This window comes from Oreochromis niloticus, linkage group LG8 (assembly GCF_001858045.2).
Source record: "Oreochromis niloticus isolate F11D_XX linkage group LG8, O_niloticus_UMD_NMBU, whole genome shotgun sequence".
Taxonomy (NCBI): Eukaryota; Metazoa; Chordata; class Actinopteri; order Cichliformes; family Cichlidae; genus Oreochromis; species Oreochromis niloticus.
In genome coordinates, this window is record NC_031973.2 from 28,280,420 (window position 1) to 28,518,194 (window position 237,775).

The window sequence follows — 237,775 nt, forward strand, 5'->3', positions numbered from 1 at the left end:
TTTTAGTCACTAGCCTATGTGTTCATTCTGTTAAATATGGTTTCCTTTAGAGGCAGAGGGGAGGATTAACCAGGGTACAATGTTGGCCAACAAACCGTTAGCGTCCTTCTGTTTCTTAGATCTGCCCCTCGCTTATCGCGGCCAGTTTTAAAACAGTCACGTTACATTTACACCTTCAGAGGTGATCCAGCTGATCCAGTAACAGTCGGACTAGTGTGTGTTCTCCTTGCATTTATACTAAACATATTGCAGACACAAGCCACATATTAATACCAGGTGTTAGTTTGCTATGACTGTAGTGAATTTCTTATATGGTGGCATCACATGCATACACATTAACAGGGCTGTTTCTTACAGTGTCACACAAATTCAGCCTAAAATCTTCATCAACCCTTATTAGGGCCTTAACAAATCCAGATGTTTACACCTGTACAATGTAATACAATCCAGTGCAACAAGCTGCAAAGACCTGACCTGCATCGATCCTGTTTTTGTGGTAACGAATCAAATTATTTGGTATCAAGCGTCGTCTTATGTTGTGCAACATATGCATCTATATAAGACAGGTCAAATCATTTAAATATGCAGACGCTCCATGGACAGGTGAGAACTTCAGTCACAGGCTTGTCCCTCTGCTGCTCTGTGTAAGCACACACTGAACTCCTCCACATTCAGTCACTGTCTCAGGGGTTGGCTTAAACGTACAATGTCAGGCAGAAGCAGCAAACAACAGCAAACACCACCAAGAAGTTCAATAAAACATCACTTTTTTCATGAACATCAGTCTTTGAAGACATCATCATCCACTCATCTGTTTTTTCATCAATCACCTCAGCTTCTCTTTCCTGACACAGAACCAGAGCTACAGCAATGACAAGTGAAGTATTGGGACGATGAACTTCATCTGGTCTTTGTCGGAGTCACATGACATGACACATTCATACGCAGAAAGGTTAGAAACACGAAGCAGGGACAAGTCGGTCAAAGTCAGTAATGTAGCTAACCAGCTAACATGACAGGCACACGTGCAGCTTTAAGCCACACTGGGAAGGATTTGCTCGTCGTGCATCACTGTGATGCTGATGGCTGGTCGCTTGCATTCGTTCCTCGCTCTGGTTGCCTAATGTGTTTTAAGTCAGGTAACGTCACTGGTAACCTGCACTCTCACTGGTAGTCACTTCTGGTCTCTGGTCACCGCGTCGCTGCACTTACTTCGAGTGTGGCTGCAGTTTTACGCAGACGAGTGGAATGGCCAATGAGGCTGAGCATCACAAAGACTGAAAAGTTACGATTTTAATTTATAAATGTTTAAGTGGTTGATACAAAGAAACATTGTTACCAGTACTGCTTAGGTGTAATGAATAAACCACAGACCACGTCTTCAGCACAGCTGACGATGGTCTGAGTTATAAATGACAATTCATAATGTGTCTTCACATAAATGACTATTTCACATAAGGCCCAGCTGAAAAGTCAAACTGAAGTTAAAATCTCAGCACAAACTTTGAATCAATCGAAATTTGGCCCCAAGGTCTACAGTTATAACAGAAACCTGTCGATGGCATCGGCTCAGCTGTGATGTGGACTTCTCAGTGCTGAAAGGATTGTAGACACTTAACAAAGTCAGACTCTCAAACCGTCTCTCACTGTGACTCCAACATGTCTTCTTTCCATTCTAACAAAGTATCAGAGCAGGGAGAGCATGCCAGCGTGTCACACACAGGGCCCAGCTGTGATGTGGACCTTTCTGTGTGAGTGCACAGCACTAACTGCTGCACCTTTATTGTTGTGGTGTAGTATCTAACCAGAAACACAAACCAACACACGAAAAGATAAGCATCATCTTCATCATTATTACAGATCTGCTTCACAGTATGATTCCCACATTTCAGTTGTCTGAAATGTAAATAAAACCAGAATACAATGATTTGTATTTTATTCACAATATAACACAGAAAACCTATCAAATACTTAAACATTTGACTATTTCAAGAACATTAGTAGGTCAGTTTAAATTTGATGGCAGCAGCAAAATGTGAGACGGGGCAACAAAAGCTGGAAAAGTAAGTGATCTAACAAAGGAACAGCTGGAGCTAATTTGGTTACCTGGCAACAGGTCAGTAACATGACCAGGTAAAGAGGATCACCAATCTGCAAGAAACTACGTGTACAATTAACAGAACAATGACATGTGGACGATGCAGACACTCTGCTGTCCTCTCTGAACGCTCATTTAAAACGGACTGAGTGGGAACTGTTCTGAGGTCAGCCAAAATGACATTTGACATTCTTACTGCCACGTTTGGACTAAAGGCGGGAGGAAGAATCTGCTTTGTTATCAGCACTCAGTTTAAAAGCCTTCATCTCTGATGGTGTGCGGCTGCATTAATGTCCATGGAATCAGCAGCTGGCACATCTGGAGAGGCCATCAATGCAGGAAGGTGTATACAGGTTTTAGAGCAACAGAGGACGCATTTTTTTAGGAAAGACCTTGCACATTTCAGCAGGACATACTAAACCACATAACAACATGGTATGCAGGGTGCTCAGCTGCAGACAGGAAAGTACTGCAGAGGGTCATCAACACAGCCCAGAAGATCACTGGCTGCTCTCTGCCCAGCCTGGAGGTCATTGCAAACTCTCGGTACCTCAGCAGAGCTGGCAATATCATCAAGGACCATTCTCACCCCAGCAATCATCTGTTTGAACTATTACCGTCAGGCCGACGGTACAGGTCACATAAAACCAGGACAAACAGATTCAGGGATAGCTTCTTTCCCAGAGCTATCACCGTAGTAAATGAGCACAAAACAATTGAACCTGCTTTGCTATACCATACTGTCACTGTCATTATATTATGCTGCTATTCATACTATCATTATACTAATGCTGCTATCCTGTACTTACGATTGTTTTATTGTACTTTTTATATTTTACATATTTTACATTTATATTTATTATTGCATTTTGCACCAAGGGAGTGGCACTCCAATTTTGTTGTACCCTGTACAATGACAATAAAGGCTATTCTATTCTATTCTATTCTATTCTACTGCAGCTATTCCAGCAGCACAGCTTCACACAGTGGGAAACATCCGTCTTTTCCAAACTTTTTAAAGATGTGCCATCAAATTCAAAATGTGCTATTACTCTTAAAATAGTACATTTGTTCAGTTTAAATATCTGATATGTCATTAGTTCTGCTTTTATTTACATTTTAAAGAGAATCAGCTGTATGATTCTAAGCTCAGACACTGAGTGTCTGTGGAAATGTGTTTTCAGCTAAAATGAGGCTTATCTTAATGCACAACAACAAAAAGAAAGAAGACGACTTCAGCAGGTTAGTATGGGCTGAAATATTTACTCGTTAACGACCACACTCCTCCAGACAACAGCTGGTTTTTACTGACTAGGTTAACCAGCAGATAAACTTACTGCACATGGCTTCGGTTTATAAATGTGTCTGACAAAGCATCAGGTAGTGATCGGTGCCATTCACTGGTGTTACTGACCTTTTGCCTCATCGTCCCAATAGTTGTGCCTGTCATTTCCTGTGCTGTAGCGTTCTCGCTCTGCAGCAACCATTGCACTCTCACAAAAGTACAAAACATAGTTTGTCTCGTCTCATCGTGGCATTAAAAATACTTTACAAACATTTTACTGCTTGCTCCTGTGTAGAGCTCAGTAAACTGCTGTATGCCGTTTATATGTTGAGTATTCAGTCAGCTAAGGAGACTTTATGTGTTTGCAGAGTCGATTTCCTGCCCACTCTGTACAGTTTGTCTATTGCTTTGCCTTCATGTAAAGTGTGTGTGTGACTTGTGTGTACATGTAAGCTGTGTATCTGTCCCTAGAAGTCCCCGTGTGGTTCACGAGTGTGTCTTTGCCATTTGGTGTGTTGTTTTTACATATGTGAAAAAGTCCTTCAGTTGGCAGTTCAACGCGTGCATGTGACTCCATTCATGTTTACATCTTTTTGTCTCGTTTCACACACATCACTCCTGCCTGTGTGTGTGTGTGTGTGTGTGTGTGTGTGTGTGTGTGTGTGTGTGTGTGTTTAAGAGGACATGCCATTGACCAGACTCCTCAGCTGTTTGACTACAGTCTCTATCAGCTTCTGTTTGTCTCTGTCATTCTTCCTGAACTGGGAGAAGATGTTGTTCTTCTTACTGGTGTCCTTCATCCTGGACACAGAGACACATGGAGAGGATCACTTACAAATGATTCAGTGAGAAAAAACAAAAACACTTTGTCATGCAGTGGGGATAAAGATAGTTTTGTGTGCAGACGGCTGTTACGGCTCAGTTTAGCTACACTAACTCTGGAACATTTGTATTTCAGGTTATTTGAGTCTGGTGTGGAGTAAACAGCTGAACTGGTTCATGGAAGAAAGCACATCAACAGAACTTTAATGGCAATTGAAGATGCTTGAATGTGTAATAGTATTTGAACAGAGGACTGCTGGTCAGGGAACAATGGACCAGAACTAACTAAGCAACCTTCTTACTCACAGTTCTCACGAGTAAGAACCAAACCTCTGCCTGTGTTTCACACGCAGTTTGTAACCCTACAAGTCTTCATTGTAAATAACACTTCTAAACAGCATACTGGGTAAGGCTAGCCAGCATAACAGTGTGTTAACAGGTGGACGGGGATCTGTCGCTACACTCAGTCCCAGCAAAGACAGAGATGAAGAAAAGAGAACATGGAAGCATCAAAGTAACTCAGAGAGGAAGCTTTGTCTGCTGCTGAAAGTTACTCAGTGGTGTATAATGACACTGTTTGCTTTGGTTATGTTGCCTCGATGCAGGGAGCTCCTCCACACTCAGTGACACAGAACAGATGAGGTCATATATATGTGTGTGTATATATATATATATATATATATATTAGTGCTGTCAGCGTTGATCTCGCTAAAATGACGCTAACTCTATAACCGTATTAACATGACAAATCTCAGTTAAGGAGTTACTGCAGATCGCCCCGTGCGTGGGGCTGCACGGTGTCAACACGTTAGCGCGGTTAGCTCGTTAATGTGTTGTTGCCATCCAGTCCATGCACAGAGCGATCTGCGTTAACACGTTCCATATATGCATATCATATACATACACATACACACATATGATATTTAGAATCCTATATATCATTCTTTTTCTTCCTACATGTTGTAAGAAACAGTTTTAATAAATAGTTCTACATACAGTTATTATTATTACTCTTAACCTTGAACCTTGCAGACCTTGGTGGCTGTAAACTCATTTTACTTGATTTGACCCTAATCTATTTTACCAGTTAATTTAAAACTTCTCACGCTGTCATGTTTACAGACGGGATGATGACACGCATGCACACAGTATCCACAACATAACAAACAAATATTAATCAAATATTAAGACAAAGATATTCTTTGGTAGTTTCAGAATTACAATAAGATTCATGTTGTGTGATCACTTTATTACTGCTAAGATGCAGTTTGCAGTGTGGCAATTTTGGACTCTTAAAGGTTTCTTTGAACTTTTCCCAGGTTGAAATAATTATACAGCTTACATACTTCAGGACCTTTAAAAGTCTGAATTTATTTAAGACTTTCTCTAACCTGCACTGGGTCAGATATATATATGCAATCGACCTACTTATTTAAATTGGCTGGTGACCTGGCACGAACACAGCGTTAAAGCATAACTCCAAGCCTACGACGTGTCCTGTTAAAAAGCAGAACGACTGTCCAAAGGTTTGACTGCTCGTAAAGGATTTATTTTAAAGAACTCCACCATTACATAAGATGCATTAAAATCAATCCCGGTGTGTTATTTGACCTTATTAACAGCATTGTTTCTCCTCCATCTCACCATGATTTGACAGCCTCTGATTCTGACTTCAATGTATTTTTTATTTGGACGTCTCCCTCGGTTCCCTCTCTTACGAAGATGGCCTTCAGTGCTCCGAGTCATTTACCTCATTCTCTCCAATTACACTAAATACTTTAGTTCGTATAATGGGTAAGATCAAATCCCCATTATCCTCATTAGGCATTTTACCTCCATCTGCCTTGGATCTTTCACAAGCATTTCCACAAGCTTTGATCCTGGCTCCATTATTATTTTCCTTTTACATCCTTCCTTTAGTCAGTATCGTTTCATTGTTTTTAAGCCTTTCTTATCAATTCTATGCCTGTGACATTCAGTTGTATGTGTCTTTAAGCCTCGGCAGCTGAACAGGCTGTCCACCCTATTTGACTGTTTATCCTGGATTAGTAACTGGCTCCAATGACTTCCTTGTTTTGACTCAGGCTATTATAGCCCCTCCTGTAATACATGCAAGAATCAGTGAAGTGCTTCTTGTTGCTCCTCTGCAAAGATCAGTGTTCATCACCTCTCTGAGGTCTGGTCCACATATAAAGTCCTTATGTTCCTGTTTCCTTTTGGAACAGCATATAGCAAGCTAGAAGCTCTGAGCTACAGAAAACTGTACATGATTATTGTAATGTCTTATATACTGGTTTATATAAATCACACCTCCCAGCGATACCTGCTGCAGGTAGCCTCACTCTATTAAACGAGCTCACATAACCCCTATTTTACTCTCTACATTGGATCCAAGTTGATTTAGAATTTGCTGTAAAAGTCTCATACTTACATACATAGAACTAAAAGCTCCAGAGTATGTAGCTCAGCTTCTGTTAAACACACTCCTGCTTGCTGTCTTTGCTCAAAATCTATGAATTCCCCATCGTAAACTCATGATCACAACAAAATTTTTCCTACTATTATTAATGCCACTATTTAGTTAGTGTAGTTCATGTTTACAATATAATAAAACGACACTAACAAATGTTCCTCAGATAACCAATGAAATCTCAAATGTGACATAATATGAAGATTTAACAAAGAACCAGCATTTACAGCTTTTTCTCTCAAACAACAAAAGATGAACATATGTGAGGATGTGTTGAAGCGAATGCACACACACACACACACACACACACACACACACACACACACACAGAGGATTTGTTGCGTTATGATTTGAAGCATATTAATGCATGCAAGTAGAAAATGAAGACTCGTACCCCCTGTAGACTCTGAGGAGCAGCAGCAGAAAAAGAGGAGAAAGAGCATTTACAGTAAGAGAAGCAAAACACAGGCAGGGCGGGGAAACCGAGCCAATTCTAGGTTATGTACAAGAGTTACTGATTAAAATCTTAAAATCAGAAATGATCATAAAACAGTCGTAACAAAGTTTAGTGCAGCCCTCATAAAACTTTTTTAAAATGGACTTGAATAGCCTTTCTTTAACATTTAACACACTCTCAGTTATAAAGCACACATATAATGATATGTAACAGACAGAGAACAAGACAAAATATATTTATATTCTTTAAACCCATCACAGGTTGTTGCTTATTGGCTCACCATCCCCTCTGAAACGTCCTATCATACATCCTGCGGGGTGACCCACAGAGTGAGAGTTAGGTGAGTGTGCTCAAACCTTTAACCCTGGCCGATGGGAAATTGTGCTCCAGACAAAACAGGAGTCTAAATTAAAGCTGACTGTAGAAAGTGTCACCCTTATGTGGGGGCTCAAACTTGAATTTTCACGGTTACGTGTTCTACTTGGTGGAATACCTTAACACTCGGCACGATGTACTCAGCCCATGTACTTACTTCTCCAGCAGAGCCAGGGCAGTGGCTGGATTTACTCTCAGGTATTTGGATGTTGGCTGGCCATAGTCTGCCAAGTAAGTTGACCAGTCCCACACCATGAAGAGGTCCAGGAGCTACAAGACACACAGAAACCTTTTCAGTGTATCCTCAGGGAACTTCAGAGCGCACGTGAAGATGGACGTGGGAGAATTTCAACAGCAACAGATGCATCGACTAACTTTTCCAATAACCAAGTAATTCAGAGAGGCGTTTCTCTTACAGTCCATTTTAGCTGAGTGCAGAAACCCGGCTCATTTTACCAGTCAACACTAAATCATGAAGGTAGTGTTACATAATTACAGATAATAAAAGGTATAAATCAAGAGTATGTTACTATTTTACACTGCTAGATAACTTGTGCTAATAAGTGTTGGTACACAACACCAACTTTTTACTGATTTTCTTGCTGTGATAATGCAACTTGCATTTTAGATAGATTTATATTCAAGTCTTGAATCTAACGTGCTGAAAACAGGTACAAAGGTACAGCACAGCCTTTTGTTGTTGGCTGACGTAACCTCTATTTTTTCTGTGAAAGAAAACATGCAGAGGATTTAACTGTTTCTAGCTGGCTAATGTTTTGGCTACAAGCAACACACGACTGTCTTTTTTTAATAGAGGCTCCTTCTCTGACTCGTACAGTCTGCATGTTAAAGTCCAAGATACCTGCAGGCCACGATGCTTCTAATGCTGTATGTTACAGTGGTAAAAGCATATGAATGAATATGAATATTCATGTATGAATGAATGAGTGTCACTGACTAATTGTGTTGTGACCCGTGGTAAAGACTAGAAAATATCTATAACTGCATTCTAGCAACTTGCAGCTCTTTCTCTGGTATAATTAGGCAAAAAATCTCTCCCCCATTTTCCCCTTTTCTCTTCTCTCTATTGCTTTTGCGTTTGTTTTTTTCCTATTGATTACACTGAGTAGTTCTCCTCTCCACGTTTAACCAAACAGCATCGAGCACCACCCATTACTGTTGAGGACTGGGTCTCCTGGGTCACTGCACCACTCTGACAGAATACAGTGGAATAAGGGTTGGAGAGAAGGGCTAAGGAAGACTTCCTCATGATGTTAAGTGTGAACATTTTAAATGACCCCACCATGACCTCTGTTTAACCAGATGGAGATGACTCCCCTGCCCCACACAGACACACAGTGTATGCTAATGTCATAGGGTGAAACAGCTGGGTATTTAGGTCATGTTGAAAAAGAACAGTGAAAGAACAGCTTAGTGATAATAGCATTATTCTACTGACTGAGAGACTCCAACTTACAGAGTGAGGCTTAGCAGCAATACCATTATTCTCACCTGGAACCAAGTAACGAGTTCTGACAAGCCACAGTTTGCTATCTGAGCTCTCCATTACGGGCCTGAAAAGTTCTACTACAGGATCTACAGGATCCCGACTTCGTGACTTTGACCGCTGGTTTGAACAGCTGTGTGCACACAGTTTGCCTGTGAATGGTTCCTGTGCTTTTATTAAAACCTAAAGACTCTGGTAGGTTTTTTTTATGCCTGCAGTGATACTGAATTCAAGTCAGATGATAAGAATGGGTATTTTTCCTTTAATGTGACCAAATATTTTCAATTCAGTTCTACTTAATTTATATATTGTAAATCACAACAACTGCTGACTCAAGGCAATTTATGTAGGGTAAAGACCCCCAAATCACTCAACCCCCTGTGAGCAAACACTTGGCAACTGTAGGAAGGAAAAACTCGATTTAACAGGAAGAAACCTGCAGCACGACCAGACTCACGAAGGGCCAGCCATTTGTCACAACTGCCTGGGGGTGAGGGAAGAGATGAAGGAGAGCAGAGGACATAGGACAAAAGACAAAGTGGGAAAGAGCCAGAATTTGAAATTCTCCTTCTGGATTTTGAGAATTAACGGGAAGCCAGCGAAGAGAAGCTAATATGGGAGAAGTGTCTCCTACTTCCTGTCAGTACTCTCGCTGCCACAGTCAGACTTGTACGCAGTGAGGATGTAACACTGTTAACAAAATAACTGACCTGTGAGGGAATAAAGTTTGGGTAGCTGCTGTGTATTGTTTTAGATGCATGCCACTGAAGAAGATAACAGCAGAGGAATCACCTCAAAACACCGTTTACAGAAATACTAGTGTAAAAAGTCCTATAGTGAAATGTATTCCCCACTGCGGTGTGGCTGATTATTGTAAATATAAATGTTAGTAAGAAATGTTTAGACAATCTGCTACAGAGATGTGGTCAAAGTCATCATCCTTGACTGCATTCAAGTGCACGTAACACATACGACCAGCAAAACGTTGCAGGTCTGACCCTACGGACAGGTCCGGGGATTTAGCTCATTTGGTTTGGGTCACCTTATCGTCTTTGGCAGAAGGGTCGCTAAAAACCAACAGAAACGCTTCACTCAGAGAATGAGAATGATATGAATCTTATACTATGACAGTTCCCATATCTCAATTCATCTGAACTACGAGAGAGTTTGGACTGGTGTTAGCAGCACTCCACACCACCATCACTGAATCTATACCAGAAACTTATTTATACTTCACCAGCAGCATGTTTGGCTCGGCACTTAGTTTGTTAGCCTGATGTCTGTGATTATATTGCTGATAACACCTAACAGACGGCAAAGTCTCTGCCCATCATCCACTTTTAGTTTGGCCGACAAACGAAGTGGTTTAGATAATCTGGCTTGTTAATAATTTGCCCGTTCATAGCAAGAAGGCTGTGGCAACAAAAAAATTGTTCCATCATTCTGCCTTCTTGAACACACACACACACACACACACACACACACACACACACACAGGCACGCACACACTTCTGACTTTGGCTCCCTCTAACGGTGATAGGATAATGATCTAAAAAGCAGCTAATGCCAAAAAAGTAAAAGGATGACCTCTGTGTAACCCCAGCCTGTGGGTGCCCCCAACCTGTCACCTCAGGCTAGGATTAACCAAGCAGCCTGTATAAAAAGGAAGATGGACACATCTTGTCAAATGAGCTGCAGGAAACTAAGCTCTGCTCAAGAACAGATCCAGGCAGGGCACCAGCTACCCTCAGGGACACCTGACCTGTTACCCCGTGGATGGGGGGGCAGTGTCATCATGAAAGTAGCAATTCCTATCATTTTGAAAAATGACGGTAATGGGGGATAAAGGCAATCCCTAAGAACAGCTTTGTGTTTTATGCCCACAGGATGCCTTAGCTCGGTGGCCGGTCTATCACAGAGCTAACATCGACAGCCAGTTTAGAATTACCATTAACCCCACAAGTACATCTCTGCAGTATGGGAGGAAGCTGTAGTACCTGGGAGAACATGCCCCAGCATACTGCAGGTTAGAACCCAGAGCCTCTCTTTCATGTAGTAACCACTGTACCATAGTGCCATCTTTATTTGTGTTTGCTTTTTTGATTGTTCAGGTAACCAACAGAGTAACTAGAAGATTTTCAATGTACCAGTCAAACACAGTCTACATAACTAGTAGAAAATGTACTTCATCTCCTTTTTTCAAGTATTTAACAAACATATGCTTCATATACTTTTTCCCAGCAGGAATACTGCTGCTCACTGACACTCACCTCTCCTTCTAACCTAGCATCATGCTGTGGATCCCTCTGTAGTCACTACAGCTCTGCACATCACCTTTATTCTTGAACATCAGTATCAGTACAGTCCTTCTCCACTCCTCAGACATCCTCTCACAGTCCAAGATCGTGTTAAACTATCTGTTTAAAAAGTCCTCCGTCCTCTCTCCTAGACATCTCCATACCTCCACAGGTATGTCACCTTTATACTCACTCTTCATCCTCTTCATAGCTGCCTTCACTTCCTACTTACTAATCCTCTGGACTTCCTGATTCACTGACATTCCTCCATCTGTCCTCTCTCTCTCCCTACATCTTCTCAACACACTTTCTTTACTTGACAGTAAAAATTTCCATTACTGTCTTTAATCACTAACCTGCTGCACATCCTTTCTAGCTCGATGCCGACAATTTCTTCAGACTCCAGACTCACATAGAACTCATTATATGCCTTCATCTTTGTCTAGCCTCCCAGTACTTCTGTATACTTTCTAAATCTCCCCGACTAACCTACTTATTCTTAATTTCTTCCTTTAAACAATACCTGTAATTCCTCATTCTACTACAGAGTCTCTTTCCTCTCTGCTACGAAACACCAAACACCTTCTTGGCAGTTTCCCTCACTGCTGTACTTTCTCTCAGCTCCTCCTTGAACGCTTTCTCCACTGAATCTGTGCCTCTGTCTTCATTTACTTCCTCTTTTTGATTTACAAAATCACCCCACAGACTCCACTGCCACCACCTTCAGTCTCCTCTCTCTTTCAGATTTTACCTTCTGCATAAGACGCAGTCGCCCAGTGTTCACCTTCCTCCACCCTTATTCATCATTCTATGTTCCTCCCGCTTTTTTAAATACATGTTCACCATGGTCATTTCCATCCTTTTTGTAAAATCCACCAGCATCTGTCCATCTCCAATTCTCTCCACCATGCCAACCCAACATGCATTTCCCCAATTCTTTTCCTTTGACTTTGCATTTGTGCTGTTTCTGGTTTAAGGCTTAGTGATAAAAGTTTACCTGTCGTAGATCGATGAAGGCCAGCTGAAGAGTGTCTCCTTGAAACCCAGGCACTGGTTCTGAGCTGGCAAACACTGAGAAGTTAAAAAAACAACGTCACAAAACAGTCAACTCAAAGCTGGAGTTTCAGGTCTGTTTCTTACTGCTGGAACTATACATGCACACACTGGACATATGGAGGTCTGTGGTCATTCAGCTAAATGCTGGATCAGAAACAACTATTTAGTTATGCAACAAATAAGAATCATTCTTGTTGTAAATGAAACATTTATATGAGAACCAGTGGAGGCAACACATGCTGATCAGCACAAAGATTCTGCACTTCTTTGGAAGAAATCACACCAGCAGTATCACACAAGAGCAGAACAGAAATCTTATACGATATTACACTCTGGGAGATTTGTTTTACTGAAACAAATGTATCATTTGTATAACATTCATGTAAACTGTTTTACAAAAAGCAATATGAAATGGTTGAACTTTAGTCATCGAGGTATTTTAGGCCCCACAGGGGAGTATCTATCTGTGTAAGCAAAACAGGCACTACTGCAAGTCCATGCTGTTTTGTAAAGCATTACACATAAAACATCACTGTCCTTAAACATAATGCAGTAATTCGTTATACTACTCATTAAATTACTTTCATGTTACTCTGTAAATTTACTTGAAACGTGCTGTCACATAACTACCAGTTAACAATATAAACACATATCTCTATCCTAATGAAGACATGCTGTCTGTGCAGAGGTTTTTTTATTAGTGTTATGCTCTTGTTTCTGCTCTTGTTTCTGCAGTGGAAGTAGTTTTCACTTCACCATCGCGCTCTGGTCGCTGTAATAATTTCCATATATCCACTCCTCAAAAGCCGCAGACTGCTCCTGCATGCATGTGTGCGTGCACAGAAAGAAGAAGGTGCATTTGTGTTTTCTTTTGATCCACCTGACGTGCAGGTAACTGAAGAACCTCTGTAATGTGATTAACAACATAATTGTAATTGTAATGTCAATACTGAATTTAGTACAATATTGCGTTACATTACCAAGTTGCTGAAAAATGTCTTGTGATTACAGTTACAGTTACTTTGGAACACATTACACCCAACACTGTTTGTAAGACTCATCATCTGAGTGGTGATAAGATGATATTACATTAAATGCCTTTGCATTTTAGTATTTTTCTTAGTTACACTAGAATGTTATTGTATCTTATCTATATTAAAAGAAAAGAAATGTTTCAACATTACAGTTCTTTATACTCACATTCACACTGAATAACATCTAAGTTGAACTGCTGAATGGCCCCCATACTGATCTGTTTGAGTTCCGTGTCCAGCAGCATCTGCATCAGTGATGTGGACAGATGCTTGCAGGCTGACATACAAGCTGTCTGGGCCACTTTTCCCTGCACAGGGAGAGATTCAGGGAGAAGGAAGGCACAGACAAGAAGCAAGAGGAGAGTTGAAGGATGGAAAGATTAGGATGGGGACAGAGTTGGTAGAGGATGAGGATGAGAGGAGGGGAAAGCGGCAGAATGAAGTCATTTGATGGGGTGAACATTTTATAAAGAGAGAAAGGGCAGTATTTGAGTTTTAAAAATATGTAGGAAGGCCAGGATGGGAAAAAGAAGGTGAATAATAACAGATTGAGGTAAACAGTTGGGGTAAAAAGTTGAAGAAGAAGAAGAAGAAGAAGAAGAAGAAGAAGAAGAAGAAGAAGAAGGAGGAGGAGGAGGAGGAGGAGGAGGGTATGTGAAAGAGGATATAGGAGTAATACAGAAATGGGGAATAAAGAGCAAGAAGGGTAAGGGATAATTCCATGTTAGTGTTGTCTCAAATTCTTCATGAACAGGTATAAATACAGTACTGTGCAAAAGTCTTGGGTCACCACTATGTTCTGTATTTGCTAAAAAAAACAAAAAACAGAAAAAGTGCAATGATTCATTAAATGAAAAATGACAAAGTCGCACACACGATGTTTCAGATCATCAAAGCATTAACATTAAACAGAGATGAACCAAGTAAATGATGACAAGATGCAGTTGTAATATTATTAATTAATTATTATTCATTAATTAAGTGAAAGAAGCTATTCAAACCGACCTCTCCCTGTGTATAAAAAAAACAAAGGAATTACCCCAGAAAGTAATAACTGGTTGTGCCACTCTGCAATCAAGCATTTCTGATAACTACCAGTCAGTCTTTATCATTGCTTAGGAGGAATGTTGGCTGTTCTTTGTAGAGGGTCTTTGAGCATGGCAGACCTGTTTAAGGTCATGCCACAGCATATCAACCTGATTTGACTTGAGGCAGAAACCTCGAATATGTTTTACGGACCCATTGCTGGTGTGTTTTGTTCTGCTGCATAACTCAAGTATGTTTGAGCTGCAGGACATGAACAAATGGCCTTCCCTCTCTTTGTTGTCATCCAACTACACTTTTTGAGTCCGAACAACATTATGATGTCATTGCTGTAAATCCTGGTGGTGCAGATCAGTGAATCGATGTCTCGTTCGCTCTTGGCTTACAGCTTGATGTCATCCATGTACGGAGGTGGCTGACAACTGCTCCGTTCCGTAGTCGGTATCCATAGCCAGTCTTGTTAATGATCTCACTGAGGGGGTTCAGGCCTATGCAGAACAGCAGTGGGGACAGGGCATCTCCTTGGTAGATCCCGCACTTGATGGTGACTTGTGCTATGGGCTTGAAGTTGGCCTCTAGTGTTGTCCGCCACATCCCCATTGAGTTCCTAATGAAGGCTCTTAGGGTCCTGTTGATCTTGTACAATTCTAGGCATTCCAGGGTCCAGATGTGTGGCATCGAGTCATAGGCCTTCTTGTAGTCAGTCTAGGCAGTGCACAGGTTGGTTAGCCTAGTCTTGCAGTCTCAGGTGACTGCTCAGTCTACCAGTAGCTGGTGTTTAGCGCCTCTAGTATTCTTGCCAATTCCTTTCTGTGCCCCACTCATGTATTGAGCCATGTGCCTGTTCATCTTTTATATATATATATATATATATATATATATATATATATATATATATATATATATATATATACACACACACACACACATATATGTTTTCTTCCAATTATCCGGGACCTGGTCACAGGGGGCACTAGCAGCTTAAGCAGATGCCTGAACCACCTCAACTGGCTCCTTCGATGCAGAGGAGTAGCAACTCTACTCTGAGCCCCTCCCGAATTGCCGAGCTCCTGACTCATCTCTAAGTGAGAAGCCAGCCACCCTTCGAAGAAGCTGCTTGTGTCCACAATCTTGTTATTTCAGGCTACGTCTACACTAGCCTGGATAGATTTAAAAACGGCGTTTTCGTCTGAAAACGCTCCGCGTCCACACTAGCGTTTTCAGTCGTTTTCACAGAATTGCGCGTGCACATTGAAATGGCTGAAAACGCTTGCATTCCAGTACTGCGCATTTGTGAAATCTATCAGGAAGCTATCTGGAGCATGTACGGACTGATATTAACCTTTAATAGGGCTGTCAAAATTGAGAGCAAACAAAACAACTGCTGTATAATGCCCTTCGCTATCTTAGTTTAATTGGTCACATGACTGCATCATATGACTAACATGCGTTATCGTTTTAGAAAGTCTACATTTTCACTGTCCACACTGCGACGCGGAAGCACCGTTTTCAAATGTATGCGTTTTCGAGAGCGTTTTGAAAACGCTGTGTTTTCCGTGAGTGAAAACGCCGTCTCAGTGTGGACGGGAGGCCAAAACGGAGAGAAAACGATGCGTTATCAAACGAAAACGCATTAGTGTGGATTTAGCCTCAGGCACTACCCAGAGCTTGTGACCATAGGTGAGGATAGGAATAAAGATCGATCGTTAAATCAAGAACTTCACTTTTATACTCTGCTCTCTTTTCACCACAGACTGGCGGTCGAGTCTGACTTATTGCCAGCACAGCAAACTAAGCTCTTGCAATGGTTGTACAACGGGCCAGACACCTTATACCCCCGATGCATCTCCCAGAAAATACTCTGAGGGACATGGCCCGGATAAAAACGGCATTGTTCCTCCTGAATCCGAGGTTCAACTAACAGAGTCTCCTTTCCAGCACCCTGGCAGCCTGGAGGCTGACGAGTGTGAGCCCCCATAGAGTTGGAGCACCCTCTGGTACCCCTTGTTCAAATTGGCAACCACCACCCCAGCCTGCCAATCCAGGTACTGCCCCAGATCTCCACGCAACATTGTAGAGGCATTTTAACCAAGACACATTGAGTTCCTGATGAAGGCTCTTCCTGTTCCTGTTGACCAGAGCCTTCAGAATCTCAGGGCTAACCTCAGCCCCCAGAGGGGCCCTGCCACCAAAGAGTTGTTTAACTGCCTCAGTGTTCTAATTATGTGATGTATGAGTCATCCCCCTGCTTCCACTATGGAAGACATGTCCGTGGAATTAAAGAGGCCTTCCAAGTATTCCTTCCACTACTCAACAATGTCCTCAGTTGTAATCAGCAGCACTCCACTTGCAGTATACACAGTGTAGGTAGAGCACCGCTTTCCCCTCCTGAGTTGCCTGACAGTTTGCCAGAATCGCTTCAAGGCAATCTAAAAATATTTTTCCATGGCCTCACTGAACTCCGACACCCGTTTTTACTTCAGCCACAGGCTAACCAAGCCTGATAGGAATCTGTCTTTGGCCTGATGGCTCCCTTCACGTCTGGTGTCCACCAGCTGGTTTGGGGGTTACCACGACAGGCACTGACCATCTTGCAGCCACAGCTCAGTGAAGTGCAGCCTCAGCTGGCGGCGCTGAACATGTTCCCCAGTCTTCCAAAGAATGCTGTTGAAGCTTTGAAGGAGGCGAGAGTTGACCATCTTGCAGACTGGGGCCTCTGCTCGACATTCCCAGTACACCCTGGGCAATCAGTTGACAGCTCAGTCCCTCTCTTCAACCGAGTGTCCACAACATATGGCCGCAGATATGATGATCTGATTACAAAGTGGATTATCAACCTGTGGCCTAGGGCAGCAGTCCCCAACCCCCGGGCCACGGACTCACCTGCCCGTGAGTCGTTTGGTACCGTGCCGCGAGAGTTGAGGCTTGGGTGTGAAATTCATGGTTTTCAGGGTTTTTAGCGTTATTTTTTATCATTTTTATCATTAACTCGGTTTCCATGGGTGTTGTGTTATAAATCATCTTTTTTTTGGTACCGGTACTGGATTTATTATGTTGTATTTATCTGTGACACCTCAAAGGCCGGTCCATGAAAATATTGTTGGACATAAACTGGTCCGTGGCACAAAAAAGGTTGGGGACCGCTGGCCTAGGGTGTCCCGATGCCACGTGCGCTTATGGGCAGTCTTATGTTCGAATATGGTATTTGTTATGTCAAGTAACAGAACACCGCTCGGGTTAAGGTGGGACTAGGGCAGGGCAATATGGCCAAAAATATTTATCACCGTATATATTTGAAAATTTGTGATAACGATATAACTGACAATATAATTGACGAGAGACAAAATACAGTGGAACCCTGACTTACGAATACCCCATTTATCGAAAAATTCAAGTTCAATTTCAATTTCAATTCAATTTTATTTATATAGCGCCAAATCACAACAAAAGTCGCCTCAAGGCGCTTTATATTGTACAGTAGATAGCACAATAATAGTTACGAAGGCACTTAACAGCAATATTTCTGCCCGTGTTACGGCAAAATGCCCGCATGACGAAATCCGCTGGCTCTGATTGGCTGAGCCCAGAATGCCTACAATGCCCACAATGCCTTCCGAATCATGTGACAACCCCTTGGCTTTCGTACTTGCGCTTCACTGTTCCACTTGAACGACATATTGTTGTTGCAGTTAGCAATTAGCCTATAGCCTATCGTTCACTCAAAAGGCGCGATGGGTGCGTCGACCTATGAAAATTTTCAAAAAGACCCTCGGGAACGAATTAATTTCGTAAGTCGGGGTTCCACTGTACTTTACAACTCCACAACTTTATTAGTGAAAAAAAAACCCCCATCAATGTATTTTCACTTAAACAAGCAGCTGTTTTTTATGTGCATTAAAGCTATATAAAAATGTAACAGTGCAAATGCAAATTCCTCGCTGACAGTTTAACCAAAAGGCATTTCCAGTGGAAATTGGCCGACATATCCTCAGCATAACCATGTATAATATCCACAAAACTTAAAAAGAGGTTATACACACACAATACGGTAATATTATGTTGAAGCACAGTACGTATCACTCCGCGAGGCTCCTGCCTACGATAGCCGTAATGCTCCGACAATCCATCAAGTGGTGCGGGTTCGTAGCTTACCAAAGTCGTACTAAAACATTTTTTGACAGATTTCTGAGCGCCGTGTACCACATAAAATCGGTTCCGTAATAACGACGGCCCGCTTTCATGCTCTACCAAAAAATGTGCTTTGGTGTGTATCTGACGGACGAAAGCCAAACCAGTTCCACACCACTGAAGTCGCACCATTTTTACAAACCAATTATGGTTCATCTGCTTCATTCAACGATACGCTTTTGCCCTTCTCATTCTCCGTCGCCGCCATGCTTTTTCCGTCATGTGCGTATGACAACAAAGGCACTGCACATGCGCGTTTTACCCATATACTATTGCGATATTTTATTTTCTTATCATTGTCTAACATTATACCGGTATTACTGTGAACAGTATGATATGGCCTAGCCCTAGGTGGGATAGGCCGTTTCTCCCAATCACGCCCTACCAGGTCTCACTGTTGTTGTCATCCTGCTCATGTGGAGAGAGTCCCCAGGTGGAGTATCTCAAGCTCCTCACCCAGGGACTCCAAGAAAGCGCAAGGAACAAACCCCCTCGTCCACTGGGAAAAACCCCAACTCACAGGCAGCAAGCCAAAGGGATCCCAAGATACCCAACTCAGCCTGCAACCTTTCATCAAGGGCAACTCCACACTGGGACAGAGTCCAGCCCCTTTTCAGAAGACTGGTTCCAGTGTCCAAGCCATGCGTAGGAGTTGGTATGCAATAGCTCAGGCTCCTCCCACATCAGAGGTGACACTTCATGTCCCAATTGCCAGCCTCAATAGCTGGGGATTGGTCCCCCAGGGTCTCCGCCTTTAGCCATAGCCTGGCACACACTGCAACCAACCTCGATGGCGCATCCTGCGGGTGGTGGGCCTACAGGAGGGTGGTCTCATGTTCCTTGATGTTGTACTCATAAGGGTCTTCTGAATCGCTCTTGACTGGTCCCACACCCAGGACCAATTTGCTAGGGAGAATGTACCATCGGGCAAAAAGCCCTGGGATCACTGGGACACACAAGCAACTCCACCACGATTAGGTAGTGATTCACGGAAGGGATATAAATGTAAGGTTTACTATAAATGAACATTTATCAATAGTAAGTTGTTAACTGCATAAAATAGTGCATTTCACAATATCTTTTGCAATATATGTGAATATCTGGTACCTGGATTTTGTTTAACACAGGCACCTTGAACAAATTGGAAGTGCTTCATGTTAAATCTCCTTCAAGTATTAGAAATGCAACTTTGAACGAACTTTAAATTGATCAATAAAGTATAGTACAGCTAGTATAAAACAGACAAAAACAATCTATTCCCTCAGGTCAACAATGAGGCACAGAAATTAGAAAATGGAGTTTAGAAGTTTTATTTATGTAAAGTGTGCTGAGTGTAGCTGCTGGGTGTGGCCTCAAAGAAGTTTCCAGGTTCACTATATTAACAGCAGTCAACTGGTGTTCCTGGTTAGCAGTGACTGGCGTCAAGTTCAGAGTTACATGTAGTGTACTGTAGCACTGAAAGTGAGGCCAGAACACAACATTTTTACGACTCACAGATGGGCCTGAATTATACTCCCTTACTAACAACCTCACCGACAGCTGCAGAGACCTTGGTTGTTCTTAATTTCCTACTTTCCTCTAAACAGGCATCCGTACTGAAGGTAATATCCACCCTGCACTCAGATCCCAGTGGACTCTAAGCCTACTTCCAACCATTTCAACTCTATTTTTAAAGCAGTTTAAAAAAACAATGTAGTTGACCAAAGTTATTTCCAGACAGCAAGAAAATATAAAACAGGTATTAAACAATAATGAAAACTAAATAATAGTAAAACAAGAAAAAATAAGAATAATAGACAATACAATTTACAATAAATAAAACTAGAATAAAACTAATGAACTCCACACAGAAAGGCCCTGGCCAGGTCGTGGAGTCAAACTCAGGACCTTCTTGGTGTGAGGCAACAGTGCTAACCACTATGCCACAGTTAATAAAACTAACAGGACATTCAACATTCAACAGCAGAGATAAAAATGACACCTGGGCTTCAAAAGCAAACAGAGTCAAGAACTACTACTCACAGAAACAATGTGACTGCATGAAAAAAATGGGGATTTCCATGATGTAGTTTTTCATCTTTTTCAGTCACCTTTTTCACTCACTATGTGTTTACACATCTCTCTTCATTTAATTATTAGTTATTCTAAATGTCTGGCTCTATCTTTGTCCTTCCTTCCTCCCTTAACCCCAAACGGCTGTGCTGCCCCTCCCTGAGCTTAGTTCTGCTGGAGGTTTCTTCCTGTTAAAAGGGTGTTTTTCCTTTCCATTGTTGCCAAGGTAAAGACTGATTGTAGGGTCTTTACAAACAAGCATCTTGAGGCATCTGCTGTTGTGATTTGGTGCTGTATAAATAAAGGTGAGTTGAATTGCAGTATTCTGGCCTTAGCTTTCATCTGGATGTTACTTGATCCTTGGTTTCACAGCTCTCCTGCAGATAAACGTATCTGTTGCTCAAGTTTGAATGTAATTATGGTCTGTGAACGTCTCATTAGCAACAGTTCCAGTGGAAAAGATTGTACATTGAAGAGTTTTCAAGTCTGAAAAGTGAAGCCAAAGCAAAAGTGCAGAGTTGCAGACTTGTCATCTGTAAGTCAGTTAGCCTGCAGTGTCCCCCTGTGCCACAGCAAGGTCTGCCTATCCTGTAATGTCCAGTTTCAAAGAGCTAAAATGGAAACAATACCTAACAGGTGATGTCATGGTGGCTACATCAATCTTTTATATTCAGTCTATGGCAGAACCACAAGCTTAGAGTTGTGGGACTTCTGAAGGCAAACATTAGCATGCACTTTATCGCCATTCTGCCTGTAGCTTAGCAGCAAAGTGTTATAGAATCCAGGCAGGGATACTCACCGACATTGATGCATGATCATTGTTGTTATTCTGAGCAGAGAACCCCCAAACCAACCAAAAATGGAAGAAGGAGAGGAAAAGAGGGAAAGGACAGGAAAAGAAATGTGGCAACAATAAATGGACAGGAGGAGGTAAATTCAGCTAGAGATATCTTGCATGCTTGATATGTCAAATTAATCAAGGAGTAAAACAATTCAGTTACAAAGCTGTGCATTACAGAAGGTGTGGATGGAGACACAGCAGGAGATAGTTTGAAAAAGTTGGAAAAAAACTGAAAACACAAGCTAGAACTCATCAGAGAAATAATAACACATGCAGGTGAGAAGGGCAGGTACAGCGAACAATCAGACCAATCAGGCTGTGAGCTCAAATAACAGTTTCTGATCAAGTCCTTTATACTTTGCTATCTAATGTGCTCAGTTTGGTTGGAGATGATGTCAGTTTGCAAAAACATTGCACAAGCCAGTAACAGCACATCATGCAGAAATCACCACTGCAACATGTACACAGCTCAACGTAATATCCACAGTATAAACCTTTTTCAGACAGCACCTACAATCTGATAGAAATGCCATGAGGGCGTAAAAAACAACAGAGTGATGGTGGGAAGTCAGGGAAGGAAAAACAAACAAACAAAAAGAAAGGTAATCATGCGTTCATATTATCAACAAAAGATCAACCTCACAGCACGCCATACAGCTAGTGTGTGAACAGAAGGAACAACAACAACACAACCCCACACTGTTTATGTTCCACAGTTCCCAGACAGAGGTGCTGAGCTAATGTGTAGAGGTTAGGAGGCGGCTCACACTCACCGGGAGGTGTGTGAACACCTGGAAAGTAGATCGTAGGAAGTTGATCAGGTCCATGAGATACCCTGAGGCACGGCCGTCTGACTCGGCCATGCCCCATTCGTAGTCTGCTAGCTGGATGAACTCATCAATCTTCTGGTTCAGTTTGGTATAAATCTCTCCCTCTGCAGCATGACGAGCATCCTGGAACAATGTTTTCACAAGATTTAATGGGAGCAAATATTACTGTTTTTCCTACACACATTCATTTTTGGAATGGAGACAGAGCTTCAATTACAGCCACTTCATTAAGTATACTCGTCTAAAATCTCATTAATCAGCCAATCACATGGCAGCAACTGAATGTAATCAGGGATGTAAGCAGAGTCGAGACGACCTGCTGAAGAACTGAGCATCAGAATAATGAAGAAAGATGTCTTTGAACGTGGCTGGCCTTGTCTCAATAACTGCTGATTTACTGGGATTCTCCCACAAAATGATCTCTTATATCAGTTTATAGACTGAAAAAGTAAATATGTTCACTGAATGAAAATGCAAGAAGTCAGAAAAGAATGGCCGGACTGCTCAGAGGTAAGAAAGCTAACAGTAAAGTAACTCATTACAACCAAGGTATGAAGAAGGTGACTTCTAAAGGCACAAATCACCTTGAAGGTCGACAATCCGTAGAGTCTTGTGGTGTGAACTGTTTCTGGGGAGACGTTGGTGATGTTTGTTATGAATTCCTCCAGATACCTGCAGGCCTGCTCCAGGTGGGTGGTATTAATGATGATCTGCACAAGCTACAGAGACAAGGTTACAGTTCTAGACTGAATCCTGAATACTTTTCACGACTATGTGTGTGAGCATCTCTAACCTCAGTCAGTCCTATGTGAGGTTTCTTGATAAGGTTTTGCAGACAACTGCTGAGAGTTCTTGTCAGCAACAGGTTGGTAGATTTTCGCAACATATCATCAATCTCTGTTGAACTGGACACACAAAAAACTTGACAGTTGCAAAGTGAGGAGACGACAGTCCAGGGCGATAAGATATGTAGAAGTGTTCGTGTGGCAAGTGAACATAGAGTAGTGTACCTGCGGTGTAGTGACTCTGAGAACTTGAGGCTGGCGTAAATGAACTCTTTGACCTGGGTGTAGATCTGAGGGACAGACTGGGACATTGGCAGCTTCTTAGGAAAGTCCTGCTGCTTATGCACACACACAGAAAAACTATTAATTTTCATCCAACACAAGTTGTCTTTTAGGAAATCTTTCTTTTACGTGGATGCAACCGAGACTGTGGTACTTGAACGCATTACCTTCTCTATCTCAGCATCGTGGAAGGGAAAGCGGCTGACAACCAGTTTATATTCGTCCTCTGTTTCCACTGGGATGGGACTGTAGTTGTCCAGTTCAAAGATCTCTCTATGGGAACATAGATCAGAGTTCTCACACACTTCGGTCTCCACTGTTCGTTCAGAAACAAAAAAGACACTTAAAATGTTTCCATTCCATTTTTTCAGTTTAATATGTCGTCTCAGTGCTATTTTCAGGATCAATGATATGAAAAAAAGAACAACCTCCCTCACATGGTGCTGATGCTTTGCTGAAACAGTACGAACAAAGCAGATTCTGGTTTTAGTTATGTGTTTTTAGCTGCTCTGCTTTGTTCCAACAAAATATGGGGCTGCAGGCTGCATACAGACGGGGATGTCACAGCAGAAGAAAGCCTTACCGCAAACACAATTGTTATTGTCAAATTGTAATTTTTTTAGCTTTGTGCCAAAGTGTTTCTGCACGTCCTACTGTGGCAGATGTCACACGTGAGTGAAGCCCACCTGAAAACCAGTGCCCATTTCTTCAGCAGGGTTTCGTTGTACTGGTCTCTAACCTCAAACAGCAGGTCAAACAAACGGTTTACCGGGAAGCCGTAACCCTGCACAAACATCACACAGTCAGAAAACACTCACGTTTTCACACAGCAGAGTCACAAACAAGTCAAGTCCCACTCTTAACCAACCTGTAGTGTGTCAGCAAAGATGACTATTAGATTCTTCAGCTCCAGCACCAAGTCTGGGACATCACAGTATGACTGCAGAAAAAGAGAGTCATCACCAAACACTGGTCTAACGTCACGTTATCTGCTTTGCTTCCTAAATCTATATTCATGCGAGTCTTTGCAGTCCTCTGAAAAGCAGTAACCTTTAGCAGTAACTGAACTTCTAATTGTGTGAAGTTCTCTTGTTGACATTGTTTCAGTTCACTGAGCTTTGTTTAGGCGTAGCACACTTCAGAGCCCACCACAGCATTTCTGCAGTTTGAGCCTTGATTCTTTTTCTTTCCTGACACTCTGCAGCACATTAGCTTATGTGCTTAGGATCATTGTCCTGTTCCATGACCCACTTTGGGCCTCAGCTGTCAACACAGAGAGCCTCAAATTTGATCTTGAATACATACTGAAGTAACTGCACTGTATACTGTGTAAAGTTTTAACTAGGTATATATACATTTTTATAGGAAGTCTGTCAAAATGCCTACATGACAAACAAGTTAAGCCAGTGCATTAACAAAGGTCCTCATTTTTCCAGAGAGTAGGGTGATTTATAACCCTGAGAGCAGCACAGCTGAGAACCTCTCCTGAATAAGTATATGAACACAGCCTGAGACTGGACACTCAGTAGCAATGGCTGGCCTCTCCATCTGCTCAGACTCCAACAACCTTAAAAAATGACAAATTAAGTCTACTTCCACCATATCCAGACCAGTGATGAACGCAAATGTGTTTAAGTTGCGTTTTGTTGTCTATTGAAAGCATAATGTATTTATTTAACCCACACTGGGAGAATTTTACTCATGAAGTATATCATCTGCATGTGTTAGTTTTGCTTTTTGTTTTAAACAATCTGATGCAGCCTTGTTACTTTTAGCTGACCATGCACTCGCTGTAAGTGCAGGAGCCCGACAATGTGGACTTGCTTTTGTCAGAGCACAGCAGAGGGGCTGCGGGGCACAGAGGACACCAGGTCTTTGTTAATCTTCTCACCCATGCTGTGCAGCCTATTCTCCAGCCTGTTAGCATAATCCTCGGGGTCATTTACAACTGACAGGGCTCCAGCGGGCAGGAATATGCCTTCTTTATCTGCTGTTATTGTTGCAATCTGTCTCTCATTAAGGTCACAATGGCCTCCTCTTTGCCTGCATGTGTATGTGTGTTTTGACCTCTGCTCTTAATAGTGACATCATTAGTGTGTTTGTGGGTGTGCTGACCTGTGAGGGGTATATCATCCACTGAATGAAGGAACTATCATTTCTATTAACTCTCAACAGCATCCTTCCCATTCATAGTCAATGCCCTGCAGACATTAGAGGTGTGTGTGTGTGTGTGTGAGTGTGTGAGTGTGTGTGTGTGTGTGTGTGTGTGTGTGTGTGTGTGTGTGCGCGCGCGCCTACAGAGTGTGTCCGGAGAACAGCGATGATCTTGGACAGCGCCATGTTCCACAGTTCATCAGTAAAAGCTCTGGTCACCAGCCCTTGAGTGGCATGGAGGATATGGTCCTCCACAACAAAGAACCTGACCACACACACACACGCACACACACACACGCACACACAGATTTAGGTTCACAGTGAAACAAAACAGCCTGATGAGCATCTGAAAGCAACATCTTACCCTACAATCTGATTGAAGTATCTTCTGTAGCCTTCCACTGTCTCATGCTAAACACACACAAATAGACACAAAGCCATGTTAATACAGATGCAAACGTAACAGTCACCAGTAAGGCAAATATTGAAATAGGAGGGAGAAAAAATAAGTTAAAAGTTGTATTTCTGCAGCTCTTGTTCGGCATGGCTTTTGCTTTGTGACTTCATCCCAGGAACCACCGAGGCTCAAGCCTGCTGGGACCTGGAAACTGATGAACACCAGCACCGCTCTCCATAGTCAAGATATGGACTGAGATGGTGCCACCTATCTGAAATGTGCAGCTGCCCACATGGACAAGCCGAAAGCCAAATGACGGTGAGATGCACCGAGCATGCTAGTGGTAGCATCTTTGCTTATTCCTGATGTTATCCTAAAACTTTAAAATGTCCTTTATAACTTTTTAAATACAAAGTACAGCTGTTTATTTTTCCCCTGAAAAAACAGTAACAGTCATGGTTTTCTAAGCTTTGCCAGAGCTGGATCACAGCTCCTGTAGGGTCTGTGAGTAATCTATTTAGTAATATTAAGAAATACACAGGTTCTAGGAAAAATTAATACAAGGCAGACTGTGTTTAGTGCCATATAGAGTCACAATGAAAGCTCCACTGAAAAAACCCCGAGCGCTTGTCTGAATTTCATTCATATGCTTTACATGTATGTTAAAGCACTTGTGTTGCTCACCATGTTAGCCTGAGGCTGCAGAACTAGCCGGGCCTGTTTTTTCCTCTGTTTCCTGTAGTAGTTCTCAAATGTTTCTCGGTCACCCTGCACACACACAGATTACAGACATAGATCAATTAACTATATGACACTTTTTGATGTTACAAACCAGAACACTCAGGTATTATCAAATCCCTTTCCACAGACTGTCCTGGTCCTGGGTCTGGAGACTCGGTGGCTTTTAGTTTGCATTTCTTGCTTCTTTAGTGTTTTGGTGGTTTCTAGTTTTTGTTAGGTCCCTTGTGTTACTTCCAGTCATCCTTGTCTCTATGTTCATGTATTTCCTGTTTTACTTTGACAGTCCCATGTCCTGTTAGCGTTTATAGTTTTGCTCTCCTCCCGCGTCTCGTCATGTCTGTTTAGTCTCGGCTGCGTTCCCCTCCTGTTTCCTATTTCCTCATTATCCTCTGTGTATGTATGGTGTGTTTTCCTTTGTTCCTCGTCGGATCATCTGTCAGGTTTCATGTATTGTTTAGTCTTCCCAGTATAGGTTTTGTTAGCTCCGTGTTAGTCGTCCTTTGCTTTTGTTTGTTGTCGTGTTCACTAAAATAAAGTCTCGCTTTCTGTTCAACATCCACCTTCATCTCCGTTGTCTGCGTTTGGGTCCACACCTCACCTTTCTGTGTCTGAATTCCTGTCCTTTTTACCTGCTCTGGGCTTCATGGGGCTTGGGTAATAAACAGACCCGGCACTATTTTAGGTGACACAGAGGGGAGAGCTGAGACTCTTCTGAATGTGCAGCAGGATGTCTGATGTAATCAGAGGAATTGGAGCTGATCATGAAACAGCTGTGTCCGCTGTATTTCAGGGGTCAGGTTGGATGTTAGCACTATAATCTTGATTCCAGTTAATTAGCATAGCTGTCATTAGATAATCAAAATGCAATGAACAGAGAAATAAGGCAGACCAATGGATAGCATTAGTTAATGGCTTTCGCCACAGACACCTACCAACACAGTATAGATGTGTAGACACCTGTAGACGGGCGAGAAGTCCACCAGATCCTGAGCTGTAAGAATCTGTAAGAACACACACAAACAAATGGAATGTGCTTTCTATTTAACATAGAGCAGGGGTCCCCAACTCCAGGCCTCGAGGGCCGGTGTCCCTGCAGGTTTTAGATGTGTCCTTGATCCATCACAGCTGATTTAAATGGATAAATGACCTTCTCAACATGTCTTGAAGTTCTCCAGAGGCCTGGTAATGAACTAATCATGTGATTCAGGCGTATTCACCCAGGGTGAGATCTAAAACCTGCAGGACACCGGCCCTCGCGGACTGGATTGGGGACCCCTGACATAGAGCTTCACATACATTCATACTCTGATGGATGCATTGGAGAGCAACTGGGAATCATTATCTTGCCCAAGGATGTTTGGCACGCAGACTTGAACAGCCAGGGATCGAACCACGAACCTTAGCGGGTGACCTGCTTTACCTCCGGAGCTACAGTCGCCCCAACAAGTAACAACCATGCTTACAAAACTGTCTTATGTAATTATAGAAATTTTGTTACAGAATTCCTGATTATGCAGCATGACAAATGGATCACTTTGTAACTAATGACTGATTGTCAAACATCCACCTGCACATTTGTCATGTCTGATGAAAATATAATAACAGAAAACTAGAGAAGAATGAAGAACGATTGAGCAGCCAGGCAGCAGAATCTCAGGTGTTCACCTGTGGGTTAGCCTCACATAGAGCAGAGCTGCACATCAGAGCAGTACGAAGGAAAATTAACAGTAAAAAAGAGAAAAGGGTGGATGCACTGTTATCTGCTGAATTAAAAATTATATAAAGTACCTGAATTTGTTTTGTTAGATGAATCTGCTTTTATTTGGTAAGTAAAGGTGGGTGTACCAAGTTTATTATTTGTATCTCTGTCCAGAAGCAAAGCACTTTACTTTCAGTCGTTTAAGGAAAAGACGATCCTATAACAGTGGAAACTTTAATAATCTCTTCTTTTATATAAAAAAAAGATTTTGCATTGGAAAAAAGTTTGTATCTTTATGCTGTCAGTCAATGTTCTTTAAAAGACATCAGTACTTGATCATCACCGCCACATCAGATACACACACGTCTTTTCTCACCTCTTCATCAGCCTCATCATCTCCAGTGTCATCATCCATCAGCAGGCCGTTGGGAGTGTGAGCATGTGTTCGCTCATTGAGAGAGTACACGGGCTTGATGTAGTGGCCCATACTGGCCTGCTTGGCTACTGCACTATTAAAGGTCCTATGCTGCTGTGCCTGAAGACAAAAACACACATCAGTAATTTGACTTGTTTTTTCCCTGCTATGACCTGAATTATTTAAAAAGGAAAAAGATCTATACCTGTCTCATGGCAGTCTCTCCAACCTTGTCTGAATGCTTCCGAATGCTCTCCAGGAAGTCTTTGAGGTCTGACATGGAGATGTCTTTGATCTCCTCCCTCAGTCTGGGCAGATTTTCAGCCATGATCTGACAGAACCTGTACTGACTGACCCTGCAGGGATACACCAGAACTATGAAAAGAGAACAGCAGTCCCATCCAACATCATCTACATTCATTCAAAAAATCAATAAAGAAATACATTTTAAAAACCAGCACAGTGAAACAGCTGGCAGACTAACAGTCTGACACCTGTTAGCTTCTCATGTTGAGCCAACATTACTGTGACATTCTTTCAGCAGCCTTAATCGTATGATCCTCCTACCTTGGGATATAGACCTTCTCCAACTGCTCCATGGTTTTTAGTGCAGCATAATATCTGTAGACATAAACAGCACAGCATTAGTAATAATAACTCAGAACTATTGCTACTTATTAGAACCATTTAGCATTAAGTCTTCAAATGGACTTGGAAACTTAGTAGCAACACAAGGAATGATTAAACTAAGAAAACATTGTTTCTGTTGTCAAATGAATACACAGTAAGAAAGGCTCAGATCCTCCAGCTACACCTGGGGGACCCGCAGTGCTTTCAGGCCATCTGAAATATATAAATCAGAATCAGAATACTTTATTGATCCCTAGGGGAAATTATTTAACCCCTCCACTGAGCCCAGGGTCAACAGTAAATGTCTGAGGGAAGCACCCATCCCAATATAATGATAGTAAATAATAAATAACAACAATGTATGACCTATATCTGCATGTACATACACTGTACATCTACATACACTGCATGCAGCGGGGTATTTGGTATTTTCTTTTTATTGTCTATTCTGTAACTCCAAAGTATTTGGGGGTTTTTTTTTTATTCTGGGCACAAACGACAAGAGTTCAGTGTAAGGTCAGCATGCTGAGCTCCCATCATGATGCTGATACGCATGATCTAATTGATCTAATGGATCTAATTGGCGGTTCAAACTGTATTGTACACAAATGAACAGAAGACACTCATCAACTGTAAACGCTGTCAGGAGGAAGGAGAAAGTGCCAGGACGACAGCTTTCAGCCCTGATGGGGGCTGTGATTTTAGAACTGTAAACAAGGTCATACTGTGGTGAAATGCTTTATGATGGTTACCTTTTGGATTCCAGCTGCTCCTTTAACTTGCTGTACATTTCTAGCACTGCAAAGGGAGCGATGACAGGAAGCAGGATTAGTTTGATGGTTCACACATTTCAGTCAGTTTTGCTCATCACACATCACACTTACAGTGTTACCAGTGGGCTCCACTGCACTGCAGACCTCCACACTGATGCCCAGCACCTGATCTGTCACTGTTGCAGCAGCTTAGGTGCTATACAAGTTCCAATATTACATATATATTACATGCCAGATAAAAGCATGCATAAATAATTTTTACTTAATACCCAAAAACTAAGGTCACCTTCTTCAGCTTATGACGCTGGGCAGGCTGGAGGCGGTCACAGGACGCAATATTAAAATCTAAACAAACTGACTCAGTATCCACACACTGATGAAGAGTCAGTGAGGAATTTTACAAAACTCACCACAGTGGATTATAAACTACAGATGTGACTGAAGTGCAGACTTTTAGCTTTATTTCAAGGAGACTAAAACAAAGCATTGAATTAACTGTTTATGAGTTACAGCCATTTCTATCCAGTTTTCAGAGGCTGAAATGTAACTGAACTAGGGCTGCAACGATTCACTGAGTAATTTAAATAATTACATGATTATAAAAATGTCTTGCTTTGATGCTTCGTTTAACGCACAGCTCTGTAGCATGCCACTGTCACCACAGAACTGATTCTAAATGTTTTACTTGCATTTGGTAGATGTACACTGAACTCTCGTTGGGCCTCATTCACTAATATTTGGATATAAATATTGGATATAAATATTTTTATCCTGCACAAAAAACAACTGCATATGCAATATTCAGATTCATGAAATGTGCACTGGCCTATATTATTCTAACATTGCATGCATGTTATTGAAGACAAAATCTAAACCAGCAGGCTTATGCAATCTGCATCCAGTCTGCATCCAGTCTGCATCCAGTCTGCATCATGCCACATCTCCATTCCTTTGTATAAGGAATCACATGTAGCAGTGGAAACAGCGTTGTGACAGCTCATATTCAAACTATGAGTATATATATATAAAGACTCCTGAGGTCAGCCAGCTGGATAACACTGTTAGAAACTGAACTCCAAAATCAAAATCCTTCTCACTGAAGGAGAGGCAGCAGTAGTACCTGGTATACAGAGCTGGAGTTTCTCCACAGTGGTCGCCATGTTCCTCTGCTGGACCCGACAGCGAATCACCTCCTCTGTCTGAGCTGTCACCTGTGGGAGAGAACGCAGTGTTGGAGACAGTGAAAAAGAGGCACCACTGTTGATCACTGGGATAAAGTACAGTCATGTCTTATAGGGAACTCTCTTTGCAGTAAATGTACATGCAGATTTCTTCACAGGGGAACAGCATGGACGTACCTCCCTGCCTGCATCTTGTAGTCTTCGATTAGTGTCTGTCACTTGGCCCTTTGGAGAAAAGACACAAGTTTAATAATTTACATAACCTTAAATCATTTTACCGTTGATCTTCCACAAGATTTTATAATTCTACATAATCCATCATGTTTAAAAGAGCTCCTCTGTCCACAAACTCTGGGGAGCTACACTGGGTGACATGTTCCCTCCTCAAGATGAGCATACAGATCTCCTGTTTGAATAAGATCTGATAAAACTACTGTGACCACATGGTTTTTTAAATTACAGAGCATTCTTTAACATGTGAGGATATTTTTAAAGACTGGGGGCTTCAGAAGCTAACAGCATATTGTTGGTTTCAATACTATGGATTCAGAAATACTCATGTAAATGAATACTTTAAGTACTGTTATAACTATATTATTGTTGAAAGTCATTTTAGAACTTACAGTGGCTAAAATAAGTTTTCAAAGTAAATACGTTTCTAAAGATGTCCTTGACATGAAATTCTCACCAGATGTCGATAAGAACCCATCCAGTCTACACATGCAAGGAAATCAAACCATAGAGTAATAACGAGAAAGAGAGCGTTCCCCATAGTGAGACACAGAAGTGAATGTTTGAAAGAGAATATTTAGAGAAGCCTGTGAAATTCGGGCAGAATATAGTATGGTCTGACGAGATCAACACTAAACTCTCTGAATGCATTAATACACACCATGTATGGAGGTCAAACAGCCTCACCCCAAACACACCATACCAACAGTGAGGTTTGGAGGCGGGAACATCATGGCGTGGGACTGTTTTTCAGCATACGGCACCGGGACATTTCAAATAATTGCAGGAAGGATGAATGGAAAAATGTACCAAGACATTCTTGATAAATATCTGCTGTCATCTACGAGGATGATGAAGATGAAAGTTCATAGAAGGGAGCATTCAGGATTTTAAGACTGTGTAGAATCATTCTCACCAACAAAGTATTAAACAAATTGTAGTAACTCTTTTTAATACTTTCTTCTTGTGTCATTTCTCATTATTACACGTAATTTAAGGACATCTATTGATTGATTTCTTTGCATGTGTGGATTGGATGGTTTGTTACTGACATCCTGTGAGAATCTAACACCAATACCACCTTTAGAAATACATTTACCTAGAAAATTGGTGATATATTCAATATGCATGTTATGAATACTTCAGTGTTGGTTCTGCCATACTTGGTGTTGCATGTCTATTCTGCTCATCTCTTCATGCCCTCTTTTCCCTTTCTACAGCTGCTCAGCCTTGTGATCAGCTCATTGTCCATGTCCATTAACCAGGCAGTGGAGAACTGAGCCTATCGACTGTACACTGGGCCTTTCACAAAGTTTAATGGCTTGTGACAGGGTCTTTCTCACAGATTCAGTGACAAACTTTTCAATTCTAGATGGGGATTTTTGAACTCTTGGCTCTTGTCACATGGCTGAGAGCCATGACCCAATTGATCAGACAGCTTTTGGATGACAGTTATTTTAGTAAAGCTTCCAAAAAAGGGAGAACATCTACAGAATTTTAGTTTTTTATTGAGCGCACAGTCACAGGGTGCTGGACATGGAGTGAAAACTTCCTTGTTTTGATGTCAGTGGCTTCTATCTATTCCTGTGGCCACTTGATTATCCCACCAGGTATCTGACAGCCAGTAGGTGTTGACTGTCTGGATCTTTTTCATCCCATTCAGCTGACTCTTCAGGACTTTCCTGATCCTCTGCAGGTTCCCATTTTCTGTGAGATCACAAGTTACTTGTAGCCATCATCTATGTCTGCCTTCTGGTAGTGTAGTCCCCTTAGGTCTGACTACCTTCCCTCTCTTTGTTACATACAACTACACTTCTCCAGTCCAAATGACATTTCAAAGTCGTTGCTGTAGATCAGGGGTGCCCAATCCCAGTCCTCGAGAGCTACCGTCCTACAGCTTTTAGATGCATCCTTGGTCAGACACACCTGAATCAAATGAATGGCTTGTTATCAGGCCTTTGCCAAACTTGGTGGCATACAGAAGAGGTAATCAAACCATTTGATTCGGCTGTGTTGGAGTAGGGATGCATCTAAAAGCTGCAGGACAGTAGCTCTTGAGGACTGGGATTGGGCACCCCTGCTGTAGATCCTAGTGATATGAATGAGCAAATGAATGTCTCATTCACTCCTGGCATATAGCTTAATGTCATCCATATGATGGGTGATCATATGGATGACACAACATTTGCTCTATTTTGTACTCTTGTTGATGTCCTGGCTGAGAGGGTTCATCTCTCTGATTAATCCTGCACTTAATGCTGTTTGTGCAACTGGCTTGAAGTTGCCCCCACTGAATTGCTGGTGAAGTTCTAGGCATTCCAGGATCCATGTGTGATGCACTGAGTTGTATGCTTTCTTAAAATCAATCAAGGCAGTGCTCAGGTTCTTCAGTTTGTCAGTCTTGAATGACTGGTGTTTTGCCCCATTCAGTGTTTCTGGTTATTCCCTTCTGGGCCCTGATCATGTTTTGAACCATGTGCCTGTTCGTCTTAGCTGCTATGATGACTGATAGGAGCTTTCATGTTTTGGGTCTGAGGAAGGTCATTGACCAGTAGTTGGATGGGTCCCTTCTGCAGATCCTTGGGTGATCACGACTGTCCAGTCTTCAATTAGCCATCCTTGATGTGTCTAATCTTTTAGCAGCTGGTTCATTTGTGCGACACTCATGGAGAGCAGTTAGCTTCTTTAGCCAGTTTCCTGACATGATTCATATCAGGAAATGATGCTGTCCAACTCTTCATACTTGAGACTTTCTTAGACGTCTGACAGTGTGATGGTCACTGAGGCTTGTTCAGGGAGGTTACTGGAGTTTGCTCTTAGCTCCACCAGCCATATGTGTGTTGCATCCTTCTCCCATATGCTCCTCCAGTATTGCTCTGTCTCCAGCCTTGGTGGGGCTGTTCTCATATTGTTCCCCTGCCAATGAGACGCTGTGAGTCTTTGCTTGGCAGTTTCCAAGGCATCAGGTATGGACAACTTACTGTACTTCTTAGGAGGGAATCTCAGAGTGTAGAGATGTTATCTCCCCCCTGACCTGATGTCCTGGCTCCCCTTTGCCGTAGCATTTGTGCTGTTCTTCCTAAATCTCTAGTTGTGTTAGCAGTTGCTTCTTAAGGATGTTGAAACACTGAGCTACTAGCTGTTTTGCGGTTAGTCCAAATTTTGGGTTTCGAAGTATCCACAGGTCCCACATCCTCTTTATGCAACTCCATCTGCAGGGATTCCTTCCATAGTAGCATCCCAACAATGCACTGTATAATTTTGTGTTGTTTTATTTAGTCATATATGAATAAATAATTAAAACACACACAGACACACAAATATAAATATTTATGCGTTGTTGTTTTGTTGTATGGTAAAGACTGCCCAAGAAGTTGATTTGGTGTTGATAAGTGAAATTCTGATATTTTAGTCTGTTACTTTGTACTAATTAGCAGATATGTGTCTGTGCTTTGCACCCATACATTTTGGGAATGCACCTCACTAACCTTAGCTGATAACGGAGCACAGCACCATCTCTAAATATGCTCACTAGCTCCAAAACTAACATGATAACATGACTAATGTGGAGAAAAGTCTAATGTTGAGTCTTAAATGCAGAGTCCACAAAAAATTGGTGACCTCACTACATGTAGCAATCTACATCCATCCTTTATATGCAGTGTGTGATATTTGGCAGCAAAGAAACAGGTGAAAAATAGAGACATTGGCACAGTTACAGCCAACAGGGAGGATGGCTTTTCCAATATGGAACAGTGCTTGGGTCTCCTGGGCCAGACAAACCTGGTAAACCTGAGAGTGAGACGAAAGTTCAGAAGTAAGTCGTCCCAAAGACGGACTTCAACTTAGCTGCCTCGGACTGCAGCCTCAGTGAGCTCAGCATGTTATTTGCAGTGTCCTGCAGCTCCCAGCTTTTACACATAAAGCAATACAGGGACTACTGTTCCCAGCTGCAGTCCAAGATAGTGCCTTCAAGTCTGACTATCAGTGGGATGAACCTGGCTGTTTATCAAAAACGAAACTTTAAAATTGAAAAACTTGTTTAGACCAGAGGTCCCCAACCTTTTTTGCGCCACGGACCAGTTGATGTTTCCACAGACCGGCCTTTAAGGTGTTGCGGATAAATACAACAAAATAAAACCAGGACTGGTACCAAAAAAAAAAAAAAAAAGATGTATTCATAACACACGGGAAAAGACCCAGGGAAACCGAGTTAACGATAAAAATGATCAAAATAATCATAGAACCGATAAAAACCCTGAAAACCATAAATGTCACACCAGAGCCTCAACTTTCACATGTGACAATAAATAACTCCAAATCAAATCATCATTTGGTCAGGATTTTCTAAATGAAATCCAAGAAAGAACTGGGAACGTTAGCCTTGATCTGAAGTCACAGACTGTGCTGAGGATTTGGGCACAACCTGTGTGATCACAGCTTCACTGAATCCAGTAGGAAGATTTATGATTCAGATCATTGAGCACTGTCAGATTACCAATAATCCAAAAAACCTGCTGTAATTTTCTCTTCTTCACAATGCAGGAGTTCACACACCCACTGTTAAATTAAAAAGCCAATGCATAATAAAAGCGAACTCTCTTACTATCACCTCTAGGGGTCGCTAGTTATCTTTAAAGTAATCTCTCTTACCATCAATTTTTCTGCATCTGCACGGACTTTGAGGAGCTCTGTGATGGCATCCACAAACCCTTGGTGGTGAAAATTGCACATCTTTTCAATCTCACGGTCATGATTCCTTATCCTGGCATCAAGCTTTTCCATGAAGCGCTTGTGGGCATTGGGTTGGTCATCATAAATAGACCTGAAAGAGGAGTAGATGGGTAATAGTTTAACAAACAGCAGAAGAAAGAGGATAAAACATGAACAGAAAAATGAAAAAAAAAACAACCCTTTCTTATGTGTGTGCCAGTTTAGCTCAGTGGGTGAGCAGGTACCACATGGCTGAAACACAGCGGTTCGAGTCTGATCAGTGGCCCTGTGCTGCATGTGCTCAACCCCAGTCTCGCTCCACTAACCAATAAATGCAAAATTTTCACAGTTTTAATTCAAAAATTGTACTCGTTCAAACTCTCATAAAATTATAGAACCTGCACTGCTTTCCCAGGTCAACAGAGCCGCTCATCTTTCAGCTTCTGTATTTTTGTTCAAACGTGAGCTGAAATTACAAAAAATGTTGGATTTTTACACATTGGTGGGATAGTCATCTTGACCATATCTACATAATTAGGTGCACTGATTTGCTGCTATTCCATTTTTATTTATATCCTTAGAAGTATATATTTTTATATTATTGGAATTTAAATTCCAATCTTATCAGCCAGATGTACCAAGAGACACCCAAAGCAAAGTGTTAGTACTGTATCAAAGCTGATGCAAATTAGATTCCTTCATCCTTCATGAAACATTAGGAGCCTCCCTGTAAATGCTGGCTCTGGCCAATCAGCAAACGGTAGACTAAAACACAGCGGGACCAAAAGAACCAGAGTGGGAGCTTAAGGTAGCAATCCAAAGAAAGCACAAAGAGCTGGAGTAACAATACTGCAACAGGTGTAGAACTTTCAATTTCAAAACATACAGAATATTTCGTATTTGCTTTAACGGGCAGTCACCTTTCCTTTAATGAATTTAAGTCTAAAAAAATGACGTTTCCTGATTGCTTCTTGCACTGATCAGTTTTTGTTATTGTACATGGTGAATGTAAACATGTCATAGATACTTTTCCATGACATGTTTTGACAATTAAACTGAATTATTTCTGCCTTTCTATAAAAATCTAGCATGAGCACAACTGCATCACTTGTAAAAACTAATTAAGAGGAAGAGATCAGGAACATAACAAGGCAACTACAAAGTATTGTATGTTTCTGATATTTCCTGAACCAGGAGTGATAATAGCCATGCAGACTGCTTCTACAAACATTTGTGAGAAAAATGTGGGGCACTCTCCGGAGCTCAGTGAAGTCCAGTGTGGCATCGTGACAGGATGCCACATGTGCAACAAGTACAGCTGTGAAATTTCCTCACTAAATATTTCACAGTCAACTGTTAGAGGTATTATAATGAAGTGGAAGCAAATAGAAATGACAGCAACTCAGCCACAAAGTGGTAGGCGACGTGAAATCACAAAGGGAGGTGCGTAGTGCAGAGAGGTCAATCGCTACAGACCTCAAAACTTCATTTGTTGGAGAGCTTCATGGCCGAGCAGCTACATCCCAGCCTGACAACCCTGAGTTGGTGGCCCACAATACTGGCATAACCTTCCATTTAATGGAATTACTACGCCATCTAGTGACACTGAAGAGGAATAGCATGAGTATTGTTTTGAACCTACCAGTGAATCATTCAATTCACAACAACAGTCGCCTCAAGGCGCTTTATACTGTAAGGTAGACCCTACAATAATACATACAGAGAAAAACCCAACAATCATATGACCCCCTATGAGCAAGCACTTTGGCGACAGTGGGAAGGAAAAACTCCCTTTTAACAGGAAGAAACCTCCGGCAGAACCAGGCTCAGGGAGGGGCGGGGCCATCTGCTGTGATTGGTTGGGGTGAGAGAAGGAAAACAGGATAAAGACCTGCTGTGGAAGAGAGACAGAGATTAAATGCAGAGAAATGTATGCACACATACTGAGTGGAAATCCGAATTACTCCATGAATTGCGAATCACCAAGACCTCAAATAATAATTGTTCTGCAAAACTACTGTCAACCTGCAGCAACATGAACTGACATTGTTTAGAAAAACACACACCTGTGTATAAAGGCTCCCACAGTTTATCCTGCATGCCAAGACAAATACCAATCCATGAAGTGCTGAGAAAGAATCTGTGTAGATTAACAAACTGCAGTGAGGCAAAGGTGAGAAGTGTCTCATGGAAGCCTGTCCCCTTAAATAATGTGACAGGAAGTTACTCCAGCTCATTCTGCCACAAACATTTTCTCACAGTTGTAGGGTTTATTATCTTTGACACATACAGCTCTTAGCTTTTAGATTTTTCCATATTTCCAATAAAGACAAGGAATATTTTGAACCTGTTTTTAATTGAATTTCTCAGGTAAATTCCCCCCCGCACAAACACATCCTCCAAACACACACACCCATATTTTGCTCCATTGCGGTTTATTTCACACCTCAAACATTTAGTAAATGATTAAGCAAATACAAGTAAACGGCAATAAATTACAGGTAGTAATAAAATACACTACTAACTCTATTACGCTACGTCCACACCTACACGGGTATTTTTGAAAACTCTGTTTCTATGTGTTTGGGCTTTTCGTCAACACGTAAACGGCGTTGCGATTCACCGAAAACGGAGATTATTTAAAACTCCTTTTTTTGCGTTTACGTGTGGACGAGGATTACAGAGTTCGTCACGCAAAGTCAAAGGTATGTGCCTCTTTTCACGTCACGCTGTGCACCACGTTATTGTTTACATGAGATGGATTGCAGAATGGCAGATAGAGACAAAATACTGTTACTGTTAATCTATCTGCAGTTTTTACACGCTTACATATACACACGCAGTTACTGTCCCTGCATTTAGAAAGGCAGAGGCGTCATGGTGTGATTATTTTACGGGTAGTTGTTTTTTTCCTGTGTAATAATATTCAACAGTGTTATCAATACATTTTTCAAAAAATGTCTCTCTGTGCAAAATGGGTTTAAACACATAAACAGCTGTGGGATACTGTTTGTCCGTGATTTGAACCGGGGGAACAAATTACGACAGGATCAGCCTGATATTATTTGTATCCCACTGTAACTTTACTGCATAAAGAGCTAACATGTCCAAAATGTCAGGAGTAGTTAGTTATTACAAGAAGTGTTTGTGAACTAAAAATCAAGAATGTGGGATACTGTTTGTCTGTGATTTGGAGAGCCCAGCGCTGCTCCCGACGCAGGGAAACTAATTTTGCAGGGGAGACCTACCTTGGCACTTGTGCAGGTGAAGCCAAAGGGAAGATATGCTTCACCATATTTTCCTGTCTTTGGCTTGGAAGGAAGTTGGTTTGGAAACATATTCAGCGATGCTTCATCTCCTGGTTTGCGTTTGTGTGGGAGCCCCGTCAAAAACCTGTCCATTATGCTAGCAGTGTCCAAGCGTTCTTTTTTTTTTTTCTTTTCATACCGCGCCCCCCCTGCAATGGCTCTGCGCCCCCCCTAGGGGGCAGGCCCCACACTTTGGGAACCTCTGGTTTAAGTGTTGTTTTCAATAAACTGCATGTTCAAAAAATGTTTTGTCTTACTCCCATTTCTTCTTGTTGCATGTTTAAGCTCGATCAAAAAGATCAAAATATGATTTTTGACATTTCTTAAGTGATTTCTTAAGTGAAGGTGTATAAAGCATTCTGAGGGCTCAGGTATAAAAGGACCAGTCCAGTCCAACAAGTCTATCTCACAGGAAATTATATTAGTACATGTTGTGGTAAAAATTAAATAATGATCCCATCCATCTTCATCCGCTTTATCCGAGGCCGGGTCGCGGGGGCAGTAGCCTAAGCAGAGAAGCCCAGACCTCCCTCTCCCCAGCCACCTCCTCCAGCTTATCCAGGGGAACACCAAGGCGTTCCCAGGCCAGCCAAGAGATATAATCTCTCCAGCGTGTCCTGGGTCTGCCCCGGGGCCTCCTCCTGGTGGGACATGCCCGGAACACCTCACCCAGGAGGCGCCCAGGAGGCATCCTTGTCAGGTGCCCGAACCACCTCAGCTGGCTCCTTTCGATGTGGAGGAGCAGCGGCTCTACTCTGAGCCCCTCCCGGATGGCTGAACTTCTCACCCTATCTCTAAGGGAGAGGCCAGCCACCCTTTGGAGGAAGCTCATTTCTGCCGCTTGTATCCGCGATCTCGTTCTTTCGGTCACTACCCACAGCTCGTGGCCATAGGTGAGGGTAGGGACGTAGATCGACCGGTAAATTGAAAGCTTCGCTTTTACACTCAGCTCCCTCTTCACCACGACGGACCGGTGCAGCGTCCGCATCACTGCAGCTGCAGCACCAATCCGTCTGTCGATCTCCGGCTCCCTTCTCCCATCACTCATCACAAAGACCCCGAGATACTTGAACTCCTCCACTTGGGGCAGGAACTCATCCCCGACCCGGAGTGGGCACTCCACCCTTTTCCGGCTGAGAACCATGGCCTCAGATTTGGAGGTGCTGATCCTCATTCCCGCTGCTTCACACTCGGCTGCGAACCGTTCCAGTGCGAGCTGGAGGCCATCACCTGATGAAGCCAACAGAACCACATCATCCGCAAAAAGCAGAGATGAGATTCTGAGGCCACCGAAGTGAAGGCCCTCCGCCAAATAATGATCCTTAAACCCTAATTCTCAAAGTACTGCTTGCACAAAAACACCTTCATATAATACAATATTATTTTAAAGCCACCTCACCCAGGTCTAGGTTGCCTTGGGAAGCAACTGTAACAGTATTTAAACATCTGTCAAAAACTGCAATCTTCCCATCAGCTAAATATCCTTGATTGACAAAAAACAGCATTTAGCCTTTCATCCGTGACGTGTCTCTGCTGGGCTAAACATGTATTTAAATGGCGTTGCAACATCGGCCAATAAGCAAAGCTGCAGCTGTGCCAAAAAAAGCAACGCAACAAAGAAAATTATCTTCAGCAAAAGCAACCTCCAGTCAGATACTGATCTCGACACAGACATTCATCATTTTAAATGAAACTTGATCCATTTCATCCAAAGATTTATATTTGATAATTGCAGCAACTGTCACAGATTCACATTTAGGTGCTTTTCTTATGAAGACCTGAGCTGTTTATCTGCTTTCCACACAACCAGCTTAACAACAGTCTGATGGCTTTTTGTTATATTAAGAGCTATAGTTTCTTCAAAAACCATTTATGAATTTTAATCAACAACAACTTCCAGTGTAATTTAATCCAAGGGATCGTGTAGGGTTTGCATCCAGCCGTTTCACTATAATGAGACTCATGCAAGTAACAGTTTACTTCTTTTTATTTTTTTTTTATTTATGTGGAGGAATACACAAGAATTATTTTGCCAGTGAAACAAGAGTGGGAACTTTGAGCCTTTGACATACGCTGCTTCCCACAGCATATCATCACCTGCCATGGAACAATGGAGAAAAATCAGCCTGATGGCTAACTCTGACATGTTACAGTTTACGGCTGCCACGATTACATTGACTATCAAAATCGTCTACAACTAATTTAATAGTCGACCCGTCGTCTGAAGCTTTGTAAAATCCTGAACAACACAGGAATAAGCAGTAGGATTTAAGTGTATAATAACGGACTGAAACAGAAGATTCAATTCAATTTTATTTATACAGCGCCAAATCACAACAACAGTCGCCTCAAGGTGCTTTATACTGTAAGGTAGACATTACAATAATACATACAGAGAAAAACCCAACAATCATATGACCCCCTATGAGCAAGCACTTTGGCAAAAGTGGGAAGGAAAAACTCCCTTTTAACAGGAAGAAGATGGCCCACCATATCCCAGAATTCATAGCGCGGCTCAGCCAATTCCAGTTTCCAACAATGGCGGCCGCTACTTAGTTTTAATATTACTCTTTCTGGGTCACAAAATAAACTTTTAATATATTTTCAGGCGAGAATGTAGCTGTGTAAACTTCAAATATCTGCTCGGTTTATCAAGACATCACATATTTGCAAAATATGTTACCCACCAGCTCGATAGGTGACCGTCCTGTTATATTTTAGATTGCAAGGAGCAGACGGCGGAGTTCATCAAACTCCACCGAGACAATCTCCAAATTTCATTAAAAGTTTAATAAACTATCATCTTGTCTTTATTTTTAGTTAGCACATACCTGAAACACTTCCAGCTGTAAGCTAATGATAGTTATATAAGAGCAGATGCATGCTGGTGCAATAAGCTGTACGTTTTACATCCGATGGACGCATGATCTGATTAGTCGACTAATCGCAAAAATAATCGGTGACTAGTCGACTATCAAAATAATCGTTTGTGGCAGCCCTGATGGACAACCATCACAATTTTGCTTGGAGGAATCTCAAACTTTTCTACAGTCAGCTCAATCCAGACAGCAGTGTCTTGCCCCTGGTTGTGAGGCAGACGTTAATAAGCTCCCAGTCATCACTTATAAAAGTGGCAAGTCATCTGATGTTAGCACTACGTTGTTCTTCATTAGTACTATGAGATAAACAAATCCAGTTTGTTTTTTGGTTTTTAAATCAGACTTTTTCCTGGACAAACTCATGCGCTGTTTTTGTATTGGGCCAGTAACCATTTTCCAGTGTGGTGGATAAGTTCTGTTCTTCTTTGTCTAAGAAATTAATTCTGCATTTTATGTCACCCCCAGAGTTCAAAATACTGGTTCATTATTATAAAAACAGATATTTGTTCTTATATTTAAAAAAAATAATTAATGCCTAGGCTTTCCCCCAACAATTTAAGGTGAAGGGAGGACAAGGACAAGCAATGCACTCATTTTCAAACTGCTCCTTTCTTTAACTATCAAAGATTTATGTGTGGGTGCTTTTCTTGTGCAGACTTGAGCAGTTAAGCAATGTGAGAGATTATCAGCATCTATCTAAATTATTGTATGTGGAAAGCAGCAGGTTAGTGCTGATAAACAGGCATGGAAATCAACTGAAACACAGGTGCAAAGTCGCAGGGCTGCTTTACATACACCCTCCCACAGAAAAATCCCTTTTAACTGAAAACTTCCTCGGTCAGAGAATCATTCTCTTATGTACTAAAATAAACCTATTGAGAATATGCACTGTTGATAAAGTGTCTGTTATTTAATTTTAAAAAAGTCAAATTTATACAGTGAATGTCAAAATTAAGATATATATCTTTAAATAGAGTCACTCTCTAACCAGATCTATTAGTTTAGTCATGCAATATGACTTGTTTTTATTATTTTATTTTTACTGTTTAATTGAAACTGAGAAATATTTAGAAGGAACTTAGGTGCATACAGTCTTCAATAAAATATATGCAAAATATTTTGGTTTGATATCATTATTGTTATTAATATTTTTAGGGCTGCAGCTATTGATAATTTAATTAAACGATTAAACTATAGATTATTTCATCAATTAATCAAGTAATTGGATAAGAAAAATTTTAGTCTTATTAATGAGAAATAATAGATAGAGCTGGGCGATATAAGATTTTTTCATATCACGATATGTTTTTTTCATTTCAGGCGATAACGATATATATCACGATATAAGCCAAATAACTACATTTGTAAGATTTAAATCTACCGTTGCTCACAAGTAAAATGTGAAATAATCAGCAGCTTGTTTTGATTTAAATATTTATTTCCCATAATAAGTTCAACAGGGCAGATGTACTTAAGGAACATGAGACTTCAGTTTCAGATAAATAAAGGCAAATATTGCAAACTACACAAACGGCAGCCGCTAAAGCGTTTAAGTTTCAAAATAGAACAAACAAAACAGACTAAATTGTCAATTCCACTTAGAAACAAAATATTAATTCTAAAAATAAATCTTAGGTCGTTTTACAGAAGAACAAACAAAATTGACTAACTTTTGTCAATATCAAATAAACTGAGAACTAAAAGGAAATTCTCAATCTCTCCTTGTTGTATAGCTTAGCTTTTCAAACAGTTTTAACAGTTACTTTAGTCTGACAAAAGCCGAATGACGAATTAGCGCTTTCAGTCAGAGATTGAGCATGCACCGCTTTATTGTATTTCCAGACTTGCTTTCGGCACAATTTACAGTGCGCGCTACTCTGTTTTTTGTCAGACTTGAAATAGCCGAAATACCTTCACACTACGGAACTTCTGTGGCCCTTCTGTTCGACAAGCTCTCCGGCATTGGAACCATCATCTGTTTTTTCTTCGGTAACCTTCGCTCACGCTCTCGGTTGATTTTTCTCTAGTCGACTCGGCACACTCATTTCCTCCATTACCTGGGCAGCCCGGCTGGCTGCTTCCCAAACAAATACACATGTGTGCCTTGGCACTTGTGCTGTACGTAACAAGTCACGTGACGTGACGCTGCGGCTGTGATTGGTTCAGCTCTGCGCTACTTAATTTGGATTGGCTGTTCTTTTTTTTTCTTTTTTTTAAGAGGACAAGAGAGATGAGGTCTATCGCAATAGTTTAATTTTTCTATCGAGAAAAAGTTATTTTGCAATACATATCGTTATCGTTCTATCGCCCAGCTCTAATAATAGATATTAAAAAGAGAATGACTCTTTCAAAATGAACTGCTCATTGGTTTCCATTTTAGAAACTGCAATGTTTTTAGTTTCATTTTTAGTTTCAGGTTTCATTTGTCAAAAAAACACCAAAAAACACCAAACCTTTTCTATTTACGTGGCAAATTTAATGTTACTCTTAAAGAAAACTTTTTCTTAATTGCAAAAATATATAAATACTCTCAAGTAGAGTCAAAGTCAAATAAAATACAATAAATATGCAATCTGAGGCATAAAAAATAAATCTTTACTCTGAGTTTTTGTACACGTCTTTCTGCGTGTTTAAGTGTGCAGTGAATGAGTCAGTTTGTGTCACACAGTCCAGTGGCTCAGAGTTTGGTAGCCTATGTGCATTTTTATTGGCTTGTGATTTCTCACTGTGCAAAACGATAGATAGAGCAGCTACAAAGGTTGCTTTTCTTCACATCAGACTTCTTTGATCAGGTGCTTTGATGAAGGACTCCTGCTCACATTTTCCCAGTAAATGTTTTAATGGGTATCAAAGGAACAGCACTGCTGTTTTAGACGTTAGAAACACTTCTTCTTTCATTCAAACAAAGCTCACCTTCTCAGTAACAGCTCCGCCCCTTTTATCTTTGCATTGCGTAAAGAGACGCTTGTGAAAAAATTTCATACTTTTAAAAATTAGCACAACTTCATTGAGACAGTATTTATATTATTTCACTTTCAATCTGAAAAATGTTACGAAAACATTGAAATAAATATGGTCTGGTACACACCATGCTTCCCTTTAGACTCACCTCTCTTCCTTCCATGTAAAATAGGACGGCTGCTGTCAGCCTTTAGCAAGCTCAATAATCTAAGCTCTCTGTAATATCTCTATATTTACACAATGTCTGTGAAGGTTCTCAGTCATCCAGGTCATCGTAGTCTAAGGAGCTTGGAAAGAAGAGCGTCTGGGCAATTTTCTTTCTTTCAATTTTGTCATTTCTCCTCAACAGTTGCCCATAGTGGACCTCATCACAGCCACAGAAACCGCCATACGGATTAATAAATTATCACAAACAGAAGCAGAGCAAATCAGGATGAAAGTTTCAGCCACCCTCTCCAGTGCCAAAGTCCCTCCATCTAACCTCACAATACAAGAAAAGAAGGCCGTCGCTTCCCTGAGCAAAGACCACAACATCACACGCACCCACACACAACGGATTACCACAAAGATTACTACACTCCTCAGTGACAACTCCTACGAAGCCTTAAAACGAGACCCCACAAGCAGCTACAAAAAGAAAGTTATCGCTTACCTTCAAGACCTTGAAAAGGACGAAATCATTGACCATCCTGCATATTTCAAAATACTCTTGTACACATTTAAGGGGATTTGCCACGTTAATGCGGTTATGGCGTTAATGTCGTATTAACGAGATTAACAGCACTAGTTTTTTTACATCAGTGTTTGTTGATCAGGTGCTTTGATGAATGACTCCTGCTAGCTTTTTCCCAGTAAAGGCTTTAATGATGGTTACTGGGACAGTGCTGCTGCTTTGGACACTAGGAAAAAAAAATGTTTTCTTTCACTCAACCTGAGCGCACCTTCTCACTAACAGCACCACCTCTTTGCTCTTCGCAGTGTGACTCCAGTTCCATGGGCTTTGTGGGCTCAATGTTGTATGTATTCCTGGCAACTCATTTCAAAATTGACTAAATGGGGGGGAAACTATTTAGACTAACAGACTAGTTTAAAAGTAATAAACACTTAAATTTGGGGCACTTTTACTGGAATCTCCAAAACTGCCTGAGCAACTGCATTTCAAACTGTTAAGAAAATGTTGGACTTTAAAAGTTGCAAAAAGTCTATTTTTAATTACAGAATTACTTGATGAATCATTGCAGCCCTACACACACACACACTTTTTTTTGTTGTTGTTGTTTTTTAAACTTTTACTTTGCATATGCAAACAACCTTATATTTGCTATGTTTGTTTTTGTGCTTGTTTTTTTGTTTTTCATGAGCAAACTTTGGTTTTGGCAGGACTCTTGGCATAACTGGTTATATAAACACCCACACATGATTTTGTCAAATACAGGCGGCTTCTTGACAATAACAGAACTGATGAAAAATTTAAATAAGTCCGAATTTCAGGTGAAAAGGTGGGCACAATGAAAACGAACCCACATCAAAATATTCAAATTTAAACCGTCTTCCCATTATTATGTGTGTTATAATGTTAGGTTATAATAACAGTTCATGTGGCGTGCCAATCACAACATTTGGCTGTCGAAATGTAACCAACTGAGAAAATCCTTTACGGACTATGAAAATGTCAATCTGTCCCTCTGAGGACTACAGACGCGCCTCAGTGTGACAGTATTTTTTCCATCCCTCGAACAGCACGCTTGTTCAAGTCTAAGAAACAACTAAAGATATAATTTAACACTGTAGATCAAAATAAAAGGAATTTTATTTCCTTTAGCTCTGATCATAACAAAAGAATCTAAGTATTAGACATTTTTTAATAAATATGGCTAAAAATCAGCACAAAGAACACATGACAGGAAACATCAACACGTCTACTACAACAAACAGGTATTTGTAGAAATGGAGCCTGTAGTGTCACAGGCCTGACTCACCTGAGAAAAGTTCAAGAGTGATTTTTCTTTTTTCAGTTTAGTTTTATTGTTTTTAAAACTAAACATTTTCATAGTTTCAGTGTTAGTTTGAGTCTTTTTAATTATTAATGTGTGAAGGGCTTATGTCAGAGGCAAAAATTTTAAAGATATTAAAATTAAAAAAAATTTGTAGACACCCAAAGTCATCAGTAAAGTTGCACTTTTTGTTTTAGCAAACTAAACAACAATAAAACTAAGCACAATATCTCAATATTTGCATTTTATTTATTTTAGTTTATTCGAGTTTATAATTTTTCTCAGTCAGTTATATTTTTTTTCAAAATGTTTAACTTTCATTATAGCTAACAATTTTTTTTCAACTATATTTTTAGTTTAGTTTTCGTTAACTATAACAACCTTAGTGAAAAGCAACCTTTAATTGCTTGGCTGGGGTCAACTGGTGGTTATAGTAATGTGTAACTCGGTATTACAATAAACACCAGACAAACTACTTAACGAGGACGTGAAACACACAGCTAACTGACATCATGGAAAACTGACAGTTTTATGAAGCTGGATTTAAGAGATAAAATTTGACTTTTATTGAAGTAACTGTCATAAATTGCAGAACAACGTGCATCATTCCTAATGCAGGGAACAATGCACCACACCTTTTAGTCACAATTTATTTGTTTTACTCCTGTTAATTTGTGGTTTTCTTCTTCTTTGTTGTCTGTTTGGAGTAAAATGTGCAATGTTCATGATGCTCGATTTGAGGTGCCGGCATGATTAACTACTGAAGAATGTGATCAGTGGTTTTAAATACTGTTGTTTGGAGAGTCTTTGACATTTTTAATGAAACAGTTCTAGTGTTTGAATTCACATCTGAGTGTTTCTTAGTTTAAGACTAGTCGGTTGGTCTAAAAAAATCTTTTCCTCTTAGAAATTAGTCACCAGGAACATCCCTAATACACTCTCACACATATACACACGACCATCTATGATTTGTCTGGAGTTTGGACACATATAATGAGCTTCATATAACAAATACTTTTTTTCTTTTTTTCTTTTAAATCTGAGGCAAAGTTTGCTTACATTTTCTCTGAATTTGAATGTCTGGTTCACTCTTGACTTAATATACTAAAGTCCCCTCAGACATGACTTCTGTGGAGCTACAGACTGACCTGCAGTTGGAGTTACTTTGTTAAACAAATCAGCTGCTTCACCTAATCAAATTTAAATCGTCTGCCAGCTCAACTACAAAGGGGGAAGTCAAAGTTCGTATCTGGCACAAGACGGTAAAACAAGGGGCAGAAACATCAGACAAAACAACTACGCTGCCAGTTTATGAGTGTTGGAGTCAATGGAACACACCCTATGGTGTTGCAATAAGAGGACTGTCAGTTATACTGAAATTCTTGCTAAATAGTTTCTGGTCTGGAAATGTGCCAAACATTTATCACACTTATCAACACTTACAGTGAAAGAGAGCCACTGATGCATGAATCTGATGAGACTACTCGTGGACTCGTGCACTCATCTAAATTTGGCCTTTGACAAAAACAGCTCATAATATTACAAAAACAAAACTAATACTGAAGCTAACACAAATTAAACTTAAAAATACATGTAAACCAATATGAGCAAACCAATTTCATACACTAACCTAATAATGAATAAAAATGAAAACTAACTACATGTTGTAATACACCTCTGTGCTACTCATAGATTCCCCTCTACACTATTTTGTATTTGTGTGTGTGTCCCTGTGTTTGGGGGGCTTGCATTAGAACAATCCTTCAACTAAAGCACTTAAGCCTGCTCTACAGGTTAACACTGGATGGAACCGTTGATAGGCTTCTGCAGCTTTTGGCTGTAGGTCTGCGCAGTATGACAGACATTGCACAGACTCTGCTGTCACAAAATACACAGTTACTGCAATACTTTTTCATCACTTTGGATGACAGTTTGCAGAAGAACATCAGCAGTACAAAAGAACCAGCCAAAAGAAAATGGGGTGTCCATTCCTAAACAAGGGGCTTCCTCTGTAGCATTGACATTGTTATGAAAAATCTGATACGGAGCAGAAAATTTAACTGTGCAAATTATGCAGCAAACCGATCCCCACAAACTTTACAAAACTGGCCTTTTAAGACCTATGCAAAAATCACTGATTCCAGATACATAGGACTCAGCTGCATTTATATTATGAGTGCAACAACAAGCTGAACAGCACATCTATTGATGGACTGGTTCTTTTATAGCACTTTTCTACTTTATCTGAGCACTCAAAGTGCTTTATGCAACTTGCCTATCTGAGATTCACACACCAGTGGATGCATCGGAGAGCAACTTGGGGTAATTATCTTATATTAGCTGCTCGAGGATATTTGACATAGACTGGATGGAACCGCTAACGTTCAGATTAGCAGATGACCTGCTCGAGCACCTCAGCTACAGCAGCCCCAACTCATTAAACCAAGACTGGACACTCTGTCGTCAATGTTTGCAGACGGGCTATTTTTGTGACCACCACAGAGGAGACATGATAGCCAGAGGTTTGAATCATAAGAACTGTGTGACTGTCATCTGGTATGTGCCACTGCATATGATGCAACATAACTGGTGTTTGGTACTAATATTAGTAGTTATTTGGTAGGGCTGTGCGATATGACCAAAATCTTATATCCCGATATAAGACATTTATCGTCCCGACAACGATATATATCACAAAAATTTTACATTTTCTGTAAATTCTGTGAATCTCGGGCAACTCGACTTGCATGAAGTGTTTTCAGCTGGGCGTCGTGTACCTGGAGTCGAGTGTTACGTAAGTTAAAACGGCCGCAATTTTCTTCGTGAGTATTTATTACATGGCATGCTGCGGGGAAAAGCCTGTTCTAACGGTTATTTTTTAGCACCTGGAGGCTCTTTTTAGCTTCTCATCCGTAAACACACTGTATACTATTTCACATGATTCAGTTTATTTTGAAAAATCTCAACAGGATCGTCAGCATTATTATGAAAGGTTTATGTGGAAAATAAACAAGTTATTTTGTATTTTTGTACTGCACTTTGGTCTTGTTGCTGTTATAATTAAATGTGCCATATAAATAAGTAAATGATAACTCCCATATTTATTTTCTCTTAAGTGTTTATTAGCCTTATGTAGTTGTAAGTGTTTTGATATTTTTATATTAAATATATGCTGTGAGCCTTATATTGCTGTAATTTCTATTTCATTGGCATTTGGTATTTTATGTTGGGCCTTTGGTCATTTGTTATTGAAAAGTGTTTTAGATTTTATACACTCATGTTTTATATTTACATTACTAGTCGCCAAGTGTTTTTGATAATTTAACTGAAATGTAAAAAAGAAACAGTACTTTCCATGTTGTAATTATATAGACTATTCACTGAATTTACAAAAATGCACTATATGATGATATACAGTCGGTAAAATAAGTGTTGAACACGTCACCAATTTTCTAAGTAAATATATTTTGAAATGCTGTTTACATGAAATTCTCACCAGATGTCATTGTGTATATCGTTATCGGGATAAGAACTGACTTTTAACAGGATAAGAGATTTTGTTCAGTGACAAAGAAATCAGCCAAAAGATTATGGACCACCATATGTATGAAAAGGGTCCTTGTTTCTTCTAGTATGTTTACTGTGTTATCTACGAGAACACCAAAAGAAATCCTGCATTATATAATATTACTGATCAACAGAACCTGCAAGATTACTCGAGAGGAAAGCAACCCAGAGCTCGCAAAATTTCAACATCCCTGGTAGCCCTTCGGGCAGGCACTCTTTAGTTTTTGGTAGCCCAAAATAAATTTAAGTAGCACGAATAAAAAAAGATTATTTTTATTGTATAATATTGTAAAGGAAACAAAACATCAATCAAAAAATTGTTAAAACACAAATTACAACAACTGTATAAACATTACAATCAACTCAAATATCTGGTTCTAATTAAACCGAAATTTCTGTGAACTTGTTAGAACTGTGTAGAACATGAATTAGTCTGTGTCAGATCCTGAATCTGAAATTTCCACTGAAGTCTCGGATGAGAAAATGCCACTCGACGTTGAGGGCATAGCATCTCCTTTATCAGCTTTCTCTTCCTGTGCATTGCCCTCCATTTCACTGCTCTTTGTTCTTGTCGGGGTTTTATGATCCAGGTGTCTTGAACCTTTTCCAAAAAACATCCAGAAACGAATCGACTTGTCAGGGCAAAAAGATTCAACTGTTTCCCCATTAATGGAGAGTTGCATGCAGTCATTCAGTGTTTCAGGGTGTAGAGAGGTACGATGTGTTGTCTTCACTCGGTTCATGCAAGAAAATCCTCTCTCACAGATGGCTGTTGATGGACTAAGTGTCAGCATTAATTTCACCAGCAACAAGATATGAGAGAAGTGTTCTGGATTGTCAGAGAGGAGATCTCTGTACAAGCAATCTACTTTGCGACCCCGGCGTTCTGCAAGCCACACTTTTAGATCCATCCATTCTTGTGGAATTTTCTCTTTCTCGTCTGCATCTAGCAAACAGGCAAAATGTGTGACAAGATAATCCACCTCTTCATCCCCATAATTTGCTAGTTCTTCTCTGGGGTAGGGAAGAGTGCAAGGGTCAAAAACCTTGAAACAAGAGAGAGGCTTTTCATGGAGATTTTTAAATCTGTTGTCCTTGACTGTGTTGTCAATAATCTTCTGGATCTCTGCACCAAAGGTGTCTTGGTCTGTTCCCTCACCTCTTCTAGCAGGTCGCTGACTTTTTGTTAGCTGAGTTCCACAGTAGCAAATGCTACCATCCTGGTTCGCTGTGAACTTTGTGTCCAAGGTTTTCTGATATTCTCCTGGTTTTGTTTTTAGGCTGAGTAAGCGTGATGTTGTGCTCTCAACTAACTGATTTGTTCGTGTGATGTTTAGGTTATCATGCTGAAAATCAGTACAGCACTTGGATAAGATGGTACTGTAGTCCAACATGAAATGCAGGAAGCGAACAAATTTCTCAGTCTTCATCTCCTGCACCACCCCCTTAGCCTTGGCTGCATCCTCGGCTTTGACATCACTTCCTTCTGCCATGTTCTCCATATGAACAACAGTGGGAGTGTAATTTTTTTCCACAGCCTTTAGACATCTCAGCCGGCTTGGAAGCCACCGTGTGCTCTTCAGGCCACTGAAATGTGCCATCTTCTCATTTAGCAGTTCACTTATTTCTGTCAGCTCTCTTCGCTTCTTTGGGGAATAGTAGTACATCTTAAAGATGGTTTTCAGTGTATCTTCAAATTTCACCAGGTACTCACAGCCTTTCACGCTATCCAGCACGGCTAGCTCTAGTTTGTGTGCCACCCAGTGGATTGTTATGATGTGAGGTATCCTCTGTTTCAGTCTCCCAGCTACTCCTTTTTTCTCACCCATCATCACTGCAGCACCATCAAAATTTGCACACACTACTTTCTTTTTCCATGTGTCTTCTCTGATACCCATGGTGTTCACTGCTTCATCAATAGCCTCTAAAATACCTGCAGCATTTGCACTCTTGACTGGCTGACATTTGATCATGTATGTGGATATGTCACCATTATCCCTCACATACCTGACGTGAACCAACTCCTGTTCTATTATACCAGTGTCTGTACTGCCATCTGCAAGAATGGATAAAAACCTGCTTTCTTGAATTTCCTTTTCAATCTGGTCTCTTGAAGTTTGTGCTATTGCTCCAATAAACTCTCTGCAAGCATGGTCATTGAGGTAAGTGGAACCAAGATCGAGGCCATTTGCTTTCTGAAGTTTGCAAAGACTGCTAAATTTTGCCAGTGGTAGTTCACTCTTTGCAACATAGTACGCTGCTCTAAACAGCTTTTTCAGGACTTCTTGTTGTGCTTGGTTTATTTTTAGTATGGTTTTTGCAATTGGTGTTTGTTCTGGGACAGATGCTGCAGACTGAGCACCAATGCATTTCTTGTGATGCAGAGATTTCTCATGAGTTCTGATGGGGTCTTTCCTAAAATTACTGGTCCCAGTAACAAAGGTGCTTGTCGACTCAGAAATCGAGGGAAACTCACGACACACCCGGCAGGACATCATGTTATTTAGCTCGTCATATTCCAGCCACAGAAATTCTTTTGTCCATGAAACCAAAAAACTGCGCTTTCTTTTTGCCTCGTAGTCTGATTTGTCGTAACTTTTCCGCTTTGTGGTCGGCCTTTCTTTGCCTGTCCCTTCTTCATCCTGACCTGTCTTTTTTGGCTCAGCAGAACTAAAATACCTGCGTAAATCCATCTGTCTTTACACATGCCAGTGATTTTTTTTTTTTAAATTCTCTGCGCAATCAACCTCTAGCACGTTTAAGCTTGCTGCGGGAGATTTCACTTGCCACGTTTGAAGAGTAAGCTAGTAAGTGATGTTGTGTCCTGTCTGACTATACCATATTGCACCACTAGAGGGTGTTGTCATCAAATAAGAGGAAAGTGCAGTCGGGAAACTGTAGAGTTAGCCGTCTTAACTATATTCTAACTGATAACTCGATGCGTCTCCGTTACCTCTACGATGTAAAGTTATGTGCTGCATTCATTAAAGAGCACTGTTCTTTGATGAGGACTGGTTTATTACCTGTCGCTGCTACAAATGATAACAGGATTGCCGAGGAATTGGTGCGCAATTAATCGTCACTCACCAATCAATACTGCCACTCTCTATACACAGTTTGCGCGATCGCAAAGTGAAACTGAAGGTAAAAAACAAGCGCAAATTCAAATGCGATTTCAATACGGCAGATATTGACAGAGGCTCATCGATGCCAATGACATAATTACTCAGCTACATTTGCGAAAGAAAGCAAAGGCATTGACATATATTTTCCCTTCCTATGATAGCCCGACGGGCAGGGCTGAGATAGATTTTGGTAGCCCGACTGGAAATATCGCTAGCCCCGGGACGTCGGGCTAGCGATTTTGCGAGCCCTGCAACCACTGATCCAACCACAGGCATTTCTGGATCTAACATTTGTTTTTGGTGCATTCACACATAAGTTCATGCTTTTGAAGTCAACATGTATGTGAGGGAGCAGCTACACTGATCAATACTGAACTCATAAGGGGAAAAATAGACAGCAGGCATTTTTGGCCGTTGGCTTGATTTTAGTTTCGGGTTTAATGAAAGTATGATTTGCAGAGATGACAGTTTATTCCCTCAACTTTTTCATCCATCCATTCCCTTCCGCTTCTCCTTTTCAGGGTCGCGGGGGGGCGCTGGAGCCTTTCCCAGTTGTCTTAGGGCAAGAGGTAGGGTACACCCTGGACAGGTCGGCAGTCTGTCGCTATCCCCACTCAACTTTCTATTACATCTATTGTTTTGGTGGATTAAAGAACGCTGTGTTAATGAGGACATTACTAAGAATGCAGGAGTCAAGCCATTTTACACAAACTAGACTAAACATGTTAGTAAAATTATTAAGATTTATCTGTGTTTTTGGTTGAATTCAGCAAAATTTTTCATTGTGGCTTGTTTACACTGGCAGATTTGTACAGTTCATCTTCTCTCCTGTGTTTCTGAAAGTGGGACATTACTTCCCCAGTATCTATTTTGTATTCTTTGTATTTCACTTGCACAGTATGTATTATGGAGGGTGACCAGTGCTGCCTTAATGGTTAGCGTGTTTGCCCCCCTGCTTCACAAAAATGGTCTTGGTTATTGGCAATCTCAAGCAGGATAACAGAATAATTAAATTATGGACATGACGTCCAACACTAGACCCATAGTGCTCTGAAAAGCGACGTGCCCTGCCTCCTAGGAGCAAATGCACTCCAAAACAAGTGAATCTATGCTAGAACAAAAGAAGAAGACCTTGTGAGGATGCTGAAGGAAACAGGTACAAATCTTTCATTGAAACAAATATGCCAACATAACCTGCATTCCTCAGCAAGGTCAGATTGCAGTCTACAAAAAAAGACATAGTGAGGACATGTCTTTGCCTAAGTCCTCTGGTTTATCCTTAATTACTGTTGTAAAGAATGAAGCTACAAGGACAATGCTTTCAGGCTGGCACAGGTCTAATGGTGATTTATAAGACTGAACATGAGTGCCAAGTGGTAATGTTAATACTGGAGTAACTGACTCGCTGTTACCATCATGAAAAGATAAGTCAGTCCACCACACAACACCCAGTGTTTATAACTCTGTCCCCTGAGCCATATAATAGTCCACACCCAGGAAAGGCCTGTGCACTGCACTAGAGCTGCATTTGGAAAAGAAGAGCACGTTACTATCCAGGAAATATTTACTAATATTAGCTATAAGAAAAATTCAGTTTTTAGCCTGACCCTTTCAATTAGTTTTCTTATTATTAGTAAGCTCTACAGTAAGCAAAGCAAACCCCTATGATCACTGACAGCACGTCACTGTCATTTTACAACACCCGACCAAGCTGCCTAGTGATGAAGAAAAGACAGCGTCACCGTAGAATAAGAGATGAAGACACACGCTGAGAAAGCTAGATAGCATTGTTACCTGGAGGGTATGAGAAACAACCATGGCCTACAGGCACGTCTACAGGACAGGTGTGACAGGTGGAAGCATTCAACTAATGTCATTCACTGTGGCCTCGGAAGCTACTTCAGGCATCTAATTGCCTGAAATAACCAGTGCGGTGTGTTAAGGAACGTCAGGCTGAGCAAACCGGTGTTCCAGAACACCGGCATCCTCTGTCACTACCAATTCTGTCGCCAGAATAACACAACACCACAGGATCAGTATTCTTATCCGCTCGTAGCATTCGTTTTATTTTAGCTAACAACTACCCAAAATCGTTACCTGTTAGCCGTTAGCTAACTCAAGCTGCACAACGACGTAAGGATGTGAAGTCCCACAGCCACACCCACAAATGATGTTGACATTTTTGACAGGTCACTAGTCATCCATCCTTACACATAACCTAAAAAATGACCACACAGTCACCGCTGCTAACACGACAGCTAGCCTCATTCCTCATTTCAACACTATCTAGACTGTTGGCTAAAATAGCCAGCGCTAGCCTGCTACTGGGTAAGGCTAAGCTAGGTCTTAAACAAAAGGTGTGATCATGTAATACACAGTGAAAAACAGAGGACCTATATCGCTAAGGGCATTTTTAGAAGCTATATATCCTTACCGAAGAGTAGGACCGACACAAGCTGTGTCGGTGCTTTCAATTTCCTGTAAAATCCGCTCGTGCTCCGTTATGCACTCCAGGGTTTCACTGTCCGCCATGATTGTTATGTGCATATTACGGCTATCACTGCAGCTACAGCGGAGCATAGGTCAGTGTGAGGTCCGGCCTGTGGGAGGCGCACTACGGTCGTCTTGACCTCGGCGATTGCGGCTTTGTTTCCGCATAGCCTGTGCCTGGTTCCTCAACCACATGGAAAACCACACGGGTTTTGACTGTTTATGATCTTATCATAAATACTGTATAGCGAGTGGTTTGCATGGTTAGCAGTAAAAAAACAGGAAAATAATTTGTACTGTCATTCAAACGGTACTTGCAATAATAAAGATGCCTGCTATCAAATGAGCTTTAGTGGCTTTTATTTGATTAATCTCAGTTCTGCTGTAGATACATTTTAAATAACAACATACAGAGGAGGTTATTTAAATCTTTATGGTGTGCAAGTTTTTTATTTGTTTGTTTGTTTTTGTTTTGTTACATCAAGATACAATTCTGGTTAAAGCCTGACAAATAATTCACACTGACGCACACTGACGTTAATAATACTAACCCTTTTTCACATTAAATGCTTCTGTAATTGAACTCACAGTTTAATCAAATCAAACGCAGTTTGCATGTGTCCGCTAGCTTCTAAGTGCGTTTTTTTTTCCTGCTCTTGGTATTGAGATAAACCAGCGTTTTAAATGTTGTAATTCAGCTAAATCAGTCCACCTTCAGTTGTGTTCAGCAGATGAATCTTGGGTGTGTCTTGGAGTTTACCTTAAGGTGGTTCCAAGAGGTAAGTCCACAGATTCCAACTCTGCAAAAATATTCCCAAAAGCCTTCTTTTCTTCTTCTTTGCCTTCTCCTTCGCTTTGACCAGGCGGGTCAGGTAAAGCAGCATAGATCCTGTCACTAGCCATTCTCTCTTAGTGAAGTATGTCTTAAGTATGAAGACTAAAAATCTGTACGTGTAAGAGAGGATATTTTGTGTGTGTGTGTGTGTGTGTGTGTGTGTGGAGTCGTGCAGGACACCTGCTGTGGTCAGCAGAAAAAAAGGGTGCAACAGGAAAAAGAGACCTTGTGATTCACTGAACTTTGAAGCCAACAAAGCTAATTTCAGCTGTTCTGTGTTAGTAACTGTGGCTTTTATTCACCTCTGAAAATTAAAAAGACAGTCATCAAGCTACAGTTGATGTTGCAGATACAGGGCCTGATTTCTTAGTTAGTTGTCACACTTGTATACTGATCAAAATGTAATATTATAAAGCTTGAGGAAATACAAAACTACAAAATGCAGTTTGATGATGATTTTAGTTGTTAAGGAAAAAAAATCTCTCCAAACCTCCCTGGCCTGATGTGACAAAGTCATTTTGCCTAATAATAACTGTTGTATTAATAATATAATTAGTAATAATATCCATGAGGGATAACCACTTGTTCAGTGACCTGTAAACCACAGAGCTCCCTTTTCTGTCAGTTTGTTCAGTCTGTTGTTGTCAGCAGCTCCACCAGCAGACTCTCCACAACTAACTGATAGAAAAACTTCTCCAATATCTGCTGTGCATGTTAAAGGATTTCAGTTTCTTTGGGAAAGATAGACTTCCAGTTCAGCCTGGCTTCAGAGTGCAGAGGTGGCAAAAGTACCTAAGGAGAAATACACAGACTTGATTCAACTTCTTTACTGAAGATTACTTAAGATTAAAAATGATGACATCTCATCTTTAAATCTGCAGTTTATCAAGTGTCACGAGCAGTCATTACCTTTGAATATAACCTCTCTTATTCCGCTCCTCTCATGTCTTTTCTTACATTTTCTCCATATATGAATGAAATTTGCTCTCATTTCTCTCCCTGGAAATCCAACATCTGGACCTTTAGCAACACACTTTGTGACAAACTGCACATGAACAGTTTGTGTGTTTGCTGATGTTTGTTGAGCTGATAGAAACATTGTACAAATGTCAAACATAACAAATGTTATGCCGTACAGAGACATTACAGCCTGGACTCATTCCTCTTCCGTAGCGCTAGCTAGAAGCTGGCTACAACATACCTGCACTTGTTCCAGCCCACTTTAACCACTGAGTATAAACACTAGACGATACCGCTGAGCCTAAAGTAACTAGCCTGTTTTGAAAATTTAAGGAGTAGAAAGTACTAATATTTGTGTTAAAATGCAGGGAGTAATAGTGAAAGGCTGTCAAAAAAAATAACTAGTAAGTAAGTATTTCCAGTAAAGTACAGATACCTGAAAATACCTGAGAAGTATTTGTACTTTGTTACTTTCTGACTCAGTCAATGTGGATGTCCAGGTACTTTTACTCCTCCACCACATTAATATTATGTCTCAACACAGACACAGTGTATGTGTCCTCTTCCCTCACAGTTCCTCTGGTTTTATTCACATTCAGATGATTTCTGTCAGGCCACTTCACAAAAAAATCCACTAGTGTTCTGTAGTTACCCTGGATGTCAATTATGATCAGGTGCAGTGTGACGTGGCTGGTAGGATAAGGTGGGAGGCTGGGCATGTGGACGCCCAATATCGCAGAATGGCATTTGGGATGTGAGCTGGAGCACTACTGACTAGATATAGTTTGTCTCACCTCCACAGGTACCAAGGGTTTTGGAACAAAAGTCTGGCAGATGGGACTCTGGATTTGTCCTTTTCTGGAGTATCCAATGGTGTTAGGTGCTGAGGGGATGCTTTCAGACCTCTGTCCTACACACGGGTTGACAGACTGTAACATTTGATCTGAGGCTGTGGACACTTGGGTAAAGAGAGCTCCCTGTTGGCCACACGACAGGTTTAGATGAAAGTCACCCTGAGATGCTAAAGGCTCTGGACACTGCCTTGGTTGACATACGTCTTTAATGATACGTGGAGGTCTGGCACAGTGCCTGTGGACTGGCAAACCAGGATGGTGATTCCCATTTTCAAAAAGGGGGACCGGAGAGTGAGCTCCAGTGGTCAGGGTATTACATTTGTTCCAGGAAAGGAGGTCAGTTGTTGAAACTTGGACCCAGAAGCAGCAAAGCAGGTTCTGTCCTGGCTGTCGAACCCTTGTGGGACATCTGGAGGGATAACAGGAGTTTGACCATCCAATCTATGCGTGTTTTGTGGATTTGGAGAAGATTTTCCTGGGGGTACCTGTGGGTGTTTTGGGGTCCAGCACACTGCTATGGGACATCAGGTCCCTGTAAAACTGAAGTGCAAAGTCCTGTTTTTGATTTTTCATGGACGGCATCTCAAGGAGCTTCCAGGGTGACGAGGGCGTCTGCTCTGAGAGTCTCAGAATAGCAACCTTGCTTGTTGCGGATGACATGGCTCGTTTGGCTTCATCAGAATGTGACCTTCAGTACTCACTGGAGTGGTTTGCAGCCTCACCTGAGCCTGGTTCTGCCAGACGTTTCTTCCTGTTAAAAGCAAGTTTTTCCTTCCCACTGTCGCCAAAGTGCCTGATCATAGGGGGCCATCAAACTGTTAAGGTTTTCTCTTTTCTCTCTGTATTGTTACAGGGTCTTTATCTTACATTATAAAGCCCCTTGAATGAAATTGAATTGAATTAAATTCTGTTGACTACAGCCTATTTAACAATATAAGCAAAGGTCTTGCACATTAAAAACAACCTAAAACAAACAAACAAACAAACAAACATCACTGTTTTGGCCGATTGTCCCTTCTTTGCACTGCACTTGCAGGAGAGCAGCATGACTCCTAACACTGTGCATGCTTTTTTCTTTTTTTTAACTAAACTTGACGTGAGTATTTACTGAACCACAGTCTGACAGTTTGTCTGTTTACCACATATAACGTAAAGTCCAAAAACTTGTCAGACTCGCACACCGTTTAATTAATGTGATGGCAGTTAAGTGTGGCACACATACACCACACCACCTCTCTCCACAAGCAGTGGCGCTCTGGAAACCATGTGACCAATAAGAAATGAAAAACAAACACATGCAGGTTACAGGTGTGACACCTGTTAGGTTAAAGATAAAGAGCCTGTGTTAGATGTTAAGCTAGTCATTCCTCCCTGTGCATACATGAATCATAGTTTCCCCATAAAAATATATTTTGAATGTTTGCATTTGTTCACTCCTCAAATAGTATGGTTATAATTTTAAGCTTGCTTCTGTGGGTGATTGCACTTGACTATGGAGGCTTAAAAAAGCATGTATTTGGCATTACACACTGTGGAAACAGTACTCAACACTTCATCACAGTGATAATGTAGTTGGGCAAAATGAACGTTCTCAAATACTAATGTTACCTAAAACTACACAGTGTAAATGTAAATGACTACTGCATTCTATACAAATACAAGGAAGTGTGTGTGTGTGTGTGTGTGTGTGTGTGTGTGTGTGTGTGTGTGTGTGTGTGAGAGAGAGAGAGAATATTGTAATGTTTAAATGTACTATTTGATTGCAATAATAAAACTCAGCTCAAATGATTATGGTGTGTGGATAAACACATGGTGGCACAAAAGGTTACCATCTCTTCTTAATATTGTGGGCAAGGCAACAGGCCTCGGTCAGCTTACACAAGAACTTTCTATTTCCTGCTATTCTTCTTGGAATTGATTGGCCCATTAGGGCCAATGACATCTTTACAAAAGCTACAACTATGAGTTTCCTTATTACCCAACCAAAAACAAGTACTGGGTCACTCTCTCTCTCTCTCTCTCTCTCTCACACACACACACACACACACACACACACACACACACACCAGCAGTTGCAAAAAATGGCTTGATATTACACAATGGAAATGAAGAAAGCATACATAAACATTTAAGATGACAGACAAATGCAGCTTAAACTCTCTCTCTCTCACACACACGCACACACACTCTCTCTGTGACACAATAGCACTGATACTGTATTACTTTATGAGGCGTGTTTAATTTGAGTTTCTGGCATTAACACATTTTGAACACAGCAGGGAGAGACATCAGTGCACATCGCTAATCTGTGTGCAAAAGATCCCATTATATAAGACAACAGTATATATACTTCCAAATACTGGCAGCCAAAGACTTTCTTGACTTAAAACATTGTTTTTCCTTTGACAGTAAAGATGTACTTGTTGGTTTCCAGCACAGTTTCAGTGAAGTTTTTACATCTTTATCAAACTGAAATACTGACTTGTGTTCATAGACAAACAATCTTTGTGAACATTGACATGAAAAAACTTGAGTATGTTTTTATGTCCTGAGTTTAAAGTTGTATTTTTCATATATTTGTCATGTATTTATGGTTAAACTCACAAATAATTTTCATTCCTAAACTCTAAAGGGCTGCTTGCCCCAGACTAACTGTCCTAATATCTTCCTAAATGGTCCTTCCTGGAGGTGGTGTGTAGTCTTGTCATTGAAACGAATGCCTGACAAATCTCAGTTTTCATAAAGTACATTTTAAACTTGTGGTGGAAACCTGGAGTGTGTGGATAACTCACCATGGAGCATGGGCCTTGGATCTTCAACACCTAAAACTGTACAGAACTTGCTCACAGTGAGGATTTCATCAGGAAAGAAATGAATGGCTTCAGTAAATATCAATTGAAAAACAGCACGGCTGCATCAGAGTGCAAAGGAAAGGGACTTGAAAAGGAGAGAAAACAGGAAGAGAGGAACGGATGAGTGTCAGCAGCGATATCACATTCTGCTGCTGGCCTTTGAATGTCTACTTGAACATCCTGCCCTGTCCTTTAACTCTGCCGTTTGTCAGATTTTCTGGCTCATGTGCAGATCTGTGCCCTGATACACATGGCATTACACAAAAGTGTCATAATCTCAGCAACAGTACAGGTGGCATCAAAATAGGCTTAAATACCTCAAAGTAACAGGAAGTGTTTAGAATCATATACAACATTATTATTATCATCAGTAGTAGTAGTTTTTCCTCTGGGAATAATAAAGTATGCTGAATCACCATGATGTTGCAAATGACAATTATTTAAATTACTTACATTGTGCTGTGTAGCTTTATCTATAACTACAGAATATAAAATATAAGAGTTTTAAATCTATTGTGTATAAATCTAGTGTTAAAATAAACAGAGTTAAAGTTCATCTTATTAAATGCATTAAACCAGCAGCAGTAGGAGACTTTTAATGAGACTTTCTTTTACCTTAGTGTTGAGTACCAGCAGGGTTAAAATGTAGGACAGGGCTGTGTCCTGGAAGTAGAGAAGCAGCAGTTTCCTTTTGCTCTCTGGAGGCTAACCGTAGACTTTTAAATTGCCAGCTAATAAACAACAGCTTTCTTACCTTGACCCCTGACTCGCCATGTCTGTAAAATCACACAGTGGAAAATACTTTTGATCATTGAAAGATATTTTGTAGTAGAAATGTGTGAGCTCAGTACTTTCGCCTGCATTCATATTGTCTCTTTAGACTGAGCTGTATTTGTAATTATGTGTCATTTACATTTTACACACCAGCGTAATATGAAACGGTAAAATTCATATCAAGTAATATTCTTGTGGTCATCTATGTGTTTTGGTGGCAGCAGATGGGCTGTGCTGTGAACTGTCTCTGTTCCTCTCTCAGTGTGCTCTTCCTCTTCATACTCTGGCAGCTCCCTGCCAGCTTCCTGTGTCTGTTCTACTACTGACCTCTATTGTAAGTTACACTCCAAACAAATAGCACTGAAGGACATCCTGGAATGAAGACAATCTAATGTTAAAGCCAGGAAAGTTTTCTGGGTGTTTTAGAGCAGACCAGGGCTGCATGCACTCACATGTGAAGTTTTAATATGGCGTTTGGGGGAAATACAGTTTTTTCTTAAAAGAAGGAGGAAACACGCCTAGTTGGTAAATTTTGTGTATTAAAAATATGAGGAAGTCTGTATTACTGTAAATATGGATAGAGAACTAGATGCTGTTAGTTATACTTTCAAATAAGACATACACCGCTAAAACCCTGCGGGGGTCTATCCTTCAAGCTCGGGTCCTCTACCAGAGGCCTGGGAGCTTGAGGGTCCTGCAGTATCTTAGCTGTTCCCAGAGATCTCCGATGTTGTTCCCGGGATCTGCTGGAGCCACTCGGCTAGCTTGGGAGTCACCGCACCTAGTGCTCCGATTACCACGGGGACCACCGTTACCTTCACCCTCCACCTCCTCTCCAGCTCTTCTCTGAGCCCTTGGTATTTCTCCAGCTTCTCGTGTTCCTTCTTCCTGATGTTGCTGTCATTGGGAACCGCTACATCGATCACTACTGGCTGCTTCTTCTGTTTGTCTACCACCACTATGTCCGGTTGGTTAGCCACCACCATTTTGTCCGTCTGTATCTGGAAGTCCCACAGGATCTTAGCTCGGTCATTCTCCACCACCCTTGGGGGCGTCTCCCATTTTGATCTCGGGACTTCCAGGTTATACTCGGCACAGATGTTCCTGTACACTATGCCGGCCACTTGGTTATGGCGTTCCATGTATGCCTTGCCTGCTAGCATCTTGCACCCTGCTGTTATGTGCTGGATTGTCTCTGGGGCATCTTTACACAGCCTGCACCTGGGGTCTTGCCTGGTGTGATAGACCCCAGCCTCTGTGGATCTTGTGCTCAGAGCTTGTTCCTGTGCTGCCATGATTAGTGCCTCTGTGCTGCCTTTCAGTCCAGCTTTCTGGATGTCAGCCAGACAGCTGTGCATTATGGAAAACCACCTACACTTTATCCTTATCTTTCCAGAGGATGTTCTTCCAAAAGTTTTAATTTGTTCAGACGCAACTTTGCAAATCTAAGCTATGCTGCATATTCTTTATAGACAGAAGAGTCTTTCAAACACTTTCAAAAAAGCCACGCTTCTTCAGCCTTTTACTAACTGCGCTGTCACAAGCTTTAATATTTAACATGCTAACTTTACAGTAGTCTATGATGTGGCTCTTGTTATTTTGTTTGTTTATTTGTTTTGTTTTGTTTTCTTGCAGTTTCTGTGGGCAAATGAGGGAAAAAATCAGCTGAATCTCTTGAATGTGTAAATCCTCAGTGGAAACATGCTAAGACATGCTAACAGTAAGGCTACAGAAGGACAGCAGGTCAACAACAGGCAAAATCATTGAATCTCTATATGTTCACACTATACTGGCTGCATTAAATCTAATGGATTTAATTTGTCAGTGTTACTGAATGAGGTATCACAGCGGTGATCAAGCCTGGAGCTGCACATGCCCAGTTTGCACTGCGATTTACAGGCGTGTGCTTTGTGGAGCATAAATCACATCGTAGGTTGCTTTTTTTATTTGTAGGATTAAACCTTTAGTAACTACTCACTGCTGACTTATTGGGCATATTTTGGCCCCACATAGGATTCCAGCACACAGTTATTATTTGTTTGCTAAATGCTATAAAACTGACAAAAAGCTGTTCCATACCAGTAACCCTTGATTCAGCTCTCAGTGCTTATTGATTGTAATGATGTGTCAAATAAAAGACATAGAATAGAGAAACTACTGCAGGTTGAAATCAGTATTTAAGGGAAAAATATGAACTGTCATAAACTAATGATGTATTTTTCTGTTCATCCACTTTAAATTCTTGCAGCAGAGGTGTGTGGAGCAGCACTGACTGTTGGATACCAGCAGAGGGAGCCATAGAGGAAGTGTGGAGGCAACTGCCAGGCTGTCACTTTATTAACAGTCCTGTAGTCAGATGTGTTTTGAAGGATGTCTTCCACCATAATGTGACCTTTCATTTTTGGACTGTGTCTTAATTTATGTATTTAATTTATGATAAAAGTGAGGAGTTCAGCTGCAAACACAGTCACCTCTGAACAGACGTTTTGTGTTTGTAACTTAACTCTGAAGTCGTCATTTCAGGTAAAAATGAATAACCTCCCTCACTCGAGACATTTTTAAAATCTTCAAGTCCCAAAACCTTGATTCAAACTTCCGCAGTCAGATGTGTTCGTTCATAGAGCTTGTTTGAGACTCATGTCAGCCAAGTGAAATCATTTCCTGATAAATGTTGAAAGTTGACATGTGACTCCACATTGCCCAACATAAACATTTCACCTGCTCTCTGAGGAAGCCCACAATAAACACCTCTCATTTCTCACTTTTTTATTGTTTTTTTCTAAAGTTTTATCAATGAATATTTCATAATCACTTTCTGTTGTTTGTTTGTTTATCTGTGTTTGTCAAGCCTCTCAAAGCAGTGTGAGAGAAATCAGATGACACGTTCTGGTTTTCTAACAACTGTTCAAAGATGAGTGAAAGTGTGAGACTGTGGAGGGAAATGTGAGTGCTGTCTCCTCCAAGGAACTCATAACTGGAACGACTCGTGTTTTTTAGAATGAAACTTTAGTTTGTAAGTTTTCAAGTTTGGATTCTTGCTGTGGTTTTATTTTGTTTTCAGTTTTGTGATATTTTCACCTTTTGGTTTTTGCCTTTATCGGTCCTTCCTCATTGCTGTTGCTTTTTATCATGTTTATTACGGGCTTTCTTGTCTCTGTATTTAGTTGGGCTTCAGCCAGTATATCTAGTGATGTCCTGGTTCTTACTCTTTGTCTTTGTGCCCCTGTACTCCAGTCTGCCGTCTGTTATCCTGGTTTCTGTTTTGGGCTTCTTGTGGTCTGTGCTTTTGGACTTTGAGTCCTTCACAATGCACACCTGAAATAATCGATTCGTTATATGAGAAAAGCTTCACAGAGGCTGTAGAAGCCACCAGAAGGCAGCTGAACTAGTAGATTTTCTGGTTGAAGGTTGTCAGGAGGCAGCATCTTTGAGCAAGGAGTGTTTTTCAGCCTTGGATATATAAAAAAAATCCCTTGCTTCAGGGTCCTGTGCAGTATCTTTGCTGTTCCCAGGACTGTGCTCTTCTGGGCAGAGATCTCCAATGTTGTTCCTGGGATCTGCTGGAGCCACTCGCCTAGCTACATATACATATATGTGTGTGTGTGTGTGTGTGTGTGTGTGTGTGTGTGTGTGTTGGTAAAGAGCTCTTGTCACTCAGACAAAGGGCTCTGATGGCTCTGTGAGTGTGTCTCTGCATGTTTAGTGTACTCAGTCACGTTCACTACTTAAACTAACACACAGAAGTGTACGATGATTGCTCAGTAGACACAAACCACTCAGAGGCTGTCAGGTGGCTCTCCTGTCTCCTTCAAGTGTGCAGGTTCTTCTTTGGTTTTGTCGTTCAAAAAACTGGCCGTCCGATCAGTGTTTCCACTGCTACACAGTCCAAACGTACAGGAGGATACTTTAAAACACTGATAGATAGATTCTCTCTTTTTTGGAAAAAACAATCAGTTTGTTAATTGGCAGAAAACAAAAGTATTTAGTGTTTTGTGGCCAATAAAGCTCTGTCAGCTTGTCTAGTTGAGTTGGTTGACCATGTTTTGGAGTAAGTAAAAGTTACTTAGTTACTTTTACTCACGCCTGCAGCGTGCAGCTGAACCACAGGTCCCTGCAGACTTGTGATTGTTTGCAGTGTAGTCTGTCTGTCTGCTCGGCTGTGGACTCTTCTTCACCTCCATTTCTCTGAAAGAAGAGGTCACGCTCATCCTGCCACGCAGATTTATCAGACACTAAGAAGAGGAAGTCAAACAAAGATAATGGTCTTTCTCTCTGACTTGTGTAGGCACAAGACTACAAGGGTCTCGAGGATTTTCAGCCCATTGAAGAATGCTGACATGTAATTTCACTGCCAGTTTTATTTGAGCATTTCAAACCAATAAAGTTTACAGATGTGAAATAATGACGTGCGAATGAAACAGACTTTTCTGTTTTGCTAATTAAAAGCTCCTCAACAGCCTGATACTTTGTTTCTTTCCGCTAAGTTCAGTTTGTAGACCCACGGACTCGTGTTTAGATAAATTACTTCTTTTGGAAATGACAAACGAGGGAGCCTTTTGTGTTGATTTTATTTTTGTCTATTTCATTTAGAGCACATTTAAATGACAAAACTTGACCAAAAGTGTTTTAGACACAGGTACGTTTACATTCCAGGTCTGCAAACACAGTTTCAGTCCACATGAAAGGGTAAAAAAGTTGTGTTTTGTTGTGCTAATTATTGTGGAAAGTAAAAATCACAGTGTTCATTAAAATGTGTTCACAATTTGCAAATTGATGACCATCCATTAAAATAAATCAGTCAAGGTCCAGGCCGAGTGTCTGGTTTTTGGCATGTCTTTCCATTCCTGCTCCTGAGTCCAGGTCCCGCCTTCTCAGGAGCAGTGGGACCTGCAACTCCTTTGGGTGGAGTTTCGGTTCCACCTGTCCTCACCTCGCTTCATCAGCAGCACACACCTGGCCTGTATTTGAGACCAACTCAGACTGCCAGTCTCTGCTAGACTGTCTGCTACCTCACGCTGGGCCTGACACTATTTCTCTGGTCTTGTTATGTCTTGTGCTAATGTTGTGTTCTGTGTCTCCAGTCTACCCTGCCCACCAATCAGCATTCACTCTCACCGTCTCACTGATGCTGGTCTCGTCCGCCATCACGTTACCTGCTGAACATTTACCTGCCGACTCCTGCTGCTGCTCATGCTTGTCCCAGAGATCAAGATAGGAAAGGTTGGACGTCTTGAGTCTCTTGTTTTGTAACACTCACTGACACACACCTGGTGGCCCCGCCCCTCCGAAAACTCTTCCATCCGATAATCCAAGTAAGCTAACACCCTTCCACTCTCCCAAGAAAATACTCACCTTGAAGTCTTGTGTTTAATTAATCAAATTAATTAATCGTCCGTATGTTGGAGGGGATTCTGTTCCCGTGATGCTCCCTGCCTATACCATTAAGACTATATAATTAAAGTCTTTGCCTAATGAGTCTGTTTTTGGGTTCACACTTTGTTTTTATTTCATGTCTCTGGTGTTTCTGAAAAGGTCTGTATATTGTAAGGTCGGCATTGAAACCTGATGCTGTATGCTAGTTGTAGGTGTGTGTACATGATTAGCATGAGGACCACAGCAAACCTAAGCAGCTAAGGTGGGCACCACCTGCAGAGCTTCATTCTCCTGTCACGGGAGTTTCTGCTGTGACTTTTGAACTTCGATCTGTGTCTCAAAGGAGTAAGGAGTGAGTTACCTTTTATTCTACAACTGTTTTAAAAAATCTCTAATCATACTAAAACATTTACTTGTATCTCATAATACTCGTCAGTCGGGGGGTGCGCACCATCACCTTACAGCAAGAAGGGCCTGGGTTTGATGCCAGTGGCCAGCGGGGACCTTTCTCAGTGTAGTGTGCATGTTTCCCTGTGTGTGATTGGGTTCTTTCCTTCCTCCTACAGTCCAGAGACATGCAGGGGTTGGGTTAATCACTCAATCTATGTTGGCCCATAGACATGAATGCGAGTGACTCTGTGTTACACCAACAGACTGGCAACCAGTCCAGGGTCCATAAGCCCAGGAACATGGATCCTCATAACATCCCCACTCACTGAGGTTCCTTCTGGAAGATGTGCAGCAAGTGTTTGATGCACAGAGGTGTCTTCATTATGACTTTGTTTCAATATTGACCAGGTTCATGAAGATGACACAACTGCGTGTCACCTTTAGCAGCACAGTAACTTCTTCAATGGTCCATTGGACACAACAGTTTAATCCAACCTGACATTTTGCAGAGGAAGATGAAACCTCGTTAAAATAGCTTTGTGTGCGCGTGTGAGAAAACTTGACACAGTTACAGTTTCTGTAAATGGAAACCATTTCTGTCAAACAATGCCACTTACAGTTCTGACGGCTTATGAACCAATAGGAATACACAGACTCGATCAGAAATGTATGCTCACTGAACCTTGTGTGTGTGTGTCTGTTTGATAATGTGAATGTTAGTCTGTTAGTCTTGTGAAATTGGCTTGGCTTTCATTTCAAATGGGGAAGTGAAAGAGAGGCACACACATCCAGGGCTCAGTAAAGCAGTGCAGCCGTTCTCCCTGCAGACCTGTATGTGGTCTAGTTTGTTTTTGAGTCGACGAACATGTGCTGTTACTGATAGTGATGGCACCCAGGGGACTTGCCTGACTTTACACTGCAGAATGTAGAGAAGGACTCATGCACGGGTCCAAGAACATAAACAATTACATCTGCAGTTTAAGTCGACTGTTTCACAATTTATCACAAGAATTCTTTAAATCATCACTGAGGCAAGACGTGTGTATGCATGTATGATAGTATGTCTTTCTACCAAGTGTGTGGAGTGGTGGCCCCCAAACAGACGACGCAAAATAGAGATTTGATTGCAAACTCTACACCAAAATAATATAAGGGAACAGGACAACTAATGACCACCACAGGTAGCACACGGAGCAACGCAGGAACATCTCAGGTTCATGTCACAATAAAGACAAGGACAGGGACATTGCTGCATTCATTTAATGTCTAAAGTTGGAAATTCCAAATTCCCACTCAGAAACTTCAGCTGGAACACGCCCTTAACCTGGACTTCCCACTAAGATCATCCAACCTGACTTTGAGGGGAGGAAGATGGGACAGGAGGCCCTGAGAGCGATAGCTGAATGGCTCCACCTTGCCTGCATGGAAATCATTCCCTGTTTGTGCCACATTTATACACCGAGGTCCAGAGATGGGAAGTGACAAAGTAGAAAGATGACAGGACAAATGCAATTTTCCAAGTATGTGTCTGTACTTTATTGCAGTATTTATTTTTGTGGCACCTTTTCACTTTTATTCATAACATGTGTTTTACTTCAGAATAAAGCATTTATGTGATGTCACTTCCTGTCACTGCGAGCTGAATGTAAATGGAGGGAGGTCTACCATCACTGTTGCTTAAAACACATGAAGAGATACAGAAACACATCATTTATAAACTCAGTGATTTAAATGGGTATCAGTATCTAGCAGTAGCTAGCACTACAGAAGAGGAGCACGGATAAAGGCAACAAAAGTGTGGCAGGCAATGTTCCCTCTAAGCTGCGCACGTGCGCAATTGCGCACTGCTGGCACGGTCTCTGCGCACAGAAAATCGGTGTTGCGCACAAAAAAATCTAACCTGAATTGAAATTAAAATGAAAACTTTAACAATCCTGTTTTGCAGTGTTAGTCAGTGAGTGACTGGCTGCTCCTGTATGGGATTAGAACGATGTCACCTTATCCCATAGTCCAGCCAATAATGCCATTCACATTCGTATATACGCAGCCAATCAACGTCGCTGAGAGGCTATGACAGCGTCCTTATGTGCCAACACCGGTGTTTTAGCTAGCAAAGCGGCGTGGCTGATGTGCAGTGAAGCCACATTAATGACAACGTGTCCAACCATTGGAGATGTGAGCAGGACAGACGGAACAACTGACGGAAAAAGTGTGGACTTTATACCAGTTTTTAAATTGTGTTGATCGGCCACGTAAAACCAGAGTTATGATAAAAATATCTGCAATGTTTGGTTTTCTTCCTGAATACTGTCGTTGTTTATATTTACTGCGGGAAGAAACGGTAAAAACGGCGTTTTATAAGGAAAACGCTCGAAAGCCTGTGAGCAAAAACAAAACCAAAAAACCCCCCACCCTTTCCCATTGGTCGAAAAAAGTACCGTGTCGACCAATCAAAAAATGATATGGCAACGTGGCATCTAGTTGTTAAGAAACGGGGGGAAGTTTTAGGAGTGACGGCGGTGCGTTGATATGTGAGAGATTTGAGACGTTTAGCGCAAATCTTGTGTAGTTAGTGTGTAGTTAGTGTGTAGTTAGTGTGTAGTGTAGTCAATAGTTTTGTGTGTGTCAGAACAATGAGGCGGCTGCTGAATGTTACAGGTGTTACAGCAGTGATACATCTCCTGTTGTCAGGCCTGCAGGTATCAGGCTGTTGTTCTCCTTTATCTCATAGTGGACAGAAATTATTTTTTGGAGTGGCACAAATGATTTGTGTGGCATCAGATTTGATGCAGAACAGCTGATTGTTCTGTAAATAGTTTGAAATGTTTATTTAAAAAACACCTTGGCTGCATTAAAAAAAATAAATAGCTGCAAAAAACTTTGTTGTTTGCCAAACTGAGTTACTTTTTTGAACAAGTAATTATATAATTAATTGCCCAACATTGGTCATTATATACTGTATTTTGCAGACAGAGAGTTACAGACTCTCTCCCAGACCACAGACTCATAATACAAGTCAGAGCTTTTTTAAAAAGAAAGAAAGTTGTGTTTTCAAAATTGGAGTTGAAGTTATTTTTACTTCCAATAGTGTTAACATACTACACAGGTCATGAACAAGATTTTTTTAAAATTTTCATTGTAAGTGGGCTAAAGTAGTTAATTAAAAGTAGTCTAACATAAATGTAAATGCTGTAATTTGATTATTTTAATAAACCATGTAACTTGGATGGATTCGATGCTGGCGTGACCACAGTGCACACGTCTGATGTCGCTCACAGTGGTCCAAGGGACGCTCAGGGAGTTTGTGTGTTCGCTCAGACACATGAAATATTAGAGGGAACATTGGTGGCAGGTAATTTCAGATGCAACGTTTCTGTTTGTGTGCGTCTGCCAGCCCAAAGTCCAGCTCTGTGTTTCCAGGGGGAGAAAAGGGTGCGAGTTCATTTCAATCAGAGATGGAGAAAGATGCCAGAAAGCAGAGGAAGAAGAGAGGTAAAGACTGCTCAGTGATTTGATAAGCTGCTTACATGCAAGGATGCTTCAAACTTTGAGTCATGCTGACGGTGCCCTGCAATTAACACTGACTGAAAATCCATAAATATTTACATTTGTAAAGCTCAACTGAACTGCATACACATTACAATGTTACTGCTGTAGTGTGTAAGAATCAGTCAGGTTGAATCACCACAGATTTCAATATAATATCATTTCAGTGGACCCTGTATTTATCTAACCCGAGGCAAAGGCTCGTGTGGTCGTGTTGATCATAAGTTTCCAAACTAAGCTGAAGAACATTATGTAGTAAAGCAGGTAAGAGGAGAAACACATAACGTGGTTTCAGTCCATCAACTCATCAAGAAATGAAAGTAACATTATCAATACAGGCACAACAATCACACTGTCGCTATGAAAGTTTTCAAATTCACTGAAGCCCGCCTTTTATTGTGCTCAACACTTGGCATCAGTTAAATGCTCCCATTCATACCAATGTACAGTACTGAACACATGGCCAATGAAATTTATTCCTACAGGTGCCATTAACACGAAATTATCATCAGGTACAAACCCTCCAATCCACACATGCAAAAACCAAAATGGTGAACTGGAGGATCCAAATAACTGGGTGGGGTCGCTGTGGCTGTGTCACAGAAGCCTTCCTAAGGTGGTGCTGCAGTGTGGAAAGGATGACATGCCTGTGCTCCAGAACACGATGGGCTCCCTTTTTATAAACGGGTAAACGGCACCAAATCAACTTTTAGCCAAGACCACCCTGCTTCCTCTTTATCCTTTTAGCTCTCTGCATTCTTTCTTTTACCTACTGACTGGGAGGAAGTGAGAAAACTCACATCCTGTGACCCCCATTGTCTTGCATAGCACTTTCCATGGATAGCAAGAATGCACTGGGGCTAAGGGAGACCTCGTTTCTGACCTTGAATAGAGAACTTTGTCTGCCGTGGCATGCTGAACATAGAAACTGAAACAGCTAAACAATAAAATACCAAATATGAAGAAAAATAGGAGTAACGTGAATTATTATTTGGAAAAAGTTTAAAAGGTTTAAAATGTGGAGAGCATATTTTAACCTGGTTCGGGTTAAAGTAAATTTTCCTGACAGTGCAGATCTGTGTACTGTGGGCTGTTCAGCATCTGTCCTACCTGTTCTGTATTACAGAACATGAAACATGGAAGGGTGTTGCATTTAAAACCTGAGTCACTTTCACGGAAGCAGTTTCTTCTTTTCTTTCTTTGTCTTCTGTGCCATTCGTCCTCCAGTGCCTAACACAATGTTCCTTTTTTTTAAAGACGCTCTTCAACTGTTCATTCTTTTACAATCTGTTACCAGCTTTCTGTCTTTTAACCTCTTTCCTTATCAAACATCCTCCTTTGTGCTGGACATCTCCCAGCCAAAATCCCACCTTCCCTCCCAGCATTCCTTCATCTATTAATGTCCCTTCCTGTCTGTGTGGCCATCACTGTTTTCACAGTCCTTTGCCGGAAACCAAACAAATTAACACAGCATTGTTCTGGCCAGTCGCATTATAGCTGGAAACATCAGCACAGCAATAGTTTCCTGAAGGCCCACATTAAAAGGAAAGGCCAACAGCAATACATGTACGTGTCTCTAACGACTTTGAGCTTGCGTGACTTAATATGCACTGTCTTCACTGATGGGATGTAAATAAGGCAAATCCAAACAGCAACATAGTCGCTGTAAACAGCAGAAACTTCACCGTGGTTATGAAGCTGGGGCTCTTCCCATTCTCGTTAGTGGGCTGGAAAAAATAAAGGCTCGTCTTTATTTTTTCATAGTGGATCATCTGCTTCCATCTCACCCTTTTCCCAGCATCGCCCTCCTTCACTTCATCCATGAATCTTGTCTGAGGTCTTCCTCTCCTCCTCCTGCCTGTATTCAACATTCTCCACACCGTCTCAGCCCTGCCTCCCTAACCTTTTCTCCAAATCACTCAGCCTGAGCTGTCCCTCTTTGTGGCAGTGGGGTGTGTTTGTGTCTCAGCTGCAGGAGAGAGGTGGGGAGGAGGGTTCGGGGCAGTCCCAGGACAGGCTGGCTGGTACAGCCAGTGCACATTTTCTGAGGGCAACAACTGCAGAGTTACAGCAGTGAAGTTACAGTTGGGACGTTCTCATCATGCTATGACGTCCTGTTCACTCCCAGTAGGGTCTCCAAACCATCTCATAAACCTTCCCTATCCTTCTGTCATAAATCGCCCCTGCCCATAGTTTCAGGTGGCTGACACCAGGTATTTCAACTTATCCACCTTCTCTATTTCTGCTCTTCTTGCATGTTCACATTTTAGTCACATGTATTCTTTACTAGTGTTGTATTCCTTTCGTAGTTCCCACAGCTCTGCGTTGTGTATGCATGCTGCCACTTACAGGAAAGTAGAATTTAAAAGTACTGCCAGTGTTCATGGAGGCTTTGAGCTGATGGCAGCTTAGCCTATCAAACAGTTGTCGTTCAGCATCAAAAGATTTTCCAAATGCTTGATTAACATGGAAATCCACAATCTGTTAACAGGTATATTATGTCTTAGAGACAACACAAAGCCATTTTTCCAGATCCTGTCTTTGACCCATTGACTTCATTCATAGAGACTCCACAGACTACTGGACGAGCAGCACTTTACTGTTTTTCTCTAGGTAGCAAAGCTATGACCTGACAGTGTGATCGGGCGCAGTAATAAACAAAGCAAACACATATATTGCTGCTTGTTAAGGCTTCCACATGTCAGTAGAAAGAGAAGCATCCCAACACGATATCTTTTCCAGTACACTGATCTGAGATTACCTCCATATCACCAAGCCCAAACACACACACACATCTGCATGTGTACATGTGTGTGTGTGTGTGTGTGTGTGTGTGTGTGTGTGTGTGTGTGTGTGTGTGTGCGACACACACTTTTACCTACTCATTTCTGTCGACTGAGGAAGTTTTATGAGGGGGCCTACTGTTTGCACAGGCAGTGAAAATCAATAGTGGGATTGGAACGAGAGCAAAAGCATGTCATAAAACAACCAGCAGCAGATCAATAAAAGCTTATAACTTGATCATTTACATGTGTGTGTATGAGATGACAATAAGCTGCTTCAGCACTGTAAACATGGATACATGTGTTTATCCTTTTCACACATACCATTACAGAAATGTGCATACATACTGAGAGTTATTCATACTGAGAGTTCAGTTATTTATGTACTTGATACAGATATGGTTGGGACATGTTCAAACTTTCAGCTCCTTACATTAAAGTGATGACAGGGTTTGGGTCGTGCCAGAGCCCAGTTTACCTTGAAATAACCTTTAAATCAATTTACCTTTAAATGCTCTTCCACAGCATGTCTTTATCCTGTCTTCCTTCTCTCACCCCAACCAATCGCAGCAGATGGCCCCGCCCCTCCCTGAGCCTGGTTCTGCCGGAGGTTTCTTCCTGTTAAAAGGGAGTTTTTCCTTCCCACTGTTGCCAAAGTGCTTGCTCATAGGGGGTCATATGATTGTTGGGTTTTTCTCTGTGTGTGTTATTGTAGGGTCTACCTTACAGTTGTTATGATTTGGTGCTGTATAAATAAACATGAATTAAAAAAAAATAAATCTCAAAACATGAATGTAAAATTTTATTTTACATTAACATACACTCACAAGATTTGTGTAACACAGCAATAGTCCTACACTAAAGCTTACATTGAACAAATCTGATTGATCTCTTATGCTATCATTCAGTGCCAGCAAGACCAAAGGTTAGGACAAACGGACGTGCAGCGTGCTGGCATCCTATTCTGTTTGTCTTTTTATGGCCGTGCTGATACTCTCCTGATCCATCTTATCGACCTCGCTGAAGAGATTTACGGGAGGTGCCTGTCGCATCCAGAGGCTCCTGATTATTGTTGATACCAGCTGTCAGAAATGAAACAGTCTTTAATCTCACAATTGTCATGGTCCGGGCGAGTGGTGGTGTTTTTCCACAGTGCTGTGATCTCCACCCCTGGGCGGAGCCATCATCACCTCACCTGTTGTCCACACCTGGTGGCGATTAGGCCGGCTGTATATAAGACCAGCGTGCACAGCTCGTCTTCGTCAGACTGTCTGCTACTCTACGTTAGTGCTAGTGAATCATTGTGTTTGGTGTTCTTGTGCTCTTGTGCTCTTTGCATTCTTCTGCTTAGCATGGAAGATATTTGAGCTCATCTAAAATCAGTGCAAACAATCTCCTTAACTGAATTCAAATAATGCATTTAAGTTTTTCATTTTTGTTTAAGGTTTATGCTTTCTGTACTTTGTACCTGCATAGTTGTTTCAGCTGTGGCTGGATCATGTCCTGGGAGAAGAAAGCTGTACATGGGCATCAAGATTCATTAGTTTGGCTGTGATTTTGTCCAGGGTGAGCAGTCCCCCTAAAGCATATATGTCTACATGTCTCTGCACAGTTAAAGATCATCATCACTCTGTCATAACCAAGGCTCAAGTTGGACCCAGGGAGCAGACTCAAACAGTGAGTGGGTCCAGCTGTGCAGGGATCTGTGTGGAGATGTACTGTTAGTGACTGAGAGGGATTACAATGTGCCTGCCAATGCTAACAGGAACAGAGTCTTACTCATTACAGAGAGTGCCCATTTCCAAGGAGATGGACTGAAGGCGAGCAGGCAGAGGAAACAGGCAGGAATGATCCAAGTGAGCCTTAACAGGTCAAGAGTTATCTAGACGTGGTATCTGCAGAGGAAATCTGGAATGGTGGAAACTCCAGGAAATGACTGGAGAAGATTGACATGGAAACTAGAGTTACTTCACAAGAACCAAATAAGTAAACAAGTTACCACTGAAGTGGAGACAACAATCGGGCAGAGAACTGCTGCCACAGCTGCTTAATGACTCAGTCTTCAAGAGGGATCATGGGTTTCTTTCTAACACTGCAGCGTCTTTATATAACAATATAAGTAATATAAGTGCCTCGAGGTGACTACACTTACTCTGACATTATGTAAATAGAACTGTTGTCACACACAACTGAATTCAATATTACTTTTTAAAAATAACTTTCACACTAAATACATAACAAAGAAAGTATTTTGAGGGACACACTCACACACTCACTGTGCTCTATTCAGTCTGTTTTGTTACAGATGTGTTTTAGTTCTGCTTTGTCCTCTGATTTCATCTTTTTTCCTATTTTTTTCTACCTCCATGTATCTTCTTGTCTTCCTTATCTTCCTCTACCTCCACTTTTTATTCATCTAATTGTTATGTGGTTATGTGGTGCATGTGTTTTTGACTTTTGCTGTCATATCTCTCCTGGAAATGAGAGTTTTACCTGGATAAATAAAGGACTAACATCTTCTTCTCCTTATCTCTGTCCTTTCCTGCCCATTAGCTCTGGTATTGTTAAACTACGTAGATAGAAAAGGGCTAAAAAGAGGAGCCTATACAGTTTATAGAGCTACTCTTGACAAAGCAAATAGACCCAACAGCGCTTTCAGACCATGGCTCTGCTTGCTAATGATCGAGGACAGGACAGCTTCACAAAAAGTAAAATATAAAAAAATATAAGAAATCACCTAAAATAAATATGAGAGGTTGTTTTGATCAGTTGTTGTGAGAGTGTGTGTCAGAATGATTGTGTGTGTGGTAAAGGCCTTAGCATTACCACACATGTTAGGCTGAGTTTAGCCTGTTTGTCTCTGCCTGAGAGCCGACGGTCGGGCAGATGGTGTCCACAGTGAGAGCAGTGTTTTCCACCTCTGCAGAGGTCGCATGAGTTTGTGTCTGAGAGAGGGAACGGGTCAGCCAGGCATTTATTTATTTATAGAATTATTCTTATCAGCTACACACAAGTCAGCTCACCCCACCGGGACACAGTGGGGTGAGCAGTCACCAGCAGTTTTTCCTTTTTATTTTTCTTAAACATTGTCTGGAAGTTCAAATGTTGCTGTTTAAATTCTTTTTAAACGCTACCTGTCCAAGATTTTTATATTTATCCTAATTAAACATTTAATTTGAGTCGAGGTTTACACACTAAAACTTTTTATGTTTTAAGATAGAATTTTTAGGTTTTTTAGGAATATGCAAATATTTTCTCAACACTTCGGTGGTTACCACAGTTATTGCCTTATAGTGACATCAGACTGTGTCCACGATCTCAGCATGTTTATTTTAGACTGTTTTGATCCAGCGCTCGGAAAACTGAAGCTAACGAGGTGCTGAGCACGTTACAGTAGGAACCAGGGAGGTTCTGACATAACTGTAATGAACTGATGAACGGGGTTAGGGAATAAAGCAGACACACCAAGAAGATGAAGCTGAAGCTTTGTTTAATTATTTAAAAAATTAGAAACACTGAAAAGCTAGTGCATGTTTGATATATGCAGCTCGTGACGAGTCAGAGTAATGGGTTTCCTCTTCGGAAAGTGAGAAATGAAGATAAAAGCCTGTTTTTAACGTCTCATTACAACAACGAGATGTTAAAGAGTCTTTATTTTCCACAATATTCGCCCACCAGATTTAAGAGATTTCCTTTTATATGGTTCCAGAAACGTCACTTGTGTTCTAATAGCACCTTAATTTAGTCGGATGTTTGCAGCCTTTGGCCATAACTATTTATTATCTGTGTGTGCTCTGCCAAGCCAGCTTGTTTGAGCAGTTAATCGTTCAGATGGACTCTATCTAAATTGGATGGTGAGGCATAAAATCCTGCACTCTTTTAACTAGCATGTGAATACTTTTAAAACCTCCCTATCTTCCATTTGGATATGGCCTAATTGAAAAGTAAATAGTACACTTGAGTGCACCCATGAATCAGTGAGTGATATCTCCTTAGCTGCCAGTGGAATGAATCTCTAAGCTGGCCCCACGTCGCCTCTCCTGTCTTCTGCTGCTTCAAATGGCCTCCCTCGTGCATTATCTATTGCATTATTGTTTTGGGGATTAATGTCTTGATGTAGGTCATTTTCACACAGACAGTAAGTGGTTTCTGGGCCGACTCCAGACCTCAAATGTTGACTCACCAGATGGAGCACTGAACAAAGCCGAGCTTATACTTTCAGTATTCAGGGTGACTCGAGGGACTGCGAACATCTCGGAGCATTAAACATATTTCTATTGTTTGCTGTGTTTTATTCTCCAAAACACACTGCAACTCACCAAATATTGTACCACAGGCGTTCCAGATGAGGTGGGAAGATCTGTAAAACGACACAGAAAATGTTGAAACTGATATTTTTTCTCATCTCTCCCAAAATTCGGGGAAAAAGAGGTGTTTGGCAGTGGTTGTCAGGTGACAGTGATGTTTAAGAGCTGAAGGGGATGAACTGTGGTAAATGCTTACTTGATATTGTTTATTCCAGGTGTTTGTATTCCAGTGTGTGTGTGTGTGTGTGTGTGTGTGTGTGTGTGACACACAGTTATTTTTGCTTTTCATAGAAAACAGTGTTAGCAGCCATGTTGTCGTTAGGGGGAGGAAAGGATAAGAAGGAACTTGATGAGAATACTTGGGTAACAAAATCAGTAACAACCACTAACAGCAGAGTTTTACTTCTCTGCTTCACTATAAATAGAAAATTGTTTCATGGAAGGAAAAAAGTTGCCAAAGATGCCCTGTGATGGAGCCCAGTGTGCACCACGAGGGAAGAAATGCATAGCTCGTTACGCCCTGAGTCTGTAATTTGATCTCGGGCCTCTTCATTCAGCATGCAGAATGTCTGCTGGGCAAGATCCTTAACCCCAAATTCTTCTCCTCATGCATCCATGTAAACGTGTGCATGATGGGTCAAAAAGCTCATATAGACACAGAATAAAGTGGCACATCCAAGCAGAGCTCTATCCAGTTATTTTCCACGTGTAAAACCCAGGGTACGTCCAGATGACCACAGATGTGCTTTTCTGAGGATGTGCATCTCTATGCTTTGGTCACTGAGTCTTTAAGGCTCACACTAGACATGTGGGTGTCAGTACTTGCTATCCCAGGGCTGTGCTGCAGAGTTTTTACACATGTGCAGTTAGTTCACTGTGCGGCTGCAGTACTGCTGACATGCACAGTGATGCCCTCTGGTTTTACTTCTGTGTTCTTAGCAGTAGTGTCAGCAAGGACTGACAAGTCCATCAGTTCATATCAGGTAATACTCATCCTGTGACAACAGTTTTCCTAGTGATGCCATCAGGGTTATCTCAAACTGGAATTTGGAAAGAATGCCTGAAGTACAAACTGGAGTGGGTGTTGAAGAGAAACACATACCAGGAAAGAAGTGCATGATATTTTCAAATCTTCATTAATACTGGGATGTAAAAACACAGAAAACACTCTGCTGTTTGCATTCTGACTCTTCTATCTTTGTAAGCATGTTTTGTGCATGTTTTTTTTTTTTTTTAAATCTAGTGGTAATGAGATTTCATCCTTTCTATCACAGCTGATCTGAATTAGATGACACCAGGTTTGACAAACGAGGAAGTATAGACGCCTGTTATCTTAAGATAAAGAAACATAATGAGGTACTTATACAGCCTGTTTCTTCAGACAACGTTTAAATAAGCAGGTCTTCAGTCAGAATATCATTAGTCCATTTGAAATGATGAGATTACTAAAGCTGGTGATGAAACAGTTTACATGTTGATCACAAATTAGATCATTATAAGCATCAATATTTAGAACCAAATATAATATTTTGTGCACCACATCATTACAGTCTGCAAAGTACAAAAACTTAACAACATGAGCAGATTTCTCCTGTTTTGGCTTCCCTTCATTGGTTCCCTGTTAAATTCAAAATCCTGCTCCTCACATACAAGGTCTTAAATAATCAGGCCCCATCTTATCTTAATGACCTTGTAGTACCATATCATCCTATTAGAGCACTTCGCTCTCACACTGCAGGCCTACTTGTTGTTCCTAGAGTATTTAAAAGTAGAATGGGAGGCAGAGCCTTCAGTTTTGGTGACCCTGAATCTTCCCTTAGTTACGCTGCAATAGGTCTGAGCTGCTTCTTCTCCTTTTTTTCTCACTGCGTGTTTTTACACCACTCTGCATTGAATTATTAGTTATTAATCCCTGGCTCTCTTCCACAGTGTGTCCTATCTTGCTCCCCTAGATCTATGAAAAATTTTGTATTCATAGGTTACTTAATAAATCGCTGTCACCTTCCTTATAAGGCCTTAATATGTTTTGCGGCTATTTACTGATTTTATATATTTACTTATTCATCAAAAATGATTCGAGCTATAAAAAGGTAGTGAGTCCCTCTCCTTTCCCCCCGACCCACAGATAACAGTGTTCTTTATAGAGCTCCTCATTAGGAGAGGAGTGAGTCAGAGGATCTTAGTTTGTGTACAGTTTGTGAAACAACACTTAAGGCTTGCTTGGTCTACAACAGCGGTCCCCAAATTTATGGTTTTTATTGTTATTTCTTTACTGTTTTTATCATTAACTCAGTTTTCCTGGGTCTCTTCCCGTGTGTTATGAATAAAATCTTCTTTTTTTGGTACTGGTTTCATTTTGTTGTATTATTCGCGACACCTTAAAGGCCGGTCCATGAAAATATGGTTGGACATAAACCGGTCCATGGCAAAAGGTTGGGGACCGCTGCTTTACAACACTGATAACTTTGGTTTTTCACTGGCTTGTTTTTTCTGCTTTGACTGTAGGCTGATGTTCAGCATATGATCCAGGTCTGATTTCAGATATCTGCAATGCACAGCATCAACACTGCATATGGACAAATAATATGTACCCAGTGCAGTTACACCAAGGGGCCCAGTCACGTGCTCTGAGTGCTTGTGTAGAGCAGACAAAGTGCTGTGTAAGTAGCATTTAGCACTGACTCTGTGTGTGTGACATGTGTGATGAGTTGGGATTCAGGAGCTTCTTTTTGCCTCCAGCTCGTGTGTTATGGCACAGTTGTTAAAGAACACTTTACGTGTAGTCTGGAAATGCCAGCACCTTGGCTGCTGACTCACACAATAGGACTGAATATTCCCAGCTTATATTCCATGTGTGGTTCTCATAGGAAGTAAACAAGCTGCATTCTGAGTGTTTCGATGATGTTTCACATTTTCCTCATAGTTATTTGAAAAAATTTTAAAATAACTTCACATCAGTTTCAAGGATTTCAGGAATGATTTCAGTTAAATATGCAGCAGAGTTTGTATATTTGGCAAATTACCGCATATCCTCTGTTTCCATTAGCTGTTAAAATACAGACTTATAATAGTATTTAAATATAAATCACTGCATTACATTTAAAACCATATGCATGCAGCTGTTCTGTCAAAACTGTGTAAAGCTTCACATAAATGTAATGCACTATTAGAAATATTAATTATGCACCAGTATTAGATCTCAAACAGTGTAGAATCCTGTTTTTGTTGCAGTAACCTATGGTAGTGCAAGAAATAGAAAACACTGTCAGTATTTCACTGGAATCTGCTCGATTCTTCAGACTGAAGCACTTTGAAGATAAACTCACTTGATGTTATTTTGTATTAACCTGCCTCAGAAGTGCTGGAGTGTGGGTCAGTGCAGGACTCTTAATACTGTGCCATCAGGGTGGTGGTGTTACAACTGTCTGCAAACTGCACACCAATCTCTGAGTGAAGGGCTCAGTAGTGCTTCACTCAACAACATCATACCAGCCAGAGCACACACAAAGCTGCAGCAATGAAAATGTAAAGGCCATTACGAGTCGCACTACTTTAGTCTGCCATAGAGTGCACAAATAAGCTGACACCAAAGATGAAAGTTGTGTTACTCTTAGTTAAGAAGATACATGATCCCTGCAAGAAACCTGCTGCAAGCACAAACTGTCCCGAAGGCGGTCTTGATATTTAGATGTATTACAACTTTGCAAAAAAACACAAAAAACAGAACCAACAACAACTGTAACAATGTTACAACAGTTAGTACTCATGTAAAAATGGCAACTTTTTGAGTATTCTGGTGTCATCCCAGTGCCAGAGTCTCTTGTTAAAGATAAAATGCTAAAGTACTTTGCATGACAACAAAATACTGTAATAATTACAATATTGCAATATACTGCAATATTACACATGAGAAGCTTGGGTTGAACCACAACAGTCTCAGCTGTTAATGTGATTTGGTGCTTTATAACTAAAATGAAAAAGGTCTGTAGAGTTTTGTGATCACGTCTTTCATCATTTTGGTCCTTTTGCCTCGACAAGTTGTGTCCACAGGCAGATATATGAACATCTGGCAAAGCACTAAACATTTGTCTTTGTGTTTGTTTCTCTACAGATGTGTACCTGTGGTGGGAGGCATCTGTCAGGCTTGGAGAGCTGAGCTCTGGATGGTGTTTCTGGTTCTGGTACAGGAATGGTGTGGGCAGAGTGCATGAGTGTAGTCAGGTGCCTCAGACTACTGGGCAGGTGGCTCTTCAGACTCAGTGACGCCTTTCTACAGCGTCTCCAAGTTGATCGTTCAGAGGCTGCAGCTTTCCACGTGTTGGGGTTGGGGTGATACATTTTCACTACATGGCCAACGTGTGCATTTCCATTTCATCAGGTGTGCATGGCAGGGACTGCTGCTCTTTCCAGGATGGTGTTGTTTGTTTAGGATGACTGCCCGTGTTCTTTGCATTTCATCACACAAAGGTTATTATAGTGTCTCTATCACCCATGTTTTTGTACAGTGTGACTACGCTGGCATCCTTCTTGTGGCACGGCCACTTCTCTCTAGCATTTCTCCAGGACTTCATGCTGCTTGGTAACGAGGGTTCCTGTGCAGCACTTCATCCAGGCTGGTGCACTGTTGAGCTTCTCCAACGCAGCAGATACTCAGTGGTATTCAGCGCATGTTCAGTGACAATATTCTCTCTGGCACGCGGCTCACAGTAGTGTTCACCCCAGCCCTCCATCTATTGTCTCTGATCCTGAATTATCTCACCGTTTATAGATTTCAAAGAGATGATTTTCCTCTGATTCCTTCAAACATTGTCCTGATTTTGCCTGTGTCAGCACCAATCTGTGTCTGAGAGCAGAGTTGCAGCCAGTAGTCACTGGTGCATTGCCAAGAGCTAAGCTGCACCTTGTTGTGAGCAGCACAGAGGATCTGAAGGTTCGGGTTGCTGAGGGTAGGCCTTGTTTGCAGTGAGCGCTTGTCTCAAGGATGGTCTTCAACGATGTTCATAGGTGCACTTGGGTAATCATTAAGTTTGTAATCACTTTATCATATCCCATCATTTGTCTTGAAAGCATCTGGTGGAGGTCCAGAAGACCTTCAGCTATCACCTCAGGAGGAGCTTCAACGACATTCCAAGATTAGCTGGGGACACTAAGTCCAAGTGGACCAAAATCTGCACCTCCATTGGGTTAGGGTTAGTCGCACCGCACCGTCTGCATTTAATGAAGAGGTGACGGATAAAAGTGGACCAAATCCTCCGTCTCCAGGTTGCGTGGGCTCTGTGTTAGAGGATGGGTGAAGAGCTGACTCATTTGAAAAGAGCTGAGAGTAAAGCTTCTGCACCTGCATACGCTCAGAAGGAGCCAGTTGAGGCGGTTTGGCATTCAAAAAGGCTCCCTCCTCGACAACATCTATGTAAAGTGTTTTGGGTGTGTCCAGCCTGAAGACCCGAAAGCGGACCCAGGACACACTACAGATATCAGGTGTCTCTGCTGGGTTACAAATGCTCGTGTCCCCCGAGAAGAGCTGGAGAAGGTGGTCTGGGCATCTCTGATGACCTCTGATGACCTCTGATGACCTGGGCCAATAAGTGAAAGAAACTGGATTGGATAGTACTATTATTACTATTGCTGCCATCTTCCCCTCACTTTGCCCATCCTTGTCTCAACAGTGATACTGAACAATGACATTAATCTCTCAGTTTCTGTCTCTCTTTCCTCACCTCTCCCCCCCCCCCCCGCCTCTGTCTCCCTTCCGACCAGTGTCCCTGTGGCTGCTGGCGACACTAGTATTGATGTAAGCGCTGTTTTCTCTCATTAATTTATCAGCTCAGTAGAGGAGGGGGGCCTCAGCAGGGCGAGATAATGGCTTCCATTTGGCCAAGGTCAACAGTCAACACATTCCTCAGTCGTTCAAATATAACCACACATTAACTTGTGTCACCAATACCACACACACACACACACACACACAGCTAATAGACTGTTAGTGAGCTGTCCTGCCTGTCTATGACTGTTTCATCCTGTTAAAGAGGTAATATAAAGTCCTACATATGAAAAACAGCCAAATATCAGAGTAGTTACCTTCAGATAGCAGCTACATACAGACAGCAAACCTTACCTCATCAATACTACATGATCCTTCCTGTCTGTGCATCGCTCATGTTTGAGTCTGAGAGATCAAAGTTGTTTCCAAATGTTTTATGATCATGATGAGGTTACAGTTACGTTCTGTTGGTGAACATTTCCAGCATTTTTCACTACAGTGTTACTGCTTAGTTTCAAATTATTCAAATTATACCTATCACAGTCATTGGATTTTATTTTTCTACATAGCTTGTTAGGACAAAAACAAGCAGTGTGTGTGTGTGTGTGTGTGTGTGTGTGTGTGTGTGTGTGTGTGAATTGACCAGATCAGATGGGCACTTTGGAATCAGTCAGCTATCTTCTGAACATTTCACCCACCAACTGTTTGTGCTATTTGTCCAAATGTTGACTTTACCCTGCACAATTTGTGAACCATTACACAATACAGGGGCTGAGATCAATCAGTGTGCTCTTGGTTCGAGTATAGTCTTGTACGGTGAGGCCGTTGAACCTCAGCAATGGTAATGCAGCTCAAGTATGGCTACAAGAGCAATGACCTCTCCTTCCAAATATCGCACAGGGTTAAGAAAAATGTTAGATTTCCCAGAAAACGTTTTCATTTCAATTCCCGATTGGTGTTAAGTAATCTATTATATGAACTAGTACTGTGAATGTATTGTATGACTATCAATCCACCCTTCCTGCTATCTCTCTGCTGCCCCCGCGGTTCTGAGGGTTCACTCAATCATTAACCTAATCTACTCACTGAAAAAGTCCCACTCATGCTGTTTGCATGAGAGTTTGACGATAAGCTATTTGAAGTTGAATGTGGTGATGGGACAACAATTGACAAGGACTAAACTGTTTGATAATCTTTGGCTGCGTTTGATTCCTCAGAGATTCTGAAACTGGAAACGGCAGAATGAAGAGCAGCGATTCGCTTTTTAGCTTCAAAATCAAACATTTGTATTTCCTTTAAAAATTCAAATTAAAAGGTGCTTTGTCAGCCCTCACAAATCTCAGTTTTAGCTGCTAGCTGAAAGTGCTGACACATTTTTCACATCATGAAATAAAAACTATGACTAATCTAGAATCCTCTATAAAGTCCAACAACTGGTCCCAGATCTCCCCGGAGGCCTCCAAAGTGTTAAACATAGGCCTGATATTTTCCTTTAAAAAAAAAAAAAAAACGTTCACATTTGTTTTCTGTTTTTTTTTAAATGAAAGATGGTTTTACGGTTTTTGCAGATTTTGTTTATTTTCTCTTGCTCTCTATTTTTAAAATCACAGAGCAGTGTGACTGTAATTCAGTGACTTCATGCACGCACAGGGAATCTTAATGTACCTCCTCACATTTACTACTGATAGTAAAGGCAGTTATCATTCATTATCACTGAGTGATTACACACTTTGATGATCTTCGACAAGACAGCTTGAAAAAGTTGAAGCTCTTCCTTTTTAGCTCAGCTGTTCTTCAGTTCAGATACGACGCGAGTGTTTTTGTCCCTAAATATTTTATAAACCCATACATTTGGATGCATTTTAGATATAACAACACATTCAATTTTTTTTTGCTTTATTTAAGTTTAAATTAAAATTCTGATTTTCCATGAATGTAACAGCAACATTAAACCAATATTAATAAAATATTACTGAAGGCAGTGAAGAAACGCTCCATTTATTCAAGTCAGATTTGAAATGCACTATTTTTATATTTATCATGTTGTGTTGGTACCTTCATCTACAGTCTGCTTTTTTCTGTGTTTTTTAATCGCCACTGATTTCCACACTGTAGTAAAAGAATTAGAGCTGGTGGTTAGAACCAACACAGCCACACATCTAACACATCATAATGTTCTGTAATATGGCTGCTGCAGTTTTATGAGATAAACTTTTAACCAATTAAAAAAGAATATGTGAAAATAACTTCGAGAACTCAAACAAAAGGAAAAAGTCTCAGATCTCCAGGTACACACAAAAACTCCCACGTTGGATATAAACATGTGCAAAATATATTTCAGGCTTAATGTATAACAGACACAATATGACGTCTGTATGAAGTTTGTTTTATAATTATGCAGTACAGCTCAGCATTTAAATGCGACGTATTTCATGTTGATCGCACTTTTACTCGCAGTGATTCTTTATTAAATGTACTTTTGTTAAAGGTCCAAATATCCCTGAATGACTGAGTTTGAAAATGACCAGAGCGCTTTGGTTCTTGTTGTTTTGGATTTTCTGTGATTATTTGGACTAATTATAATTCTTGCTGCTTTTTAACGGATCTTTCACACATTGCTCGATTGTATGTCTACATTTATTCTCATCCGCAGGAGGGAAACTCCAGAAAGTGGATCTTGTTCATCTGGATGTGGGAGAAAAGCTTCATTTACAATGTTTAATTTTCAGACAGCAGAGATAAGAGTTCACAGGCCAGCTGAGCTGCATCGAAAACGTTTAGATTGATTGTCATAAAATAGTTTATTAGACATCAGACAAAACTGAATTTGCGCTACATTGATTATTTAATAAAATGTCACATAAAACACACACACACACACACACACACACGCCGACACACACACGCAAAACAAAAAGAACTAAAAAACACGCTATAAAAACACGTATATGCTACAGTACAGAGAAACTGATCTACAGGCATACTATTCATCTGAAGAACATCTCTCTCTCTCACACACACACACACACACACACACACACACACACACACAAACAAACACAGTCACAGAACATTACGCATATCTACACAGGTTCAACAAAGAAGACAGTTCTGATGAAAGGCACTCTGGACGCGGGTTTGAGGGGCTGACTTGTCTTAGTATTACATCAGGAACCAGTCTATCAATCTGCAAGTCACCAGGCTGGAGGAGGAGGAGGAGGAAGGAGTTACAGCGACCCGACAGTCGAGGACGCATGAGAGCTTCAGTGTCCGAGGCAGTTTCTTTATGGAGCCTGTGTTTCAGAACTGGGAGTTTAGTGTGAAGTCCTCGTCGTCCTCTATGTCCAGTTCCTGGTCTGTGTCGTCTGACACGTCAGAGTCCAGCTCTGTGTGGGCCTGCTGTGAGGACACACAGTGTCCCGCCTGCGCCAACTCGGGAGCCGAGCCTGGCTGTCTCTGCTCCTGGTTCTGGATTCCGGCAGCCTCCATCATCTCATCTCCTTTCTTACCTCTGGAACTGTTATCATCCACCTCCCTCTTAGGATTCTCCTGATGAAAGCGAACCCCGTGGATTAGGAGACGGGTACGAGTGTATTTTATATGAAGTCAAAGCAGTGAAAGGAAGGTAGGGCGACATCAGTCACCGCTGCTCACCTGTTTTAGTCTTCGCCACTTCGCACGTCGATTTTGGAACCAGGTTTTAACCTGAAAGGAAATGTTCAAAAAAAGAAGAAGAAAGAAATGAATGATCTTCCTTCTTTAAATATTAAAACTATGAAAGGATGTTTCTTATACGCAAACACGTCCGTAAGATTTCTAGCGTCAATTAAAAATTCGGTTGGTCCGCTATGTTCATGTGGAAATTCATTCTGGATCAAGGCCACGTTTAATCAAATCAGCACGCTGCTCAAATATTACACACACACAAAAACCCATCGGTAATATTTACTTGCAATTCGCTACAAATTTCAACCATTCGCAGCCAGTAAATAGTTTTCTAGTAATAAAGTAGCAAAATCTAGTATTATGCTACATTTCAAAAACTTAATAAATGTATAAAAGTGTTTCATCGAAAATTGCGAAAATCCTCCAGAGATCCTTCCAAACAGATGCAGGCCATTACAGCACGTATGTGTGAACCAGAGAGGGCTCAGCTCACCTGTCTCTCGCTGAGCTGCAGCATCTTGGCCAGGCGTTTCCTCTCCGGAGGTGACAGGTACTTCTGCGTCTCAAACTTCTTCTCCAGCTCGATGGTCTGGTCGTTGGAGAAGCGCACCTGGCCGCCTTTTCTCTTGTGTAAGGGCCGCTGGATGAACGGCGTCCACAGCAGAGGCTTCCCTGTGGAGAGATCCCACAGAATGCACCGTGTTTCAAATAAATGAAATAAAACGAAATATTTATTTTGGCTATGACAAACGTGCGAAACGTCGAAAAAATAGCTACAGTATATAAACCTTACTGCTGCCATCTAACATGAAACGAATTCTGTGCTTTCCGAGTTATTCCAAAGTACATAAACAAAACACGCTAGTACGCGACATAAACACGGTACATTTGTACTGCGTTATATTAGGCCCACTGACGGCATTTTCACTCAGATTCACGCGTTTGAACTCTTGCGATAAATGAAGTATTATCCACATGACAATATTACTAGAAGGCCAACAACACCAGTCTCGGTAAGGCAGACAACACATTTCAAACATTTTCATTAAAAGCTCCTGAGCTGACGGCACCAGCCTATACGCAGACATGCGCAGTGCAGAGACATCGAAAAATCATAACTATTCGGTAACAGCGAAAAAATATATATTTTTTGTCGGTGATAGACTCTGTGGCCTCTCCCTGTCACTCCTATCACAGACAGCTGAGGACTTCAATGTGGAAAATTTTGAGACTTTATTATTTTTTAGGGTTAATCATCATCATCATCATCATCATCATTATTATTACTATTATCATTACTATTATTATTATGTAACAAATTGTAATGAAGAATTTCTGATGGACAGGACATAAACAGGAAGAAAAAGTGGAGACTATTAGTTACTAAATAGTGGGAAATGGGTGGGATTAAATAAACTTGCGCTTCTTTCTACTGCACTTTGAACATGTAAGTTATTTATAATTATTATCGTTTTGTTTGTTTGTCTCTTTTTTCTCTGTTGTTGTTATAATATTTAACATGTTCAAAATAAATATTTCATACAAATACAAATTATTATTATTATTATGATTATTATGATGTTTTATGTGTTTGTTGTTTTACACCGGTGCTGATTTTAATGAGGCTCAAAATCTCCAAAAGTCTCGATGTGCTTGTCAAAGTTTACCTGCACTAAAACTCTAATGGAAATGAACATAATTCCTAATTTACAGCGGATTAATGAGGGGAAAGGATCGGTGCTGTTGAAGAGATTTATTGGAGCGAAAGGCCGCTGGGTGTAATCAGAGGTGTTTTTGTCCTGTCTGCTTTCCTCCCCGGGTAATGGCCGGGAACAAACAACGGCAGCCTGCAGCCTGCTGCGAGCTGTCTTTTCAGGAAGGTCGTGACAGTGAAAACTATGGCCAAATATCCGCTTCATGTGCTTCCTGCTTTGCGGTGTGATTATAGGCAATGGCATCCACCAACAGACACTCCTGTGCTCAGCTCTGACACAATATGAATGTTTGTGGTCGAAACTGCTGTCAAAGACCTTCTTATTGCTGCGCTTTTCCTAAGGAAGTTAGCCAATCCAGCCCCATGAGACACTGAGCGAAAATACAAGTACAGGAAAGATTGAGTAAAAATCAATTTGTGGCAAAAATGAAGGAAATGACATAAAATGAAACATTTTCACTGAATATGCTTTAAGTTGACGTGTGAGAAGTTTGTGTTTGTGCCTTTTACGCTCGGCTAATAAAGATCTGTGAAACTTTTAGAAGCAGCTCGCACTGAAATGATATGCGCTAATTCGTTATAATTGTGGTAATTAAGCACGCGCACTTCTGTTTGAAATATTTCGCACTCACAGTTTTTGTTGACTTTGTGTTACTTTGTAACCATTTCTGCCGTTTGAGCGCACAGCGGCCTGCAGACATAGTCTCATCAAATCAGAGTATTAACCTGATCACTATAAATAGATGCACAGATGTGGCGGTTAAGATAACTCGTTAATAACAGTTTCATGAAACTGTGAGTGACGGAGATCGGAACATAACCGGGCCTGAAAGCGCGCACACTGCGGGCTGCTTAAAATATCCAGAGGTGTGCGCGCTATTTATAGAGCACAGCATTTTTAGTCCGCTGTTCGAGAAGACATATCATACGAGTTGATTACAGATGATTGTAGGTGCTGAAACCAATCATTGTTCTCCTCGGGCAATCTCAGTTCGTACTTGTTTGTCGTCAGTCTGAAAGGTCAGCTCAGTTGGGAGGACAAGACTGTAGCTGCTGTTAGGGGGACTTTATCTTTCTCATAAGTCCCCATTAGCTCTCTGTTTGCCTTATTTTCTTCTCGCCGCCAACCATAAAGAAAGTCAGCCACATCCTCGCGAGCCCGGCAGAGGAAGTGCAACAATATGTGAAAAACGGATCCCGGGCTATCAGAGGCCGAGTGTTTCCTGAATATGTCTGTATTGAGGATGTCGATAAAATAATCAGCAGCGTGCAGCGGGCTCCCGAGGAAGCGGCTGGCCGGGGTGAGACAGGAAAACATTTAACAGCTTCTGAAACCAGATTTACTCCTATCGACAGGCTCACGGCTTCCGCTATGAACGGAAAAAGGCCCGGCTTGTTCAGCAGCAAACAGTCAGACGGTCCGCTTGTCACACTATACTTAAGAGGACCATCACTTCTGGCCTCTAACACGGCACACAGCGTGTGTGATGGGTTCAAGCACCCCGTGAACATCATGTAAAGCAGCTTTCACGGCTCCATACTCACACAGCCGATTTGTAACGAGCCCACAATATCAAGATCGGCTTGTTTCATGTCGGCCGCTCCTCCAGCCACCGCCACTATTACTAATACTACTAATGATAATTATCATAATGATAAAAAAAAAAAACTTGGTAAGCTCATGTTCAGTCAATACCCTAGAAAAAAATAACCTAACTACTTGGTGCTCAAAAGTATATGACACACACACACACGCACACACGCACAGCAGTGAAATAACAAGTGATTTAGGGCCTGGCTATGTTTTAGTCACTGGCTGACTCGGTCCTCTGATGTTTCAGAACAATGGGAGTCAGGAAAACGAGTCAAGGTTGCCATGCACCTCCCTATCACCACCAGCAGCAGCACACTGAATGGATATGCCTGCTGCTATTGTGGCCCCAAATACGTCTGTCACAATAACAATGTGACTCATGTGTGCGTGGTCGGGCATCATGCACAAATGTTCTTGTGAGACCAAAATGAGCTGAAGGCTTCGCAAAGACGCACAAAGTGTGTCCTCGACTCTAAAGTGTGTTTAAGAGGAGCAGTGCAAGTGGAGATGATCTTGAGTTCGACATGCATGACCAAGCGTGATGCTTATGCAAAAATGGTTTCGTTGGGACTGAAACGAAGCTTGTGAAGACATTAAAGTTTTCATGCAAAGAGCAAAAAGTTGTCTTACTGCCACATCATCCAAGTTTATATGTTGCCGCGAACAGATTTCAGGTTCACTTAAATTGTCACTGAGGGATATAATGTCCAATAATATATGATTTATTTGTTTTTTTATAATGCAAATTGTGAATATATGAGCTTAACTATTTTAAGGGTCCTGATTTCCAGTGAAATAAAACCAGCAGTGCAGACTTGAGGAACTGAGTTTAACTGGCGCATTTCCACACAGGAAAACAAGAAACGTGATGCTGGCTGTCTGACGGCAAGACAGAAGAAAAGGAGAAAATGCCCTGTAGGATATGTTTGCTAAAAAATGATAAGACAAATATCAATGATGCAAATGAAATGGAACTCACCGAGAGGGTCGTGCCTGAGCAGCGCCTGTGCGTACTCCCCCATGGAGCGGTGGTGTTGCTGGTGAAATGGGTAAAAGGAGCCGGTGAAAGCCCCCGCCGAGGCGTACGTCGCCGTCAGCGCAGCGTGGTGCGACAGCGCAGGGTGGATCGGCGTGGGTTCATAGATCGGGGTTCGGTACGGCGAGATCAAACTTTTGAAGGACGAGTTGGGAGACGGGAGAGTCGGTGTGGGGATGACCGGAGTGGAGCAGGAAGATGAAGACGTTGGCGATGAAGAATAGGACGGAGATGTGGAGGTGGTGGTGGAGGTCCTCCCCAGAATGTCCTCGATGTAGAAGGGGGTCGGGTGTGCCGGCTGAATTGGGGTCGGTGCGTAAAGCGGGACGCTCATGATGCCGATCACCGCTGCTGCGCACTGGATCCAAACTAGGGGAGAGCTTCGCGTCTTTAGTCCCGCAGCCTTCCTCTTTCTATCACAGCAACTTTTTTATGAGCCGCGCTAACCTCGGCTCAGCCAGTCCCGAAACACAACGACCAGAGCCTGTTTCCGAGCTGCTCAGGAGACCGTTACACTGTTTTGGTGTCCATCAGGTTGCGGTGCTGAGGAGCTGCCACTCTGTTCAACTGTTGCTGCTGTTATCTGTCTGCAGCCGAAGGAGGGAGGAGATAAGTGGACGGCCAACTTCCTGCAGGTGGCCGGCGGCCGTTTCTGATTGGCTTGCACGCAGCTCTTAACGAGCCCCACAGTGATCGGATGACAGGAGAGGGGAGATAATTGTGTTTCAGAAGAGTCGGCCCGACGCAAACAGGTAATCAGAAAACAGACGAATGTAATGGAACAGAGCCGGCACTGATAGTAGCTGGGTCTCAAAATGCAAATACGGGACCAGCTCACACTTCAGCCTCCTCAGTCAAGAGTGTACACCGCCCATACTGTTGGACTTGAGTAAAAGTCACACTCCTACTCAGTTCAAAAAGAGTTTGCATTTAAATTTACCCAAAGTACCTCAATCAAAACTTGCATGCAAAATCATATTACTGGATCATTAATGAGTGTGAACATCCGTTTATTGTTGCAGTATCTGCATACTGCTGGCAGTGCTGCGTCATATATGTATTAGCACAGTGATATGTGTAACTTGGCACAATAAGAAATAAACAAAGTTTTCACATAAATGGTATGGAGTCGTGCTTTATAACACACAGTAGTACATGCACTGTTACACAGGAGGAGCGTTACAGTGTTTTCGTGACATTCTCTGTTAGCAGCTCTCAGATGATTTAATGGCAACTTTTTGAGGATATTTTGCATTAGACCCGGGCTTTCAAAGTGATAAGTGTGATTTGGTTTTGAAATGATAGTTTTCACCGGTTTTGCTCCAGGAAGTATCGTGTCACAAGTCAGCGGATTGGCCCACGAAGGTAGCTGTCCAAACTGTTTATGTTCTCCCAGCCAGAGATCCGAATCATTGCTTTATGCAAAAAGACATTCCCCGTGGTTTGGCACCACGCTCAAGTAAGACAGTTAGGCAAAGAGCGCGATGATGCACTTGTTTGAATAACATTTCTTTGTGAACACAGCCGGGTTCTTGCGGTCTGTAAATGGTTTGTTCAACATTGTTTTTAAAAATGTTGAATTAGCAGCTCTCAGATGTAAACTCCACGTGAACACACAAAGCTGGAAGAGTACAGACAGCACGCAGCGCTGGTTTTATACCTGCACACACCTTTGTCTAGTCAAACAGGCCGCAGCCATATCTTTAACAGTGTAATTAGAGGCGGACTGCGATCCACGGCCCCAACGGTGCAGCTCAATCAAGTGGGATTAACTCGTGATTTGAATGTTTGGAGTTTTCCTGTGAAATCCACTCTGGGATCAGATAGCAATAAACGCTCGTGTATGTAACGGCTCACTAAGTGGGTGGATGTCCCTTCACGCGTTAAACAATAACCGGAGACTTCTGCTTTAGTTACAGCGGGGCCCAGCTGCACGCGCGGAGGGCCTCGCGACATTTTATCGTCACACGAGTTCATTAATCGTCGCTGGTAACGGCGTCACACCTGGGAGCTGGACGAAGGCGTTTATCTGCTCGCTCCCCGAAACGAGCCGCTGGCTCGATTTCCTGGCGCGCGCCCCCGTCTGCCAACTTTCTAACGGCTGTAATTTAGATAAAGCGGACTCTGAGAGCAAACAGCGCTGTAAGCAGCCTTTAAGACATCAAAGAAATCCCCAAAACGGCTAATATTTGGACTGAGACAATCATTGCAGCTCATTGATCCGGCCAGCCTCCCGTGGCGTCAGACTCCCGGCCAAAAACCGCTGATAACTCGAGTGAGCCGCCCCCCGGCAGCTGGCGCCATATATCTGCCTTTGTCAGTTCAAGCCACTCACACAGTCTCCTCCTCACGAGTCAACATTATCCCAATTATCAAAAGCATCGGGATGTTCCCGGCCTTCCTTTGTTCCAGTTTGGAATTACCGAGGAAACGGTAACAATGAGAAACAGCACAGAGCATGCGCTGGACGGAAATAAAGCAGCAGGGCTGGTGAGGCCCGGGCACATACAGGTGATACTCGGAAAATTAGAATAAGTCTAACCATGCATATGCACTCTGTACTTGGTTTGGGCCCCTTTTGCATGAATTACTGCCTCAATGCAGCGGCACTGCTGAGGTGTTATGGAAGATTGCGGCCACATTTTGCATGATATTCGAATTCTTCCAGTTTCACCTGCAGATGTGGGAAGCGTTAGACGCAAAGAAATAAAAACACAACAAATAACAGTCCACACGTGAGTTTAGACGAGCTCAGAGGGCTTTTTTACTTAATGATGAACATCACTGCACTGAGCAGGACTCAAGGAAGACTTTGTAAAATACATTCTTTACAACAGTGAACTAAACTGAGTGTAGGCAGCCTATAAAAAAAATCGGATCCTAAACGTACAACAAAAACTTCACAGAAGATTTTCGGTGCCACAGAGAGGGATCTTGCCGTTCCCTTGGATGTCCTCGCCGATCTTACGATCAGGTTATTTACTCTTCACAAATCTGCGCAGGTCAAGCAACATGGTAACCTGCTGAGTCTCCTTTGCTCACATTTCTCATTATATAACTGTTTACTTTACAACTTTTAATCTAAGGTGTGATGATGTCCAAACTTTGAACCACACATTTAACTAAAACTGAAGAGTATGAACCAAAAATCAGTCATTACATGAAAGGAAACCCCTTCCTCTTCCCTCTGGATCCTGGTCCCGGTCAGGTGACTACCTTCTTTGGCTTCAGATGGTCCTCCTCCTGCTCTCCCTCTGAGCAGGTCTTCAGCGAGCGCGAGATGTGTTCCAGCGTCCACTGCTCCTCGTGTAAGGCGTGCTCCTCCAGAGTGAACGGACCCTGCTTTGTTCTGATCAGCTCCTTCACATGAGCGCAAGAGGACAGAGCTGCAGCACACAGACAGCGTTACTCGGCAACACGCCGTCGATGGAAAGGTGAAATAGGTGGAAGGTAGTCTCACCTTTTCCCAGGTCATCCACCAAACTTCTGACATAGAATCCACCTCCACACTCAATATCTGCAACACGAAGGAAAGTGAAACATTCAGCTAGATGAACGACGCCAAAGAGGACACAACAGCTAAAAGCCTGTTTGAGAGGAGTCAGTATAGAGGAAGAAGAAAACGCTGTGTGATGCAACATTTCGAACCCAGAGTGAAGAGAGGAGGCTTGAACTCCTGCAGGGTCAGGTTGTACACCATGACTGGCCTGGCCGGTTTGGCATCGACCTTGTGACCTTTCTTCAGGAGGACAGACAGACGCTGGCCATCCTTTTTTAATGCAGAGTATCTAAAACGATTATAAGAAAACAGTTAGTTGAAAAAGATACATATTTAGCACTCTAAGACGAGAAGAAGCACTAAGAACTGTTTTTATATAAAATCCATCTATAATGACACAAAGGCACTGCTCCCTGCATCAGTGTGAACGTAAACCATTTACCCCAGTGAATCAGCACTGCAGTAGAGGCAGTGAGCAAACAGTGACCTCTAGAGGCTTCATAGATCACTGCGCTACATTAATAAAACAAAAAAACTTAAAATGTTTAAACAACTTTGTGAAAGCTGGATCATTGAGAGGAATTTCATTCATTCTCCCAGGGGACAAGAATCCGTTCAAAGCGCACACGAACAGTTGACTGACATGCTGCAGCTGATCTCAGAGCATCTTCACAAGGAACTGGGTCCACACTACACCCTCAGTGAGCCCACACATCATTTCTTAGCCTTTACAACAATTAGTCATTACGGCTCTTTGATCATATCATTAACCTGTAACATGCCATCAAACTGGCTGCACATTCAAAGAAAACTGGTTTCAGTTCAGCCACTTATTGAAGCCTCTGGTGTCTACTGCAGCGTGTTGTGCGCTGAGAAGGTGATTGGCTGCAGACTCCCATCTCTGCAGGACCTGTACACCTCCAGGACACTGGGGCGTGCAGCTCGGATCACAGCTGACCCCTCTCACCCTGGACTCAGTCTGTTTGACCTGCTCCCCTCAGGCAGGAGGCTCCGGTCCATTCGCACCAGAACCTCTCGCCATAAGAACAGTTTCCTCCCCTCTGCTGTTGGACTCATGAACAACAACCATATGACTGTTCCCACCACTAACATGTGACCCTACACTGTGTTCACTGCATCTGTTCCATTTTTGCACTGATCATCACCTGCGCACATGTATATATGAATCTGCTCAGCACTTTTAATTTTAATTTTTATGTTTTTGTAAGTGTTGTCTTACAGTATGTTTTGCACTAAGTACGGCAGCAATTTCCTAATGTTGCAAACCTGCTCAACATTTGGCAATAAAACCCTGATTCTGATTCTACTTCTCATCTTTGCTTGTGTAGACTCAAAATGATGACACGGCTAATGTTCCTCAGAAAATGGAAATGGTTTCTCCACAAATGGATATGCAGCCTATTTTAACAATCAAAGTCATTTTGTGGTTCCCTGATTTGAATTTTCCTGCTGCATCAGCCAACCTGTCACATTCCTGGAAGAGTCTGTGATAAAGCTGGGAATTCACCTCGAAGATGAACCGTCCAAAGCTCTCGTCGTGCCTCAATTCATGCACCTTCATGTTAGGTAAGCATGTAACCACTGCACCACGGAGCTACTCACTGCCTGCAACCCCCAAAGAGGAAACTCACATGAACCCGACGTTTATACATCTACCATCAAATCTAACACCATCCCAAACAAGCACAGTAACAGAGGACGTGAAGTCCTGAGCTGCTGCTCTGAAAAGTTTTAGGTTTTGATTTATGCAAAAGAAGATTTCATCTCAAGAAAAAAACGTTTCGTTTGATCTAATTAATGCTTCAGACGTGGATGTTGACTCCCGGAAGCCGTACTCACAGCGGAGGCACTTGCATGATGTCACCAGTGAAAGCTTTCAGCTTTTCCTCAACGTCCAACCTGGTTATGTGTTCTGGAGAGGAAAATATATGAAGACATAACTCACTGAGAGACAGACGGTAGAGCAGAAACAGAAGTTTGCAAAAGCAGATTATCCTGCTGTGTCGAGGGATCTGAAAGATCAAATGAATGGATTTACCAAAACCTTTCTCCAGAGTCACGCTGCCGGTGGCATCAAGAGTGTCTGTTGCTTTTCCAAACTCTCCAACGGCAATATATTTCTGAGAAACACACAACATGTGTCACATTTGTGTTTCCCCTTAAAAGAAACACCCAGTTCATCCACAGTTAACAAGTTAAAGGAAGCATTCATGCATTTGTCATTCCAGACATCTAATGTAAACGAGACGTTCGAGTCTGTTGAGGAACTGTATTGTATACACACTACAGAATGTCCTTATCAATATATATTTGCATGTATACTTGTACCTAAAAAAGTGCTTCTTCTACACATACACAGAGGTTTGTGTTGTGGTTTCTAACAGCTCATTAGTACTTGTTAGATCTGCTACCATGAAAGCAGGCACAAACCAATCAGCACGTATCAACACAATGCTAGAAGTTCATGGGGGAAACTGACTTCACTGTGACACTAACTAAAGGACACACGTTGTTTTATTTGTACTGGAACACGTCAGTGTGCATCTGTTAAAACTAACATGTTTGGCTTCATCCAGGTAATGAAATATGTTAGAGTCAGAGTAGCAGTCAGAGCTTGGCTGGTTGGCTGGTATCAGTTTAGAGCTGCACAGCAGTGCACAGCAGTGCAGCTCTAAACTGCATTAATGCACGGTGCCTCTCACTTTTCACCAGACGTCATGGTTTAATGCACAGAGAAACAGTTTAGTTCAAACAGCAGTGAAACAAACTGACCTTTGACCCAGTCAACATTGTGCTGAGCATTTTGGTGCCGTTCCCAACACCAACAACTGAAACAAAGAGAGTCCAATGATTAAAGTCCTGCTAGCGCCCCTTACAGGTTGAAATGTTCACTGAACTCACTTTTAATTCATTAATCTAATCACAGTTCACAAACTCAGAATATACTGAAACATTTATATTAAGTGTTCATCTTTGTGCTTTGTTAACAGTTGTTAACAACCTTTCTTCTTCATGACATCATCACCTGGGACTTTCCAAGCAGCAGTGAAGCAGCTGCTTTTCACTCAGACTGAGCCAACATCACTCCGCTGTAACCTGACTGAACAGCTTTTCTTATGTATAAGGACGAGGTGGAGGCGTGCTCTCGTGTCCCTGTGCTGCTGAGCTCAAACCAGACAACATGGCATCGTGCTGCAGGATGTTGTAGCAGCCATGCTGGTTAAGAGCCGTCTTACAATCAAAGCCATGTCACACTGTGGGAAACGTGCACCTCACAAAGACACAGCAGCTGGAGCATCAAATCTCATATTTGAACTCGTTTAACGTCTTTTGCTTGTATTTCTTGGTGCACACGGTTCCTTTCGTCATGGAAACACACCAAAGACACTTCAGGTTAGCTCTGACTCCAATGTTAAAATTCTCAACTAAACAGCAATAAAAGCATTTTCACTGCCTTTCAAAAGACCAGTTTGGTCTCTTTACCCACTTTTCCCTTTAATGGTGACTGTGGGTTTAATTCGACCACATTGAATTAATTTTTCCTAAAATTATGGGTGTGGCCACTTTGACAGACGTACCAGCACAATCAGCAGGGTTGTCTGGTAGGCCTCACCTCTGCTAATTGGAGTCAATCAACCAGGCTTCTGCACTTTTAGCTGCATAGGTGCTTTATAAAACACTTTAATAAAGATAAGAACTACAGTTGGGCTCATAAGTTATCAGGAAAATCGAGTCCTATAACATCGTTATTCAATGACAACAACTTGCATTTGGCAGTTGTTCAGCGAAACTGTCAATATGAGGCTGCAATTGAAGGAGGCCATCATTGAGCTAAAAGCACAAACACAAAATACAGCCATCAGAGGGAGAGCAAATTACCAATGTAGTCCATTCTTAAAAAGCTAGAAAGCACGGGCCACTCAGAAACACTAAAGGCCCAAAACACCACTGAAGAAAATTTGAATGAATTCTTCACTTGCCCCCCCCTTCCCTCCTCCCAGGGCAGGAATGACAACAGTCGCACGTGGCCCAGCACCGGGACGTGAACGCTAGCCTAGCCGCTTACCCAGCACCCCGCTGGCAGCGCTGTCCAGCGTCCCTCCGTGTCCCATCTTCAGGCTCTGATTCTTCCTCTTCCGCGGGTTTGGATTTTTGACTCCCGCTTCTGAAAGAAAAAGCGACACAAACGATTTACGGTCAGCTTTTCACAAACACCAGGCTGAACGTCCTGCTGCTGTTTGGTCCCGTTACCCTTGAGCAAAGCTTCCTTGAGTACATTTAACACGTCTGCGGAGGTCGGTCCTTGTTTTTTATATATCGCAAACAATCCGTTTAAAGCCTGTAGCTGTGACAAAGAACTAGTTATCGCAGGGACGGTGTTACTGACGTTCCCAGCCATGCTTGTTTCTCTTTTCTTTGGCTAATGTCCATCTTCTTCTTTTACCCCCAGTTGCAACTATGCGACCCGCTGTTGTCTTTACTGCCACCTGCTGGTTGAGCAAAAACTCCGTCTTACTTCTGCATGAATAACATCATTAAACAATACGATGCTTAATAACCTTCTGTTTTTGACGATCAGTTTAAACAGTATTATAGCCAGTCTTAGCTCATCCTCACACAGATTAGGCCTGATAAAAACGAACAAGCAGATAGATAAATAGAGACTTATTTTTTCGAAACTACGTTGACCAAAATGCTTTGCGTCAAACACTTCCTAGTTACTCTGTGCCCTGGTTTCCTTTTTCTGTCAGCTGGTCGAGCTACAACAACAATAACTGTCAGGAAGACAGTTTTGGTGGAGGTCTGTGTTTTTATCTTAACCTGTAATTATTATTTTGATCGCTACTCAAGAAACCCGGTTTGAACCCCTCCTTACTTGGATCATCGGTTTAAGATTTGATTGTCCCGCGCGAGCCTCTGACTCGCGTGGAGATAGCTCCTCGCGTCACTTTCATTCAAAACTGGCTGTTCAGCGTGGGTCTGACTGTTACAAGCTACCATGTAAAATACACGTCAGTACGCTTTAAATCCACACAGTTGTGTAGGCTGGTCGCTACAGTGGTTAAAGTTGATTCAGTGTCGTGTGATCATCAATTATTTCTTAAATTTAGCAAAAGAAAAAAAGTATCCCTCGGCGTTTTTGTTATTTATTAATGCATTTATCTTTGATGCCAGGAAAATCAACAGCACATGTATAGATAGCAGCAGTAAGAACTTTGGTCTCTCCTTCTTTTCACCAGTTGGTCTGAGGACAGAAAGCTCTGCTCTTTAGATGATCAGGAGTCTGCAGAGCCTGAATGGAGGATTTCAGGCGGATATACCTCCGTCTGTGTAAGGAGGGAGGCGTGGAGCCTCAGGAGGGTGTTGTAGCTCAGCTCCAGGAGAGCAGGTCTGCTCAGGGCTCCAGACTGGACCTGAGTGGACTGAGCCTGTCTGCAGATACCTGCTCAGTGCTGGCTAAGGCCTTCCATAAGGATACTGTCTTTACTGAGGTGTCACTCAGTGACTGCATGCTCAGCGAGGAAGGTGCGTAAGGACAGTCTTTATGTAATGTGGAGAATTATACAGTATGTGCAAGTGTATGGTCCTCAATAATGTGAATGATGCAGTGATGTGGCCCTGCCCGAGTCACACTGCTGCGGCACGTCTATGTAATGTACTTTAATCAGTCTGATGGTTAAATAATAAAACTATCAGAATGAGTGTGTTAGGCTACATATCACACAGATGCTGTCAACAAAAAGTCCTTTGGTTCTGATCCTGAACAGATCTTCACATTTACAGAGTTTGCGCTGCTTGAATTAGAAGGATAAATGCAAACAGTCTTTTTTAAATGCAACAAACAAACAGAGAAATAGAAAACATTCATATAGATCTTTTTTCTCATTAGCATAATAAACCACATTTGCTGCTCTGGTAAATATTGTGACTCAGGATGCTGAGTGCAGGATTAAATTCTGTGTGTGTGTGTTAGTCACTGTGCTGTGTGTGACTCTCAGGTGCCAGAGTGCTCCTCAGTGGACTGTTTGACAACACAACTGTCAAAGTCCTGGATCTAAAGGTACCGCCTCCCAAATTAGACTCTCCACACACGGTGACACTAGTTTTATTTTATTGCACAATATCTGTGTGTCCTTAGGTTGTGTTTTTATTGTTCACAGGGGAATAACCTCAGATCATCAGGAGCCGAGGTGCTGGGACAGTTCTTGGCACAAAACAAGACGCTGCACAGGTGAGACTCATGCTCTTTGTGTCTGTGAACCATTTCATTCCTTTCCCTTATGGCTGTTAATAGTTGTATAGTACCGGTTCACAACAACAGATCGTAAGCTGTCTTTTAACAGCAGGAGACCTGCGAAAGCCCGCAGGCTGTGTGTAGAGACAGACAGACACTTTAGTGATCACACAGAATATTTAGTAGTTGAGTTGACCACACAAAAACCGCTGTAGTCACTTCTGTTTTTGGTGAGAAACACTCTGACACTTTGTATTTCACCACAAATGAGTTTCAATCAAACAACCAAGATGTGAACAAAAATATTGCATTTGTGGCAATTTTCAAACACATGAAAGACACATGACATGAAAGTAAGAACAGACAGCCTGTAGTGTGGGACATCATATATAGTCATTGAACTATTCTGTCTGTCCTGCTCCTGGAATTTGGAGGTCATGATACTGAAAACAAAATAAACCCGTCAGAGAGACAGCAGAAACGTGACCAAATGCACAGTCTTATCATGCATTTCTGATCATTGAAGGAATCTGTCAGCACATAGTCTGAGTACTGAAGAGTGTGCCTAATTAACTGGCAGTGTTTGGTTTTTGCAGGCTGGTGCTGGAGTGGAATGCGTTGGGCGTGTGGGACGAAGCTTTCTCGCTCTTCTGCAGCGGTTTAGCTTCCAACTGCGTGCTGACGCAGCTGGACCTGCGCAACAATCAAATCAACCACCATGGAGCATCGGAGCTCGCTCTGGCACTCAAACGCAACAGCACACTGGAAGTTCTAGGTGACACTAACTGGTTAACGTCATGTACCGTATTGTTTGGTAGAGAACAGCTTTTAAGAGCAGCCTCCGTCGTATGGCAGCATCATAAGTTTAAGCTGCAGAGCCTGCTGTTGTCATCAGCAGATGGTCCATGCTAACTCCTCTTACATTACTTACTCAGATCTCAGGTGGAACAATATTGGTCTGCTGGGAGGCAGGTCCATGCTGGAGGCACTTCAAAACAACAAGAGCATAGTGCAGCTGGAGATGGCTGGGAACAACATACCCAGTGACACGCTGAAAGCTCTCGGTAAGTCCTACCAGAGGTCGTAACGCTAGCAGTATGGCTTTGTTAGCATTACTATAACATGGTTACGCTGAGAGCCATCTTTACCTTTCAGAGCAGGCCACAGGGCACAACTCAGACAGGCGGTCCACCCTGAGGGAGAGCCGCAGCCGGACCCAGGTCCTCAGCAAGGAGATTCAAACACTGAAGGAGGAGAAAGGCCGGCAGGTAACCTCGCAATCCCAAACTGCAGACACCACAGGTCGGCCATTCACCTCCAAAGTTTTGAATTCAGGAAACATTTCTCCCAGAGAAGCGATCAGAAGTCTACAACCTGTCTGAATATGGGACTTCTGATCCTCCCAGCACTTGCACCACCAGTAGGAAACCCCAGTGCGTGCACTCTTGTAGCTATAGCCCACTGTGATTACAGATCCAATCCAAGACCATAGGCTGGATTCTGTAATGGTTTATCTTCTGTGTAGTGATGCACCTTTATTTACTTTTCCATAGAGACAAATGCAAACAGCTGCACATAGTGGACACACAGCCTAGCTGCAGTAAAAATGACTCCCATAAATAGCCAAGACATGCATATCAGTACAAATCAGGTTAACATTTGGACTAAGCTGATAATGGTGGAGCGAGGGTTGAGGGAGTGTGATATCTTCACGGTTGTCTACACAAATTTTTAATGTGTAGTCAAATATTTCTGTGAGTCATAATGAACCACAGTAATGCCCAGTGGGGGTCAAATGTCCAGATAACCTACTCAGATTAAATACAGTTTTTTATTTCTAACTTTTGTTTCAGTTCCTAAGCCTGATGGAGACCATAGACAGGCAGAGGGATGAGATGGGACGCTCCAGTAGGTGAGTGGTGACTCTGTGTGGCCATTGGCTAATAGCCTGGAAGATGGTGTGTGTGGAGACACCTGCATCCTCTTATGATTCTGTGACTTTTTCTCTGTCGTCAGGTCAACCTCCATTCAGATCGGCCAACTCCAGGAAGCTCTGAACGAGAGAAAGTCAGCCGTCAACTCTCTCACTGCAAAGTAATCGTTTCCTCCACCGTCAGTCCACGTTCAGTAAACAGCTGTGTGAAAATACTGCGCTGTAACATTAGAGAAGACAGCTGCTCGCATATGTGTGGGTGTTGCAATCATGCAAGAAGAATACACGAGGATCACTTTATATCAGGACACTTGGCACTCAAAAAAATGCTGAAATCTAGGGAGCGTTCTAAGCCCCTCCCCCAGTTAGCCAGTCATGTTGTGCTGACACGTGTGAACAATAGGTTGTAATGCTGTTAAACTGTATGTGTGCCCAGCAGGTGTGGAGTTAACGTGTCAGAGGAAAGCTCTTTACATATACTTCGTTACAGAGTCACATAGTGTTGTTTGCTTTTGACGTGTGGGTTTGAGTCCCACGGAGCACTGAAATGATCGTTATCCAAATAACTGCCTGGATTCGATCTCAGATGGTTACAGAGTAGCTAGAGAGACTTTTCTAGGATGCTCAGTCAGACGGTGGATGGAGGTTTACAATCTAGCAGAAACGCAGGGTTCTGACTTAGTTCAAGGCCACATCTGATAGCTTTCAAATGCTGGAAAAACACAGTACATGCAAAAATGCCCCCAGGAGGAGTTATTTCTGCCAAAGAGGGAATTTTACCAGCAGAGAAACAAGAGGAAACTTACAGAGTCCAGCCCTCCTCTCGTTCTAACCAACACCTTTACTATGAGCCACTCTGTAAATGTAGAAGCTCTGTTGCGTTAGGACACTGGGATGATGATGACTATGGTTTCCAGTATCCAAACATGATAACAGTTCTTTGTTTGTCCTATTTTCCTGACAGCGATATCATTCTGAGGAAATTTGCAGGAATCTCTCGAGACTTGGCACAGATGTCAGTTTGGACAAAGGATTAGCTGATTAGAGTTTGGTAGTCAGAGATTAAAGATCAATGTAACCGGGGCCTCCAAAACATGTTTTCCAAACATGCGTTTAACAGCATCATCTGTTGTTGTGCAGGCTGCAGATGACAGAAGCTGCCCTCGCACTCTCCGAGCAGAAAAACCAAAACATGGGAGAGCTGCTGTCTCGACTGAAAGCTGAGAAAGAAGAACAGAGGGAACAACACAGCAAAGAGAGGAAGAAAGAGCACGAGGTACAGAGTGATGGCAGCTTTACCTTTAAATGGTAGGACGCTGAAATACATGACCAGCATGCTACGTGGCCGATGAGGTCACAGAGTCAGCAGACAAATCCAGCAATACTAAAACATCATAACATCATGCAGAGCAGATGATATTATAGTCCTGCTGAAAACCCAACACTGCAGTTAGCTTTCTTTTTTTCGCAGTAATTTTCAGCGACCATAGAGACAAAAAGGAAGTTTGACACTGGTTTGTAATTGTTAAGGAATAATAGATCCAGTCCTGGTTTAAAAGTGGCTGCATGACCACATCACATAGAGATGATGGAGCCAAGAGTCTGACACCATGATGTCAGGAAACAACATGCTGCCCGCATGACCAAGGAGCTCGTTGTGGCTGCAGGGAAGAGGCTGATAGCCCATCTTCATCGAGGGTGTAGAGGTGGAGAGAGTCAGCTGCTTCAGATTGTGAAGATAAACATTAGTGATGATGTTAGCTGCTCACAAAACAGCAAGACAATTTCTACATACATACACATGTATGTGTATGTATGTGTGACATACACATACATGTGTATGTCACACATACATACACATGTATGTGTGACGTGTGTGTGTGACGTGTGTGTGTGTGACGTGTGTATGTGTGACGTGTGTGTGTATTACTGTCAGCTCTTCTCCTTCCGTTCTGTAGGACGCTGTGCTAAGACAGGGAAAACTCCTCAGAGACATCCAGAACCTGACAGAGACCAACGGTCAACTCAAGAATAACGTAGGAGCCCTGTCTTTTCACTTTCATCATTTGCACTTTGATATTTGCACTGTGAGCACTCTGGGATGTTGGTGTGTGTGTTAGGTGGAGGAGATGGAGCGCAGGTGTAAGTCTCAGCAGCAGCTGATCTTTGAGCTGAAGCAGGAGCTGACCACCAGCACAGCTGAGCTCAAGCTGCGACTAGCACAGGCTGAAGGTAACGCGTGTTATCAACTACGAACATATAGATTCCTTTTGTAACATGAACGCCAGCAGAGATTTCCTGTGTGTCTGACAGACCGTTTGGAATCAGAGAAGCGAAGGTCCAAGCAAGCCCTGGATGACATGGACAGTCTCCGCCAGAAAGAGGTGTGCTGTTGGGCCGCACACAACGCCACGTAGAAGAATCAAAATAAGAGTTCGAATGTGTTAATAATGAGAACAAAATGCACTATTTTAATAGATGGGGTCATTTTAACAGCATCAGTTACTGAAAGTTTATGTTCCTGTGAAGGTGGAGCATATAAACCGACATTTAGAAGAAAGTGAGCGGGCCCTGCAGGATCGCATTTTCAAACTGGAGGGACAGCGGATACAACTGGAGGAGGTCAGAGCTCACACTGCTCACACTGCAATGTGACATACAAGTATTCATATGTTTACCACAATCAAAGTGATCCGTGCCATGTGTTACATCACCCAGATCTGTGACTCAGAGGAACTTGGCATACCCCATAAGATACACACTTGTATCATCTGGCTTCATGGACAGATAGAGCTGGGTGTCACCTGCATAGCAGTGTAAATGTATGCTATGTCTTCTAATGATGTTGCCTAAGGGAAGCATGTATAATGTAAACAGAATTGGTCCTAGCACTGAACCCTGTGGAACACCATAATTAACCTTAGTGTGTGAAGAGGACTCTCCATTTACATGTACAAATTGGAGTCTATTAGATAGATATGATACAAACCACTGCAGTGCAGTACCTGTAATACCTACAGCATGTTCTAATCGCTCTAATAGGATATTATGGTCAACAGTATCGAACGCTGCACTGAGGTCTAGCAGGACAAGCACAGAGATGAGTCCACTGTCAGAGGCCATAAGAAGATCATTTGTAACCTTCACTAAAGCTGTTTCTGTGCTGTGATGAGCTCTGAAACCTGACTGAAACGCTTCAAATAAGCCATTCCTCTGCAGATGATCTGTTAGCAGTTTGACAACTACTCTTTCAAGGATGTTTGATATGAAAGGAAGGTTGGAGATTGGCCTATAATTAGCTAAAAGAGCTCTGCTCAGGCTTTTAAAAATTATTTGTAATACCACCACCTTCAAAGCCTGTGCTGTGTAGCCTGCTAATGAACATAAATTGATCCTGTTTAAAACTGAAGCAGTAATTCATGGTAGGAAGGAGGAGGTCTAATAGAAATGTTGGTGTTTTAGAGTAAAAATTATTGAGGTAAGTTTGGAAAGATTATGGGATTGCTGTGAATGTTTTATACCTGAAATTGTTATTTATAAAGAAATGTATGAAGTAAATGGACCCGTGCTCATACAGAGCTTTTCTAAAGCACTAAAGAGCTTTGTACAACACGCCTCATTTATCCATTCATACAAGCACTGTTTTCTATGCTGAAATGTTTTCTATCTAACATTCACACACATTCATCCTCCAGTGGATGCATTAACGAGCAGCTCGTGGTCAGTATCCTGCCCAGTGATATTGGCACGCAGACTGGCGCAGCCCAGGCTCCAGTTACCAACCTTCCAGTTAATAGATGACCTGCTGCACCCCCTGAGCTACAGCCACCCCACCAGTCGTTACTAGTTAAGGTTAAAGGAATGCTTGGCTCAACAGAACTCTGACTCTGTGTCAGCCTGGTTCCTGTTCTGTTCATGTAAGGATCCAAAACTGGAGTGTCTCTCATTTTGATCTGTCACATTGTGAGTGGAAGCTATATACATAAACTGAAGGTTGTCAGTAGATGGATTAGTATGATATGATAATGGTGAGTAATCCAGGGGTGTGCGAGCTTTGACACACAGTTCTACCTGAATTTAACTTCGTTTCTTTAACATATTTAAGGTTCAGTGACAAAGACTGTGTGAGTCTCTGTTTATTTAAGGAATAAAGGGTCAACTTTCCCTAACTGTGTATTCCAGACAGTTATTCAAATCCACAAGCAAACATTTCTTTGCCACCGGGGAATTTCCCAGTTATCAGGCCAAACTGAAGGTGACTGTAGAGAGCATGGGACACCTTGGTACTGCAGAGGAGAATGATAAAACCACAGCTGCTGCACACAGTTTAAAAAAACAGTTTCCCTGTAATCTGGGAGCATTTGTACAGAATAAATGACAGTGAAGTGAAATTCTTCTTCATCTTACACCCAGAGTGGGAGTTAACAAATCACCCCGAATGTGTTTCTCACGATAATCTGTCGTCTCATCTGTTCCAGGAACTGAGTAAAGCTAAAGCAGCGTTTGTGTCAGAAAGGGCCCAGGCAGAGGAGGAGCTGGGAAGAGTGCGAGCTCAAGTGCGTTTGGAAGAGGTGGGTTCAAACTTTGGTCATTTACTGAGTCACAACCTAAGTTTTCAAAGTCATGGTTGTGAGTGGAGAATGAGCATCTCCACTCCGGTGGCCGTACTTTTCTTTTTCCACCCACCACTTTGTCTTTTACTAGCAGGACGAGTCATTTACTCAGAGCTCTGAGGAACAGCAGAACGTGGCTGAACCCCACAGACCCAACTGTCATCATGCTACGACACTGTGTGTGTGTGTGTGTGTGTGTGTGTGTGTGTGTGCAGAGTCCAGCTCTTTAATCCATTTACAATGTCACTGTGTGCTGACCTGCAGAAACAGGAAGAAGCATCTCGCTGTCTGTGAATCTCTAAATCTTGTACATGAATTGATGACAGTCAGTTTCCTAGAGACTCCTTAAAAATGACCTTAGTCCTTAAATCCATTTTCAAGGGTCTTGAAAATGTTCTAAGTTGGGTAAAAAAATCTTTTTACTTTGCTTTGACCTCCAGTGACCCTACAGTCATAACATCAGGCAGAGACGAATGAATTACAGTTTACATTTCTTTGTGATCATTCCTCATGAATGGGTTAAATGCAAAGGCTGCACCACATTTTATCTAATATATGAATATTTTGACGTACAGTGAGCACAAGTTCACTGTAGTGGTAAAGACAAAGAAACTGGGGGACAGCAAACTGACTCCACAGTTTCCTCTTTAGAATAAACGTTCTCTCCTTTAGTTACACAGACATGTCGATGTATCACACAACTGATCACAAAATCAATACGGGCAACCTATTGGGATTGCATCATGTTGTAAGTTTGCCTAATGTTAAAAACCAATGTCACCTGTAATTGCTGGGCTCTAATACCTGAGAAAGACCCCTCCACAGCATTTCCCTCTGTGTTGATTCCTCTGAGCAGCAGGAGCACGTCTCGTCCTTGGAGGAGAAGCTGCGCTCGGTGCGTTCATCCCTGCAGGAGGTCCAGCTGCACTGTTCCCAGCAGAAACAGACCATCTCTGAGCTGCAGGCCAAGAACAGCCAGCAGAGCATTGAGATGGACGGACTACGACGCAGGATAGAGGAGCTGCAGCAGGTCAGGATGCACCACCTGCCTGTTGTACAAACACCACTCCAACTGTAGCTCCTGTATCTACAGGACAGAATTAGCAGAGTTTGGGCCTAGAACAGGTTTCAGCTGCCACACCTCCAACTATAAGACCTACCAGCAGAAGTGGCTAAAGTACACACAGTGTTTCCAGTGAAAAGTACACATACTGGTGTTAAACATTACTCAGTAACAGTGAAACAGTACAGGCTCTGAAATGTACTCAAAGTAAGGACATTACTGCCAGATGCTTTTGTGGAAAGCTAACTGAAGCTCATGCTCTATTAATATTACAATCAAATAATATTAGCACATAAAAGTAAAACCTTTGCCTGCACGGCTAAACAGAGAAATGAGTACACTCGGGGGTCAAAGATGGCTGTACTGGCTCCATGTTGCTGTTGTGAGCTGCAGCAGGTCTTCTTTCTCTGCAGGCTGTGATCAGCTGACCTGTGCTGCTGCTGCTCTGAGGTTTACTGCTCTTTGATTTGATGTGACACAAGCTATCTTGACTGATTTCCACTGCCTTCATGCGCACTCCTCTGCTGCAGTGCCAGCTTGATGCTGAAGCACTGCAACCACCATTTGTGGACATCTACACCAAAAATGCCGTTCTGGACCATTGCACCCACTCTAATACCTGAGCATAGCTCCATAAATGAGACATCAATGTTATGATTTTGTCTCCTTCATTTCTTTGTAGGCAGTAAACCTCGGTGATGCTAGATATACAGCTAGCTTGTGTCAACAGGAAGCCAAAAGACAGGAGCAGGCTTCTCAGCCCTGAAAGCACAGCTACCATAGTGTTGGCTGCATACCGCCAAGCATCTGTGCAGGCTGTTGACTGATGTAGCAGACCAAACCAAAGGCCACGTGAGAAATGAGCAATGTCCTAAAATGTCGGTCCAGTTATCCTTGTCAGGGTCGCAGGGGGGTGGAGCCTATCCCAGCTACCGTAGGGCGAGAAGCTGTCGCAGAGCTAACACAGAGAGACAGACAAATATTCACACTCACAATTTAGAATCACCAGTTCACCTTTCCTCACTAACTGCATGTCTTTGGACTGTGCCCAGAGACAACATGCAGACTCCACACAGAAAGGCCCAGCCAGGCGGTGGAATCGAACTCTGTGAGGCAGCAGTGCTAACCACTGCACCACTGTGCTTATGAATGAATGAAAGTAACCTTAGATATCAGCAAAGTGTTACTTATATTCATTCATGAGTCCGTTTCAGAGGCATGTGGTCTGTAAACACTGTGACCTGGACCTCCAGTGACACTGTGAGGAAGGTTGGAGGAACTTTTGTCCTGTAACTCAAGCATTAAACAGTCTGCCTTCTTTCATCTGAACAACATTGTCTAAATTAGGGAAGCTCCTGACTCACAGTGGAGCTGAAAAAAATGAAAATATCTAGACTGGACTGATTCCTAATCCTTGTCCTGAAAAGGCTTCACTTGATCCAGAATGCAGCACCAAGAGCTCTGGAAGAAAACTTGTTTCTACACACTGAAAGCATTTTTTTCATCAGCTTTGAATTGTTCTAAAATTTAAATAAAATCTGAAAACGGAATAACTAAAATTGAATTGAATTAAAGTTGGAGCAGGGAGAAATCTGTACACTGACTAGAACAGTTACTGTCAACACGTCAGAGCCTGAAACGCTGTCAGTAAATTGGCCTTGCTAATCTGAAATCCCACTAGAAGTGATTTATTTTATTTTTATTTTTTTTTTTAGAAAGAGGGGCAATACATATTAATGAACATTTTAATAAATGTAAATATGCCAGATTATAGCCTTGGGCTAATTTCCATCTGCAGACCCTCTGGCAGGTTGGTGTTAAACACAAGTTAGTAAAAACATACAGAGACACTATTTACAGGTCATGTAACAGAGACAAAAACAGTCATCACATTATACTAGAACAAACAAATGACAAGAAGAGTGGACACAGAGGACAGTATAGATAACAATAACGGAAACACATCAATTATATTGCACAAACCCCAGTATTGCATATGCCCTGACTGTCGTGATATTGCGTTCACCCATTGCACTAACAGTTGTTTCCCTTTTAGTAATACACTAACTCTTTTTCCCGTCCAATATAAAGCATGATTATTAAACATGATCACATGTTTGTGTGTCCCTCAGCCGCCCTTTTAAGTGACTCTTAAAGATGGGTAGACTTGTACTTTCCCTCACTGACAGTGGAAGACTATTCCAGAAGCTCACTCCCTGGTATGACAGAGCATTCTGTGAAAAGGTGGTCCGCCTGAATGTCAATTCACAATCACCTCTAACAGTGGCTCGAGTCAGTCGAGACCCGGCAACACTGCTAGATTTTTGTTTAATAAAATCACTCATTGGTGGAGGCGCCAGACCATGTATAACTTTGTATATTAGACAGGCAGATTTAAATAATTTGAAATTAGTAAAATTTAAAAACTTGTATTTATCTAAAATTTGACAATGGTGATATGAAAAAGGTTTTTTATCTAATATTTTCAATGCTCTTTTGTAGCATACTTCAATTGGCCCAATAGCAGCAGAGCTCGTATAGGACCAACTTGTAATACAATATTCAATATGAGCCAGTATCACAGAATGCAGGAATGTAATCGCTGCTGTGTCTGTTAATGATGTGCGGATATGTCTAAAGTTCTGTATATTAACATTTACAGTTTTCACTACTTTTCTAATGTGTTTTTTAAAGGATAATTTAGAGTCTAGTAGCACTCCCAGATACTTAAATTCCTCAACATTAATTAATTCTTGTGCACCCAAGCAAACTTTTACTGCAGCCACGGTTGTTTTAGGTTTACTAAAAAACATTGATACGGTCTTTTTAAAATTAAGGCACAGGCATGAGTCATTCAGCCATTTTTGTAAATCATGCAATGCCAGTGAAAGCTGATGGGCTGCATCATCAGCAGTTTTGGCTTGCGTAAAAATTACCGTATCATCAGCATACATGATCGTGTCCACATTTTTGCACACATTAGGCAAGTCATTTACATAAAGTGAAAATAACAGGGGGCCTAGAATTGAACCCTGGGGGACACCTTGCGTACAGTAAAGATAGGGTGACTTGCTATTCTTTATTTGCACACATTGTTTTCTATCTGATAGATAAGACTGTATCCATTTAACAGTATGATTACTAAAGTTAAATGTCGACAGTCTAGACAAGAGCTTAAGATGATTCACAGTGTCAAACGCACGCTTGAAATCAAGAAAAACAGCCGCAACACAACTGCTCTTGTCTAAGTAAGATTTCACTCTCTCAACAAAAACACAGACAGCCGTTTCAGTTGAATGAAGAGTGCGAAATCCGAATTGCATAGGGTGCAAACCCGGATTGGAGTCATTAAGATGTTTGATGATAGAATTAGCAACCCACTTTTCTGCTATCTTTGAAAAGATAGGGATTATGCTAATAGGTCGATAATTAGCAGGGTCTGTTTTATCACCCGATTTATAAATTGGTGTAACTTTTGCCACCTTCCAACTCAGAGGAACGACTGCCTGCGTGATTGATAAATTAATAAGATGGGTCACAGGCACCAAAAGACAAGATTTATAATGCTTCAAGAAATTGGTATCAAATCCAAACTCATCCCTTGCTTTAGAACTTCTTAATTTAGAGATTATATTTTCTACTTCATTTTCTGTAATTTTCTGAATATTGAACTTTGAATCTGGAGAAGAAACATCCTCTTTGGTGTCGATATTCCCAATATTTTGTTGAGGGTCATAAGAATTAGAAAACAATTGTGCAATTTCATTAATGGTACTTTGGAAAAAATCATTTAATTTAGTAGCTAGGCTAAGAGGCTCTGATACCAGTTCAATGGCAAATTTAAGTTCAAGGTCTGTATCAGCATTATGCTTACTGTTACCAAGGAGTTTGTTAATATTTTCCCAAATTAGCTTACAGTTTCCTTTGGCACTATTAATTACAGTCATGAAAAAATTTGCTTTTGCCATTCTCAAAGTTTGTGTGACTTTATTCCTTGCAGATATAAAATGTAATCGATCAGTATTTAATCCAGATTGTAACGATTTTTTAAGTAACTGGTCTCTGAGTCTCATAAGCTGTTTACACTCGGTATTAATCCAAGGCAAGGAATAAACTCGTTTCTTTAAATGGCTCTCTTTCTGAAACTGTGACAAGACCCCTTTAATAGCAGAGTATAATAGATCACAAAATTTATTAGTGTCATCATAGGATAGTATGCTAGTCCAATCAAAATTATTTAGAGCTGCCATTAAATGTTGCTCTTGATTATTTGGAATAAATGTTTTTTTTATATTCATGCTTTTACTGACACATCTCAGTCGCTTTTTAGTCAGCTTTCTAGAGAAGAATATTGCATTGTGGTCAGACAAGCCAGTCAAAAAGTTATATGTTTTTATCATTCTATCTGGTTTGTTAGAGAACACCAGGTCTATTAGAGTTCTAGAGCGATTTGTTATTCTAGTGGGATCATTGATCATTTGTTTTAAACCAAAATTATCTGTGATTTCTTTTAGTTTCTTTCTGTCGCTTTTGTTATCCCAATTTACATTTAAGTCTCCCATTAGGATAAGTTCATTATTGAAGTCGCAAGAATTCAGAAGTGCCTTGAATTGGTCATAAAAATCTACTTTTGCTGAAGGTGGGCGATAAAGACATAAAACAGTAAATGACATTTCTGCTGAGAGTGACACTTTAACTCCAACACATTCAACAGAGATTTCATTGGGCCAGATTATTTGTGTACATTTTAGAGAGTCCTTCATATACAATAACACCCCTCCCCCCTTTCCTTGATGCCTATCTTTTCTAAAGACATGGTAGCCTTGTAGAGTTACCAGTGCTTGTGGAGAAGAGGGTTTGAGCCAAGTGATAAATGAGAGGTGTTTGTTAGTAGCACCTGCTGTGCTCTTACAGGAGCTGTGCCGTAAAGACCAGGAGAAGGTGGCCGAGGTGAGCCGGGTGAGGGTGGAGCTGCAGGAGCAGATTGGACATCTCCAGGCAGAGAGGACGGCACAGGGAGCACTTAAAGAAAAGATCAACGCTCTGGAAAGAGAGCTTAAAGGTTCGCCGTCCGTTTTTGTTCTGGTTACTTTTAAACTTTACATAAGTTTGTGTCTTTGTGCCAGGGCCGTCTAAAGAAATGTTTGGAAACAACAGTGTGATTTGATTCTGTGCTGCTCTCTTTCATGCTGTTCTCTCTCCGGTTTGCTGTCTTGTAGTGCTGAATAGTAACCACAGGGAGACTCTTCTGGACAAAGAGAGCGAGATGTCTTCCATGTTGGAGAAGCTGCGGCTGAAGGAGGCAGAGATCCATAGGATGAGGGAGGATGAGGCCAACAGGGCCAGCTATTTGCAGAGTGCCGTCCTCTCGTACATTCACGGTTCTCCTCTGGGACACCACAGCAGCCCCCAGAAATGAGCCAGCAGGGCCTCTCTCAGGGGTCCCGCACTGGGCAGGACAGTCTACTGGGCAATATAAGGCATAGCTCCACAGAGCTGAAGAATATTCTGGCGTGGACGATCAGTGCTCAGCAATATGAGCATCTAATAATTAATAACCATACCTAACATAATGATAAAAAATGACAAATCTCATCAGGACGTGCTCACTTCAATCTGTCCTCGTCTGCTACTTTCTTTTGTTTATTGGTACTTTTAATAAATACACAGCTCACTTTTTTAGTGCCAACACTTTCCACACGTTCCAGTGAGTGAAGCAGAAAATAACAAGGTTTGCACATAATGAAAAATAGGAATCAGCTGTGCATGTGTAAAAGGAACTATGGTTTCACTGAATGATGGAGGCAATGGTTTTACAGTGGCTGAGGGGAAGAAGAGAGAGCTGTCTGAGAGCATCATAATACTGTTTTCAAAAACTCCTAACAGTCCAGAGGCTACAAGTCAGCCATCAAACATCTGTAGATGTTTCACAGTCACACAGCTGTTCACACACATCCAGGACATGGTGACTATGACCTTCCACAGGTGAAGGTCAACAAGGACTCCGCTGCTGAAAGAGTCCTGTGATCAGAACCTGGTCTTGTGTCATAAATTTCCATTCTTATGTCCTTAGCTCACACAGTACACGTGATAAGCTGTACTCAGCATTTACTGCAAGTGAGCGTCATTTCTGCCACATTTATCCAGTTTGAGTAAATGTACACGTTTACAGTCAAAAGGGTATTTGGTTCAGATATGCCTTAATATTGTATACCACAGAGTAGACAATTTTATAATTTTATAATGCAAGTCCAAATAAAACTGTACTGTTTCAGATCTGATATCAGTGACAAACCAGTATTGCTATTTGTTTTGTGTTAATACATTGTGGTTCTGTGGTTGATCTGGATTATTCTAACAGATAAGGTTACAGTAGTGATAGTGATGGTGTGGCGTGTTGTTGGGGTGGGGAAGTATGAGGTCACTAGTATTGAAACTGCAGCCAAAGATCATTAACTGCCAAGATGATTCAGGCACAGGCTTGTGGAGCTTTAACGTAAAACTGCTGCGCTCCTAAAATTCCCATTCACTGGATCCCCCCTCACCCCTTCATCAAGGAAACTTGCACAAAACAAATTTACTTTGGATCGAGTATATCGAATATGATCAGTTCTAAAAGTTTCCACAATCTGAAGATTAAGCAAGTTGCTGGTCTACGTTTCTAAATGTTTACGAAGGCAGCGAACACACAACTGTCTTGGCTCAGGATTGTCCGAGAGGATTAGACTAAATATCTTTGTGCTCAGTCACGTGAATTCCCCTGTACTAGCTGTCTTGACGTTCTTTATAACGCTGCACTTTCAGTAGTAGTACCACAGACACAGGCTGTGGGTAGCATGTAGCGATGACGGAAGTGATCGGAGCGAACCATCTCTTCGTCTACTGGCGTTCTTCTGTTCCGCCTCTGGCCCTTTAAGAACACTCGGCACTTCTCGGAGACTGTCGTAACTGCTCGCCATCGAGCCTTTTCACTGCGGCTCCATCGCTGAGCGGACTGGCCCGCTGTTCTCATACGAGACCTCAGCGCTTACTGTCGGATCGGTGAACTCCCAGCGCCGGCTCCCTGAAAGCCTCCAGCTGCTGTCCAAATGCAGGCGATTAAGTGTGTGGTGGTCGGCGACGGGTAAGAGCACGCTCACAGAAACGGCACAGCGGCACATTTGTCATGTGGGGTTCAGTGATGCATCCACTGATGGATGGATGATGGGAGGATGCTATGTAGTGAAAAGGGGCTGGGGCTCGGCGATCCGTCGGTCGCCTGTTTTTCTCAGATACAGCTCCACGGGCATCTGTGATCACGTCTTCATCCAGCGCAAAGGCAGGAGCGGAGCATCGAGATGCTGCGGGAACACCTACACGCCTGGTAGGCCATTGAAGGCGGGCTGAAGTGCTGATGCACGCTAAGGAATTTGTGGCCCTGTCAGTGGCAAGCAGCAGGCCCCGCTGCCCTAATTCTGCTCTTACTGCATCCACATCCCACCCAGCGGCATGTGCACTGAAGTCTGCTGCGAGAATGCACCGCGCCGTTTGGAAATGCTAATATGATTAGTGGTTGCTGATTAAAGCCACCGGCACTGATATCAGTTCTTACAAACATTAGGAGCAGGCCAAAGGTCTTTTTTTATCATCAAAGTCAAAATGGGAAAATAAAAAGAATGCTGAGTGCAAATGTTCAATGTCAGTGCTGCTGTTTTCACACACTGTGTGTACAGCACGGTGATGTGTGCAGACACAGCCGGATGAAGAAAAGGAGCAGTCCAACCAACAAGCTCAGTTTACCTTTCAAGTCGAGAAGTCCTCGACTGCCTCCAGAGGGAGCTGGGGCCGCTCCATCACTGCAGAAGTCCTAGTCTCACTTATTATTGGTCATTACTGAGATCACACTTATTTAACACACAGTCAGCAACTTTTAAAACAGTTGGTGAATTTTTGAACTCGTGGACCTTGCCAAACCAAAAGCCGAGTATTTCCAAAGAGCTGCGCTGGTTTTATGGCTCTTTCTAACCAGATCATCTGGACTGAGCTAAATGTGCCACAGCCTGTCCAAGTGTGAGTCTTTGACTTGTAGAGAAATGGGCTGCCTTGGATTTGTAGCAAAAGTTTTTAAAAAATGCAGCAAAATTATATAAATGTCATTTAAAAATTCTTTAAATACTCTTTTTTTTTTTCATTTTGGAAGCACAGACTGTAAGTAAAGATGGCAGTAGCTTCTGGGTGTGAAACCAATGGCACCTTAGAGATGCATTACTTCTAATGGCCACCAGGGAAAGACCTCCAGTTTCATCAAAGTCTCTGTTTAATCTAGTCTCACCTCAGAAGTGTCAAGTTATACTGATGACATCACAAAGCCCATTGGAGTCAACAGGAAGAATAAACCCGTATGCTACTGAGCCTCCGTGCCCTGCTAATGTTAGGATTCAAAAAGCTGCAGCATGACAGTGACAGGTTGAGCATTCGCAATCAAAGCGTGACACCCACAGTGGATACTTACATCTCTGTAATGCAGTCTGTGGTTGGAATCCACTGAATTTAAATATCGCACACAGCTCTCGAAAAAGTAACCTTGACAGTCTTGTTGAGATTAACGCAGCATGAAGCTGTTTCTAACAGGAACCTGCTGTTATGTGCGATGAGGCTGTTTACGAGGTGGGCGGGATATAAAAATGTGGGTTTTTCTCATCAGTTGCCACAAACAGCTTTAATACAGACTGTACAGATGCTGCTAGTTGTGTGTTTGGCGTCTTCAGAGTGCGAAGCAGATAGCTCAGTAGGTAGAGTGGTCGCCCCATGACCGGAAGGTCGGGGGTTTGACTCACTGAACGGCTACCCTGAGGTACCGTCCCTACACACTGCTCCCCGGTGGCTGCCCACTGCTTCACTGAGTGAATGGGTCAAATGCAGAGAAAAACAAGTAATTTCCCCACGGGGATCAATAAAGTATACATTATTATTGTTTACCTGATGTCGTTCACGTTATTTGACCCACACTGACAGTAGCACACAGGGACGTAATGAAGTGAACGACAGCAGAGTTCGCTGCTCCAGTGTCCGGGTCGTGGATCAGCTTCACACTGGCTCGCTGACACACTCGGAGCAGGGATGTGGTATTACTAGCACCTGTGCTTTCACTGCTGTACATCTGAACGTGTAGCCCTGTGTGTGTGTGTGTAACAGCATCTCTGTTTCTCGGCAGTTGTTTCAACTTTCTGTTTCTTGGATCTGTTTGGAGACATTTAAACTCAGTTTTGTGTGAATTTTGTGCTCAGTGCTTCACACTCATGTGTGACCTTTGTATTATTGTAGGGTTTTACATTGTTTTGTTGTGATTTGGTGCTACATAAATAAAACTAAATTGAAGTTGAAGCATGTACATCTTACAGCTTCAGTTTGTGCGACCCAGAGCAAATCTGAACCATTTGTGTGTTTTGAGTGAAACAGGTGAAACAGGAGAGACGTTCTGGAAGTAAAAGCAAAGGCGTTGTATAGGAGACTGGTTCTGCTGGATATCTCCACCTCAGCAGGTGTCACGGTGGTACAGTGGTTAGCACTGTTGCCTCACAGCAAGAAAGTCTTGGTTTTGAACTTTGCATGTTGCATGGTTTCTCTCCAAGTACAGTGGGTAGTTGTTCTGAAGCATCATTTCATTGTCACTTGAAGGACCTAAAATCTGCTTGTCTATCAAAGCCACGTCTGATTTTTATAAAAGAACTGCTGGGCCTCTGCTTACCCTTTGATGGACTCATTCCCGACAAGTATTTTAGCATCTTCAGCCCTAACTACCAAACCGTCATAGCAGATCTCACTGTAGCTGTAATTCCTTATTTATACAGTTCTTATTCTGTGGGCTCTTGTATCTGTCACACAGTCACATAGATCTTTGGGTTTTGTGTTCTGCCCAAGGACCGCCTGGATGAGCTGAGGATCACACCACCAGTGTTTAGATTAGTAGATGAGCCACTCGATCTTCTGAAGAATAATCATAATCATTTAAACTGACTTATGAAGCAGCTGTAAGTGTCAGTGTTTCCCTTCTGACCAAACAGAGACACACTGACCTCAAATCACTCTTATGTCAGTCACACATTTTGCCACCGTGTGTCACTGCCGTTTGTCATGTCTGTGGACACGAGCACACAGAATTGCTCATGAGTCATGCATGAGCAGCCAGCCAATACTCATCCATGCCACCACCAGTCTGTGTAGCATCGAGTGGCTCGAGTCGGAGGGGAGGGGTGGGCTATGTCTGCGAGGAACTGTGTGTGTGGACGGGTATTAACATCTTTGTGGGCACCAAAAATTGGAAGTTTACTATACTTGTGGGGACCAAAATCCCAGTCCCCACGAGTTTGAAGGCATTTTTGAGACTCAAACTCTGGTTTTACTCATCCTGTTGTAGTGTCAGGGTTACAGTTAGGTTATGCTTAGGTTTAGGGTAAGGGTCAGGGCTAGGCATTCATTTTTGATGGTTAGGGTAAGGGGCTAGGGAAAGCATTATGTCAATGAGATGTCCTCACAAGGATATAAGTGTGTGTGTGTGTGTGTGTGTGTGTGGCTACCATAGAAGGCTACTGTGTCCCTAGGCAACATGTATGTAGGCCAATGTCTGTGTGGCACTCGGCTGAAAGGGGACAGAGGCCTCCATTGTGCTCACACATACATGTCGCCTGTTTATGCTCAGGTTTTGTACGAGAGTGGAGCTGCAGCCTAATTTTGGATCCTCTGTTGTCACTTCCTCAGGGCTGTGGGTAAGACCTGTCTGCTGATTAGCTACACCACCAATGCCTTCCCGGGTGAATACATCCCCACTGTGTGAGTAACCCAAACACTCCTCATGCTCTCACAATACGACCATCTAATGCTGTAGGGCTGAGCGCTCTGTCAAAGATACTGTGCTGCCTAAAGGTTTCAGACAAAGGATTTAATAAGAATTATAATAATAATACAGCTGTTCTCCTACAAGAACTTAGTTGACAAGAAAGAGAACACAGAAAAGAGACGAATGAAATCAAATGAAATAAATCGCTCATTGCAGCCTTCAGCGAGCTGCTGCTTAGTGTCAATGTGCTGAAAAATGCCAAAACTCCTGCACAGTTCTGTACACTGACAAACTATACACGCTTATCAATGGATGATATTTGTAGTATTTATATATTTAATATAGCAAATCAAACAGACTGATGTTATTTATACTCCTTATGTTTTTTACATTTTTCCAGTTTTAAGCTGTTAACATATTTTAGTGTTTATCAGCTACGTCGTGACACAAATGTTACATTTTTAAACCAGCATACAAAATAATCATGACAACTGTGCTAAGCCTGGAAAAGTTCCCTTAAATCTTGTTAATTTTTTAGAAATATAATGACACTACTCTGCTGTCAGTAGTCTCAGCTGCTTTTTACTCACTGTGCTGTCCAATTTCCTGCAGCTTTGACAACTACTCTGCCAATGTGATGGTGGATGGGAAACCAGTGAATCTGGGTCTGTGGGATACAGCAGGACAGGAGGACTACGACAGGCTCAGACCACTGTCTTACCCACAGACGGTATTCCTACTCTTTCCTCCCACACACTCACAGCATGCCACAGATACGTGACTGAACCTAGCTTCCTGTTTAGATGAACGAGTAAGGGAATCAAATGGAATGTGGTTAGTATACGAAGGATGTTGTAATGCTTTGTAGACCCCAAAATTGAGTTTCTCAGGTAATATGAAAACTGTATGCCTTAAATTACAAATGATTATTCCAATATTTCAAGAATTCCAAACTACTCTCACCAGTTTAGATGGCTAACAGGGCGTACACGGTGTGAGGAAAAGGCTTGAAGCCAACTTATTTCTGTTTGGGCGATCTCCCATTCAAGATTAGCAGCTGCTTCCCTTCCCTGTCTGCAATGCATGCTGGAACTCTGGCAGTCCTTCATCTTGATTGTTTTGGCAGGTTATCCAGTTAGTGAGCAAAAAACGCCACCATTTTCACTACATTGTGCACTGGCACAGGGTAGATCTGCTGAATGTTCTCCCCCAGACACCCCAGGGTGTTCCACTATGAGCGAGTGCCTCCAACATGCAGCGTGTTCAGCCTTAAAGCTGCTGACCCTGTAACTGAAACTGCCAGCTCTCATCAACAGTGACAATCCTTCACATGAAATTCAGGTTAGTTTGAAAAAGAATTGGATTTGAAGTCTGTGATGAAATCAGCCTGTGCAGCGTGGGCACAACAGAACTTCCAGGGAGCAGTCCAGAAATAGCAGGTGGAAGCTGTCTGGAAATGCCCTAAAGGATGATCCGGGAGGCGATTATGCTCACAGGCACTTATTCAAACAGGGAGCTTCACTTTCATATCTCTGTCCATGGAAAAAGCAAAAAATGATGTCAAGCACTGTGACAACAGGCGGTGTATAGAAACGTTGGTCAGCATGGTCTGACATCCAGAAAGGAGATACAGGCGCACAATGATGATGAAATCATCATTTTCCTTCCCCAAGTGTATAAGCAGAAACACAGTTCCTGAAAGTGTTCACCCTGGAAGGGTTTTAAGAAGCCCCGTGTTTTTGTAAAAGTGGGGATTTTGACATAAAACACCATCAACTTGTGTATGAAAGGCCTAAACACAGAGAAAAGGCTACAGTTACCAAAGTACCAGCGCACGTGTGGGCGGGGCTCCAGTTTGCAATAGGGGAAGGTTTTCATGTACAGCGCTCCCTCGCTATAACGCGGTTCACCTTTCACGGCCTCGCTGTTTCACGATTTTGGTTTTTTTCTGTGCAATTTTGCAGGCTTTTTAAAAAACTTTTCTTTTTTTATTGCAGCACATTGTGTTCTGCGTCCTGATTGGCTGTAGACCTTTGTCAGTCAATCTCGTGCCGTGTCTCCTGTACAGTACAGAAAGCGTTCAGCTTGTCAAATTTACATAAATCTTGGATCCCAGCAGTGTGACTCTGAAGGTCTGCACTGTATGTTTGTAAGTTTCCTCCCCAACAAACAACAATGTCGATGAAACGTCGTCACCTGCAGGTGTCTTTGGTTTCATTCTGTAATACTGGACTTATTTTTCTACGAAGGTTTGAACTTTGTGTTTAAACAGGAGAGAAAAGTGTGAAGATGTTCATGCCTGTCTGAGGAAAGTGTATAAAGTGTGTAGTGACGGGTTTTTAAAACATCTATAATATTTGTAAAAATAAAGTTGGCTACTTCACAGATTTCACCTATCGTGGGTTATTTTTAGAACGTAACTCCCGCGATAAACGAGGGACCGCTGTGTATATTTGCCCAAGCCAGGACTGTGTTGATAACCACTTCTTGTGTAGATAAGTACCAAACATTCATCCATTGTCTTATCCAGTTTAGGCTTGCAGTGGTTGGAGCCTATCCCTGCTGCCATAAGGCGAGAGGCGGGGTCTGTCCTGGATGTCGTCGGTCTATTACACTTAAAATGTCTTTGAACAAACAATATGAAGCAGAAACACGCCTCTCTGAGGCTTTCTTTGAGCCCTATGTGTTGTGACTTTTAATAAGTGATGAAGACTTCAAATAAAGCCGATTTCTTGTGGTGGTTTTACGCACACACACACACACATACATACACACACACACATACATACACACACACACACACACACACACACACACACACACAGATCTCACTCTCAACTAGCGATGTCTCTGGTTCTCTCCCAGGATGTGTTCTTGATATGCTTCTCCCTGGTCAGTCCGGCCTCCTTTGAGAACGTCCGAGCTAAGGTCAGTACGCTGACCGTCCACCCTGCCCCCTCCTTTTCCCCCTTTCACGCCGAGTCTGACCACAAGGAGGCACATCTTTGGCTCCACCTGGTTTATCACACCTGTTCAGTCCTCAGCTTACGATGGTCTGGATTTGATGTTACTCCAGTAGGACGTGGAGCGCAGACACACACATTGTAGGCTGAGGCCTGAGCGAGTGCAAACACTCTGCAGAGGGAGCATCACGGCCGGCTGTGGTTTGATCTGCTGAGCATCATGAGACGCTCTCGTGTGAAATCACACTTTTCACAAGGTCCGGGGTCCCTCTGTAGAGTCTCTGTGTTTCTGGTCCGACGGGATTCTCCCATCGTGTGATGTGATTGGAGGCTTCTTTGCCTGAGGATGTCTTGTGTTCATGCAGTTATGCCTTCATTCAAACTTAATAACAATGTTTTCTGTAGCCACAACTCAGTTTGTTGAATGTCACTGTGGAAAGGGTCATGATGTTCTTCCACCGCCTCCAGCTGACTCCTCTCTTTCTCCTCTCTCACTGACTTTTGTATATCCATATGTACACATCTGTGTGTGGTTGTGTGTGTGGGTGCTTGTGGTGCCCTAGTGGTACCCTGAGGTGAGACACCATTGCCCCAACACACCCATCATTCTGGTGGGCACCAAGCTGGATCTGCGAGATGACAAGGACACCATTGAGAGGCTGCGGGACAAGAAGCTTTCCCCCCATCACCTACCCGCAGGGCCTGGCCATGGCGAGAGAGATTGGTGAGGCTGCTGGCTGTAACGGCATCGTTTTTTCTCTAACATTAATTTAGCTACATATGATGATTGCTGTTTGTCTGTTCTTTCAGTAAGTAAGATATTAAATTGGATACCAGTGACAGCTGATCCAAAGAAAAAGTGTATGTACAGTTTTCTGGGTTGAGTGAATCAAGTAGAAAATGGGTTAGTCAGAGGTGGGATATAACCAGGCACATTTACTCACGCATGTCGGTGTAAACTCCGTTTTAGTTGCTAATTAGTTTCCTGATGATCATTTTCCGTACCCTCCCTGCACGGTGAAAACTTACCAGCGGGCCGAATGCTTGTAACAAACTGAAATCAGCTGTCTATGGACGGAGTAGGTTCTTCTACTTCTCGGTACACTTACATGTGATGTGCTCCTACTGGGGTTTTCAAATGCACAAGCTTTGCCTGTAGTAAAGTATTGTCACAGTGTAGTATTAGCACTTTTTACTTAAACAAAAAATGTCTGTAGCTTTCTACAAACGAGGTCACCAAAGCCCGTTTCCATTAGAACCTCCTTGGATCCACTCGACACAGTTTTCAGGGTTTTCCATTAGGTCATAGTTCCTGGTACCAGTTACTTTTTTAGTACCTGCTCGGCCGGGATTCCAAGTTATCCAAACAGGTACTAAAATGTGACATCATCAGACTGCATGCCACTGATTGGCTGGCCAGTAGCGTACTAGATGAGTCATGAGAGCGCTCACGAAAGTCAAAACCGCCATTTTTGAAACTCTGTAACGAGGGAAATGGCTACAAAAACAACGCAGCGATCTCTGAGTGTGGCGAAAAGCCACAGATGGAGTAGCAGGTATATATTTGCTTCAATGTCCACCTTTGTTGTAACGTTCGTGTCGCATATTAATTATGTCACAGCAGGGGCGTAATTTCCAGGGGGGTTATGACCCCCCAATAATCAGACCCGACCAATATAACCCCCCCAATAAAATTATGAATTATCTTGCGTACGTAGGCTGTTGATTTTCTTTACTCATTTCAGGTATTACCAGCAAAATAGTCGCATGTTTAATCATCTGGGAATGTACCCAGATTTATTCATTTATTTAGACAGAGAGCTTGACCCCCCCAATGTTCACCACAAAGTTACGCCGATGCATCGCGGGACACGCAGATGCGTTGCTATGACGACAAGGTACTACAGGGTTGTAATGGAAAACCAGTCGATCCGTGGCGAGTCGACTAGGTACTAATGGAAAAGGGGCTCATGTGACACAGTCACACAGTCAGTTCCAAAAAAGTTGTGAAAATGTAAATGAAAACAGACTGCAGTGATTTACAAATCTCATGAATTCATACTTTACTGATAATAGAACATAAAAAATAAATGTTTAAACAGAGAAAATGTACCATTTTAAGAAAAACATGAGCTCATTATTCACTGGATAGCAGAACATGTTTACAGCTTTGTAGCATTCACTGTCTGGTGATTGGTGGTTAGCGAAACGTATTACAGACTGAAAGCAGTAACGTGTCCAATGCTGAAAAATACATTACCAACGTTTTGTAACCTCACTCGTTAATTAATGCATAACTGTTTGTTCTATCTGTGTAAACACACACACATAGATGTAGAGAGCGTGTGCTCAGCCTCCCCTGTACATAAAATAGACCTTTCATAAACATGGACCATCAGTTTGGGTTAGAGCTGCTTTGAGTTCAGCCTCTGAAGTGAGGAACATCCAACCTCAGAATGCTGGGTGGTGAAACATGCCCACACCCTCACTGACGAGCAGAGGCAGTGAAAGCAGAAGCATGAAGGCGTAATTAGAGAATGATGTTTGTGTAACGGATGAACCATCAACTACAGTTCCAGCCGACTCTCAGTCAAACATCCTTCTATAAACCTTTGAAGGTTATTAACTTTCCTACATGATTATTAAAGAGACGTGGATTTAGAAATCATGACCACAGTGACTGTGAGAAAACAATGACCAAATGTCTGTTGGGGAATGTTGATGCTATTAGAATGGGAGTCACAAGGAGTCCGGAATTCTTTGGACTCGATCTGCTGTGGCTGTCAGTGCACTATAAGTAACTTCTATATGTGCCTTTTTGTCCTGACCTCATCTCAGCTCACTGATATCCATCTCACTGTTCACTGCTGTCAGCTCGTCCTGAGAGGCCAAAGAGTCTCCCACCTACATTACTGTTTTATCTTATTTATAATTCAATTCTGTTTTATTGTTTTAAGTGTCAACCCAAAGCAATTCATATTGTAGGATAAAGACCCGAGAATGTCAGTGAGAAGCAACAAAAACATCCCCTGGGAGCAATACTTGGTGACGGCGGGAAGGAAGAACTCCTTTTTAACAAAAACAGACTTATGGCAGAAGAAGAAAAGGAGACTTGGTCGTGGAATGAGGAAGTACAAAGGAAGAGGTTAGCAAAAAAAAGTGGAATGGTCAGGGAGAGACAGGAGTACTGGGAGATTAGATGTACAGCAAAGAAAAAGTCTTATACTGAAAAGGGCGTGTATCGATTGGCAGAGACTGAAATGAAGAGGATGCACAGTGGGTTAAAGCTAAGTTTGGAAAGGAGGAAGTGATGGCAGCTCCATACGTGTGGAGGTATGGAGCTGCCTAGGACAGAGGGCGGTGGACTATTTAACACAATCTTGAAGAGTGAGAGAGAAAGTGGGTAGAAGCAAACAGACTACATGTGTGACAGAGAGGCAGACAGGTGTAACAGTGAAGATGCGAGGAGTAGAGACAGGAAGGGTAGATGAGTTTGAATACCTGGGTTCAATCCAAGGCAACAGACAGAGCACAAAAGAGAAGACTGCAGCCACCCTGGCTGAGTGTCAGGGGGTGACAGAAGGATGGCAGCATGAGTGAAGGTTTACATGTTGGTAGTGAGAGCTGCTATGGTGGATGGTTTGGAGACGGTGGCTCTGACAAAAAGACAGGAGACTGATGTGAAGACGTTTTCACTGCCACTGACCAGAACAGACAGGATTACAAATGAGTAGAGACGGCCTGTAGAGCATCGTGGTTCAGCTGCACAGCTCTGGCTCCCTTCTATAGCCCACGGTTTGGGTAAAAGTTAGTTTAATGTTACAGTAATGTTAGCTTTATGTTAGGGACAGAACTACCTGGAGACCACTGGGTCTATTAGGGCAGCTGGGAAAGGCAATGTTAACCTATACATGCTGTGGTCACGTGAATCGTAGAGCTGGAGAAAGATGCCACTTTATAGCCAAGTTTGTAGTTTTCTGTAAAGTGAGTTGAATTGTTTGTCACATGAAGATCATCCCATTTGCTCCATTGTTGTAGTCCCACTAAAGAGATGATCCAGTGTTACTCTTTGTAAAGGCTTTTAACAATCTTATAATCTGAAAGCAGCGCTCAAACCGATGACGTAGTAAATATGGCTAATTATTGTATATCGGTATGTTTATAAGGTAATTATTAAAAGCTGTGATAAGAAGCAGATGTTTATACAGCAGCATAATATTGACAGGAGCTGTGGAAGTTCCAACATGTCAGCATGAGCAGGTTATGGCACGAAATGGAAAACGCAGATTTATGATTGTTGTTGTGCAGCATCATTTGTTTTTATGAATGATCTGTGCCACTTTGATTATTTGCTTTTTAATGAAGGATGTTTCAGTGTATCCTCCAGTGGATGCTAAAGGAGGTAATAAAGGAAGCACTGGAGCCCTTTCCTTAGTGTTTAGAGAATTCCATTTAGAAACTGGTCTGATCACAGCTCCAGTGCAGGGACTAACTCATTTAGAAAGACCATTTTTAACTCCAATTTTTTAAAGGTTGGCACACTACATACAACACTAAGAAGATACATACAAAATGCAATGATTTGCAAATCTCACACAGAAAAGCTATTCAGTGTTTAAACTCTTAAATTCGAAATATTTCACGAAGCATCTTGACTCATTTTGAATTTGATGGCTGGAAAACTCAGTGATCCTAAAAAGAAACAGCTGGAGGAACAATTTCAGTTCAATTCAGTTTTATTTACACAGCACCAAATCACAACAACAGTGACCTCAAGGTGCTTTATATTGTAAGGTAGACCCTACAATAATACAGAGAAAAACCCAACAATCATATGACCCCCTATGAGCAAGCACTTTGGCGACAGTGGGAAGGAAAAACTCCCTTTTAACAGGAAGAAACCTCCGGCAGAACCAGGCTCAGGGAGGGGCGGGGCCATCTGCTGCGACCGGTTGGGTTTTATAACTAATAATAATTATAACTAATCAGTTTAAATGACAACAGGTCAGTAACATGTCTGGGTATAAAGAGTTCCTCAGAAGTAGGCGGGACCAAAAAACTGTGTCTACAAATTATGGACCAATGTCAGAACACTGAAAAAGAAGAGCTCCTTGAGGCAAGTGTTGATGTGATTTCTCTCGATATAAATCAAATTGAAGATCCAGGACTGCTGAGCTAGGATCCTCTGTCAGACAAGAACGGGACAAAGTTCCTCTCCCAAAACTCCAGCAGCTGCTCTCCTCTGTTTCCAGGTGTTAGAAGAAGATGGGATGGTACAAAGATGGAAACATGTCCCTTTCACAACCTTTTGGAGATGTTCTATTGTGAATGAATTATTGGTTTATGAGATTTGTAAATCATTTCATTTTGTTTTTAAATGTACATTTTACTCAGCTTCCCAGTTGTTGGAGAACTGTGGCTGTGTTTAGCAGTGGGTAGAGTCAGCGTGTCATCTGCTACATTTTTTAAATGCCCAAAATGTACAATGTTTAAAAACTAGTTTAAACTATTTCGTTTAAAATAAAAAAATATTAGTAAATATTTATATTGTGATTTGAATTCCACTCGCCTTGTGTCAAGGAAGAAAAAAAAAGATCATGCAGCTTCTGTAATAGTTCCAGGGGTCTCAAACTCGTGGCCCGGGGACCACTCGAGGCCCGCGTCACCCCTACTTGCAGGCCGTATATTGACGTGAAGAAATCTAAAGCAGTCTGAAGTGACTGTTGTTGTTAGGGAGGATTTGTTTGAAACCTGCTGAGACTGCGTTAGTTCAGTGACAGACTCACAAACTCATGTGTCACTTATGTCTGCATTTGTATTGTGTTAAACACGAGCACAATGGCAGCAGCAGTGCTGCCACGTGTGTGACAGACTGAGAGGACCAGTGTGTTTATTTGGTCGTTCAATGAAAGCATTCAGTTAGATTAAAAAAATGTGTCTCATGCAATATTTGAAATTTTAAAAAACAAAACATTTTCAGAAATGTTTGCTTTTGTATTACTTGAACACTAAAGTGTCCTCCAATGAGACGACAGTGCCAGCGGTGGCCCTCAGCTCATTTCAGTGTGAGACCCCTGCTTTATTCATACTCTCCTCAGTGTTTGCATGGACAGTTATCTGGTGGGGCCTGAGGTGTGTGCTGAAGTGCTAGGTGCTCTGTTGGGTAATGTAGATGGGCGTATCAGGAGTTTTTCCCATCATGCCCTCTCCCTGGTCCTCAGGAGCCGTGAAGTACTTGGAGTGCTCTGCACTGACCCAGCGAGGCCTGAAGACGGTATTTGACGAGGCCATCCGAGCTGTGCTCTGCCCTCCACCCGTGAAGAAGAGGGGGAAGAGATGCACCATGTTCTAAGGAGGAGACACTGCTAACACTACACTACATCACCATGAACAACAACCACTACTTCTCTGAGAGGATGAGAAAGAAAACTAGCGAGAGTGAGTGTGCACTGCTGAGATTGCTTTCTTTATATTGATGTTTTTTCAAAATCATATTGGTAGGACCAATATTTAACCCGATTTTTTTTTTAACCATTACAGAATAAGGTCATAGGTTCTCTGTGAAAAACAATGACTGTCCAACTGCTTTGTACTCATAGACGCGTGTCATGTTGCCACGAGGGCTCACAAAGACTTCTAGATCTTCTTACTGCAGTCTTTTGTTTCTCAGCTATGCTTGCTTGAAGTAATGCAGTGTTGACTAGATAGAACATGAACTGTGAATACGCCTTCAGCTCCGAAGTTACCCTCAGCTTCTGATCTAGGATCAGCACATTAAAAGAAATACTGCCTTCATTCGTTCAGCCCTCATTTCTGACAGTATGCACAGCGAGGTCACCGCTGAGGTCTGTGGTCACATGACAGAAACACAGCAGTTAGACTATCTGACAGCTTGGTTCCCTGACGGGCTCCTGATTGGCATTTTATTATTCTCAATCCAAACCAACTTCTTTAAAATGGGAAGGTATTCATGTTTGCTCTATACTGCCAGACCAGTGTCTCATTATTAAACAGCAAACTAGAGCAAGGTCAGGCTGTTTCCCTCAGAGACTGAGCAAACGGCCCAAGCAGCCCTCTGTTGTTCTTAACTAGCATACTGACTGTAACGATAGTCTAACTGCTTGTATTTGTTCGATCCTCTCAGTAACTAGTCGAGCTAGGACAGATTTCCTGCCAAACGATCACATCAGCGCTGCAGTCAAAGTATAAACATGTAACTATGAACTCATCCTCTTTGGTTTTGTCTCAGTAAAGCCATGCACAGATTCATAATCATAGGCCCGTGTTATCTTTCTTAACTCAGTGAGACACACAGGTTTAACTGGAGGTTTCAGTCAAAGCTTGTCTGTTTCGTTCGAAAAGAGTCTGCCCAGTTAATAACTGTACTTTTGAGGTCTACCTGCAAACCTTTCGCTCGCTTTCAGAAGCATCAGTTGAAGAATTATTTGGCTATGCCCCTACAGCGTGTTCTTGCTTCAGTCGCCTGATCTTGGTCAATTTCTTTGGGTAACTATTCTTAACTGTGAAGATGTGACAGACGAGCTTGCCAAACACATGGGGGCTGTACAACCTTGCTGCCTGAGTTCTGCCTGTGGGGTGGAGGAGCTTGCATGGGTCTTAAAATATTCTGTCTTAATTTATCCCATTGTTTAGATTGTACGTGTGTGTGTGTGTGTGCAAGCACATGAATGCGTGCGTGACAGGTGTGTTTGCGTGCGTGCACGGGTGGACGGGCATGTGTCGGTGTCAGTGAGACAGTTTGGGGTAGTGCATAAAAGACAGTATTGTTTTAAGCCAAGTTTTTTAGTGTCCAGTTTTTGGTACTATTTCATATTGTATTGTAGTAAAACACAAGACTTTTCAACAATCTGTGACATAAAGGAAGGAAAAAACACGGATATCAGTGACATCCAGTCATGTACAGAATAATCCTCAGAAAAGGAATGCGTTATGAATATCTACATGTACCTGAATATTTAGCTCGTAAAACTAAAACAATTCAAACTAAAGGGATTCTAGTTGCTCATGTCGAAGTTAGAAGTGTCGCTAACAGTGTACAATAAAGGGGCCAATCGTTGTGGAGTTTGTCGTCATGGCAAACAGTGCAGATTGCACCTTTATGAAATGCATTTCTGTATGGTCGCAGGCCTGCTGTGTGTCTGTCTCCCCCGTGTGGCGAGACGCAGCACTGCAGTGCGCTCCGTTATGCTGTCTTTGGTTGGCATAGCTGTGTGGTTGAATCATGTCGTGTGGTCCTGCCTAGCTAAGGTGTCGAAATGTAGCTGAGAAACAGCAAAAGAAAAAAAAAACTACTACTATTGCATGGAAGTTCTCTGGTTATTTGACCCACTGTAACTCTTAGGAGAGGTTGTATGATGAAATGCATTGGCCATGTACGTATGTAATGTAAGATGACTTGTATACTTGTTTCAACTGTTTGTCTTATTTTTTATTACTTCACATGTCTGTGTGGTGAAATATTTCAATTTTTTGTATACTAAATACAAATGTATATGTAAGGTAGTCTGCTTCCTGTCATCATTTACTCCTCACACATTTGTCACAGCGAGGCTACAATAGTACGTTTTTATCCCAAATAAACGTAGCAAGAAGAAGCACCGTGTAGGAAAAGTGAAATGATGATGACACGGCCCTGTTCCTGCACCTTTAGTTGCTTAGAGTTATCAGAGTGACCAAATGAATCATTCAGACTGTAGCTGATGATGATGACGATGATGATGATGGCTCTTATTCAGCTTCATGAGCAGGTTCACATTTTTCCAGCACACGTCCAGGCTGCAGTTGTTCTTTGCTATTCTTTACTGCAACACTGAGACAACTACAAGAGCCTGCAGTGTGTGAATGCTTGAGTAAATTCATTTAATAACCAGAACTGTGGCCTGGTTAGTAAGTGTCCAGTGGTTCTGTCACTTTGAACCAGCTACTAAGGTGGAGCCTGTGTCACTAGCTCATTGTTTCGTCTCAGTTGTGGAGGGGCGCTGTAAATAAAGAGGACCCAGATTTCATTAGTTTCTGTTTTCATGTGTTGGTGACTTAGTCACTGTTGATCATTTATATTTCAGCAACAAACAAAACAAACCACGATCAAGTTTTAAACCGAGGTTTTGTTTTTAATACTGATTTTAAAACTTGGAGCTTGAACAGCACTGAGGAAGCAGCATGTTTTTATCTTTTAATAGCACAAATTCCATCAATGGGTCAAATTATTCTTCGGGTCCCTCGCTGGTTGAGTCCAGTTATATTAGAGACAATCACAGTGAATAAGAATATCTACAAGTGAATTGTACAGGCTGAGTTTAATAAAATGTCACACAGTGGGGCTTTTTCCTCCGAGCAGGTGGACGATGATCCGGGGCTGATGTGGGTCAGCAGGCCAGGAAGCCTCCATCCACCGGCAGAGTGACTCCATTAATCATGCTGCTCTTATCACTCAGCAGGAATAAAATGCTGTTCACAACCTCCTCCACCTCTGCACACAGACACACACATCACACTCAACTTTACAGAGCTAACCATGACACTATGTGGAGGATGGTGTGCAGACCTGATTCTTTGCTCATCTTAACTATCACTGTTGTTATGTCCCTAACCCTCGACTGGGATCATGCAAACTGATCTCCCTCTGTGAAGAAGTGCTGCACATGGACTCGTGACCTGTCTGTGGTGTAACACTGCCTCTCACATTAGGATAGATTTCCATGTATACAGGAGCTGAACACAAACACAGTGATGTTCTACCTGACGAAGACTGCTGCAACTGACCTGCAAAGCGGCCCAGGGGGATCCGGGACTTCATGCTCTTGGCTTTTTCAGGATCGCTCCAGCCCAAGCGACCCATGTCAGTCATCACCACTGTGGGGTTCACGGTGTTCACGCGGATCTGATCACAAGACGACACCTCAGTTAATCGAGTCACTGAAAAGACGTCAGATCCAGTGTTTGTTCAGACGACCCTGATCCAAATGTCCTATACTTTTCTTCATGTTAACAGCCGGACAGGCAGCAGTAACTAAAGTAACATCCTAAACCCAAATGTATGAAACCTCATACATGCTTTAAAACACTGGGCCATAGAACTTATAAGTAAATTTAGTGTTGGCTGCTGTCTTATTGTTTGCTTCCAGTAAATGTTATTGAGTTCTCTAGGTTAGACTAAGGTGTGTCGTTTAGATCCAGCCTTTATAAAACTCTGTGTGGACAGTACTTTGGTCTCAGGTTGGTGCCGACACCACTGACACCAGGCGCCAGCAACTTCTTACACAACTCCTTCACTATGTTGCACATATCACACAGCACTGTGGTGCAGGTGGGGATTTTGCAGACTTGGTTTCGGGCCTGTCGTCCTCACAGAGCGAAGGGTGACTTAAAATCAATGTTCCGACTATCATGCTGGAGGGGTCTCTCCTTGGATTTTAAAGCCTACATCCTGTGTTTTGATGTTGTATGATTATGAATCTGCCACCATCTAAACACCACACGAGGCTTTATGAGTTTGCAGAAGGTGTTTCACAGTGTCACAGCTCATAGTGCTCCAGCACCCCTCTCACCAATCACATGCAGTGTTTCACTGTTATATCAGGTCTCATCAAAGTATTCCAATCCTTTTCAACACCTTACATGATGTGAGGCACATGTATGACTTTCAGTGGCAGATACAGCTGACCACTTGAACAGTGGTGCCGTTACAGGAATAATTAATATTCACATTTCCTGGACAATTTCTTGCATTAGCTTATATTTTGTTTTTCCTGTATTTCCTGATCATTTAAAAATACACAGCATGAACTAACTCAGTTAATGCTTTCACAAAGATGCACCTGAGCTAACCACATTAGCATTAGTAACTGTCAGGTGGAAGCTGCACTGTGTGGGTGGAAACAGGTCAGTGATGTACCTGGTGTGGTCCCAGCTCTAAAGCCATCACTTTACTCAGCATGTCCAGAGCCGCTTTGGTAGCACCTGAGCAGAAACAGAAGCTCAGTTTGTTACACTCACTTGGCTTCTTCATCTAAATGTGATAGAGGCTGTGGCGCCCATGTCTGTGTTCCTCACAGTAGACGGCGTGGTCTCTGAGGGCACACTGCGATGCCTGGCTGGACACATTAACAATGGAGCCTCCCGATCCCCGGGCCTTCATACCACGAGCCACTAACTGCCAACAGACAGAGCTTTGTTTCATTTCACAGAAGCAGTTTGATGAATGAGACGGGTCAACCGAACACCCCTACAAGCTCTACTCAACTGCATTAAGCTTTGTCATAGAAACTTTCCAAAACCCAACTTAACCAATAACATCAGTGTCAAAAAATTCATTGAACAAAATGTCATCTGCTCATTTTTTAAAAGCACAGATTTTTGCACGGCTCAGATCGACAGGCGAGGCACAGATATAGAGGCGGAGTTTTCATATCTACAGAAGACATTTTTTAATATCGAGGTAAAAAAAACACTATTTTACTGTAAGCCCCAATCACACACGTTTTCTAAAGCGCCGTGTCCAACACTCACACTCTGATGAACATTGTGATGGGTTCATTCACAGCTGATAATCAACTTCAAAGCAATGCATTTCCAACAAATCCAATGCAAAGTAACACTGTGGTTTAATAATGCAGCCATGTTTGTTTTACCTGCGAAACCTGCACCACAGCTTTCACATTCACACTGAATGCCCTGGAGGACACAACAAACGTGACAGGTTAGCGCATGATGAAGCTCTCGCTTCTGGCTTACAGGCGCCTGTGCTGTGTCCTTACGGCTCATACTTCCTCAGTAACGTATATAAAAGTTGAGAATATTTGCTTTACTGGTCAAACTTGTCAGGTGTGACTTCCAGAAATGGCTGTAGGTTGGCGCAGGCAGCGTTATTGACCAGCAGGTCGACAGGGCCAACACCCTGCAGGGCCAGCTCTGTGGCCCCCCAGTCTGTGAGGTCCACACACACCGGGGTGATGGAGGCGCACTGTGACAGGAAGTGAAAAGCAGACGGACTCAGATTAGAAGGAAGACAAGAGACATCAAATATTTATGATGAGTTTGGGTCCCAGAACTGAATCAGTCATAGTCCTCCTCACAAACAGTAAACTCTGACGAGGTTACAGCAGCTGTGCAAGAACATAAAACAAGTTAAACCAGATGCTGAACACCTGTTCTAAGGTCAGACGATCTCTGTGCACTGTAGCTTTGTTCTTCTTTCAGCTGCTGCCTTAGAGCAGCAAATCAGTGAGATGACTTGGTGATAATACTTCCTATGTTAGCCGTGCAGATTGACACCAGTATTGAAAAAAATCTCTCTATTATTGTAGTTTTGCATGATGAACGTACTGCAGATTCTACTTCAAGTGAAAACTACATTAAACAGCGTTTAAAGTCATCAGCCCCCGTCAGCTGATTAAAATCTGTTTGATATAACGACAGTCAGAAAAGGTTTGAAGGACTTATTAATACGATTTAAACTGAGAACATGTTCAAAGCTGTCGGCAAAGAGTCGATTAAAGTCTCTTAGGTTTATCTGTGCATCACAGACGCTCCATCGGAGAACTGACAGAAACAGCTGTCATGGTGTTCTTATGTCTTACAGGCACAGAGCTAAAGCTAAAGCAACGGTGACGTCAAGCCTCCCTGCAAAAAGAGGACATTTTGGATTTTTTATATGTAACTTTCTTTTAAGCTATGACGCTCTCTTCCACAGCATGTCTTTATCCTGTCCCCAACCAATCACAGCAGATGGCCCCGCCCCTCCCTGAGCCTGGTTCTGCCGGAGGTTTCTTCCTGTTAAAAGGGAGTTTTTCCTTCCCACTGTCACCAAAGTGCTTGCTCATAGGGGGTCATATGATTGTTGGGTTTTTCTCTGTATGTATTATTGTAGGGTCTGCCTTACAATATAAAGCACCTTGAGGCGACTGTTGTTGTGATTTGGTGCTGTGTAAATAACACTGAACTGAACTAGGACTTTTTAAAAATAAAGAGTCTTCAGAAAGGTTCCTAAATATTTGTTTGTTCATTCTGTGGTTTTGTAATCCATCCATATATATAATTTTAATAATGTATCTTTTTCTTTTGGACTCTTCTTGGACATTTTATCTATACAGCGCTGAATCACAACATCAGTCACCTCAAACTGCTTTATACTGTAAGGTAGACCCTACAATAATACCACAGACGCCACACGACAGCCTCTCCAGCTCCTCACTGTCAGTACCCTAATGGTGGATATACATGTGGTTGGGTTTATACGTATCATTTTTAAGAGGTGGCCTGAGGTATGCTTTATGCTGATTGACAGTCCACCGTGTGGGTCAAAGGTCAGGGCTGGGGCCCCTCGGATGGGTGTGTGTGTGTGGGGTGATCACCTCCTCCACCAGGCTGTTGAGATCGGCCTGTGTTCGCGTGACCGCTATGACCTTTGCCCCGCAGCGTGCCAGAGCCAGAGCTGTGGCTCTACCAATCCCTGGGACACAAGAATCCATAAACACAAAGACTGATTACAGAGTGGACACACTCTCACACACACACATTCCACACATGTCTTAGGCTTCGTCCCACCAACAAAGCTCCTGTTATTCCACTTTCTCACTGATGACACTGGTTCAGGGTACGTGCAGAGTCATCAGATTCCTCCACCACACTGTGCTGAGTTCACAGTAATCAGTAACTTCAACGCTTCTTCATCGCTTCCATCAGACTTACTTTAAACGTCTCTAATATGGTTGGAAGCCGACAGAAGGACATGTTAGTGTTGTGTTTTCTATTTGTCTAACCTGTTGTCTGTGAAGGACATGCAGCGGCCTGCAGGGCGCACACAAGGAGCTCTAATAGTTTGTTCTGTGCTCAGCTGAGTGTTAATGAAATCAACATTACTGCTGTGTCACGTCTAAGAATCACAGGCCGAACGCTGACATTTATGTTCTGTTCAGAAACTTGTTTCTAAATCAAGCTGAAATGGAAATCATGTGAAACTTTACATCAAGGATGGATTCATTTAAAAAAAACTAATCTGATATTCAGTTTAATTAGAGGAGAATTAGTCTCGGGGTCCCGTGACTACACTGGGGTTGGTGGGGGCATTTGCACGAAGGTGGATGTTGTTCGTAAAGCAGCCTGCTGGTGTCGCTGCGTGTGTGTGCGTGCGTGCGTGTCTCCTTTACCTTTTCCTGCTCCGGTGACCAGAGCCCGTTTACCTGCAAACGAAGCCTCCATGTTCGGCCTGCGTGGGTGAGCGAGCCGCTGCAGGTGGAAGCACCACAGACGGAGTTACGAGTCACGTGACACTCAGGCTGAACGTGTTGAGCGAGCTTAGCTCGGCTAAAACTTCCACACCCTGCAGTGTGAAATGTTCCACGCGTGTTCTCTGTGCTGTTCCTCGTGTTTTGTGTTTGTATGACAGAAGACAGGTACTCACCAACAGCGCAGCGGACAGAGCTGTGTGTGTGTGTGTGTGTGTGTCCTCCGCCTCTACACCGTGTTTGTCTTCCAGGTCACTCGTGCTGCCCGTGGACAGGCACGGAGCACGCGCTCAGCCCTGCCATATAAGGCGGAGAGCTGCAAAGCTCCCGGATTTCTGTGAAATCCCAAAAAGCCATATTTTATAACCGGTAACCGCAAAAGTGTTTTTCAGGAAAATCCACAGCTGCTCACTGAAGCGAGCAATGCTGCACAGAGACGTCAGCAGACTTTCAAATCAGGAAGAAAAAGAAGAAAGAAAAGCGCTTTTTCCAAAAACTCCAAACTCTGTGCTGTTGCTGTCAGACACACAGACACTGACTTTTCCCAAAATCAAAAAATCCCTCATCAGTATTTCTTCATCAGTCTGCATCTGTGGTTAAAGAATATTTTTCCTTCAGGTGTCTATATGAGAAGAAAATTAAATGTAAACGCTTATAGCTCAGTGTTTGAGTTGGGAATAAAGTGAAACTAAAGTCTACAAAAGTCATCAACCGCCTCCAGCTGGAGATGATAGTGGGCTTCGGGTTGAAACCAACACCACAAAAACTGATCTTCCTTCATGCCTGCCCAGTGGATACAGTAAACCAGTTTCTGGTTTATGGTGGAAACCAGATCTAAACTACAGTTCCTCATTCAGAGGCACAGAAGAGCAGGAACAAAGTCACTCATGGTTTGAGATCCTTGACTTTTACAGTAGGCTACAGAATATCATTAGTCGTCTTTTTCTAATGTTCAGCTACTTTCCAACTTTGACACTTCTTCAGCTTTCAACAGTTCTGCACCTTCAGCTGAATGATTCTGTTTCAGCTCATTGAACATTTCTTCACCAAAGATTCAACAGTTCTTACATTTCAGCTCTCAGCATTCACACTGCAGGAAATGCATTCTGTAGTTTAAGTTACTGAAATCATCCAGTCACAACAAATGAAGCACTGCTGTGATTATTTCCACAACACTCTAAACGTGTCTGTAGATCTACTGTAACCTGGGAGTTACACACATGCACCCTCCCCCACTAAATGTTCACTTTTCCAGTTAACGTTATTGTATTTTTTCTGCATAATATATATTTGATGTATTTCATCATATACTTGGAAATAATCAAGTGACACTCTCAGGCACTGGGATGATTTTCATGTAATTATAAATCATATAATGAGTTCACAGATTTGATCATCTGTTATCCAGAACCTCGTTTGTTGAACATGATCACTGCGAGTTCTAATCAGAGTTGATGTTTCTGTGTGTTTCCAGGCCACCTGCACACTCAAGGTTTGTGCTAACATTTCAAACAGGTGACAGAGTCACGTGTGAGTGTTACTGAAGAATATACGAAGATTAGTTAGAAATAATGTTATTAGTTTACGCAACTCAAAAATCACCATCCATTCTCGGGAAACGCTCACTTCTGGGACGTGTTCATTAGTAGAAAAGGTGTCAAATTTTTTCCCCTTTTAAATAAAATAAATAAATATCTGAAATTTCTAAAAAAGCTAGTTAAGTTAAGAAATTACAAGTTTGTCAGTGTAGGAGAGAAAGAGGCAGGTGAGATATGGACAAATAATTTCATTATACCAGTAATTAGAGTTTCAAGATCTCAAGTTTGTTTTATTTGCCTCCTGGATGGCCCCAGCGGTGCATGGGCCCCGGGGTCCTGAATATCCACTGGATAATTTAGTGCAACTAAAGAAAACTGACAAACTATTAGAGGAAAAATGCTGAGTGACATCACAGCATTTTTACTTTAATAAAATCCTTCTTTCATGATCTAAATATCAGGGAACATGTGTCCAAGGTTGTAGTCAGACCTCTGTGGTGTAGCCTAGCTCCACGCCTTCTCTGTTGTCCTGTTTCCCACGGCTCTCTGCAGGTCTCTGTTAGCGGTCCGCTTTAAGGCTGGTTGCATGCTGCATCCTGAGCATGTGTTCAGAGTGAAGAGGTGTCACATGGTCTTCCACATGTCTTTTTATAATCAACAAATGTAGTGTACACGGTGGTGTTCACATTGACGACACAGTCTGTTCTAATCAGAACATCTGCCCTTCCAGTGTGGAGGAGCAGCAGCTCTGCTCCACCAGAGGACTGGAACGGACTATCCAGTCCTCTGGCATGTACTCAGTTTCCCACATTTCTCTGAATGTTTGTTGATGTGTCATAAGTTCTTCAGGTTGTAGCATCTCTGCAATTGATTTTCCATTTTTAACTGTTTTGTTGGACTCTCGATCTCCTCAGGCTTCAGTGTCGATGACACAGGTCGTCCTCTGCAGGTCTGACGTCAGCTCTTAGTCTGGGCTTGAAATGCTTCCTCACTACTCTCCTCGATCTGTGCTGAAGCTCCAGGTCTGATCTAGAGGTTTTCCTCATGTCCGAGTTTGCACTCATGTTACAGTTTGTAAAGCTTAGCTGCTTATTTTGGAGCATAAACTGTAGTTCTGATGGGAAAGCTGTTGGTCTTTATCAGCATCGTACTGCATGTGTCTGCCTTTCCTCTTCTTCACACTGACTTTCATTATAAGCTGGTGTTTCGGATGCTGTGTGCAACACAATCGAAGCAGTGACTTTGAACTCCATACTGTAAGGTATCGAGGTAACTGCTAGATTTTAAATGATACTGGAAAAGTTGTTTCTTGCTGATTTTATTTTTGAATTCACTTGTAGCTCCGCTTTTAATTTGCACACCCTTTTTGTCTGTGCTCCATCCACGGACACTCAGTTGTGATAAAGGACGACATCACAGTTATTCATCCAATCACATGTTGATCCCACTGAGCTCATCAGTTTGTGGTTTAAGCAATTACAAGGAGACCCTCCCGAGGAGACCGTGTGACTCAACCTTCTATAAATCTGACAGACGTGTAATTTCAACATGCACGACGTTATTCACAATACACTGAATATTTCCCTGCATCGTCTCGGTTATGTGGTTTTCTCTTCAATAGATCAATGTGACAGAAACTGTGAAACACTTAGGAATGCAGAAAAGCTTTATTGACAACAGATCAGTGGCAGCTTTGACAAAAACACACTCGGTCTCACTCACTGACCTGCAGTGGGACTCGTGGTGTGGGGTTTGGTTTCTAGTCTTTTGTGCAAACAGACTGGTGCTGTACGCCAACACCTTTCACCGGCAGAAGTGACAGAATATACGGAGACAAAGAACCGGTTTATTCTCTTTGAAAGACAGAGCAGTGGAAGTTTAGGAAAAATCTTCACACAGGAAGCTATGGCCTGACTGTGACACATTCCTGCACTATGCTCACTGGTCAGGATGCTGTAAATGTGCAGAGTCGTCTAAAAGCAGTCTCAAAGACGATGCTGCTGCTGGTGGTCGGTGCTATGAGGCAGGATTTGTGCAGCTAAAAGAATAAACCTCGTATAATGCTGTGCGGACCACTGTGTGCTACTCTGCCTTTGACCTGACTGAAGCTACAAACTACAACCAACATTATTCATTTCATGCTCCAGCCTCTGAGCTGTGACTTGCTGATTATTCCTGTGGAGCTAAAACTACAAGAAATGCAAAGAAGTTTACATAAAACCCATAGAGTAGTTTGCACTGACACGTCACCACAGCTGGTAACGTTATAGAAGTGCCAGGAGCAAAGCAGCGCTCGGCCACAGACAGGAGGAGAGCTACGAGGGGCCACGGCGGTCACACGGGTGTCCCCTCAATCACACTGTACATGTCAAACATTCAAACATTCATCTTGATCCAAGATCATGTTTGTTTGTGTTTAAACGAATGAACATCCTGTTCTTCCATCACGAGCGTACAAGTACATGAAAGTACTGTGAGGTCCTTCATGTACCGTGCACACGTCTACATGTTGGTGTTTGCTGTGAGCAGAGGACTCACAGCAAACACCAACTAAATCTTTCCCCACGCAGACTCACTGACCCCGTTTAAAACTAAAGTACAAAGCAGCAGAACGATGTTAGTGTCCCTCAGTTTTTACCACCCTCTCCTCATCTGCAGCAGTCAGTCTAATCACAGAAACAGAAAAACAGGCGTCACAATAATAGATCTCATGCTTCTTCAGACCACAGCTGAAACAGCCAACCAGGAAACTTCTACCTCCTTCAAACAGTTTTAATACTTCACTTTAATGTACTGAGATGAGCCGGGCTTTTCAGCTCCAGTCAGTGATTTATCAAAGTAACAGGAACACATACATCTGTCATGTAAGAGCTGTTGACCTAAACTTGGAAAACCCTGTAAGCTAACTCGCCTAGCTCAGGTAGAAGATAAGAGAGACTGCGTTTTACAGTCACCTCGGCGTTACCATCGCCCTTTAAAAACAACTTTGGTTTGTTGGCTTGAATGACACACAACCTGCACACGCATGAAGTGTTTGTACACCAGCTGTCCATCATTGTTACTGTGTTAGCGTGAATTTAGCAACAGTCACTTGATTATTCATAGATAATCGCCCGCGGTTACCCGGAGCTCAACCAGGGTCACTGAGGCTTTCAGAAAGGCTTTCTAAGATCATCACGTGCCATCCAATCACAGTTCATGTTCAGTGTAGATGCAGAAGTGAACGCCTTATGGTCGTCCCGAGGCGCTGTTCCCGAGGAACTTCACCTTATTCAGCTTCTGCTCGACCATAAAAAACATGCTAAAAATATATCTTGAATTGAGAGAAGGTAAATGTGGTCGACTCTTAAAACCTTGTTAGAAGTGGAGAAACTCTCGGCTCTGCAGGCCTGGATGGTCTTCAAACGGCATTCTTTGGCTTCAACTTTTAAGGCTTTACTTCATGTGTTTAATGAATATCAGTGAGAGTTCAGAGCGACTCTGCAGGATAAATGTTCACACTGGAATTCAGTTTCTGTGGCGCGGTTTGAGCTTTGGACACCACTCAGTGTCAGGATACAGAAGGCAGTGGACCGTCTTAAACCTGTGAACAGAAAGGATCACAGTTCACGTTAATTACATGAAACCATCAGCAATAATTAGAATAACTGAATACTGTGACCACAGCTCATACAGACGGTAAATGTAACCATGTTTTCTGATGTTCAGCGTGGGCACGCCGTGTGTCAGTGTTTACCTTGTGGGGTCCTCAGCCAGTGAAAATCCTCCAACCACACCAACTACATTTCTTCTGTTCTCAAATCCTCCGTAACTCAGAGTCACCTACAGCAAAACAATCATACAGTGTACAATGAATCAAGATTTAATGGAGACTCGCGTCACAGCTGCTTTCACTGAAAAACCCAAATCACATGTGAAAATGACGGATTTTAGTGAATCTAAACAAATGTGTGGATTAATAACGACAGCAGGATCAGCTGATGGAGGTGTGGAAGAGGAATGCACACATTGTTAAATGACAGGGCTGGATCAGGTGACCCTGAATCCTCCCTTAGTTATGCTGCAATAGGTGTAGGCTACAGGGGGATTCCCATGATGCACTGGGTGTTTCTTCTTCACTCACTATGTGTTAATAGACCTCTCTGCACTGAATCATATCAGTTATTAATCTCTGTCTCTCTTCCACAGCATGTCTTTATCCTGTCTTCCTTCTCTCACCCCAACCAATCACAGCAGATGGCCCCGCCCCTCCCTGAGCCTGGTTCTGCCGGAGGTTTCTTCCTGTTAAAAGGGAGTTTTTCCTTCCCACTGTCGCCAAAGTGCTTGCTCATAGGGGGTCATATGATTGTTGGGTTTTTCTCTGTGTGTGTTATTGTAGGGTCTACCTTACAGTATAAAGCACCCTGAGGCGACTGTTGTTGTGATTTGGTGCTATATAAATAAAACTGAATTGAATTGTGTGTTTGTAAGGCTGTATTTTCTAAATGCGTCAAGATATTAAAATATATTGGGATGAATGTGAGTTTGCATTATAACATTGAGTGAGCTGGTATCATCTCCTGCTCACCTTTAGTTCACACTGGTTTTGTGGGTTGTTTTACAAAATCTGTTAATTGAACTACATTTAGAAGTTTTTCAGGTTTTACTGAACTCTTGTTTCAGAGCTCTGTAAAACACCTTCCCCTGTCACCTGTCGCTCACCTGCTCCAGCACAGTGTCAATGGGCAGCTTCTGCAGGTTCTCCAGGTGAGAGTGGAAAAGGTGCGTGTGTGTCAAAGCGACCTCCAACAGCGCCTCGATGATGTAGCCGATGGTGCAGTCATCTGGAAGTCGGATCTTCTCTGCTGTGCTGATGAAATTCCCCAAACTGAAACACAAGACAACAGTGTCCTTCAAGCTGAGCTTTGTCAGGATCAAGTATGCATAAAATAATGAAGTGGTTTCCAAAATCAAGTGTAAAGTGACCCTCACAGGGGCTGCACAGAGATTTTATGTGAGTTAAAAAGATCACGTATATGTGTATATGTGTGTATATATGTGTATATTTTGCACCAGAAGGTACAAAATATAACAGTGTGAAAATCCTTTCAAAGCAGAGTCAGCATCCTACCTGGCCCACGGACTCATTTTCAGGGCCAGACCTCGACTGATACAGAAGCCTGCTCCACCTGTGGCAAACCAGAACTTGACAGACACCTGAACCAGAAAGGAAAGAGCACATTAGCTAGCTCTTATTACATGTCGCCAACTTTCATGCCACAGGGGACTGTGGACAGCGTCGCCAAATTTCCCTTATTTGTGTGTGAGTGGAGCCAAAATCTCTCACTAAGCCGATGGCTGACCCACCGAACCGTCACTCTTGACCCTCTCTGCAGCCTCTATGGGGTGATCCAGACTGGGCCGGCCCAGGTAGACGTCCTGGCTGTGGTGGTAAGACGAGAGCAGCCGCAGCAGGCTGGGCAGGATCACGTAGTTGTCATCATCCACGTGGCAGAACCACCTACGATGCAAACACACAGGGTCAGACGTGCAGGCTGCTCTCAGAGTCAGAGCTAACTGCCACATCCTTGCAATCACTCACTTCCTCTGAGACTCGATGAATTTATCGTACTCTACAGACATCTTGCAGCACAGAGCCTGTCGGGTGTGAGCTGCTGAGCAGTTAGTGTTGATGATGTTAGCTCCTGGTGAAGAGACAACAGAAGAAACTTAATGTGACATTACTTAGAGCCTCCCACTGCATCTCCATATGTAGACTGGATATAATGGCAGTAACTCTGCTTTGTTTCAGACCTGCATAGATCCATGTGGCTACAGTACATTATCTTTTTGATGAGACAGCATGTGACATGAGCGTTTGAATAGACTCCTGTAGAGCTGTGTGCAAAATTCTGAGAGAGTTTTATAAACAGATAGTGAGTGAAGAAGAAACACCCAGTGCATCACGGGAATCTCCCAACAGCATAACTAAGGGAGGATTCAGGGTCACCTGGTCCAGCCCTAACTATATGCTTTAGCTAAAAGGAAAGTTTTAAGCCTAATCTTGAAAGTAGAGATAGTGTCTGTCTCCTGAATCCAAACTGGAAGCTGGTTCCACAGAAGAGGGGCCTGAAAACTGAAGGCTCTGCCTCCCATTCTACTTTTAAATACTCTAGGAACAACAAGTAGGCCTGCAGTGTGAGAGCGAAGTGCTCTAATAGGGTGATATGGTACTACAAGGTCATTAAGATAAGATGGGGCCTGATTATTTAAGACCTTGTATGTGAGGAGCAGGATTTTGAATTCTGGATTTAACAGGAAGCCAATGAAGGGAAGCCAAAACAGGAGAAATATGTTCTCTCTTCCTAGTCCCTGTCAGGACTCTTGCTGCAGCATTTTGGATCAGCTGAAGGCTTTTCAGCGAGTTTTTAGGACATCCTGATAATAAAGAATTACAGTAGTCCAGCCTGGAAGTAATAAATGCATGAACTAGTTTTTCAGCATCACTCTGAGACAGGATATTTCTAATTTTAGAGATGTTGCACAAATGGAAGAAAGCAGTCTTACATATTTGTTTAATATGTGCGTTGAAGGACATGTCCTGGTCAAAAATGACTCCAAGGTTCCTCACAGCATTACTGGAGGCCAAGGTAATGCCATCCAGAGTAAGAATCTGCTTAGATACCATATTTCTAAGATTTTCAGGGCCGAGTACAATAACCTCAGTTTGATCTGAATTAAGAAGCAGAAAGTTAGCGGCCATCCAGGTCTTTATGTCTTTAAGACATTCCTGCAGTTTAACTAATTGGTGTGTGTTACCTGGCTTCATGGATAGATAGAGCTGCGTGTCATCAGCATAGCAGTGAAAATGTATGCTATGTCTTCTAATGATGCTGCCTAAGGGAAGCATGTATAATGTAAATAGAATTGGTCCTAGCACTGAACCCTGTGGAACACCATAATTAACCTTAGTGTGTGAAGAGGACTCTCCATTTACTTGCACAAATTGGAGTCTGTTAGATAGATATGATACAAACCACTGCAGTGCAGTACCTGTAATACCTACAGCATGTTCTAATCGCTCTAATAGGATATTATGGTCAACAGTATCGAACGCTGCACTGAGGTCTAGCAGGACAAGCACAGAGATGAGTCCACTGTCAGAGGCCATAAGAAGATCATTTGTAACCTTCACTAAAGCTGTTTCTGTGCTGTGATGAGCTCTGAAACCTGACTGAAACTCTTCAAATAAGCCATTCCTCTGCAGATGATCTGTTAGCTGTTCTACTTTTGTATTTTAGTGCAGCAGATAAGCTACAAAAAACAACTGTGTGTTGTAACAGGAAGTGATTGATCTATAACTGGCTTCATATGATGCGATTTGTCTGACAGCACCATCAACATGCATCTCAGATCTAAATATTTCAAACCATTTCAATGCTAACTGTCCACAGTACTGACACCCTCGTACGAGCTGGGCTTCTTTCCTTTGGGACACCCAGATGTCACCCAGAAGTCAGCTTTCACACACAGCACCGCGGACTCATGGACATTCAACATTTTTCAGCCTATTTCATTCTTTTTAAAGGTCTAAATTTTAAGGTTGTAACAACAGCTTTTGTTTGTCCACATGGTATCAAAAATTGTGTTGAACATCATCAGTTTAAAATATTGCATTCTCACTATCAGGATGAGCCTAATTTCTAAATGTACACACATGCTGTGATAAAGGTCAGTACTGCACAAACAGCAGATTACTCAGCCCTGTTCGAAGCCCTCTGCAGCGTGCACTGGATCGTCTCCACTGTGTCAGCACAACATTGGATCACACTGCTGCAGCAGTCTGAGGGACATTTTGGTTGTCATCCTTTTTCCCCTGTAAAATGTGTTCCTCTTACCAGTCCTCATTTGCAGCTCCTTGTCGTCACCATCAGTGAAAATGAAAGTCTGAAACAAACAAGGAAACGCTGTTAGAGTTGTGCAAGCGCACAATTACACAAGCTAATGCTCTCCAGTGAGGACACAGTGAAGAACAGCTTCACTCCTTTGTTTGCTCGCGTTGATCAAGACCAGCATTTGCAAGAGGAAGAGCAAAGATGGAGCACGAGCTTCATTTATTTTAGAAACACACAGTCACCAGCTGCACCGACTCTTTATTTGGGTTTGAACGTCAAATTATTTGTTCTACATTCATCAGCTGGACTCCTCACTCTACACTGGGACTGATGATTTATGCATAAGGTGACATCAGGCTGGACACTATACATTACTTCTTTAATGTAAAATAAATGTAGCACATCCATCCCTCCTCTTTACAGCTGCAGGTCCAACCCAACCACCTCTTCCAGCACTTCAGGGGACACACCGAGATGTTCCCCAGTCCAGAGAGATGATATCTCAGCGTGTGCTGGGTCTGTGCCATGGTCTCACTGGGAGGAGGTCTTGGCCCCAGTCACCTCATCTAAGAGTCATTTCAGACATCCTACATACCCAAACCATCTACAGCTCTGGCCTCAATGATTTCTCTCCTTTCTTAACCTCCTTTATACTGTATGATCACACAGGTCTGCAACCAAAAAACTGCATAGGATTTTTTGACTGTTTCTTATAGATTTTTAATCACTGAAACCAGGAACAATATTTTAAAAATTCCATCTGGTCAGGTTTTCTTGTCATGTCCCAACAGGTTTATTTTGTTCATAGAGAAAGGTAAGGTGTCTCTGGATAGGTAATTGTAATAAAATATTGGGGGTTTTTTAATCACTGTTGGGCTTTTTAAAAAATGTAAACTCCTCATGTTTTGCAAAATAACTGTATGTGATGGAGGGAAGTGGAGATCAGTTTTGGACTCAGCACCCTGAAAAACATAAAATATGCCAAAAATATCCCAAGCAGCTGAAAAATGTTTTGTTTTTTGCAGATCTGTGTTATTTCTGTGCTGATTCGTTAAATGGAAAGCACTGCATGTGACAGCAGCTTCAGGGAGGAGCAGCCTTTAGTTTTACAGGCAGATTTAAACATGCAGGACACATTTTACTGATCTGAGAGCAGGCCTGTAACACTCTCCAGCATCTGGAAGTAAGTAGTTAACCAACACAGACGAACCCTTTCACAGCAGACCTGGACCTGAAACTGGTTTGAGCCAAACTGCTGATACTGGGTCGACAAACTGAACTGGAACAGTTGTGTCTGACTGTGACGTGGCTGAAGTGGAGCAGGCTGCAAACTGAGGCTCTTTGTCCGGCACTGGGACTCCATAGTAGCTTTTAATAGCGCTCACTTCAGACCTGCACAGCACTTGCACTTCGATTTTTATTTTCTGATCCCTGCAGTCAGTTAATAAGCAGACAAGCCTTTCTTATTTCCCCTCTTGCATTTAAAGCTCTGTCACTGATGAGCAGCAGGCGCGCTGGCCACGTCGCAGCAGCCTATTCCCACACTTACACGGGATCCAAGACCACTCTGCTGGACTACAGTACAAGTCCTTTTACTGCACTGCAAAGTTGTCACAAATATTTGCAGAGGAGAACTATACAATCTGCCCTAAGATTCTGGCATGGCAACACTCCACCAGCTGTCAAATCCAGCATCTGTACCATTTTAAAATATGTGTCTGTATTTTAAAATGGTTAAGGAACTGAACTGAAAAGGTCTCAGTCTGTTCCAGTGTGCCACTTTGGGGGCCAGACCTGCCACCCCAATGCAACAGAAACACACACACACACACACACACACACACACACACACACACCTGGATGTTAAGCATTAGCTGTTGTGTACAGCAGACAGTAAAGCACACTGAGTGAGCAGCAGAATGATTCCTGATTGAGCTCGTAACTCTGACACAGCACATGAAGATTTTGTTTTTAAAATGTGCTGCGGTTGTGCTAAATGTCACCGAGGACAAACTTTACCACATTAGCTATGCAATCTCAAAATCCACCCTAAAGAGACACACAGTGTACACAACAGTAAATCTTTCAGGACTAGCATCTGTGTGTATACACAGCCCAAATCACATGTGCTCACTACATGCTGTGGGAATGTGTTTCTGCCACAGCCACTTGTCTCCTTACAGCAGCGCTCTCAGTCTCAGTTTCAGCTCACTTTAATGCAGAGTTTTAACTGACACAGCACAACTGTGGCACACTCACACATTTAAATCCAACAGCACTCAGCAGCCTTACACTTACACCGCTGCTCTGCAGTGAGAGCTGCATCTTCACTTTTTGTGTGGAAGCTACAGAAACTTGTGTCCATGCAAAGCGCAACCTTTCAGCACCGCAACTAAAATAGTTTGCATCATCGGGAGACAAAAAACCTCCACTCATTTCTGCAGCTAAGAATTACTTTCAGTAATGTGTAATCAGACAATTATCATTTAGTTGTTTCGTCTACAGCAGAAGGTTTGAATGTGCAGCACAGGGTTAGTTTTACTTCTCTTATATTTTATGCTATTTTTGTCCCCCAAAAAATGTATGTAATGATTGACTGTAAACGGTATAAATATGTTTAAGGTGTACAGAGAGCAGGTGCAGACTTAACAAGTAAATATTTATTTTAAAAACTTTCAGGCAGCTGAGAATCTTTTATTCTATTTAAATATATTTTGAATGTCTTATATTTCTATCACATTTCTCATGTGCCATTTTTTTTAGAGATGTTTCAACTGTTGTTAAATGATCATTTATTCTATTTATCCATTTTATATTAGGATTGTTTCTGTCTGGCATCTGTTTGGGACAATAAAGGAAGAGCACGTCTCTTTACTGTGGACATCACAATAAAACATCCTGGTTGATACCAAGACTCTAAGACCAGGCCGGCCGACCTGACCACTGCCTGGATCAACAAAAGGGAAGCCTAACAGATACAGATGGACACTGGGGTGCACAGCCACGTGAAAAACAGGAGTGGTACTCACCTGTTCTTTAGCTTGAGACACCCAGGTCTGAATGAGCAGCTCCAGTCTGGACTTGTGATACTTCCTGGTTGTCTTTACTGCAATAAAAATGTCCTTCAGCTCCAACTTGTCATGTGACCTATACTCTTGAGGTCCACCAATGCCTCTTTCAGGGATTCTTCTGACACCCTTTCCTGTTTTGGGATAGCTGTTCCTGCTAATTTCAGTTTTGATGGGTTTCCCCAGCCCTTCTGAGCTCCTGTTAAGACCCGCGGTTATTTCTTTCTTCCCAGCATGTAAAAAAACCCCTGGAACCCTGACTTGGTGTGACGTCCCCACCTGGGCAGGTCTGGCCTGGGGTCGGGGCTTAGGCAGGTCCACTTGGCGTGGAAGGGGCTGGAGAGCTGGAATGAGCAGGAGCAGGAGGCCGCAGAATGCGAGAGAAAACAGGAAGCAGAACTTGCTGACCCCGACTGAAGCTATGTGCATCCTGACTGGCTGATGGAGCAGATTCATCAGCCTCCAGGGCTGCAGTCACTCCCAGCAGCACCCTGTCCCATCATCAGATCACAGCGACGAGTCCTGCATAGAAACATGAAGATTCAACAGCGTGTCGAGAGGCACATTCATCCCAAACACTCAGTTTAACGATGGAGCCGGTGAGACAGCAGCACAACGTCACCTGCAACAACACAGGTCCAGCTGACGCTCTGCTAAAAGCCAAAGCTATTTAAAATGTATAAGCTACAAACATGATTCGACTGTGGGGATGTTTGAAGATGGCGTCCTTTTGCCAACAACACATCTGGTTTATTACAAAAGTTGCAACACTGTAAATAAAAAGCAGCATCCAATGATCAGGACACATTACATGTTGTGCTGTAATCAGCTGCTTGATGCCTTGTTTCTATGATTTTTCATTTTATAATTCACAGTGTTTTCAGTGGATGACAGGATCCTACAGAGCTGTGCTGCTGGAATATGTGCATAATGTTTAAGGTACCCCTGCCTGAGACCCCACCCCCACCGAAGCTGGTTTTTAAACCGTGTGCTAGTAAAAGGTCCCTCTCCTCTTTAACCCAGCACTCAAAGTCTAAGACAGTCAGACCGCAGGACCGTTCTCTACTTCACTTCATCCCATCGTGTGTGAGCGGGGGCAGAGGCAGATTCTGATAGAATTACTCTGCAGCTGCGTTTGTTGTTTTCCAAAGTGTTCCTGATGCAGTCATTCCCATCTGTTTTTAATGCAGGTCCACCTGAGCCCCAAAACCAGGACTTTGGAATTCTGCTTTCAGCTCTGTCGCTGCTGCAGAGACTTTTCCCACCGTTTTAGTGCCTGAAACCTTTGCACAGCCACACGTCTCTGCCATGCCACTTCATTAAAACAGGACATTACTTTTGCACATGTCACAGGCCTTACTAAGTACTTTGCCTTTTAATCCTCCATTTCACAGCTCGATGGAGCTCGCTTCGTTCTCCAATGAACGCGCACATCTGTTTCCACTACTGGATTTTCCTCCATGCAAAGGGACCCACTCAGTTGCAAAATGGTGAACGGGATTTGCTGCCAACCCCCATCTGAAGAGGTTTGACTGCAGTCCTACAGAGTGATGGCATGTGTCTCGCAATCCACCATTTACCAACAAAGAGGCTGAGCCTGAGAGGCTGCACACAGACTGCTGTGCTCAGCAGGCGCACCTCCACCACACACAGCATCTGCTCTTCAGCCAATATATTATTGGCTGAAGCTTGTCTGTGCAGGCAGCAAAGGAACAACTGTACCCCAAAAGTCTTTTAGTACCTTTCAGTGTTGCTCACATCTTCTCTTTGCTGTTTTTGTTACCTTTACTTCTCCAGCCTGCTGTGGCAGATGGCTGACCCTCACTGAGCCTGCTTCTACCAGAGCTCTTCCTACTGGGCGATCGTGGCTCAAGAGTTGGGAGTTCGCCTTGTAATCGGAAGGTTGCCGGTTCGAGCCCCGGCTTGGACAGTCTCGGTCGTTGTGTCCTTGGGCAAGACACTTCACCCGTTGCCTACTGATGGTGGTCAGAGGGCCCGGTGGCGCCAGTGTCCAGCAGCCTCACCTCTGTCAGTGCGCCCCAGGGCAGCTGTGGCTACAATGTAGCTGCCATCACCGGTGTGTGAATGGGTGGATGACTGGATGTGTAAAGCGCTATATAAATACAGGCCATTTACTTTTATCCCACTGTCACCAAGCGCTTTCTTACACACTCAAGCTCTTATAGGATCTTCACCTTGGGACAACAGAACTGATGACCATCCACAACACGTCTGAAATTCCTCAGCACAGATGGAGAGGACTTGGCCTTTCTAATGTGAAGATTGTCTCCTTTTGATGTTTTTCTTTTATAATAGTGTTAAATGTGACATTCAGAGGGAAGTTGGTCATACAAAAACTAATAAATCATTTTTTCATCCATCCATCATCTTCCACTGATCCACCTCAGGGTGATCTGGAATCACCAAATGATCTAAGCACACGCATGTTTGGACTGTGCAGCAAAAACAAACCTGCATATAAAACATCAGTCATGGACTGGCCTCCCCAAAGCCCACAGCTAAACATTATTGAAGCTGTGCTGAATAAAGGCATTACATTTGCATCTTTCAATATTAATTCATTCAACCATTGTACCCGGTTGTCTTAATGATCGTCTTCTTTCTGCTGCTCCCTGTAAGAGTCACCAGAGCGGATCACCTCAGCATCTCTCCACTGCACAAGTCCAAACCATCTCAGCCTCGTCTCCAACCCTGTCCATCACGCCCAGTGAAAACGTGAGCATCTTCAGTCTCTTTGTCCCAACCACACATCATAGCACTACATCCTGGGTTTGCCTCTTATCTGTAGTTATTTAATTTAATAACTGTACAGTACTCTGTTTATAGTAACCATTGTCCTTGATGTAAATATGTAAGAAAAACTGTGTATGTTTCTGTTCTGTGTACTGTTTGTTTGTATATGTGTCTTTCTGGCTGCTGTTACAACCAAATCTCCCCTTGTGGGACAATTAAAGGATTATTCTGTTCTAGTCTATAGCAGAGCTCAGCACCAACATGTAAACGTTGCCTTCCACGCCTGCTGTGATCCTTGTGTCACAAACCAGCCACGAACATCATCCGTTTGTAAACGTGCTTAGTAAATAAGCCATTCGGTCTCATCTCGGTGAATAAACCCCTCCAGCTGTGTAGCACTGGAAACATCCGACAAGAGCCGTAAACAGGCAGCCTTTTCACTGAAACGGTTTCGTGTATCCTGCGCCGTACGCTCTAACTTCTTGTGCTACAACAAGCGCTCCTTAAATGGGAAGAGTTTAAAGTGGAGTCTGGCATGGTGGAAGAGCACAGGCACGAATGGCACCGGGGCTTCGCACCAACTTACCGTGAAACATCAGAGCACACGCGTTTACCACACGAAACACCAGGAAAGCATCCACTGCAACACGAGCGAGGAAACGATCTTCGGTTTGTTGGACGGCAAACAGCACCTGGACCCGCTGCGCGACTCGTCGTCTTTTGTTCCGACGGCTTTCCCTGGTGTTGCCTTCGCTCAGACCGCGGCTCTCGGCTAGCCTGACGGTAGAAAAAGCCCCCTCCACCGGCAGAGTTACACTCTGTGCTCGGAGTGAGGGTTAGCCAAACACTCCACAAGCAACGCACTCACGTCAGACTCGCACCGGGTTAACCACGGTCAAGGAGGCTGTTCCGGTCAAACCTTTCAAAATAATGAATAAGACGAGCAGTTTTTTTCCCGTCGATGTCGGTAATACCCCGTGTTTGTCTGCTTTGACTTTCATTTAAACAGGAAATAAAAATTTTGACGAGTGTGACTGAATCAGCTCTATAACACACACAGCTTTGATGGTGTTACTTTGTAACCTTAGTTTTATTTCCTTGTTTCAAAGGTAAATTCCAACCTTTGAATGTAACCAGTCACAGTTCGAATGTCATACGATTTGAAATGATCGTGTTAAATGTGCAACTTTTTATTGTTGTTAAAATGTTTAACAAATGAGACGGCTTCTTTCAAGTTCTACCTCAGCGCCCCCTGCCTGTCATGTTTGCCCACTGCATCAGTGGCAAAAGCAGACTGAAACGGCAGGTGTCAGCAACCTATACTACCAAAATAATTTCTATTTATTAGTAATACATATAAGCTGATATGTTATGTTCTTAAGCCTTACAATGAGATGACACAGCCTTCACTGTAAGGTTTAGAAATATGACTTATGAACCTACTGATATCAATAATAAGTGGAAACAATTTAAATCTTTGACCAAATGTAACTTCTTTGCAATGGATTTTTAAAAATGATTATTTAGTATTTTAATTTTGCCATGTCATTAGAGTAATACCATATTTTGTTGCTTTGACGATGGTCAAATACAGATTTATTTCAGCATTTAAGCTACAGTTTTAATAGTATACATGATTCCCTTAGGCTGTATTATTGAAAACAGTGCAGATAATACCCTTCTCTTTATTTTTACATGAAGCCAAGTGATACAAGTCAGCAATACAGGCATGTGTTACAGTCATAAAGGCCTGGATGTCCTGTAATGTTCTTCTCCTTAATTATCCATCTTTATAGTGAATTAGTTTCAAGTTTATTGTCATTTCATATAGTGTTACCCAGGCTGAAACGAAATACTGTTTCTCACCAGCCTCTGCAGTGCAATAGTCAATACAATTTAAAAAAGAAAAAGTTTTAAAAAGAGCAGTAAAAAGGCAGTAATAAATCATTAAAATTAATAGGGATAAAGAACATAGAATCTAAATTCTAAAACAAACACGAGTCTAAATAGTCACACTCATGCAGGTAGCAGCAGCCCTTTCACAGAAGGGGGTTGTTAAATTAAGTAGTGTGTGTATCTGGGGAGTATATTGTATGTGTGTCCGTGTGTAGATAGGGGGCATCACAGTCCGCTTGTGGATCTTACAGTGTAGCTGTGTGAGTAGCTGAGTGGATGGGGAGGGGGACAGTCCATTTATCAGTCTCACAGCTTGTGTAAAGAACCCTTCCAGCATCCTGGTGGTTCTGCAGCTGATGCTCCTGCACTTCTTGCCAGACGGCAGGAGGAAGAACAGGCCATGAGAGGGGTGGTGGGAGTCTCTGATGATGGAGATAGCTCTGCGTATGCAGCACTGTTTGTAGATCTCCTTCAGAGACGAGAGAGGGGCACCAACAATCCTCCTGGGCAGTCTTAACAATCCTATTGAGTTGTTGCTTCTCACAGGACTTGCAGCTGCCAAACCAAGATGTAAAACTTGGTGTCTGTTAGAGTCCATTATAGTCCATGTTCGTCAGTTATCTTCAAATTATAAAATTCTTCAAATAAACATGTATGGAAACCAGTTTGCATTTAGTCTTCTGCATCCATCTGACATAGAGACACAGAGTTGTAAACACCATAGGTGAACTCTGACCGTATCCTGAAGATAGGATAAAGAGGTTCGGTGAAGCTGCAGTGGAACGTGTGGATGTGTTTCGGTGTATCAAAAACGATTCTGTAGAAGGATACAGTACCAGCAGACCAGTCCAAATACACTCCCACTGTGTTTGTTTCAGTGGAGGGAGCAGGGCTATCTGTGATCCGGACTGAGTTATTATGCCATGCAGAATAATTATCAGCAGAACAGTCCAGACTCCAGGAGATGTTGTTCCCACCAATACGACTGTCAATACCACAACCACTCCTTTTAATCCCTCTGTAAGTCACTCCTATAGATACCAGCCCACTCCAGTCCACCTCCCAGTAACAGCGACCAGTCAGGCCACTTGTACACATCAGCTGGTACCAGCACTCAAACCTGTCAGAGTGATTTGGATACAGCCATTCCTCATCGTCATCTGTCACAATGTTGTTTTCTGACAGGTAAAGGTTCCTGTGTACTGTGTTCGGGTCCATTTTGAGTTCACAGGCATCTGACGGCAGAATAAAATGAAAACAGAACCGTCAGAACCGTCCACAGGGTCAAGCACTGATGCCAGTCAGATCACATGACTACATCACCCCACAGATCACATGACCCAGAGAAAATGAATCCATTGTTCATATCAAATTATTTTATACCAGAGCTACAGATACACAATTAGTAAATGTATCACAAGTCAGCAAGTTTAAGGGATAAAATCTTAAAATATAAAATCTTTTTACCAACCTAATAATAATAAATGTGATAACAGCACATGAGTGCTAAAACATGAAACAAATCTTTTAACTGTGAGCTAACAGAGTTCAAAGACATTTGGTAGGTGTTAACAAAATGACTCTACATAATCAACTTTGATCATAAACGTCTTTAAACCTTCACAAAGTCCAGGTCATAGATCTGTCTTTTCTTTAGATGAATGACACTCGGTATAAATATATATATATATATATATATATATATATATAGATGTGCTCATGTTAGCTTCATTAATCAACCTAAAAACACTTACATTTCTTCAGTCCTGGTTTCAACCGTTGAGCTCCACAGTTTTCCAGGCTGGAAGAAGCAGATTAACACAGTGAAATAATTCAAACAGAGAAACATGAAAATGTTTTCATACATTTGTTGGTTTTGTTTAGCTGAGTTTGGAGGATAAGCAAGACACGATGTGCTTGACTAGCTAAAAATTTAAATCAGTGAGAATATTAACAAACTAAAAGCAACAGTATTCTGTCCTCTAAACAATCTGATTCATTACTTCCAGGCTGGACTAATGTAATTCATTATTATCAGGATGTCCTAAAAACTCCCTGAAAAGCCTTCAGTTAATCCAAAATGCTGCAGCAAGAGTCCTGACAGGGACTAGAAAGAGAGAGCAGATTTCTCCTGTTTTGGCTTCCCTTCATTGGCTTCCTGTTAAATCCAGAGTTGAATTCAAAATCCTGCTCCTCACATAGTTCGAATAGAACATGATGTTTGTTTTGTACACTCTTGCTCCAGTTAGTGTAACCAAAAAAAAAAAGTTAAGCATTGTATATTTTTCCATGTGACTGACAGGTCGCTTGTAGTATCCATAGGTCCGTTGGTTTCTGAAGTCTTAATTTGAATAAGGTTAGGAGCACCTGTCTTCCTACCTTAGAGAGTCCAGTCTGCAGAGTGGATCCTGCAGTGCAGCAGAGAAGAGCGTCATTCCTGTGGGTCCAGGGTGATTATAACTCAGATCCAGCTTTCTTAGATGAGAAGGGTTTGAACTCAGTGCTGAGCTCAACGAAGCACAGCCCTTCTCTGTTATCAGACAACCTGACAGGCTGTAAACATTTCAACATCATTGGGTTTATCTGTTTGAAATTTTGCATTAACTGTAGAAAATGTGTGATATGAAAACATTAAAAAACCTGAAATAACAAAAACCAAAAGCATATTCTTATCTAACCTGAGAGTTTCAAGTTTGCACTGAGGACTCTTCAGTCCACGAGACAGCAGCTCCACTCCTGAGTCCTGCAGGTCATTATTGTTCAGGTCCAGCTCTATCATACTGAATGACTGGCAACTGAGGACTGAAGCAAGAGCTTCACAGCTTTCATTCGACAGGCTACAACCACCCAGCCTGAAAAAACAAGAATGAATTCCGCTTTTGCAAAGTAAAATTTATAAGAAATCCAGCAAAACAGAATTTTCAGGACAAAATAGACCCTTCAGATTCTGAAGGTTAGCCACCACAGATTCAGAAAGGCCGATTTGAATATGAATGTTGTCACATGTTGTTGAAGAGCTCTTACCTGACAATCTTCATTGTACACAGTTGACTCTGAAGTGGTGTGAAGAGATGCATGACTGCTAAATCTGTCAAGTCGTTATTATTTAGATCCAGCACTTCCAGAGTAGAGGACTGACTGCTGAGAACTCTGGAGAGAGTTTTACAGCTTCTCCATGAAAGCTCGCAGCCACTTAGCCTAAAGACATAATATTGAGCATTCATCAGAAATGTGGAATTTAAAAAAAAAATACAGAAAAATAAACCCAATTTCAGCTCGTACTAATGAGAATTAATGAAAAATATTTGAATATAGATTTATTCATTCAGGGCTAGGTTCAGGTTACTATGGTGTCATTCATTGACACTATACGTTTTCAATACAAACACAGACAAGAGAAAAGCATAATATTGCATAATGAAGAAATAAATAAAATCAAAAATTCCTCCTCTGTTTCACTATTTGATTTAAAATCACGTTGAATAAAATCTTAATGGTTTTATTAAGGTGGAAGTACGACAGCGTTGTGAAACATGACACAGCTTCTCAGTTTGTTTCAAAGTTCAGTTTGGAATCTATAATTGTTCTGAGGTATTTGGACATTACACCATCGGACCTTTAAGGGACATGATCTTGAAGAGCACAGCCTCCATTTATTTTAAAACCACTAACAGGGAATCTAGCCATTTTTTTAACACTATTTGATTTTATTAACTGAAGTCCCCTCACTTCAGTGTTCGTATTGACATGTATACTTTAATTATATTTAATTAAATACAATTACATTTAAGTATTGATAATTCTGAGCTCTGGATGTCCCCACTTACTGTGTTTGTCCTCACATTAAGGACAGATTGATCATAGAAGAGATTCTGTTAAAGGTAAAGAACCCACATCAAACCTGTAATTCAGCGTTTGTTTGGGGTTGTTGTTTGTTTTTTCAGAAATGAATTCTTATTATTATATAGTATTTTGTTTTTTTATTTATTGAATCACTTTTTTGGTTACTGTAATACAGTGGTTCTTTTAAGAAAAATTAAGGTCTGTTTTTCTTCTTCCTGGGCTGTCTCTCTGTCTGTCTGTCTATCTGTTTGTCTGTGTGACCTGTACATTGTGGGAACTGCAGTAAAAGAACGCGGATTAGAAATAATCATCAGTCTATTTGTAAGCTATTTAACACCAAGAATATTCACTGAGTAAAGCTTTTACTTTCATCTGGCCATTATTAGACTATGGGGCCAAGTTTAGACCTGACAGCACAGAGTGGCCTTTAATGTTTAAATGGATCCAGTTAGAAGTTTAAGAGTCTCAGTGTGCCGACATCACACTAAAAATTAATGGTAAGTATGAAAATACACATATGAACTTATGGAGATTAACAGTTTCCTGATTTTACTTGTTTCATTTTCTAACCTATATATTTAAATATTACAATTTTAGCGTAAAAATTCTGAAACCAACCTGAGAACCTCCAGTTTAAAGTTTTTCTCCAGGTCTGCAAACATTGTCTTTGTGCCTGAATCCTGCAGGTTATTGTAACTCAGGTCCAGTTCTTTTAAACTAGAGGACTTGCTAAGAACAGAGGACAGCGCTTTACAGCTTCTGCTCGAAAGGTTACATCCAATCATCCTGATCAGGTAAGGAAAAAAAAAACAAGTAGGAAGTTAATTATTTTTTCTCTTTCTTTACAGTATTTAAGGTGACACTGACTTATCTGGTTGTGTATGAACATACAGAGATTTACTGGAAGCTTTGACCACTGGCAGCAGCCACATAAGACCTTCTTCAGAAGCAGAGTACTTCCTCAGGTCAAACTCATCCAAATCTTTTTCTGAAGACAGTAAGATGAAGACCAGAGCAGACCACTGAGCAGGGGATAGTTTAACCGTGAAAAGATTTCCCGATGTCAGCGACTGTTGGATCTTCTCCACTAGAGAGTGGTCGTTCAGCTCATTCAGACAGTGGAACAGGTTAATGCTTCTCTCTGGGGACAGATTCTCCCCAATGTTCTCTCTGATGTACTTGGCAACTTCCTGGTTTATCTGTGAGTTTACTCCTGTCTCTTTCAGTAGTCCTTGTAGGAGAGTCTGATTGGACTGCAGTGACAAGCCCAAAAGGAAACGTAGAAACAAGTCCAAGTAACCATTTGGACTTTGTAAGGCCTGTTCCACAGCACTCTGGTAGAAGAGTTTCAGTTCATATTGATTAGGCTTTGACATCTGAGTGGTTGTTTGTTCCTCTTCCAGCAGGTTGATTCCAGAGTTGATGAAGGTCAGATGGACATGAAGAGCAGCCAGAAACTCCTGAACACTCAGATGGACGAAGCAGAACACCTTGTCCTGGTACAGTCCTCTCTCCTCTTTAAAGATCTGGGTGAACACTCCTGAGTACACTGAGGCTGCTCTGATATCGATGCCACACTCTGTCAGGTCTGATTCATAGAAGATCAGGTTTCCTTTCTGCAGCTGATCAAAAGCCAGTTTTCCCAGAGACTCAATCATCTTCCTGCTCTCTGGACTCCAGTGTGGATCTGTCTCAGCTCCCCCATCATACTTGACCTTCTTCACTTTGGCCTGAACCACCAGGAAGTGGATGTACAGCTCCGTCAAGTTTTTGGGCAGCTCTCCTCCCTTCTTGGTTTTCAGCACATCCTCCAGAACCGTGGCAGTGATCCAGCAGAAGACTGGAATGTGGCACATGATGTGGAGGCTTTGTGATGCTTTAATGTGGGAAATGATCCTGCTGGCCTGCTCCTCATCCCTGAAACTCTTCCTGAAGTACTCCTCCTTCTTCGAGTCAGTGAACCCTCTGATTTCTGTTATTACGTCAACACATTTAGGATCAATATGACTGGCCGTTGCAGGCCGTGTGGTTATCCAGAGTCGAGCAGATGGAAGGAGTTTCCCTCTGATGAGGTTTGTCAGCAGTGCATCCACTGAGGTGGACTCTGTGACATCAGTTAGGATCTTATTCTTTTGAAAGTCCAGAGGAAGTCGACACTCATCTAGACCGTCAAAGATGAACACAACCTGGAAGTCTTCAAATCTGCAAAATTCTGCATCCTTTGTTTCAGAGAAGAAGAGATGAACAAGTTCTACCAAGCTCACCTTTTCCTCCTTTAATCCATTTAGTTCCCTGAAAGTGAATGGAAATGTAAACTGGATATCTTGGTTGTTTTTGCCTTCTGCCCAGTCTAGAGTGAACTTTTGTGTTAATATCGTTTTCCCAATACCAGCCACTCCCTTTGTCAGCACTGTTCTGACTGGTTCATCTCTTCCCACCAGCGGCTGAAATATGTCTTTACAGGTGATTGTCTTTTCTAACCTCGCATGTCGTCTAGATGCTGTTTCGATCTGTCTGACCTCATGTTCGTCACTGACCTCTCCGGTCCCTCCTTCTGTGATGTACAGCTCTGTGTAGATCTGATTGAGAGGTGCTGGGTTTCCTGCTTTAGTAATTCCCTCAAACAAATGCTGGAACTTCTTTCTAAGATTTGATTTGAGTTTATCCTGGCAAATGGATGCACCCACTCCTGTTGGACAAAAAATGAATGAGATGGTGTTAAAATTTTAGAACAATGAAAAACTGGTCAAAATTTAAAATATGAGGCTTTTCTAGCAGAGGATAAAATATAATCTGTTTGATAACCACGACAGCTGTGTGCTTCTCTGTGCTTCTCTTGGGCTGACTGCTTCAGTCTGTATGCCAAATATCATTGGGCAAAATAAGAACCCCAAGTTGCTCAGCAATGCCTCCACTGGGGAATGAATTCAATTCAATTTTATTTATACAGTGCCATATCATAACAAGAATGGTTTCTTATTGACTTGCTTTGTGAAATAAAGGTCACATTGACTTGCCAAGTACTTTTAAATATACTTGTAATATTTGCACAGACAATCACTAACCTTGTGGATGATTTCTTATTTATAGACTCGTTAAATCATATGTTAGCCGCAGAGAAATTCCTGGGTTATACTGCCATATCCCACTCATTGTACACAACCACGTGCACCCACAACAGACTGAGGCTTTGGATTAGGGGGGGGGGCGGTATAAACGGTGTATGGTAGAAACGATATGAATTTGGCCAACGATAGGATTTTGAGTATACCGCTCTACCGCGATAGCGCATGTTGATGGTGTCATCAAGCGCCTGTTTTGGTCGAAAGCATCGCAGCGGCTGCAAACAATATTATCTGCAAATGCTGGGCGACAGTAATAGTGAAAAGACAAAGCACTTTATATAAGGAAAGCCAAGGACTGCGCTTCCTCCACTTCCGTACCATTGATGCATTAATGTTGAATTCTCTGGCAGCTGCTCTATTCCCATGTTGTTGCAGTATATTAATGACTAACCTGGTATTGTGGATGGATTATCTCAGTTGTTCTCCTGACTGAAGTTTGGTCCGTTTACAGCATCCTGCCATGCGATTGCATTTGTCTCTAACCATCGGGAACCCTCACGTTAACTTTTATCCAGTGGAAAAAAGTTAGCGTTCATCCTCCAGCTTCACTGTTTATATTATGCTAACATAGCTGTGTCGCTAGCGGTCACGTAGCACATCATTATATAGCAGCTAGCCCAACTTCAGTAACCCTACAAACGTCACTGCTGTTTAGTTTCCTGTCTTCATTTATGTTGGAAGTGATAGCAGAGCTGTACGTTTGAATGTTTCAGAAATCTCTCAGTCAGAACATGCTATATCATGCTTAGGTGGAAACTAGCGAGCTAACTTCCTGCTAACTTCTAACTCTGTTAAATTTAATAAATCCTGTTTTCATGGATGCCTGGATGTTAAACTTAATTGTTTAACACCTGGTAAAGCAGGAACGCTGAATATTTTATTAAAGATGAAAGAATTTAGACAGTTTTTAACTCTCAGTGATGCAGTGTTTGTTTGACTTTGGGACCTGAAGCGGACGGAGTTTTGGGCCCAGATTACTCCGCGAGGCTCCTGACTACGGTAGCCGTAATGCTCCAACAATCCATCAAGCGGTGTGGCTTCGTAGCCAAAGTCGTACTAAAACATTTTTTGACAGATTTTTGAGCGCCGTGTACCACATAAAATCAGTTCAAGGTCAGTAAGCACAACCAGAATTCATACATAAGGCGCACTGTTGATTTTTGAGAAAATTAAAGGATATTAGTACAGAAGAAAATAATATATCGCAATATATATCGTTACCGCACATGCTTCAAATTATACTGCGATATGGATTTTAGGCCATATCACCCAGCTCTACTTTGCATCAGTGGGAATGCCCTTACTGCTCTGCAGACAGACAGCCAGCTCCTCCTGGTTCATCCCCCTCAGAAAGTCCAATGTGATCTTTACAAAAGCCTCCCTGGTGCTCCATTTCTGCTCTTCAGCCTTAGAAGCTGACACATCCTCATCCTCACTCTCCTTCTCTGGGCAGGTGGAACTTTGCAGAATCCTCTGAAACCTTTTAAGCTCATTCTTCACAAAAGTGATAATGTTCTCTTCAAGCAGCTGGAAGACAATATTATAGGAAATTATCTTTCAGCATTTATGCATGTATTTGTTTATGCATTGTGCACGTATTCTCCTCTGTCAGGAGAATGTCATTGAGCCAATTAGAAACAGAACAGTGATGAAAATGTGCTTTAGACTTTCGCACCATAAAAACTGAGTCCAACGTTGTTTGATGCCGCTGAGCAGACTGACAGCTATGAACCTCAGACTTTTGTTGCCCGACTCTGCAAAGAGAGCGCACGTGTGCACACATCCACAGTTAACATTACTGAATGCAGTAATGGTCAGTAACACTTATGGATCACTGCATACATATATTGAAAGTTGAATATGTACAGAGTTATTTCTTGTATCTGTCCTCTGATCTGCACATATTCAGCACAGCATGGACCAGGAGGTAACGATAAAGTGTCTTCAGGTGTCTACAGGTGTACGTGGGATTAATGAAATACTAACGGAGCCAAATGAAATGCAGAACTACAGTAAAGTGGGCGGGGCACTGACAGTTTACATCAGCTAAGTGTAAGAGTGAGGACAGCAGTGAGCTATGAGACGCTCACAAGTCCCTGATGGAGTGGACATTTAACCCTTATCAGCAGCATTAGTGATGTTTTTGAAAACAAAGAGGCAGGGCTCATTGCTTTTATGAGTTTCAAAATGTTACCTTTTGTCAACAGAGAGGTTCCCTTCTTTGAAATTTAAAGGCGGGTCCATAGACCAGTCACTTTTCATGGACATACAGCTGGACAGAGGAGAGCGTGATAACTGCTTCGGCATCCTGGTAGGAAAACAGCATACTGTATATTAAATTTCAAAGATATCAAATCCATACATTACATATCAATGATTTTATTATACTTGCTATTTGTAAACATTTGCTTTAAAAACAGTTTTTCTGGATAAACAAATACACAGAGGGACATAACTTGGTAAAGCCCACATGGTTACTCCACTTCCTTTACAACATGGCTCACTGTGTTAGCAATGGGGGGAGACTCCCACAGAGCATTGCCTCAGGATTATTTTAAAATGAAATAGTACTAATTTGTATGTTGTATGAGAAGTTCTCGTCTCACCCCATAGCTTCATTATCCAGGCAGTCTTCCATGCTCTTGGCACCTTTAGATGGTGCGACCACCTCCTCTGTGTCTCCACACTGACTCATGGCTGAGTGGACCACCGGCGGCCGCCTCGGGTCTCTCCTCTTGCCTCTCCTTTCCCTCATCCACCTGCTGGCCTCTGCGGAAGCTCCGACACCACCACACAATTGAGTTATTTTTACAGTTGGCCAATCCACCACCTTTCACTGTTTATACCGTTACAAAAAGCAACCCCCCCCCCATCGGCCCATAAAAACGAAAAATCACCAAATGCCCGGTATGTCCGATGCCCAGTCCAGCTATGGTCGCGCCATCAATTAAACTATGATACATGAAACCAATGAAACGACGCTGGGCCTGCAGTTCGGCCCACTCCCTGCTGGCTGTATTTGCCCTCGTACCTGTTTAGATGTTGCACATTTTACATACAAGCTCAAATGTACATTCAGCATTGTTACGTTATGAGTGGTGCTCAGTAAAAGAAGACTTTTAAATACCTTGTAGCCAGAAAAACGACCCGCAGCTCTGCGTAGAAACCGAAACTGTTTTCAGTTTACAGAGAAACGAGGAGAGAGCTCAGCAGTGACACCCTGAGGTAGAGTGATCACTGAGATGTGACAGAATTATTTCAGTGTTGGATTTCCACAAATTCATCTACTCTTAACCATTTTATTTACAAAGCAAGGAGAGATGGACATTTGTCGATAGGCAGAGCGACTGAGCTGGAAAGGATGTGCAGATGGAAGCGTACTAACAAGTAAAGGGGAATGGGCTGAAAAGGGGTCCTGGAGGAGCTGATTAAGGAAGACAATTAGGGAGGAGGATGAATCAGGAAGTGTAGAGGAAGGAGGAGGAAGTGAGAGCAGCTGTAAAGAAGTCGATGCAAAGCTGTAGCAACCTTGGCCAAGATACTAACCCCGGTGGTAAACAGTCTCTGATGCATCCATCAGGGTGTGGGCGTTAGATAGAAAGCAGCACTGCATAGAAAAGGTGTGAATGGGTGTGAATAAGGCATGTTGTATCAAAGTTTCAGTGCTCGGGGAGCGTATAGGAATCAGGTGATGGGCAAAGAATGTTTCCTATGGGAAAGATTCATGGATGTAGTGAAGGACATGCAGAGGGCGGATGTGACAGAGGAGGATGCTGGAACGGGGGAGATGGAGGCAGATGATGCGCTGTGGAGACGCCAAGACGGAGCAGCTGAAAGAAGACGCTTTCCTTTAGAAAAAGACTGCAGTGACATCTATGGTCCGACAGCATGGAGGAATTTTATATACAGTCAACAAGTTGCCCTGCTGTGCTATGGTGTAATAAAAAAAAAAGGAATGAAGCTGATCATAAGGATCAACTTCTGTTCATCAGAGGAAAACACAAAGATTTGTGTCTAAAACAGACATTTCTACTTTCTAAGGTTTATGTGACTTTCTGGGAATGCTGCTTTTATTTTACAGAGAACTGATGGATCGTTAGGTTTTCGTGTAGATTTCTTATTTCCTATAAGATGCTGCGGAGCGCCTATGATGCAGGTGAAGTTACCATGGTGATGTACCCCAACAGGAAGTTGTTAGTCTGTGTTCGGACCCAGTGGCACAGTGGGAACTTACATATGTGTTGTGTGCATGATGTGAGGGCGGACTTATCATCTATTTACAAATAAATCAAAAAGAAAACAAACACACACACACACACACACACACACACACACACACAGCATGAGTCCCCAGGTGTCTGTTTATTATTAACACATTAACACTTTACACTTCTTGTCACAAGTCACTGTTCAACATCAACAGCACGTCTGATTTTTTTCTCATCCAAATGGAAACACAAGTTCATTACAGCACTTCAAATACACGTTCCCATAAAACTAAACACAGGGATGATGGAATTCTGAAAATCCAGTTCAATAACAGCAGTGATGATCAAACCAACATGAATGACCAACGGTCGACTAAACTTTAAGTTTAAATCTCAGACATACTCAGAAGTTGGAGATGCTGGACACTGATTACAAATCATTAAATAAAAGGCTAAAGAAACAAAGGATGGTCCTGAAGTCTATATGTGATATTATCTTCCAAGCTTTGAACCAATCAGAGGTGACGGTACACAGCTTTGGACAGTTTCCTCTTTAACTGGTTTACAGCAGGAAACAGAATGAGCAGGTTACAGCGATACACTAATTCAAACCAAACATTCACTTTAAAAGCTGCAATGAGATTATAATTATAATGCTGATATCACATTGTTAAAGATGCTTTAATCCTGAAATACATGACCTGTGAAAACACACATCACAGCTGAGGTGTTGTAGGATGAATCTTCAGTGGGTTCCCAGTGAAAACTCTCCCAATAATCACAGTCTGATATCCAGTTCCCATACTGTGTATCAGACAGAAGTAGTGTTACTTTAATAAGAGAACCCCTGTTCTGTCAGCAGTGGTGCAGTTTGTTGGTCACGTGTTTAATAAGTAGCTCCAAGTGTGGAATCAGTCCTGAGAGTGCAACAGCTCAACTCACAGCAACAAAAAGCTCAACGTGCTGTTTCATGTGCAACAACAACCTTAGTTTGTGATCTAAACTCTCAAACATGGAGATGTGCATGTGCATAAAGTGTTCTTTGATATGTGAGCACGTGTGAGTGAACTGGCAAAGTATGTGACAATTCATCGCAGGTGATGTACGGGGACTAAAAACAAATGCTTGTTTAAAAAGTTAGAATATTGTATGAAAAAACGGCGATAACCTCGTCCCTGTGTAGCAGATGGACAGTTACAGGAATTATCAGAGTTGTGACCGAGCAAAGAAACATCACAAAATATCTGGCAAAACCGATTGGATGCTGGCTCATTGACTCAAAGTTACAAAACCTACATTCTGCATTTCCAGCCAGCCAAAGCATTTATCATGAGATGTAGCATGTGATAAGAGATTTTACATATTGACAGCTGTGTAGTGCTCCACCACAGGGGAAACCAAATATTCATACTGAGCTTAATCAGTTTAAATTCATTTTGGGTGTAAATGAGCGATCGCAACGTCGCCCTGATGTTTAGGGCCAGATTTAATGCTAGTGCGAAACCTTCTGCTGGGGTTCACCAAAGAACTGACTGAAAGCCACCGAGGGCAAAGCTCCACGCTCACATACGAAGCTGCCATCAGATTATTCCAATAATTACCTGCAAAGAGCAACACAGACGACTGGAGCGAGGTGTGTCCTCACAGAAATAATACAGTGTAAACACAGGTTTTACACACGTCTGTCTGAAAGCAGCACAGCAGCTGATGCATGAGCTCAGGTGGAGCTCAGGATTACTCCAGAGGAGAGAAAGATGATCCAGGGAGCAGTGAGCTGTAAGCAGCATGTCAGAACAGCATGTCCTAGAGTATTTAAAAGTAGAATGGGAGGCAGAGCCTTCAGTTTTCAGGCCCCTCTTCTGTGGAACCAGCTTCCAGTTTGGATTCGGGAGACAGACACTATCTCTACTTTCAAGATTAGGCTTCAAACTTTCCTTTTTGCTAAAGCATATAGTTAGGGCTGGACCAGGTGACCCTGAATCCTCCCTTAGTTATGCTGCAATAGGTGTAGGCTGCTGGGGGATTCCCATGATGCACTGGGTGTTTCTTCTTCACTCACTATGTGTTAACAGATCTCTCTGCATTGAATCATATCTGTTATTAACCTCTGTCTCTCTTCCACAGCATGTCTTTATCCTGTCTTCCTTCTCTCACCCCAACCAATCACAGCAGATGGCCCCGCCCCTCCCTGAGCCTGGTTCTGCCGGAGGTTTCTTCCTGTTAAAAGGGAGTTTTTCCTTCCCACTGTCGCCAAAGTGCTTGCTCATAGGGGGTCATATGATTGTTGGGTTTTTCTCTGTATTTATTATTGTGCTATCTACTGTACAATATAAAGCACCTTGAGGCGACTTCTGTTGTGATTTGGCGCTATAGAAATAAAATTGAATTGAATTGAATAGAACTAATGACGAGAGTCACAGACAGACGACTTTAGACGCGATCATTTATTCACTTATGCTTGATTATATATAAACTTGTGGGCGCGCCTGATACACCTCTGCATACACATAACTTCTGCATATGAAAATATTCTTTTGTTCAGCTTGATTTGACCTTTGTGAAAATGTTTGGACTGATTTTGTGATTTCTGTGTTTCAGTCTAAATGCAAAGACCAGGAAATGACAGCAGCATACAAGAGTGTGGGTATAACCCAGGAAAACCCTTCACTTCACAGGGACTAAACTACAGCTCATACACAATAAAGTTTCACAAAGTGCCACCAGGGGGAGACAAAACACTGCACTGGGGCTCATGCACGCCCACACAAACACACACAGAGGAGGGGAGGGAACACTGAAGACTGCTGGATGGGCTGAGGCCCGATCACTCGTCAAATCTTCCCTCCAGGATGCTCTCGAATGAGAAGGGGACAAACTTGAAGCCCTGGCCCGAGTAGAACTTGTTCTGGAACTCAACCCTGAAAGAAAAAGAGAGAAGACTGTTTGGTTAAACATCCACACAAGCATGTATGAAAGTAGGAAAGCTGTCCAGTTAAAGCCTTTTTAAACAAGTCAGAAGCTCCACATGTCTCCAGTGTGTGCACCCCAGAGCTGGGTCCTGTCTGTATGCTGCTGGTCTTAGCCCCGCCCACAGAGGCTGTTTCTGTACTTGTGGCTTTGAATGAAATAAGCCGCTGCTGCCCACACCCTTTCCAGTGCTCTGCCTTTCCAGTCATTCCCACCAACGGAAAAGAAGATAAAACTCAAAATTGGGAGTTTGGATTGAATTTAAATGCAAAGACAATGTTATTTATATAGCAACAGTGCACAACAACAGTCATCTCAAGCAGGAGAGAGAAAGCCCCAGTGAGCAGATAATTACCCACAAGCAGGAGGAGGAAAGAAGTATTTATGTGTTATTATCGAACAAACTTAAGCAGGAGGAGAGTGGACGAGAAGCAATCTGAGTTTTATTTTGGCTTTAAAGTCGGTGACAGTTTGGTCAGAGATGATGAATGACACAACCAATCAGGTCTGATGGCGTTTTCACAGCTACAGTTACTTTGGTCCAAATCAGCTGATGAGTCTGTAAACTTGTAGCTTTGTGGTTGTGAATACAGGAATTAGCTGCTGTGTTCTGCTGGAGAACACGCAGAGTGTGCATTCACTTCCTGCCTAGCTCCTAGGCTGCTCTGGAGTTTGTTTGGAGCCGTACCATGACCACCTCCTCCAAAGGTTCTCGGTGCGATTACCGTGTTCAGACCTGCACACACGAACCGCAGCGAGAGGAAAACAAACCACAGTTCGATTTAAACGCTATGAAAACACCCTCGAATGTAGAAAGGAGTAGTTTCCCCCTCCTGTGACCGCTCGTCACTCGGGGCCACTCTCAGTGTCCTGATCAACAGTATCTCACAAAAGTGAGGGCACCCCTCACATTTTTGTAAATATTTTATTCTATCTTGAGGAACAGGTGTGTTGAACAGGTGTGTTGTATTTGGTGTCATTGCTCTCACACTCTCTCATACTGGTCACTGGAAGTTTAACCTGGCACATCATGGCAAAGAATTCTCTGAGGATCTGAAAAAGAGAATTGTTACTCTACACAAAGACGGCCGAGGCTATAAGAAGATTACCAACACCCTGAAACTGAGCTGCAGCACGGTGGCCAAGACAGCAGTTTAACAGGACAGGTTCCATTTAGAACAAACCTCGCCTGAGTGCACGTGCTCAGCATCATGTCCAGAGGTTGTCTTTTGAAAATAAATGTATGAGAGCTGCCAGCATTGCTGCAGAGGTTGGAGGTGTGGAGGGTCAGCCTGTCAGTGCTCAGTCCATACGCCGCACACTGCATCACATGGCTGTCGATCCAGAAGGAAGCCTCTTCTAAAGATAATGCACATGAAAGGCCGCAAACAGTTTGCTGAAGACAAGCAGGCTAAGGACATGGATTACCTGTGGACTGATGAGACCAACAAAGACAAGTGTGTCCTACAGTCAAGCACGGTGGTGGGATGTCATTGTTTGGGGCTGCATGAGTGCTGCTGGCACTGGATAGCTACAGTTAACTGAGGGAGCCATGAATGCCAACATGTACTGTGACACACTGAAGCAGAGCATGATCCCCTCCCTTCAGACACAGGGCCACAGGACGGTATTCCAACATGATAACAACCCCAAACACACCTCCAGAAAGACCAGTGCAAATTAACTGAGGGCAAAGGTACGTGACTGGCCAAGCATGACTCCAGACTTAAACCCTACTGAGCATCTGTGGGGCATCCTCAAATGGAAGGTGCAGGAGCGCAAGGTCTCCAACATCCACCAGCTCCATGATGTCATTATGGAGGAGTGAAAGAGGATTGCAGTGGCACCCTGTGAAGCTGTCGTGAACTCCATGGCCAACAGAGTTAAGGCAGTGTTGGAAATAATGGTGGCCACGCAAAATATTGACACTTTGGGCATATTGGGCATATAAATATTGACAATTTGGACATTTTTACCTAGGGGTGTACTTTTGTTGCTAGCACTTTGACATTAATGGCTGTGAGTTGAGTTGTTTAGAGCAAAACAGCAAATTTACACTATTGCACAAGCTGCACACTGACTACTTTACATTGTATCAAAGTGTCATGTCTTCAGTGTTGTCGCATGAAAAGATATAACAAAATATGTACAAAGATCTGAGGGGTGTACTCATTTTTGTGAGATACTGTATGTACATGGACGTTTAAATGGAGGAGCACACCCTCAGGTAATCCATTATTGAAATATTTATGATGAAGCAATCAGGTGCATTAATAAACTGACAGCAAAAGGTTCCAGAGATAACTCATTTTCCAAACATATTCCTCATGCTTAATCTGGGAACGCCTCCCTTGACCCACTAAAATGGTAATGGTAGATTGTTTGCATGGCTGTGACTGTTGCAAACAGAGCGCACTATAAAGACGTCAAGAAACCTGCAGCATGTGTAGTGTATGACCTCAGAGCTTAAGAACATCACTTTTGTTCAGGACAAAAACAAGTGAGGATGATAAAATTCATCTGGCCGTGTGTGTGTGAGGCAGGGCACATTCCAGTAAGACCAAAACCTTCCCACACATCCGCTGAATTATTCCCTGACCAGCAATTTGAAAAGGATGATCAAATGTGTTTGTGTGTGTTTGTGGGGGGGAGGGGCTCAGGTAATAACGTGATGATGTACCATCCTGTAAATATGCTTCTTAATGCCATTTAGTTGTGCATTTTAACAGGTCTACAGGCTCTTTAAGAGGATCTAAGGCTTTAAAATAAAATAGGTGATGAAGCACGTCAGTTTGAGACTTCATGTGTCTGATACTTGGAATACAGAATAATCACAGATTGTGAGGATTTAAAGTACACGATTCTGAAATAAAACTACTAGAAGGACCTGACGATTCACTCAGTGTGACTCACTTCATTACAGTCTGTCACAGGCTGACTCAGTCACAGTATCCAACCAGCCGCTGTGTTTTTTCCACAGTTAGGATTCTGAAATCCTCCGGTCCTGACAACCTCTGATGACTTCATTTAAGAGGAAAAACTAAGCCGGTTGCTGGTTGCTGGCCTCGGTCAGCGAGGGAGTGCCCAGGAATGTCTCCCAGCTGTGGCAAATATTTGGCCTTCCAGAGATGTGAGAGGGCAACACTTACAAAGAGGAAAGAAACGAGCGCTCCTCTCATGTGCCTCGCCACACTGCTGTGGAAATGGAACAGATTCTTGAGCCTAACGTGCGCAACGCTGTATGGACTGTGGTGTGTGTGTTTGTGCAGATAGCTCATCAGAATGTGTGTGTGAGGCGTGAACAGCACAGAGGAACATGGAGGCTCACTTTGAACATCATTATTTCCACTCAGTCACTCAGCTGTGTGAAAAATACCCCACTGCTCCTTCTGAACCTTAGCAGAGGTGTGCTGAGCTGACACACTGACGCTTTATGAACCTCTTACTGTGTGTCCGTGTGGGCTGTTGAATAAGAAATATCTGAAGTTGTTCCAGACTTAAATATGAACAAAACCTAAGTGATGTACAGACACGGGCCAGGATGCAAGAGAAACACAAAACATCACAAACAAGAGTACAAAGTATAAAACTCTGACTTGTTCATGACCCGTCCAACACTGTAGCTGTGGGCGAGCGTGGGGATGTAGATCCAACGTTAAGTCCACACTTTCACATTCAGCTCTCTTCCTAAACCCTCTCCTGCTTCTTCCTTCTCTCATCTGTCAATAAAACCCTGAGATACTTGAACTCCTTCACTTGGGCAGCAAATCCACTCAGTGTGCACCCCACTGAGGACCACAGCCTCACACAGTGCTAACCCAGTACTCGGGTGTGAACCGCCCCACTGTGACCTAGAGGTCATCATTCAACAGAACCACAGAGACGACGTCTTGAGAGTCCAACACCCGTCTGAAACAAGTCCGACTTACTGCTGGCAAATCAAACTCAGGACACCACAGAACAAGCAGACACACTGTGCAGATAGCAGACAGGAGGAACGTTTTTGAATTTTCAGCAGATACTGTGACATCACCATTACTGTGAACTCTTCTGGGGATGATACTCGTGCACGGCCGCCTTAAACACCTAAAGTAACTGAACATCATGATGTGTACTGTTCAGACATTCTGGAAAACACACCGTGTTTCTGTCACGTATCCTGTGGCCTGCTGAAAAAACCCGTGTACGAATCTATCATGCAGCTCTCAGAGAAGATGTCGGGACTGAAAAGCCAGAAGCAGCAACTCTGTAAGAAGCATTCATTCATTCATTGTTGATGGATGAGGTCCAAAAGATATTTTTCCCCATAAGTGCAGATAATCATCATCTGTGACATCATACCTTTGAAATCACAGGTCACATGATCCAGAAACACACACACTGATTGGACAGTATGTGACCAGCCTACATGCTTAGATTATGGGGATGACATCATAATATGGGAGGCTGCCAGTGCTGCCCCTTAGCCTCAATATGGATGCAGCTATGGTATGAATTTGAAAATCACTGGTTTTCAGAGAAGTTGACCTTTGACCTCTTTAGGTCACCGGGATTCAAAGTTGTCCAGTCACCTATCATATTCACAAACTTAAGGCTGCAGTCAGCAGGGAGTCCCCATGGTGAGGTACACAGGTAGGACTAGACAACACATACTGAAGGATTCTTCAGAGTGTGGATATAACACAGTGCTGCTTGTATGGAACAGCGTCCACTTCAACTTCTCCTTATACAAATCAGCCCTGAGAGGAAAAGCTGAGCGTTACCACCGTGCCTCTGTCCAACAAAAACACACAGGCCATTCTCTCTTCCTCCGTCGTCTCTGAACAGTGACGTAAAGCTCTGTGCTAGCAGCTGAAAGCAGACGCGAAGGATTAAAGAAAATAAACACAAAGCTTTCACAGAGCGTTCCTTTTGCAGCAGACTAAATCTGACAACCTGAGCAGTGCTTTGGTTCATTTGTAGAGTCCATGAGGAGACATAAAGAGTTCTGTCATTTCCATCCAGTAAAGCTGAGAATGACCCACACGTGTGGACAGGAATTATGGTCAGCACCTGAGTCCTTCAGCACAGATCTCTGATGAGCTTAGTTTGACTCGGCTCACCTGTGTCTTGTTTTCCACAGCTCCGCCCACTCTCCCTTGTGTGTGCATGTAAGCCCTCAGTTTCCACACTTCCTTGTTGTGTTGTAGTGCCAGGTGTTTTGCCCACTTGCTCCTAGGACTTTGTTTCTACCCAACACGTGACAGTAATGTAAATTTCATCATTAGGCGATGAGTTAAAGTTATCGTGCTGTCGTCTGTAAGTCTGCCAGTTTTCTGCGACTCTGCCGACTCGTCCACGGAGCCACCTCACTAAGATGCACCAGATCCTCCTGCACGCTTCAAGCAGACGTCAGTGAGCATGACAGCAAAGACTAATCAGCCACAGTGTCAGAAGCTGTCCTACACTACAGTCCCCACATTACAATACACGCTGCATGCCATCACAGAGTACAGGTGACACTCCACAGTGTGCCCAGAAAGGCTGCACTGAAGAGCTGCAGTGGATAAACTGAGTTCTTACAAAACACATGAGGTGAAACATCACTGGTGCGTCTCTGAGGTGCTTCCTGCTGCGCCCGGTCTACTCGACAGGACGAGACGTTCTGGTGACTTTCACACCGGTGTCCATTTCCCCTTTAGTCATGTGCACTGTACTGGATCATCTGTCACTTCCACCACCTCCACATAGGCCTCTGCAATATTCTGTGTGATTTTCAAAATAAACTTCCTCACAATATCACCTAAACTACAGTATATCCATATTTAGATTTATCGCCTAAGAAGTCGTAGATGTGTGCTACAGGGTGCAGCTGCCAGCCAAAGCACTATTACACTGCACAGCTAAAATATTTGACTGTTGTGTAATGTTTGACATTTGCTGTATGTCAGAGTAGTTGGATTAGCAGGCCGGAGTGCGTGCTAGGAGGCGATGGAGCTGGAAGCTGTGTAAGGTCTGATTCTGCTGGCGTTCCTCATGCGCTTTGGCAAAAGTACCTGTGTGTGTGTGTGTGTGTGTTTTCCATCAGTGCGGGAATGTTTAGACATGAAGACTGTTTACTTTCTGCATGTGCTTTCACATGGACATGCAGTGTGCTGCACATGACATACATGGAGCTGCCTGTGAGTGGATATTTTCTGCAGTCACTCTTCATTCTGAGGGAACAAAGGCACCAAAACACATCCAGCAAAGACATTCAGGGAATTATCTTACGATCAAGTCTGTGTTGATGTGAGTGCTGTCTTCATCGTGCTACAGCTGTCACAGTTATCAGGCCTCAAACAGAAAATCTGGGAGATTTTGTAAAGATGGCTCCAGCAGATTTTGAGAGACTTGGACAATCAGGAACACTCAACGACACTCAAAGAGCACTGAAGATGTTCTGACAGTAACACCGTGTTACTGTTGGGTTTTTCTTTGATTTGTCTTCATTTGTAAATCCTAGATCAAACTTACAGCCTGTGGGCCCGTCGCTATGTGGAAGCTGAATCTGCAGCCCTGCTGAGAACCCACACACGCAGGGAGGCGACTTTATGTTGATGGGCACACTATGAGGCCAGCCAGAATGCAAAGACAGACTGGGATCATACCCAGTCTGCCATGATGACTGGGATCATCATATGTAAGATAAGGAAGGGGGGCAGACAGCAAGTGTAGTGGTGCAGGCCAGGTCCACAGAGACGAGTCAGAAAAATGAGTGAAAACCTAAATCGAGCAGCATTTCAGTGATTGCAAAGCTGCAGACAGACTTTATCAAATGAGGAACTAAACAAAGTAATGCTGGTTTTTCCTTTCAGCCGTTTTTCATTGCGGAGGACAAAAGTTCAAACTTGTCTGTGACCTCGTGTGTCCTCCCTGCTGGTAGCAAACACATCAAAATAAGGCTTTTATGCAAACACTGAATACAAAATTGCTTCTTTGAAAAAGACTAAAGTCACAGTTCAGTATTGAACATTACATAAAACAAAAACTGGACACTGTGTGTCTGTCATTTCACTCATTTAAGAGCTGAACTTGTTTACACCGACACAGAGGGGAGTTTCCCTGGTCCAGGTCACAGTGGGCCCGTGATGTAAAGTGACTCTGACACGCTGTCATAGATACTCTGTATTTGTGTGTAAGTGTGACTCTAACCAGTGCAGACGCAGGGCATGCAGGAAGGCTGACAGCCCCTCCATCACGAGCAGGATGGCGACTGTTAGCATGGCGAAGAATGCGAAGATGATGGACAGGCCGAAGAACCCGCCCCCGCTCCTGGAGGAGAGGCCGAGGTGCATCACCATGGACCAGAGTACCTCTGAGAGCTCTGTGCAAACAGTCGTCACAACAAGGTTTACAGTGAATATCCAGCAGTAAACAATATTACTCAACATAGTTCTGTTTCTCTGAATGTTCATGATCATCAAAAAACACAAACTGTGTGTGAACGTCGTTACTAACGTGCATGAGCCAGGCTGAGGGCCCAGAGGCGGAGGTAAGAGGCTGTGTTGGAGATGCACCCCAGGCAGTACTCTATGGTGTGGATAGCCTGGTGGACAGCTACATCGCCGAAATTAAACTGTAGTGAGAGAAAGAACAGCGTGAGCACAGGTGTGCGTACACGGAGGAGGTGTGAGCGAGAAGCTCTGAAAAGTGGCCATAAAATCGAACCAAACGTTTGGCCCAATTTCTCTGCAGATTAACTTCAGATCACTTCCTGAACGTCCTGCTGTGCACGTTTTTCCATTCGATCTCACAGCAAACGTAAACTTCTGTTTTCAGCAGGTTTCAGGACTTCTTAGTTGGAGAATCCATCAGCTTAGAAACGTATGTAGTCCCATACAAATAGACCTGTCTTCATGATGACGGCCTATTCAGAGAACCTTCGGACCACACCTTTGGATAAATGTTGAACATGTTTTTCAGCTTCATTGTTTAGAATCTGAAATCCAGTTTAGGAAGCAGAACCTGCTGTAGTGTAATCCCTCAGCATACCTCAGCGACTGGAGCATGCTAATCCAGAGAGCTGGGAAATGCCTTAAACAACTACTTCTTTTATGTTAATGACGAGCTGCTTTGACCTTTGACCTCTGCCTGTGACTTCTCTCATCAGCTTTAAAACAAAGAGCAGAGAAGTGAGTTAGTTTTTTCTTCGTCCACAGCCAGATCACAGCTCAGGGAGGTGTTTGTTTATTGTAAAGCCCGCGCACTTCCTCCATTTTCTCCATCCTGGAGCGAGGCTAGCCTTTCCTGTATGGAGCGAGCAGGGAGGGGGAAACATGGGAGTCAAACGCTCCGTGTAGCTTTTGTTCGGTTTTGCTTGGCGCTGATCTGGTTTCCTCTTTCCATGCTTCCCTTTTGTTTTTGGATCAGAGAAATGGAGTTCATGGAAGCAGGAGTCATTGTTCCCATTCAAAGGATCTCCGACACTAATGAAAAACAGAACTATGAATACTAGCATGCCATAATGGCACAAAACACTCAGGCCACTGACTGAATTGAAAACATTTCCGGTGATAGTGGAAACAAAAGGTAAACTTCTGCTCAGGTGACAGCTTGAAATTTTGGACTGTACCTGACTGACTATGGACGCAGCTTTAGCGGCTAAACGGTGAGACGGGGGCAAAAGTACTTGTGCAGAAGTACAACTAGATGGATTTTAGTGAAAACTGACCCTTGACCTGTTGCTCTTTGATCTTGCATAAAAATGCACCGGTGAAGTGTCAGGTCACAAAGTAACAACTGCTGCTTCATCTTTTCCCAGTTACTGGATATCTAAACAATCTTCTGCATGCTTTTTCCATAATGATGACTGTGGCTCAGGATGTGGAGCACGTCATCTCCTCATTGGGAGGTTGGTGGTTTGATAACGGCCTGCTCCAGTCTGCACGCCAAATATCCTTGTAAATGCTTTAGAGTAGAAAAGCTCTATATAAGAACTCAACACACCTGTCACTGGGTGAGAGACACTTACTCTGTCATGCAAACAAACATGTCCCTTCATTCACAAACGCATGCCTGGCATTTCAGGAGTAAAGCACATTTAAACAATTCAAACAGTCATGAAAACAACAAATGAAGCAAGCCAGCATTCAGACATGCTCAGGAAACGTTAAACTCTGAGTCTTACCGGTTCTTCCTCTGAGTGCTTGAAAGTAAGCAAAGGTGAAAGGTCAGTGGTGCGATCCACAATCAAATCTTTCAGAAGTTTTCATCACCCAGATTTAATGGGACACATGATCCAAATGAGGAAGTGTGTGGAATTTATCAATAACATGTCTCGCTCTGTAACCGGTACACAAACCTTCAGTTCTGTCATGTTTCATAGACGAGCACAGCACACATTATGCTGCCTAAATGAAGCCCGCCCTCAGGCTGCTTCTTAATAAGAGCTCAGATTTTTTCCCAGAATGCTTCGGTCTCATACATAACTGTTATTCTATGTGGGGGTGTAGGAAGTGATGAGTCACTGTAGTGTAAACTAAAAATCATGGTAAAAAGAAACGACACCTCTAACATCTCTGAATCCCACCTCAGTGAAGCGCACGGGACACGCTGCACCGTGTCATTACTTATTTAACCTGAAACACTCTTCTTCCCACTGTGCATCAGTTCATTGAGGTTTGCTTTGTTTATGCACAGATGTCCTAAGGTCCCACCACAGCGTTTCAGTCACTGACTGGGCCATTAGGACACCACCAACACCTGTTGACCAGGTGTCATCAGAGCTTCAGCCGTCAGACAGATGACATCACACCTGACGCTATAATACCTTGGTATACTAAGAAATTTATGCTCAGAACAAGCTCTTTGCTGTGTCTCTGAGCATTGCATGGACTTCCACTTTTAGGAAGATGGTGGCTTTGTGTTAACGTACAGCTTAAAGCTTGAAGACCAAGTTCTGCTTTCACAGAGGTGGTCACACTTGCTGCTACTTAACCTGTTAAAGGCTGAACTTACTCCACTCACTGCTTCTGCATGTTAGCTTCATGTCAAATAATGACACGGTGTAATATGTCACATGTTGTTGGTCATCTGAGGTGGTGTTTACCTGCTAAGGCCAGATGATTTTTTATTATGTGGTGATGTGTAAAACCTTAGAATTCAAAGTGGGTGTACTGTCTTCTTACCATGACTCAGTTTCCCCCAAAGTCCAGACTTTAACAGGAAACCCCCCCTCTTTGTGTTTCCTGTCTTAGCCATACTGGAGTGACACATTTGATTTGCAGAAGCAGCTTCCACACCACTTCAACTTTAACTTGACTTCCAAACAGGAATGTGAGAGTTGCATCAAATGGACCTACTGTGCTTTTTCACACTGTTCAGAGGTTTAATTCTCATATTGAATCGTCAGGATCTACAAGTAATCCTTTTAAGGAAGCCAGACGAATCTCAAGAGGAAGTCCCAGAACATCACATATTTACATTGGGAAAGGATGATAAAATGCAGCCTTGATAACTGTGCAGTGTAAGTCCTCATGACAAAAACACTCAAGATTTATTACGAAGGCAAACCAGAGACACCTGACCCCTGTGTCACTGACAGAAACAAAGTGGGTGGTATTTTCAGAAATTCCTAATGGTGGTTCTCGTGAAAATCAGCTTCATATTTATGTTCTGAAATGGAAAAGTCATCTTTTTCCCAGTGCAGTCCGTTTATACCTGAAATAAACAGCCACTGCTCTACAGCAGCGGTCCCCAACCTTTTTTGGGCCACAGACGGTTTAACGTCAGACAGTATTTTCAGGGACCGGCCTTTAAGGTGTGGCGGATAAATACAACAAAGTAAAATGATACGACCGAGACAAAAACGGTGGTATTTTGTAAATATAATAATAAACATGAATTCACTGAGTAACTTTACTAGCAGCGTCCTCCTGAAATGCACCAACAACACTGAGAGTAACATCCTCCTCTCTGCCCCTTAACGCTCTCTGGTCGCTATGGTAACGCATAAATATTTCTTTCTACAACTACAACGCGGGAAAGACCCAGGGAAACCGAGTTAACGATAAAAACCCTGAAAACCCCGAGCCTCAACTCTCGCTGCCCGGTACCGGCCCGTGGCCCGGGGGCTAGGGACCGCTGGTCTACATGTCCTATCTGAAACATGGAACTGCATCTGTTTAAATGGCAGTCATGCAACATTTTGTGCTTTGTGACCTCTAGGCATCTGTGGGAGCTCAGGAAATAGTCAGAGCCCATATGACACTGAAAGCATGATTCACATCACAATCCTACTAAAATATATTTATAAAAAAATGAATTCAAAGCAAAATCTGAGAGAGGACAGAATTTGGCAGTGATGAGACTCACCTCATCACCTTCTTCTGAGTGCTGGGAGAGCTGGTCGTGGTCCATGATGCCAGCTTCGTCTTCTGTGGGCCCGTTGCCCACCCGCACCCCTCCAAACTTCTGCGTGCCCTGTTGAGTGAGTCCGGTGCATGATGAGGACACGCCTGTTTGCTCTAAAGACTGCTCTAGATTCTCTGCAGGGGTTTCTTCCCTCTTCTGTGACTAGATACAAAAGCCACAAGAGCTGTTTCTAGCTTAAAGCAAGCCTTAGGATGATGCTTCCTTCTTAATTTACTCCAATTTGCAAGTAAAACAGGACACCCAGAAATCGAGTAAAAACAGATATATTTACCACCTTATCAAGTATAACTGTTCAAATTTCAATAAGCAAAATAGTCTCACTGGTTCAATCAAAGCTGAGCACAAAGACCTGAAGACTCTGTTTTCTCCAGCTAACTGTAGCTGTACAGCTCTCAGCTCTCATCATCATCTTATTCTAATAGCATTTGTGTCAGATTTTAGCTGGAAAACAAATACTGAAGTATGGCTTGTTTTGTGACGTTAAAGTAATCTTGACTTTTGACCAGGAAAATCTGCAGTTTATCCATGTGTCCTAGGTGTGTGCATGATCATATTAGCAAGCAAGAAACAGTTATCCAGCCAGCTGTAACATAGCTAACCTGCATGAATTTGGGAAGGTGGTTTAATGTGACAGCACAACAGTGCAGCGGTCACCTGGCAGCAAGGTTGTGGGTTTAAATCCACTGGTGCCTTCAGTTTATAGGTTCTCCCTGTCCTCCCACTGTCCAAAGAAGACATGTTAGCTTAATTAGTTATTTTAAACTGGCCGTCTGTGTCAGCCCTTAGAGAGTTTGGCACACCTCTTGGCCTATGACAGCAGGGTCAAGGGGAAAACTACGATGTCATTTGATAGTTGGGATTTTCTCTGAATTATTGTGAGGTCTTTACCTTACAATATAACGAGGAGACTGTCATCGCGATTTGGAATTATATAAAAAAATTGACTTGAATTGAACCCTGGGGTTGGAATCATTACGAGTCTGTGACAGCTGCTGATAATGACCACAGTTTTCCACTAATGGTCAAATGTCCATTTGACCAGGGAAAAAAGTCCTTCTTGTGGCTAATTTTACCAAATTAACTGAAACTACGGACATCAGAAAAGAGAGCTGCAGACAGGCTATGGGGAAATGGCTGTCTAAGCAATTTTCTGATGAGCTACTCAGTTTGGATCATTTTGGCTCGTGCAAAACAAAAGACAAAACAAACAAACAGTGAATTATCTGTCAGAAAGCAGAGTTATCCACAGCGTGTGACTAACAGTCATTAGTGAGCGAGCGTGCAGACTCAGTCAGTTCCACTCTTGCCTGTAACATCTACTTTTAAAACACCAAGATGGCGACAGTGAAAACACTTAGTCTGACACTTCATAACTGGAATTCACAGCCCAATGGCATCAGTCTTTATAATGTCTATGAGTGCAGCTAGCTGGCTAATCTTTTCTTGTTTGCTTAAGTAGTCACAAGTGTTTGTTTAGCCCTCTTACAGACAGTTTGTGTTGGAGTCTGCTGTGCTGAGAGCTGACTGTTTGTTGGTGTTAATAAATAGAAACTCCTTTTCTAAACTAATGTTTGCCATAGTGTTGCTTATTGGCCGTCTTCTCCCAGAAGAGAAGCATTTAGGCAAAGTACTGTGTAGTGAAAAACAACCCTACTCCTAAACATAGAAATGAGTCCAAGCTAAGCCAGTTGGGTAATAGTCTGTTCAGACATTGTTGATAAAAACCTTTAAATACATGCAAAAAGTTCCACAGTCCATATTCACCTCTCTTACAAAGTGTGAACATGTGTAACACCGCTAAAGCAAAACTGTTCTACATGTAAAACTCAGGCCCCACATTTCACAAAGCTACATGTACAGTTATAAAGAGCCTTTGTGAGGTTTTAACTGTGCTGATCTTCAGTGGAATGAGATTCATAACCAGTGAGAGATATGAAAGCTCCAGGTGGTATATCTACCAAGGTACCACTCGGTAATGGATGTCATCATTTTGGATAGAAAACTGCCAAATATACGGTTAAGACAACCGGATCAAAACAGCACATCATCGAATTTTTAGGGTGTCCTTTGTCTGTGAACTAGTTAAAATTTCTTTCCAAAATATCAGCGTTTCCAAAGCTGGCTTTAAGCAGTTTTCATGGCAGCACAACCAACCACATTACACAATACAATGTGCATTGAAATGAATGACAGAATAGGAGTAAGAAAACAAAAAGTTATATCAAAGGTTATAACTTAACAGTAATGACAGACAGAAGTAGGGTTCTAGTTGTGGTCAGATGCACATACCAGGTGCTTTTTCCACAGGTGCTGACGCCGAAGCACCATAGTTTTCACAATCAGCATACAGGGAACACATGCAAGAGCAATCAGCACCAACAAAACCTGGATCGCCATCTAAAGATTCAAACAGAGAGAGGTTAATTAAGAAATGAGAATTGTACAAACAGGTCTTGGTCTAAAACGGTACCTCAAACTGCAAAAACAGAGCACAACATAGTTGATTTTCTTTTGAATCTAAACACTGACAATGAAACCCACGAGACTTCAAAATACGAGCTCTGCTGTGCTTTATATAATTAAAAGCATGCGACATGCTCCAATAGATTACATGCAAGTAAAAATAGCAGAAAAAATCTACACCTACAGTCACACCAACTGCTGCCAGATCTCCACCTTCATCTTGCAACAAGAACTGATAACTAATGAACAACTAATGTTGTTAAACAACAACTTGTAGTGGCAGATATCCAAGAAAGGGTCTCCAGTATGAAGAGTTGGACAGCACCAGGTCCTGACATGAGTGACACCCAGAATGGACCGGTCCCATCCAACTACTGGTCAATAACCTGCCTTAGTACCACCTGAAACACCAGCTACTGGTAGACTGAGCAGTCGCCTGAGACTGCAAGACTAGGCTGACCAACCTGTCCACTGGGTGGACTGACTGCAAGAAGGCCTATGACTCAATGCCCCACACATGGATCCTGGAATTCCTAGAACTGTACAAGAGCAACAGGACCCTAAGAGCCTTCATCAGGAACTCAATGGGGATGTGGCGGACAACACTAGAGGCCAACTCCAAGCCCATAGCATAAGTCACCATCAAGTGCGGGATCTACCGAGGAGATGCTCTGTCCCGACTGCTGTTCTGCATAGGCCTGAACCCCCTCAGTGAGATCATTAACAAGACTGGCTACGGATACCGACTACGGAACGGAGCAGTTGTCAGCCACCTCCTGTACATGGATGACATCAAGCTGTACGCCAAGAGTGAACGAGACATCGATTCACTGATCCAGAGGCTGCTAGGAAAAGCTGCAACCACCAAGTACTTGCAGAGGGTCAGGCAAGTCCTGAGGAGTCAGCTGAACGGTAAGAACAAGATCGGTCCTAGCTCCTGACCATTCATGGAGATTTTCACCCCAAGTCCAGCACCCTGAGGCTGTACGCTAAGCAGAAGGAAGGAGGCCGGGGACTGGTGAGTGTCAGCACCACAGTCCAGAATGATGCCGCGAACAACCAACCGCATGCTCAGTGAATACCTCAGGCAGCAGAAACGCGAAGAAGAGGAGGAACCATCATGGAAGGACAGGCCCCTGCACGGTATGTACCACCGGCAGATAGAGGAGGTGGCTGATATCCAGAAATCCTACCAGTGGCTGGACGAAGCTGGACTGAAAGACAGCACAGAGGCACTAATCATGGCAGCACAGGAACAAGCTCTGAGTATAAGATCCATAGAGGCTGGGGTCTATCACACCAGGCAAGACCCCAGGTGCAGGCTGTGTAAAGATGCCCCAGAGACAATCCAGCACATAACAGCAGGGTGCAAGATGCTAGCAGGCAAGGCATACATGGAACGCCATAACCAAGTGGCCGGCATAGTGTACAGGAACATCTGTGCCGAGTATAACCTGGAAGTCCCGAGGTGAAAATGGGAGATGCCCCCAAGGGTGGTGGAGAAAGACCGAGCTAAGATCCTGTGGGACTTCCAGATACAGACGGACAAAATGGTGGTGGCTAACCAACCGGACATAGAGGTGGTAGACAAACAGAAGAAGATGGCCGTAGTGATCGATGTAGCGGTTCCCAATGACAGCAATATCAGGAAGAAGGAACACGAGAAGCTGCAGAAATACCAAGGGCTCAGAGAAGAGCTGGAGAGGATGTGGAGGGTGAAGGTAACGGTGGTCCCCGTGGTAATCGGAGCACTAGGTGCGGTGACTCCCAAGCTAGGCGAGTGGCTCCAGCAGATCCCGGGAACAACATCGGAGATCTCTGTCCAGAAGAGCGCAGTCCTGGGAACAGCTAAGATACTGCAGGACCCTCAAGCCTCTGGTAGAGGACCCGAGCTTGAAGGACTGACCGCCCAGTGGGGAGGCGGGATTTTTATATTTTTGTTTTTGTTTTGTTTTTTAAAAAAATCCTAAATAAATTCAAACTTGTGCACTGAATTCTTTTTTTAAGTGATTAAAGATGTTTACCATGCGGAAAAAAAACAACTCAAAGGAATCATTAAAAGCCTAAATTACTATGATTTTTAGCCCCATGATGAATGTATATACACTTCTGACCCCAACTGTACCACTAGAGTGTTTCACTAACAAGAAAGCTTTCGTGCAGCTTGTCCACATTCAAAATGTTTTAAGGTAGAACTGTTGTATAATGTGTCCAATAGCCAACAAATACTCTACAGGTTGGTGAGAGCATTTGGACCCCATAGGGTCCCAGCAGTACATCAATCATACTGACAGGTGAGAATCATGAAGAATTTAAAATGATATATATATACATTAGTTTCAGATTAAAGACTTTGAGGATGAGTGCTTAGTTTGTAATTGTACCTTCATTTGTTCATTTGTTTGACCTTGAAGTGTTCGTAACACACGCACATGGCAGGAACACTTCAAGGTCAAACAAATGAAACATCAAATGTGATAAAACACATTTGACGAAACAGGAAATGGAAAATTATCACCTCGATTTGGAACTGCAAAAATTAAACAATTTAAAACTTGTAATTTAAATGGTAAACCTCGGCATACTGACAGGGTAGAATGACACGACCTGCACCTGAGAAGAAATGGTATCATAGCAAAGCTCAAACTCCTTCAAGCTGCTGTGTTTCTTTTTGTTCTGCAGCTAAACTTGACCTCAAGTTTCTGAAAAAAGGCAGTCAGGAAGGTAAAGCATACTGAAAAAAGCTGTTTTCTCTGTAGAACTGCTGAGAGAACGTCTATACACGACTCTAACATGTCAGTGTGACAGGGATAAGTTAGGACAGGGTGGGTAACGGAAGGAGCACCTGTCCCTCGTAGAGGCGTTTGTTGGTGGGGTCACCGTAGTTGAAGAGACACATGTTGATAAAGTGGATGAGGAGGCTGGGAGCATCCTTGGAAGTCTGGGCATTGTAGGCTGTCCACTTGTAGAAGATCAGCAGGACAAGGTAGCCAAACAAGCTCGCCATGAAGACAATCTCTGGGATGAAGCCCAGGAAAATGTTCAGAGGCTTCTTGAAGTACCTGCAGCGCAGTGAGGTCACACATGAACAACAGAACAGCATGGTGCTTGTTTGAAAATGATCAGCTGTGGATCAGAATATGAAGCTAGACGGCACATAACCTTATTCATTCTAAGAAAAGTGTTTGAACATTCAGTATCAGCCCTCAGTGTGAGTCTTACAGGTGGTTGAAGAGGCTGAGAGACACTCCAAATATCATGTGGATGACGCCCAGGATGACAGACATCTTCATCTTAAATGAGTTGAGGAAAGTCAGCTTGTTGGTGGCAATATTCCAGATCTGCAGAGAGCACACAGCAGGTTCAGTGAAGAGCACATGCAGAGCACCCTGCTACTCTAACATAAGTACAAACAGGCTGACATACAGGTCTGTGTTGACCACTCAGTGATCTCAGATAGATAGTATTTTTTAATTTATGTTTTTAGTTTTTAGTTTATGAAACAGCTCTGGAGCTGGATACTGCAGTTTTCTCAGACAGGGTTCAGGGACAGATGACTCTTTGTGTCACACTGTCTCACATCTGTGGGGTGTTTAATCAGTGAGGACTGACAGCTACCGAAGCTCTGACAGGATCGATTGTTGCTTGGCTCACAAACTGGATGATTGGCATTCTTATCACTGATTTCACCAGCCCGAGATGAAATGAGCAGGGTGTTGTGCACTGGAGAAAACTAGTGCCGGTAATTTGATTTAGTTGCTATAGTGAGTACATATATTGTTTACCGGGTCAATTCCGAGTGGATAAGGTCCACCGAACACACCGGGAACAGCAGGATCTAACTGGAGAACTGGATTTCCATCAAGAGTCTCAGACCTAGGACAGACGGAAGGAGAAGAACTACAATACATCCTGTAAGATGAGAAACTACACATTTTAGAGCACGAATCTGCCACATACACACACTGGCCACTTCATTAGTTACACCTCGCCAGTAACAGGTTGGACCCGTATGATGTTATTGATTTCCTGTCTTACTTTGATCGTCAGTTATCGTGTGTTTTGTATAATTAGCTTTATTATAGGGCGATCGTGGCTCAAGAGTTGGGAGTTCGCCTTGTAACCGGAAGGTTGCCGGTTTGAGCCCCAGCTTGGACAGTCTCGGTCGTTGTGTCCTTGGGCAAGACACTTCACCTGTTGCCTACTGGTGGTGGTCAGAGGGCCCGGTGGCGCCAGTGTCCGGCAGCCTCGCCTCTGTCAGTGCGCCCCAGGGTGGCTGTGGCTACAATGTAGCTGCCATCACCAGTGTGTGAATGTGTGTATGACTGGATGTGTAAAGCGCTTTGGGGTCCTTAGGGACCAGTAAAGCGCTATATAAATACAGCCCATTTACCATTTACTTCCTTCACTGCCTGTTATTATTATCCTCATACAGAGTGTCTACACCTGTGCTAGTCTGCACCAGCTGCCTCTGCTTCCATCATTGCCTGTGCAACCTCGGTTTGTGCTTCTTCTCCTGATTCTGTTCATCTGGACGGAGAAACATTTCGTCACTCATCCAGGTGATGTCTTCAGTCTCAGCTGACTGCAGGTTTCCAACCTTATTAACTGTACATTTGCATAATCACTGAGACTAGCACCACTGAATGAACAATGGGCTGGGAGGTCAGTTTATGATCATTAACATGGATTTCTGACTCAGTTTTTGCAGTTTGGGATTTATGATTATGATCAGTCATAATCTAACCTTTTGTTGTGAGCTTGGTCTCTGGGTACTGCCTTTAAATTCTAATCAGCAACACTCTAAAAATGACAGTTTGTTCAGAGATGCTCTCCTGAATGTCTGTGGTTATTTAAGTTACTGCTACCTTCCTATTAGCTCTGATATCAAACAGGCATTTTCACCAAAGAGCCGCTGCTCACTGAGATGATGTCAGCAGACCAGACCGTCTGACACCAACAACCATGCCGTGTTCAAAGTGAAAGTGATTGGCTGATTAGATAACTGTTAACAAGCAGTTGAAGTCCTCCTAACACAGTGGCCAGTCAGCAGATCCCTGACTGCTTCTGACTACAGAAGTCTCCTTTAGGTTCTCACAGGCTCACATGCAGAACTGGATTACATGGATCAGATTCTTTTTCCTGTATGGCTGTGTTTGTGCTACTGTTGGTAATTTTAGTTTTCAAATTATTTCTGAAGTGAGTTCAATCTTCTAGTCAGCTGCTGACATAGTGCTGGGTGTGTGATTCAGTACTGGTTTTAGTCTGGTGGTGGTCACAAACAGGAAAAGTGGAAATCTAAACTTCATTTGTGATGAGGAAAAACTGGAATATATTACAGAATAATCAGGCAGAAATCAAAGATCAGAGCCTGAACTTACGTCCAGTTGGCTCCTTTGGGGCCAAACATGGGCCTGACACTCCAGCCAGACCCAAACATGTTGAGTGACTTAGAGAAACAGTCATTGTAAATGACGCCTGTGTAGACGGAGAAGATCCCCATCAGAAGGATGATGTAGCGCCCAGCAAAAATCATGTTGAACATCTACAGAAGCAAACAGAAAACACTGAAATATGATGCTTCTGATTACTGACTGAATAACCTTACATAACTATATTGGATTACTTCTACTTGTGTTAACGTACCTCATTGTCACTCTTCTGGGCGAGGAGGCGACTCTCTCGAACGACCAGGTAGAGGGCAGCGCAGGTCATCAACAGGCCGTGCCCCATGTCACCAAACATCACAGCAAACAGGAAGGGGAAGGTGATGATGGTGTACGGAGCTGTAGGCACACAGGGATCCACCGCCAAACAATCATTATTCAACTCTGCTGCTGAAATTTTACTAAAATGTTTGGCTAGAAGCAAATAACACATTTTACACACAAAGTAACGAATCCTTTGTAACAGAACCAAAATCGCTCTGTTCGTTTGGTTGACACTCGATTAGTTTGGCCTGAACACTGAACCAAAGTACTGCAGCGTGCAGGAGAGCTTCACATTCACTGCAGTCACAATCACAAGTTTTAGTGAACAGTAATTTCAACATGAACCAATGACCTGGATTGATTTCTCGGTAGCTTCCGATGCCGTAGGCGTCCACAATGTTCTGGAAGCCTGACGTGAACTTGTTGGTCTTGTTGAAGGTGGGTGGAGTCTGTTTGGTCTGCATCCTGTTTAGGATGGAGGGCACTGTTGATCCACTCCTCTCCTGTGAAATAAAGCCTCGTTTAGAAGTTGCTGAATGACCAGCATTGAAACACCTCTGACTGTACCTCAGACCTCAGTGATTTCCACTGTCACGTCTGTTTTTAACACCTACCTGCTGTACAAAGAACATGGCCATGCAATAAGTTCCTTATCCAAAGGTCCACAGATTCTTTTAAAGACCAGAGAACTTTGTCTTTACAGCTAAAGACAGAGCGTCTCTCAGATGCTCTCCTCATCCAACTATGTAACTTAGTCGAAATAGGGAGATTACCCGTCAGGTATTCTTTAAGCTTTACGCAGCTTTCTGAGGCTTTTGTTGCCCTGCGCCAACTGAAATTTAAAATATGATATATAGAAGTGTTTTTCTATGCATTTCTTTCCATTCTGCTCAGCAGGCTGAGGTGCTGGGTTGGTGTAGTGGTCCTCTTCATACCTGTCTGACAGGTGTTTCCTGCAGCAGCTTCTAAGTACAGATCCAGTTGGTTTGGGTGCACCCCGAGGTTGTGTTTTAACTGTGTTTGCTCCCCTCGGGCACATTCTTTCACCTTTAAACACATCTCTAATCACTGCTATGCAGATGATACTTAGCTGTACACTTTGTTTCACTTACATGAAATGCATCAACTCCACAGTTCATTAAAGTGCCTAGACACTGGTAAACGGTGGCTGGCAGACAGTTTTCTTCAACCAAATCAAGACAAACTGAAATAACTGTCTCTGCAGCAGAAACATGTGTGTCTGGGATAAAGGAGACACTTGGACGTGTTGGTTCTGTGGCCCATGTGGATGCACATGTGACGTCTCAGGCTCGTTCCTGTGTTTATCATCTAAAACATACTGCTCCACTGGAAATGATTATTCACGCAGTTGTTTCATCACAATTGGCTTACTGCAGTGCACTGTACACGTGTCTTAGCAAAACCTCCCTAGAACGGTTGCTCAGAATGATCCTGACAGGCTTCTGACAAAATCCTCAGAGTTTCCACGTGCTCCTGATGCAGCTGCACTGGCTTCTGGTTTATTTCAGTGTGCAATATAAGATTCTTTTACTGACTTGGAGAGCTTTTCATGTACAGGCACTCGGCTATATCAGGGAGTTTCTGCAACCATGCGTCCCTCATGGTCCTGTGACCAGGGCCTGCTCATGGTGCCCCATACTGAGCTGACAACAAAAGGATCAGAGCCATGTGTTCAGTGGGCTCAGACTCTGGAACTCTCTCTTTGGACTTGAGATCAGTAGCCTCCAGTTAAAAACATATCATTTTAAACCTGTTTTGTATTCATGTTTCTTGTTTTTATGCATTGTTGGCTCTTGTGAAGCACTTTGTGATTGTATTTCTTTAAAGGTGCCATATAAATAAAGTTTTACTTAGTTACCAATGGGTGGTAACTATGGGAACATTTCAACAAACCATCTGCTCTTTGCACTTCTGATTAGATGCAAACTGTATTTGGTTACCCCGTATTTATACATGTGTAATGACAATAAAGTTGACTCCTAACTAAGACACAGCTATTCTGTTTGGAAACATTCTGGTTTCTTTTTCCTCATTTTATAAAAATTCTCTCAGATGCACAGCATGAGGAACCAGAACAGAGAAATGTGCGACGGGCAGAGACAGAGCCACACTCACCGTTCCTCTGCGCAGAGCAAACTGGATAGAGTCCAGGTCTGAGACAGGACACCACACCTCAGCTATCAGACACTTCTGGGTGACGTCGATGTTGCAGAGGTTCAGCGTATGGTAGATGGCCTTCATCTTCCTCACCTTGATGAACCACACCCGCATGGTCTTAGAAGCAGCCTGAAGCACTCGCTGACGGTGGTCCTCGGTTTGGTTCAGCACCTACAGCAGCAGCGCAGAAGGATGTTTCGTTTTGTTAAACTGAGCATTTCTATAAAAGTGACACACGGTTCTTTGATTTTTCACGTTTTCTTGTTGAAGTTTGAAATATGCAGTTTCAGCAGTGCAACAAACCTACGTTATATTCATATTCATTCACACAACTTGTATTTCAGTGTAATCCTAGGCTCTGTTGTGGCAGAGTGTGTGTCTGGCAGGATCAGCCCAGTGCAGACCTTTCAAGCAGAACAGGTTTTTTCCTGTCTTAATAAGGAGAAACAGGGGAACCAGAGCACATAAAGGACAAGGGTCTTTCAAAGATAAGACGTGTAGCACAATAAAGCCTGTCTACACTACAAGGGCCTTTGTAATTTGACTGGAAATAAATGTTCTCAAGGAAAGGTGCAGGAGCCTGAGCACAGAGTCACTGTTGTGCAGAGCGTCTCATGGATTTCATCTTGTTTAGTGAGCAAAACAAGTGCACTGCTAACAGCTCTGTGGCTTAAACAATAAATAGGCATCTGTCCAAGGTCAACTCCTCCCCTCTGCTTTATTTTTACAAGACTGTAAGCATTGGCAGAAGCCTGTAGAGCACACATAACTTACCATTTGGAGGTCATCGATGCGGCTGTTGACTCCAGCCAGCATCTCCTTCCTCTCCTGCGGGGTCTCTGGGCAGGGGTAGAGGGACGCACGGAACCTGCAGGAACCCCACAGTCAGTCTGACACACAGCGTGGAACACACATCGCTCTCCCACACTTTGTGGGACAACCTGTCGCAGCAGATGGCCCCGCGAGTTTTTCCTTCCCCCTGTCACCAAAGTGCTTGCTCATAGGGGGTCATATGATTCTTGGGCTTTTCTCTGTGTGTATTATTGTAGGGTCTACCTTACAGTATAAAGCAGCTTGAGCTGACTGTTGCTGTGAGTTGGAGCTGTATGAATAAAACTGAATTGAACTTTGTGACGGGACATGTGTGTCACTCTCTAGAAAATGTTCCACTCTGTGGATTTACAGCTGTAACACAGCGCTCACATTCCCACCTTAACTAGCACTTAGCTGTGATACTAACTATGTGATCGTGTAACCATGTCAGGACTAAACATAAGCATCACGCTGCGTGACTCTACATATTAAAATGGAGACTGTCAACAAAACCTAACAGTGACAGCAAGAACGGCTTTTCATGCGACACCCACCCCTCACAGATCTTCTTCACCCGGTTCTTCAGCTGGTCACCCTGGAAGAAGATGATGAACACTGACTTGTGGACTTGATCTCCCTGTTGGAAAGGGAACGAAATATTAGATCTGTGTTTAACTCTAACGTGCAAGCAAGGCAATGTCCCCAGAAGTCCACATGTATTATTTATGTGTGTTATTATTCCATTCTTGTTTGAAACTCTGTTCTCATTACTACTCTCCACAACTCCACTATTACTGTACTCACTGTGGTGGGGTCCTCTAGTGGGTCCTCGATCTCTGCCTTCCTTAAAAAGACATTACCACGACACACCCTCCACAGCATCCGCTCAAAGGTGGGAATCCTCTCCCTGCTGATCACTCCGGCCACAAAACTGCACAGACACGAAACCAGCACCACAGAAATGTTGCAGCTTATCCAACTAATAATCCATCACAGTTCACAGGTGACAAATGTGACCTTGAGATCCACTAAGGCAGAGGTGTCCAACTCCAGGCCTCGAGGGCCGGTGTCCTGCAGGTTTTAGACGTGTCCTTGATCCATCACAGCTGATTTAAATGGCTAAATGACCTCCTCAACATGTCTTGTAGTTCTCCAGAGGCCTGGGAATGAACTAATCATGTGATTCAGATGTGCTGACCCAGGGTCAGATCTAAAACCTGCAGGACACCGGCCCTCGAGACCTGGAGCTGGAGACCCCTGCACTAAGGGATCAGGATCATATATCTAATAAAATGACCAGTACTGTGGTGCCACGCCTTTAGCCAAATGAGCTAAACATGCAAACTCCCAGAGAGAGCAGTTACAAGAGACAACAGTCTCAGTACTTCCTCAGTACTGTAGTGAGCATTTAGCATGGCAAAATCACAGCATCTAGCTCCTCTTGCATCAGCGGATAAGGTATATGCAGTAAATGGCTATTTCTAATATTTAGTCCTTGGCTGTAGTTCAGCAGGTACAGCAGGTACAGCAGGTTATCTACTAATCAGAAGGTTGATGGTTCGATCCCTGTCTGCTCCAGTCTGCCTGCCAAATACCGTTGGGCAAGATACTAACCCCAAGTTGCTCTCTGATGCATGCAGTGGAGTGTGAATGTTAGACAGAAAGCACTTCTGCATAGAGAAAGTGCTTGTGTGAACGAGGTGTGTTGTATAAAGTGCTCAGAGAGAGTAGAAAAGTGCTGCATAAGAGGAAGTCCATTCCTTCACTGTGGAGTTTATAGTTCTCCAGGCTCACTAATCAGACTGTGCTCACTAACCACGAGACATCCAGAAGAAGACTGTCAAATTTAATTTCAGTTTTTATTTCCACATTAACAGATTGTCCTGGATAACTTGTGTTTCGTGAGCTGTTGGAGCGCTTGGTCCTCATTTGAGAGAAACTGTTGCCTCGATGAACTAAATAAATTGTTGCTGGAGTTGTTAGTGTGTGTTACTTTATACGTTTATCCTTATTGGAAAATGCAGAGAAAGAGAGCAAGGGAATGACACACATTGCTACTTCAATATGTGCTACAACAAACTGAGAACAGTGTGACTACTGGAGGACAGTCCTCAGGCTCACCCTAGTCTGAGTGGGGCCCCGCGGCCCCCCTCACTACCCTCCATCAGAGCCGATGACTCCTCCAGCAGGTTAGGATCCTCCATCTGCCAACAAAAAAACAAAAAGCACCTCATCAGGTGCAGGAAGTTACCAGTTAGGCCCATGCATCACACAAAGACGTTTGCACTGCCGCTGCAAGGCCTGTAACAGTTGCAAAGGGTGTGAAACATCGCTGAAGTATCAAATAAAGAGAGAAACACATGTTACAGAAGTTCCAGTGAGTTACTGCAGAGTGCTGCAACTACTAGAACAATACATTTTTATGTTGGAAAGACTTTCTGAGGTCAGCTAGTCACAAATGTCTTGTACAGACTCATGTGCTAAAGACCTGGAACGCTCACACAGCGGGTGCATGGAATGGGAAACTTTGAAGAAGCTTATAGTATTTGTTTAACAGGAAACTGATCCTAATAAAATAAAACAACAAATAAATCTCTGCCAGAGCGCACACAGTACAACAAGGACAAAGGCAGGACTGAGGCTGTGCAGCATAGACACACAAGGGAACAGGTGTGCAAACATACAGGTGAAAACAAGGGAATAAAACTGAATGCAACACACACTGGACAATAGACTACCAAAATAAAACAGGAAGTAAGGTGACACAGAGACTCCGGGGAGGCTGAATAAACAGGAGCTCCACACTATAACCATAAACAGAACTGGGACCAGGCCAGGACAAAAAAGTCCCAGAGAAGCTGGTTTATGTTTCTCTCTGCATCCTCTTTGGTAACAGAAAAGCTGCTGGGTTCAGATTAATGACTGACTCGGAGGCGAAGTATATCCCATCAGTTCTTTACCTCCAGAAACTCTTTGTTGCTTTTGCAGTTTGTTTTGGGTCCTTTGCACTGTGGTGTGCTGTGTTATCAGTGTAGCACTGCACCACTGGTACAAGTCACTTTGGTCCAGCTGTCCCAGTATTTCTGTGTACAGACTGTGTGAGAGTAATCAGTGGTTTGCTCCTTGTTGTAAACTAGGCTAACGTTGACTGTAGACTCTGACAGGGACTCACCTGCCTGAGTCTTTCTGTCTTGGTTACATGTCATGAAATTGGTTTTTCTTAATCATGGAAATAATTCTGTCATCATGCACTTTGTCTTCTTTCAGGCCTGTTGGTGCATTCATTCTTCTTAGCGAGTCATCCATGTTGAGTTAGCCACCTCCTTCCTCTCTGACACTGTAGGTTTATCCAGGTTTTCCAGCCTAATGATGCCCGCCCTCACCTGCACTAACATCTCTTTCAGCTTCATATTTAAAATTACATCAAAAGCAAGGAAAGGCATAAAACACAACGTCAATACTTTAAATCAACTTCAGATATTACGTCTGCTTCCTTTGGCCTCACCTGGCCTGCATCACTGACAGCTGACTGAACTGCTGACAGTCCATTGTCCCAGAAACTTTAAGGCTGTGGACTGTTTATGCACATAGCTGCAGTTCTTAAATGAAATCTTTTAAAAATGTTTTGAATTAAAGCCAAAAGTCTGCACTTCAATAAGATACTCAGTGTTTGATTTACAATCCAATGTGGTGGTGTTCAGAGGTAAAACTGCAAAACTTTGTCTTTGTCCCAAACATTATGGAGGCACAGTAGGCGGCTACAGACAAACCATTTGACTGCAATGTTGTAGCTGCAAAGCTCATGTCATCGTCTGCTGTCTGACAGTGAACTGCTGCCTTAATCGATGCATAATCAAAGCTATCAGTGCTCTAATACTCTTTATGTTCTTCTGTGTAGTGTATGTGTGAGCGGGTGGACTGAGCAAACCTCATTAAAAAACTGCTGTGTTCGATGGAGGATGTGTTTGAGCTCCGTCAGCTCCAGGAAGTTCTTCTTCAGGGCTTCCTGGTTGGTGTTTATCTCCTTTAGTTCATTCTCCAGCTTCTCAAATGTGGCCTGCCAAACATAAGCAGCATGCACAGTTAATTGTGAAAATGCTGATATGTTATTTTGATAGGTACAACATTTTGGACCAAGTCAATAAAAGCTATGGACATGAAGGAAACACTGTGTTGGAAGTGGCTGATTACCTCCAGATCAATCATGTCTCTGGGAAAAGGTACTTCCGGGTTCTCTCCAGTGTCCACTGTCGGGATGTTGGCTTTTTTGATCTCCTTCTCAACAAACCCTGTTCATCAAGGAAACTCAGTAATTACCTCGTTACCACAACAAGGGAACAGAAAGTGACTCAGACTGAGCAGCAGCACTCACTCAGCTTCCTGTCCATCTCCTCGCATCTCCTCACTTCATTCACAAACTTGCGCTGGAACACGTTTACATCTGGATTCAGCTGTTGTTAGAAAAAGACCAAAAATACATGTTTCAAAATGTATTATTGGAATTTGGCATTGACTTAAACCAGCTTACACCATGATAATCAAAAATGACTTTTTATTTTACCGCCAACATGTTGATGTCATATGAAAGATGTGTCAGTCTGGCACCATTTATACTCACATCTCTAAACTGGACCATGCCCAGTTCTCCCAGCTCGCTCACACAGCAGTAGGCTGCCTCTGACTGGAGAAAGAGCTGGGCCAGAGTCATCTCCTCACTTCTGAACAGTTCCCCCATGATGACCTCTGCACTCCACCTCAGCTAGGATAAACAAACACTGCACCAACGACAGGAAGAGTCAACAGCAAGTACACAATAACTATATAACATACCAAATATACCATAGTACCACACCTTTTATCACGCTATACAGCATTATTCTTTACTGTACTCTTCAGACTTTACTATAATAAAGCATAGTATGGTTTCAGGTTTATACGGGCTGCAGTTACTAATCATTTTCTTCAGTGTTTTATCTGTAAAATAATCAACAAATAGTTATTTGTGTCTTTAAACTCTGTGGTTTAGCACAGCCTCCTCACAAGAAAGTTCCAGGTGAAAACCCTGGTGGGGGCATTTCTGCACCTGTCCTCTCTGTGTGGGTTTCATGGGGTACAGCTCCCACACACCAGAGACATAAGACAGCTAAGAAAAAAAATATTGTTCATCATTTTGAGAATAACGTTGAAATTTTGAGAATAAAGTGGAAAATTTGTTTTGAGAAAAACACTGAAATGTGGATTTTACAGTTGTTGTTTGATTGCTACAGCCTCTACACAATGTCTTGTTAGATGACTTGGTGACACTAATGTGATACAACACACATCATCTGTCCATTATCAGCTATTTCATTTTGTACACGTTTTAAAACCTGAAGAGAAGCTCTCAGGGACACACTTTAAACTGCACGCTGCTGATGAACGCGTCCTACAGCAGGAAAGAGTCAAATAAGATAAGTGCACTGTAAAAAGCCAAAAATCTCACTGAAACTCCACAGACATTAAACTCCACAGACATTAGACTCCACAGACATTAGACTCCACAGACATTAAACTCCACAGACAGACATTAAACTCCACAGACATTAAACACCACAGACATTAAACTCCACAGACATTAAACTCCACAGACATTAAACTCCACACACACCTCATATATCGTATAGAGGCAGGAGTCTGGTTTTAGCAGGCCTGTCTGTCTCACTCGTGTACTGTAAGTGAACAGCTGATGCTAGAACAGGCTAAAGATGCTAATGCTCGTCTGTCACACCGGCGTTACTGGCACTAGGCCACACGACACACGACAGCGGAGAGTGGTCCACATATCAGGATGATGAACGGAAACCCACATAAGGAATCACCATGATTATTAATCATCAGCGTCATAAATGTAGTTCCTTTTGGTAATTCGTGCATCAACAGAGGCTAACAGAGCAGAGCATCGCTGACGTCACTGCATCCCTGCTGATGCAGCTCTGTCCTTCACAGCTCAAGGACGCTGCTGGCTCAGGCCTACAGCCCCTTCATTCATACTCATTTTAAATATTAATATCTATAAACCAGCGATGTAACTCCGCTGTATGACAGGATACCAAGTGCCCCACCGCCTCATCCTGTGCCACCTCTATGAGAACACGAATCACTGTTAGTAAAACTAACCTTTAAATAGACCTCACCGCAAACACAGAGGAGCTGCACAACCGCCTCACAGCTCACAACAAACGTGGACTGTGGTTCATAATCCTCAAACATCCATCTCCAAAGTATCTACACTCACCTCACAAGCTGCAGCTCGTCAGCCCTTCACCCTTCAGTCTCCTCCTGGATGCTGGATGCGGTGGTCCACCGCGCTGCGTCAAGTTACACTTCAGCAGGAAACATACCCGAAGAGAGGATTTCAAAGTAAAGTGACTGTCTCTTTATCTCAGGGATTTCTTTCGTTTTGACGATGGGCGTAGAAGTGATATTCGAAGTTACACATCTCAGATGTGAAGGATGTCCTTCCTACTGCGCCAAACACGCTAATACAGTAAATGGGAAAATCAGTTCAATGGGAATATATTTAGAAAATGTTAAAGGTGATTCGCCGCTTTTCTGCGGGATACATCCCTTTGATCTGTTACAGTGTGGGGTCGATTTTAGGCACTTATTTGGATTCTTACTGCTCAGGCCCACCGAGCCCTGATCTCAGCATTCTGACGACAGTCGGGGATTACATGAAGACACAGAAAACACTGAAATAGATCAAAATCCATCAAGAAATCTTAGAACCTTTGCATCTAAACATCGTTTTTAACTCCCCAAAACTTTCATGAAGAGCTGCATATCATGTTCTGATTAACTGATTGTTATGTTCTTACATGTGCCTATAAGATGTCTATGATGCCTCGTTTCTTATTACTACCACCTAAAGAGCAGAGCTACCAGAGCCCCTCTTCTTAAGGTCTAACAGATGCTGTGGAATAGTCTATGACTAGCCAAATGTTGAGTCAGTACTAATGAGAACCTGTAGAAAGTTTCCTATTACGAAAGCCACAGTAGTAGTTTCAGCATCTCTCAGTTCCACATGGTGCAGGGTTTAAATCAGGACACTGGGAGGCTGCCAGTGAGCAATTTTGGAGCATGGAATTCCCTTAATGTACATAAATTACCACAGCAGACGACTGCATGGAGCAGCTTTCTGCCTCATTCTGTGTGCCATGTGTTTTTCATAATGTGTATGCATGCAGTGTCTGCTTTGTAGAAGACAGCAGTGCCATGGAGATGCCTCCAATAACCAAATATGACTGTATAACTGAAAGATGTTTGTTGGATTTCCACAGATTTAAAATCAGCCTCTTTTAAAAATCATATGTAAAAAGATTTGTTCTCACAGCTTCTTGGCTGTTATTATGAAGCAGCCCAACTTCATTTAAGTAAACAACGTTTAGGATCGCTGTCATGGCTTAGAGGGCAGAGGTTTCCAGACTGTCATCATTAACCTTAACACTCAAAGTTAGTGCTTCAGCAAACTGTCTGTTCTTTACACTGACTGAGTCATAGATATGTACATTTGCAACGTTTTGTTGCTAAGATTAGATTAGAAGAGATGAGAAATAATTTATTTATCCCAGAAGCTGGGAAATTATTGTGGCATTGCAGTAAAAAACAACCTAACTCAATAAGATACAACATCTGAGAACTAAACAGGTCAGACGACAAAAGCAAATACAGTAAAGGAGTTTAATTAAATAATCAATGCATGAAGTATCTCAAATATGCAAATGAAAGTTAATCTGAAATGAGTGCAGGTGTTGTTGTACGACGTAGTAAAGCTGCATCTGAACTTGTGGCAGTGGAGCAGAGGTGTTAAGGATCCATTAATCATTCAAAGCCACAGTCATTTGGTTGAGCTCTGTTCAAACAGTGCTTTGACTTAAACTGGATTCAGACAACAACAGCAGTGATGAATTCCCTCAGCAACTACTGGACTCATTATAACAGCTAGCAGGTCAATATTTAGACCACAGAAAGCTTCTTTTGCAGTAACATGTCTACATTTCTTCTTACCATGTAGATCACTCACTGCAATGAGACACGTGCCACAGGCTGACAGCATCTGGTCTGTGAGCAGTTTGTGTTTGTATGTAAGCACTCGACTCTTTGTCTGTAGTTTTAAATGAAGTTTACAGAAACTCGGGAAACAGAGCCGTCGAACGCACTGCTGGGGTAGTTTTTCACATGCAGGTGAGCATGTTAAAATCCTATTCCATGCTTGCATGCTGATCACTTCATGGCTCTAAGAACAAAAACACAGACATAATCTACAAAGACAGTATCCCATAAGGAGACTGCCGTCCAGCAGGTCATGGCTGACTGGAGCTCCATCAGTAAGGACATGGTGATCCTGGAGACGAGTCATCCTGCAGTATGTCAACATGAAAATGAAGTAAGACTTGGAGCATACCTACTGGAGCTGTTTCTGCGACGTTATAGAGCCAAGTCAAAACAACAGTTACCTCAAAGCACTTCATATCGCAAGGTGAAGACCCTACAATAATACAGAGAACAATCAGATGAGGCCCTGTGAGTATCACTTGGCAACAGGGGGAAGGAAAAACTCTTTGAACAGGAATCTCCTCCAAACCAGGCCCATCTACAGTGACCAGTTGGGGAGGAAGTCAGGAAGAGAACCAGGGATTAATAATAACTAATGATTAGATGTAGAGTGGTGTACAAACACAGGTGAGTGAAGAAGAAATGCTCAGTGCATCATGGGAAGCCTCCAGCAGCCTAGGCTGCCATCCTGATAATAACAAACTACAGTAGTCCAGCCTACAAGTAATAAATGCAAGGGCCGAGCCCCATAACCTCAGTTTTATCTGAATTTAGAAGCAGAAACTTAGAGGTCTTCATGACATTCCTACTGTAACTAATTGGTGTTTATCATCTGGCTTCATAGATAGATATCATCTGCATATAGGGATGGGAATCCAGAACTGGTTCTTGTAGAGAACCTGTTCCCAGCAGTTCCTTGGAATCGTTAGTCTGCCTGCCTATCGATCCCGATTTATCGGTTCTTGCACTCTACGACCAGCTGATTTCAGCTCGTGTGTCAGAGGAGAAAATAGTGGCGCAGTTTAGAGCATATGGACAAGACTTTTATTATTGTAGGAGAAAGGATGAGAGCGCGATTGTAAAGTGGAGACTGCTGCAGGACAGAAACAGCTGCATCATAGTGTTCACACAACTTTGGCTCTTAGCAAGCACCTGCACAAACAGCATGCTAACTCGAAGCTAGCCAAGAACCCAGAGTGATGCTGAAGCTGAGTAAATCTGACCCAGCCCAGCACAGTGATAAGTGAGCCGCTGCTGAACTTTAACAGCAGTCAGGCTGCAGGTTTCTACCTGTTCATGTTTCTACAGTAGAATCACCACAACATCGTTCTGAAGTCTCTTTGTGCTGGTTTTCATCTTTGCTTCCTGCTCTAACACTAAGAGAAAGATCACGTGTGAGTTCATCAGGATAGGATTGTGTTGGTGTGTGCGACTGTAGCCTGCAGCTTTATATTGTTCAATGGTAATTATGTGACAGTGTTCAGATCACCTTATAGAGTAACATGAAAGTAACGAGTAGTGCACGAATGTCTTTATCCTGGGTGTAATTAAGTAACGTACTGCATTACTTTTAAGACAAGTGTTCTGTGTAACATGTGCATTAACTTTTTTAACATCACCGATCACAACAAAGCGGGGAACACCTCCAACAGGCACAAATATTTGATCACACAGCATGTAGTTAATGTGCATGGATGTAATGTCTTTGATATGCTGCTTACAGATGATGGTGACTCTCAAACTGGAACCAATGAGAATCGATAAGTGATATTGATAATGGAATTATAATCACTAAACTCTTATCAGTTCCCATCCCAATCTGCATAACTGTCCCGATTACGAGTGCAGGACTCAAACACAGGACTCTGAATGAGTTTATTTACACAGGTGTCACCAGGTGAGATATATACATATACACAGTGCTGGGGGGAGGGGTCCAGGGCAGCCAGGGGAAGGTCCAAAGTCTTCTTCACACGCTCACTGACTCACGGGACTCCACACAATAATCCAGTCCAAACTCACTCTTACCCTTATCCACTCAGGATCCACGGGGAAGGAAAACAGGCCAAAGTCCAGGGAATCTATACACAGAGAGAGGTTGACGTTAGCACTAGGAGAACACAAGGACATCACTGGGTTACACTGAGGAAGTAGCACAACGATCCAGCAGGACTCAGACTCCTCTGAGGCCTTAAGTAGTGTGGGAGCAGTCAGTGGTGATGGATGGGAGGTGAGTAACCATCTGTGACAGGTGAGAAGGCTGCACAGGTGAGCACTGAGGCGGGGACCAGGGCCAGCTAAGAAGCTTTGACATTCATTTTGGCCTTACAGCATTTTAGAGTATATTTGGATTCTGCTCAGCCAATCGAGGTATTTACTAACCCTCTCATGCCTGGGCTCTCTTTTTGCAGCCTTACAATTTGGACATCCAGCAAAGGCAAAGATAATGTCAGGGCAGATGCTTTGTCCCGCGCCCTTTGTAAGCAACAGCTGCACCTGTAATGTATGTCCTCTTTAGTATTGTTCCCCCCTCCTCTTAAATTGCTCCTAGGTGGATGAGGCTGGAGACGGTCTGAAGATGGAAGGAATTTGAGCATGCAGAAAGGTGTTTGGTAATTAGGCTGAGTGTGTGTGTGTGCATATATACATACATCTCATTTATAACTATAATATATAAGAATGTTTTGCCAGTTTGTTGGTTCATGATGTGAATAATCTTGCTGAGCTGACCCAGTTTCAGATGCAGCACACCTGAGAAGGCCAGGTGAGACTCTGACTGAGCCTCCAGGGCTCCTTCTGTGGCTCCTTCTGCTTCCTTGGTTGATCCAGAACTTGGTTTTGTCTTGATTCGGTGCATTCAGCCATGGGTGCCGTACCATTTGATCTGGTTTGGGATTTCTTTACTTTATTCCAATAAAATATCTTTTTAAGCCTGTGTGTGGTCTCCCTCTTCCTTTGAGCCAGGCTGTGACCTTTGGTTAGATAAACAAATAAAATAAAATTGAAGAATGTTTAAACAGATTATTTCCTGTCACAAATTACATGAAAGTGCTTGAAATGAGGAAGATTTACCAGAATGCAACCTGACTTTCAGAATATTTACTTGAGATATGTTTGATATGTAACTTTTATGGCATACGATATGTGACTTCTTGGTTAGTAAAGACATCATAAATTTCCTCCAGAGCACCTCGTGCTAGTTTTCTTTTTTGTGGAAAGTGGTTCATATTTTATCAACATCACTTGTAGGAATAAATGTCTTTGGAGCCACCACGGCCAGCTGGCACTGACTTAAGCCTCAGTCTAAAAACTGTTGGTCTGAACTTTTGCTGCAGTCTGAAAAAGGTCTCAATCTTAACTGAACCCCAAAAGGACTCAGGCCTGATCGCTAAATGTGAGACTTTATTAAATGTGAGACTTTAGAACTGTAAGCTGTTAGCTTTTCCAAGCCCCTTTCTATTCTTTGTGTTTTTCATCCACTGCTGCTTTCCATGTTGTGGAGGGCAGGGAGAAAGGAATGGAAACAAGAATAGCTCCAGCTTGGCATTCCTCCTTCGGCTGTGCCTCAGCTTGTATACGAGCAGATCAGTGCAGCTCTGCTAACTATTTCAGCCATGCTGATGGGACAAGACTAGACCGTGTGGGTGTGCCATCGAGTCATGAGGGGCTGGACTTGGGTGGAGTCATACTGACATTTGTAAATTTAGGGAGGAGATAAAGGAGGGGTGTGAGGAGAGGAGGAGAGCCCAGTGGAAAAAAGGGAGGGTGGGTTGGAAAAAAAAGAGCGCTGCCGGCTGTAGCTTGACTGGAGGATCTCTCTGCCTGGTGTGCCATTTACATCCTAACGCTCATGTGGTCACATCCAGCATCGCTTGGCTTCCCCTGATCACCGGCCTGACTCCAGGAGCTTCAGACAGAACGGACAGATAGCCGAGAAAGACAGGCTCTATGTATGTGTGCTGGAGAGGGATTAGAGAGTTTATAAATAGGAAGTAAAAAAGCAGAGGGCTGCAAAACAGAGTAGAGGAAGACGCAGGTGGGAAGATAAGGAGTGAGAAAGTAATCCAGAAGAAACTGTGGTGAAAAAGTTATTACACTTTATAAAATCTACCGACATGGCAGCCGTGGAAGCACTGGCATCTGGAAGTGCCCAGCTGGAGCCTCAAACTCTCACTGAGATCTCTGATGATGAGATTAACCTTCCACCTTCAGATGATGAAGACAACGCCCTTGCCGTAGCCAAGAAAGAGCTGTCCACAATGGGCACAGAAGGGGACGCCGCCGAGGACAAAGATGATGCCGTTAAAGCTGATCCACAGGTTAACGGGGTCATGGTGCTCTCACTGCTTGACAAGATCATCGGGGCAGTGGACCAGATCCAGCAGACCCAGAGTGGGCTGGAGGCCAGGCAGCAGGAGATGGAGCGTACGGTGACCAGCATCCAAGGCGAGCTCACAAAACTCACCAAGAGCCACAGCACCACGTCCAACAGTGTCAACAAGATGATGGAAAAGGTGCGCAAGGTGAGCGTCAATGTGAAGACAGTGCGAGCCACGCTGGAGAAGCAAGGAGGCCAGATAAAGAAGCTGGAGAACAACGAGGCGGAGCTGCTCAAGAGACGCAACTTCAAAGTCATGATTTATCAGGTGGGAGAGTGTTTGTGTTTCATATGTGTTAGTCAGTTTGATGTGTAATAACACAGTGGGAGTGAAACCCTGAGAGAGATGGGTGTGGTTCATGGATGAACCGAATAACCGAGCAGGGTTTTGGTGTGTGAGCCCCGTGGCAATATCACTGAAAACTCCTACAAAGGTGGTTTAGTCTGGTAAAGATGTTGCTGGGATGCTGAGGGTTTCAGGGAGTGGTTCCAGGTCTTACTGGAAGCTGCTTTTACCCTCAGTGCTACAGACATACCAGTAAGACTTTTCTCTGGACAGATGATAAAAAAGAAATGAAAGTCTGACCTTTGAATTACTCTGACTTTATGATGTCACTCAGAATAATCACTTAAGATGGAGAAAAAATGCAAAGATGAAGTGTTTTTGCTATGTAGACGCGCATTTCAAACACCACCCTGATCATCTGCAGACTTTTAATTTGCTGAAAAACAAAAAAAGTTCTTTTATCAGAAACGTTGTATTTCTGCATGGAAATAAAAGCAGAGAACTGTAATGATTAAGACTACCAGGCTCTGCAAAAGGAGCAAAATGCACGTGGAACTGCATCAGAGTGACGCGATCAACCAACCGACGACAGCATTAGACTGAGGAGGAGGAGGATGAACAGCAAACAAGAGTTTGTAAATCATGAACCAAATGACTCCAAATCACACTTAATAATTAAAGTATGAGCCAACAGAACTTGTCAACTTGTTGAAACAAATCTAGAGCGATGGTAACAATTACTGCACTCACACTTATTTATCAGAAAACACAGCTTCCTCTCTTTCTCCAATTTATGATACATTTCCTGAGTTCACCTGAGGTCTTATCATTAATGTCCTTTCTACTGGCATTAAGTTATTAGACGACACAGGGAAGCAGAGATCATGGCTGTGTGTGTGTGTCGCAGCTCCATCTGCTCATCACCAAAACTACAGCAGCTAAAATGAATATTCAGCGTCAGTTTGCCTCCAGGTATCTCTTCCATAGCATGCTGTACGTAGGACAAAGAACCGAGCCTTCACCTCCTGGCAGCCCAAGTCAGACTAAATCGGTTCAGAAAGTCATCTCACTCTTTCCTCACTTTTTTCTAAAAAGATGGAAAATACCACAAGCATGCTTCAGCTCCAGTTTAAAGCAGAGGATTGGGGGCAGATGTTTCTTTTAAGAAGACTGGGAGCACGTTTTTTTCTTTGAGGGGAGCTGAGGAGAGCCCTGTTTCTTTTTTTAGCTTGAGAGGCTGCACTGTGATGTGTAATAGCTTGCAGCTTTTTGCACAGTGGCGCGAGAACATTCAGAGTTTCCACCCTTGACTCAGACATCGTGGCTTGGACCGACCTCACTCTCTCTGTTTCCTTCAGTCAAATGAGGGCTCCATCTTAGGCGCTGCAGACTGCCTGACTGCACACGGTCAGACTTTAACTCTGTGCTAACAGACTTACACAATGCATTTGGCTTCTGTGCCTCGGTGTACGAGTATAAGACTTTTTTTAGCAGTCAGCAGATGAGCAGGGCAGAACTCTGAGTGAAAAACAAACTTATCTTTTCATCACATATGAAGGAATTCAATGACTGAACTGTTTCTTAATCTGAGAAGATCGTAAATCTACATTTTAATTAGTCCCCGATAAATTGTTGAAGTTGAGGGCTGAAAGCTTCCAAAACAGTCTGTTTGGAATATCAGAGGTCGGGATTTTGCTAACGTTAGCCAAGCGCCCTGCCCCTGTGGCGAGAGAAACTCCCCCTGAAATGCCTATCACTGGCTCCCTCGCTAACTCAAAACACTGGCTTTGGTTACAGTTGCCAACTATGACATAACATCAGATTCATCTTCATTAAAAAAGCAAACCCACAATGTGTTGTTCTGTTTTCAGTTTTCTCTGCTCCTCTGTTGCCCTTTCAGGGCAGATTCTTTTTAGAAATCAGACAGTAAACACTTGGCCAACACTCCAGCATGGGACACACTGATACTATTAGCACTGTCAACTTATTAGTTCAGTCTGAACACGGATGTGTGACAAATTAGAGGAAAAAAGTGTCTCAATAATGATTTGGGCCATCGTGTGAAGAGTGGTCCCCCGACACGATCCTTCAGGTCTCCTGGTGGAATACCAACTGTTCATATTCACTCGTTCAGTGTTTGGATGACGGTGCCGTCTAACATGCAGATCAAAGATCTCTCGTAGGAGCTGAGGGCACCGTCATCCTGGAGGTGACCGGACATATTCTAAACCATTCATTCTCATATGCATAAGCAGCGTGACACCGCTGATTCTTTTTTAAACCTTAAATATGCAACATTGTTTCCACTACTTGTAAACCATTTGGGGAAAATGTAGGATACTGAGTCTCAGCTGAATACGCTGCAGTGTATCAGGCTTCCAGCACTGACAGGAAAACTAATCTTATATGGACTGGTTCTACCTGAGCGCCCAAAGCGCTTTATACAACTTGCCTCATTCACACAGGCACATCTAACATCACTGTCACACACTGAGAGATGCATCAGAGAGCAACTTGGGGTTAGGGTGAGATAATCTGGCATCCCAGGCATCAAACCACCGACCTTCCAGTTAGACCCGCTCCTCCTGAGCTGTAGCTCATCCTATGTCGCAGCATAACAACACGTAAAAGTCTACATACTGATGGCTGTTCAGAAATATGTGCTAATGTGGTTTCTGTGGGTTTACCAGCATTAAGGTGACACATGGAACATGCACCACATTTAAGCATCATCATGAGGTTTATTCGATGCTGCTGTTCAAAACAGTATACACAAAAGCAACATTTCATTTCACACATGCAGTCCAGTGCAAGCTAACAGCCATGAGGCATAATGTATAGGCAGTATAGGCACTCACAGTTTTCTGGTGTGTCTCAAGTATTTCCCACTTTTCAGTCAGACACAGTGACATGGGCTTGTGCTGCTGGTACCCTGAGGAAAGGCCCTGGCCTGGTACTCTGCTGATAATAAAAGCACACTTGCTGTTACGGGGGCGGCTCACACAGTGAGGAAACAGCACGAGGGCTTTGTAGTGAAGCACAGGGGGCTGAATCTGTGCTGCAGTCTGATGCTGTTCACCTGCCCGTCCCTGCTAGGCCTCCCTCACAAGCTGAGATGGATAGAAATGATGATTTCATCATGAGTGAAGACTGCCATTGACTTCAGATGTCATGTATGCTTATAGTTTAATATATATGTAAATGCACCCTGGAAAACTATAATCTCACAGGATATCAAGATGATGTCTCTCCTGGGTTTTATGACCTCAGTTATATTACATTATATTTCAATTTACAACCAGTGATTACAGCTGATCAAAAGTAATGCCACACCATGCTGCTGGCATGTGTGACGAGCTACGATACAATGTGTAAGTGGAAACTAATCAGAGGGCGTTCTGTCAGCACATGAAGCACCTGCCTCCCTGTTAGCATGAGCAGCAGCTCCTCCGGTGTGTGTTTGTGTCAGCCTGTGTGCATTTGGCTCATTGGAGCTGCTTGTCCAGCAAGCCTGAGATTTACTCTCTTACATCTGTGTTCAGTTCCTTGACAGCTGAGGCCAAACGCTGCCAGAGACGAGAGCTTACTGCACTCAGTGAGGATCTGGCCTGGAATGTGATACTCTACACCACAGTGTGTGAGAGTGCTAAAATGCAAGGTGTAATAATAAGTGTTTGAATATGTGTAACTTTAAAGAGTTTACACGCAGTGAAAATGATCACTGTGCGTCTTGCAGCTCATTGTTTTGGTTTCCTGGCTCGTATCTTTAAACTCAGCCATCAGGTTTAGGATGCAGCTGACCACAGGAAACATCAGCACAGCTCACTAGGCTCTACTTTCCCACCATCACCAAAGTACACCGCATGTTTTTCTTCGTCCAGATCACTTCCGGTTACGTTTCACATCACTCTGGCTACTCCTTCAACAAAGTCTTTCTACAAGCTGCTCTCATCACTCCAACTCTGCTCTGCTCTCTTAGGATTGGCTCCCGGGGCTTACTTGAGCTTTAATCATTAGTCAGATTTGTCTATTTTTTCTGATTGGGCAACTTAAAGTAACCACAGGCAGCAAAACTCTGCTGACTTTAAACTTTTCCCAAACTCGAGGCAGCCAGTGAGAATAGATGTTTATTGACATGTGAGCTGGTAGTAAGAGTACTAGATGGGAACCAGAGCCTGGAATATCTGCTACTGACAGCAACACAGTGATGTGCTGTGTGGACGCAGCTTTAGCTTTTATTATCTTGTTCCTGCAGATGTCCATGCTGTCCATGCTGTCACACTTAAACACACCATCAGCTCCACTGACCTACAAAAAATAACTTGACAGCAAATCAGTAGCTAAAAAGTTGTGCTCCCACTGATTACTGATTACTGATTACTGATTACTTGGCTTTGCTAACAGCCGGTTGTTGTGTGAAGTCAAATTTTTGCATTTTTTCAAAAGCTCAGTCAGACGTCTGTCATGTTCAGGCCGTCTTGCGAGGCGGTGAGTGAGGAGTTAAGCTTGTGTCCATTGTTGACCATCGCACTCATCTGTGTACTGAGCAGAACCATGAACGCCTTTAAGAACAGACTGTTTTATACGGAGCCCCTCTGATGACATGGTCCAAAATGTATAACGTGCCCACGAAATGCTAATTTGTGGGCACGAAACACTTGACCGATAACCGTGATCCTTCCCAGGTCCTTGCAGTTGGTTGACAATAAAATCTATTCTGGCGTCCAGGTCATACCTACGTCTGTAAAGCAACTGGGCTCTCAATATCCTGTTTAAATGTCTCTCCGTAATAATGGTTCCTTTCATTGCCAGGCTTTTCAAAATGCATTTGTAGCTCATTCCCAGCCTAAAATAAAACTCAATCATACTCTCTCTGTCCATGGTGTATAGGTTTAGCCTACTCTTATGCTTATGTCTCTACGCAGCTGTCCAGGAATTGTATCAATATGATGTGCGCACGTTATCTATTTTGTTGCCACAAATGCGTAATTCGTTGTCACATTATACCCATTTCGTGCCCTTGAAGTAGTATTTTGTGGCCACAATTTATTTTTTTTTGGACCATGTCATCAGAGGGGCTCCGTAATTTTATAAAGTTCAATGTGATGATGTTTAGTTTAAACCTGAACACATGTGGCTCTTTGACCTGAAGCTAGCTAGTGGCGGTATATGATAAATGCCTGCTGGTTTTTTCCCTGCACTTTAAGTCTAAGTCCGCTACAACACCAACAATAACGACTGTGGGCCCAGAGTAGCAGGTTGGCCTGAGGGCTTCATTCCAACACTGTAAGGAGGGTGGAATGATAAATAGCATGTGCAAGAGTGCGAGGGAAAGATAAACTGGAAGAAGAGGAGGTGTGCATCCATACCTCCTCTTCTTAAGGGAGTGAATGGGTGTGTTACGATGAAGAGCAGGGATCATATTTAAACAGCTGATTCATAGCACAGGCATCCCCAACTCTCCATTCTAACCTCCACTCCTCCTGATGTGGAACCAGTCACGGCCCCATTCCTCCACCTCCCTAGCTCCTCCAGCATCACACCTCATTCCAACTCTTACTTTTTCTATTTCTCTCACTTCTGTCATTCAGATCAGTTCCTCTGATGAATAAAGCGCTCGTATTTAGTCCTAAAGATTCAAAGCTAATCATGGGAATGACAAATGATTCTGAAATGCTACATGGTAAATGGCCTGTATTTATATAGCGCTTTACTAGTCCCTAAGGACCCCAAAGCACTTTATACAACCAGTCATCCACCCATTCACACACTGGTGATGGCAGCTACATTGTAGCCACAGCCACCACAACCACCGCACTGACAGAGGTGAGGCTGCCGGACACTGGCGCCACCGGGCCCTCTGACCACCACCAGTAGGCAACAGGTGAAGTGTCTTGCCCAAGGACACAACGACCGAGACTGTCCAAGCCGGGGCTCGAACCGGCAACCTTCCGATTACAAGGCGAACTCCCAACTCTTGAGCCACGATCACGGCTCCACGGATGTGGAGGTTTTAACATGATTACAATCTCTAGCTTCAACATTTAAAGTCCAGTCTAAAGGTTCTAGTCTGTAAACTAAATCAAGAAGCACCACTGTGGGTTTTTATTAAGGATATTAATAAATGCAGTTTATACAAAGTAGCTCTCCAGGTGTTTAGAGAGTATATATGTGTTTGACTGTGGGTGGGTGTCGCAAGGATGGAGCTTTATGACATGTGCCATTGTGTGTGTGTGTGTGCGTGTGTGTGTGTGCGTGTGTGTGCCTAATGTGTTAAAAACTGCAGCCCTTTAATGTAAATTTAAAAAGTCTGGCTTCAAAACTATAAACTGTCTAACTTTAGAGCAAACTTTAAGGTATATTTAAGCCTGCTACACGATTTAGTTTGACCTCTGTCCACATCTGTGGCTGTGGATAGTTTCCATTTTATAACAACTCTAAGGGAGAGGACTGTATAACTACACCATCTGGATCCTGGTAATGTTCAGAATTAGGACTGTGGCTGTTTTGACTCACAGGTGTGATGCCACAGGTAGCTGTAGCTGGTAACTATTGGTCAGTGCTGTGTTAATCAGGTTCACTCACCTGGACCTCTTGACAGTGTTTGTGCTGCTGGTGCCCTAACCAAAGGAGGAAGCACGAGCACGGACAGATAATCTGCTTGAATAAAATGGAATTATATGATTTTAGGCTTTGTTGTTTAAAATGCCTTTGACATTCATAAATGAAGGAGAGAGCAGACAAACATGAATGAAATGTGTTGGGCTCAGGTGTCCTGCTCCCGTCTCAGTGTGCTGTTTGCTGTTTTTAGCTTTTCTGTTAATAAAATGAGCATCCTCAAAGTCGAATGAAGAATGAACTCAGTTGGGCTCTGTGCAATGATGTATTTAATATAGCTTGTTAATACAAGTCCATGCATACAATAAGATGCTTAGATCAGCTAAATCCCTGACTTTAGCAGATTTAATACGTCTGCTCCTCCTGATCTGTGGAAAGAACATCGCATCCTCAACCTCAACTTTTCAGCTTTACTTTCCTCTACTTTTACAATTTGAAACACCTGTTTCTGCCATACTCAACATCTCAGTCAGGCATGTTGACATCTACCATCCTACTATGTGGATTACAGCATCAGTCAGACGTTACTCTGAAAGTTTTGCTTAACCAGGCCTGCAGCACTGTAAAGTAGAAGTCTGAGCCTGGGAGACTCTCGGCTCTGTTTTGCATGTAAATTCATCAAGTGAACCCATTCTTCTCACTCAGGTCGGTCCAGGTCCATATATGGACATGTGAGCCTCAGTGTTCCCTGCTCATTTTACAGCCTGGATCGTGTGTAACATTGTTTCAGCTGCACCAATGTTTTTAGGCTTTGGCACAGTAGGAGTGGCAGGAATGGGAATATGGAGCACAGTCCAGTCCCTGTGTAGGGGGCATTATTGACTAACATGATAGGACAGGAAAGAGGGGATGAGGGTGAGAGCATAAGAGACAGAAGGAGAATGGGAGAGCGACCTAAAAATAGCAACTATCACATACTTGTTTGATTGTGAGAAGGAAAAGGCCTTTAGGAGATGGTGTTCCTGTTTGTGTCTGAGCCTGTGGCGTACTTGTTCAGATTTGGTTTATGCCTGATTCTGAATGAGCCTTACACAAATAACATCATCCAGTATTACAGTATGAAACATTAGCTACATGTATAATTACCTGTCTTACTGTAGTGCTTTAGATATTTCAATTTAATAAACTCCTTTGGTATTCTTTCAGCTATTTACTGAGCCCTGAGTCATTCTAGTATTTCTTTTTTCACTAACATTTACTTTCCCATATAAGCAAACTGGATTCTTAGCTGTTTTTACTTGGATCAAGTTTGCTTGTGCATTTTACAAATATGCCTGTGTTCAACAAATCTTGCCAGTTATTTATATTGAAAGACAAGCTGATAATCTTGTTGATGCTCCATGAATTTTATTTACTTCCAGGCTGAAAGCCTTCAGTTGATCCCAGACGTCGCAGTGCGAGTACTTACAGGGACCACAAACAGGGATCATATTTGTACCACATTAGCTTCTCTTCATGGCTTCCCTGTTAATCCTGAATAGAATTGAAAATCCTTCTTCTTACATATAAAGTCCTGAAGTCCAAGGTCTCAAGTCAGTGCTCTCCTGACACAGAGCTGCTGACTGTTAAATGCAGACCGTCTTACTTGCCGAGGGAATTCAGCACTATTACCATCATAGCTATGTGCGCCCCCCCCCCCCCCCCATGTTCTGGGAATCCATCCTACCTGACAAACCATCCTATCCGTTGTTTCTGCGCATGCGCACAACACGATATTAAGTGGTGATCCGTCCTACCTTTATGAATATTAGCTACAAAAATACTCTGACGGGTAAAATTAAGTGCCAAATTAATCCTACCTTTGTGAATCTGACCTACAAGCATACTTTAACAGCAAATATTTAGTGGCAAATCGTCCTACCTTTGTCAATAACACCTAGAAAAATACTCTGACGGGTAAAATGAAGTGCCAAACCATGCTACCTTTGTGAATGTTACCTACAAGCATACTTAAACGGGTAACATGAAGTGGCAAACCATCCTGGCTTTGTGAATATGACCTACAAGCATACTCTGATGGGCAAAGTTAAGTGGCAAACCGTCATACCTACTTAAATTTGTGCTGCAATTACACTGTGACAGCAGAAATGTGCATAAACTACTTACGGTAGGACGTTTTGCCAAAGTAGGATGTTTTTTCAGAACACCCAGCATAAACACAGAGGAGCCCCTGAGTGCTCTTTATCAGACCATCACTGAGCTGCGAGCCACACACACACACACATGCACAAACACACACACACACACACACACACACACACCTAGTTCTTCAGACCATCTGTCTGTGATGCTAATACCTGCACATAGGCAATAGAAGCCTTACAGCACTGCTTTGAATGCACTGGGACATGCTCAGAGCTGGTGACACTGATAACAGCACACTAATGTGGACGAGTAGTATTGCAATGATATTTGCTTACATCCAGAAATACACAGAAGACCGCTGTGTCATAAAGAACATCTCCACTAGCACCAATGAGAAACCACAGAGCAGGAGGTCGGTGAAGAGCTAAAAGTACAGAATACTGTTTTCAGATCTGGTGATGAGGCTGAGCTCAGAACAGTGAGAGCCGACCCTAACCCTGCTATAAGACCAGCAGTGTGTCCGTACTGGAACGCATCATGGTAAATGGTAAATGGTAAATGGCCTGCATTTGTATAGTGCTTTACTCAGTCCCTAAGGACCCCAAAGCGCTTTACACTACATTCAGTCATTCACCCATTCACGCACACATTCACACACTGGTGATGGCAGCTACATTGTAGCCACAGCTGCCCTGGGGCGCACTGACAGAGGCGAGGCATCAGACCCTAGTAACACCAGGTGGATGTGGCAGAGGACTCAGATGGTAACACTGTGTGACAACACAAACCTTCTCAACTAACTCAAACCCATTCTTCACCCTGATGAGAAGGCACTGAATCTCAATGTGACTGATGTTCGAAAAACCCTGAGAAAAGTGAACGTACGGAAGGCAGCAGGCGCCGACACTTCAGCACTGATACGTAGAAAGTGTGCTGACCAGCTGGCATCCATCCTCACTGGACCAAACTGTTGTTCATGTTTCTACCACTAGTCTGTTTCTAGTCTCCCAGTATCCCAGTAGCCCCACATGCTGACTACTGCCCTGTTGCAGTAATGATGAAGTTCTTTGAGATGCTGGTAAAGGACTACATCATCACTTGACCCGTTCCAGTTTGTTTCCCAGCCAGAGGATACCATTTCCTCTCTTCTACACTGAGCTTGGCACATCTGGAGGAGAAGAAGAGTCACGTACGAATGCTGCTTAACTCTGCTCAGCATTCAGTACGATCATCCTCAGTACTGATGAGCAAATTGACCCTCCAGGTACCCAGTACCCCAACGTGAAAATGGGTGCTGGACTTACTCACTGGCAGACCTCAGTCAGTGAGAGTGGGTAACAACTCCATCAGCTCCACTCAGGCCTGTGTCCTGAGTCCACTGTTGTTCACACTTCTGACAGATGACTGCAGCCTGGCATCTCCTTCCAATCACATTATCAAGTATGCAGATTACACAACAGTGCTGGGTCTCATCAGGGACAACGACGACCTGTGCCGTAGAGAGGAGATGAAGCAATTGGTGGGCTGGTCCAGTGTTAACAATTTGATCTTAAACATAGATAAGACCAAAGAGATGATTATCGACTTCAGGACAAAAGACTCCAGCCATTCACCGCTCGTCACTGAGAACAGTGCTGCGGAGGCTGTCAGCAGCATCCAGCCAGATAACAGTTCGGTACAGGACCTGACATGACTGACACCTACTGGCTGAAGAAGATAACCAGTCTGGAGGAGTACCTCCTATTACAGGGCAGAACAACCCTGATCATTGAAGATCCCTGAATGGGTATGACTCCATCAAACTACTGACCGAAAACCATGATAAAGAGGCACAAAGGTCAACATAGGCAAGTACCTCCAGAAGGAATTGACAGGTGCTGAGTAGCCAGTTGAGTGGTAGGAATAAGAGCCAAACCATCAAGAAATACAGAGCGTATGTACTGGTTTGGATGCATGGATGGTCAGGCATCAGATACCCGGCTGAAATAATAAGCTGGCCACAGGAGGCCAGAGTGCCAGACCCCTGAGATAAGCTGCTCCAGTGATGCCTTAGACTGAAGACGGACGGTTATGATGAGGAACAGGAGAAGGGACTGTCATGGACGACCAAGGCCTCACACAGCATGTACCACTGACCAGTGAGGAAGGGGCTGACATCAAGAAATCCTACCAGGGAATAGAAAAGGCCGGCTTAGAGGAGGCTCTGATCCTGGCAGCACAACAACAGGAGCTAAGCACCAGCTCCATAGAGACGGTAGTCTAACAGTTTATCTCTGCCTATAATGCAACAGTGCAACAACTGAACTTTTGAAAACGTGCAAAATTACCTTAACCTTAAAATCTAGGAGAAATGATGTAAGTATATTATCCCCATACTCTACAGGAATACAAACTATATGTACTGCTTTGGCTCTTGAAGAGGTATGTACAGTGAGGCCCAGTAAATACTGTAGAGGGTAAAATCTTCCAGACTGAACCTGTAGGGACAGGTTTTCCTCTTTTCTGGCTTCTCTTAATGGATTGCTATTTTGGTATTTTGGAAATGATGGAGTTAATAACAATAATAATGGTGCTTTGAGGCTCTTTCTATATTTGCCTTGTATTCTGTATGATTTCTGTATGATGGTAATCTGGACATGCAGCAGTCAGTGCAACCACCATAGGTGGTGGTAATATGAATGTGTCCTAAACTGCAGTTTCTTGATTGGCCAGTTTGTGAGACAGTTTTTGCCTCAATCTGCAGCAACACTGCATGGTGGTATTTGGCTTGTGTCATAGTTAGAACAGGAGTGCCAAGAATAAGAGTCTGGTTGCAACTTCAAACCTGCTAAGATAATCTGCGTTCTTCCACCATAATCATCGGAAACTGTCAGCGGAGAGAAGCCAGTATTTTCACCAGACTTGACAATTTTTGGCTACTTTATTAATGAATCAAGCGCACAATGAAGAATTCATTCATCACAAGACAGGTGATATATACTCAGGCCAAAAGAAACATTCATTTCACACACCTTAGGTTCTTTAAAAACACAACTAGATGTCAAATTAAAAGGTGCCTGATTTGCTTTAAGCGCACAGATAACCAGCATCAGTTTACAGCTGCTTGCCCACTCGTCCTCATTCACACATTACTGATTATGCATTTAAAAAAGAGACTGTATCACTGGGAAACCCTTCAGTGTTTGGTCATTTCACAAATACTGTCAGTACTGGTCGCTTGACATCAATAGAGTAATTGTCTTACTCTTAATTATTTGTATTTCCAAGTAAGAATGTTTCCACATGAGTCAGATGCCAGTGACTCACAGTGAAAAGCTGCTCCTCATATGATCCACTCTGTCATATGATTCCAGGTTTGAAGACCAGTTACATTAGTGGCCCTGAACAGAAGAACATTTGTGATAAGTCACAGAGTCATCAGCCTCTGTTATGACTTCAGTGTCGCTCTCGCTTTTTCAAACATTACATTGACCAAAGTAAGCTCTATTACCATTAAAAGTGTCTTACTTATTCTTCAGTGCACTTTTGTATGAAACTGTGGCTTTAACTTAACTTAATCGCTTTTTGGAAGCTTTGGGAGCATGAATGTTGCTTAGGAGTCACGTAAAGTCTTTATGTGACAGGACAGTTTTGGCCATCTGTTAACAGACGTCCAGGTAGGTGAAGCAAAGGTCTCGAAACCTCCTGGTAAGTTGACCCTGAAGTTTTTGTCTCATTACAGAGCTAGAACCTGGCTCCATGGTGAGACAAATCCTTTGCCTTTAAATCAGCGAGAGCCTTTCTGTGTTCTCCCTGTGCCTGTTTGGGTTCTTTATGAGTACTCTGTCTCCCACAGTACTCCCACAGTACTGTGTTTGAGTGGCCAGTAAAACTGAGAAAGTGTAACGCCGCTCCCAATTCCATTCCACGCAGGGACCAGGACTCCTACCCATAGAGGTTGATGAAAGTCAGAGTTAATTTTTCCATACTCCATGAATGTCTGCATCAAATGTCCACTGACAAGAAAGTTCAGCCTTGTGGTGGCAAAGATGGACAATTTAGACCAAACTGTGTTGCTATTACTACCAAAGTTATGTTAAAAAAGCAAACTTTACAGCAAACTGACCCACAGACTCATTCCCAGTATGCACACCTGCTGTTAGCGAGGGTTCAGTTATTTTCATTAACGGGGTAATCAAGGATTTAGTGTGCTAACTGCAGCAAGAAGAAGAACCAGAGCCAGTTTGTTCCACTACAGTGTGGTACGGCCTGAGATAGACATGGGTGCTGAGCTTTTATTTGTTTTGTCTCAATATTGCTCCAGGTCATGGCACTTGGACAGTTTATGTTTTACTTTTTGAATGAATGGCTAAACATTTATGATTAACCGTTTGAATTTATACTGTGTTTGCAGGAGAGGGTGGAAGGGAAGCAAGGCCAGGAGCATTGCAGATATAGTCAAAGGGTTTTACCATGGTGCAGAAGTGCAGTAGGGGTAATCTTGAAGGAAGAGTGTGGAGTTGAAGAGAGTGTCAGACAACTTAGAAGAAGAGGAGGAGTTCTTGAGAAAGTTGGAGGAAGTGGCAGAGAGTTTACCCAGGGTGTAGACAGTGGTGATTGGAGCAGACTTCAGTGGACATGTAGGTGAAAGGAACAGATGTGGGGAGGTGTGTTTGAAGGCGAGCAATTCAAAAGGACAGATGCTGGTAGACTTTGCTAAAAGCATGGAAATGGCGGTGGTGGACATGTACTTCAAAAAGAGGGCGCACAGAAGGTGTTTGCTGTAAGGAGTGAGGAGTGTTTAGAGAGGATGGAAGGAATACTCTGAGGAGCTTAATGTAGAAACAGAGAAGGACAGATGGAGGACAGTTAGTGAATCGAGAAGTGCAGAGGATTAACAAGGAGGAAGTGATGGCAGCTATCAGTGTAGGCCAGAATAAACACTGCAAACAGATGCCACGAGACACTCGCTGTATAGTCACTGCTTAGTGACTTTACTGTCCAGGGTGATGAAGCAAATGAAACAAATATGGTTACCATAATGAAAGGGTCCGTCACATCAATCGTCTTTTTTTAGCTTTAAACCTGATCCACAGTGACCGACTGACTATTCTACCTTACAACAGGTGACACATTGGTGTGTGAAACAGATAATATGTCTCATGTAGAGTTTGGGGTTCATGTTTATAACAGAGTGGAGTCTGAAAGCCTACAGCGGGCAGGAAGGGTCAAATGAAAAAATTGTGGGAAGTATTTTCCAACATTTTTGGAGCCCGACTCATACCAAACAATGAAGCCAGGATGTGAAGTCATTAACAGTAAGGACCAGTTGGTCGTACACCTCTGAAAACCAGTGGCCACCCTCAGCTGTGTCTGCTCTTCTGTAGCCGGAGCAACAGCAGAGCACAGTCATCGCTGAGGCTGAGGAAGACGTCAGTTGTTCTGCAGCTCCTCTCCTTACACACCAACCTCCTCATTGTTTTTGGAAACAGTAACACATGGTGACCATGGAAACGACTGCTATCATCCCTGTCCGTCCAAGTGTGGGGAAATGTACACAGAGGCACAGAGAGGCTGCCAAGCTCCAGATACTTGCCCCTTTCTTTTTACCGGGCTCGAGCTGGGGCTTGTGATTAGAAGCTCATCGCGTAAAAATGAAACATTTTTGAGTGGAAGGCTTATCTCGAGCTTTGCGTAAAGTATACAATCTTTTGAAAATTACAGTTACATTCATTGTATCCATTTGGAAGCCATCAGTCACGGGAGGAATTATGGTTTACTCATCACACTGGATTGTGTGTTTCTCTGTGGGTTGCATTTCATGCGCTGATATGTGCTTCTGCATGAAAGTACATGATCAGAATACTCACAAACCAAAGCATGCCATGAAAACAACCTCCAGTGATAGTCCACAATGGCAAGCTGTGTCTTGCAGTAAGAGTGAGAACAGCAGCGGGCTGCCTCACACACACATGTCTGCAGCCTTGGAAACACTTCAAGAAAACTTTATTTGTTCATTTATGCACTTTACAAAGCTCAGCTGGTTAAATAGAGGAGAGCTTTATGGAAACTGTCGGCTCTGAAGTCCCACATAGGCTTAGAGACGCACTGTGGGCCTTTAAGAACTGTACAAAATGACAAAAAAGAGACACATCTGGCCAAAGCAGCAGAGGAGGGAGCTGACGACAATAATAACAAATGCATTTGAATGACGAGTGTGTGTTATTTGTTTTTAAGGACGTCACAGATTGGCTTATTATTTCAAAACCAGACAAGAACATTAAACAAGTACAGAAATATGCTCACATTTCACAATTATACTTGAAAGTAGGTGGCTTTCATACAATTCTAATCATTTTATTTATTAAAATAATGAGTTAAATTGTATTTCTGAAGTGCCAGTCACAACAATCATGTTAAGGAGCTAAATCCTGTGAGGTGAAGAGCCTACAGGGAAAATCCTGTATATCTGCAAATCCAACATGAGCAACACAAACAGAACCACTCGTTATGACTAAACTTGTAGAACGGTTTAATTTATAGCATTTTTAAAATCATCATCATCATCATTGTCATCATATCCAGTACATGACTGTGCATGAATTGGAGATTATGTATTGGAATTTCAGGAGCGGGACCACGCCTCCAAACACGCTCCTTCTGGCTGTCATCTATATAGGTTCCCCCAGTTCTGCAAACTGTTCATTCTCGTTTACGTGCCCCTCCCTCCCTCCTTGTTCTCCATTCTTCAGCTTCTTCACTCCTATTTGCTACATGGAGATCTGCCAGGCCCGTGAGCCGTCGCCAGTCCCCTTCGAGGCCTTCCCCAAACCGCAGCTCAATTCATGTCCAAGCATTCACCTTTACCTACTAAAACACTGTCAAACCTAAAATGAGGACGTGGGCCCAGCTGGTGAAATAAGCAATCATATATCAGGAGTCTCTATTGATAACTACATGGTGGTGAGAGATGCCAGAGATTTGAGCACTGTCTTTGTTCTCTACTGCATTCAGTCTATAGGAAGACAGGACTTCTATGATCTGGGTTATATGTTCAGAGTACCTATATGAGAACAAAGCAGATTTAAGACACAGCAGGAGCTGCCTTGTAAGAAGGTACCAGACAAAGAGAAAAACCAAACAAAGCACGGCTATTACACTTAATATTCACTTAAACCACATTCAGCTACATTTACCTTCAGCACAGACCTTTACCTGCCTTACATCTGCACTTACAAACTGTTTATTTGATCTAATATGCACATGTGACTGATGAAAGGCCAATAGACTTACTGTGAAAATTAATTAGAAATAGAATAACTTGGCCAACAACTGGCACACAATATTTGTTCAGTTGCTCTGGAGCTGTTATGCCAATCTGACTCATTGCACAGTGATCCACGTCTGACCATGTAGTACCTCAGGGAGGTACTACACTTTAGAAAGGACAGAGAGAAAGAAAAGAAAAGAGAAGAGAAGAGAAGAAAAGAAAAGAAAAGAGAAAAAAGGGAATTTGGAAAAGAAGGCTGGTGCTGCGCTCCAGTGCAACTCTAGGCCTGGTGACTCATCCCTCTTTCTTCCCCCTCAGGGACCTGCGGCATGCCTTCACTTTATATAGCAATCTGTATTTCTCTCTCTTTGGTCCCATGTCTCTGATTAAAGGGGATGAGTGGAAAACAGGAGGAGTTCTCTCCCCAGAGTTTTATGCTCTTTCTGAACATCACTTTTTCCCATGGCATTCAATAAGAAATGCTCTCCATCACACACACACACACACACACACACACACACACACACACACAGTCTGACAGGGTGTTCATTAACATTAGAAAACAATACCAAGCGGTTCATGTGAACCATCTCTTACAGCATGTTAACTTAGAAATAACACATCACTCTTTCATAAATGATGAACACTGATTTAAAAATAATGTGTTATGAAACTGCAAAGATTTGATGTCTCGTGTTAAATGAGCTTTGAGCTGAGTGCACAGAAACATTTCGCCTGCAGAGAAAATAAACGTATCTAACGTATTTACCAACAGGTCAACAGTATTCGGGCTCGTTGGTAGCTGCTCCAGTCGCTTGGCTTGGTTTATCTCGGCTCCCCCAACTTCATGTTGCCACTGCACGTTATTTCACTCCTAGTAGCTTCAGTCTGCTTCACTGTTGCCATGTCAGTGCAAATCGTTTGCAGTGTGGTGGGAAGGTGTCTGCTTGTACACTGTAAAATGTAATATTGTGTTTAATTAAAAATATTAAATAGGCTGAACTCAGTTTTTATCAATTTGTTATTAGAACTCAATTTAAATAAGTTACCAGTACTTTTTATGCAAAAACGCTGATAAACTCCATTTATTTGAGTTGTCTTAACTTAGAAAAACTAAGTAAGCTGGAAGTTTTGCTTCTCAGTGCGGAAGGATGAAAGATGTGTTTTGAAAATGCCACGTCACTACCGTCCTCCTCCCTCTCGGATCAGTCCGCATGTTCACGGTGCATTTTTTATGGAATATGTTGAGCAAACCTGGAGAAGCGTCAGCTCAAGATATTATTGTTGTCATTGCTGTGGATCTTTACCTGATACACTGACTTGGTGAGTAAATGTTTACTCTTATTCAAACTGATTTTGTGGCTTCTCTTAGTTTAGCACCAGGTTCAAAATCTTGCTAGCTAGCTAGTGTTAGCCTAGCGTTGCTGCTGCCGCTGCTGCCGCTGGGCTCATGTTACTTAAAAATTAACACCACAGCCTTAAAAACCTTACATAAAACTATGTGGTGAAATTTTCTGATTGTTTGAAATAAATAAGTGAGATAAGAGCCCAGACAAAATTCTTCGGGAGGTGCAGCCGTTAGGGGTAGGGTGGGGTGTGGGGGGTGGATAACAGAGCTCTCCCAAAACGTGGAAGCACTTTTGCAAATATGTGATATTTTGATAAATTAAGTAGTTATTTGAGCATTACATAGCTACATTGTCGCCTGAAAATATCTTAAAAGGTTATTTTGTGACCCAGAAAGGGTAGTCTGGGGAAAAGGAGGATCGCATTTGTCGGCCACGGTTGTCGGAGCCTGTGCGTACTTGTAAGCGCGGCAATGGCGGAGGAGCGCCGCTGAAAAACTTATTATTTTTTCTGGGTCACAAAATAAACTTTTAAGATATTTTCAGGCGAGAATGTAGCTGTGTAAATTTCAAATATCTGCTCGATTTATCAAGACATCACATATTTGCAAAAATGCTCCGACGTTTTCGGAGACGTCTATTTTTTTTTCATGCTTTGTAGCAGCTTTAGAACATCTGTGGCATCTATTAATGTCAAATCTAGCCTTTATTTAACAACGTAAGCAAACTCTATGTTACAATGATTGCACAGCCATTAAGGATCAAATCAATGTTCTGTTTTTTCTCCCTCTGCTTGCTTCTTACTGTCTTTGAGGCTCGGGACCAGCACTCCTGCTGTTGAACAGAAAGACATCAGTAAGTATTTTGGTTTTCCAATATATTAGCAACTGTCAGTGACATTTATATTAATCAGGCTGAACTTTAATCATACTTTAGATCAGCCTGTTTTACTTATTGTTTTATTTGTGCTTTGGTTTGGGGAAGTTGTTTCTTTACTGATCTTTTCCTGTCTTCTGTTATTAGACTGCACTATGCTGTTGCTGGTGACCACAGTTAATTCTACAAGACATGCTGTGTAAGTAAACAAACAACAACAGTTTGGTCTGCATTTCTCGAAAGATCACATCCCCCAAACTTAGTTTAGAGGGTCTACACTGTATATAGTGAAGTCTGCAAGTTTTCTAACAGCAAAATCTGTTTTGTGCCCAAAATCATTTTGCACATCATTAGAATGAAAGTTATTGCCCATGTTTGCATAGCCCTTTTTTAAAATGATGCTTTCATGACATTATTGTGTGTTGGGTGGTGGTCAGGGCTATCCAGACTGACAAGTGGGACATTGAATGTCACCTCTCCGGTGGGGAGGGAGCCTGAGATTGTCTAAATTGGAGTCTGTTTTATACCAAATGCAGAAAAAAATGTTTTAAGAAAGCAATTAAGTTCATGTTCCAAAAAATATGATTGTTTGCTTGCAGGACAACAGGAGAGATGAGTCCTCCGTCACAGATGGTGTGGTCAGTGAAGATGGTCGCCTGCAGGTTCAAGCTCATTGCATCTCCAACCCACATCCACTGCCACTGTACTTAAGGGAAGTTAAAGACTTTCTTCTGCACCTACATTTGGATCACCTCGATCCATGACAGTCATTCAGGCAGTGATGCCTGGACTGGAAACAAGCATCCTTAAAATAATACAACATTCCAGCTGCTGTGTTGGAATGAAAAACAAATGTGTTGTTTAAATTAGAGACTGCACTTGTGACAGAACAATAAATATTTTATTTTGATTATATAAGTAATGTAAGTACAAAACAAACTTGTGGTAGGCCTAAACTTATTTTCAGAATAATTACATCTGAGACTTTGTTTCATTGTAAGATTATAACAGCGATGGCAATATAATTGTTTGTTGTTCAGCAGAACATGTCCAGTATGTTGGCTGTTGTACTTTGTTGTGTTTGAAAATAAAAGTTGGACTCATTTTAACATCATTACAAAAAGTGTTGTTAATTATTTTTAATCATATTCAGGTTACCACAAATTGTTTTTTCATTTAGTTGAACTTAACATGTTTGTCAGTAGGTCAACAATTAGTATTGTACAGTCAGAAATATCAAGTTATTGTTAATACTGCAGACTTGCAATGTATAAGTTGTCCTAACAGTCATGTTAAGTAAGCTTTACTTAGTTTTTTTGAGGCAACGAGTTTCCATAATTTTTTTGAGTTCTGGGAACTAACAAGGCTGTACAGTGTACTCAAAATGAGTAAGTTGCCCTAACTTGGTCATCTTATGTAAACTTGATCCAATTTTTTTGAGTTCTGGGAACAAATGAGCTTGTACAGAGTACTCAAAATAAATAAGTTGTCCTAACTTAGTCATTTTTAGCTAAGCTTTACTCAATTTTTTTGAGGCAACGAGTTTCCATAATTTTTTTGAGTTCTGGGAACTAATTAGATTTTACAGTGTATGGAGACAGTGTGAATAAACGGATCCTCCTGTTATCTGAGTTGCTATTTTCCCGAGGACTGATAGGTCACAGGCGGTGGTTTTGTATAGGCTGATCTCTTTTCTTGAACATCCAGAGCAGGTTAGTGCTACAGCAGAAGTTACCATGAAATAAATGAACATTTTTGTTACCCTCAAAACATGAACTAACTCACAAGGCTGAAGCTGCTGGTCCTGCACACACTATGCACTGAGTTTTAAGCACTGCATTAAAGCTCCACAGGGCTCCATGACTGTTTCCATGCAGTGGCTTAGACTTGGGCGAACGTAATGTGAGTATAGGTATGAGTCATAGGTGACATGAGGTTAACGTTTCAATTCTCGACTTGAGACAAAAATGATTTCTGTTTAATGGCTCCTCTTAAACATGTGATCTGAAAAAGTAGCAAGACAAAAAGTATATTTCCATGACAGTTGGCTTGTGAGTTGTTCTTTAAATGTCAGTCCCCCAGTAAACACACAGACACACACAGTGTCCTCGCTTGCTTCTCAGCCTGCCCTCAGTTACTCTTTACATCAGCAGTTGTATCACGAGGATTCCCCTTTTTCCTGGATTTACTGGAAAATCCCCTGAATGTGTGTGTGTGTGTAATGGAATGTGGACTCCTAGAGCTTAGTACAGTAGAGTATGCATGCTGCTCACACAGGTACACACACACACACACACACACACACACACACGCTTTTCCACAGCAGTAGGGGAACTGTCGGTGGTTAGAGTTTAAACAGGAAAACAGAAACAGAGAAGGGTGTGTTATTGCCGGATTCCTCTCGCTCCCTCTGCATCAGCCTGATGAGTGGTTGCTGTGTGAGAGTGGAAAGCTTCCATGGTGTGCTCCCCACCCCCACCACACACACACACACACACACACACACACAAATTGCGGCTCCTGACTAGTAAACATTGTTTTGCTTTTATCTGGAAACATTATAGTTCCAGTCAGCCTCGTCCCTGTTACCATGGAAACACAACTTCAATTAAGCATTTTGGTGGTGAAACTGGAAATCCTTGGTTCCAGCATGATTTTTGCTTGTAGGTTTGTTGCCATCGCAAACTACGACGCAACAATAGTGACATGAAGTGCACATGCACAGATTTAGCTCAAAGGATATAATATTGTAACTGTATCCAGTCTGCAGCAGGAAGCTCACACACACACTTGGCAGATACTTGGCTGAGGTAGCTGTTCGGGCATTGTTATTGCTGCCATGGTTACCATGGACCCCGCTGGCTACACCCAGAAAACCCAACAATTTTGGGATTTTTTGGATTTAACACTGTGTCCTGGAAAAAGGAAATCAGATCAGTTAAAGTGACATGGAAAAGCATGACAAAGGAAAATGCTTGACCAAAGAGCTGCACTGAGATGGACCGTGGCACATCATGCACACTCATCATGAAACAAAAACACTGAGTTCTGCTGACAGCACAGAGCATTAGCCAGCTGATCTCAGCAGCACACACACACACACACACACACACACACACACACACACACATTGGCAGGGTTAGTGAGAAATGCGGGCCTCTCATTCTTTTTGGTTACCTCTTGACTTCATTGTAAAGTGTTAGTTTCATCTTACATGAAGACATAACAAAAGATAAAGGCAAAGAGTTCAGCCTCATGAAGTGATGAAACCAATCACAAGATGAGTCGCACTGCTGCAGGACACACACACACACACACACACACACACACACACACACACACGTTTTGCAATAAATGTCTCAACTCCCATTTTGTAATTTAACTAGATATAGAAATTATCATCTTGTGCATGTTCATGTTTTGCAATGCTAAAGGCAAAGTGTGGTCTGTGTGGTCTTAGTGCAGCCACACACACACACACACACACACACACACACTGAGAGATTGCCAATCCTTACGTACCTCATTGGTCTATTTTCCGTGACTCTGAGTGCGCTTTCCTGTCTTTGGCACAGCATCCTCACAGAGAACAATGTCCCATTAAATTAGGAGAGTCAGGAAGTCAACACACCAAGGTGACTGCCTGAACTTCCTCCTACGCTCTTTCCATGTTCTTTAGACACACACACACGCACGCACACACACATGTTAGCCAAACTGATAGACTGGCTTTTGGCTCCTTAAAGATAAGATAATCATCTACATCTCATTTTAAACACTAAGTTTGTGCCACACCTATTTTTATATATATATTCCATGCATCCACTTTCTTGTACTTAGCTAAAACTAAAATGGCTCCATGATTCTCTGTGGTCTAAGACATCATGCAGCATCTCCATGAGAAGCCTTTCAGTGATCATCATGTGACAGAAAACAAAGCAACCAGTGAGCAAAGAAGTCGCTTCAGTCTCCAGATCCTCCAAAACTCTGTTTCCCAGTTTTCTGAAATATTTATTTTGGATAACAGAAATATTTTTATACTGCACAAAACTAATGTTCAAACCTCAGCTTTCAAGCTCATATGCAGCACTGTGTGCTGTGATGGATGATTGTTTTGAAAGTGGAAAAAGTATTTAAGTCAACATTATAATCCTACTGAAGTAGCTCAATAGCACACAGGTTGTATATTCAAATATATTTAAGGTAGAATTTTTAATGACACTTTTTCAAATCATATACGAGATGTCATTGGTTTATGATTATCGATTAATTGATGTGTATATCTCTTTCATGTTTCAGCCGTTGGTAATTGTCATTACATGTATATCGCTCTGTGCAGTTAGATCTATCATTAATTTGCAAAACAAAAGGAAACAAAATCTTTCAAAGAATTCGTTTGTACAAATGAGTGCTGTTACGTAATCGCTCAGATGGTGTCCCAGCCAAAGCAAAATACCTTCTCTGCTGGCTGAAAGGATCATAATGTTTATTTGTACATCATTTCCTTAGGGATTATTAAAGTATTCTGATTCTGATACATAAAATATGTAAACATGTCATTACAAAGATATGTGGAATGACACTTTTTTACTTAAGCAACTGTTTGTGCCATCTGTTGATGTATGTGATGTATGTGTGCAGATGAATATGGGTGCATATGGCAAAAGAAGCCATTTGCACCCAGGAAAACCAAATTTACTATTTACTGGGACATGCAAATAATTTCTGGAATAATAAATGGTGTGGTGTGTTATCATTGGAAGGAAGCTTTCTGTGAAGTGTTGGAAGTGTACCTGGGAGTATTTTAACTGTGGAGAGAGACAGGCTCAAGGTTTAACCTTGCTTAAGTGATTTTCAACACCACATTGTCCTGGACTTTAATATAAGACGTAATGAATTGTAACTAGGCAGGTATTTTCCAGCACCCCCGCCCGGCAGGAAAGCCAAAATCCCTCATCTAAGGTCAAGTTTACCCAAGATACTGCAGCACAATACCTCAATAAAACCACGAGAACAGAACACAATGGACGCAGACCCCCCCTCCTCTACATGCTCACACTTAGCTCTCAGTGCTACCTTCCAGCTAAGACTTTGATGCTATCATCTTCCTGCTGACCAGATGGTTTTCCATGACTCTTAGAATCATCCCATGTGTGCAATTACTCGTTTCATACAACAGCAGAAAAGCATCTCCACTTTCCACACCTGACCATCCCCCATCCCTGCTAGTCCTTTGTCCCGGCCCCACCGAGTTCCTGTTTTGACAATAAAGGCGGTGTAAGGGGAGACAAACACACAATACATGCAGCAAGTACTACATTCAGTACACGAGGTACATGTCTGGAGCCCAGTTGGATTCAAAGTTGCCGTGATGGAAAGAGGAAGACCCCCGCCCTCTCTTCCATCCCTGCATTAGCAGGCCAGAGCGCTGAATTTATGAGGTGGAGAAAAGAGAAAGATAGGCTCCCTGGGTTGGAATGTAAATTGAGAAAGGGAAGATATGGTGGGTGGAAGATGGAACAGAGAGGGGAATGAATGAATATGGAGGCGAGGGCGAAGTGTTTCTATACAGGAATGCTTTTCAGGGCGGGCCAGGGTCGGGTGAGGCAGGTCACACATACAAAATATTCCAACCAAAGTAAAGCTCGGAAACTGCAAAGCTCACTAGATGCAGAGTGATAGGACCGCTATTCCAGAATGTTGCCTGCAGATAGTGTGCTAATCGTCCTGAGGTAATCAAAACCACAGTGGTTCAGCTCAAAGCAAATGTGTGCAGTGCTAGACAAGCTCAATATCAGAATGCAGAAATAATAACCCCACTACCTCTCTCCTGCTGTGACTGCTCCTGTCTCTGGAGGAGGATGATACAGAGTTTCCAGGTTAATACGATATGACGGAGAATGAGAGCATGCAGCAGCCTGCAGAGACAAACATGGTTAAACCACAAAACTTTAAATGTCCCGGAGCTCTGTCCTCCCCTCCACATGTGTGTTAAGCACATCTTAATGATGTCAGCAGTAGGGTCATAGTAGCTTTGTGTTCACACTGTAATTATGTTGTTTTGTCACAGCTGACATCCCACACAAACTTTTTCCTTTCATTCCTCTGAGACAGCTTCATGTCTTTACTCAGAAACGTCTGTTTATGATGGCCTCTAACGGCTGCACTGTGTGGAAAACCTGAACAAGTGAGTCATATGGCTCAGCTTGGTTAGCCTGTGAGTACTTGCACACATCGACAGAAAGAGGAACAATGCACAAACACACATAAATCATTTCATGATAGCAGAGACATACCATTCCTTTTACCAATACTCCCATCCTAAAGCTAAAACTTGAATTCAGACTTCACCACATTAGCTTTACTAATCAATCTTTTTATCCTATATGAATTTGGATACACCAACCAGCACAACGCTGCTCTGGACTGTGATATGTAACAAAACACTATATCAGCTTTAATATGTCAGTAATGTAAATGGCCTGTATTTATATAGCGCTTTACTAGTCCCTAAGGACCCCAAAGCGCTTTACATATCCAGACATCCACACACACATTCACACACTGGTGATGGCAGCTACATAGTAGCCACAGCCACCCTGGGGCGCACTGACAGAGGCGAGGCTGCCGGACACTGGCGCCACCGGGCCCTCTGACCACCACCAGTAGGCAACGGGTGAAGTGTCTTGCCCAAGGACACAACGACCGAGACTGTCCAAGCTGGGGCTCGAACCGGCAACCTTCCGATTACAAGGCGAACTCCCAACTCTTGAGCCACGATCGCCCTATGTGTTAAGCCACGTTAACAAAACCTCTATCAGATGAAATAATGTCACTATTTGTGCTCTTTTCTCCACAGGATGAAGTCAAAGTTCCCTCAAAACTCAGCATTTCAAAATCCATGAAGGTTTCTGAGTCTGTGTCGGGAAGCAGAGGAGGGAGTCTGCTCGAGCTCAAAGAAGCTGCGGAAGAGCCCGGGGAAGAGGGAGGAGAAGGAGAAAAGGCAGACAAACCTCACGTGGACCTCTCATCGGACGAAGAGGGTTTGGATATCGAGGAGGCCATCGAGGAGACTCGTGCCGAGCGCATCAAGCGCAGCAGCCTGCAGCGTGTACAAAACCTGAAGACTGTTTTCTCAAAGGAGAAGATGGATAAGACCAGAGCAAAGACCAAAGAGAACCTGGAGAAGACCAGACAAAAAACCAAGGAGAACCTTGAGAAGACAAAGCAGAAGACAAAGGAGAACCTGGAAAAGACAAGGCAAAGAACCAAGGAGAATTTAGAAAAGACCAAGCAGAAGACCAAGGAAAACCTGGAGAAGACTCGCCACAACATTGAGAAGAAGATGGGAAAACTGGGGACACGCATGAGCGTCAACCCTGAGCGCAAACAGAAGATCAAGACATCCAGTGACAAGATGAAGAAAGCCTTCACACCAGACCATGTGGTTTATGCCCGGTCCAAGACCGCTGTGTACAAAGTGCCTCCCTTCACCTTCCACGTCAAAAAAATTCGGGAGGGTGCTGTTGAAGTGGTTCAAGGCACTGAGATGGTCGAGGTGTCGCAAGATCCCGAGCCCTTTAGCGAAGTGGATGCGGAGGCTGAGGAAGAAGCGGTGGAGGTGGAGATGGAAATGATGAATGGAGGTGGTGATGAGGAAGAGGCTGATGAGGACGAAGAGGAGGACAGCCACGATGCTCTGCAGGAGCACGATGAGAGAGACAGAGATAGCGATTAAAGATATAAAACAGATGCTAACAAAATCATCAACCCCAGAGATCTAAAAAAGATATGTCAAAATTAAGATACTACAGAAAATTATGAGGCTAATTACAACCTGGGTATTATTATTATTGCTATTTTGATTTTGGCCATTATTCCTGCCAATTAAGACAACATTGTGTTCACAAAAATGCTTCCTGGGAACATGTAAAAGAAAGAAAGAAAAGAAAGAAAGTGAGCATTCAAACAGACTGTAACCATTCTCTGCAGCCAAACAGAACAATTGTAAACACAACTAAACTAAACATTGTAAGTCAGAGCTTTTCCAGGAGGCTGGTGATGTCTTTAACCGACCTTTGGCTCTGTTTCCATCTCACCTGCATGTCTGCCTGCTTCAAAGCTCCACTGGCCCTGATTGTTCTGCAGTCACAGGGCTCATTCCATACAGCTGCACTTGCAGTCAGAGTCAATCCTTCTATTATGAATTTTAACTACATTAAAAGTAGCACAACAGAACAGAGAGAAAACGGGGCTATAGCCATGGAGAGTGCTAACACATTTGGCTTTTCAGCTCTATAAGGTGATAATAAGTGTTTGCATCATCTACAGAGGCCCCCCAATAAGGTCCCAGCTCCTTTTTATGGACCACGAGCTAAAGGCTGCACTGTTATTAAGACCACAACAAGTTATATTTTTTCCTTTATTTGATTACATATTATGGCTAAAGAATCACTATTCAAAGAAATATGTGACATTCCTCTCAGATTTGCAAAGGTGGAGTGTAAATGATCATGAGCAAAGACGAGGAAAAAGGGAAGAAGATGAATGTTTGTTTGAATTATCGCCTTCTCAGAAAGTGTCCCTTTTTCATTTTCTCAGTCTGACTCACAGCTAGAGAAGGGTTTGTTTAAAGGATGTCGGGTTGCAGATTCCCGACTGATAAATGATAAATTCACAGAGTAAATATTCGCGCTTATCCAGAAATATCAAGTATCACACATGCTATGCTATTCCTTCCACCTTCTCTACTTACTAATGTTATAGTATTCTGCTTAATTTACTCTTTACTTAGAAGCACAATGATGTCTGTTATCAAGCTATTGTTGAGTATTTGTGTATTTGTATGTGATCACAGTTTATATCAGGCTAATGTTCTTACTGCTGACAGACTGTAGTAGACTCGCTGTCTCTTTGTTGTTTTTACAGAACATTGTGCTGCCATTTCTCCCAAAGAACAACCGTTATGAAAATGAAGGTAGTTAGGTCCATTACTTTTCCCTGAGCGATCTTTTCCTGTCTTGAAAAATGTCTTCTGTTATTTTTCATTGTTTTTTGTTGTTCAAAAGAGTTGGGTAAAGAAACTGCCACAAGGACCAATGCATCCTCAGCTTTTACAATCACTGCGTGCTCTCTGGAGCTTTTATCCTAGTATGTGACTGCTGCAGTCTGACACTGACCCCTAGTGCACGGCCGTTTCAACATATTTTCCTCTACACGTGCATTCACCAATAAAACCAGCAGCTCTTTTTTAAATAAGCATTTCATTCACATATTTTCTCGGTTGCTTACATTTTTAAGAAGACGTAATAAATGTGTTTTAAATATTCACCACTCCTGCTGGTGTTTTAGGAAAAGAAAGAAGTCAAGACTTTATGTTGATTTGCGTTTGAATGTTCTGCTCTGACTGCATCTCTGTAGCTCATTCATCATATATTTCTACAGGTGTTCTGTGGTAAGGGCAGGGGGCGTGGCCACAAGCCTAAAGGCTACAAATACATGACAAATGATTCTAGGAGAGCTTCACGTAACTGTTCCCAAAGGTTTCTGCAGTGTTTGTATTGTCAAAGCTTAGTTCCCAGCTCAGAGTCGTCACCGTTTCGTGTTCATCTTTGTACATAATGTGAATCACAGCCAGTGCGCTGCTGTCTGCTGCCTGCGCTTCTTCCACATTTACTTTCTATGTCAAACAATTGTGATGTTTGCACAGCTTTCACAGTGCAACAAATGACATTTATATGTAAGGACAGGTGAAATATTTTAGCATTGTCAATGTACAGTTGAGACCTTTGGTGATTTGATGCTCAAACCACTAAAAGGGGGAAACAATGCCATGTCTGTGAGAGCAGTAACAACATGCAGCTGCACCGAAGCCTGTGCCAATGGAACAAATGTTCTTTACACTTAACTGTTTCCTTGCTTTTGTTTCCTTTGTAATGTTACTTTGCTTAACCACTAATGATTTCATTAAAATGCTTTTTGGTTCACAGCTTCTTTGTCTTTATTGAATGGTTTCTGCTGCTCTAAAACATTGATGTGATATTACAGAATTTGAAATGCAAGGGCACCATCATTTATTCATCGTCACAGTGAGTTCTGATTGCACGATCACACACCTGTGTGTGAAAACTTTGCACAATAAATTAGGATTTTTGTGTTTGGTCAGTGATTTCTTTGTTGGAAGATGCTTCTTGGCTTACGTCTCATTCAGCTGGACAGCCTGTTGATTTCTCCTTAAATGGCGCCTCATTGGTAAGGATAATGCAATTGTGGGTTGAGCAGCAGAGGTGAGTATGTGGGTTGTGCCTATGCAAAACTAACTTGCCAAATCTGCCAAAACAGAACACACACATAAAAAAGGCACTAACTTTGTACATGTACAATGATATTCTGCTGCTGGCTCTTGTTTGATGTCGTTTATTGGATTGGATGATTGAACACATATTAGTAATTTAACAGTTTATTCATTTAACAAACAGAAGCATGTGAAAGGAACCTCCAACAGCCACAACATACTCAAAACAAAAATCTGTTCAACTTCATTGAATGTAATTTTCTTATGCCACCATATTTCCATCTAAAACTTAATCAAGATACATCAAACAAACTTAAGTTATGTGAACATGACAAACATTCACCGGTTACCTTTCATCGAGTCCAACTGTTTGGCTCCAGTAAATCCAACAGACGCAGACTAAATTAACACAAAACTCTTCAGAGCAACACTTTTTTTTCCCTTCTTGTATCAACTGTTATGTACTTTGTGTAACAAGTGGCATTCTTGTTAAATGAACAAATACACAGAAAATATTACAAATATCAATGTTGTTTCAATTAGATTCATTTAGTTAGATAACAAAATTTACCACAGATGAATGACATTATTAACGCATCCAAAGAAATATACATTTTCTTTCTGTAACTGGCAAGTGTAATAACTTTTATACATAGAGATTACATGCAGGACTGCAAACTTAAATACATTATTTTTAGACTGACTGTAAAAGACGATTGTTTTAAAAAAAATGATATTATTAAACATATTTAACATACATGAAAAAGTCCCATTTTGAAACCTCGAGCTCAGCATTTGTGGCGTAGCAGTGTTGGTGTTTCGACTCTGCACACGTTTGCTAACATCTCAGCCAGTGAGATCCCAGATAATCCTCCTTTCTGAAACATGTTCTGCTGATTTTTCACTCAATTTTAGTCCAAGGGATGAACCACAGACAACTTCCCTGCATTTTATTTATATAGCACTTTGTTTTCAACTGGAAGTTGTCTGAAAGTGCTGTACATTTGACATGACAGAACCCCCCTGTGGCGAGGTGTGGTTTGCGATGCCGCTGCAGAGAAGGGACACACCTGCACAGCATCGGCAATTACGCCTCGCCGGCATAAGAAGCTGTGTTCTCTGGTTATTGCTGTTGTTGGTAGCTGTGGGGTGAAAGCTGCAGCCAGTGTGTAAACAAGCAACCGTGAGAGAATAAAGTGCTGAAATCATGAATATGTGGACAGGTCTGCCGTGTCATTGTTACACCCCCGATGCATTAATTATGATTATTTCTTTTTTAAAGCTAAATTAAAACAAAATCAGAACATGAGATTAAATTGAAGCAGTAAAATCAGGGCCAAACTGTGTCATATGCCAAACAATCAAAATGGGTTTTAAGACGCATTTTAAAAATGGACAGTGAAGCGGCCTCTCTAATGTGCAGGGGCAGATTATTCCAGAGGTTAGGAGCAGCAATAGAGAAAGCCCCGCCCCCTCTGAGCTTCCCCTTGGACCCGGGTACCTGCTGGTCAGCTGGGGTCTGACTAAGGACAAAGAAGCTCAGAGAGGTAAGGTGGGGCAAGACCGTTTAAGCATTTAAAAAACAAACAATAGAATTTTAAAATGAACTCTAAGAATGAGAATATAAAATGAGGAAAATCAGGCTTTGCCAAGCGCCTTAAATGATAAAAACTTGACAATAGACCTAATTTGAGTGTCCAATTTAAAAATCACTGTCCATCTCAAAACCCAAGTTAGTAACAACAAGTTTAAAATACTCTGCCAGGGGTCCCAAATCAATAGAGGGGTATCACAAGGTCTGCTAGGACCAAACATGATCACCTCTGTTTTGCTTGCATTACATTTTAAAAGTTCAGGGCCATCCAAGTAGAACAAGTGGAGCAAAAGATGACAGTCAATAACATTCTAAAAAATAATTTATTAATACAATGAGCCAAAAATGAAGGCTAAAAACCACACAGTCCAAGGCCAGAGCCTTGCCACGAGCCAGTTGCACTTCACATGTCGACCACTTTAACAGGGATCAGCAGTTGTCCTCCAAGACCCACCACCCTGTAAGAAGAAGGCCAGTAATCACTCCAGTCTCAGCAACATCACTCTGCCTTTAGGCTGCGGCATACTGTAGGCCCTGTCCTGCACAGAGAGAAAAATATCACAGCAGGCGTGTAAATACAATGAAAATAGACCTAGAATTGAGCCCTCGGGGCCCCCAAACAGAAGAGCAGCGGAAAAGGACTCGTACCCTAAAAAGTTAGAAAATTCTGTCAGAAAGATGAGACCTAAACCAATTCAAAGCAATACCACCAATGTCTGCAGGTTGGTGTAAATGAGACAGTAAAATCATGTGGTCTACAGTGTCAGAAGCAGCTGTTAGGTCAAAGAGGACAAGAACAACATGATTACCAGAATCACAGGTAAGGAAGATAACATAAAAATCTTTAAGAGTGCTGACTCAGTGCTTGGGAGGTTTTTAAAACCTGATTTTAAAAAAATAACATTGATTGGGAATATACAATTTTCTCCAGGATTTTAGACAGAAAAGGCAGCTTGGAGATAGTTAACCACTACAGTGTGGTCCACATTAGATTAAACTGAAGCAGTAAAATCAAGGTCAAACTCTTTCATACGCCACAGAGTAAAAATGGGTTTTAATACGTGATTTAGAAATGGACAATGAAGGGGCCTGTCTGGCAAAGAAACTATTTTTAACTGTATATGTCAGTACTTTGTTACTAGCAAATGTCACATGTCATTCTTCTGCTGAATCGATCAAAAATGCCAAAAATAACAGTGTGAAAGCATAAACTTGTGTTTTTACTCCAACAAAGATGTATTATCTGAAAACGTGGCACATCTCAGCATGGTGTGCAGTGTGTCCTTAAAACAATCTGAGAAAACTGAACAAGTGGAGAATATATCTGCCATCAACAGCAGATATACAGCATCTCAAAGTCATGCCCTTAAGAAATAGGATAAAAATCCTGCACAGACCTGAGAGATGGCCCTTCAGCTAATCCATCTACCATTCGCCTTCAGTGGAATGATTGCTGTCAAGAAGCCATTCTTAAGGAAGGAAAACAGGGAAAAGGCTGAGGTATGCCACATTACACAAGAACTGGACTGAAAATCAGTGGCAATAGATCTGATGGAGTGCTGTACCATCAGATTTTGATCCACCATGCCGCACCATCTTCAAAGCCTCTAATTGACAACAGCGTCATTTTTCTTCATGACAATGATCCCAAACGCACTGCCAACGCAGCAAAAGCATGCCAAGATAGAAAACCACACAGTGGAACATTATCATTCATTGAATGACCTCTCCAGCACTTAACATCAAACAGTGTGAGATCATCTTGACAGAGACCAACTAAAACGCAGAAATATTCAAAGAAGACCTCTGACTCTTTCTCTGAGGGAGAAAAGAGACACCGAGCATAGGACAGAGACAATAAATACAAGACGGTAACGGGGGAAAGAGGAAACACCTGGGAACACAGCTGGCAGGGAGAAGCAAATCAGAACATGACGCACACCGACAGGAAACTACCAAAGTAAAACAGGAACACACACACACACACACACACACACACGACTGAAGAAGAAACACACAGGGGCAAGACCCTGACAAACAAGACCCAGTCAAAACCAAAACAAAGACAGGATCAAATACAAACTAAGATCACCACAACTAGAAATACTGAATTTGTCTTGGAGATGAGACAACGTGGACGCAAAAGCAGACACGGATGCAGGAGAATGTTTTACCTTAGAGCGAACCGTTATTAGTGGCTGTACAAAACACTGCAAAACAAGTGATGAAAGGAAGCGTGAACTGAACAGTTTCCAAGGCAAACCGTTCAGGGGGCTCACCGCTTGGGAGGTGGCGGCAATAGAGCAGTTCAGGAGGAGGCTGTGTTGGAAGTGGATGTGCAGGCCGTGCATGCTGGACATGGACGGGCAGGTCGAGCAGGACCAGACGGTGGCATGGCAGCCGCAGGGAGTTGAACTGGTGGTTGCACCGGTGGTGGCGTGGCCGCAGCAGGTGGTTCAACAACTAGCAGCATGGCAGCTGCAGCTAATTGAGTGGTTGGTTCATCTGGTGGACAGAAGTCTCTCCAGAACCCCCAGCGGAGACAGCCGACAGCTGGACAGACTCTCAAGAGCCCCCAGCGGACACGAGGGAGTGCTGGAGCCACTCC

At 42.6% G+C, this 237,775-nt stretch overlaps 11 protein-coding genes across 24 annotated transcripts; 3 read left to right on the plus strand and 8 right to left on the minus strand.

Annotated features, from left to right (window-relative positions):
- Positions 1-3,340: 3,340 nt before the first annotated feature.
- exoc6 (exocyst complex component 6) lies at positions 3,341-57,652 on the minus strand. Of its 6 annotated transcripts, none has more exons than XM_025909610.1 (25): positions 57,442-57,652; positions 36,298-36,469; positions 31,591-31,638; positions 31,353-31,443; positions 30,212-30,257; positions 29,397-29,450; positions 29,035-29,185; positions 28,791-28,949; positions 27,648-27,716; positions 26,659-26,742; positions 25,942-25,988; positions 25,722-25,842; positions 24,292-24,363; positions 24,110-24,207; positions 23,591-23,696; positions 23,367-23,476; positions 23,150-23,261; positions 22,941-23,075; positions 22,300-22,479; positions 21,485-21,514; positions 13,568-13,709; positions 12,309-12,382; positions 7,665-7,777; positions 7,070-7,081; positions 3,341-4,184 (listed from the first exon to the last, which is right to left on the minus strand). In XM_025909610.1, the coding sequence occupies exons 1-25, from the start codon at positions 57,582-57,584 to the stop codon at positions 4,058-4,060; spliced, it is 2,496 nt and encodes an 831-aa protein (XP_025765395.1). In that variant the 5' UTR covers positions 57,585-57,652; the 3' UTR covers positions 3,341-4,057. The 6 variants fall into 6 exon arrangements, with proteins under 6 accessions (XP_025765395.1, XP_019217681.1, XP_005471279.1 ...); XM_019362136.2 differs by lacking the exon at positions 57,442-57,652 and adding an exon at positions 56,626-56,813; XM_005471222.4 differs by lacking the exon at positions 21,485-21,514.
- Positions 48,531-56,614, minus strand: LOC112847645 (zinc finger protein 862-like). Its single transcript, XM_025909612.1, has 2 exons — positions 55,604-56,614; positions 48,531-54,822 (listed from the first exon to the last, which is right to left on the minus strand). Exon 2 carries the CDS (start codon positions 53,757-53,759, stop codon positions 51,495-51,497), a length of 2,265 nt encoding a protein of 754 aa, XP_025765397.1. The 5' UTR covers positions 53,760-54,822; positions 55,604-56,614; the 3' UTR covers positions 48,531-51,494.
- Positions 57,653-87,892: 30,240 nt separating the features above from the next.
- On the minus strand, positions 87,893-93,916 carry hhex (hematopoietically expressed homeobox). The gene is made up of 4 exons (XM_003454068.5): positions 93,070-93,916; positions 89,276-89,454; positions 88,771-88,821; positions 87,893-88,665 (listed from the first exon to the last, which is right to left on the minus strand). The coding sequence occupies exons 1-4, from the start codon at positions 93,458-93,460 to the stop codon at positions 88,417-88,419; spliced, it is 870 nt and encodes a 289-aa protein (XP_003454116.1). The 5' UTR covers positions 93,461-93,916; the 3' UTR covers positions 87,893-88,416.
- A 1,950-nt stretch (positions 93,917-95,866) lies between these two features.
- trub1 (TruB pseudouridine (psi) synthase family member 1) lies at positions 95,867-101,105 on the minus strand. Its single transcript, XM_003454069.5, has 8 exons — positions 100,898-101,105; positions 100,713-100,811; positions 99,419-99,474; positions 98,685-98,766; positions 98,486-98,558; positions 96,775-96,914; positions 96,587-96,643; positions 95,867-96,512 (listed from the first exon to the last, which is right to left on the minus strand). Exons 1-8 carry the CDS (start codon positions 101,043-101,045, stop codon positions 96,331-96,333), a joined length of 837 nt encoding a protein of 278 aa, XP_003454117.1. The 5' UTR covers positions 101,046-101,105; the 3' UTR covers positions 95,867-96,330.
- A 222-nt stretch (positions 101,106-101,327) lies between these two features.
- Positions 101,328-116,788, plus strand: lrrc45 (leucine rich repeat containing 45). 2 transcript variants are annotated; one of them, XM_003454040.5, is made up of 18 exons: positions 101,328-101,447; positions 101,887-102,172; positions 102,646-102,707; positions 102,808-102,878; positions 103,478-103,656; positions 103,817-103,945; positions 104,037-104,149; positions 104,735-104,793; positions 104,898-104,975; positions 105,955-106,090; positions 106,773-106,850; positions 106,935-107,046; positions 107,128-107,198; positions 107,344-107,436; positions 109,293-109,385; positions 110,284-110,457; positions 115,405-115,552; positions 115,710-116,788. In XM_003454040.5, exons 2-18 carry the CDS (start codon positions 101,944-101,946, stop codon positions 115,907-115,909), a joined length of 2,025 nt encoding a protein of 674 aa, XP_003454088.1. In that variant the 5' UTR covers positions 101,328-101,447; positions 101,887-101,943; the 3' UTR covers positions 115,910-116,788. The 2 variants fall into 2 exon arrangements, with proteins under 2 accessions (XP_003454088.1, XP_019217686.1); XM_019362141.2 differs by lacking the exon at positions 101,328-101,447 and adding an exon at positions 101,520-101,658.
- A 621-nt stretch (positions 116,789-117,409) lies between these two features.
- Positions 117,410-132,792, plus strand: rac3b (Rac family small GTPase 3b). Its single transcript, XM_003454041.5, is given in 7 exon segments — positions 117,410-117,613; positions 121,228-121,299; positions 121,919-122,036; positions 124,172-124,234; positions 124,833-124,949; positions 124,951-124,993; positions 130,491-132,792. Coding segments are annotated over 7 exon segments (579 nt in total). The 5' UTR covers positions 117,410-117,578; the 3' UTR covers positions 130,622-132,792.
- Positions 132,793-133,374: 582 nt separating this feature from the next.
- On the minus strand, positions 133,375-138,845 carry dcxr (dicarbonyl/L-xylulose reductase). Its single transcript, XM_003454042.5, has 9 exons — positions 138,692-138,845; positions 138,438-138,516; positions 137,643-137,740; positions 136,098-136,252; positions 135,921-135,963; positions 135,343-135,442; positions 135,185-135,249; positions 134,053-134,170; positions 133,375-133,759 (listed from the first exon to the last, which is right to left on the minus strand). Exons 2-9 carry the CDS (start codon positions 138,487-138,489, stop codon positions 133,656-133,658), a joined length of 735 nt encoding a protein of 244 aa, XP_003454090.1. The 5' UTR covers positions 138,490-138,516; positions 138,692-138,845; the 3' UTR covers positions 133,375-133,655.
- Positions 138,846-141,701: 2,856 nt separating this feature from the next.
- Positions 141,702-154,748, minus strand: rfng (RFNG O-fucosylpeptide 3-beta-N-acetylglucosaminyltransferase). 2 transcript variants are annotated; one of them, XR_269440.4, is made up of 10 exons: positions 154,336-154,748; positions 150,957-151,517; positions 147,931-147,979; positions 145,635-145,737; positions 145,400-145,553; positions 145,164-145,249; positions 144,755-144,920; positions 143,790-143,875; positions 143,407-143,636; positions 141,702-143,332 (listed from the first exon to the last, which is right to left on the minus strand). XR_269440.4 is itself a non-coding variant. In XM_005471214.4 (9 exons), exons 2-9 carry the CDS (start codon positions 151,449-151,451, stop codon positions 143,561-143,563), a joined length of 1,215 nt encoding a protein of 404 aa, XP_005471271.1. In that variant the 5' UTR covers positions 151,452-151,517; positions 154,336-154,748; the 3' UTR covers positions 141,702-143,560. The 2 variants fall into 2 exon arrangements, 1 of the variants encoding a protein (XP_005471271.1); XM_005471214.4 differs by having other exon boundaries at positions 141,702-143,636.
- A 580-nt stretch (positions 154,749-155,328) lies between these two features.
- Positions 155,329-165,886, minus strand: LOC100697011 (NLR family CARD domain-containing protein 3). Of its 4 annotated transcripts, none has more exons than XM_013276820.3 (12): positions 165,741-165,886; positions 165,220-165,382; positions 164,808-164,921; positions 164,289-164,367; positions 163,918-164,140; positions 160,380-162,177; positions 160,107-160,274; positions 158,670-158,843; positions 158,324-158,497; positions 158,025-158,198; positions 157,400-157,446; positions 155,329-156,880 (listed from the first exon to the last, which is right to left on the minus strand). In XM_013276820.3, exons 2-12 carry the CDS (start codon positions 165,366-165,368, stop codon positions 156,318-156,320), a joined length of 3,663 nt encoding a protein of 1,220 aa, XP_013132274.1. In that variant the 5' UTR covers positions 165,369-165,382; positions 165,741-165,886; the 3' UTR covers positions 155,329-156,317. The 4 variants fall into 4 exon arrangements, with proteins under 4 accessions (XP_013132274.1, XP_025765506.1, XP_025765505.1 ...); XM_025909721.1 differs by having other exon boundaries at positions 165,220-165,391; positions 165,741-165,857; XM_025909720.1 differs by having other exon boundaries at positions 165,220-165,644; positions 165,741-165,847.
- Positions 165,887-169,247: 3,361 nt separating this feature from the next.
- Positions 169,248-198,774, minus strand: atp6v0a1b (ATPase H+ transporting V0 subunit a1b). Of its 4 annotated transcripts, none has more exons than XM_003454043.5 (22): positions 198,622-198,774; positions 196,966-197,122; positions 196,720-196,798; positions 196,539-196,636; positions 196,276-196,404; positions 194,469-194,551; positions 193,152-193,278; positions 192,902-192,984; positions 192,309-192,402; positions 191,493-191,705; positions 189,709-189,859; positions 189,292-189,431; positions 189,027-189,190; positions 187,431-187,521; positions 186,868-186,986; positions 186,491-186,707; positions 183,472-183,579; positions 181,123-181,230; positions 178,937-178,954; positions 177,268-177,385; positions 176,962-177,133; positions 169,248-169,739 (listed from the first exon to the last, which is right to left on the minus strand). In XM_003454043.5, exons 2-22 carry the CDS (start codon positions 197,080-197,082, stop codon positions 169,646-169,648), a joined length of 2,523 nt encoding a protein of 840 aa, XP_003454091.1. In that variant the 5' UTR covers positions 197,083-197,122; positions 198,622-198,774; the 3' UTR covers positions 169,248-169,645. The 4 variants fall into 4 exon arrangements, with proteins under 4 accessions (XP_003454091.1, XP_013132272.1, XP_003454092.1 ...); XM_013276818.3 differs by having other exon boundaries at positions 181,123-181,323; XM_003454044.5 differs by lacking the exon at positions 178,937-178,954.
- A 5,432-nt stretch (positions 198,775-204,206) lies between these two features.
- Positions 204,207-233,267, plus strand: cavin1b (caveolae associated protein 1b). The gene is made up of 2 exons (XM_003454046.5): positions 204,207-205,087; positions 230,139-233,267. The coding sequence occupies exons 1-2, from the start codon at positions 204,557-204,559 to the stop codon at positions 231,015-231,017; spliced, it is 1,410 nt and encodes a 469-aa protein (XP_003454094.1). The 5' UTR covers positions 204,207-204,556; the 3' UTR covers positions 231,018-233,267.
- Positions 233,268-237,775: the final 4,508 nt, after the last annotated feature.

Bases quoted from the DNA above. Each gene is read 5' to 3' on its own strand.
- cavin1b (XM_003454046.5), top strand. From the start codon at position 204,557: ATGGCAGCCGTGGAAGCACTGGCATCTGGAAGTGCCCAGCTGGAGCCT. The intron at 205,088-230,138 runs GTGGGAGAGTGT...TTTTCTCCACAG, and splicing joins TCAAAGTCATGATTTATCAG to GATGAAGTCAAAGTTCCCTC.
- trub1 (XM_003454069.5), bottom strand. From the start codon at position 101,045: ATGGCTGGGAACGTCAGTAACACCGTCCCTGCGATAACTAGTTCTTTG. The intron at 99,475-100,712 runs GTAAGCGGCTAG...TCTTTGTTTCAG, and splicing joins CGCTGCCAGCGGGGTGCTGG to TTGTTGGTGTTGGGAACGGC. The intron at 96,644-96,774 runs GTTCGAAATGTT...TTCGTGTTGCAG, and splicing joins GCCTCCTCTCTTCACTCTGG to ATATTGAGTGTGGAGGTGGA.
- atp6v0a1b (XM_013276818.3), bottom strand. From the start codon at position 197,082: ATGGGGGAACTGTTCAGAAGTGAGGAGATGACTCTGGCCCAGCTCTTT. The intron at 186,987-187,430 runs GTAAACAATATA...TGCTCTCTGCAG, and splicing joins ATCCACTCGGAATTGACCCG to ATCTGGAATATTGCCACCAA. The intron at 169,740-176,961 runs GTTAGAGTCACA...TTTTTCTTTCAG, and splicing joins CATGCCCTGCGTCTGCACTG to GGTTGAGTTCCAGAACAAGT.
- LOC112847645 (XM_025909612.1), bottom strand. From the start codon at position 53,759: ATGGATTTACGCAGGTATTTTAGTTCTGCTGAGCCAAAAAAGACAGGT.
- LOC100697011 (XM_013276820.3), bottom strand. From the start codon at position 165,368: ATGAGGGAAAGGAGAGGCAAGAGGAGAGACCCGAGGCGGCCGCCGGTG. The intron at 160,275-160,379 runs GTATGTTCATAC...TTACCTGATCAG, and splicing joins AAAGCTTCCAGTAAATCTCT to GATGATTGGATGTAACCTTT. The intron at 158,844-160,106 runs GTTGGTTTCAGA...TTATGTCTTTAG, and splicing joins TTTAAACTGGAGGTTCTCAG to GCTAAGTGGCTGCGAGCTTT.
- lrrc45 (XM_003454040.5), top strand. From the start codon at position 101,944: ATGGAGGATTTCAGGCGGATATACCTCCGTCTGTGTAAGGAGGGAGGC. The intron at 106,091-106,772 runs GTACAGAGTGAT...TCCGTTCTGTAG, and splicing joins AGAGGAAGAAAGAGCACGAG to GACGCTGTGCTAAGACAGGG. The intron at 107,437-109,292 runs GTCAGAGCTCAC...CATCTGTTCCAG, and splicing joins AGCGGATACAACTGGAGGAG to GAACTGAGTAAAGCTAAAGC.
- dcxr (XM_003454042.5), bottom strand. From the start codon at position 138,489: ATGGAGGCTTCGTTTGCAGGTAAACGGGCTCTGGTCACCGGAGCAGGA. The intron at 137,741-138,437 runs GTAAAGGAGACA...CTTGTGTCCCAG, and splicing joins GGTCACCGGAGCAGGAAAAG to GGATTGGTAGAGCCACAGCT. The intron at 135,964-136,097 runs GTAAAGCAAATA...TGTGTCCTCCAG, and splicing joins ACACCTGACAAGTTTGACCA to GGCATTCAGTGTGAATGTGA.
- hhex (XM_003454068.5), bottom strand. From the start codon at position 93,460: ATGAGCGTCCCGCTTTACGCACCGACCCCAATTCAGCCGGCACACCCG. The intron at 89,455-93,069 runs GTGAGTTCCATT...ATCTCTCCACAG, and splicing joins GCTCAGGCACGACCCTCTCG to GGAAGCCTCTGCTGTGGACG. The intron at 88,666-88,770 runs GTGAGCAGCGGT...CGCTTTCATCAG, and splicing joins AGTGGCGAAGACTAAAACAG to GAGAATCCTAAGAGGGAGGT.
- exoc6 (XM_019362136.2), bottom strand. From the start codon at position 56,771: ATGCTCCGCTGTAGCTGCAGTGATAGCCGTAATATGCACATAACAATC. The intron at 27,717-28,790 runs GTGAGAAAAGAC...GTGTTCTTACAG, and splicing joins ATGATGAGGCTGATGAAGAG to ATTCTTACAGCTCAGGATCT. The intron at 23,697-24,109 runs GTGGGCTTCACT...ATGTTCCCATAG, and splicing joins AAATGGGCACTGGTTTTCAG to AGAGATCTTTGAACTGGACA.
- rfng (XM_005471214.4), bottom strand. From the start codon at position 151,451: ATGAATCTGCTCCATCAGCCAGTCAGGATGCACATAGCTTCAGTCGGG. The intron at 145,738-147,930 runs GTAAGAGGAACA...TCTCTTCACCAG, and splicing joins GGAGCTGCAAATGAGGACTG to GAGCTAACATCATCAACACT. The intron at 145,554-145,634 runs GTGAGTGATTGC...TTTGCATCGTAG, and splicing joins TTCATCGAGTCTCAGAGGAA to GTGGTTCTGCCACGTGGATG.